The sequence below is a fragment of the Leucopleurus acutus genome (genome assembly GCF_964270905.1).
Source record: "Leucopleurus acutus genome assembly, chromosome: 12".
Taxonomy (NCBI): Eukaryota; Metazoa; Chordata; class Mammalia; order Artiodactyla; family Delphinidae; genus Leucopleurus; species Leucopleurus acutus.
The window spans coordinates 35,194,550-35,482,907 of record NC_139154.1 but is presented as its reverse complement, the minus strand read 5'-3'; the positions used below and the strand labels follow the sequence as shown (position 1 = coordinate 35,482,907).

Here is a 288,358-nt window from a genome sequence, read left to right as displayed (position 1 = left end):
CCACCCCGCCTGGCGCCCTGGCGGCCACACACACACACACACACACACACACACACGCACGCACCTTCTTGGACTTCAGGGAAGCAGCCTTTGTTCCCAAGACCCAAAACTGGGATCCAGCTGCTAAGCCTCCTCCTCCCCCGAACCAGCCTTCCCAAGGGGCGGAGCCCCTCAGAGACAGTCCCAGGGCGGTTCTGGAAAGAAGCCCCATTTTCTCCCGTGTTCCAAGTGCTGGGGAGTTGGGGCCGCCACCACCGGCTCCAGCTTCTCTAAACACACAGACATGGACACGCATGCACGCACGCGTGCACACCCTCAAAACAGTGATTATTACCATCATTGTCATTTTTATTAGCTCTCACCTACGGAGCGCTCACCATGTGCCAAGCGCTCAGCGCGCGCTCTAAGTCCATCTAAATCCAACTCTGCCGGCCCCTCTTTTTCTCTCTCTTTCACACTCACACACACACACTCCCATGCGCGCACGCACACGAGGCAGCGGTACCCACACCCCCACGCGCCCTCGAGGCTGAACCCCGACACTTCCGTAGCCTCCCGGCGGGTCCCGACCGAAAAAGTACCCACGTCCGCCCGCGCGCTCCCCGGGCCGCGCTTCCCCGCGCGCTGCGCTGCGAGGCGTTCCCCCGGCGCGCCGGGCGGCCGCTCCTACCTCGGCCCTTTGTCCTCGCGCCGCCGCGGCCCCGCTCCGGTGCGCTCGCCGCCGTCGGAGGGCCGGCCCAGCCGCCCGCGCGCTCACTCCCCCAGCTCCCGGGCTCGGCCGGCCGGGAGGCGCGCGGCAAAGCCCGGATCTGAGGAGCGCGGAGCGCGGGCCGCGCCCGGGACTGACCCCTGACCCCGGCCGCCCCCTGGAGTCCGCTTCTCCGGGTCTTCCGGCCCACCGCGGAGAAGGTCCGGCGGTGGGCTCGGCCGACCCGGGACCCAGCTGAGGAAGGGTCGCGGCGAGGGCGGCGCCGGGGCCGGACCGGGCGGCGTCGGGCGAGGGGAGGAGGCTCGAGGGCCAGAGCCGAGCCCCGCGCCCGCCCGCCGGCCTCGGTTTTCGCTCCGCGTGCTCGGTCCCCTCTCCCTGCCCCTGCGCCCCCCTCGCCAAAGTCCGACCTCCTCACCCGAAGGGCGTGGCACCGGCCTCGGGGCGCCGCCTGCTTTCGGGAAACGTCGCTGTCTTCTCTGATCTCCCCGAGGGATTCCTCCCCCAGCTTCCCCGTCCCACCCCCTGGCACACCTCCCCACCTTCCCGCAGGGCCACGCGGGGAGCCCCTCCAGCCAACGGAGACTCAGCGGGGAAGGGAGTCTGGACAGACGTTGGAAGAACCCTCGGAGAACAGAGGTCATTTTGTCGCTTGGGACGCAGACGCCCAGAGGGGACAAGGCAGGTCTGCGAGGCAGCAGGAGCGCAGCCCAGGCTTCCCAAAGGCTCCACGCCAAGGGCCCCGGAACGCCCACCCCTGGACGCACGGGCTGAGCCCTGTGGAGGGCCGCGTCGGCGGTGCGCCCTTCTCCGGCCCCCAGCGGACCGGCTCAAGCAAGGGGGTGATAGGGGGACCCGGGTCCCCAGCAGCTGGGGTTTGCCAGTGTCCCACCAGGGAGCCTGTCTGAGGCCAACAGAGGAGAAAGATTCTGGAACGGTGGGCACCTGCGGGGGGAACCCAGCCAACTCTCCCTGGCCCCAGTGTGGGGAAGAATCCTTGAGGAACGGAACGAACCAAAGAATCTCCGATAAATCTTTGCAGACCTCGCAGGAGGCTGGTGCACAGGTAGACCGAGCAAGCAATGAGCACAGGGCAGGAGTATTTCTTTCTTTTTTTTTAAGCAAGAGAGGAGCCCCTGTGATTTCAGGAACCTGCGAGGCGCAGAGCTGGAATCGGGCGACCAGCCCGGCGCCCTCACCGCCTCGCCACTCACCCCCATGACTCGCCTTGTGGCCTTGGGCCAGTCTGACAGTGTCCTTGAGGATGGGGGAGACAGTCACAGTTCAGTGAGCTGGGCGGTTAAATGAGGAAATGAGGGAATGAGGGTCTGGCCCCTAACAAGTGCCCGCACCCAACAGGTCCTGGGTAAAAACGTTGCCTGAATCAATCTTTGTAGATTTCCTGTACTCTGATTGGCAGTACCATCATTTTCCTTGTCTTATAATGAAATATTTCAAACGCACACAAGAGAAAGTAACTTCACGAGCCCCTCTCTGTGTGCCCAAGAACCAGCCAATCCTAACCTCTTGCCATACTTACTTGAGATATTCATGTAGGAAATAAATATCGCGATACAGTCAAAGCCCCCGGAAAGCCCTCCCTGATCTCAATTCTTCCCCCACCACCGCCCACCCAAGCCCCAGTACTTTCCTAAAACATCCCATCAAGTTTTCATACTGTTACTACATATGCATGTGTTCATGTTACTATGTATGCCTGAGTTGAACTATAGCATGTTTTCCAATATTACCACTTTCTGTGTGTTATCATATTCTGCGTTTTGTTCTGTAACCCAGTCATTTGTTTTATGTTGTTTTGCTCAGTATGATGTTTGTAAGAGCCATCTCATCATACGTATAGCCCTAGGTTATTCATTTTAACTGCTAAATAGTATTTCATCATATGAATGGCACAACTTGTACAGACATTCTTCTGTTGATGGACCTTTGAGTTGATCTGTTTTTCATGATTAGAAACAAGACTGCAGTGAACATTCTTGACTGAATTTGTGTTTCTAGGGAATACACAGTTTTTCAACCACTCCAGTAAACACATGTACAGAATAGCTGTGTTGAATTCACGTTTACCAATACGTTGGTTCCATGGTTTAGATTACTTACTGCAATTGCTAGACCAATAATCACTGTACTTACTTTTTTTTTCCCTTACATTTTGACAGCTTACACTTTATCAAGCAAATAAAATCCTACAGAACAGGGTCAGCAAACTTTTTCTTAAAGGTTTAAAAGAAATATTTTAGGCTTTGCCAGCCAAGAGGCAAAACCACACTATTCGATTATAAAAGTACTTATATAACCATTTAAAGTATAAATGTATAACCATTTATATTAAAGTATAAATATTTTTTTAAATATGAAAACCATTCTTACCTCATGGGCCATAAAAAAGGATACCCCCCCTCCAAAAAAAAAAAAATTAGATAGCTTAACAGATTTGGCCCATGGGCCATAGTTAGCCTGCCTAACCCCCATTATATGAAAGTCATTCCAAAAATTAATTCCTTTCCTTGAAACCCAACATTAAAAAGGAAGTCACTTTTAATAAAGACAAAAATATAATTTGATTCACCAGAAGAATCAAAGTGAATATGTGGTCCCTGCTAGGGAAAAATTCTTAGGAAGCTGTCCCGTGCCTTAGCTAATTGATACAGTGACTTTGGGGAAACCATTTAATCCCATTTTTTAATCTATGATAAATTTTAGAAATGCACAGACTCCTATCAATTAAGGATTAATAAGACAAGAAATGAAATTCAGTGAAAAAGTTGTGTCTTATTTTCCTGCTGGATGAATCATCTCTCTGCTCCCAGTTCATTGATTTAAACACCAGCACGCAAATACGAATGATTAGCTTTTTTCTTCCTGAACCGAACCTGACCCACTCATTTTATGTCTTTACTGAACTTGAACCAAAACTTGAAAAAGTAATTTCAAGATATTTTCTTAAATGAGGGGAATCAAGCTAGTTTAAAATGTTGTTGACAAACATGGGACTGAACTAAAAAACTGTGGTGGCCAACCTCAGACCTACAAAGGAGCTGTCAATCTCTAAGTTCATTCAGTAAGCAGGGTTCGCAGAGGCCACGGGGTCAGGAAGGCAATTAGACACGGCTTCTGGGCACATTTGCTTCTTTGACCAGCATTATCCTAAAGAATCGCACGCATGTACTTCTCCTCACATGCTTACACACACACATTCTTCTCTCCCCACACACACATCCTCACACATACGTCCCCCCCTTACACGTCTAGGCATGTGCTGCGCACACGTATTCCTTACACACATATCTGCCTCCTTAAATGCACACACACTTCAAACATACATGTGACTCTTCTTCACATACATACACGTTTCCTTCTCACACGTTTCTCTCCAACAAACACCGAATGTCTCTCTCTCTCTCTCTCTCTCTCTCTCACACACACACTCACACACACACCTTGTCACGCAAACATTTCTCCCCTTGGTACATAGATTCTGCTTACACCCATATTTCTCTTTCTTGTAAATCCAACTCTTCTCATACCTTTTTCTTTGTAACATACACACATTTTCACATGGCTACACCCAGACACAAACTCATCCTCTCACACCCTTTCAGTTTCATGTATATTTGTTTAGCTCATCACACATACCAGTAGATACGCCATCTCCTTCCTTTGTGCCTGAGCAAAACAGCTTCCTCTTTTCACATCCATCACAGCGCCCAATTAAAATGCGGTAGAGTGGAATGGGCTGAAGCCTTTAAAAGCTGCCATTTGTGCGTGTCAAGCAGTGTAGAGTCATTTGTTATCAGCGTACCGCTTGTTTCTATGTGAAGACAATTTCTGAATGGCTTAAGGGTACTTCAAGTTTATTCACTTATAATAAATATCTCTAAACTATAACCCAGTTTCTGTTATTAGCTATCACTTTCTGTGGAGGAAATGTTTCTCTAGCCTAGTAAGTGCTTAAACCCAGCTTTCTTAAATTCTCCCAGAATGTGAGTGGGTAGGTATATTGGTTTGCTCAGGCTGCCGTAACAAAGCACCACAGGCTGGTGGGCTTAAACAACAGAAATGTATAGTTCTGGAGGCTAGAAGCCCCAGATCAAGGCGTCAGGGGGTTGGTTCCTTCTGAAGGCTGCAAGGGAAGGATCTGTCTGTCCCAGGCCTTTCTCTTCGACTTGCATGCCTGTCTTCTCCCTGTCTCTTCACATCCTCTTCCCTCTCTGTGTGTCAGTGTCCAAAATTTCCTTTCTTATAAAGACACCAGTCATATTGGATTAGGGCCCACCTCAGCGACCTCATTTTAGTTCGATTGCCTCTGTAAAGACCCTCTCTCCAAATAAGGTCACATTCTGAGGTGCTGGGGGTTGGAACTTCAATGTATGAATGTGGAAGGAGGCAGGGATGGGGAACACAAATCAACCCCTAACTGTAGGACTTGACTTGTTTCTACAGGTGGTTCAGACCAGAGATACTAAACGTCACCTGGATCACTAATACATCTGAGGACTAGATGTGCCACATCCTCTTTTGAAACCTTAAATTCAACTCCAATTGCATTCCACTCTACTTCACTCCACCTGCATATCACCAGGAATATTGACCACCCCAGATTCAGCGGCCCTGCTCAATGTGCTCCCTAAGGTGAGACTGCTCCACCTGGTGGAGAGTCAAGATGCTACACTTCAGCAAACGGTAAGTCGGCTTACAACCCGGCTGCCAGCATCGCATTGCCTGGGTATCAAATATTAGATAAACAAAGGAAAGAGTGAGAGGGGCAAAACAAATTTGGTGCAACTTATGTATTTCCTGGGGGTAGTGCGTGGAAGGTGAACATTTAAGTAGGACACATGTAACAATCAGTAACACATTAGCAAACAACTAAATTGTGCTTGTATAGGATTCAAGTGGAATAAAATGTAGCAGTTCAAATTTAAAGGCCAAGTGAAAATTGGTTTATCATATTTTTCCCACCTTGCTAAAGGGGAGGTAAATTGATTCAACTTCTTTAAAGGATAATTTGACAATATCTATTAAAGTCACCTCTGGCCTCATAATTCACTGCTAGCCACTTATTTTTAGATATACACATACCTGGGTGAAAGGTAGGCTGAATGAGATTGTTCTATGTTTGGTGTTGTTTATGGTTGCAAAATATTGGAAATAACCCAAGTGTCCAGAGTTGGAGAGGGCATGGGTGATTTATGGTACATACACACCATGCAATACTGTGTAGACATGAAAAAGAGTGAGAAAAACTTTTATTGCACTGTTAGGGAACAATCTGCAAGATATTTTGCTAGGTTAAAAAAAATCGAGAAATAGTATGATTATTCGTGTGCAAACAAGGCTTGGGGAAGTAACATAGAGCACTGTTTGTGCATAAAATATCTCTGCAACAATCCATATAAAACCCGTGAGCTTCAGAGACGACTTTAGACTTCACTGCTGAGAGACAGGCGTGGGAGGGACATTTTTCACTGTTTACTCTGGTACCTTTTGAATTTTGAGCCATATAAATGAGCCTCTTCAAAAAATTAACAGTTTTCTTGTTTAATTTTCATTGTCCAAAATTTCTCAGAGGTCTAACGATATTTTTGTACTGTTGGTATCAGAAGTCTGAAACCAACGTGGTTATCCTCCAATATTTGGCAACTTTCTTTTCTTTTAGGGGAAGGTATTATCATTTATCTTTTTCATTATAAAAATGATGTGTAACTACCTAACAAAGAAAACAAAAGGTTTCAAGTTTGCTGATTGTGAGTCTTCTTTCCACACAATTAATACAAATGGATTTTATAATAGCACAATTAAGAACACAATAACACAATTAATAAAATGGATTTTCTTTTCCCAAAATGAAACTAACGTAAACCTACAATATTTAAGAAATACTAAGAACATTAGTATCATTCATCATAAAATTCAGTCGGAGGAAAAATAAAAGTTGCTAAACTTAATCATCTGATAATGTTAAATAAAACAAAATCCAGCGTTAAGGTGTGCTTCAAAGATTTAAGACAAACTATTACCTCTATAATTTGGGTTGTCATGTTTTGCTTTAGAATTTACATTTTGAAGTCAACACAGTAAAGAGTTTAGTTTTTTTTCAAATGCTATTTATTTATAATGTAATGTGTCTATGGATGGTGAAAGGTTACTGGGGGCATCAGTCCAGGTTGTGGGGCTCATCAGACAACACGTGGGAAGGAGGCTGGGGCGCTAGCCTCATCTGGGGGTTCAGAGAAGCCTTTCTGGGGGGTGGGGAGAATGTGCAAACTAAGGGTGAGGCATTTGCTAGGGGAGGCGTCAAAGGGTTAACGTTCTAGCAAAGAAAACAAGATGTGAGAAGACTCAGCAGTGGGGGAAAGCTTTTGAGGAATTGAATGAAGATTAATGTGACTGAGAGAAAGTGATGCATCCAATGGCTCTGATAAGGTGGTGGGGGCCCCTGAGTGCCCAGGACCCAGCCCCTGCCCTCCCTCCAAGAGTGTGATGCGGGAGACAGCTAGGCAGGCAAGTGACCAGTGCCCAGGGGAAACCACTAACCTCGAGCATAATACAGACAAAGTACACTGACAGCTTTTAAGCAGAGGAGTGATGAGATCAGACCCACGCTTTAGAAAGATTTCTCCTGCAATGAAAGGTCAACAGCCACCCCCCAAAAGGCAGTTGTTTAATTTGACAGTGATAGTATAGAGTCCCTTGGAAATGGCAGGACAGGCGAATGAATTAGGAAGCAGTTAAAATAGTCCAGGAACAATGACAATGAGGGCAGTCGTGGGGCAGTGGGAATCAGGAGGAGGGAAAGGCTGAAACCCTTTGGGGGGCTGCAACTGACAAGCCCCTGTGCCCATCCTCCCTCCCCTTTGTGGCTTCCTCATTGGAGTTCACCCAGGCGTACAGCAATAGCTCATCTTTCCCACAGCTCTTTTTTGACAGGCTTTCATGGGGATTTGCCCTTGTGGGTGTATTTAACTGCAGGCTTACTTTTTTGTTTCCTTTTCTGAAGCAGGAGGCAAATACTGTTGCTAAGTGGAGAGACTGAATCCGTGCATCTGGACCAATGACAACTTTCGTGGGCTAGCATCTTCTTGGGAGCTCTCTGGAAAGCTTGTCAAACTCTGAACAAAACCTCAGAACAAAGAGTCAGCCGCCCAGCTTTGTTCCATTTGATGTCATTTTAGAACCATTTTTAGTCACTGGGGTAGGGAGCTTTAAGACTTGGTTAGAAACAGCCCCTGTGAAGCTAGGAAGTTTGTGTTACCACTGAAGATGGATTCAATGCACCAGGGACTTGACGTCCATTGTCTCTAATACAGCAGAATTGGAGGTATGTTTACCCTCAGTTTACAAACAGAGAAACTGAGGATCCTAAGGGTTAAGATGCTTGCCAGTGAGGCTAACAAGGGTGGATGAAGGACTCGCTCCAGTCCAGGTTTGTCTGTTCCTTCCTCCGTGCCACCTCTCCTCTTTCTGCATCCTTCCATCTCTACGACACTCCTTTCCCGCCAAGTGTTTGTCCTCGTGCCTCATCACCTTCCGAAAAAGGGTACTGACCTAGAAAGTAGAAGACAAGAATTTGGATTGCAGCTCTGCTAGAAACCATCTTTTTATTATTATTATTAATGAAAACTGTTTAAATTCTATAGTGCTTTACAATTTTCAGAAGTTTCACACACATGATTTCCTATAGTCCCATAATAACCCTTTTTTTAATCCTCCACCCCTGTACTGCCTCCCCTCTCCCCACTGGTGGCCACTAGTTTGTTCTCCGTATCTGAGTCTGCTTCTTGTTTGTTATATTCACTAGTTTGCTGTATTTTTTAGATTCCACATATAACTGATATCATACAGTATTTGTCTTTCTTTCTGACTTACTTCACTTAGTATGATAATCTCGAGGTCCATCTATGTTGCTGCAAATGGCAATATTTCATTATTTTTATGGCTGAGTAGTATTACATTGTGCCTGTGTGTGTGTGTATATATATATATATATATATATATACATGTACATATCCACAGCACCTTCTTTATCTATTCATCTGTTGATGGACACTTAGGTTGCTTCCATACCTCAGCAACTGTAAATAAAACTGCTCTGAACATTGGGGTGCTTGTACCTTTTTGAATTAGTGTTGTCATTTTTTTCAGATATACACCCAGGAGTGGAATCGCTGGGTCATATTTACTGAGTGCCTGGTATGTCTACCAAATCTCCACTTCCACCGTCTCCCCTGCCTCTCAGCAGATGACCTTGGCTTCAGCAGAGCATGAACTCCTTCAACTTCCTGCTAAAAATACCTTATAAGGTTGTCTGCTTCTGTCCTTACACTTTGCTCCCATCACTGTGGAGGTGGAGCCCTCCCCTTGTTTCCAATTTCCTGGAGCTCTGGATGGAATCCCTGACAGCATTCTCAGGGTTGTCCCCTTTCTCTGTTGCATCTTCAAGCTTTCCCTTTCTACTAGCTCCTTCTCATCAACATGAAAACCTTAGGTCTCTGCTATCTTAAAAAAGTAAAGGGGGGGGGGGTGGTGGAGAGGAAGGAAACAAAGTAGGAAAGAAAGAATAAAAGAGAAAAGAGAAGAAATGAAGGGAGGGAGGAGGGAAGAAGAAGGAAGGAAGGAAGGGAGGGAGGAAAGGAGGGAGGGAGGAAGAAGGAAGGAAGGAAGGGAGGAAGGAAGAGAGGAAGGAAGGGAGGAAGGAAGGGAGGAAGGAAGAAGGAAGGAAGGAAGGAAGAAGGAAGGAAGGAAGGAAGGAAGGAAGGAAGGGAGGGAGGGAGGGAGGGAGGGAGGGAGGGAAGAAAGACAGAAAACATCCCTTCTTTTAACCTCTAAGGCACCCATAGCCTAGATTCACTTTCTATTTCCCTAGCTGCTCCCTCTTAATTACCTTTGCTGTTGGTTAGTTTAAAAACAAAAGCAAAACTGCTCATTGTAAACAATGTGACAGTATCTGCCGGCCCTTTCACACTGGTTGCCCTCTGGCCCTGCCCCATCCTGCCCTCACTCCTGCCCTTGTCAGATCTCACCTGTGCCTGGACTTCAAGTACCCAAAGCGCCACCTCGGGTCCAAGTCTTCCCTCAAACTTCATCAACCCCCAAGCTCTGTTCCTTCTACATCTATCTTCTAGCTCTTGAATCTGTCCTTTGCTCTCCACTTTCACTGGCACTGCCCAGTTCTGCCATCATCAGCTGTCCTTTCGGTGACCGACAGCCTCCTAACCATTCTCCTTGCCTCCCATTTGGCCTCTCCTGTTGTTGAAGATCTGAGAACGCCTATGCCGGCGTGAAAGGTAGATGCAGAAAGCTGTAACGCCTAGCAAATCGTAGGTTAGAGTGGCGACCATTGGATTTGCTCAAAGCCCTCAATCCCATTAGAAAAGTTAACTTGGCTTCAATACAGCTGGTTTATCATCCCTTGGAGAGGGGAAGAGGATTGGTCTCCTCACCTGGAAAAGAAGGGGTTGGGCTAGACCAGTGCCTGGTAGAGTACATCCAAGTCCTCGGAGTTTCTGATTCTGTAGGGTTTGGGGTAGACCCAGAAAGTGTGCATTCCTAACAAGCTCGCTGGTGATGGCAATGCTGAGGTCCACAGACCACACGTAGAATCTCACCAGACTAGGTGATACCATATTTTTGTATCTTCACCCGTGCTATCCAATATGGTAGCCACTAGTTCCCTGGCTATTAAAATTCAAGTTAAATTAAAATAAATGAAAATTCAGTTCCTTGCTAGCCACACTTCAAGTGCTCAACAGCTACACGTGGCTAGTGGCTACCATATTGGACAGTGTAAAACATTTCCATTATTCCCTATTGGATGTGGCCATTTCCTCACAGATTTCTGGGGAAGAAATTTTACAATAGAAGGAAGGCAAAATACCCCTTGACAAATAAGGCCTCTCAGCATTCCTCCAGCGCACCTGGGCCTTCGGCCTATGTCTCAGCCCTAATTTTAAAGTCTCAAAGCCCACACCCTATCTTGCCCTAGCACCATTTTGCCCCAAGAAAAACACACAAAAACAGGACTGGAAATGGAAATACTAGAATTTCTGTGCTGGGAACTGTGTCTGTGCACCACAGTAGGACTTGATGGACAAAGCTAAGGATTTGGTGGCTGAAGTCCTGCATCTGAGCCACCTGAGGAGGTGGCCTTGAGCAAGTCACTTAACTTCTCTGAGCCTCTGTATCCTCATCTGTAAAGTATTCTAGAAATGTCTACCTCACAGGAAGATGTGTGAAAAAGCACCTGTGATTTACACCAAGTCCAGTTATTTTTTTTTCTTCCTTCTCTGCGCTTCCATAGCATGTTATACACATTCTAAGTTAGTACTTACGCATTCTGGTTACGTGGGGGCCACTGGAGCACAAGGTAAGGACCCCTCAGACTTAGTCCTCTCCTAAGCACGTACTCCTGCCAGGCACAGGCTCAAAAAATGCGTGAATGATTAAGTCTCAGGGTAAAAAGCCAAGTCACAGGTACTGTAAGTGTCTGGAGGGCAGGGTCACGGGCCTGACTCTCTATAGCTGTGTTCATGCTCGGTCTTCAGCCTGCAGCGCCCGCCAACACCACCCCTGCCCCCGGACTCCCCCACCTTCACTCCCCCAACGCCACCTCTGGCTCTAGAAAATCTAGTCACCCTTCAAGAATCTTCCCAACGATCCACCTACTAAATCAATCAGCTATGAGGTCAAATCCTGCCTCTGCCCCTGCCTAGCCAGGACCTCGGGTAATTTTTGTAAATCTTGCTAATATTTATTTTCCTGATCTGTAGATTGGGCAGAAAAATACCTATCTTTCAGTTTTGATATAAGATTTACATAAGAAAATGTGTACAGAACATTTAGCAGAGTGTTAAACAGACCTCAAATGCTGGGTTATGTCTTTTTTTAAAAAAAAACAAAAACCAGCCGTTTCTGGTTTCCAGAGCTTGCCTTCTCAGGGGACTGTGGTCGGTAAAGGTGTCACTTAACCACTCTGGGAAATTCTCCATTCTGCAACATAATCCAATCTTTTAGAGACTTCTCCTAGATTATCCTTTACTTCAAGTCATTCGTTTAGCAAACACCTATGGGGCACTTAACTATTTGTCAGGAACTGTGCTAGATGCTGGAGATCACAGATTAAAGAATGCCTCTGACCTCAAGAAATTTCTAGTCTAGTGGGAACCCACCTTCCACCTTATGCTGGGTAGAAGCTCTTGGTCTACAGCTCAGTAGCTGCCCTCCACCCTGCACTTATCACATGGTATTACCTTTTTATATCAAACACACACTACTCCCAGTTCTAAGTAGGCTACATTCATTAATTCATTTAATCCTCACAACAATCTTATGAGGTAAGTAGCCATTAGTCCCATTCAACAGATGAGGAAACTGAGGTACAGAGCGATTAAGCAGCTTGCTTCAGGTCTTGTAAACTTCTAAGTAGGGGGAGCCAGGATCTGAAAACACACCATCTGGCTTCAGCTTTATTTTTTATTTTATTTATTTGGCATTTAAACTCCCCCTTTTATTACCTGCTTAGCGGATTTTTGGCACATGTAACCTTTGTTATTGAAACACTCTCCTTTCTTTTCTTTAACTTAAGTTTAGTTGATTTACGATGTTGTGTTAATTACTGCTGTACAGCAAAGTGGCTCCAGCTTTAAATGTTCCTTTACTTATCTGTCCCCTCCACCGGAATCTGAGATTGTGCCAAATTCAAACGAATATCTCCTGTGCGCACCACGATTTCTGACACCTAGGGAGTCAATAGTTTATTCCTCAAATGACAAGAAGGAAGAAAAGGGAAAGGAGGAAAGATGCATGTAAGTAAACAATTCCACGACGGTTTGGTTATCAACATTTACTAAGCATCAACACTGGGCAAGTGCCTGAGACGTGCGGAGGGAGCTCAAGAGTAAATTAACATCCCTGCGAGCTCAGAACTTTCAGTTATTAGTACCTTTAGTGTCGAGAATTCCGAAGGCGACCACTGTGTTGTCCCGGCTGCCTCTTTCCTCTCGCCCCGTTCCCTTCGTCTGGAATTCCTGCTCCATGTCTTCCTTTTCCTTCGCCATCCTTTCCGCGGACTCCGCTCTCCGGGACTTCTCGGGCTCCGGCCTTCGGGAGCGGGTCTGTGTTTGGGAGCGCTCCGGCCGCGCCGGGCATGCGCACTGGGGGCGGCGCACTGCGCATGCGGGAAGATGGCGGGCCTGGCGTCCTGAGAGCCGTGGGTCACCCTGCTCTCCTCCCGCCCGCGTTCCAGCTCCCGGGGTCGTGGGGCAGCTGCGCGCCCGTCCGAGGGCCGGCCTAGCCAGGCGGCGCCTCCGGGCAGGCCAGGAGTCCAGTTCGTGCTTGGCCCCCGGGACCCGGCGGGTCGGGGGCGGCGCCCGACCCGAGCGGGAGAAGGCGGGAGAGCTCGCGGGGTGCGAGGCGAGAGGCGGCCGGCTGGGCAGCATGAGTCAGCAGCGGCCGGCGCGGAAGCTGCCCAGCCTGCTCGTGGACCCGGCGGAGGAGACGGTGCGGCGCCGCTGCCGAGACCCCATCAACGTGGAGGGCCTGCTGGTAAGTGTGTCCCAGCGACGGGGCCGGGGCGCGGGGTGGGGGGTGTCCCAGGCCCGCGGGGAGGCCGGACTGGCCGTCGTCTCGGTCGTGCGCTCCTCGAGGTGGCCCGGGACTGCTCCTCGGTCCCCCCAGCTCTCGCACTGCCCTTCGCGTCCAGTGAAGCAGACAGGTCTTTCGCTTAAGCTCTCGCCGTCTTGTTTGCGTCTGCTCGCAAACGTGTTGTCAGCCTCCTGGGCTTTTCCGTCGGCTCCAGAGTAGTGTTGGAGAAAATTGCCCAGCTTTGCCCGAGACAGTTATGCTTTTGCGTCTCCACTGGACTCAGTGGGTCTCTGCAAGCTCTCTCTCGTGTGTTCTTCTCTGCAGCCTCTTCTGCCATTCTCCTCCTTCAGGGCAGCCACTTAAAACCGTGTCCACACCTCACACTTCCCGTTCCACGGCTTCCCATTCAGCAAGTTATCTTTGGTCCTCTTTGACAGAGAAAGTGGGAGATTGGCTTCCCTGCCGGAGGTCAGTTTCCTCTGTTGTTCTGGACTAGATGCGATATATTCTCCTGGAGTCTCAGGACCCTCGATGAACCCATCGTTTTCCATTCTCCCTGTATTTTCGACTTCTCTGCTGGTTTCTTCCCATTCTTAGTAAATAAACATTTCCTGAGGTCCGTTTGCCCAGACGCCGGGAGGACTCAGTGCTCAAAAATAGTTGATGGCATCATCTCTTTTAATTCCGCACAGCAGTCCTCAGGGTTTATTTTTCTTGTTGTGCAGTTGCCAAAATAGACGTGGAGCTGTTAAGTGGTTTGCCTGTCGTTAGTGAGTAGACAGGCCTGGGTTTAACCTCGCAGTGTCTGACTCCAGGTGGTAAATTCTCGACTACTTAAAATGCATCCTAAATCCGTTTCCATTGTGAAAGATCCCTCCCTTAAATTCCGTAGGCCCTTCCTCCTACTGTATCTCTTCCCCTTCACAGCCGTGCTTTCTGAAAAAGTTGTCAGCACTCCTGGCTCTGCTTTGCTCACCTGTCATTACCACCTGCTGGGGGACCTCTGCCCTAAGCACAGCTCTGAGACGTTCTAACCAAGGTCGCCAGTCACGTCCAGCAGATGTCTCACCCCGTACCTTCTGTAGTTTGCACATGATCGACCGCTCACTCATGTTGGACACTCGCCCTTGAACGGCCCGCCGGACACGTACTCTCAGCGCTCCATCTGCTTATCTGGCCTCTCCTGTCCTCTTTTGTAAACTCCTCTTCCTTTTCCCATTCCTTCCGTGTCGGTCTTATTCAGATCTTCTACCTTCTCCACGGTTTCTTCCTGCGGGGTGTCATTCACCACTCTCGTGACTTCTGTTACTATTGGTATCGGTGGTCTTAACCTTTGAGAATTTGATAAAAGCTCCAAACTCCTACTATGGAAAAACCACTTTATTCTGCATTTAATGTCAGAAGATACACATATATCCCTTGAAGTTGTACATAGTCTTATTCACTCTGGTAGTTTCAGTTACCATGTCGTGACTTCCGAATCTATAAATCTGGCTCAGAGCTTTGCAACTGTCTACTAGACATTTCTACTTAGATGTCAAACTCACGTATCTAAAGTGGAATTCATTATCTTCTTGCCTAAGCAAGCAGCAACTCGCTGTCTCCTATCGCAGTAAATGGTACCACACCCACCGTACTGCCCAAGCTAGTATCCTAGGCATCATCCTTTCCTTTTCCAAACGGACGCCCTCCATTCTATCTAATTAAAATTAATCACCTGGGCTTCCCTGGTGGCGCAGTGGTTGAGAGTCCGCCTGCCGATGCAGGGGACACGGGTTCGTGCCCCGGTCCGGGAGGATCCCACATGCCGCGGAGCGGCTGGGCCCGTGAGCCACGGCCGCTGAGCCTGCGCGTCCGGAGCCTGTGCTCCGCAACAGGAGAGGCCACAGCAGTGAGAGGCCCGCGTACCGCAAAAACAAAAAAAAAATTAATCACCAGTACTTGCCACTTCTAGGCATCATCTGTATTTTGGATTGTAATCTTCTTAACCAGTTTTCCTGCCTCTCGTCTTGCCCTTGATTTTTCTGTATATTCTCCACATAGTAACTAACCATGATGGTCTCTTTAAAACATATTTCCGATCAGGCCATTTGACTTAAAGAATCTGTCATGGTTCCCTAGTGCTCTCAGGATAGAGGAGAAACTTCTTTATGTAATCAGACCCCTGGATTTATCTTTCCTGAACTGCTTATAGTTGCTAAATTTTCCATATCTCCATATTCTCTTGGACCCCTGTGTATCTGCACTCCCCCTTTTAAAAAAACCTTTAAAGCACACTTTTCCTTGTCACCTCCCATGGTTCTTCAGGTCTAGATTTATAGGTCAGTTGTCGGAAGCCTTCCTGACTTCCCAAGACTCGGTTAAGCGCTCCTTTTGTGTTCCCAGAGCGCCCTGTGCCTCCTCCTCTCTGCGCTGTGTGGCTCTTCGGTCCCTGAGCGCAGCGGCTCTGTTCATTTCATCGTTACATCCCCAGCACATTTGGTGCTTCTTGCAAAAATATTTGGTAAATAGCTTTTGGATGAATGAAATAGGTACTCCGTAAATGTTTGAATGTATGAGTGTTTATTTTCCTGGCTGTAAAATGCTGATGTAAACACCTATCTCAGCATTTTTTAATTGGCTAATGACTGGCAGTATTTAGTAAACTGTGTATTATTAAACACTGTGCAAAAATAGTTATGTGTACGGCTGAGTGTTTGATGTTCCCTGGGCAAATGGCTTGAAAACTGGAATTCTGTGAAGGCAGAACGTGGTACTGATTAAAGATGGAACTTAGTCTGCACATTGAAAAATGAGGAAAATTTGAGTGTGTGACAAGAATGCAGTCACCGTGGGAAAAGGTATATGTCCAGAGAGCTCTTAAAGGGATATTACTCCCCCAAACAGGCAATTGGTACAAAGAAGCATCTGTGTAGAGAAATTTTTAGCCAATTTAGAGGCAGTGTTTAAGATTTTAGTCCCTGAAACTCACCTTTTATTCTGTTCTTTCTCCTTTGAGGTCACAAGTTGAAAAGTGCAGGTTTTTAGTTGTGGGACTTGGAGCGCTAGTGGAATAACTGGGAACGTGCTGCCTTGCCCATCAGGAGCTGCTGGTGCCTAGAGAGCTGTGTGCGCTGGAAGCAGCCTCAGTGGTTTCAGTTTGCGGGCTCTGCCTCTTCCCGGCTAAGATACAGACAGGCTAAGAGGCTTGAACAAGTGAGAGAGAGACAGAAGCAGTTTGAGGATTGAACGGGAAAATTTCCTAGGACGTCCAGTCTTGAGGTTTGGCTGTTACTGGGCTGTCCCTTGGCATGTTTTGGGGAAATACCTGAGCGTAGCCCCTCAGTGTGACTTCCTTAAAGGAACAGAAGTGTTGGCATGCCTCCGCAGGGGTGGGTTGTCAGAACTAAAAGCAGTAGCATCTCTGCTGGCACCTGGGCAGGTTCGTGCCATAGAAGTCTGAGGGAGCGTTCCTCTGAGGACGGCCATCCTAAAGATGCTGAGAAGGTCAAACGTAAGTGTCCTGTGCAGGAACCACTGTGAAAGGCTCCCATTGGCCTAATCTGGGACAGTGTGAGCCTCAAAGTAACAGATTTTGTACTCACAGAATAAGGTAAGAATTCAGGCTCCTTGGATGTAGTTCTTTAAGTACAGCTCCTCAGGTACAGTTCCTCCAGATCTTTAGGCCTGTGAAACTAAAAAGACAAGTTATCTGACCCCTGCCCCCCCAACACACACCCAGCATACATCGTACACTGGTGGGACAGACATGGGATAACTGCTGTAGACAGTCCTGTCCATAAAGGAGAAAAAGAGGGGTCACGGAGGAGCATCTGGTCTGGAGCAGTTCTGAAATGCCACCTGGTAAATGTGGGACGTTTTTTGATTAGGTCTCAAGGTCTGGGAACAATTCTCCATGTTCCCACCTCTCCCTCTGGGCTCTTGGTTCCGCCATCTGAGCCTGTCTTTCTTTTTTCATGAAAGGTCATATCTCTTCAGTATTTGTAGCTGAGTACTTTTTTCAGCCTGCTTCCTGTCAGCATAATTTGGGGGTGTCCAGGGGCCTCTGTTCACTTTGAACTGTCTTTATCCCTTTTAGACCAAGCTGGCAGTGATTTTGCCAATGTAATTCTCTCAAAAACTATGTGGATGTCCTGTGACTCTTGTGGTTCACTCAGTAGACAAGCGTCCCACCCATGGATTTCTTTGAAATACACTCTTCTGTGCCTTGGGCTCCTGCTGGGGTGGCCGACGGACAGTGCCCTGCAGCTTCCTAGAGGCCCCGTCCTTAGGTTGAGAGGATCTGTGAGGTTCATCCTTAGTCTCCTTCAGGGGCCTTTTGTGTGACTGAATGGCACTCTGAAATACCATCTTTGATCTCTGAGGACTTCACCAAGAATGGTTCAGTCTCGGGCTTCCCTGGTGGCGCAGTGCTTGAGAGTCCGCCTGCCGATGCAGGGCACATGGGTTCGTGTCCCGGTCCGGGAAGATCCCACATGCCGCGGAGCGGCTGGGCCCATGAGCCACGGCCTCTGAGCCTGCGCGTCCGGAGCCTGTGCTCCGCAGCGGGAGAGGCCACGACAGTGAGAGGCCCGCGTACCGCAGGAAAAAAAAAAAATTGTTCAGTCTCACCTTCCCCTTTACATTCGGTTTTTCTGGTGGTGCCTTTGATTTGGTCTTTCTCAGAAGTCTTCTCTTAATTTTTAGCTTCTTGAGAGGCTGAGAATTTTTTAAAGCTACCAAGTCATAGCTTCTTTTTCTTTTAACAGTCCTTTCCTCTCTCTGTCTCTCTCTGTCTCTGTCTCTCTCTGTCTCTCTCTCCCTCCCTCTCTCCCTCCCCCACTACCCAATCCCCATTAACACTGTGTGGAAATCTCCTCGGTTAGGTTACCCGGTTCATTACCATCTGCTTTCCATGGATCTGCAGTTGACAGTGTTGCTAGGTGCTCTGTCTTAGCATAACGGGGATCCCCCTTCTTGAAGTTTCTAACAAGTTCCCCTTCCTTTTGAACCCTTACTGGCAAAGTCCAGATTTCTACTGACAAACTTTTTCAAGACTGCTTAGTCTCGAACAGATTTCTTGGTAGTTATACTCTGGTTGTCTAAGAGAATGTCCTTGAGATACACACTGAGTTATTTAGGGGTCTGCAGTTTACCCTCAGATGATTCAGAAAAAATAAATTATGTGTGTATAGGAAAAAAAAGATAAAGCGAATGTAGTAAAACGTTAGCATTTGAGGGATTTGGGTGAAGGGTATATGGCAATTCTTGGTACTATTTCTGTACCTTTTCTGAAGGCTGAGATTGTTTCAAAATAAAAGGAAAATGGGTATCCCTGAAAGGTGCTCAGACGGTCAATCTCTTGTTGGGAAGGGCTCGGTCGTGCCTCACCTTGACCGGGAGCCCTCTGCTCACCTTCTCTCCAGTTTCCTCGTCCCGGCAGGGGTGTCGAGCCTCGCCATTCTCCTCCAGGGCAGGGTGCCCTGCTCTGTTCTGAGGGACCAAGTGCAGGGGTGGCATTTCATTTACATTTTTTTTTAATAGCTCACTAACTTCTGTGTGAGAAAACCTGTATTCTGATTTTAAAGCCATTTAAAAAGAAGAACTCCTATCTAGTCCCATTTCCTCCCAGAAAAGCTCTGAGCTTACCTGTTGGGTGTGGTTCACCAAAGTTAGAGTAATTGGGAAGGCTTGCCAGGATTGTCAGATTGAGTCTCTCCAGATGATAACTTTGTATTAGAAAACAGAAACTGAGGCTTCATAGTCTCGCAGTGGTCCTTATTGATGGTGTACCGAAGAGGGAGTCTTCACCCTGTGTCCCTGTGTCTGTAAATACTCATTGTTGTTTGTCAGTTGAAGTCATCCAGACAAGGTCCTATTTCACTCTTCCGTTCATTAGTTTAACAAATATTTACGAAGTGCCTGAATGTGCCAGGCACTGTTCTGGGTCAAAAAGGAAAACAATAACCATAGTCTCTTCTGCTTTCATAGGATTTTTACAGTTTACAAAATTTGTCATTTAATCTTCACAGTAGCTTGGAAAATGGGTTATATCCCTACACTGTGTTACAGATAAGGGTGGGATCTCCCAGCATCTAAGAAGTTCTGGTAGTCCTGAACCTGATCTTAAGCCAAGAACTATTTTGAGTATAAATGAGATGAATGTGTCATCGCTATGGGCACTTTGGAAATCTCCAGAATTGTGGGTCTGTAGGATTTATACGATCTTTATTTGGGATGTCTGCCCCTGAGGGGCCATGATGCTATTGTGATTCCTCCCAAATAAAGAGAGAGCGCTTTTGTATTCAAAGGGAAAAAAAAACGAATGGGTGCTGTTAGTGTCTGTTTTCCCACAGATCTCAACAGAGCCAATATGTGGTTTAGAGCAAAGAATGTAGGGGAAAGCAAGTCATACTTTCTCATGTTACTGACTGAGGTATTATCCCTGTGCCAAGCTGTGAATAGCGGCATTCTAGATAAGGAGACCAGAGGGAGGGGGTACAGAGCAGGAAAGATGCCCTTGTAGAATGTGTAGAGAGCAGATAGGGAGCCAGCCTGTTTGGAAACCGTTACGTACTGTGTGCAGGACTCGCCCTGCTGCTCTAAGCTAAGAACAGAAGCCTGTTCGCAGCAAGGCACCTGCTCTGTTAGCCCTGTCTGTGTGCATTCTCAGGATTTATTCAGACATTATAGTGATTGAAGTAGTGTGCTGCAGACACGTAAGTAACAGATCGTGGACTGAATAGAAAACTCATAGACAGACCATAATATTTACAACAACTTAGGATATTTGTTGATGTGTGTTTCAAATTAGTGTGATGAGGATGGATTTTTTTTTCACTTAAGAATCTTGCATCAGTAGTTCAACTCCATCTCATACTGTTTTAGCAGAAGGGTTGAAAGTAAAAATAGCAGTGACAGTTGGTCCTGTTGGTCTGATGTTTGCCTTGAATAGGACTGCCCTTCAGTGTGGCACTGTTGGATACTGTCTTCACAAGTCACTTTTAGCACTGTGCTGAGAGCTAGCGGGGCAGAGTCCCTGCCCCAAGACGGGCTCTCCCGACTGGTTTTGCACCCAGCAGGTTTGCGTGTAACAGCTAAGTTAATGTTACAGTGGAATTCTGTTTCAGGGGAGTTATTCCATATCGCGTTAGCTTGCTGACAGATGCTGTCACCTTGTCATAGATGGTAAGGGAATCATTGTGCTGAGGATCGTAACACTACCAGCAAAGAGCTTCTTAGCTGCTCACCTCACCTTCAGGTTTCCGCACCTTCAGACTTTTTGCCGCATTGCCACCACACTTAGATTTCTAAACCATGAGCTGGACGACGTTGTATCTTGTTCAGGAATCTGTGGTGATTCAGCACTGGTTACAGCAGCAAGTCCAAACTCTGTAGCATGACTTTCATGGTCTTCTGTGTCGAGCGTGGTGCTAGCATTCCCGTCCAGCCTTAGTTATCAAGTTGGTTTTGCACTGGCCACCCAGGTGGCTTCTCAAAAGGTGCCAGGTGATTTATATTTCCATACCTTTGTTCATTTCACTTCCTGCCCCAGGAATTCTGTCTTTTTCCTCCCTCCTCAACCTCCCATAGGTTCCGGCAAATTCTGGCTTGTCTTCCAAGGCTCAGCTAGGGGTCCCCTTGCCTGTGAATCCTTGTGATCCCTTGCTGGGTGCATCCAGAGCGCTGTTGTTTCCCTTCTCAGGGCACCTTATGAAATTCACTTATCCCAGTTTTGCTACGGCCCACTTGGGGGCCAGTTTTTTTCACTTACACAGGAGCTAAACCTGCTCACAGCTTGTCTGGAGACACATGGCATCATTATACATACTTTGTTGTAAGCAAGAGGCCAATATGGATTTCTGTTTATTAACCTTAGCTTAGGTTTTATTTATTTTTTTGCAAAAACAATTTTTAAATATATTGCAAACATTACTACAAGTTTATATAAACTTTCATAGCCTCCAAATAGCTGGTAAAATGGTGAGCATCGATGGTCGAGCTACTACTAATTTCCTGGTCATCTCAGGAATTTAAAAGAATTTTTTTATGAATCTTAATACCAGAGTCTCTAGTTATGTAGCATGCATTATTTTCCATGATTAGAAATGCTGTTTTTATATTAATTATCATGGGAATGCATGGCTGCCTGTGAAAGTTTGTGAGCACTTTTCTTGGAGCCATTCTCACTTAATTAGCGAGGAGTGAGCATTTGTCAGTTTGGACGTCTCTTAGATCTCTACTGCGCTTTCCAGAGTCAGGGACAGTGTCCTGATCCTCTCTATTGCTTTTTATCCTCACTACCTGATACAGTTGATAGGTGAATGTCTATTTAGTAATAAAGTCTCATACTCCCCCCTCCCCCCTGCACCATTCCTCCCCCTCCGCCGTCTCTTTAACTACTACTTCCATACTTATGGAGGCCTATGCAGTTTCAGAAATTCAAGTCGATGAACATTGTCAGATGTGATTACAGTTAGAGTAGATATAGTTTAGAAGGAAGACTGGTTTTCTCACACCAAAATTATTACCCCAGGGTGAAAAAAAAGACAAACTTTTATATTATCCAGAAAAATGTTGTTCATTTGCATTGTTTCTGCTTTTTTTTTTTTTTTTTACCCTTTTTGGCCCCTTTAATCTGTAAACAAGGCCCCTTATGCACGCACGTTAGTTCATATAAAGAAGATTAACCACTGTGCCGCTATTAATAAGAGATGGGCAATAATTATTAACAATTCTGCTTTTATTTTTTGCTATTCATTTGCTTGTATTTAAATTACTAAGTTTAAATTTCTGTATCTTCTTTTTTCCAGCCATCAAAAATAAGGATTAATTTAGAAGATAATGTACAATATGTGTCCATGAGAAGTAAGTTGATTCGATTCCTGAATCAGTTTTAGGTTTTGTAGTTTGAACTTCATATGTTTTAAGTGATTTATTTTAAATGTACACGAGTTGATGAGTAACTTAAAATGCATTGTTTGTACACTGGAATGTAAAAGCTTGGAATTTCAGCGAAAATTCCTGAGGTTGTGGGCTGTTAACGTGCACCAATGCCAGTTTATTCTCCATTGCTTTGGAAATGTCATTTTTAAAACAGAATGGTCTCTGTCGGGGTATTTTCCCAGAGTTCTGTGAGAGCAGTTGTCACCGCAAGCAGAACTGAACGCAGTTTGGCAGCAAGCGTGTGGACAGTCTTTGGCCTTCCTGGTTTCCTTTGATTCCCTGTGCCCTTCCCATCTACTTCTGCCGTGGATCAGTGTTCAGATTCAGTCAGGTAGTTCCCTGTCTTTCTGAAAATTGTTATGACAAATGGCCCCACCCCCGTTTCTTCTTAATTTGGTGCTAATCTCGGTGGGTAGGTGGTGCGTAGGTGCCCACGAGGAACCGTAACCTCAACCTTCATTTCTCCCCGGCCCTGCCACAGTCCCACCCGTATCTGGCCCCCAGGTTTGGCCAGTTCTACTCTGGAAGCGTTTCCTTCGTCTGCCGCATGCCACCAGCTTACACTCAGGTCTCACATTTACGGAGCTTGTACAGCGCCTGGCCTGTATTAAGCTCTTTGCATGGATTATCACAACCACCTTTCAAAACTCAGGTTTGGATGATTATTCCCATTTGATAGATGAGTAAACTGATGCCCAGAGATTAAGTAACTTGCTCAGTCAGGATTCAACCCCATGCTCAGACTTGAGCCCACAGTCTTACCCATGGGTCAGGCTGCTGCTTCTCGGGCAGGAAGCAGTGGCCTGGCCATCGAAGTCAGTCACCGGCTCCAGGCTCTTCCACCCCCTCGCCTCTTCCGTTCTACTGCCCGTGTGATCTTTTAATACAGCAATTAGATGATGGTATCACTCAACCTAAACTTCTGCAGTGATGCTCTGTTACATATGGAGAAAACCCTGACTCCTCATTTATTTCTATTAAATTCTATTAAGAAACAAGGCAGAGAACGGACAGACAGATGCACAAGGCCCCTGATGGCCATTTCCCGCTCCACTTGGCAGCCTCATCTCCCAGTACTCTGCACCCTCCCCCCATCGCAAACGCTGTACAGCTGTGGAGTCCCTACAAACGCCATGTTCTCACACGGGGCTCTGCTGTTTCCTGCGCCTCACTCACCCCCGTCGCCCTCCGCCTTCCTGTCCATCTTTCTATGCTCTGTTCCCAGCACACGCCCGTTAGGAGGCCTCCCCTGTTTCCCACTCCAGTTAAGGTTTTATTTCATCTTATGTAACTTTGAATCCCTCTGGCACACTCATCTCAGGGTTTTGGGTAGAGTTCCTGCTAGACTGTGGAACATGGAACGCCTTTGTTTTGGAGACCATTTTAATCATGTTTATATCCCTTCAGCAGCTGTCACGTTATAGGTGTTCAATTAATATCTGTTCTTTATAAAATGACTGGCATGATAGGAATATACTTATCCTGAACTTATAAGACCATGTCTTGTTAGTAATTTAGTATCATTACAGTTGACCCTTGACTGACAGGGTTTGAACTCTGCGGGTTCACTTAGATGAGAATATTTTTCAGTAGTAAAGACTGCAGTACTAAATGGTCTGGTTGATTGAATCCGCAGATACGGAGGGCCACGATAAATTATACGCAGGTTAACTCCTGCGTTGTTCGAGGGTCAAATGTAAATGTTTTTAAAGCCAGAGTTTCTCATTTGTAATCTTCCAAGATATGTTGTAGAATTGTGACTATCTTCTGCTTCCATTTTTTTAAAAAGTTAAATTCCTCTTTAATCCTGTTTAATCTTAAGTATAGGAGTAGTCTCCACATGGAAGACATTTACATTACAAAATATGTACTTTTTTTTCTTGCAGTAACCACCAGTGGTCTTTAAACTGAATATGACATTGTAGAGGTTCTGGATAAGGGCATTTTTGATTGAAGATAGGATGACTGTTTCTTTTGAAGCATACTGTGGTGTGCCATGAAGTAGAAAAAAAGAGTAATCATATACTCCACACCAGAAGGACAACTAAATTATTCATGAAAGTATTTCCTCTGCACACTAAACCATAAGAACTTTTTTCCTAGTATCAAATTGGGAAAGATGAAAAGAATGATAATATTCAGTTTCCCCCTTCATTTAGTTAAGTTAATACAGGGTAGTGAATATTTTAAAAAATAGTTATGTCACTTTTCCTCAAGGTATAATATCACAGTCATCCTAATCGGAAGACTAACTTGAGCTCTTGCTGACCTTCATCAGACAGGGTAACACTATGACGTGTATAGGAACATTTTAAACATTTTTTATTTTAAAGCCAAGTCTCTAACTTTGCTTTATAAAGAATTTCCTAACTTGAAGACCAAATGAGAAATTTAATTTTAAAAATCATTTCTAATCCTATTCCAGATAGTGGTGTGGATGCAAGTGCAGACTCAGCACTTCGTGTCTGATATGGTGCCGTGATGCCTTTTAAATTCACATATTCAGTGGAAACTGGTTGCGTATTTCAAATACTCCTTTAAGTCTAAAGCCTTTGTTTACCTGCAATAGGCTAATACATTTTTATCCAGTTTGAGAAATCGGTTTCCTAAAAATTAGCTCTGATTTGGTCAGTGTGTAGAATATCTGTAGGTGTCTGTGCTTACTGACCAAGAATAAATAAATGGTTTTTTTAATGAGTTGAGAAGGAAATGCTGTTTTAAATTTTATGAATTGTGTTTGTTTTGTTTCCCAGAAGCTCTAAAAGTGAAGAGACCTCGTTTTGATGTATCACTGGTTTATTTAACTCGAAAATTTATGGATCTTGTCAGATCTGCTCCTGGGGGTATTCTTGACTTAAACAAGGTTGCAACAAAACTAGGCGTACGAAAACGAAGAGTGTATGACATCACCAATGTTCTGGATGGAATTGATCTGGTTGAAAAGAAGTCTAAGAACCATATTCGATGGATGTGAGTTGTTTTCAAACTTTTCTTCTTCTTCTTTTTTTTCCCCTTCTTATTAAGTGACAACACTGTACTTAAAACAAACTAGTTACTAGCAATGTCTTTTTCCTACTTGGTACCAATTAAAAGCCATAGACATAGAATATCATTCCAATATTATGGAAAAGTTAAATGGAGTCATGATTAGTTTTAAGAATTTCACTTTTCAAGATAAGGGGACATCTGATTTGTATAGGAATTTAAAAAAAATATTTCTTCAGTTCTAATTGATTATTGACATCAGGGGGAAATGAGTTAAGGCTGTAAAACGGTGGTTCTTCCACTGTCGTGTCATAAACACTTAGATGCCTCCCTCCCCAGGGGCTGTAATTCAGTTCTGGGAGAAGACAGATACCTACCTTCTTAACAACTACCCCCAAGTGATTATGGTGCATATCATACTTCGAAACACAATGCCCTGAATGTAAAAAAAAAAGTCAGGAGACTTAATATCTAAAAGTCAATAGCTAAAGACTTAACATATGATTAGGAGGGATCTCATGGAAAGAAGACTTTATGGTATAAATGTAGGTGTGTGTGTGTGTGTGTCCACGCATGCACATGTGCAGGGAACGCGCACAGGAAGAAGGCTGTTATACTCACAATAGGCAAGTATTTTGGATCAGTAAGAAACAGTTCCAGCATATAAGTACGTAAAGACCTTTCAGGCAAGTGAAAAATCTACCAACAAAGATCATTAAATGATTCTTAACTTAGCTATTAGAGGAAAGGGATTCATAAAGGACGTTATTTTTTCAATATTATGGAAATGCAAATTGGATTCTAATTTGAACATGTTTGCTAAATGACATTAACATTTTAGGGGTTAATATCAGATTGTGTTCTGAATCACTAATTAGAATCAGATTTGAGAATTAGCAAGTGAAAGAAAGGTGAAGTGGTAACAGCCTTTTCACTTTTTATTTTCTATAAAAATTGAAGAAAAGAATGAATATTTGTTGTTGCTCAGGTCATGTCATATTGGGGTAAACAGTAATAAAGAAAAAATATCTTTAAAAAATGATCATTATATTCAGATAGAACTGGATAGAATATGCACAGTGGGGAAAAAATAAAGACTTATAGAATTTTAGCAGGGGAACTATCATTTGACCAATACATCTTATTTTTCATATGTAAGAACTAAAGGATTAAAAGATCATAACTTGTCAAAAGTCACGTGAGAAGTAGAGCTGGGCTGAAACTGGGTGTTACTGACTCAGTTCAGTGCTCATTAAACTTCATTAAGCTTTCCCTACTACTACTAATTTCCACAGGGTTATGATGTTGGTTTTGTTTTTAAAATCTCTGTGTAAGGGAATAGAAATGGGGACAAAAACCGGGAGAAATAATGGTTGTCTAGAATAATGGGAGGGAAGGACTGGAGTTCAGTACCGGGTTTCTGTCATTGTGGGAAACACCTGGTGTAAACGTTTGGCGAAGTTCCAGTAACCTAACCTGTATTTTTTTGTAATCTCCTGGATGTTATTGATGGTGATCCTTTTCTTTTAAAGAGGGTCTGATCTGAGCAATTTTGGAGCAGTGCCCCAACAGAAGAAGCTGCAGGAAGAACTTTCTGATTTATCGGCGATGGAGGACGCTCTGGATGAGTTAATTAAGGATTGTGCTCAGCAGCTGTTCAAGTTAACAGACGACAAAGAAAATGAAAGATATCCTTTAACTCTGTGCCTTTAAAAAAATTCTCCTTCCAAAGCAGATTACTTTATATGGTAGGGTCAGCTTGGGGATTAATTAATATATTTAAGATACAAAATAAGACCTTTAGAAGTGAGTGAATTGCCGTAGAAATGGTACTTAAACTGCCATTCTAGTCCACAAAGCATAACATGCAGCTGAATGTCGTACTGCTCCTAAGTTCAATGTCTCTGGGACCAGAGGGGGAGATTTGTCTTTGGTACTGATCTCCTCCCGGGTCTCCTAGACTGTTTGGCTGCCCTGTTCCCCACACGGAACGGGTGAACACCTTTTGAGGTGTCACTGATTCTGAGCTGTTCCGTGCTTCAAGTTTACTTAGACTCTACCCCAGTCAAAACTCCCGTTTCCACAATACAGTTATTAGAAGGAAGGTAAATGCTATTACTACACTCAATCAAAAGATGTGTGGAATAAGAAAAAAAAAAAAGAATGCTGGGGAAACCCAGTAAATCATGTAACTGGTAAAAATTTCAGGCAACACAATAAAAGAAGATGAGAAAAATTCAGGTAGTGAGATGGAAAATAATTTTGGATGAGGGAAATCCCATGAGTACATCATAGTCCTGAAAAACTGGTTCTCTAAGTTGTGTCTCCTACTTACCGATTCTTTCCACCTTACATTTTAGGACATTCTCATCAAAACTCTGAATATTTTTTCCCAAAGGTTCTCACAGTAAGATCTCGCAATGCATAGGGAAGGGCGGGGGGAGGTTTGATACCTTCGTGGGTTGTATTTGTTTTAGAGGTCCAGACTTCATTAATATTTTTCTCCAGAAAGTGTCGTCATCACAATAGTTTAAAGGGATTCTTCAAGTTATAAATATTGTAAAACACTTTATAAAATCTTAAGAATTGTTTATGAAATAATAAGAATTGTATATGAAATATTTTTTTCCTGACTGCTTTCCTTAATTGTGAGTTTGTATCCCATAAAAACTAATGATATTCTAAGATTACACTTGGATTCATGTATTATAAGAGATAAATGATCTCCCCACTCTGCTTAGAGACCCTTGACTGATTTTCACACTAGCATATGTGACGTATCAAGATATTCATAGCATTCAAGCCTTCCATGAACAGATTGTAATTGCAGTTAAGGCTCCGGCAGAAACCAGGTTGGATGTTCCAGCGCCCAGAGAAGTAGGTAGCCTTGCATTTTTAAGGTCTTAAAGGGAGGCAGGCCAGTTGCTTAGGCTGTGCTTTATCGCAGTCCCAGCGCCTTATCACCAGCGTGTGCGTGGTAGCTGCATACCTGATATAACTTGAGGCACTTTACACATTCTGAACTGTTTTGCGTAACACGACAAACGCGGTAGCCATGATTATTATCCTTTTAAAGATGAGGAATCTGAAGCACAGAAAGATGAGTTCCTTCCTCACCATCCACAGTAAGTGACAGAACCACAGTTCACACCCAGGTAGTTGGGTTCGCAGTCTGTTCTTAACCGTTGTGCTCTTATGCCTCTTAGAGGACTCCCCGGGGACTGCCTCAGTGTTACGGTTCACTGTCAGCGGGGGCTCTAGGGAATTAACTCACTAACCAAATTCATAAAAGACTGTGAATAAAAGAGAACACTAAATTACACATTTAAAATGAAAAGTAAAATTGCTTTGTAAATGAAAAGACTGTCTGCTGTTAGCTGCTTGTAGGAAAGTTTGTACTGAAAGATACTTGTCATCAGAAGGTTGCGTGCTAAGGGTGGAATCAGAACGAAGGAGTGTGACCATTCTTAGGACAGATCAAGTGCTGACAGCCTGATAGAACTGTCACTGCTGAAGTCATCACTTCACTGCGATAGGGACTTAACTCCCTCATCGTGAAGAAATCCTCACCACCCACCTTTCCTTTTATCCCCAGAAGGCCACTGTCCATGTGAGACCCCGTACTTGACAGTGTGTTACAGACGGACTAAGGAACAGCTCTCGTTGATTCCAGTCACACTCACGTTGTGACTTCTTGGTGACGCTTCCTAGTTGTTTTATTTAGATTTAGATACATTCCGAGTCTCCTAAGTAACATTTATCTTTAATATGAATCGTTTCACATATTCGCATTCACACATCATCACTAATCTTTCAATACATCCTTCCTTGGGGGCACGATAGTCCATTCTGCAGTGGCTGACGGGTTTTTGGTTTTTTCCCTGTGCTGTGAACTGCTTCAGGCTGTAATTGTCAATCTTGCTGAGACTTCGATCGTGCCCAAGATGTCTCTTAGATCCCGTTCAAAAGCTGAGGAGCGTGGGCCCTCTTGCCAGCCATTCTCAGCAATAAGGAAAGACAGTGGGACCGATAGACACAGAGTCCGACTCCAGGGAGATCTGGGGATCTAGTCCCGGTGGAGATGGACTGGCCTGTGGGTCAAATCCAGCCTGCTGACTTTTTGTAGAGAATTGTTTTGGGACACAGCCACGTGCCCATTCGTTTAGATTGTGTCTCTGACTGCTTTCACTCTAGAATGGCAGTTGTGTGGTTGTGAGAAGGATGGCATGGCCCACAAAGTCAACAGTATTACCTCGTGCTGCACAGAGACGTGGGCAGCCCCTGGCTGAGTGGACTGCGAGGTCCTCAGCTGCCGCTTCTGGGCAGCTTAGTGGTTTCCCTATTGCTCAGAAGTATCTGTCGAATTGCACAACGTGTACCGTTCAAACAAGACCTGGCCTGCGCGTCTAGGAGCTGAGCAGATGTTCTTCAGCGCACCTGCCTGCTGCCGGGAAGCTGTGGAAGGTGGCCCTTGAGGTTGGGAGCCCCTCTGCTGTGAGATCACAGGGTGGTGTAGAGCAGGGGCACCTGGTACCAAGCCCAGGCCTAACCACAGAAGAGGGGAGAAAATAGCCTTGACTATTGAACCCACTCGCATCAAAACAACAGAGAATCATCTGTAACCGGGACTGTTCCTTACGAGTTTAGCATAATTCTCGGTAGAAGTACCCAATTTCCTGATATCGTTTGGGTTTTAATGTTTTAAATTACAAGAGGTATATTTTGTCTTGATCTCATCCTCTTTTTCAAGTGGATGGAAGAATGGTCCTTTCATTTAGCTCAGTACCTCTTCAGGGGTCTGAAATCTTAACACAGCTGTATCATTTGAGTCTGCGGGGTGTTTTAGATTTCTTTGTCGTCAAAATAGTGATCTTTGAGTCTCAAGTACAGACTCCTTAAAGGGGTCACGTCTTGAGTAGAGAAAGACGGGCTCCTGAGTGCTGAGGGGGCCCCTCCTGGCTCTGAAACCACTGCTGCACAATCAAGTAACTGTGTTACCTGTGTGAACTGGCCAGCGGCTTCCTGTGACCCAAGCTAACTAATAAATACGTGATTTTCCCAAATATGTGATAGAAAGGAAACTACCTGAGAATTTTCAAAAGTGTCCCTTGAAACTTCTACACTTCTAGTAAGTGAAAAAACATAATTAATGAATTCTCTCATTCATCTAGATGTTTCCTGTGTCTTTGCTAGGACTCTATCACGGTCCATATCAGGAGCACTCAGGGGCCTATCGATGTTTATCTGTGTGAAGTGGAGCAGAGCCACCCAAGCAGTAACGTGTCGGACAGTGTCGGTGCCTCTTCATCTGAAAGCAGACATCCAGAGCAGCCCGCCCCTGAGAAAGGTGAGTGACCAATCTTGTCATTAGGAAACTTTAAGGTTTTAATGATTTTTAAAATAGATAGAGTTTTATAAATGAATATTATGGCCTTATAGGTATTTTTACTCTTCCTAGCTACAAAAACATGAGTTAAAAAATTACAAGGTAATTCTTAACTGTAGTTTAGACTGTTTCTGTGTAGTTTTGATAGCCGTAAAAACTTAGAATTGTAGTTGGTCCCAGAGTGTGGTCTCTGTAGAGAAGGCTGTTTGCATCCTCTGACCCGGCCTCTCAGGCACATGCTTGAGTTCTCGTTTATTCTTGTGAGACTCAAAACATTAGCCTTATGCTGTTAACGTAAGAATATGCTTCTTGACCGAGGTCCTTCTATTTTTTTTTAAGCACTTGAATTGTATGTTCTATTACCTGTCTGCCTTTCATATCTTCACTTAGGAGGGTTTCTCTTGTGCTTGTTATTTTTCAGAAGAAAACCCTCCACAGCAAAGTGAAGAACTGCTTGAAGTGAGCAATTGATGGCATTTGAGGATTCGTGCATTGAGTCTTTTGGGGACATCCTGTGTGGATGAATTATGCATTAGATGTGATTCTCAGAGCAATAAATCATCCCAGACATTTTCTCAGTAGCAGCAGTAAGGCCAGGAGTACCTTCAAGTAGTTCACTACTTAGATTACTGGATAATTACGGTTTCTTCATTTGGAGACAACTCTTTTTATAATTATTCACTGCTTTTTGTCAGTGAAATAGACGTTTTGCCTACTGAAATTACTAAATCACCCAGAGTATCACTGAAGCAGACAGGCAGGCTGGATGGACCGTTCTCAGTGGACCTTGCCCTTTGCTGCGTGGATCATGTGTCATTATCACAAAAGAAATTGCCTTACACGGGTTCATGTCTGCAGTGGATGGGTGTACGCACGCATCTGGACATGATGTCTTTGTATATATTTGTATAATGTTTAGATCACTTATGAAGTACGTCGAAGTGAAACTTTTCACCTTTGTACAGCCAAAATAATGTATATATGGAAAGTAACAGACATATTCTCTAATTTCTGTGGTATCTATAACTTATTAGAATCCTCTGGATGAGGGTTAGAGGAGAGTTTTTCCCAAACTTCTACATGTAGAAGTGTCATAAATGTGCTATACATTTAAAGTTCATGGATTCAATGAAGGTATTTCAGTATGGTTCCCAGCGCTAAAATTGGACTTTAAGCTCCCTACAGAGTCATTGTGTCTGAACAGACTGGTGGCATGCCCCAAGCTTTAGGGGCGAGTGTACAAACGCCATCAGGTCATGGCTTAATTCCTTGCAAGACATGAATTCAATCATGATGAGAATTGGAAAGTATTTTAAGCTTTCTTGCAAGCAGGGTTTATGTATGTTTCTGTATGCAGCCTTGCTCTTCAATCAAAGGGGATCATTTACTTACGATGAGTTAGTGGTACCTGCCCTCTCTTCAGCTCCAGTCCCACGTTTCCAAGTACCTAGCTATTTCTACCTCATTGGGTAAGTCATTTACCACTCTGTGCCTCAGTTTACTCAGTAGTTTACCATTAGACTGTGAGCTCCTTGAGGGGCTTTGTCTTAATCATTGTTAAACCCAGCGACTGGCACCACGCCTAGCACATAAAAAGTGCTCAGTAAATGTTTGAACAAATCAGTGAGTGAGTGAGTGAGTGAGTGAGTGAATGGTCAAATTAGACTAATAATCCTTGGCTTATATAACGTACAAGGGTTTTGTGTCGTTCAAATTCATATTTTAAACTTCTCTTACTTTCAAAGAAAGAATTGAAGCAACGTGAAATTAAGACCATGTGTAAAGAGTTGGCATAGGAATCAAAAATCAAAATACTGAAAAATAATGCTGAGCATTGAGAACTGGCACACCTCTGAGCGCCAGCGGCTTTTGCGGCCCTGTCCCTCTGCTGAGCTCCAGCCTCTCCCCTCCTCACAGACCGTGCCGGCTGCCTGTGTCGGCCTGGGACTGCTTGCCGTGCTGCTCCTCCTGGGCGCCTGTGGTGAACCCGAGAGTTCAGCAGAAGGGGTGTGTAGAGATCAGGTGCTCCGTGCAGAGGTCCAGGCTCTGCCTTGTAGATTTGGCAGCTGTCGGTCATATGTGATGCTAAACATGAGAGTGGATGAGGTCACCTAATGAGAGGGTACAGCAGAAGAGGGGGAGGCTCGTTAACATTTATTTTAAGGGGAAATACAGAAGAAAAGGCTTTTCCTGAGAAGGAATAATGAGAGGAAGGGAAAATAAACAACTAAAGAAGGCGGTGCCCCGAAAACCAACAAAGAAAGCAGGGCCACAGGTGATAGCATCGTTTCTAAGCAGCAGTTCCTTACTTGTGAAATGTGACAAATGTTCTCCTTTGCAAATTGCTCTGAGAGTAAAATGAGATCATGTAAACAAAAGTCCTTTGTGAACTGTAGACGTGTTGCATAAATGAATCTCTCTCCTGTCACTCCAACTGCTGGTGTTGGTTTCTTCTTTCTACAGCTGCTAAGGTACGCATCCCCAGAACTAGCGTCCAGAGTTCTTCCTCCCCCACTCTGCCCTGAACAACACTACCCATCTCTCTGTGCGTACAGGCGTACCTCATTTTATCGTGCTTCGCAGATACTGTGATTTTTAAAAATTGAAGGTTTGTGGCCACCCTGTGTCCAGCAAGTCTGTAGGCGCTATTTTCCCAGTAGCGTTTGCTCATTTCATGTCTCTGTGTCACCTTTTGGTAATTCTTGTAATATTTCAAATGTTTTCGTTATTATTATGTTTATCATAAATATAAAACTTGAACAGATGAGGAGCTGCTTCTTATTGATGAACCAAGAAAGTGGTTTCTTGAGTTGGAATCTAATCCCGGTGAAGATGCTGTGAAGATTGTTGAAATGACAACAGAGGATTGAGAATATGACAGATGTAGTTGAGAAAGCAGCAGCGGGGTTTGAGAGGCTTGATGCCAATTTTGAAAGACGTTCTGCTGTGGGTAAAATGCTAGCAAACAGCGTTGCAGGCTACAGAAAAATCATCCGTGAAAGGAGGGGGCTACTTCATTGTTGTCTGACTTCAGGAAATTGCCACAGCCTTCGTCTACTAATCTACAGCCATGTCTCCAGTCAGCTTTATTAATAATGGTAGAGATACTTTATTAATATCTGATGTCCGTCTCTCAGACCTCTGTGTCTACCAGTTAATTCTGAACGTGGAAGGGGAAGAGGGATGTTACTTACTGGGAAAAGAAACCATAGCAGACTTTGCACTGGGGCACCCGTATTAGCAAGGATTAAATTCAGATGCAAGTAGCAGAAAAACCCCAAAATAACAGCAGCTTAAGAAAGATACAAGTTCATCGGTCACATACAGGAAGTCTGCAGATAGTCCAGAGTTGGTGTGGCCTCCAAGGGGTCAGGGACCAAGTTTCCTTCCAGGTAGTTCTTCCTTCAGGCTTGAGTTCACTGCAAAGTCCAGGAGAGCTGCTGGAGCCCCAGCCGTTGTGTCTACATACTAGCCAGCAGGCAGGATGAAGAAAGAGAAGAAACGTACACTTCTCCTTGAGGACACTTCCTGCCGTTCACTTCACTTTACATCCACTGGCCACAATTTAGCCACTTAGCTTTAGAAATGTAATCTTGGGTACGGGGACAGCCACGTGCCCAGCTAACACCTGGAGCTCTATTGCTGTTGAAGAAGAGTAGATACAGGGTGTGGTTAGACATTATTAGATCCTGTTCTCCCCTCTGGGCAGGAAGATGACCTCTAGTGAGACCACATGACTAGTTCTAGCCAGTTGGCTATGAAATGAAGTGACATGTGAAAAGACTACATGCAGTTCTGCAGTAGCTCTTCCCGCCCCAGTAACCAAGAAAGCCACAGGTTGTAGGTGATGCAGCTATAAGATCCTGGAGTCTCCATCAGCCTGGATCCCCAAGAGACTGTGTGGAATTGCCCTGCCCATCTGCATGCAGTGTGAAATGTGCCAAATCATCGGGATTTATTTGGAGCTAATTTGTTGCTGCAACATAACCCAGCCTGTGCTAACTAGTATGTTTGGGGACGACTAGCAATCTCTGCCACAAGTCAGTGAATGAAAGACTCAAAAACAGCCTCACACCAAACCAGTGTCATACCTTCAGCACACTCCCAACTTGTCAGTTGCTTATGATCAATAAAATGGGAGTATTAATACATTTGTTGGCCACTAGCGTCATGGGAGGCTAACACAAATTTGTGTAATGATTGCCATCTAGTGGAGAGTTCAGAGTTTCCAGATTTCTTCACTTCATTTCCAATTAAGCAGATGCTGCTAGAGAATAGCATTGACTTTAAATTTACAGATCCCGTTCTTGTTGATAAAGTGAATTCACACTAGTTCTCACATAGAGGTCACAACTGTTAAGATATCAGCATTATATTCTAGCTGTGTCCGTGTCTAGATCATGTTCTTGCCATGATCTGGTCTGCAGAGATCTTGAGTGTCTTCACTCCCCTCAGAACATCGCATTGGCCCATGACTTTGGATCTGTTGACCAGGAAGTAGTAAATGCCTTAGATGTTTCAGTAAGACGTGCGTGTTCCAAAGACGGTATGACAGACACTCTTAATACCAAGTACGGTATCAGGCAGGGTCCAGTAAGAAAACCATGGTGGGTGTCACGTCAGAGGTGAGTTAATACAAGAAGGCTGAAGTAGCAAAAAAGGGCCTTGAGGTAACAGATATTAACAATTCAGGAAGCAGCTACCACCCCTAGGATAGAGTCGCGTTCCCGTAACCCGGGAGCCCAGAGGAGAGGTCCTCACATCTCTGGAGGAGGTGCCACACCAGTGCTCTGGTGGGGAAGGAGACACCCACCTAATGGTTAGTACTCAAACCTCTGATTGGGGTGGGACACAGGCATGCACACCACTAAGGGGGTTACAGCCACTAGTGCTGGCACTCCTGAGGGGACACCATGGCCGGTGCTGGGGCTACCAAAGGGATCTGGAAAGTGGAGCCGTGCGGTCCTCTGTTGCTGCTGGGACACTGACAGAGCTAGAAAAAGGAAGAAAGTCACTTCTGTCCTCTTCCTGCATTCCATTCTCCGCCTGCTTCTCAGCACCCAACTGGCCAGCAGGGGAGGATAGGCCACGGGGTTTGCAGGGCCCAGTCCCAGCGTGACAGAACAGAGCATAGAAGGATGGGATGGACTGAGAGAAAGGAAACACCCAGCACGTCCTTCCTACCCATAACGGCCGCGTGGTGTAGGCAGCCCAACTCTGCCCTTCGCTAAGTATGACTTTAGAGAAATCACCGTTTTCCCACCTGTAGGCTAATTGTAAAATTCCATTATACAGTTGACACGAATAACACGGGTTTGACCTGCACAAGTCCAATTATATGTGGACTTTTTTTTCAAAAACTAGGATCACACGATCCCAGGTTGGTGGAACCCACAGACGCGGAACCCGCGGGTACAGAGGAACTGCGAGTAGGAGGACGGACTGTAAAATTAAATGTGGATTTTCAGCTGCGCCCGGTGGGCGCCCCTAAGTCCCGCATTGTTCAAGGGGTAACTGTAGTTCTATCGTCTGTGATTCTAAATTGATTCCTGGGTCCAAGATGACCTTCAGTCCAAGTGGATGGCTGTGATGTGGGTTGTTTCTTGGAGGTTTGCCTTCTGATGGTACGTGTTGTAATACAGTTTGAACTGCATAAATGCAAACCAACCTCCTTGGGAGCTGTCATCTCCCTTCCTCCTTCACCTCCACTCTTCTTTACTGTAGTGAAGACGAGGATTTGCTGCAGTAATTCGAGGCTCTTATTCTCAAGGTTACCTTACATCCTCTCTGGCCTTTGGCCAGTGCACGAGCTGTGGGAAAAGCAGGTACCTAGTTCTCTATGTATAGCCTGAAACTCTGGTGAGAGGAGGTAAAACGTTAGTCTTTTTAAAACCTGGGAGTGGTATCTACAAAGGTGGCCACTTCAACCGTTTACACTGCTCTGGAATGTGGGCCCAGGAACGCAGCCCACAGGTCTGTAAGCTGAGCACGTTCCAACACAGAATCTCTCCACTCATGAATGGAGTGGTTATGCGGTTGGGCTGGAAAGCACTGCCCAGCATTTTTGCAGCATTTCAGTCCTGAAGCATAGGTTGCTGTGTAGGCAGAAAGAAAAGTAAACCACCCTACATCAGATTGGTAACCGAGCTCCTTCGCACATTTCTTCTAGAATTTATTCTAGCTGCCCCAAAGGCAGCTGTTGTAATGGAAAAATAAAGAACATATGTGAAATTGATGGGGGAAAATTATTTTCAGGTTTAACCAGAGTTCTGTGAGGCTTGTTTCCTTTAAGTGTCTTTCGTTTCCCATAGTCAACTTATTTATAAAGAGAGATTCTATTTGAATTCCGAAGTGTAAGTTTTACTAACCTTTGTGTTCTGCTTTATTCCTCCAGAGTCAATCAGCCTCTTTTTGATCACGGTTTCTTTACGCTAAGAAATGTATGGATCTTCTGAAATCTGCCCCGATGGCATTCTTAATTTAAATGGGGTCGCATCAATGTTGGGAGTAGGGGAAAAAAAGAGCAGATAACATCACCGACGTGTTATGTGGTACCTCATTCAAGACAAATCTAAGAATCACAACGGATGTGAGTTGTTTTCAAACTTTTCATTATTTTTAAACTTTAGTTATAGAGGAATTATATTGCTGTTAAAAGCTGAATATGGGATTTCCCTGGGTGGTCCAGCGGTTAAGACTGCGCTGCCAATGCAGGGGGCCTGGGTTTGATCCCTTGTCAGGAAACTAAGATCACACATACCACAACTAAGCCTGCACGCCACAACTACTGAGCCCGTATGCTCTAGATCCCTTGCACCACAACCAGAGAGCCCGTACGCCGAAACTAGAGAAGCCTGTGCACTGCAACAAAGAGCCCACATGCCACAACGAAGACCTAGCACAGCCGAAACAAATAAATAAAAAATAAATTTTTGTAAAAACCTGAATATGACAATAATGGGAAATTATAAGGCATATTAAGAAATTGATGTTCAATAAGGATTAACTGCAAGCAAAGGTCTATAAAAGAGTGAACATAGCAGAGTCCTTTCTGAGACAAGCTCTGTTATAGGCGTTCTAAAGATAAAAACAAAGGGGACTTTCCTGGCAGTCCAGTGGCTAAGACTCTGAGCTTCCGCTGCAGGGTGTGTGGGTTCGATCTCTGGTCGGGGAATTAAGAACCCGCATGCTGCACAGTGCGGCCAAAAAATTTTTTTTAATTAAAAAAGAAGAAACTCAAAACATGACAGGGTCCTTGCCTTTACCCCCAGCAATAGGAGAGACCAGCAAACAAGTAACTACCACCCAGGAAACAGAGGAAGGGATGAGAATTAAATGGCTGAGAATCGAGTGGCTGATGCATTTAAACTGGGACTTGAAGGATAGTTAGAGGTCCCCAGGCAGAGCAAGGGAAGAACATTCCAGATGAAGAAACAATATGTGCAAAGGCAGAGAGAGGTCAAAGGGCAGCGAGGATGACGTTTTAAATGTCCAGCACACACACAGATGTTTCCCAAACAATACTTTCCTCACTCCCTTGCAATACACTCTTCCATGGATTCCATTTTACTTTTTAAAGACTTCATCAGTCACAAGCCACAGTTTGAAAAACATTGTGATAGAGCTTTCAGGGCTCTCCAGTTCCTGTAGGATAAAGGGTTGCCACTCTTCACCAGTCAGTGGTAAGGTCGGATTTGTATTTTAGAAAGACGACTGCACAGTAATCCTAGGGAAAAACCACCTAGAGTCAGGAAGATTGGAATGTGTTCCTTCATTCATTCCACAAATGTACATTGTACGTTGTGTCAGCGCTGGATATGCAAAGACAAACAGGCAGGGTCCCCACCTTCAAAGAGGGGGACGAAGGGGGCTTGAATCCTGGATCTTCCACTTAATAGCATAAGCCTATAAGTCCTTTACTTAACCTCTCTGAGCTCAGGGTGATTACCCATTAAAGCGGTCAGTCTGAGAGAGGGAAACAGGGTATCCAGCTTAAAATAAGTGTTCAGTAAATATCAGGTTTCTCCCTCTTGTGGTGGAGGGGGCTTGAGGAGAGAAGTGACTACTGGCAAGGAAAAAATATGTTTTTTAATTTATTTTATTGAAGTATAGTTGATTTACAACATTGTGTTAATTTCTGTACAGCAAAGTGATTCGGTCATACATGTATGTACATTCTTTGTCATATTCTTTTCCATGAGGCTTATCACAGGATACTGAATATAGTTCCCTGGGCTATATAGTAGAATATAGTTCCATTCTATATATAATAATTTGCAACTGCTCATTCCAAACTCCTAATCCATCCCTACCCCTGGCAACCACAAGTCTGTTCTCTATGTCTTGTGAGTCTGTTTCTGTTTCATAGATAAGTTCATCTGTGTCATATTTTAGATTCCATATATGTGATATCATGTGGTATTTGTCTTTCTCTGTCTGTCTTAATATGATAATCTCTAGGTCCATCCATGTGGCTGCAAATAGTATTATTTCATTCTTTTTTATGACTGAGTAGTATTACATTGTATATACGTACCACATCTTTATCCATTCATCTGTTGATGGACGTTTAGATTGAAACAAGATTATTTTTATTTTCTGCTTCAGCCATTTTAGAAAATGTATAGGTTATATTGAAGTTATAGACTAGGGTGTTTTGCTTTTAATAACTTTGATTAAATTTCCAAAAGTGGCTTGGAATTGCATTGGAACACAGATGTCTGTTTAGTTTGGGTTCCTGGTTTGGTCCTAGTATCCGATGGGAACTGGACTGGGGAGATGAAAAGGAGATATATCTACTACGTATCCAAAAAAGCAATCAAATGCTTAGGGTTGTTATATGAGGATTAAATGAGTTCATGTTTCTAAGTACTTACTTTTGAAGTATTTCTAATGTACAGGGCCGGCACACAGTAAATACTATGTAAGTATTTGATAAATTTTAAAAATCTAACAGAAATGAGGCTGATCCGAATTCTGCTTTGAGGCTGTGACTAAACATATTTATACTTTGACTTTTCTTCCATCCATCAGAGGGGCTTCTGACACGGTAGCGGGCACATTGCTGCTTCTAACGGATGCTTTTCTGACCCGTGTGCTAGCAGAGTGATGGATCAGGGAATCCAGAACATTCCAGCCTTCCACGATCAGATCGTTGTTGCAACGAAAGGTCCAGCTGCAGCCACATGAGTTCCAACTCCCAGAGGAATAGATGGGGAGTCACAGATTTTATCTTCCATTAAGAAAGTGAGAAATTATAACACTTGTGCTGTTAATTTCCTAAGGTTGCCACAGTGCTGTTGTCTTCAGGACTAAGTGTCCAAAGGTCCCAGCTGTCCTGACCTGTGTATCAGCTCTGGGAAGCCCAAGAGGTAGAGAGCTTGGAGCCAGTTGTGGTTAACTAATACAGTCGGCTGTGACTGTTCTGTCCCCGAGGGCACGTGTTTGTGCGCTGAGCCTCCCGTGGCTGTCCTTGCAGTCCTGCCATGGAGAGGCAGCAGCTCCACAGTGTGGAGGCTTCTGATCATGCCCAGGGCTTTCTCAGTCCCGTTTGAAGTGTGTGCACGCGGCCCTCCTGGCCAGCCATTCTCCGGAGCAGGGAAAGCCATGGAGGCAGTGGCACTGTTTCAGATGTCTTGGTTCACAAGGTCTGGGAGGACCTGGCTGGATGCAAAGTCATCAGTGGACTGTCTTCAGAAATCTCCACAGAAAAACGTGCTCCTTTGGGGAAGGAGAACTATTCAGAGTAGACCTAGACCTGTTGTCAAGAAGGTGAGCTGATCGCCGATGTTCTTAGGTCTAAATGGGGAGCCCATGAGTGGAAGGATGAGTAAGGACCTGAGAATGTCATTCTTCATCTCACTGCCAGTGACTCATGAGAGATGGTGGAGTTACAGAGCTGGCAGGATCATGGGGTCCTGGGTGAAGTCGGGTCTGCCAGCCCGGACGTAAAGCAACAGGGCAGGAGGGCATGGTGGGGTAGGGTTTCATATCCAAGGGCCGCAAGGCTGCTTGGGGCTTATAACACTGTCCTCTTGATAACGATGCAAAGCCAGCCTTTCCACAAAGCTGTTTCCATGCCTGGAATGGAGAATAAGACTGAAAACGTGGGATGGAGTGGTCAAATTTCATGAAGAAAATGATGAAAGGAAACGTCCCATTAAGAAGAGATGGTGCAGGACTTCCCTGGTAGCGCAGTAGGTAAGAATCCTCCTGCCAATGCTGGGGACACAGGTTCAAGCCCTGGTCCGGGAAGATCTCACAGGCTGCGGAGTAACTGAGCCCGTGCACCACAACTACTGAGCCTGTGCTCCTCAACAAGAGAAGCCACCGCAGTGAGAAGCCTGCGCACCGCAAGGAAGAGTAGCCCCAACTTGCCACAACTAGAGAAAGCCCCGCACAGCAACGAAGACCCAACGCAGCCATAAATAAATAAATAAATAAATAAATAAATCTATTAAAAAAGAAGAAGAAGAAGAGATGGTGCAACTTTGGGCTCTGGGTAATTCTCCAGAGGAAAACATCCCTTTCTCAGTAATGTAAGGAGAAGACATACTTCATGTTTTTAAAATAATTATTTACAAGGAAATGAACACCTGACACCAGAACACATGAACACTCATCCTAGTGATCATGTTCACGCCATGTTAAGTTAATAATAACTTACAAATACATGGGAGTTAAAGCAGTATGAATTATACTGACTTGATCTCTTTTTTTTTTTTTTTTGCGGTACACGGGCCTCTCACCGTTCTGGCCTCTCCTGTTGCAGAGCACAGGCTCCGGACGCGCAGGCCCAGCGGCCATGGCTCACGGGCCCAGCCGCTCCGCGGCATGTGGGATCTTCCTGGACCAGGGCACGAACCCGTGTCCCCTGCATCGGCAGACGGACTTTCAACCACTGCACCACCAGGGAAGCCCTGATCTCTTCCTTTTATATCAGGAAAGGAATCTGTTCTTGGTTGGTCTGATGTGTCCATAAATCACATTAAGATGAAAACAGTCGTCATTTTGCTTCTTTGGTCTCAGTAGACCTCTTGTTTCTCACAAAGGTGTGAATTTCAGTGATAGAGACAGAATTTCCGAGTTTATACAGGACAAACAACTGTATGCAGTATGGGCTGACTTTTATCTTGGTTTGAACCTTACTCTTTAAAACTTCACCATCCAGGGGCTTCCCTGGTGGCACAGTGGTTAAGAATCCTCCTGCCAATGCAGGGGACACGGGTTCCAGCCCTGGGCTGGGAAGATCCCACATACTGCAGAGCAACTAAGCCCGTGCGCCACAACTACTGAGGCCCGCGTGCCTAGAGCCCGTGCTCCGCAGCAAGAGAAGCCACCGCAATGAGAAGCCCATGCACCACGACAAAGAGTAGCCCCCGCTCACCGCAACTAGAGAAAGCCTGCACACAGCAACGAAGACCCAACGCAGCCAAAAAAAAAAAAAACACCTTCACCATCCAAACAGTAGCCACTGGCCACATGGGGCTATTTAAATCTAAATTGTGATTAGTTTAAAATCAAATAAAATGGAATCAATTCTTGAGTCACACCAGCCACATCTCAAGGGCTCAATGGTCAACGTGTGGCTGGTATCTTGCACATTAGGCAGCACAGAGATCATTTCTGTCACACAGAAAGTTCTAGTGAACAACGCTGCTATAAACTTTTATTATAGCACCCCCCCAAAAAAGGTTAATAGACTGTAACTAAGCTTAACCAATTTTATTTCTTTATTTAAATTGTTTAATCAAGAAACGTTTTATTGTCAAATATTAATTATAGTCGTAATAATAAGAATAAAGTTATTAAAGCAGTTAAGCTGATTTATCTCGTGGCATAGTTATCAATAAAGCGTTTTAGCATGAAGTTTATAGTATCAACAAATATGGAATGCATATAAATGAAATACAATCTCAACACCTGGCTTGCATGACCCGCGATTGATGAGCAGCTGTGAGGCCTCAGGGTTTTGAGTATCCACAGCCAGGTAAATCCAGCCCAGCACATGTGTCATGACCACTTCACTAAATTCACATTGTTTTTTAAATATCTACTCATTTTTCTTCAAAAAAGAGGGAAAAAGAAATTATAGGATCCCTATGTATTATGAGCTGGAAAGAATGTAGATTAAAACTTTGAGAAACAGAACTTTGCCTATTCCTGTAAGTAAAACAAACCTGGTTAATACTTTCTCTTATCTATAACGGTATCTTCTATCTTTTCCCAGAATGTGTTACAGTCCATATAAAAGCACCAAGGGGCCAATTAACGTTTGTGTGAGAAGAAACAGGACAAGGGCCACAGTTGAAGACCTTGGGGTCTCTGAAATAAAAACATTTCTCTGACACTTTAACCAAAGTAAAGGGATATATAAATATAAAGGGATTCAACATGATTATTAAAAAAATACATTTTACATGGATGTTATTGCATTATTCTAAGAGCAGTGTATGCTTGCAGCAAAAAAATTTGGAAAATGCAGAGACACGCAAGAGTCATCCACATTTCTTCCTAGTTTTATTTCTATCCATCTATCTTTACACATAGTTGAAACAGCCAAAATAAAATTTTCTATCAGAATAATGAACTTTCAAACTCAAGGTTTGAAATGGAAAAAATTTTTATCACTTTATTTATAATCTTATAAGAAAATGTTTTTAAAACTTCATTAAGAAATATTTTTTGAACAAGGCCATAGATATCTTAATTGGCATCAATATCTCATTCTTCCAATATAAGTGGTTGCAGATATCAGACAGTCATCATTATGTGGGACGGTCTAACCTAAGATGATATAAAATTCCATGTATTAAACTTTAGCCCTAGGGAAAAAGTGAGAAGCCATTGTGGGGTAAGTATGAGAATATGGGATCAGTAACTGATGGGAAAGAGGTACAAGGAATGTTGGAAATTTTTTGTGGTGACAGAAATGTCCTCTATGTTGTATTCGTGGTGACGGTGTATACAATTGCTAAATGTAGCAACTGTATACAACTGCTAAAATTCATTGAACTGCACGTTTAAGATCTGTGCACTTTGTTGTTATTAATAACTTGATTTTTAAAAATTCTTAGCCTTTCTACAATTTATGATTTACTCCAAAGAAAATGAAATACTTGGGTTATACACTTAAAATATGTACAGGATCTGTATGCAGAAAATTACAAAATGCTGATGAAAAAAATGAAAGAAGACCTAAATAAATAAAGCTTCAAATACTCTTCCTATATGGCAGGATTTGCACCTGCATTCTACCCAAGCCCAAGCAGGGGATAAAGGCAGATGAGTCGGCCACAGACCACGTGCGAGGAGAGAAACCAATCCTGGGAGACAGGTTCACGCTGACATTCACGGAGCTTGGAACCCGTGCATTGAACTGCTTTCCCATTTTTAAGGTAGTTTTACATTTGTCTGTTTCTTAAACAACCTCTGGTTGACTTAGGAGGTAATGTTAAGAGAGTTAAAAATATATTTGTACTGGTCAGAATGGCCATCATCAAAAAATCTACAAACAACAAATGCTGGAGAGGGTGTGGAGAAAAGGGAACCCTCCTACGCTGTTGGTGGGGATGTAAATTGATATATGGATATCGTGGACACCATGGATATATGTATAACTGATTCACTTTGCTGTACAGCAGAAACGAACACAACATTGTACATTAGCTATACTCCAATAAAAATTAATTTAAAAATGTATTCGGGGTGGAAAAAATCAGACTTAGAAGAAAGATGGAAATGTTGCATAGTTAAAAGCCTTTAAAAATTTGTTTCCACTTAAACATATGGCAACTTAGTCAATCATGTAATCTGGTGAACAAGAGACAAGATTGTAACACTGACTTGTTATTTATAACAAGGCAATATAGACTTGTTATTTATAACAAGGCAATATATTGCTTAGGACTTGTCAGCTTTCGAAGTAGCTGAACATCACGTCCAGTAGTCTGCAAAATTCTTTCAGATCCTCTAAAGACAGCTTCAGTAGAAACGTCATCACAAGCCTACTCAGTTGTCTATAGACAGGCTCTCATTTCATTTTTCACTTTGAGAATATATTTACAATCCTTGCAAAGAATCATTCTTCTCTGTCGCACTGCAGTATTTAATTTGGTGCAGAAGGAAAATTGGGTTGCTGGTAAAAGTTGAATCTTGTTTGGGCATTGAATTGTAGCAATTTCAACTACATCTAGATCTGCTGTGCTTTTATGAATCATTTTACATTTCATGACTGTTCTAATTATGATCTAGGCATAATCATGACTACTTTTATTGAGCCCTTGTCACGTGCCGGTCACTGGCGTAAGAGATATAAATAGTTGAATCTTCACATTATCTTGTCAGATAGGAATCATTACCCTCATTTTAGAAATGAGGGAGCCGGGGCTTGAGAGGCTAAGGTGCCCAGGGCTACACTGGGCAGGGCTCCTCCCTGCCTAGGGCTCCGCTGCTGGTTAACATGAGAACCAGGAGTTGGACCCGAGACAGCAGGATTCACAGTCCCAGACTCCCTCTAGAGACAGAGGTGACCCCCTTGCTAGGCCCTGCGTTCTGAGGCTCCAGCATTCTTCTCGTTCATGCTGTGGCCGTGAGAAAAGGTCTTAATTTTCAGACAGCTCTTTAGAAGTTGGGGCAGATGTTCACTATCATATTGTGACAACCATATTACTACCTGGTTCCATTTCTTCGACTATTGATTAATTCTTTTTTCCCTTGATGAATACATACAGTATAATGATACCGGGTGAAAATAGGCAATCTGACTAAAGCAGTAGGGCTGGTTTTTGAGTTTGGTGTCATAATTCACTAATAAGGCTATTTTAGCTGGGCAGTGAACCCCTGGAACTGTAGCTGAAAGTTTGTGTTAAAGTCTCATTACATATATATACATATATATATATATGTATATATATGTGTATATATATATGTATATATATGTATATACCTATATATATATACCTATATATATATATATATGAGATCTGAAATCAATATATATCTGAATACATATAAATGCATATGTATTCTGAGGTAACTGCTTAGCTCTTGATTTTAGAAATCTGGAATATTTATTTTATATTCAATTAGGGAATTTGATTTGAGCTATTTTAAGCAGACTCACCTAAAATAATCTGTCACAAGAAATTTATAAAGTTATTAATACTTTGAAATATGACATTTTTACTTATTAGCACCTTACATTGTATTAACGTTCCAACATCTTATAAAAACATGCAATACAGGATTAAAAAAAACAAGAGTTAAGGAAATTGGGGCAAAGGGCAAATAAAGGTAGAAAAAATAAATGAAACCAGGGGAGAGGTTAGTACACAGAATGCCTCCTGTAAAGTGTGTATCATTTAGGGCATCTCATTTTAAAAATAAAACAGTACAGCTCGCTTTCCAAAAAATGTGGCTCCTTGATCAGGAATCTCCATCTTTTTTTTTTTTTTTCAGCAGTGGAACTTCCTGTCCTTTTTGATACGTTGTTCTTTCTACCCTGCCTTAGGAGATATTCCACTTGATTTTTGTCTTTTTTTTTCTTTTGGTAATAGGCAACCTTCCACAGCAGTTGAGCCAATGAAAAAATCACTTGAGCTTCTTTAAACAAGTGGTCATGAGGAGCATCTGAGGATTCATTTGTCAAGTTAGTTGGAACCTTTTATGTGGGCAAAGCTCATGTTTCCAATTTGGGACTCAGAGCAAGCTATCAGCTGTGTAGAATTCTCATAGCCGCTTGGCATCAGCCCTGAGACCGTGGTATCTTTAGCAGCTCACTGTGTAGGATGACGCCAACTGGATGAGTCGTCCCCGTGGAAAACAGCTCACTCGGCATATGTTTATGAAGCTGCAATTTGGCAGTAGTATCAAGACCTTTCTTGTAGAAATCGCTATGACCAGTACACACAGTGGAAAGATCTGAAAGAGAGGATTCAATTTTTTCCGACTCTCCCTTTCCTGTGCAGATTATGGGGTATACACTACGTAAAACCATGACTCGCAAAGTGAAAGCATTGATAGCATTCTTTACTCAACATTTTAAGTAGATGAGTTGAAAATGATAAAGTGAAATGTAAACACCTCTATACAGAACTGCAAAACATTTTAGATAAAATGTGAAGTGTGCATTATTTTCACTTTGTGCCATTATAAATATGAAAAGAAATCATCAAATACACAAGGCAGAATTTTGAGGGCACAAATGAATGAATTCTCCCACGTGTCCTACCTCGTATTTGCAGCGCTACCCCTGAAATAGTTTATTATTGCCACAATAATGCTGTGTAACAACTTCCCTACCCACCCACCCCCAATCTCGGTGGCTTAAAATGTTAATAATTGAGCCTCAAGCTCACAGGTCTGTGTATTGGACAGTGTCGTTTAGGAACCCAGGCTGGAGGGATGGTGCTGGCCACCTGGTACAGGTAGAAACGTGTGATGCCTCTTAAACCCAAGGTTTCTGCCCATATCTATCGGCCGAAGCAGTTCATATGGCCAAACAAGCCCAACATCAATGGGGCAGGAAAATACGTTTCCCCCATAGAGACTGATGGAAAGGGAGTGACTATTTGTTGGACAACTGTATGAAGAACCACATAGTAATTTGAGAAAGCAGAGTTTAATATAAAGAATTATTAACTATAACAGGAGGTTGGAGTAACAGAGGATTGGCTAAAAAGAAGTAAAGAAAATGCTAAAGAATACGGGAATAGCAGATACAAGGAGCAGTCATTCCACCTAGGACTGAGACAAGAGTCCAAGGTACAGACCCCACCCACCTCCAGTGCTGAGATCCAGATCCTACTGGAGGGGTAGGGCCAGCCTTGGCCCACTGGATAGCCCAGAAGTCACGTGGTGCTGTGGAACTCGCTGGAAATCTGCACTCTGGAATTTGTCAGAAATCACCCTCTTAGTTACGGGGGAAAGCTGTTCACAGGAGGTGTCTCACTAGAGGCTCTCTGCTACAGAACTGCCCAAGAGGGGCTGCCCGGGAAAGCTGCTGGCCACTAGGTGCTGCTGGCCACTGTGCCCTGTAGGAGCACACTCTGGGGAAGCTGCACATGCTGCAGGAGCCTGCCCGGCACGCACACCAGAACCGGAAAGCAAAACCTGTTTCCTCCTGCAACCTCCCTCTAGCGCCCTCTACTGACAAAGCTTAATATTGTGCCAGCTGGTAAAATATATTTAAATATTTTATTTATTTATTTATGGCTGTGTTGGGTCTTCGTTTCTGCGCGAGGGCCCCCTCCAGTTGTGGCAAGCGGGGCCCACTCTTCATCGCGGTGCGCGGGCCTCTCACCGTCGTGGCCTCTCATGTTGCGGAGCGCAGGCTCCAGACGCGCAGGCTCAGTAATTGTGGCTCAGGGCCCAGCCGAGCGGCATGCGGGATCTTCCCAGACCAGGGTTCGAACCCGTGTCCCCTGCATCGGCAGGCAGACTCTCAACCACTGCGCCACCAGGGAAGCCCTACTTAAATATTTTTAAAGGGCCCAGAGGAGTTTTCACAGGGCAGGCAAAAAGGATGATTTTGAAGCTCACTCTCTGAACAAAACTGCTTGCTCTGTTGGACCCATGAGTCTCAAAGTGCCCTCCTCTGTTATCCCAGAACCACCCAAGGGGCTTGTTACAGTGCAGATTCCTGGGCTCTCAATGGAACTGACACACTGAATTAGGGTGGAGGAAGGGAGACAGGGATCTGTATTGGAAAATTCTACCCCAGCTATAGCTTTACATACATAAAGTTTAAGATCCAGGAGCTCCTTGAGGAAGGACACATTTTTGATTCACTGTTGTTTCCTTGGCTCTTAGCTCAGTATCTGCCACTTAATAGGTGTTGCTTTAGACAGGTTGATTCCTGGGTTGGGTGGTTGAGGGAACCGATTCAAACTTGATCAACTGTGATTGGCCGTAAGCCACACACCCAAACATGCTTTAATGATGTTTGCTTGATAAGTCTGTCCCTTCACTATTGTTGGTAAAACCCAAAGACAACATATCCTCACTAGAATGGCACGTAATTTTTTTCCAAAGGTGGCTGCAACAATATCTTCCATCCTATACGTTCTCCTACAATGTGACCTTGCCACCCCTCCATCAAGAGACAGGGTCTATGTCCCCTGCCCTTGAATCTAGGCAGGCTTGTGACTTGCTTGTAACCAACAAGATGTAAAAAAGTGATGATGCATGACTTCTGAGGCTACATTAAAAAGGCAATGCAGCTTCTTCCTTGTTCTCTGGGAAAGTCACTTTTGGAGCAGAGTTTCCATGTAAGAAGTTTCCACGCCGTGAGGAAGCCCAAGTCACATGGAAAGGCCACACGTGGATTCTCCAACCAACAGCCCCATCTCAGGTTCCACCCAACAGCTAGGTCGACCACCAGACATGTTAGTGTCCATCCCGTAGCTGCTGAGTCACCTTTCCAGACGTCATGAGGCTCCAGAGCCATCCCACTACCTTGTTGAAATGCCTGATCGCAGAATCGGTGAGAGTAGTAAATGGTTATTTTAACCTTATTTGGGGGATAATTTGTTATGCAGCAACAGTAACTGCAACAAATTGTAGAGTTCTTCTGGATCAGAATCACCTGACTGTCTCATTCTACAACTCATCCGCACTGAAATGCATGAACTTATATTTAAATCTTCCCTCTTGGGCTTCCCTAGTGGCGCAGTGGTTGAGAGTCCGCCTGCCGATGCAGGGGACACGGGTTCGTGCCCCGGTCCGGGAGGATACCACATGCCGCGGAGCGGCTGGGCCCGTGAGCCATGGCCGCTGAGCCTGCGTGTCCGGAGCCTGTGCTCCGCAACGGGGGAGTCCACAACAGTGAGAGGCCCGCGTACAGCAAAAAAAAAAAAAAAATCTTCCCTCTTACTATTGCTGTGGTCTTCCCTCCCTTCTGCTGAATATCATTATGGAAGAGAAAGCCCAATACTTCTAAACTTGCTGCACTGCCTAATGGTTCTATTTGAAGTACTTAAGAAAAAACGATTTCAGAATTGTGTCACAGGTCTTGATACATTAGCAATGTAAGGAGAACTTAATAAAGCAACATGAAAACCTAAACCAAGGTCATTTAAAATTACATTCCAATCTAAAAAGGAAAGCACGAAATAATTGTGCCATAGCAGTATCAGGAATTTGGTCAAGTAATATTTATCAAGCCTCTTGGTTTGGAAAGTCAAATGGAATAATGATAAGAGGAAGGAATTGGGGATCTGCAAAGCCTGAGTTCAAAAATAAGTTCATCCCTCTATTGTCTTTGCAGTCTTGAACATGTTACTTAACCTCTCTGACCTTCAGTTTCTTCATCTCTAAAGCAAGATTAGATAATAACCTTCCTAGCCCACAGGACTGTTTTGCTGCTCAAGTGAGGGGGGAAGAGATGTGACAGCACTTTGTAAAGCTGTATGACACTAAGGACTCCTTCAGAAAAATGAGACAAAAATTAAACTGAAATTGAATCCAGGCAATTTAAGACAGTATGGGGGAAAAGTAAAGCAAAAACCCAAACCAGAAATCCTCTCGACATTTTCTTTCTTGAACTGCAGTGCTCCTAGCAGACACAGGTGTCCCCTGGTATTGGTCATGGTGATAAGGGGAGGGGACTCTGATGGCAGCACCACTTCACTGCCCTTCCCCACAGATCCTATTTATACCGGACGTTTCACTGCTTTGCTTTGAGTAAGTTCACCCTCTGCTGCTGAAGTGTTTCCTTCCCCCACTTTCGCAACAAGCAGCGGCTGCGGTTGCTTAGCAAAGACGCATTTCCAATTCCAGTTCCTAAGATAAGCTGCCAGTCTTCTGTGGGTCTTAGACCTCTTTTGGGTTTTATGCCCCAACTGCAGCAGCCTAGCCCACGCTGCTCCTCCCTGAATTTAAAGCTAATGTTCTCTTTTATACTTGCCTATCGGAAAGGACCCTTAGAGACCGGCCAAGCCCACCATTTCACAAGTAAGAAAACCGAGACCCAGCAGAGGAGCAGGCTCCCAACCCAGTGTCACGACATCTTGCAGAACGGAGCTCCTCTTTCCAGAAATAGTTTCTCCCAGTTATTCCTGCGTTGAGCATGTGTTCCAGACTCGTGTATCCAGCTGCCACCCCGACATCTCCAGATGGATGACTAAGAAGTTTCTTGAACTTAACTTGTCCAAGCAGAACTCCTGATTCCACGCACTGCTTCCAGTGGGTGCCTCCCCCAGTCTACCAAGCTCAGCTAATTGCCCAGCTGCCCAGACCAAAACCCCAGGAGTATACTTAATATCTTGCTCTTGCTTCCCACACCCAGTTCACCAGCAAGTCCTAAGGCTCTACCCTCAAAACACATCCAGAATGTATCCATTTCTTCCCACTACGCTGACTAACAGTGAGCCTCCAACACCTCCTATGAAGCTTCTACGGTGGCCACCTGACTAGATTCTCTGGCTGCACACGTGTTCTCCTTGAGCCTTTCCTCCACACAGGAGCCAGCGTGAAGTTTTCAAACCATAAATCAGATCACATTGGTCCACTACTCCCAGGGCTCCGATGGCTTCTCATCTCTCAGTAAATCCCAACTTCTCACCATAGTCTATAAGGTCCTACATAATGAGTCCTGCCCACTCCCCTACTTCTTAGACCCCAGCTCCTATCACTGTCCCCTTAACCCTCTCTATTCTAGGCCTTCCTGCTGTTCCCGGCACACACCAAGCTCATTCCTGCCCCTGGGCATTTGTACTTGCTGTTTCCGCCCCTGAAAGGCTCTTCACCCACATCTTGACCCACTTTATCTGGGTTCTGAGTGAACCGAGCTTGACCACTCTCTAGAAAAGAGTAAACCCTGTCAGTCACTCCAGCCCTTTATCCTGTTTTATTTTCTTTATAGCACTATCTCCGCATGAAATTATACGTTTGTTCGTGTCCTTGTTTACTGTGTCTTCTACACTGGTACTCAAGCTCCGTGAAGCCAGGACTAGTCAGTCTTGGTCCTCACTTTATCCAGGTGCCTAAAACAAGATCTGTCACATAGCGGTCACATGTGAGAATGCCTGTCACAATATTTATTGAATGAATGAATGGATCAGCAAACTAGCATTTAAAATTTGGGACAGTCCAAAAGTTCTTGAGAAAAAACTTGTGGACTTAACACAGCATGGGTACATGGGTCACTTCTTAGCCCAAGGTTCTCACAGAGGCAATTTTAGCCGTGATGAAGCTACCAGAGGGTCATGGTGCTTACAAAGGAAAGAGATAAGAGAATATTTAAAAATGCATTTTGTGCAGGGAACTCACTACCTGGGCCCTGGAATTCCTGTTTGAGTCCGTGTGCTCCTGTGGCATATATATGTTCTTATAGGCTCAGACCCAGGTGCTTTCCCAGGATGTGCAGCTCCCAGCAGAAAGACGGGTCAATTCCACCCAGTTGAAGTGTTCCATCTGTGATACATGATTGATTCTCTCTCCTGAGCCCGTTTTCACAGCGTACCTCCAGGAATTCCCTGGCAGGAAAGACTCAGACCTGCAGGGGGAGCTAATGGTACTTCTCCATTCTGGAAAGACTTGGAAAACTGAGGTCCAGAAATTAAACGATGAAAGAGGTCATTGAATTTTATAAATATTCAGGACATTCTCTTACTCCTGCCAGAGTCTGAGAAATGGAAAGATTCTTTAGTCTCAAAATATCAAGTGGTCCAACTGGGTTCACACAGCCCATCTAACTCTAGGACCACTTCCTCTTCATGCATAGATTTGGATGCCCCTTACCACCTTGTCCACAAACATGGCCAAGGTGATGTCTCCAAACGATGGTTAAGAATGCCCGACACGCTATTGAAATTCTGCCAGCTCTCTTCATACAGAAACCGTTATGGGTTTATTGAGAAAACCCCAGAACTTTGCTTCAGGCACCTGGAGAGCAAAACAGTGTGACCTTCCTGTCCGCGATCTAAAATTACTAAACAAAATTGAAATGATTTTATTAATAGTTTATTTATGGTGGTGTCACTAGGTCAGAATTAAGTCTCAACTGTTGCTTCTGATTTCACAACAGCAACCTCACTTTCATCAAGCTAGTCCTTTCTGTGGATTATAAAGCCTCTGCTTGTTCTCAGACCACCATCTGTCAGGGCAAACCTTGACAATGGAAGCAAGTCGTATTCTCTCTCTTCCCCCGCCCCCCAACAGGGACCATTATAGTTGGAAAGAAAAGGGGAGCAGTTAATCGTGGTCTGGAGTTCCGTGTTAGGTCTGGGAGGGGGTTTGTCTCTCCTCCACGTGCAGGGGCTACAGGAGATCTTTGCTCTGGAGTGATGGATTATGCCATCTTCCAAAGGCAAGTCTTTGAGTCTTGCCTTCACCATTTCCTTTGCAATTTTGTGAATTCCCGGGCTTCTCACTCAAGGTCTTAAAACCAAAAACACAGTCCATAACAAATGAATTCTTAAAAATTGTTTATCCCTCACTTCCCTATCCATATGTCACTGTATCTGATATGGCCTCAGATCCCAGCAGGCTGGGGCTACAAACTAAGGACGTATGTAAACTGTAATGGCTCTGTGTCCCCACCCGCCCAAACTACAGAAAATCCGAGCTCCTTCCCTGGACTCCCCTCTTCAAGCTCCATGTTTACCTAATATTTTCTTACATGATTCACGGTTCTGAGAGATGCATCCTACGGCTAACATCAAAAATTAAAAGACAACCCTCGGAACGTCTCTGGGTCCAGGACATGACGAGTGGTCTGACGGTCATTGCCTGCCCACGCGCAGGTTGCGTTCTTCCCGGAAGGTGTGTGCTCACCCCGTCTTCCCCACCGTTGAATTCTTCGCGCTGGTGCCATCGTGCATTGCTGAATCTTAAATGCGGATCTCAGTAACTCATCTAAATTTGTCTTCATAATCTTACACTGCACTGCAGCCTTGAGACAAAAATTATTTATATGCCAAAGACTGCCTCTCATATACCAATACGTTAAAATGCCATTGAAATCACCAAATCTCTCAGAATATATCTTAGATTCTTCTAAGTTAAGCAAGATTAATGCAGTCGGTTCTTAACTAAAAAGTAATTTTTCCTTAGGCTCCGGAACAGCCATTCATGAAAAGCTCCTGGCTGATTTCCAAGAAAATCGGTTTATTTCCAGTAATAGGTAATTCAATTAAGGGGGGGGGGGGAAAACCAGTGAAACTAGGAGTTTAACCAAATAGGAAATGCCAGTCTAGAACCCCAATAGGCTGGTCAATTGTGAAGGTGCTCACGAGACCAGGGTTACAAGTTGACGTATGAAGATCACACGTCACCTGGGTGCTGTGTATGCCTGCCGACAGCAGAAGGGAATTCACAAGAATTTTCAGAGTCGGGATATACTTAAATAAAAATTTTAGCTGTTCACTAAAAAAGAAAGTTATGTAATCAACTGTACGGATAAAAGGATGCTACTCTCCATTAATTTTTCTTAAATTGTGGACTTCAGCAAATAGCGGTGCTTTTATCCCCACAAAGCTGTTATTCAATCAACAGTACATTTTACAACCTCCAACATCTTAGATTGGGAGAAACACACTTCCCAGGCCCCTCCCACTTGCGTTCACTGGTCCACTGAATCAGTTCTCTTCCTCCCTGAGTTTCTTCTACTTTCCCTGACAGGTGAGCAGGGAAACACACGTGCGGGTGCTGAAGACCACAGTCAACACCTCGCTCGTCACTGCCGCGGGGGGCTCCCTGCCTCTCCCTGCTGTCCCCACTGCCTGGTCTTGGGCCCTCATGCCCATAGCAACTTAACAAGCTCCAGCCTTAACTGTTTTAGTAATGGGCCACTCCTTAAGAATTCATCTGGGGCTTCCCTGGTGACGCAGTGGTTGAGAGTCCACCTGCCGATGCAGGGGACACGGCTTCGTGCCCTGGTCCGGGAAGATCCCACATGCCGCGGAGCGGCTGGGCCCGTGAGCCATGGCCGCTGAGCCCTGCGCGTCCGGAGCCTGTGCTCCGCAACGGGAGAGACCACAACAGTGAGAGGCCTGCGAACCCAAAAAAAAAAAAAAAAAAAAGAATTCATTTGGAGAATGGCATCCACAGTTAAATTTTTAAGAAACCACTGGACAAATTTCTCTCTCATGTGATTTGGGTTCGAATGTTTTCTGACTCACTAACTATATTCTGCTTTTCATTTGAATTGAAATAGTCTTTTTTTTCTTTATTTCATATGACGGGGCTGAATTGGAGGGAGGGCAAAAGGCTCAGCTAGGAATAGAATGGGTCCAGCTCTTGTCCAGCGGTTTGAGCTCCATCTCAGGGCAGCTACATCAGCGTCCCGGAGCAAAGCTCAGCTCGGACAGAGGTATTTTTTTAAAAAGCTCTCTAAGTGATTCTAATGTGAATCCAGGCTGAGAACCAGTGATCCAGTGGAAAAAAACATTAGGCTCTGAATCTAGGGACTCGGAGACTGTCAGTCACTTGGGCAAGCCACTTACTTCTTTGGGCCCAATTTTCAAAGCTGCAGAATAAAGGTTATGGAATGGAGAATCATTCAGTCCTTTCAGATCTGACACTCATGCTAATGGCAAGTCTCTGTCGTTGCGCACATCGATATTTCAGTACAGTGCTGATTAGAATTGCACTTTGGACTAAAATCACCCAAGTCAATCACAACCAAAAAAAGAAACCTCTTATTGCCAAGCGTACCAAGTTTTCCCAGCCCGTATTCTTTTCCCGAGCTTTGCAGCTTTGATGCCATAGTCCCATCTCCTTGAATTCCTCCTCCCTAAATGCATCCATGACATTGCATTCACTAGAAGGCACAAGCAAATATTTAAGTAAGGAATCAAAGGAATTCCGACCAGAGGTCAGGAAGGGAAATGGAAAGGGGCAGAGGAGTTATCACAGAGGAGAATCTCTTTGCGGTAACTGGAGGTGAGAGGCAAGCAAGGGGGCAGAGTCCTAACGTCTCCCAGATGTTCAGCAGCATCTCTGGATGTATTGTCAGCAGATGGAACAGGCGTGGAGGGAGGAGAGACAGCTTTGGCTGTGAATGTCATATGCCTGTATTTGGGGTTTTGGTGGTTGGTTTTGTTTGTTTGTTTTTGTTTTATGTCTGCACCACGCAGCTCGTGGGATCTTAGTTCCCTGCCCAGGGATTGAACCTGGGGCCACGGCAGTGGAAGTGCCGAGTGCTAATAGCTGGACTGCCAGGAAATTCCCAACACTTAGTATTTTGGATCTGTTGAGTCTGAGGCACCAAAGTTTAAATAACTGCATCTTGAAGGGTGGGTTCTTAAGGACTTGAGAGATTCTTCCAGACCTTTCGCTCATGCTAAAGGCAAACTCTGTGATGCTGTTTGCAGATGTCTGATGACAATGGAAAATTAGGCGTGCACTCTGGGAGAGGCCTATCAGGTTGATGGAATCTCCTCTTGCTCTATTGACCTTCTTGTCAATCCCTTCATCCATGACACACTCACTCACTCATTCATTCATTCATTTATTCATCCCCCTCTCCTCTCAGTTTTCAAAACTCTGTATCTGGAACTGTTTTTTGGCCTTTATTTTTTACTTTGTATTTTGTCACCAGTGGATGTTAGGTGAGTGAATAGAATGAGAAAGTATGAGGGAGGCTACTTGTGACAGGTGCCCCCAGCAGGAAGAGACGGGCAGTAAGGACACGACCAGACCACCTCCCCGCTTCAAAAAGAGATCATAAAAAACACAAAACAGACATAAAACTCAGTGAACTCCGTGCTCTTCCAATGAAAATAACAGTCTTTGGGGGTGGTTAGTACGGGGGCAACAATAATAGCTGGCTTTTTGCTGCATCATTGATAATAATGATACGTGCACATTCTGTTTGTCACATGTGCTACTAAAAGCACTGTGTATATTATGTATGTACGTGATCTCTTTTAATCCTCACAAGAGCCCCAGGAGGTAAGAATTCTTTTCTTTTCTTTTTTTTTTTTTGGTGGTGCTACGCACCTTGCAGGGTCTTAGTTCTCAGACCAGGGATTGAACCTAGGCCCTCGGCAGTGAAAGCATGGGGTCCTAACCACTGGACTGCCAGGGAATTCCCCATTTTCATCTTATGTTTGAGGAAACTGAGTCTGAGAGGGTAGTTCACTTCTATAAGATCGCATAACTGGGAATTCAAAGTTGGATCAATTTGACTCAAGGCCCAGACTCACCACTGAGCTGTCCTGCCACTGGCAGCATTGCTGTGGACAGTCCAGGAGGGTACTACTGACCCTGATTCATCCTTTCATTTTCTAGCCTCAGGAGGTGCAAAGATGTGTACTACCGCTTGGAAAAGGTCCTCCCCAAATGGTCAGAATTTCAGTGTTTTTCAGCTCTCCATTGGTTAATCTTCAGTTACCTGAAAGATTCACTTATATGTAGACCTTATCTCCCATCAGCGAAACAAATGAGGAATTACAGTAGTTTTCTTGAGGTCCAACCGCCAGAATGCCAGGCATGAATGCACTGTAGTTTTGCACAAGAGAAGGATAACATATTCTGGTTTGTTTCCAAAACCCTGAGAAATCCTGTCCCAATTGTTTTAGCCTTCTGAGCCATGAAATCACTTTGGCCTATTGGATTCAGAAAATAACCTACGATGACTCAATCCAAAGTCTGTCTCCTGGGCCCCTGTCACAATTGAGTCACTAATTTTTTCATATATATAAATTGGATGATGTCCCCTGAAAGGCTTCCCTTTTCACCTGCCCCCTCCACTGTCAGGCCGCTGCTCAGCCCAGCAACAAAATGTCCTGAAAGCATCAGATTAACCTGTTGATTTACGCCTTTCCAACACTATTCCATTGAAGGCACTTGAAAGTATAAATTGTAAATTCAGAGGGGGAGCTCAGTGACCTTCTCTTTTTCTCTCTTGACTTGGCCATCAGCACAGAGACAAGAGTCAAGGTAATTCACTAGACTTTCATGCTCTCTTTTATTTTCGTCCTTCTGAGGCAAGAAAGCAGTATGAGAGTGGTTCACAGCGTCAGTGTGGAATTAGAAGGAGTGTCCTTACATCCCGGCACTGTGCCTTCCACTTAAGGAAGTCACTTTGCTTTTTTGAGCTGAATCTGTACAGGGGGATTGTAAGGTCTCCCTGCCATGTCCTTCCTTCTTTCCTGCTGTCTTCCTTCCTTGAAAAGCCTTGCCCTGTCAGATGCCAAGGGGAGTACCTACACTTGAAGAGGAGACTTTCAGTGCAGTGTTTCTTTTTTGGCCGTGATGTGTGGCTTGTGGGATTGTGGGTTCTTGGTTCTCTGACCAGGGATTGAACCCGGGCCCCTGGCAGTGAAAGCACCGGGTCCTAACCACTGGACCACCAGGCAATTCCCTAGCGCAGTACTTCTTGGATTACAAGTTCTCAAGAAATTTTTAAGGTGGGCACAGGGGGCTCACAGGAGAGCTGAGGGCCCAGCAATGCCCACAAAGGCCCCAGTGCTGCCATCAGGAGGGGGCCTCGTGGTTCAACTGGCATAAGTTGGCTTTGGGTTTTGGTCAGTGTAGTGGGTTGACTAGTGTCTCCCCTCAAACTTCATGCCATCTGGACCCTCAGAATGTGATCTTATTTGAAAATAGAGTCTTTGCATATATAATTATTTAGGTATCTCAAGATGGAATTATCCTGGATTTAGCACGGGCCCTAAATCCAGTGACTGGTGTCCTTTGAGGGAGAGGAGAGGACACACAGAGATGGAGGGCGGAAAGCCACATGAAGACAGAGGCAGAGGTTACAGTGATGCTGCCACAACCGAGGGACGCCTGGGGCCCCCGAAGTTGGAAGAGGCAAGGAAGGGTCCTCCCGTAGAGCCTTCTGAGGGAGTGTGGCCCTGCTGACACCTTGACTGAGGGCTTCCAGCTTCCAGACTGTGTGAGAATTAAACTTTTATTGTTTTAAGCCACCCCAGTTTGTGGTAATTTGTTACGACAGCCCTAGGAAACCAACACAGTCAGTCCCTGCTTTTTCACTGGAACATTTTGGCTTTGTCTTCCATTTGCTGTAAAGTTTGACCCATGACGATTTGAACAGCAAATGCTAATGATTAAATGAACCCCTGGTACCTGGCAAGAGCTTTGAGGAAGCAGGGGACAACCTCCTGTGACACCCACACAAACACTGCCTACAAAATTAGGACCAAATTTCTTAGCGTGTCCTTCACTATTTGCATGATCTGACCCAGCCCAATCTTTCCAGGGTCGGTTTAGTAGGAACACGCCTTATCCCACATCAGCATCATGCAGCTGTTCAACTACCAGAATCATCCTTGCCCTCTCCCATATCACTGATCCAAATCCCACTCATCCTCAAGTTTTAGGTTATCAGCCACCTCCTCCAGGAAGTACACCTTATTTCATCCTGTATTGGTAAGGATGGATTTTGGTTGCAAGTTCCAAAAAACCCAACTCAAACTGATGTCAGCAAGAAGAGGAATTTATTGTCTCATGTGACTGAAACATCAAAAATAAAAATGGTGTTAGGCAAGGAATATTATGGTGATTCAGGGACTCGTTTATTTCTGTCTCTTCATTCACCCTCTGCCTTCAAGCTCATCTGAAGGCTGACTCACCTCATAGGTACTAAATAGCTTTCAGCAACTCCTGGGGCTTTTTCCTTCACAACCAACAGAAAGAGTCTTCTTTGCAGCATTTCTAGCTGGAAGCTTGATCTTCAGTCTGATTGGTCCGGCTTAGAGCACATGGTCACCCCTGAGCCAATCACTGCCCAGGAAAACAGAGTGCACTGATTGGACAAGGCCGTCATGTATTCAACGTCTGAGGCTGGGCGGGAGCATCTACTTCCCCGGAACCACATGTCTTCCCAAAGGGAGCAGGAAGAATGGGTGCTGGGAGACAATCCAATGCCCATTAGGTTCACTCCCGCTTCTGTGTGCCTAATAAATTCGTCAGCAGTTGTGTTAAGGCACTGATCGTCCTTTTCGTGCATTTTATTCCATTATCTGTACCCCCAAGAAAAGTCCTTGGGACCAGAGATTGTGTGTTCCTCATACTTAGGTCTCAAGTTAGCCCGTTCAGATGATTGTTGCCCAATAAAGTTTTGTTGAAGTGAGTTACACGTTTCTAAAAAGTTGTTTTCATACTTTCAAATTCCCGAAGGATCCTGTTACGTTGTTTTCTGCACATTGATAAATCCTTTCCCAGTAAGTAAGGCTAATCGCAGCCGCATTAATAGCTCTCACGTGCTGTAACCTGATACATTTAGAATATTTTAGTCATTTAAAAACTATTAAGTCGGATGTCCACTGCGTGTTTTGTGTGTGAATGTGTGGACAGTTATAAATAGGCATGGAAAAACACTAGGGCTGTGAAATAAGCTGGCAGGCGCCCTGGATTTGGACCCCCAAATATAGTCTGCTGACAATTTGCCCCAGGCTTTTTTTTTTTCCATGCAGTTCATCATTTCGAACGTTCTGAGCAACCATCGTGAGTATTTGGTCCACAGTACATTTTTTCCGCTTTGTCTTTTGGCCAGACATGTGGCTTTTTCTTTCAAAAGGGGTAAGAATCTCAGGCACAGATGAATATATACCCTGGCACTTGGCTATAATACCACTCTTTATAGGCGATCTGTCTTATCTCCATGGGATCGGTTTAAATCTGGAAGACCTCCGTCTCACACTTGTGCTCCCACAGCTTCTTCTGAGGCGAAGTCCCAGAGGGAGTGGGCCACAGACATTGTTTTCCGTTCAACAGAGCCAGACAGAAAAGGGGTGCTAATGAGGAGTCTCTTGACAGAGATGAGCTCTGGGGAGCCTCCCTTCTGAGCTGTCTGGTGACTGCCACAGAATGTCACCATGCGTGCTGCAGCCCCCTGCCTTTTCCCAGTGTTGTCGCACTGTTGTGTCACCTGTATTTCTCTCCCTTGCTCTCCCCTTCTCCAAAGCCCACACAGCTTTCCAAGGCCAGCCTCACTGCTGGATTTGACATGTCTGCCTATAGCTAATTCAGCCATTTCCCAAGGTAAGGTTGGTCTATGTCCAAGAGGTGCACTGAATCGCAGCGTTTGAGATCAGAACAGACTTTCCCATGGGTGCCATGTAATTAATGAGGGTTTAGATTCCTAGGCGAGACCATAGAAACCCACGTAACCCCGCTGTGCTAGTGATATCGTGGGTGAGACTTTGGGGTCAGCTTTGGAAAGGAAACAGACCACTGAGTCACTGTTGTTTTTTCTATAGCTCCAGGGTTATTGACTTCTGATTTCAAACAACATGGGACAGAGATCTCTGGAGCACACAGAGGCCACTGATTAACCTTGCTAATCCTAGCGTCCCTCCCTTGTCAGCCTGGTGGAGAGAATGTGCTGGAAAAAAGGGACAGTGGAAATACTTGATGGATTAAGAGGCTGGACCGGAGCGGCAAGGAGAAGCCCTCAGAGGCACGCTCCTGTTCTGAATGGGCAGAGAAAACTAACACCGTGCCCAGTGGGGCCACCGTCCTCACTCTCAGCTTGGGGGCAATCCCAGCCCACCTGGCCACACGTACTCCACTAGCTATTTTCTTTCTGCCCGGAGCTTGGAGTAGCCTGAGTCCATACCAGCTCTCACTGAGTCAGACTCCACCTATCCTCTGCTCCCACAGGAGGGCCTCCGGGGCTCATGTGGCTTCAGCCAGGGCCCTGGGCTCTGCTCTCTGCAAACACAGCCCAGAGGCCGCAAGGGCACGGCAGGGTCTGCCCAGGAGAGGGAGCTCCAAGGGGCTGAAGCCCAGCCTTGGGCCCACTGTGGTCATCTGTCAAAACGTGGTGGCAGCAGCTCTGAGAATTATGTATCTCGGTCAGAATTTCATCTTTCAGCAGCACAGGACTTTGCAACAAAGGACACCAGCTTTGCCAAAGAGTGAAGCCTCAGTCACTGCTCCCGTGCTGGAGAGGAGAGGGATCAGAGGAGATCTCTGGGCAGGAACAACTTTATTACTATTATTACCTTTAATAATTCTAATAATAGAGGTACTATTGTACTTTTTATTCCCCAGAATATTTTCACCTATATTGACTCATTTAATTCTTACAATGTCCTTCTGAAGTAGGAAAGGCTGGGGTATTATATTCTCATTTAACAGGTGGAGAAACTGAGGCCCGGAAAGGATTGCTGACTCCGTAGGATCACACGGGAAATCAGACATGTTTCTTAAACTAAAAGGGATAGTAATAACCGCTATATCACCCAGGCTTCCAGCAGGAAACAGATGGCATTCTTCAAAGAGGTGATTCATGGGAGTGTAATAAAGGGACTATTTACAAAGGTATAAGCAGGGTCAGCGAAACCAGGATGGGAAAGTAAAGCATCCCGGGGCCAGCCAGAGCAGGAAAGCCCCTGCCACCCATGAGCCTGGAGAGGCAAAGAGAGGGAGCCGTTACTGGAATTCAGTGAGAGCTGTGCCGCAGGAGAAGGCCACGAGGCAGGAGCATCGCCAAGCCCGAGAAATGAACACTCCATGGCCCTGTCCTCCCACCCCCTCCCATTTCCTGTAGGTGCCTCCCGTTGGCCAAACCCAACTGGAGGCCAGAGCAGCTATGCCCGAGGATGCAGTTCATGAGGTCAGCCTGCCACAGCTGAGAGCCAGTGTCCAGTGCTTGTGTAGGTACAAAATCAGTGCTCTCTCCTGGAGGGGAAGGAGACAAGCCGTGAGCCGGGGCACGGAAGAGCTTTCCCCACACAGCACGTTCTAATATGGCGCTCCGAGCATTCTGGGAATTCTAAGTTTGAACCTGGCCTTCCAGGTTACCAAGATAAGTTATTTAACACTTTGTTGGCTTTGTTGATAACTTTCAAGTATTTATTTTCAACGTGAGAATGTGGACCTCTATATGTAAGCTTGTCCTGGGCTACATACATGTTAGGAGTGGGCCTAGAGACACATTTGGTTTGGGTTAGTGGATCTATTAACATGTTTCAAAATCACTCCCATTACGTTATTGCCAGCCATTCTGGGGGAGGAATGGCCTCTAGGCATCCTCTGAGGACTTGCTGTGTGGACCCACCAAGCATCGTAACAGAAAGTTGCAGGACTAAAAGCCATACTGTGAAATGAACACATGCTGGCTGCAAAAATGTGGCGCTGTGGAGAAGCAGCAAGTCAGAATAAGTCCAAGGGAAAGTCTTCCCATCATGAATGCATGAGATTGCAAACGGAAAACTTTTTCCTTCTTGACATCTACTCGAAACTATCAATCATAAAAAACAAACTTGGATCAACTGTGCGAGAGAACAGACCGAATCAACTTTATAATCTCTCTATAGAAAATGTTATAAAATCATTGTCCTATAAAGAGGCTACCAGTGTACACAGCCCCAAAAAATGTAGGAAGAAGTATTATAGAAGCATATGTTAATTAATGAAATAGGTTATTTTCCTGGATTTTGTGATGTTTGTAGTATTTGCGGTTTTTCTAAAAGCTTGTCATTTGTTGTGACTTTTTTTTCTCCTAAGTAAACATTTCCTGTCATGTTCAATTTCGTATTTGTGAATTTTTATTCTTCTTCTTGAAGAGGCCCCTCCAAACGGAATAAGCTTCAGGCCCCACAAAACCTGGACCCACGCCTGAATTAATATTATGATTATGAGTCCACGCATTATTTCATCCCGTCTGTAGGGTGGACAAGATTGCCCCTGTTTTACAGCAAAGAAAAATGCAGTCCCAGAGACGAAGTTGCTTTTACTCATTCTGATTCTGAAGGCTTTTCTCTCTGGATTCTGAGCTCTTCAGGGTCCTTGCCTCCGTCTGTTTGTTCTTCCTCCGACTGCTTCTACCACCCAAGTCCCAGTGGGGAGAGGCGGAGGGAGACTAAATTGGAAGATGAGGGCTCTGCAAATCAGCCTCTGCTTGGAGGGCTCTGCACGTCCCTGCAGCAGCCGAGGGCGGGGAGACGGGGTGCGCCTGGGGTGGCAGCTCAGGAACTGGGCCATGCAGCTTTAGCGGAGGACAAAACAGGGGCAGTTAGAGTTTCTGCATCCCAGACCAGGACCCTAGGCCTTCAGTTAACTGCCGGTGTGGCCTAACCCTGACGTCACAGAGTCAGGGAGGAGGCTGGCGAAGGATGGGATCGGGTGTCAGCTCTCCCTCATTTCCTGCAACCGTCAGGCACAGAGACGTCTTTGCTGCTTAGAGCCGGGCCTGCCTCGGGTTTAGGATGGCCACTAAGCGCACCTGATTTGTCACGCATCTTTGGCTCTGGGCCCCTGGGCTGTCCTTTGGCTAATCAAGGCTGTTTGAGAATTAAACGCGTTGCCTCTTAGAGCAAAAGGAACCTAATGTCATGGAATCCAGTGATTCTGGGTTCCACCCTGAGGGAATGGAGAGTCAGTGAGGACAACAGAGTGACTTTTTTCCAAAAGCTAAATTTTTTTTTTGGCCACATGGCTTGCGGGATCTCAGTTCCCTGACCAGGGATGGAACCCATGCCCCCTGCAATGGAAGGGCGCAGTCCTAACCACTGAACCAACAAGGAAGTCCCCCAAAAGCTAAATTATACCCAGTTTAAACACTGTCCTTTTGCCTTAGATTGAGTCCTTTTTTTTTTTTTCGCTTTATTTGTTGTTAAAATTTCCTGTATGAGATGATGGTGATGGTGACCATATTTGCTAGCATTGCTTGAGTTTTGCCATTGTGCTGGGCCTTGTGCTAAAAGCTCTGCGCAGTTTGTCTCATTTCGTCACCACAGGGGCTGAAGAGACAGATGCTATTATATTTTTTTTTGATTCAATAAACATTTTTATAGAATTTTAAATCATTTTTTACCATTACTAAAAAAATATATCGTTAAATAAAGCGTTTCAAAGTATTTTTCCATCCTTTATTCTTCATTGCCCTTGATTTCCTGTGACCAAATAATTTTTTTTAATTGAAGTAGAGTTGACTTACAATGTTGTGTTAATTTCTGCTGTACAGCAAAGTGATTCAGTTATACGTATGTATACATTTTTTAAAATATTCTTTTTTTTTTTTTTTTTTTTTTTTTTTTTGCGGTACGCGGGCCTCTCACTGTTGTGGCCTCTCCCATTGCGGAGCACAGGCTCCGGACGCACAGGCTCGGCGGCCATGGCTCACGGGCCCAGCCGCTCCGCGGCATGTGGGATCCTCCCGGACCGGGGCACGAACCCGTGTCCCCTGCAACGGCACGTGGACTCTCAACCACTGCACCACCAGGGAAGCCCCCATTTTTAAAAATATTCTTTTCCAGTATGGTTTATCATGGGGTATTGAATACGTTCTCTGTGCTGTACATTAGGACCTTGTTGTTTAATCCATCTATATGTAGTAGCTTACATCTGCTAACCTCAGCTTCCCACTCCATCCCAGCTCCCTCCCCCTTGGCAACCACAAATCTGTTCCCTATGTCTGTGAGTCTGTTTCTGTTACATAAATAAGTTCATTTGTGTCATATTTCAGATTCCACATATAAGTGATATCATATGGTATTTGTCTTTTGCTTTCTGACTTCACTTAGTATGATAATCTCTAAGTCCATCCATGTTGCTGCAAATATCATAATTTCGTTCTTTTTTATGGCTGAGTAGTATTCCATTGTATATATGTACCACATCCTCTTTAACCATTCTTCTGTTGATGGACATTTAGGTTGTTTCCATGTTTTGGCTATTGTAAATAGTGCTGCTATGAACATAGGGGGTGCGTGTATCTTTTTGAATTAGACTTTTGTCTGGATATGTGCCAGAAGTGGGATTGCTGGATCATATGGTAGTTCTATTTTTAGTTTCTGAGGAACCTCCATACTGTTTTCCACAGTGGCTGCACCAACTTACATTCCCACCAACAGTGCAGGAGGGTCCCCTTTTCTCCACATTCTCTCCAGCATTTGTTATTTGTAGAGGTTTTAGTGATGGCCATTCTGACTGGTATGAGGTGATACCTCATTGTAGTTTTGATTTGCATTTCTCTAATAATTAGCAACGTTGAGCAGATAGATGCTATTATTAATCCAATTTTACTTCCAAAGAAACGGAGACGTGGAGGTCAAGCCGGCACGCATCCTGGGGTGGACGTCATGGAGTCAGGACCTGAGCTTGGTGGTCTGGTTTCATTGCACGCACTTCACCATCACACCGTCCTTCCTCTGGAGATAACACAGTTTTTAAATGTTTATGTCCTTAGCTTACAAAATAAAAGTCTGGCAACCTAGGTTGGAGCCTCATGTGTTTTAAAGAACTTGTACTGGCTTGGAAATCTGGATGTCTGAGAGCCACTGAGCTAGCCCATCTGCTTTATTTGACAGGTACCAGGGAGAAATAGTTGAGTTACCCAATGTCACCCAGCAGGCTGGAAGTAAAATTAGACAAAGAGAAGACCTGGCCAGGCAGGTTTTTGGCACTTGTGAGACATGAAAATTTGGGAATTTCCTTTAAACTGGACAATGGTTGACTAAAGGAAAGGCAGCCTCTAGAAATAAATTCAGAAAACAATTCTTGTCACCTGTGTTTCCCCAGGGACATCCTGGCTTTGACATTGTATTTGTACACAGCTCCAGGAATGACTCCACATTCCTCAACAGAGTGGGAATTCCCAGCTCTGGGCTCCTACTGGATATGCTGCCTCACAAACAACACAGAAGTGTCTGCAGGCACGCTCTCCCATCTCCCTCTGCGGGGCTTTCCTCCCACTCCAAGAGCTGCTTTCCACTTGGCTGTCTCCATGGTGAAGGTGAGAGAAAGAAGGAGCTTAGACGGTTTCCATGGCAACCGCAAGGGAGAGCTCATTTCCTTGGTGATGATGAAGAAGGTGAGGCAGTCAAGCTCAGAGTATCTGCCCCTGCCCAGCTCCCACCCGGCATAGGTCACACCAGGGCTTCCTGGATTAGGGCCTTGCAGGGCAATCATGACAATCTGACAAGTGATAGACTACCCAGGCCAGGCTCTGGGTCCTGGCAGACTTGGTTTGGGGCATATTATTTCATCCTTTGAGCTCTCAATGGCCGCATCTGTAAAATGGGGCTAATAATAGGATCAGATTCTTAGGGGTGTGAGGAAATAAACGAAAATGTCAGTAAAATTTAACTGTTATTGTTGCAGGGTATCTATGATTGCCACACACTAATAACCATGATTATTGCAATGCAGAGGGGGAGGCAAGTTGGGTTTAATAAGACCATTTTCAAGATGAGAAAGCTGGAACTCAGGGATGAGGAGTGACTCTGCCTTGTTAGGAGTCAGTACTAGAGTGAAAGCCAGCTATGTGGGCTCGAAATCCAGTGCCATTTCCACCCCCCCACCCTGTCTTGTACAGGCAACACACCGACCCCTGGCTGGGCCTACCCCCCTTCCCTGCCTCAATCAGAGACCCTGGAAGCAAAGCGTCCAGGCCCTCTCCTTCCCTGTGTCACTGATGGCTTGCACCACACGCCTGGACCAAGTGAACACAAGCGTCTGGATGATTGTCAAAGCAATTAATAAGCAGAAACCAGGCATAGTGAATTAATTTACTGAAGTCTTCCCATCCCATAAATTACAGGGAATCAGTCTAGACTAAAGTCTGGGCTGCCGATGACTGACAGAATGTTCCAGTGTTTCTTTGAATGGTTTTGGCATCACACAGCCCCTTATGGCATTCCTGAATCATACAATGTATGAATTATTAAGGTTTTACTTGTGTAATCTATTAGTTATTTAGACGATGATACATTGTTCTGGGAAGACTACTGGCTTTAGAACTAACCAGATTTGGAATCAAATCCTAAATTGTATTTTTAAAAAAAAAAAAAAAAAAAGAAACTGAAAAGACAAACAAAAAATCTTAAATTCTACTACTTACTACCAATGTGATTGTGGATGCGTTAATTAACTTCCTGGAGTGTCAGTTTCCCGTTTTCTAAAATGGGCATATAATACTATCTCCTGACAAATTGGTTGTGAAGTTTAGAGATAATATATATAAAACACCTGGTATATAACAGTCATTCAACAACTGATAGTGTTTCTTATTGAACACAGAGATTCTCACCATCTTTCACAGTTGGTTGTATTTTCACCTCTCCTTAGTCCTCCGTTAGGCTGCGTGCTCATTGAAGGCAAGACTGTACCTTCCAGGGTTCTGCACCAAGGTGAGCTCAGGAAAGGTTTGTGTGGTTGCCTTGGATGCAGTGCAGGGGGAGTAGTGGGGTTTAATGACTTTAGCCAGAAGCCTAACCATCATTACCCAGGACAGAGAGCAAAGTGAGCTGCCTAGCTAAAAGCAGCCACAGCGTGATCTCCAAGGCTGGCTGGGAGCGCCCACTCTTTGGTCTGTCGATCACATCCACAGGGTTGGGTTCCTGCAGCAGGTTTGCACTACATGTTCCTCCCTAGTATCCTTGCCTAATTGCATCAGAAGTTAATGTCTGACCAAAACCTACCAATAACATTGTATTTCCCTGGAATTTAGGATTGGGTCCAAGAGAGTTCAGTTAGAATCTTAGTGTCTTGATGTGGTGAAATGTAAACCCTGGAGTGGACGATCGGCAATTTGCTCTCACGCGGTACCTCATCCAGAATGTGCACACGTTCACACATGTGCAGAAGCATGCGTGCATCATACACACGCATGCACGTGTGCACACGGATGCACGGATGCAGAATTCAGGGACAGAGGTCCCAGATCATGCACCTGAGCCCTTCCTGGGTCCTGGCAGCATTTCTGACCTTAGGTTTGGTGAAACACATTAAAATAAATTTCCCCTTCTGGCTTCGGTTGTTACTGTTGCTAAACTAGGTCATTATTTCTGTTCTTTGCAACCAGAGAATCCTAAATGATGTACTTCCTTTCAGCAGGGAGACACCACAGGGAGGGCAGGGCGCATGCAGTGATACCCTGAAGGAATCCAGGTGCCCAGGGTCCACGCCTCAGGCTTTAAAAATAATAAAGTCACTCCCACCTGCTGAGCAAAAGGGTCATAAATTTTGTTTGCATCTCGGATCCCATCAAGATTCTGCAAAGGCAGGTAGGCAGCAGCTTTTAGGAGCCTCAGCAATTGCATCTACTTAGTTACTGTCTTTCCCAGATGCCTGATAAGCTCGCTCCCCTCTTGGGGCAGAAGAGACTTGGAAAGATGAAATGCAACCCCGTACTACCTGCCAAGATTTTGCCTAACCTACCTGTTAGGTTTTCTAACTAAATTTCGCTCCTGTGGAGGTAGGGAGTGACGCTTCCCTCTGTGCTGGAAGCAGTCCAGGGACAGCCTCCATAGTCAACGAGAAAGTCCCAGTGTTGTGGGCTTGCCCCAGAAAACCAGCCTCCCCACCTGCCCCAGAGAGTGAATTCAGAAGAACCTGAGAGAGTGCCCAAGATAGGGCACACTCAGAAGCCAGGGCCACGCCAAGGTTTGTGCGGTTGTGTAGCTCGGAGAAGAGGAGCTTCCAGGGTGCCGGGCCACTCCTCCAGTCACTGAAGGTCTGTCCTGTAGAAGAAGGGGGAGGTGGGTGCTGGTACAGGGCGGGTGCCCTGGAAAGCAGACTCAGAAGGGTGTGCACACAGGATGTTCGTTGAGGAGTGTCATGGCACCATCCCCCGAGGAGGGGAGAGGAAGGAAGCAGGGCTGTGCAGGGGGAGAAGATGCGGCCTGACGGTCGCCTTGTCACCTCCACAGGGAACACGGGAGCCAGGATGACTTTCACATTTGTCTCCCTCGGGACTGAGCTGACCAGGCCTTTTTACTGTCCCCGTTGGAGGCAGCCGTCACGGCAAGTGGATAACCTTGAACTAGCCAGCTCTCCGCCGCTGAAGCAGACCCTGAAGGGGCTGACGGCTGAGGTTTTTTGAAGACAGCACTCCCAGCAGCTGGGGAAGCGAGTCCTCCGGTGCAGGGGGTCTAGGTGGCACACCATGGTGTCCACCAAAGGGACCCTCGCTGCAGAGGGCGCACTAGGAACCGATCAGAGCAAGCTACAGGAAACCAGATTCTAGCGCAGTATACTGTGTTGGGGACCCACCCGCTCCGCCTCTGAACCCACATTTATGAAGCACCTACATATGCAGGCCCTGTTCTCACAGAATGTGGTCTAGTAATTCCAGCGCAGAAGCGCTATCTTACTGAGTGAGAGACATTAGCCTGCAGAGGCGCAGGAGCTCAGGGTTTAGCTGAACTAAGAAATAAAATTTTAGCAAGTAAAACTGTCATCACAAATTGGCTAGGCAGCATTGAAAAAGAGAAACGAGAACAGAATGCTGGCCTGGGAATCAGAAAACCTGGATTCGAACCCAGGCTCTGCTGGCTGTGTGAACTTGGTAAAGTCGCTAAGCCTCTCTGAGGTAAAGCTGAAAACACCTGCTTTGCAGGGCTGACGCAAGGTTAAAAGGCTAACCCATATGGCAGGCACCACCGTGACAAAGAGCCAGGACGCAGTGACGTTTATTTGGCTGGCTTGCTCTGATCACCACTCAGCCACCACGAATATTGTAAAAGTTATTGTTCTCACCAGAAGGGCCATAAACTGTTTTTTATAACCTAACGAAGGCCAGATGCCAGGCAGAGAACCAGAGAGCCAACGTTCAGTTCCGAAACCTCTGGAGCGCACCAGTTGCTCGGTGTCTGATGATTTCCATTACCCACGGTCCAGGGATAGGGGAGATTTATATACGTTACGTGGAGCTCTGGTTCAAATATGGCCGAGCTCTGTTGGGACTTAGTCATCCTGACACTGGCCAGACAGCATCCTTATGAAATCGGATAAGCAATTACTATAAGCAATTCCAACACACACACACACAGAGTCTTACAATAGACAGATTTTCACAGATAGCCATCTGTGAAACCAGCAGAGGCTCAGATTAAAAAAAAAAAAACTCATCTTGAGGATGAGACAGAACCATCCACAGCCCGGATAATTAGGAGAACTGAAATCATCTTTGCCACCCAAGTTTGCAGAGAGTGGGAGGCTGCAGAATATTTTTATTCCTCCTGCCCCAAAACGCTGTGCCATAAACAGAACAGCTGGAAAATCCCAAGAATAACAGCCTTATTTTTCCCCCAATTTCTTTTTCTTGCAGTAAAATTTATATAACATAAAATTTACCATCTTAACCATTTTTAAGTGTATGGTTCAGTGGTATCACACACATCTATAATGTTGTGCAGTCATCACTGCCATCCATCTCCAGAACTCTTTTCATCTTGTAAAAGTACAACTCTTAAACTCATGGACTTCCCTGGCGGCGCAGTGGTTGAGAGTCCGCCTGCTGATGCAGGGGACGCGGGTTCGTGTCCCCGTCCGGGAAGATCCCACATGCCGCGGAACGGCTGGGCCCGTGAGCCATGGCCGCTGGGCCTGCGCGTCCGAAGCCTGTGCTCTGCAACGCAACGGGAGAGGCCACAACAGTGAGGGGCCCGCGTACCGCAAAAAAAAAAAAAAAAAAAGTCTGCCTGCCAATGCAGGGGACATGGGTTCCAGCCCTGGTCGGGGAGGATCCCACATGCCTCAGAGCAACTAAGCCCGTGCGCCACAACTACTGAAGCCCGCGTGCCTGGAGCCCATGCTCCGCAACAAGAGAAGCCACCGCCATGAGAAGCCTGCGCACAGCAACAAAGAGTAGCCCCCGCTCGCCGCAACTAGAGAAAGCCCGCGCACAGCAACAAAGACCCAACGTAGACAAAAAAAAAATAAATTTATTAACTAAATAAATAAAACGCTGTACTCATTAAACAATAACTCTCCATTCCCTCCTTCCCCTCAGCCCCTGGCAACCAGCATTTAATAGCCTTATTTTACAGGTGAGGAGAACGAAGTCCAGAGAGGGTCAGCAACTTGTCCGAAACACAGGCCATCTGTGGCTGATTGAGGGCTCAGCCCCAGTCCCGGGAGTCTGGGTCCGCATCGCTGCTCTGTACTTTCTCACAATGGTGGCGCAGGAGGTACAGGGTGAGGTTGGCAGTTCTTTCCAGCACCGCCAGTCCTGAATACACCCACAAGTCCTTATTAATCCTATGTTATTTCTAGCTTTTCAAGCAGTGAAGAGAGACGGGGATGAAACGTCAAAAGTAAAAAGCAAAATGGAGGCTATCTTAGTTTCTTACAGCTGCCGTGACAAAGTACCACACACTGTGTGGCCTAAACAACAGAAATGTATTGTCTCACAGTTCTGGAGGCTGGAAGTCCAAAATCACAGTTCCTTTTTAGAGCTGCAAGGGAGCGTCTGTTCCAGGCCTGCATCCTTGGCTTATAGATGGCCATCTTCATCTCCAAATGGCATCCGCCTCGTGTGTCTATGTCCAAATTTCCCCCTTTCATAGGGACACCAGGCATATTGGGTTAGGGGCCACCCTACCCCAGTATCACCTCATCTTTGTAAATTATATCTGCAATGGCCCTATGTCCAAATTAGTTCACATTCTGAAGTACTAGGGGGTTAGGACTTTAGCATATGAACTGGGGGGGGGGCCCATAATTCAACTCATAGCAGAGGCCCTCTCCTTTATGAATTGGTCCAGAGAGAGCAATAGACCCACAAGCTGATGAACTCAGACATAGACTCATGTATATTTGGCAACATGATACGTGACATCGTGCATCAAAAAGAAAAGGATGGTCTAGTCAATAAATAACCCAAATAACTCAGTATTCCACTCCTAGGCGTGCACACAAATCTAGTTCGTAAATGTGACACAGAGTTTCATATGAGAATATTCATCGTAGTGGCATTTATAATGCCCGAAATCTATCCACAGGAGATAGATTTGTGTGGGGGTGGTTGTAATGGGTTGAGTTGTGCCCCTCAAAGTTCACATGTTAAAGTCCTAACCCCCAGCACCTCAGAATGTGACTGTATTAGGACATCGTCCTTACAGAGGTAATTAAGTTAAAATGAGGTCATGAACGCGGTCCTAGCCCAGTATGACTGGTATCCTTATAAGAAGAGGATGTTAGAACATAGACAAGCATGGGAGGAAGACCATTGACCTGACTGATGTCCTTATAAGAAAGGAAAATTTGAAAAAAGAGACACCAGGGATGTGCATACTCAGGAAAAAAGAGGACAGAGGAGGGAGACGGCCAGCTACAAACCAAGGAGAGAGAGCTCAGAAGAACCAACCCTGCTGACATCTCACTCTTGGGGACTTCTAGCCTCCAGCACTGTGAGAGAATAAGTGTCTGTGCTGTAAGCTGCCCAATCTGCAGTGCTTTGTTATGGAAGCCCCAGCAAACTAACACAGTGATGTAAGTATAACAATATAACTAGGAGTAACAAAGACAAAATTCAAGACAGCGGCTACCTCTATGAGGAAGGAAGCAGAATTTAAGAGGGAGGAATACTCAGAAGACTTGGATTATCTTTGCAATGTATTTTTTAACCATTTTTTAAATTGAAGTAGAGTTAATTTACAACATTGTGCTCGTTTCAGGTTTACAGCAAAGTGATTCAGCCATTCATATTATATGCATAATATTAATATATATACTTTTTCAGATTCTTTTCCATTATAGATTATTACAAGTTATTGAATATAGTTCCCTGCACTATACAGTAGGTCCTTGTTGTGTACCTGTTTTATATAGAGTAATATGTATATGTTAATCCCAAACTTCTAATTTATCTCCCTCCACCATTCCCTTTGCTAATCATAAGTTGTTTTCTATGTCTGTGAGTCTGTTTCTGTTTTGTAAATAAGTTCATTTGTATCATTTGTAAGACTCCACATATAAGTGATATCACATTATATTTGTCTTTCTCTGTCTGACTTACTTCACTTAATGTGGTAATCTCTAGGTCCATCCACGTTGCTGCAAATGGCATTGTTTCATTCTTTTTAATGGCTGAGTAATATTCCATTGTATATATGTACCACATCTTCTTTATCCATTCATCTGTCAATGGACATTTAGGTTGCTTCCATATCTTGGCTATCGTAAATAGTGTTGCTATGAACATTGGGGTGCGTGTATCTTTTCGAATTAGAGTTTTCTCTGGAGTATGCCCAGGAGTGGGATTGCTGGACCATATGGTAGTTCTATTTTTAGTTTGTTAAGGAACCTCCATACTGTTCTCCATAGTGGCTACACCAATTTACATTCCCACCGACAGTGTAGAAGAGTTCCTTTTTCTCCACACCCTCTCCAGCATTTACTATTTGTAGACTTTTTATTGATGGCCATTCTGACTGGTATGAGGTGATTGCAATATTTGATTCTTTAAGCTGCATGGTGGGTACCTGAATGTTGTTATATTATTCTCTCTATTTTTAAATGTAAACCCACAAGAATAGGTGAGTGTGACTGCTGGCTGAGTACTCCCTCATTTCAAAGCATCTTAGCACACAGGGGCTCTAACTAGAACTCACCATGTGACCCTGGCCTTCTCTTCTGGCCTCAGTTTCTCTAACTTTAAAATTAGAAGAATGAACTAATTCAGTGTTTTCCAAAGTGTGTTCCCCAGGACAGTAATTCCATGAGATTTTCAATATATATTCTACATTACAAAAGGGTTACCTGGTCAAAGAATTTTAGGAAGGGTTACCAAAGATATGATCACATTATTTTACTACAGAAATTTCAGAGGTTTTTAATCATGAATAGGCCAACAGGGGGCTATGGCATGCAGACAACAGAGTACTCTTTTCAAAGAATAGTGATCAACTGCTTTTCTGTTCACTCACGCAAGAGCTGATGTCCCCATTGGTTCTGAAGGAACATCAGTAATTTTCTTCAGGGGTTATTTTGTGTACACAAACATAGTTTAAACTTTAAATGCTAGAATGACAAACCCAACATCAGTCTTGTATGTAACAGATCCTACTGAGTATGGCATGGGGTCTCCTAAGATGCAAAAGAGACTTGGCCTGAAAATGTGTTTGTTACAATTATTAGAAAAATATATTATTTCATTTTTAAAACACTAAGCTAAAAAATGAACTGAACAAAAACTAACCATCTCAAATGAACTGTGAGTTCAACTGTACATTTAAAATAATCCATCCAGATTTTCTTTTTCTATTTTTGCTGTGATGTACACACAGAAAAGGGCACAAAATAAATGTATAGCTTAGTCAATATCTGTTGCTCAGGTCAAGAAATGGAACACAGCCAGAACCTCGATGGGTCCTTGCAGTAAAGCCATGCTGAGGACTCTGCTTTGGTTCTGAGATGTAGGTGAGACAATGTTTTCATCAGGTTCGTCCTGTGCTTCTCCTAAGAGCACAGGGACATCAGAGGCAGAAGCGCCTTCCATGAGCTAAGATGTTCCCGGTGATCTCTGCCTTCTTGGAAACGCCATACAAGCATCATCTGTTTGAACAACATCCATGGGTCTTATGTAACACTGTGGAGGAAGCCACGGTCCCTTCCAAAACCCAGTGTCTCTTTTACAGGGACACTCAGAGAAAGTTTTGGCCGGAGCTTCACTCCGGGAAAATATCGGGCTCTTGCAAATCAACATGTATGCATTCTTTGGTCAGAAAAAGAAAACTGGGTAACTCAGTACGTTCCTCCCTTCGTTTTAGCTTCCAGGAAATTAGACCCAAACCTGGGACTGCTTTAGAGTAATCAGCTTTTAGGACTGCTGATGTCAGAGCCAGGGACCCCCTTAGAGAGCACGTGGTCCCATGCACACCTATGGGGAGGTCAAAGCCCCCAGGATGTCACTGGGCTCCTCTCAGGTGACCAGTCACCCTGCTTCCCCGATAGAGTTTATTCCCAAGTGTGTCACTTTGCATCATTGATCCCGGGAAGCTCCTTTGAATCCGGCTGGAAGTACAGAACTAGCACATATCGGAGCTGAACAAACGAGCACAGAGGTGGGCTTCCCACCACCCAAGGTGTGGCCGTGCCTTAAAGGATCTAAATTTTGTGTCTCCCTGACAACTTGACGGTTTGTCTGGTCCTCTAATCCTTGCTTCCCAAATGCTAGTCTAGGAGCCAGGATCAGGACATAAAAATGTTTTTTAGTCTGAAGCACAATCAGAAGAATAAGGATGATGCAGTGAGTTCTTCAAGAAACTAAATGTATTCACTTTTTTGGTTTTAAAAATACCTTTAATTTTATGAAAGGATGCCACTGAAAATTATTTTATTGCCCTTTCAAGGCAAAACAAAATGTTGTCAACCCCATGTTAGCCACCTCCCAATTTTTTTTAAATAATTTTTTTGTGATGTGTGAAATTCACAAGTCTGTGAGCCATTGTTCTAATGGCCTCTGACCAGCTGGACTGCCAGCCTGTGTCTGGAGACGATCCAGGTCCCCAAGGCCCTTCGTGAGCTGCTTTTTCCCACTTTACCACATACTCTTCCCAGTAAACACTCTGTGTTACTCTTGCTACATTGGATTACTGGCCATTCCTTTGACACTCATAGCCTCGGGACCCCTCGCTGCCTTTGAGATGGAATTCTTCCTGCCCAGAATATCACTCTTCCCTGGCCTCCGTGGTCCAGCTTCATGACAGCCCTTGGCACAGTTAAACGAGCTATAAATGTTTGCAAGCTGGTTGTGAGTGAGGAAACCCCACAGCCTCTGTGGAGCTTGACAGTCAGGTTTTCCTCCCACAAAGCCTTTCCAGAAGCTTCTTGTGGATGTCAGACCTCTCTCCCTCCAGTGCATGGCATTTTGTGTTCACATTGTACACAACTGTGTTAGGGTCACACACGTCCTGTGAAGATCTGTGTACCTGAGAGTGGGGACCGTGTCTTACTTGTCTTTGTATCCCCTGTGGCCTAGCGCGGTCTCTTGCGCACAGTATACACCCATTTCATGTTTATGGGACAAGAGAGTGAGCAAAGGAATGAGGGACTCAGTGTGCCCAGCTCTGGAAGTAGGCACAGGGCAGAATGTAGGATGGATGACCTACCCCTCTGAACTTTCTGCTCAGTGCTCAGCCTGGACAGACAGTGGAACAGGCACCTGTGGGTGAAAGGGAGCCGTCTAGAAGAGCAGGCAAGAACCACATCTTTCCCTGCCTGCGTAAGGAGGCTGATAATAATGGATTATCATTTATAAAGGTCCGATCTGAGCCAGGCACTGTTTATGGATTACCTCATTTGTTCTTCATCTCAACCAAATAAAGTTAGAAACCTGGGGCTCAGAGAGATAAAATAACTTGTCCAGAGTTGTGCAGTTAATGAGTGCCTTAATGGGGGGGGTGGCTACAGACAATGTTTGTGTCCCCCCAAAATTCATGTGCTGAAAGTCCAACTCTCAGTGTGATGGTATTGGGAGGTGGGGCCTTTGGGAGGTGATTAGGTCATGAGGGTGGAGCCCTCAGGAATGGGATTAGTGCCCCTATAAAAAGACCCCAGACAGCTCTCTCACCCTTCTGCCATGTGAGGACACAGCGAGAAGATGGCCTTCTAAGAACCAGCAAGCAAATGTGCCAGTGCCTTGATTTTGGACTTCTTAGCTTCCAGAATGGCAACAAATAAATGTTTGTCTTTTAAGCCTCTGAGTCTATGAGATTTTTGTTATAGCAGCCCAAAAGAACTAAAACACAGAGGCTCAATCTGATGCTAAAACCTGTTCTCATTCCCCTTTTAAGGAGGAAGAGCCAGCCTGGGGCCACACAGCACCCATGCCCGGGACCCACCGGCCCACCCACACTCTCCCTCTTCAGAGCACTGAGAAGCAAGTTCCCATGAGGTGCAGTGATGATTTGGGGGAAGGGATCATTTATCACAGCAGACGATGTCACCACGTGCTGCTACAACAAACACAGTTATTTCGGATACTGCAAGGCTTGGAAAAGCAAAGGGAGAAAGAGAAGCTTACTTTAGCCTGGGTTTATTTTTGTGACTAGGAGAGTGACAGCCATAGATACACTACAGAGAGTTCAGAGCATCTTGGAAAGGGAAATATTTGTGTTTTATCACTCGACCCAGAAACTCCGGCAGAGTGCTAATCTTTGATGGATTCTGTCTGCTTAACAGGCACACGAATAATAAAAGTGATGGGGGTGGGGAGTATCTCCACACATCAAACGCCCCGCCCCTGAGATGACGCCCAAGCCTGCATAAGCCCTTTCTGGGTGGCTTCGTCCACTGAGCGCAGCTAGACGGGTCATTGGCATCTGTAGCCCGGCAGCAAAGGAGGGGGATAAACAGTTCTCCAGGGAAGTGTGTGGCCGGGATCTTCATATCAGAAAGTGAGTTTAGCTTTCAACAGGCGCAGGTTCCTACCTTACCAAAATTTTCTCATTTCCTTAAATGTTCTTTTCCTAGTAATTCAAAGCTTGGGCAATTATCGTGCATTCAATAAATATTACTGAGCATCTACCAGAGGAATCTGGAGCAGAAGTCAACCTGGGGGGTCAGAGGACCTCTCGCTGTGCTTTTCTGACATTGGTTTTGTCTGGGACATCCTAGTTTATCCCAATAGCCCTTCCTGTCTCCAAGTACCAGGTAGAAAGTGCTCTTTCCCTCACCGAAGTTTCCTGGGTCACTCCTGGGACGGGCCTGCCCCTGCCGGTGCCCTGCAGGCCACCTGGCGGGGCTGGCCTTGCTAAGTCAGAGCTCGCCTGTGGTTCACTGAACAAGTGAGGCCGCTCAGGACCTGCCCCACACTGACCTTTTGTCTTTGTCTCCTCTGATAGCAGCTGGGAGATTTTTCCACTAAAAAAATTTTTTTTAATTCTAATAGGTCATTCTGTTGCATAAATTTAAGCCCTAATAGAACATTCTGTTACAAGAAGACAGAGGGATACTTCAGGGAACAAAAGGGTCTCAAGAGTGACTGGAATCAGAAACGGAAGCTGTCGGAATTGTCTCTCGCGTGCTAGCGGTCATTGGGGGACAGGTCCATCACGTGCTGTGTGACAGGCATCCTCTGATCATCTTTGCATACAGCCAGCATGGCTGCCTCAGGCCTCCGTTGTCGGGCCTCCCATTCTAGGGCCCAGCAGAGGCGAGTAGCATTTCCGGGTCAAAGCTTGGAGAGAGAATATCCTTCTGGCCCGGCTTGGGTCATTGGTCCATCTCTAGTCCAGTTAACTAAAGCTTGGTGAGGCGAGGTCGCTGCCTGCGCCTGCTGTAGGCAGGGTTGGTTCTCAAAGTAAAGAGGGCTTGGTGGCGGGGCAGGCACCCCAAAGCTGTCCAGAACAGCCCGTGATTTTATACAGAATGGATGGGTTGCGGCTGTTGCTCTGGTTTTTTTTTTTTGTTTTTTTTTTTTGCGGTACGCAGGCCTCTCACTGTTGTGGCCTCTCCCGTTGCGGAGCACAGGCTCCGGACGTGCAGGCTCAGCGGCCATGGCTCACGGGCCCAGCCGCTCCATGGCATGTGGGATCTTCCCGGACCGGGGCACGAATCCGCGTCCCCTGCGTCGGCAGGCGGACTCTCAGCCACTGCGCCACCAGGGAAGCCCTATTGCTCTGTTTTAAAATATGGATGGTAACACCCGCCTCTTTTGAGTTTTTGTGAGAACATGGGTCATACGTGCAAGGACTCGGTCGAGTCTACGGGGCTGGGTGGAGGCTGGTGACGCTCTCCTGAGGGTAGTCGCCGTGGCCAGCCCGGCTCTGGTCCTGCCCCCTGCCCCCTCCACAGAGCCACGAGTGAGCAGCTCAGTGCCTTGTGTGCCTTCAACGCCACACGCCCCCCGGCCTGGAGGCAGCACCCAGCCTCGCCCGCGTCAAGGGTGGGGGTGTCAACTGCACGGCCAGCCTTTTGGGGAGGCGCCCGACTGTGCCCAGGTTGTCTCTGAAACACTAACTGTCTTAAACGCTCCGCAATGAGATGTGCTCCGCAGAAGCCCAGACCAGTATAAATAGGCCTCTTTATTCCCCTGCCTTCATGCTAAGAAAAAAGAACAGCAGAACTGGGGAAGAAGGACATTCCAGAAATGCCACAGAGAGACCTCTGTGAGCACTGCGCTGTGTCTGCTACAGGAAGCGCTTCATGGGAGAGACAGGAGCTGCAGCAGGAGACGGGGGCCCACGCGCCAGCCCGGATGAGGAGACCCACTGCCCTAGGTTCCCAGGGGGAGCCCCGAGAGCAAGGGTGGGGGCGCCCAGGCCAGCTTGCTCCCCCCACCCCCACCCTGTGTCATGTCTTCTCTCCTTTAAGACGGTGGAGTCTGGCTGTGGCGTGTCATCCTGAATGGACTCCAAGGATGTCTGATCGCCCGAAGGTCCGTTGGGGGAGTGGCTGTTATTAGTTTTAAACAGACTCATTTACAAACAAAGTCTCCCTCCAAGTATATCAAGGATAAAGTCCTGCGAAATCGAGTCTCGTTAGTGTAAAAATGAATGATTCAAGATACACTAGAAACTGAATAGAACTTGTCTTTATTTTTACTTAAAAAAAAGAGGATAAAGTCCTGCTTCTAACTGTAGACTTATTATTACTCAGTGGGAAAATAGAACTTTTTCGGTTCTACAGCTGCCGAGGCCCGCACTGGGGACACCAAGTTGTAAAAGGAGGGCCCTCCTTGCGGGGCTCCACCCCCGGCTGGGGGGTTGTCAAGTCCCCCCCCAATGACTGGCATATCGATGTGATGACCTCTTTAGGTTTGAGAAAGTAAAGGTGAAACCTCTGTAAATAACTTTTTCCCCTGATATGGACAAACTAAACACACACACGCACACGCACACGCACACACGCACACGCACACGCACACAGCCCTGCCACTAAGTCTCAATGAGTTGTATTTTTTTTAGCTTCTCACTTAACAATTGGCATTTTGATTTGTACCCGCTGACATCATTTGGGTACGAGGTTCAGGTTGGGAACAGTGTTCGCCACTGCTTTGCTTCTTTTAAATCACAGAACACAGGGTCAGAAGTTTGGGTTTATTGTTAAGAGGCTGAAGAAAGGGACACACAGCTGGCGTGTGCCTGTGCTGCCTATTTCGGGAATGGGACTTCTGAGTCACCGGCTAAATTAGACACAGGTGTTCTCATCGTTGCTGGGGGCCCTGCCCCTCAGCTCTGCTGTGTGAGAGTCCAGGGAAGAGGAGGGTTCCAGACGGCCAGGACCGGAAGGAAAGCACACGGGCACTCTTCAGACGAGGCTGCCAAAGTGGTATCTTTGTAAGGAATAAGCTGGGGTCATTCCCTGGCAAGGTCTGGTTTCACATCCTGGTCCCAGAAGTTCTACTCTCTGATAACATAAGGCAGCTCACCTATTTCAACTCTGTAGCTGATAAAATGGCACTAGTTCACAAATTGCAAGGTCATTATAGAAAAGAAAGATGGTGACCATTAAGCGTCCCACACATTTGCTTAACAAATAGTGTATGCTACCAATGGCATTCATTCTTGAACTGCCCTTTGTTAGTTCTGTCCTGCATCCCCAGATCCTCAGGCTAAGCTCTTGGAGGGCAAGGACTACTTTATTCATCTTTGAAATCCCCAAAGGACAGGAAGGCACGGAGGTGGCTGTCTGCAAACCCTCATGGGTGAAACCCCTCCAGCAGCTGGGACTCCTGCTGCCACCTTACCCCTATCTTGACATACGCACCCATGGAATGTACTTCCAAACGCTCCTTCACACATCATGGTGTTGACCAGCAGGGTGAGAGACAGAAGGGAAGCAAGCAGTAGAAACCTAAAAATGCATAGCTTATTTCAGTTGAAGTGTCAAACGCGTCATCAAGCAAGACCCCCAATGAAAGACCAGCGGGGGCTGCAGAGTTCTTGGTGCAAACGTGGCTGGGGTGTGGAAGGTTAGATGACTCTCCTTCATTCATTAAGTACGGTGAGGACCTACCATATGCCAAGCGCTGGGTAGGCGCTACAGATGCAATGGAGAATGAGACATAGTCCAAAGGGCAGCTAAACAAAGAAGAGCTAATTACAAAAGTCTCTGGGGCTCTAGAAGTCAGTGCAAAGTGCTCACAGAGGTTAGGGAAAGGCGCCGGGGAGGGGTAGCCCCGCTGGCATCAGAAGGTTGAGTTGGAGGAGGACTGGCCGGAGGAGGAAGGGCATTCCAAACACAGAGAACAGTACGCAAAAGGCCCCAAGACCCCTAGCTTGACCGGGGGTCTGGAAGCTTACGGAAGCCCGCCTTTATAGGGGCTGGCACTGGGGCCCCCCTGCCGGATCCAGCTGTGGGTTCCCTGAGACGGTCTCCCGTGTGGGAGGCTGGGCACTTTAGGGAGCATCCTTCCTGGAGGTGACAGACGCGCCGCACCCAGCCGGGAATGGAGGAGGTGAGTGAGAAATGACCCCAAGGCTGACAGCAGGGAAACCTGGAGGGACAGCTTCACCACAAGTGGGGACAGCCGGGATTCTGCCTCTTGTTCTGGAAAGTCGGGCTAATGAAGGAGGACGTTGAGTCCCTTGTTGGCTGTCCCCTTGGCAGACGGAGGCCCAGACACCACAGGACGGCAGCGGATCAGATTCGGTTTCAAAGGTTAACTGTGTTACCACAGGGCTGGCACGGCCTTCAAACCAGGGAATGTTCAGATGCAGGCTTAGTCTCCAGCAGTGGGTGGAAATACCATCATTCCTCTGTGACATCTCCCTGCCACCCCAGGCCTTAAAACACCACCGTCAAAGAGGCCGACGCATCCATGGGGCCTAGAGCAGGGCCTGGCAGAGGACAACACGCGACAGGTGTTCGCACCTGAATGTGAACAAGGGGCAGAGTACAAGCGCCCACCTGTCTGTCCATCCTCTCCCTGGGGCCTGCTCTGGGCAGACAACACAGGGGGCCACGTGGAGGGAGAACCGGACCAGTGACAGGAGACCCAGGCCCAGGCCACTAATTATCTGCGTGACCCTCAGCACATCACTTTCCCTCCCAGAGTCTCCATTTTATCTGCAAAATAGCATGGTTTGGTATCTGCCTGCCTGGCTGCTAAAGTTACACGTGATGGTCAGTTGATATACGATGATGGGTACGTACTTTGTAGCTGTAAAGAGAAGGTTGACTCTCTTTAAGGATTTCCAACTATCTACTGTCTCGAGTTCAGGACTGCGGTTATTGTCATTAGCATGGCCAAGTGGGAAAAAGCAGACGGCTTTCTTCCCAGGGAGGAGCAGTGCATGCCCTCACTGCCGAATGGGGAAGCTGACTCCAGACACCAAGGACCATCGCAGGAAGTTCACTGTTGTGGGTCCCTGAAGGGTCCTGCTCCCAGCTCGTCCCTGCTTGTGCAGCTAGCCAGAGGCCACATCAGGCCCCGACAGCAAGGGTGAGGCTCCCTGGGGTCAAAGTCAGAGAGAAACTGGGAACCCTGGAATGCTAGGGCTAGGAGGGACTTCTGGATCAGATTCAGTAAATATTTGTTCAGTGCCACCAATATGCATCAGGTACCAGGTCAGGCGACTTATAGACACTAAACGGTCTCCATGACAACCTGGGCTGACGCATCGTTGTTATCTCCCTTTCATGAGTTCAGATGGGCTACACGGCCAGCCCAAGTGTCTTTAGCCCCACTCTCTACCCATCTGGATCCTCTCATTGCTTAGGTTTCTTCTCAGCTGTCAGCTCCTCTGAGACACCTTCCATGTTTCTTCTCTCCCACAGCTCCCAGATCTTGTACATAATAACTCTGTAATGACATACTTCTTTGTGTGTTGCCTTGTTTAACATCTACCTTTCCCGCTAGACTGTAAACACACGAACCAGAACTTTATTTTGTGCACCATGATTGTCCTAGTGCTACAGAGGCATTCAAGAAAACACTTGTTGAACAAGCTATCAGAATAAATACAAGTATTAAAAACTTAAACATACATTGTCTGATTTTTAAATTCATTCCTTTGTCATTTTTCACCACTCTTCTTTCGAGATATGAGATGAGAAATGATATTAGGGGTGGGACTCTTCAATAAGGCCACAAAAGTCCCCATAATCTTTCTCATCTTGAAATCATTGAGGCCAAGGTCTTCCAGCCAGTCCCTGGATCCACAATCGTCTCTGCCCATCTCATAATTTACACAGTCCCCAAAGCCTTGCAGGCGCTCAAAGAATTCATCACGACCACAGCGTAAGCCAATTAACCTTGCTCCTTAACTATTTAAGACATGTAGATCGTGGCTGTTTCTGCACTGGCAGAGAAGCACAGCTAGTCTAGACAAACATCCAACCTGAATAGATTCCGCCAAAGCTCAGACCAGGCTGTCATTAATGTTATAAATGTGCATTCACGTTATAAATGTGCATTAATGTTAATTGTGCCATTAACATTAACCATTAACATCGCACCATTAACATGGATATGCCCTCTTCTCCTCCAACTCCTATCTTGGGAATTACCAGAGAGAACCACCCCAGCTCTTACACTAACTCTGACACGTAGTAGGTGCTTAGTAGCTGCTGTCTCCCTTCTTTTCTCCGTCTGTCAAGGGGGGCCCTGGTCCTCGTCCTCTCCACTCCAGCCCCCGAGTGCATCCCATCCTCTGAATTCACACACCACTACCTCCTCCGCCTTCAGCTGGCCGGTAACTCAGCAAATTCTGAACTGAGACATTTATCTACCGAGCACGTGGGTCTCTAAATCCAGACGTTGGGCTTCTTGCAGACAGGGACTCAGCCTAATGCTTCATATCCCAGCTATTCTTATCCCCAAAGAACATTGATTTCAGGCCTGGCCTTACGTGCAGTAGGTGCTCCACAAATAAGGACCAGGCCTCAGAGCCTTTTAGAAACCAAGGCGTCATGGATGTGGAACAGACGAGGGAAGCATTTGTGAATCAGCTGTTCTTCCTTCTTGTTCTGAGTTGGGTCTGTGACCCCATCACTCTAACTCCAAACCCTCCTTCCAAGGGGACAGCGTGGGCCTGGGAAGGGGCACAGAGCTTTAGGACTGGAGTTGGATCACAGTGGGAAAAGCTATAGCGTATAAACCGAAGCTGAATTAGGGTGTCATGAGAGTTGAAGCAGAAGAGCAGAATTCTGTCCAAGGGGTTATAGTGAAGCCAAAACTATTTTCCAAAAGCCAGAAAGTCAGTCACTCACTGAAATGTAGACAAGACTGGGAAAGACAGGGTAAGAAGAGCAGAAACAATGACTGAGAGAGACTTGTGGGCCTGAAGCTCGTTTTCATGTGTGTGGACTTGGGACATGGGAGCTCAGCCTGCTTTGACGGCTTAGAATCCGAGGATGCCCACACAGGCCTCCCAGCTTCCCTTGGCTTTCTGGTGTCCAGACAAAAAGGGAACAAAGCAGTAGGCAAACGGAGGTACCTATTTCCTGTTTCACTAAAACTCTGTGAGTGCCTTTTCTCTCCCAGAATCTCTCTCACATTCTGGGCTCAGGCTGTGTCCAGGGCCCAGCCCCTGGCCCTCGGCCAACTTGCAAGATTCCATTTCAGTCTGGAGTTTGAAATTTGTCATGTGCTGACGTTTTTGGTCAAACGGCTTAGGAGCGCTCATGTCCGGAATCCACCAAGTCTGCATTTTGCACAACTGCCCTCTCTTTACAAGGTGCTGCCTCAATTTTCGTTGAGAGCAGCTGAATAAAACGAGAAATTTCAAACTAGAAATTGCCTGATTTTTCTCTGTGAGCTTCTGCCGGGGGAGGGCAGGGCTGAGGCTGCAGACACAGGAACTTATTCATCAGTCTCACTCAAAGGCTACAAATTGGTTCCTTATTCACAGCAGGGAAAATGCTTTAATGAGCCCTCTTTTTGCTTTTCAAACAGATATACAAATAAGCTGATAACAATTTTCAAAAATACAAAACAAGAATCTCCAATTATGGGAGCGTCCTTGGCCTCTGAGTTCCTGCCTCACTGAGGAAATGGATTTGAAATGGCAAAGAGGAAACAAGGAGGTCAACTTTCATGTCTATTTTAGTTTTCCAGTGAAGTCCCGTTTCCTTTGGACTTTGTATAAACAAAGAGAGGACAGTTGTTAGTTTGGTTATTACAGATAACCCATGTCTTTAAAGTGTATGTCATTTATCTAAATGGGGAATCTAATAAATGACTCAACTTCTCCAAAATATAACTTCTCGCCTAATAATAAGAATAAACACAGGTTTCATTTTATTGAGCAATTACTATGTAACAGGTATACATTTGAAACATTGTTGACTGGCTATGCTATATCTGTTTCACCCAGAAATCCTATTCCTGAAAATCTATTGCAAAGAAATAAAATTGATTATGTAACAAAGGGGTAGTGTGTGTGCGTATGTGTGTGTGTGTTTATATGTGTTGCAGCTGAAACAAAGTGAATATCAATAAACATGGGAACAGACAAATAAAGTATGTTGTTTCCAAATCATAAAAAATCATGCAGCTATTAAAATGAGACCTTCTCCAGATGCCTAGGATGGATTTCCAGAACATATTTTGAGTGAGAAAAGTAGGGTGCATAAAATTGTGTGTAATATGACCTCTTTTTACAAATGACCAAGAAACCTTTTATATGATTATGTATATTCACTTAACTGTATATATCAATATGCTTTCATTATTGTATTATCATAGAGGAAGATATGGAAGGTACTTTCTAGGTTGTCATCATGGTTTGTGCAAGATGGGCCGTTGGCCTGGGTTTGACAAGGAGCTGTAACAGGAGCTGTGACAGGAGTAGCGCTGACCAGAGCGTGAGGGAGGAGTCAAAACAGAGGAAAAGGAAAAAAAAGGACTCCAAGAAAGTTCACCTGTATATATAATGTAATCATGTCTATGTATTTGTGTAAAATTATCCAGGTCAGTTACAAGTAATGAAAATATTAGAGGGGCTTCCCTGGTGGTGCAGTGGTTAAAAATCCACTTGCCAGTGCAGGGGACACAGGTTCGAGCCCTGGTCCGGGAAGATCCCACATGCCGCGGAGCAACTAAGCCCGTGTGCCACAACTACTGAAGCCCACGTGCCTAGAGCCCGTGCTCCACAACAAGAGAAGCCACTGCAATGAGAAGTCCGTGCACCGCAACGAAGAGTAGCCCCCGCTCGCTGCAACTAGAGAAAGCCCGTGCGCAGCAATGAAGACCCAACGCAGCCAATAAATAAATAAAATCTATTAAAAAAAATAAAAGAAAATAATAGAAATAATATTGAATTTTCTTCAACAATCTTCTGAAATATTATTACTTTCCTCATTTTACAAATGAGGAAACTGGTGATCTGATTTGCCATAGGCCAAGGCTATCTGATTCCAAAGCCTAAATTATTTTCCTGAAAATACAATACGATACATAGTCACTGCGAAAAAAAAAATTCAAATATGATACTAAAGTAAAATGAAGATTGCAAGAATCACTAAAACCCAGAGGTACTTCTATTAAAATGTGGGGAAACAGCCCTGCAGACATTTCTCTGTGCGCGTGCGCCCTGTTGCCGTATGTTACGCAATGTGCTGACGTCACTCTCTGTGAGGTAATGGCACCACAACCCTGAAGGATGTGACGTTTCCACTGTCACTCATTCTGCAAAGTGGATGATCCTGGGCAGGAAATAAGGTTGGTCTTAGGGTGAGGGAGGAGGGGACCTGCCCTGGGGTGCTTGAAGGGAGTCCCTGTGGCGGGGGTGAGCTGCCTCGACCTGCGGGTGGCCAGCCTCCCAAAACGTGCCTGGTGAGTGAGTGGGATGGACTGTGGTCTCCATCCTCCGGAAGAGCGGTGTCCCCCTGGACAGCAGTGAAAGAAATTAGGAATGACCCTTCGGACAGGAGGAGGATGGAGGTCAGAGAGCACGCTGTTTCTGGGCGGAGCAGGTAGCTGACCTCAGAGCCACTCTTGACATGACCCCACCAGTCCTCAGTCACGCCTTCTGATAAGTGGTCTTCTGCTTCTGTGTACAGAAGGGGCTGATCCACAAGAGCTGTCACAATTGTCCCCTAGTTGCTGCGGGAGGCCTTTTCTGGAAGTGACATGGGCTGGAGAGTCCCCTCTTTTCTCCTGAGGAGACACTGAGGTGAAACAGAAGGCCTGTACCGGCCACCATGGAGGCAGCGAGTAGGATCCAGAAGATGCGCACGTGGCTGCAGAGGGACTCTGGCATTTCCTCTGGCTGCCCAGAAGGTCACGGCTCTGGAAAGACACGGACCCCACGTCAGTGACTGCAGCAACACCACGCTGGAGGCAGTGGGCAGAAGCTGGCCTTCCACCGAGGGGAGCAGCTTCAAAGGACACAGCCACGTTCATGTTCTTTGGGAGGTGGCAGCAAGGACATGCCTGTAAAGACTGATTCGCAGACCAGGGACGGGTCTTGAGAGATATTTGGGTCACTTATATGTGGAATCTAAAAAAGCTGAACTCATAGGAACCGGGGCTGGGGGGTGGGGGAATCGGGGAGATGTTGGTCAAAGGATAGAAAGTTGGAGTTAGAAGATGAATAAGTTCTGGGGATCCAATGCATAGCATGGTGATTATTGTTACCTGTACTGTATTATATACTTGAAAGTTACTAAAGGACTAGATCTTAAACGTTCTTACCACAAAAAAGAAAGGATAATTATGTGATGTAACTAAGGTGTTAGCTAACTCTAGGGAGGTAATCATATTGCAATAACAAGTATATCAAATCAACATGTTGTACCTTAAACCTACACAGTGTTATATGTCAACTTTATCTCAATTAAAAAAATATTTGGGGGAGAGAATCTCAAAGATAGAATCTTTCTTCTAATCTGGGTGAACTGGGGGCTCCCGGCCATTAAGCTTTGAATATTCAGGAAGGATGACATTTTTGCATACCAAGCTGGTGAAGTGGGAAATGTCAATTACATGGATATAGACATACATACCCAAAATACAAATCTTATCATGTCACTGTCTGCTTAAAATCCACCAATGGCTTCCCTTGGGGCGGAACCCAAACTCTGCAGCGCAGACCCCAGGCCACATCCCTCCTGTGCACTCTACTGCAGGCTCAGTGACATCTCCCGGCTCCTTCCTTGGGTCTCCAGGCCTTCACACACGCTTCTGCTTCTTCTTGGACCACTTCCCTCTCCAGCCACCTAGATAGTTTCTCTTCACCCTTAGACGTTCTGCTTAAAACGTCACCTCCCCTGGGAAGTCCTCCTTCAGCCATCCTTCCTCCCAGATTAGATTCAGTCCTCCAGTTACAGGTGTTCCTGTAATCAGTGCACTTATCACACTTTATGGACATGTTCTTCTCAGATAGGGATCCCTAGTGTTTCATATATTATAATTAGCACTTAATATCTGTTGAATGTTTGAATGATGAGGGTAAATAATTTTACACAAAGAGATCATGTTCTGTAATCTCTCTGTCTGCATTCAACAATGCTGTACGCCTGTCCTGAGCATGGCATTCAAGCGTTTGACAATCTAATCCTTGTCAGCTCTATCCTATCTGCCTTCCTCTACAGTGCTTAGCACACAAGAGGTACACAATAAGTGCTATTAAACCGCCCAAGTGAAATGTCCTTGGACCTTTCCACATTCTTTCCTTCCTTTAATGACATGCCTTTCTTCAGCCCCTGCCTGGCTACCTCCTACCTGTCCTCTGACGTCCCACTGAAATCCATCTCCATGTGAAGCTGTCTCTGTCTCTTCCAGAGTAAGTCAGGCCTCGCTCTGTGGTCCCCTGCACCCTGCGGCTGTCTCCTCGTGGGTCCTAACGTGGACAACACAATATGTTTATCAAACTGGTTCTCCAATTCAACTCGGATCACTGATGGTGCTGGCACTGTGTCCTCTGCCATTTCTTGTCTCCAGCATCTAATACAGCCTCTGCCGCATAATTGACATTCGGCAAGTATTTGTTGAAGGCAAGAATGAGTGAATGAATGAATGAAGTTTATAGAGTTGAATTTAGAAAACTACCAGGTTAGACTGCATGATCGATTGGAACCCATCCCAATTTGCTGCTACAGACCTACAGACCCTATCAGTTGCGATCAGAATCAGAGAAATCAACCCAGCATGCTGGAACTGGGTAGAATCCTTTTTTGTTTATGATGAAATTGAGGCCCTACATGTAAAGGTCACACAACAAATTACACAGCAGTGAAGGTGGGCAAGATATCGAGATTGACACCCATGCATTTCAAAGGTCATTAGTCATCAGGATCTGATGTCACCTCTATTTCTGGTGACACGTAATGCACTTTTTACTTCTTACCAAAATAATGATTATTTCTTAAAATTGTACGGCACATTATAGCTTACCAAGTCCTGTACAGAAAAAACCTCTGAGTGAGGTATTTGCGGTTAAACAACTTGCCAAGATCCTTCAGCATTTCAGCAGCAGATCCAGGGCTCGCACTCGATTTTTCTGGCTCTACGTCCAGTACACTTTCCAGGGCACAGTCTCTGCCGCCAACATCACAATAAATGGTGATTAAATATTGATTCTAGGCTCACTCATGGAAAACACTAGCATTTCTAATCAATATCATCACTTACTATTTCTAAGAATTTTCTGAAGGAGACATAGACCAGACTTGTCAAACCCTTACATAAGAGAGCTGATAAAACCTAAGGTAGGCTACTGGAGGAACAAGAATGTTGCGTGTGCGCGCGCGCGTGTGCGCGTGTGTGTGTGTGTGCACTCATGTGTCTCTCAAGTGTGTCAGTGACTCTGCATGTGGAATACTTGGAGTTTTGGGGCACTCAAAATTGTGAATGTGAACACAATAAGCAAATCCCCAATGCATAATGTCTGCAGAGAGTATGACCTTAAGTATTTGCCAACAAATTAACGTGACTATGTTTAAAAATTCTCAAATAGTTTTTCTGCATTTAGCCAGTATTTCCACAGAATGACTTTTAAAAATTTAAATGTGTTTTCCAAATAACTGAGTCTATTCATTCACGCTTTCATTCAGTAAAGAATGAATGCCTACTAGGTGCCAGACACGTAGTTCATCCATGACACAGCAGTGAGCAAAACAGAAAAACCCTCACCCTCGTGGGGTTTACATGCCTTTGGGATAGGAGAGAAGGCTCATAACCAAACACTAAGTTACATATTACATTCAGTGACAAGTGGTATGAAGAAAAGGAGCTTAGGCATGCCAGGGGTGAGCAGGGCTGCAATTTAAATCAAGGTTCAAGAAAGTGATATTTAAACACAGCCCCGGAAACAAGAGGAATAAACTGTGAGGATCTCTTGGGGAAAATGTTAACTTTTTGAACAAACAGTTATAATTTTACAATGATTTTTTTTTTCCCAAAGAGCTTATATATACTTCACTGTCTTCTAAGAGAGGATACAGCGGGTCATCTAACTTTTTTTTTTTTTGATAATTCAGGCACTTCTGTGACCATCAGTTTTGGACTATCGTGTAGTGATGTCCAGAAAGGCTGAGATTACGACGTCCAGAGGACTATTTGCCCCTCCACCCAATGGCCCCAAATCTGTTTTCCTTTTGCACAGATTTTATATATGTCACCCACTCAGCTCTCGCATCTCGCAGTGTCTCTACATCACCACCCCCAAACTTTCATCTGCTGTTTCTAAGATGTCACTGGCTTGTTAGGGTTGGTTCCAGACGAAAAAGACTTGAGCAAAAGCCTAACATTTAATGCCGGTGCTTTATGACATCTGCTCTGCCTATCCCCACGGGACCTGCTGTGCCCATTTCACTGCTCTCAATTTCCTTTCTGACCGTCTGAATGCCAAAGAATTAAACCTCCTAATCTGGGAAATATTGCTGATTAAGACCTCATTTTCTTTCCTTTTAGAGCTCAGAAGCGTTTTCTTTCTGATTTCAACAGATTATTTTTATATGAGGGAAGTTGATGCCTAAATTCCACCGATGTAGCCAAGACAGACCCAGATGGAGCCGTGTCCGCGGAAGAGATTCCCAGGAAATGATCTAAAAGGAGGGGACCCAGAATCATGGAGAACAGGGGCTATTTTAATTTTTTTTAACGAGTATGCCTCTTGCACACAACTGGCAATACTGGTTACAAAATTTAATACTGGCACAGAGGGGTATCAATGAATGACAGCTCTTATGCATGGCTATCAAGAAGACTACTTCAAGCGAAATTCATGCAAAGTCCTGTGAGTAATGAGTAATAAATTACGCATAGTAATGAGTAATAAATTCTTAGTATGGAATTTGGGGAGGGTGTTCGGAAGAGGCATTTGAATAAAGCTTTGAAAGATGGACGGCTTTTCATAGGTAAACAGAGGGGAGAGGTTTCCTAGACGGAGGGAGCGGCGTGAACAAAGGCCAGCGGGCGGTGGAAGGGGTGGAGAACTCATAGTTTATGGACAAAAAAATGAGAGAATAATTAGTCTAATTGAACTTTTCAAGGGATTTTGAACTGAAACCTAGGCTCCTTCAGGTAATTCCTGCTTAAGATCCTGCTTTTTTCTCCTTTTCTTTCTCCGAGTTTATATTTTTACAACATTCACACTCAAAAAAATGATCAACTATCAATTAATAACTCACTTGCACTGGACTTTAGGGCAGACAGAGGAGCTGTGGGAAGTGAGGCTGAGGGTTACCAGGGACCAGACTGGGTTCGATGGGCCTGAACAGGTCTCTCTCCTTGGGGACTTGGAGCCCTGGGACTCTGCCAGGGAGAGCGAGACACAGCAGGCTGCGTCCTCCAAACTCAAGTGACGTGGCCTGGGCTGCTGAGGAACATCTTACAGGATGGGTGCCTCCTGGGGATAACGCTGCTGCAGCTCAATAAGGGGCTGTTGCCAAGGTTTTTGTTTTTTGTTTTTAAATAAATTTATTTATTTATTTATTTTTGGCTGCGTTGGGTCTTCGTTGTTGCGCGCGGGCTTCCTCTAGTTGCGGTGAGCGGGGGCTGCTCTTCGTTGCAGTGCGCGGGCTTCTCATTGCGGTGGTTTCTCTTGTTGCGGAGCACGGGCTCCAGGAGCGTGGGTTTCAGTAGTTGTGGCTCGTGGGCTCTAGAGCGCAGGCTCAGCAGTTGTGGCTCACGGGCTTAGTTGCTCTGCAGCATGTGGGATCTTCCCGGACCAGGGCTCGAACCCATGTCCCCTGCATTGGCAGGCGGACTCTTAACCACTGTGCCACCAGGGAAGACCTTGCCAACGTTTTTGAGCTGGGACTAACATCAACCACGGACGAACATTTTGCAATGGCCATCCTGTGAGCCACATGGTGTGGGCAGTGGTCAGGGGGCCACCCTGGGGAGCATTCACTAGAGGTGACGAGTCCTGTCCCCAGCAGTGACAGTGAGGCTGATGTCTAGATGACCCCTTCACAGAGGCCCAGCCTGACTGCAGTCTGGCGCTGACTCCTCTTGATCTCTGGCCAAAGCCACAGAGGTTACAGAGCTGGGCAGCTGCCTCAGTTCCACAGCTCTGAGGGGCCACACAGGGGTCAGAGGCCAGGCAAATAGAAACCAAAGTGGTGCACGTTCCCTTGTGCCCTCCCAGGAATGCTGTTCTCAGCAGAGGGGAAAGAGCTGGGAGCTCAGGCCCTGCCCAGCATTGGGTCTATTTGACATATGGGGAGACTGAGGCCCGAGAATGAAGGGCCATGCCTAAACTCCCAGGGCTATAGCCACATTGTCAAGTAACCCCATGTATCTTACCGTAGTTTGGGATTATTATTCTTATTGTTAATTTTCATAATTTTTTCCAAGTGCTTTGACTGCGTACCTAAGGTCCTTCAAGGTAATATTCTTGCTGAAGACCCAATAAACTTTCTGTCTGAATTGATACTTTTGCAGTAATTAAAAAAAACCACTTTCTTTTGATTATCTTGCCTTTGACTTTCCTGCAAACTAACAGATTTTAAAATGCAAGTAGGATGATGACAGGAACAAGCCTTTTGCCAAGATTTGAACAGTGCCAGAAATATCCCTTACCAAATGGTTTCCTCACCCAATAAAATTTTCCTCAAAGAAAGGAATCACAAAAGGGAGGAGGCAGCGGCCATCAGGAGATGAAGACAGGGACCCTGCTGGAGGTTCAGAGGGTTGAGTGGAGGAAACTGGAACCCTAGTTCTCCAGTGGCTTCTGGGGCCTTGAGGAAGTCAGACCCCTTCCTTTTACAGTGTCAGTTCCTCAGCCTGATGTTCCAGGCCCCCTGAGATCCCACGAGAGATCTCTGTTCCAGCCGGATGTTTATTCTTGGCCACCAGAACTGACTGACCTCTCTCCCCTTCATCCCCTCCAGTCTCTGCTCACTGGAATGTCCTTCTACTGTTCTAGTTCTTACTATATTGTTCAGATCTCTGCCTCTGCCCTGAGCGCTTCCCTAATTTCTCCAATTCAAATTGTTGTATGTTTCTCTGGAATGGTTGGTCCTGATAGGATGTCCAAGCTGAATGGCCCCTTAGAGGTTATTTACTCAACTCTTTTGTTTTATAGAAGAGGAGATAGAGGCACAGCATGGGAAAATAATTTGCCTGCGATCACACAATTAACAAAGGGAAAAAGTGGCTCAGTTTTTCTGATCCTTGACCCATGCTCATTGTATGATATCAAGAGAGTTAATGTTATCGATTACATTCATTCGCCATTTAATAAGAATTATAATAAATATTTTCATACCTGATACATTAACATCTTGTCATTAATTCTCGTACGTATCCATCCGTTCATTCAGCCAGCCAGCCAGGCACCCATCCATCCATCCATTCATTTATTCAAGCAGCCAACATTTATTGAGGGCCCCATGTTCAAGCATGGTGCTAGATACTAAGTATTATTATTATTTTCATTTCAAAAGGGAAGAACCTAACACTCTAAGAAGTTCCATGTCATGTTCTAATTTACTGAATGAGTTGGGCCTCCACAGGAAACAGAATTGTTTCAGGTGGTTTCCAGGAAGGAACTCTTTCCAGAGGTGTAGACAGGATTAAAGGAAGGCAAGGCAAATTGAGGTTTCCAGGCATCAGCAGCAATGAGAAGCTAGGGCCACAAGGGCAGGGGGACGACCCACTGTTCCTGGATCCCAGTGAGAAGGGAATGTAGTGAGTGGTGGGGCTGCAGGTGTCAGGTACAGGGCTGCTCCTAGAGGACGAGCCAGCGAGGAGGGGAAGAAACCCTGTCCTCCTTCCCAATATCATTCCAGGGATGCCCTCTGGCTGAGCGCAGCCAGAAGACAGACAACAGGGGAGCCCAGGGAAGGTGGTCCATAGAGGCCAGTCCCTGGGGCATAGAGGAGGGTGAACAAGCAGAGGTCTCCAGATTAATACCTAGCTGGAAAGTGGGTGAGCTGGAATGTCACCTCTGTCTTCAGACTCCAGATCCTGTGCTTTCTTCTGTATCATGGGCTTGCTTGCATTTATGGCCTTAAGTTCATTCATTCAGGCAACCCTTTGTTCAGGTAATAAGCTGAGTGCATACTCCTTGACAAGCCCAACGTGTGTGTCTCATTTCCCTCCCCAGATCATGAGGTCAATGACTGCCTTACTTATCTCCAAGTTCACCTTCATATGTATGGTAGGCATTCTATCCATTTGGTTGATGAATAAAGAGCTCCACTAAGTACCACTATGAATTGCGCTAAAAGATGCTGCCCCAGACTAAGCCTTAAGCCTGCTCTCATTCTTTGAGGCAGGGGGAGGGGGTGTTGGTGCACCCATCCCTAAGTCACTTTCATGTGGTCTTGGAACGAGAATGTGGATTATATTTGAGGGCAGATGCTTCTGGTGCTCTGGGAATTCACACCATTTCTGACAACACAAAGTTACGACACCCATGTCTTGCTTCCAGAGCATCTCTACTCTGCTGAGCTCTTCCCAGCTCTCAGCTCTGGCTGTGAAATCTCAGCACCCCTTCGTTGAGGGTTGTGGTAAAGCAGATGAAAGTAGAGCTGGCCCCCTCCTTCAGACTTGTGGCTCACACCTCTTGGTTGAGGTGACCAGGTGATATACGTCGAGGTTTGAACGGCTTTCCCTTATAGGTCCTGCTGGGCTACAGTGAGCAATGAACGTGTGTAAACAGCCCAGCCCTGTTTAAACACTGTCAGTGAGAATGTCAACAAGAGACGGAAAGACTTGAAGACTGTGGTCGTTGGCATTCAGCTTCTGGTGGTTGCCACAATATATTTCTTTTTTTTTTTTTTCTGGAAAAGTGCAAAAGAATCACAGAGGACAATTCTATTACTTGCTTCTTTTGTTTTTTTTTCAAATTTATCTATTTTTATGTACCTTAAGATAAATTCACAGCATTTAGATGCAATAGTCAATCTTGGTTACTTCCTTGGGGAAGGAAGCCTAGTGAAACCTGGAGGTCATTTTTGATTCCTCCCTTTCTCTCCTCTTCCACGCCCAGAGTGAAAGCTGGGAATATCACAGGATATAAGAGAATAGACTTTGGATGCGAGCCAGAATCATATTTGTAGAGCATCCTCGCATATATTATTTCAACACTGGAATCAACTCTGTGGAGTAGTTTTTACAGATGAGGCAGCAGAGTTCAGCAAGGCTGAGTTACTTGCCCAAGGTCACATAACCCATAGATGGTGGCCCCAAACCCTGAACCCAGGACTCATGAGTCCATCATCTGCTTCTCCCATTGGGTTCTGCTGCTTCAGATAAGGGAGAAAATCAGGCCCCCCTCCAGCGGTGATCAGAGCAAGGACCTACCTGACCAGGAGCTTTTAGATTCACCTGCTTCCAAGAGTTACTACCAAAAGTATTTAGAAAAATGGCCACAAAGAACCCTGCAAACAACAAGTGTGTGGACAGGTAGAAGAAAACTCTTGAAACCTCAGTGTACTAAATTTCAAGGTTCTGTAAAAACAAGGGCTTCCTCTCTACCCACTGTGGGCCTGTGACTTTCCTGGTGTCAGTCTTAACAAACCACACTGCAGGTGGCATGACTACGGGCTTGTAATGAAATGAGACTTTTCTCCTTGACCTCAGCCTGGGGCACCCTCCTCTCCTCGGCCCAGTTTTTCCAGCTCTTCTTCATCCTTTTAGGTTTCATCAGAATTATTACTTTCTTTCTTTCTTTTTGGCTGCACCTCACAGCTTGCAGGATCTCAGTTCCCTGACCAGGGATTGAACCCGGGCCTCCACAGTGAAGGTGCTGAATCCTAGCCACTGGACCACCAGGGAACTCCCGGAGAATTATTACTTTCTCACGAACTTTCTCTGACCCCATCTGGACTAGGCCCCCCTCTTATAATTCTTTTCACATCTTACAGTTTTCCTTTGTAGCGCTTACCAAATTTGCAATTACCTATTCATTTGTATGGCTATTCGTGTCATGTCTGTCCCCTCTGTTACATCATAAGCCTAATAAGGGCCCACAGGGATTATGTCTCTGCTGTTTACTACTGTGTGACAGGCACATAGATATCTTCATTGAATGAATAAATCAATTGATGAAAGAAACAATATCACTGGTATCCTGTCAGTTCTGACAGGTGGGAAGGAATCAGCCTTTCTGGACTGCACGTTCAGGATGCTGAATGCTGTGGGAGCCTTATTTGTTCCTCACAGGAGAGAAACTGAAGCTCAGAGAGGTAAGTTAATCTGCCTGAGGTCACACAGCTAGAAAGGGACAGAGCTCGGCCTGGAATGAGGTTTCTGCAACTCTACTGTGAGTTCCCGCCACTCACTGCCTGTCTGAAGATATGGCCTTGACCAGCTTGCACTTCTGGCCACACAGCTCTGACTCAGGTGGGCTCATCTCCTCTGTGTTCACTTCATGAAGGGCCCAACTTCATTTAGAGACCAAGGCAGCAAATGGAATATTACAAGGGCAAGTTAGCCATCAAAGTGCCACTCTAAAGGCCAGGAAGTTTAAAGTGTTTCCTTATTTCACAATAAGGTGGGCTTTTAGGAAAACGAAGTGTTATCCTTGTATTCTAATGACTGAACACTTTAACTACAGTTTTCTTCTCTGTACGCTTTGTAAGTTTTTAATTACTTATGATCATAAACCACTTAATTACATACGGTGGCCTGTGGATTATGGCAAATCTCCCAAACTGGCTTCTTTCCACTTTGCTTTCTCATACTGCTGCTGAGTCCCAAGTCCCTCCCTCCTCATGCCCATAATTGAAAAGTCCCCTAATGCCCATCATAGAGCTCACAGATCCAGAGGATGGTGGCTTCTGCCAGTATCTTCAATTTCAGCAAGTCCTGGAGGACAGCAGTGGTTTATGTGACATCACACAGCATGTTAGGACAGACTCTAGGTCTTCCCTGATCTGGCTTCAACTTACCTCCTCTGCTCTCTTTCTAACCACTCATGCCTCTACTCTCTAGTCGTTACTTACTTTTTCATTTATTTACCTCGTACTTTATTCACTAGTTGTGGAGCATGGGCTCAGTAGTTGTGGCTCGCGGGCTCTAGAGTGCAGGCTCAGGAGTTGTGGCCCACGGGCTTTGTTGCTCCGCGGCATGTGGGATCTTCCGGGACCCGGGATCAAACTCGTGTCCCCTGCATTGGCAGGCAGATTCTTAACCACTGCACCACCAGGGAAGTCCCTATTACAGTGTTTTGCAACTGATTTTTTCCCTTTAATCATATGTCTTAGAGACATCTCCATGTCTGTACACAGAGATTGACCTCTTTCTTTTTAACTGCTGTGCTATGTTCCCTAGTGTGGATGTATCATACTTTCATTTATCCTCTATTAGAGGGCATAGTGGTTAAGAACAGGCTCTAGAAACATAGCTCATAGAAGCCTGGGCTAAAATCCTGCCACTACCACACACTGCCTGTGTGTGTCTCAGTTTCCTCATCATGTTTGTTACAAAGCACTTAGAAGAATGCTAGTCCCCAATAAATGTTAGATATTATGAGTGCTTTCTCACTATCACAAACATTACTGCAGTGGACACCCTTCTATTTTTGCCTTCATGTGGACATATTTAAGTAGTATAGATTCCTAAAAGTGAAATTGTTGTAATAAAGGGTAGGCATACTTTAAATAGTGGCAAATACTGCCAAAACGTCCTTTAAAACGACTACACCAGTTTACATTCTCACTATCAATGGAAGAAACTGCCAATTTCCCTTCACCTTTGCCGATATTAAATATTATAAATCATTTTAATTCTTGCCAATTTTATGGGCAAACAAAATGGGATCCTGTTTTAATTTGTATTCCCTTAATTACTACTGAAGATGAGCATTTTGATCCGGGAAGATCCCACATGCCACGGAGCAACTAAGCCCATGTGCCACAATTACTGAGCCTGCACTCTAGAGCCCACAAGCCACAACTACTGAGCCTGAGAGCCACAACTACTAAAGCCTGCGCACCTAGAGCCCGTGCTCCACAACAAGAGAAGCCATCGCAATGAGACCACACGCCACAACTAAAGCCCATGCGCAGCAACAAAGACCCAACGTAGCCATAAACAAATAAATAAAATAAAATTTAAAAACAAACAAAAAAACATTGTGATATGGTATAACACCATATATGTGGGAAAAAGATACATATGGGTGTATACAAATACATATGAGAATGGATGAAGGCCTTGAATGATAAGAGAATGTGTGTGTGGGGAGATTTGGGAGAGTGATTTTTCAAGCTATGTTTATATATTTCTGGTTTGTGTGAACTTTTACAAGAATGTATTTGTGCTCTCTTTAGGTAAAACAAGAATTGTCGTACTGACCGAAAGATATTAAGGTTTAACTCATATCAAGAGATTAGTCTTCTTTTCTTCCATGTAGACAATGGTGTAGGTCTTGGATAAAAATCTTCTCCACTGTGGCTTTTTCCAGCCTATGTAAATGGACATATGCAGAACGTGCCCATTACCTGTGCCTTGTTGATCATTACCTTTTTCTTTTAAAGTAAGGTTTTCATGTCCAGTATGTGGGATCATGGCTTTCTGTTAGTCCACCAAGCTCCATGAAAATATACGGCCAGCCAGTTGTTGAAAAATTAATTTGAAAACTGAGAACCACATGGCGTTCCTTTTGCTTTGCATACTATATCGTCATCAGGTAAAAGGATTGGTAATCATGGATTAGCTCATTATTTTGCTTCAGTGCAGAAGCAGGTGTAGAGTCTAGCTCACTCTGTCCTCTTGGTGTGGTCTGTGGAGGTATGAATGAGTCACTCAACATACACACTTAAAGGACTGACCTTTGACCAGAAGTCAGTGCTACTATCTGAGAGGAAAAAGCTGTATTGGATCCTCCAGGACCCCTTCCTGCCTAGTCCAAGTGAGGGTGGCTTTAACACAACGAATGATGAGACTCCTGGAAAACTCACTGAATTAAAATGTTATTTTTATCAGGTTAGGCCTTTGGAACTAGGTTGCCCTTTTATGGGCTTCTCTCTGACATGCCGTTGAGAAAGGTTCTTAGGATTTTTACTACTTAATGGATATCAGAGTGTAGATTTTTGGAGTGGCCCATCTAGCTTATGACAGTTTTTCAGTTTTTGAAATTGAAATGTTCTCTTAAGCATCTTCAAGGAAAAAAGAAATCCCATTCACTTAAAAACAACTGTATTCACCTCCAGTTCTTACCGCTACTCATTTTATATAGTTTTGAGTAGTGTGTACAAACTATTTTTTGTCCTCGTTGTTTTCTTCAACCTTATTTCCAATACATCTTTTCATGTACTTCCCAAAATTTGACGTGCTTGACTTGAATCCTGCATACCTGCCAGGATTCCTTCTGTTAATCTGACAGAACTTGTTTGGATTATTCCCCAATTGTTGGACAACTGGGTCCATTCCCAGGTTTTGGTCATTATGAACATTCCGAGTAGCCCTGCTATAAACATCTTTATGCAAGTTCTCCCCCCACCCCGCTTTGGATCATTTCCTTAGAAATGTACTTCCTTAAATGGGTTTACTGGGTCAAACGGGCTCAATGAACAGTTTTACAGCTCTTGGCACATACTTTTCAGATTGCTCCCTGGGTGGATCTGACCAATGGCAAGGGCCGCGAGAGGCAGGAATGTGGACGAGCGGCCCCTATGACCGCCCCTCTTCCGCCCCCCCAAAAGGCAAAGACCTCGAGAAGGTCTGCGGAGGGAAAGCATTTTTCTATCGCCCTCTTGTTCTTTTCAGGGTTGGTGTTTAAGTCCAGCTGGGAAGGCGACTGTTAGGGATGCGCAGAAAGGTTTCCGGGAGTCCAGGACTCCTGCCCTGCGGACAGAAGCAGCTCTTCCAGGCCCTCTTGCCCCAGGACTTGGATTCCAACCGCCCGTCCTCTTCGAGTTTCCGATTCCCAAGGCACACCCTCCCGGCCTTTCCACTAAAATCTTCGTGGCCCAGACAGGCCCCTTGCAAGCGCAGAGCTCTGCAGGCGAAGGCAGCGAGTGGCGGTCGCTATTATTTTGGCGCGGGTGATGCAAGGCCCGCATAGCTGCGCGCTGAGTCAGCTGGGGCCGGGCGGAGGCGGGGGGCGCGGACCGACCCATCCCCCCGCTACAAGCTGCCCTCCGCCCCCCACCCCCCGGCCCCGCGCCGGGTGCGGCCGGGCCGGGCCGGGTCGGGGCGGTGGGGGTGGGCCTCCGAGTCCGCGGGGTCGTCCGCCCGGGCAGAGTCAGGCGGGAGCGGAGCCGCGGGCCGACCCGAGCCCCCGGCGTGCCCTTCCCTCCCCCAGCTGGAGCTCGCGGGTCAAGTGAGGCAGTGACCGCGCGCCCAGCCATTTACCCTCTGAGAACTCAAAAAGGGGGAGGAGGAAGCGGAGAAGAAAAGAGACTCAAAAAGGAGAAATGCGAAGCCAAGCAGACAGGAGGAAACGACAAAAAAACGAGGAAGGGGGCGAGAGGAGGCGGAGGCCGGCGGGCGGGGGAGGTGGCGCGCGCCGCGCGGGGCGGGGCGAGCGGGGGCGCGCCGGCAGCCGCGGGCCGAGGGGCTTGTGGGTAGCGGCTGCGCGCGGCCGTAGACAGGCGCCGCGCGGGAGTGTGTGAGGGGTGCGGGCTTGTGGGACTGAGGCTGCCGACGGCGGTCATGGGAGCGGGCTGGCGGCGGCCGTAGTTGTCGGAGCCTGGGCTTCAGCTTCCCCGAGCCCCAGAGGGCGGGACAGTCCCGGCCCGGCGGTGGCGGCGCCACTTCCCCGCTCCCGCCCTCGGAGTCCTGAGGGAGCTCGCGGCGGAGGAGCGGACCGGGCGGCGCGAATCTGACTGAGGGGCGGGGACGCCGTCTGTTCCTCGCCGTTCTCGGCCGGGCCGGGCCGGCCTCTCCGACACCCCCAGGCCCCGGGGCGCTGAGACCCGAAACCGGAGCTCGAGGCGGGCGGTGGGCCCGGGCGGAGCCCCGGCCGGAGCCGGCGGTTCGAGGGCGGCGCTAGGCCCCGAGGCGGCCGGGCCGGAGCGCGGGGAGCGGGGTGCGGGCCCGGCGGCGGCGGCGGCATGAGCCGGCCCCCGCCGACGGGGAAGATGCCCGGCGCCCCCGAGGCCGTGTCGGGGGACGGCGCGGGCGTGAGCCGCCAGAGGAAGCTGGAGGCGCTCATCCGAGACCCTCGGTCGCCCATCAACGTGGAGAGCTTGCTGGTAGGTGGCCGGGGCCCGGGAGCCCTCTCTGCTGACCGCTCACACCGCCGACTGCCCCGACTGCCCACCCCTCCGTGCCCACCCGTCCGTGGGGGGAGGTCTCGCCCCACCCCGCCCAGCTTCCGGCAGCCGGGGCCCGGGTCGGAGACCAAACATTTTTGCGACTAAGTTCCGGGAGTAGAAACCCACCTTTGATTCTTCTGTCTCCTGGAGCCGGTGTCATCCCCGGCTGGCCCTTTCTTGGAGCTCTGGGAGGAAGCACCGCTCTTCTCCTTCCCGCCTGCCCTGGGGGTTTGGGGAGGTAGCGTGGAAGGTACGCTGTCCTTCAGGCACCAGGCTAGCCCGTTTGCAGGAGCGTCATGCTGCGTGGGGACGTGAGTCCGAGGAAGCGAGAAACCTGGGGCTGTCCCTATGGGCAGTACCCACCTGGGGTACAGGACAAAGAGTTCAGTCTGAAATCTTGAAACACACAGCTAAGGTTTTCCTGTTTGCAGCTGTGTTTGAACGTTACTAGTTGCAATTTAATGCATTTTAATTTCTGTAAATTTAATTTCCGAGATTATGACACCAGAGCTAAAGAATCCATCTGAATTGTAGAATGGAATCAATCTCTCCTTTTCATTGTATCTCTTTCCTGAGATGGCCTTTGCAATCCAAATTGATAGCCACGTAACGTCTGCTAGTTGGCTTTGTTTAAGAAAGGGACATGATTTACAGATCAGAAACGCACTGTAGAATGCTTGTTTATTTCTTGTTTTTGTTAGGATAGACTGTTGTATTTCACAGACTCTTTGATTAATATGCAGTAGAGATGCATTTATGGGAAAAGGGGGTGTGGGTTTTTACCCTGGAGAGGAGAAGAAAGCGAAAAAGATGCGCTGGATGTTAAATTAAGCCTGGACGACTAGAATTCAGGTAGATGATCCTTGGGTCCTTCAGATATTCCCTTCCAGAGCTCCTGTTCAGCTCTACTCCCTGACAGGAGAAATCTATTGACTGTATGATGAGAAAAACTGTCTCTTCCCTTTCCAGTGACTGACTGACTTTCCTTCAGAAGCTGTTGGTTATCCTTTGAGGTTTCTGGAATCATTTGCAGAGTGACTCAGTACCGTTTGGCTGAAGTGCAGGAACTGACTAAAGAGTGTCTTTCTGTACAATGCACAGAATGTAGTGATGTACTATATTCTGTAAGACGCGTTTGACATTTCCTTTTCCCGATTTTCATATTAGTGGGTTGTTCATATGTTGTCATGGGAGCATGGCACTATGAATAGTGTTTAGAAGTCTTCAGTCGGGGCTGGGATTGGCTGCATGAAGGGCATAGCTTTTCCAAGGCCAAAGCAGAGACTCTGGGCTTCACTCCCAGCATTTTCGCTTTGGTATTTTGCTAGCAAAACTTTGACCTAAGGCCAGAAAGTTCAGTTAAAAATAGTACAGCAAATCTCAAGTATTCATCAAGTTCATATTCAACCTCAGATAGAAATTTTTTACACTTCACTTTCATCTCTTGGGTCTTTACTGATGTTCATCATAATTATTAGGGTTATTATGAGCTTGAGCCTAAGTTATTTATACATGGTAATGAGCATACATTCTTTTTTATTAAGGTATTTTCTAAATTATTAAAATGAAGGCTGTTTTTAAAAAAGGAAGCATTACACATGCTCAGTAAACAATCTGGTCCATTCATTTATTAAGTGCCTAATACAGCCAAGACACTTCACACCTTTATTAAGGTAACATACTACTGGTATTACATCAGATGCTGCTGGCTGGACGGATTTTGTTTTTGCTGTTTTTAGCTGATTAACTGTTAGGATTCTGAGTTGCAGTAAATCTTATCAGGCCAAAAATTGTCCTTTACTCTTTGAGGTTGCTGATGTTTCTATTGCAAAATGACGAGCTGAAGATTTTTTCTAAACCATGTTATAGTAAGTTAGCTTTAAATCATGTGTATTTCACTGTATCAAGTAGTAGAACGAATTAGTTTTTAAAATTGTGGTAACATGTACATAACATAAAATTTACTGTTTTAACCATTTTTAAGTGTACAGTTCAGTAGCATTGATAACATTCACATTATTGTGCAAGTATCACCACTATCCATCTCCAGGACTTTTTCATCTTTCCAGACAGAAATTCCAAGAATTAATTTTTTCTTTTTTTAATAAATTTATTTATTTATTTGTTTATTTTTGGCTGCATTGGGTCCTGTTGCTGCCCGCGGGCTTTCTCTAGTTGTGGCGAGCGGGGTCCACGCTTCGTTGCAGTCCACGGGCCTCTCATTGCGGTGGCCTCTCCTATTGCAGAGCACGGGCTCCAGGCGCACAGGCCTCAGTAGTTGTGGCAGGTGGGCTTCAGTAGTTGTGGCACACGGGCTCAGTAGCCGTGGCGCATGGGCTCAGTTGCTCCGCGGCATGTGGGATCCTCCCGGACCAGGGCTCGAACCTGTGTCCCCTGCATTGGCAGGCGGACTCCGAACCACTGCGCCACCAGGGAAGTCCCCAAGAATTAATTTTTAAAAGAGTGTTATAAAAACATATTTCCTGAAATGATGGTGCGGATCACTTTAAAGATTTGAAACCTTACCCTTTAGCCTTCATGTCACAACTGATCATTGTTTTACTGCAAATGGCATTTCTTTTGGTTTTATTATAGAAAATATTTTTCCTTGAACAGAGAAAATTTAAAGTAATATAATCTGATAAAAACATAGTCACAAATCTTATTTACTTATTCAGGAGCTTAGAAAGTACCATCTAAAATTGTATACTGCCTAAGATGACAAAAGTAAGAAGATGAAGTATACCAGAAATTACTGTATAATAGTTACTCTATGGGTACTGTAGGCTAGGCCTAGAAGGTAAAACTATTTGTTGGAAAAAATATTATATAACATGTAAAGTGCTTAGCTCAATGCTTGGTACATAGTAGTGCTCGTTAAATTTAGCTCACTTCTGTGTGCATTTAGCATATTTCTAGGTAAGTGCTTTATATTTCCTTTGAAAAGGAAAAGGTTTTATTGGCAACTATTTCTTGCTATAAAATTCTGAATGAGTAGCCTTATCTTTTGAATTTGCCATCAGAAAAGTGCTTGCAGTCATCAGGCATAGCTAGAACTGGATTCCATGACTGTCCGCAGAGAGACTAAATTGTCTTTTTTTCTCTGCATCATCTCGTTTTTTTTTTTATCATCTCGTTTTATGGAGGCTTTATGTGGGTCCTTAAGATTAATCTGAAGAGAATATATCCCTTTGTGGTTGCAGATTGTGAGTTTCTTGGTATTATTTAAAAATAGAGTTTTGAGAGAGATTTGCTTCTGTAATACTTTTTTTTTTTTTTGGAGGGAAGGATTGTCAGTAGTATGCTTTTGCAGTGTTTGAAACTTTTGGGTAAATACCCATGTTTTGTTATCAAGACTAAGCTTCTGATACTGCTTACCCAAATATTATGGTAAAAAGAATTGTCCTTTAGTGTTATGATGGAGAGATGTCTTTCTAAAGGTCTGTGCTTTTGTGTTTTGATTTATTTTTTTAGGAGAGTAAATGATTGTTATAACCTGTGGGATTCAGGCTTGGGTAAACTGTTCCATAAGGCTGGTGTTGATGGGGAAAGGTGATTAAAAATTTACTTATGATTTTCAGCCACTTAGAATACAAAACACTTTGATTTTATTATACCTGTGAATTATGTGAAAGTATTTCTTATCACAGTGCTAAGATTTTCAGCTTGGTGATGGTTATTTGCTTATTTAAAATAAAATTGTATATGCATTTTCCCCCCACTATATAACAAGTGTGACTATCATAAAGATACAAAAGTGAAATAGAATAAAAATTGAATAAAGAAGGTTTTATATGTGTTGTTCTTTTGTGAAATAAACGTTGGGCATTTATAGCATAAATGGGATTATATTACTTTGAAACTTGCATTTTGATGGTCAGGAAATCTTTAAAGAAAATGAATTAGCTAGAGAGGTTGAAAAAAGTAATGTATAGAATTTACTAGTTAGGTGAAGTTGAACCCCTTTGAAAGTACAGGTCCACAGTCCCTCCCCCACAGTTCTGATATATAAAGAGCTCTGAAAACCTAGTTTTTGGTAAAACTTATTTGATGTAGCATCTGACCTGATCTGATGTTACAGTATTTTAGGTGATTCATCTCTCTTGGTGTAAATAGTAATAGCTTTCCCTGGAGAAATATTAGTGTTTGATTTCAGGGTGCTACCTCAGACTCCCCAGAGGGTTTTCGGGAATATACTGTGTATAGTATATATACTTTATTACTAATCGAAAATCCAAAAAATTCTGAATTTGGAAACATCTTGCCCCACGGTAAGGCCAGCATAGACTAAGTAAGGAAATACTGACTTATATACACCTTAAATAGTTGCAGAGAAATAGTGGATAATTATCTTGAAGCCTAAGTTGTTGTTGTTGTCGTTGTTTTTGGTTGAGTCCTGATCAGATAGCTCTCTTTTCCCATTTCAAATTCTGAAGTATTCTAAACATACTAAGAGAATATAGCATGCAGATATGAATTATGAAACATAAAAAGGAAGCATTCATGAAATCACTGCTCAAGTTAATGAATAGAACACTAACCTATTGAAGTTACCCGTATTCTGCTGCTGCTGAATTCAGTCTTCCTTCATCCTCTCTCATCTGCTACCTGGACCATTTTTTTTTTTTTAATCATTTCCTTTATTTCATAGGTTACCACATTAGTATGTATTCCTAAACAATATTGTTTAGTTTTTCTTTTAACTTTATAAAGGGTTAACATCTGTGTATATTCTTTTGTGACTTGCTTTTTCACTCAGAATTACTCACATTGTAGTTTATTAATTTTCACTCATACCATAAACCATAATATATTGCTTCAATCTACTTGATGGATATTTAGATTATTTTTCATTTTCTTGCTATCATGGAAAGTGTTGTGATCATTCTTGGAGCCCATGTGAAGTTTCTGTAGGCTAGGATATATATCTAGGAGTGGAATTGTTGGGTTTTAATATATTCTGTGTTCAACTTAACAAGGTAGGGTTTAAGTTTTCCCCCAGCGTTTTACTATGGAAAATTTCAAAGTATAGTGAAATTCAAAGAATTGATAATAAACATCCATATACTTATCACCTAATTAATAGCTTGCTATATTTGCTTTATTATATCTAGCCATCTCTTCATTCATCTATCAATACATCTTTTATTTTTGATTCATTTAAAGTAAGTTGCAGATGTGGTACACTTCTCCATTAAACACTTAAGCATGCATTTCATTAAGTAGAGTTTTTTCCTTTAAAGATTAAATTTACATACAATGAAACAAATCTTAAGTATCGCATTGATGAGTTCTGACAAATGCACACATCCGTGTAATGCAAATCCTTATTGAGATATAGGACACTCTTATCAACCTAGAAATCTCCCTCATATGCCTTTTCAGCTAATTCTACACCCCATTCTCTTGGAGTCAGTCGCTCCTCTGATTTGTTTTTGGGGGGGGTAACTAAAGATTACTTTCATCTTTTCTAGAACTTCATATAAATGGAATCCTATATAGTATATACTCTTTTATATCTGGCTTCTTTAGTTCAGCATAGTTTTTGAGACTAATTCCTGTTATTTTGCATATCAGCAGTTTGTTCCTTTTTTATTGCTAACTAGTGTTCCATTATGTGTATAAACCACAATTTATTAGGCATCTTCTGTTGATGGATGCCTGGGCTGTTGTCAGGTTTTGGCTATTTTGTATATAGACTTCGGCTGTTAATAAACTTTGCTGTGAACAATCTTGTAGTAAGCTTTTGTGAGGTCATATTTTCATTTCTCTTGAGTTAAATATCTAGTAGTGGAATTACTAGGTCTTAGGGTAGGTGTATGTTTAGTTTTTTTAGAAAAATGTCAGATATCTTCCCCAAATGGTCATATTTTACATTAACACAGCAACCTAGGAGAGTTCCAGTTCCTCCCCAACACTGAGTCTTAAATTTTAGCCGTTCTGTGGGTGGGTAGTAGTATTTCATTGTGGCTTTAGTTTGCATTTCTCTGATGACGAATGATGTACTTTTTTATGCACTTAACTGGCCATTTGTATCTTCATTTGTGAAGCATCTGTTCAGATATTTTGCCCATTTGAAAAAATTATGTTCTTTCTTTTTGAGCTGTACAAGCTCTTTATATATCCCAGATACCAGTTCTTTGTCAAATATGTGGCGTGTCTGTTTCTTTAATCACATTTTTTCATGGTTATTGCTTTTTCTGACTAAGAGACTGTTGCCTATCCCCATGTCACAAGAAATTTTCCTTTCCTTTCTTTTAGAAGCTTTATAGGTTTACTTTTAGGTCTGGGATATGTGTTAAGCCAGTTTTAGTTTGGGGTCAGGGTTCATTTCTTTCCCTCATATTCCCCAAATCCAGTTATTTTGACTGTCGAACAGCATTTTTTCCTAGGTTTATTGAGATATTATTAACATTTAACACTGACAGTTGATACACATGTATTGCCAACTGTTTACCGCAGTAAGGTTAGTTAACACACCCTTTACCTCTCATAATTACCATGCTGTTGTTGTTGTGTTGAGAATATTTAAGATGTACTCTCTTAGCAACTTTCAGGTCTACTGTACAGTATCATTAACTATAGTCACCAGCACCAGTTTTCAGAAAAATATTTTTCTTTTCTCGTTGGATTGCCTTGCTTGGCACCTTTGTCAGAAATCAGTTTACTGATAGGTGCACTTTTTATTTGCTTTTTTATCACCTTAGTAACTATATCAAGTCTTCAATCATGGTTCTCCTGTTTAACCCATGCTCTGTTCAGATTTTTTTTAATTTTTTAATTTTTAATTTATATCATTTTACCTGAAGGAAATGGGCAGGCAACCATGGTTGAGACAGGGAAACATAGATTTTATTGTTTGAAGTGAAGTAAGATTTGTTATTTTTTAAATTATAAAAATAGTATGTTCTTATTGTAGAAAAGTTAGAGAATAAAGAAAGGTATAAATGCAAGTGACCCTTCTACATAGTCTCCTCACATAGAGATAACCAGTGTTTAACATTTTGGTGTAAATATCTGTCTGAAAAAATTAAAATGTAAAAGAAGTAAAATTACGCTATATATGTGCTTTGTCGTTGTTTTTAACACTTAATGAATAATAGAAGCTTTTATGTAGTCACATTTATTAGTCTTCTCACTGTAGAGTGATTTCTGGCTTAGATGTCATGCTTAGGACATTCTCCATTATCAAGATTATGATATCATAGACCTGAATTTTCTTTTAGTACTCTAATGGTTTTATTTTTTTATTTTTTATTTTTTTTTGCGGTCCGCGGGCCTCTCACCACTGCAGCCTCTCCCGTTGCGGAACACAGGCTCCGGACGCACAGGCCCAGCGGCCATGGCCCACGGGCCCAGCCGCTCCGCAGCATGCGGGATCATCCCGGACCGGGGCACGAAGCCGCGTCCCCTGCATCGGCAGGCGGACTCCCAACCACTGCGCCACCAGGGAAGCCCTGGTTTTATTTTTAATGTTACTTTTATTTCACTTGGAATTCTGATGGAAAGTATGAAGTAGGGGTACAAAGATTTTATCAGGAGATTTGTCTAAGTATCAGCACTAGAGTTCCCAAAATATTAGTTGGGAGCCTCTGTTTATATTTCTGTATTGTCATATAACTTTCTGTTTGGAGGGTGGTGCTTGGGGGAATAGAGAGGGTAATGATTATAGGTTTGGTCTCCACTTGAGCTTCTTGAGTTTCTTCATGGAAATTATACAACTTTGCAACTATACTTAAAATCCTATTCTGTGCTTATATATATATATATATATATATATATATACACATATATTCCAAAAATATATAAATATGAGCTGTTAGTGATAAGGGTTACTGGTAAAGAGAATGTGGATAACTGAGAGCAGCTTATTATAATATAGCCTTTGGGGGGAAGAAAACCACAAAATAACATTTTCATTGGTAGCTTAGCTTATTTTATAGAGCTTAATATTTATTTATTTTAAATATTTATTTATTTATTTGGTTGCACCAGGTCTTAGTAGCACTGGCAGGCGGGCTCCCTAGTTGCAGCTTGCCAGTCCCTTAGATGTGGCATGCGAACTGTTAGTTGCAGCGTGCATTTGGGATCTCGTTCCCTGACCAGGGATCAAACCCGGGCCCCCTGCATTGGGAGCACGGAGTCTTATCTATTGCGTCACCAGGGAAGTCCCTAATATTTAAATTGATGTGAAATCGTGGTGGCATTTGGGACTCTACTAAAACTGTCTCTTCTCACTTTATCCTTTTTTTTTTTTTTTTTTGCGGTACGCAGGCCTCTCACTGTTGTGGCCTCTCCCGTTGCGCAGCACAGGCTCTGGACGCGCAGGCTCAGCGGCCATGGCTCACGGGCCTAGCTGCTCCACGGCGTGTGGGATCTTCCCATACCAGGGCACGAACCCATGTCCCCTGCATCGGCAGGCGGACTCTCAACCACTGCGCCACCAGGGAGGCCCTCACTTTATCCTTGATTGGAGTCATTCTCCTTTCCTCTCATCTGTGTCATCTGTACTTTTTTTTCCTTTGAAGTATGATTAAATTACAGAGATATATTTGTAAATTCTTCATTTCAGTGTCCCAGATGACCCTCACTTATCTTTTTAGAAAGCATTTGGGTTTAGCATTTCTGTGTCTATATGTGTATGTGTGTGTATGTGTGTGTGTGTGTGAGTGTGTGAGAGAGAGAGACAGAGACCGACAGAGACAGAGAAAAAGGAAATATTGAGGTTCACTTTTGGTTCATCATTGATAATCCTTTGGGGAATGTTTCAAAGTCCAAGAATGATTATATGGTTTGTTGCTTCATTTTGGTAAGGTATGGATTTTTCAGGTCTGATATCTGAAGTGCTCTATAATTTTATTTTTGGTTATAGTTAACTGATCACTTAGTACTCAGTGTCTAATTTCTTTTATTCTCTAAAAGAGTTTCAGACTTTTTAAGTTATAAAGCAACTGATAGAAATTTTCTTTATTTTCAAGAGATTATAGACTTGGAACTAATTTTTAACATTTCATTGTTGGGGTTATTTTTTATGCCATGGAAATGAATAGCAGAGCCTCCTATTTATTTAGATAGAAACGGAGCAGAGCAGGGTTGGCATTATCTTAATTACCTGGATGTTTGTGATGAGGAATGCTTAAGATACCAAGTTTAGTCTTATGTACTTCTTGGCTTTTGAGTTTATTTAATGGACAGAATACAAGCTCTTTTAGGACCTGGGTCTTTTTTGTCTTCCTCTTGATATTTCTTGTAAATATTTGTTGAATAAACTAACAAATAATTCTTTTTTAAGTAACAGGAGTGATAAACTGTAGAAATATATCCCTGCTTGAAGAGATACTAAAGTATTCCCCAAGTAAAAATTTTGGTATATGTTCTTGTCACTTATTTCTTATCTCTCTATGGGAAGGAAGATAAGTAAACGTGTATATGCAGAGAAGATATGGGTGATAGAATTAATTGGAAGGTTTGGGTGGTAGAGTTAATTGGAAGGCAAGCAGGAAAGTGAATTGTGATTTGAATATTTTCTGGATTGTGCTGAAGCAGTTTGTCTTGGAAAGTATTTAAGCTTTTATTCAGTGTTTTAGGTGAAGTAACAACAGCTCATGTGGACTGAACAACCTTTATCATTTATCATGTGTCTTCTGTTCTCTGTACCCCCTAACTTTTCTTCTGGTTAAACATATCCAGTTCCATAGGCAGAACACTCTATGACATAAATCACAGCAAGGTCCTTTTTGACCCACCTCCTAGAGAAATGGAAATAAAAACAAGAGTAAACAAATGGGACCTAATGAAACTTAAAAGCTTTTGCGCAGCAAAGGAAACCATAAAGAAGACCAAAAGACAACCCTCAGAATGGGAGAAAATATTTGCAAATGAAGCAACTGACAAAGGATTGATCTCCAAAATTTATAAGCAGCTCATGCAGCTTAATAACAAAAAAACAAACAACCCAATCCAAAAATGGGCAGAAGACCTAAATAGACATTTCTCCAAAGAAGATATACAGAGTGCCAACAAACACATGAAAGAATGCTCAACATCACTAATCATGAGAGAAATGCAAATCAAAACTACAATGAGATACCATCTCACACCAGTCAGAATGGCCATCATCAAAAAATCTAGAAACAATAAATGCTGGAGAGGGTGTGGAGAAAAGGGAACCCTCTTACACTGTTGGTGGTAATGTAAATTGATACAGCCACTGTGGAGAACAGTATGGAGGTTCCTTAAAAAGCTACAAATAGAACTACCATATGACCCAGCAATCCCACTACTGGGCATATACCCTGAGAAAACCATAATTCAAAAAGAGTCATGTACCAAAATGTTCATTGCAGCTCTATTTACAATAGCCCGGAGATGGAAACAACCTAAGTGTCCATCATCGGATGAATGGATAAAGAAGATGTGGCACATATATACAATGGAATATTACTCAGCCATAAAAAGAGACGAAATTGAGCTATTTGTAATGAGGTGGATAGACCTAGAGTCTGTCATACAGAGTGAAGTAAGTCAGAAAGAGAGAGACAAATACCATATGCTAACACATATATATGGAATTAAAAAAAAAAATGTCATGAAAAACCTAGGGGTGAAACAGGAATAAAGACACAGACTTACTAGAGAATGGACTTGAGGCTATGGGGAGGGGGAAGGGTAAACGGTGACAAAGCGATAAAGAGGCATGGACATATATACACTACCAAACGTAAGGTAGATAGCTAGTGGGAAGCAGCCGCATAGCACAGGGAGATCAGCTCGGTGCTTTGTGACCGCCTGGAGGGGTGGGATGGGGAGGGTGGGAGGGAGGGAGACGCAGGCGGGGGGAGATATGGGAATATATGTATATATATGACTGATTCATTTTGTTGTGAAGCTGAAACTAACATACCATTGTAAAGCAATTATACTCCAATAAAGATGTTAAAAAAAAAAAATTACAAAGTAAAATAAAGCTCAATAAAATTAAAAAGTAAAGTAAAATTACAAAGTAAAATAAAATAAAAAAAGTTAAATTAAATTCAAAAGTAAAATAAAATAAATCCCCGTAAAAAAAAAAAAAAAAAACATATCCAGTTCCTTCTTACGTAGCTAGGTGATGCCTGTGTTGAAACAGCGTTTCATGAGTAAGGGCAAATGAAATGCTGGTGGTGTGTTCGCAGGGTGAAATTCCTTAAAATGGCATGTTCGCTGTGATTAATGGTAAGGCAATATTCGTTAACAAAATTAAAAACAAAGCCAAAGGGCATGAGAGATTTTGATCAGGATTCAAGAGTGTTATTACAAGTCACTATGAATGACTGTTTTGAAAACTTTTCAGATATTATCAGGCATTCTGATTACTAGCCCCAGCCAACCACTGATTCTGTTCTGTTTCTATAAATTTTTCTTTTCTGGAAATTCCATACAAATAGAATGACACAATATGCAGTCATTTGTTCTGGCTTCTTTCACCTAGCGTAATGTTTTTGAGGTTCATCTACGTTGTAGCATATATCAGTACCTTGTTCTTTTTTTTTTTTGCGGTATGCGGGCCTCTCACTGTTGTGGCCTCTCCTGTTGTCTGGACGCGCAGGCTCAGCGGCCATGGCTCACGGGCTTAGCCGCTCTGCGGCATATGGGATCTTCCCAGACCGGGGCATGAACCCGTGTCCCCTGCATCGGCAGGCGGACTCTCAACCTCTGCGCCACCAGGGAAGCCCAATATCTTGTTCTTTTAAATTGCTGAATAATATTCCATTGTATAGATATACCACACTTTGTTTATGAAATTACTTTAATGTCTTTATTTCTCTTGGCTAGATTGCAAGGAGTGGGATTGCTGGGTCATATGGTAAGCTTGTGCTTAACTTTTAAGGAGTGAACAAAACGTTTTCCGAAGTGGCTGCACCATTTTACATTCCCACCAGCAATGTAAGAGGGTTCCAGTTTCTCTACATCCTCAGAGAACACTTGGTGTGGTCTGTCTTTGTGATTATAGCCATTGTAGTGCATGTTGCTAATGACACGTGAGGCTGAACACAATTTCACGTGCTTGTCAATTTTGCTTGTTCTTTTGATATTTTACTAATCTACCGTGAATGTGGTATATAAAAGTTGTTTAATTTTGTATGCCACAGGCGAATTCTGATGTTTAAAAATAGAATGTGTATAAATACAGATCACAGCCCTTTGTAGGTGGAATTATCCTACTGACTAGTGCCTCTGCTAGTGTCTCCACTAGTGCCTCCTAATTAATACTAGGCTTTTTTTCTTTTAAACCCTGTTATGGTACCTTTTTCTTCCAAGTAATGTATGAGCCTTGGTGAGCTGTGTAGGCCCTGTAATGGCAGTAGAGTCTCTACTAGTTGGGTTATTCCTAAGCTAAAGTTGAAGTACTCCTGACATACATATGGCCTTTAAATGTTTCTCCATTCTGCTTTGTGCTTATCTTTTCTTTTTTCATTATTTTGAGCATCTTGAAGTAAGCTTATTTCTCTCTTGTTGACCCAACATTCATCTTTATACTTTTCTGTTTTTTTTCTTTTTTTTTTGCGGTACGCGGGCTTCTCACTGTTGTGGCGTCTCCCGTTGCGGAGCACAGGCTCAGAGGCCATGGCTCACGGGCCCAGCCGCTCCACAGCATGTGGGATCTTCCCGGACCGGGGCACGAACCCGTGTCTCCTGCATTGGCAGGCGGACTCTCAACCACTGTGCCACCAGGGAAGCCCTATACTTTTCTGTGTTACATGAAGATCAGGCAACAATTCTTAGCATCAGTTTAGTAACTTGATTCCTTTGAGGGTGGATGATAACTATTGCTATTTAAAACGCTGTATATTACGTTCATCTTTTGGTTTATTCTTTGAGTACCCACCTGAATTTAACAACGAAAAAAATGTTCTTCTTGTTTGTAGGTGGCATTGGATATTGATTTTGGGGATTACCTTATGTGCAAAGTTTTGGAACTTAACCAAAATAGTGTTCTTTTCAGATATAACAGTAACTGCCTTATTTGTGCATTCTGTATCAGGATATGACCCTACTGTTTCACCTTGTATTTCAGTATGATTCCTTTAGAAGTCATAAAAGTATGCTTATTGAAATTGAAGTTTTCGCTTTAGCTTTAGTTTAGATGATTGTATTTTTTTTTTTTTAGTTTTTATTAGAGATAACCACATGTGGGACTTTTTTTGAGCATTGAAGGGAAAATTTAGGAAATAATTCTTTTTTTTGTTTGTTTTTGTTTTGTTTTGTTTTTTGCGGTATGTGGGCCTCTCACTGTTGTGGCCTCTCCCGTTGCGGAGCACAGGCTCCGGACGCGCAGGCTCAGTGGCCATGGCTCACGGGCCTAGCCGCTCCGCGGCATGTAGGATCTTCCCGGACCGGGGCACGAACCCGTGTCCCCTGCATCGGCAGGTGGACTCTCAACCACTGCGCCACCAGGGAAGCCCGGAAATAATTCTTTTAATGTTTAAGGTGCTTTAATATATTAAAGATGAATTTAAAAAATTTTTGGTCATAGTGATATTTATTTTTCTACAAGGAAAGTGCACTAGCACAGTTGTCATGCACTTTGAGGCCTGCAAGGTGTAGTGAAATGTGTTTTTGTATGTTGAAACCCTGTAAAAATATTTAAAGTATTATATGTCTAAACATTAGTATGATTTTGAAAAATGCTTTACCTTTTGGGGATAACTTATAGAGTTACAGTTTGTGGCACTTGAGACTTTTGTGCATTGAATAAATAGGGCCATTTTTTATTGTGTTACAAAGTGGATAAAGTTCAGGTTGAAGTTGAATGGTTAAAAATGGTGTATTATGGTTGACTAGTGTGCCTTTGTTCAAAGAATCAAAATTTAAAAAATATTTTCTTCATGGACCATTAGATTTCATCAAGTGCTGCTAACAGGTTATATAGCCAGCATCTATGGGAATTAGTAAAGAATAGGGGAAAAGATATCAAGGTTGCGATTTTGTTTCAGGGAAATGATATGCCAAGTCAGAAATTGGGAAAAGAGATAATGCAAAATGTAGTATTAATATTAATAACAATATTCCATCTATTCTAAATTTAGAAAAGTTTGGAGTTACCTGAATATTTGGAGTTGCTTTTAAATATCTAAAACACAGACTTTGAATTTTTATACTGGGTTTCCATGATTATATTTCCCAAAATATAATCACTGAAATTAGTATGCAAATGAAATAATGACGAATTTTTTCTCTGAACTTTAAATGCATGGTATGATCCTACATTAGTTGCATTCAACGTGAAACAATTTTTCTTTTTGTTTTACATTCTTTCAAAAAGGTAATCTTAAGCTTTAATTTAATAAATGCGTTGGAAAAATTTCCCTACTGGATTAAAATAAAAGGGGAGAATATATTCATATATCTGGAAATTTAAAAACTTAATACCAATACAGTTTATGTCTTAGCTCTTAGAGGTCCTTTTAGTTAAGATTTTTCTAATCTATATCTGCTAAAGCCAATGGCTAAGGCAGTAATTTTCAAACCTTGTTATACATAGGACTCAACTAGAGATTTTTAGAAATATTGATGCCTGGAATCCACCCTCACCCGTTCTAATATAATTGGTATGTGGTGTGACCTGGGGATCGGGAGATTTAAAAGTTCCACATCTGATTCTCAAGTGCAGGAAAATGTGGGAACCACTGAGCTGAGAGGTGCAGTATTCAAAGATTGGCAGAGGGTCCATTGGGTGCAAAAGGTATCTGAGAAAAGGAGGATTTTTTTTTTCTTCTTTTATATTTATGGCTCAGAGAGGCTTGAATGAAGCCAGAAAGTCAGAATTACCTGATGAAAGCCAGAATCACAGCTAGGGTGCTTGGTGGAAATGGTGTCAGATCTTGTGATTTAGATTGTCTATAGTGGGGCCAGGAATTTGCATTTAAACAAGCATGTCAGTTGATTCTTTTTTTAAAAAATAAATAAATAATTAATTATTTTTCGGTGTGTTGGGTCTTTGTTGCTGTGCGCGAGCTTTCTTTAGTTGTGGTGAGCAGGGGCTACTCTTCGTTGTGGTGCGCGGGCTTCTCATTGCAGTGGCTTCTCTTGTTATGGAGCACGGGCTCTAGGCGAGCGGGCTCAGTAGTTGTGGCTCCAGGGCTCTAGAGCACAGGCTCAGTAGCTGTGGCGCATGGGCTTAGTTGCTCCGCGGCATGTGGGATCTTCCAGGACCAGGGCTCGAACCCGTGTCCCCTGCATTGGCAGGTGGATTCTTAGCTCTGTGCCAGGGAAGTCCCATCTCAGTTGATTCTGATTCAGGTAATCTTCAGGTCAGAGTTTGAGAAACACTATGTGTTGCTTCTTATACTGATTGAAAAAAGCCAAAATCAGATGGTTGAGATCTCTGGCACACAGAATTGTGTATGTGGAAAACGCTGGCGTATGGAGGGATGCCAGATTTTCTGAAATATCAAGTGTCATCACATTTTGTATCTTTTTTTAGAGCTCCATAGGAATCAGACCAAGGCTTTTCTTTTTCTCATTTTAGAAGAAAATTTAACTTGCTGAGCTTTTATGAAAGGAGAATCAGACAAGATACACCAAAGAGAAATAAAAAAAATTTTATTGTAGTAAAATATACACAATACAAATTTCAATGTAGAAATGTTATCATTACATCTTACCCTTCAGTGGGAAATATAGTCTACGGAGACTTACTGTCCTAGAATTATATAATCCTGATGTTTTACATTTAACAAATGACGATGGGAAAATAGTGACAGTCTTTTTATTCCCTGACAGTTGATTTAATTTAGGAAGAAGAATTTCACTATAAAAGTATGGTCCTTCAGAGAATAGCACCTAAAGCAGGATGGTTTATATGTCTGTGATTGTTATCTGTGTTGAAAAAAATAATAAAATCATTCAAAAATTATTTTGTGGTCTCTTTACAAGCAAGCAAAAAAATATTGTAAAATATTCAAAACCCTTGTATTAAACTATTTTGAAATTTTATTTTCAAAGCAGCCTTCAAGTCATTGGTTACATTAATAGTCATCTTATTAACATGTTACTGTTTAGATTTTTTAAAAGTATACATTCTTTGCAGTTATTTCTCTTCACATCATTTAAAATTAGAGATATCCAGATGATTCATAGGCAGTGTTTAAGATATCCGTAGTTTTCATTCACTAAAGTATTTGTATATCAGATTTCCTGTTCTTAGGCCATTTTAATTTTGGTGGTTAAGGGATATGTGCATATTTCATACATTTGAAAATTAAAATTTGTATTTATTGATTCTTGTCAAAATAGTTAAGCTCTTAGAGGAATAGCAGTTGTGACTTGTCTTTTTTTTAGTATTTGAAATCTTCAGCAACTCACTTTTTGTAGATTTTATCTTGTGGCTAATAAAACTGCATAATTGTGGCCAAGGCACAATTAACTAATACTTATGAGACTAGGGTGATACATAGGTAAGAGTATCTTTAAAGCCCTAAATTTTTGTGACAGTTTTATCTTTTAAAACATATCCATCCTTTCCAAATGATTGCTAAATAGAAAGATAACTACAAATGTGAAACATCTGAAATTGGGTGACCCTTCTTTTACTGCCTTAATATACTTCTGCTATTGTCTTTAGAAGTTTGTTACATATAATTTACTAACATTTCATTGGAAGTGTTTTTCTGATTTAGAAACATTTTACAATGATTAGTGATTAGAATCCCTATTCCATAATACCTCAGTATTTTATTGCTTTAGTCAGCTTTCTAAATACTTGACAAAATGCAATTTAATTTGAGACTTCATGGTTCCTTATGCCATATCCATGCTAAAAAAATTTTAAGGTATTATTCCTGACTGTAGCTTAAGTGAAATATATTGCAAAATTTAAAATTAGATTATGAATGTGTTTTGTTAATCTTATATTCAGGCTAGTGAAAAACTTAGTCACAAAAGCAAGGTATTACATTATAAAAGAATGAGAAAACTGAACTAAAGGATTTTACTGGTAGTTCTGATAAACTATTTCTGCTGCAAGCATATATTTTTGTATAAAAGGGGAAGCTGTAAAATTACAAAATTTGAAGGCATTACTGAAAACAGATTTGTTTTCCACATTTAAGACATTTCCAAAATAGGAAAACAACGGATGATACAAATAAAACTAAATTTAGAAATAATAAAAGGAAACTCTAGTACAAAATTGGCTTATGAAATTTCCTTCAGAGGGAAGTCATAAAGTAAAACACTTACATTTTTAAGAAATTAATTACTGATTTTGGAGGGAGGGAGTTGTAGAGAGGGGATTGCTATAAATTTTAGCGTAAGGAAGTTTTGTCTTTCAAGATGATATGGAGAATGTGAGTCCCTGGCATAGTGTTTTACTGTGCTTCTTGTCCTCACTTATAAACAGAATTTTTCAGTTTGGTTCAAGTTAAAATAAATTTGTGAAATAAAAGTTAAAAATATCTGAACAATGACTTGCTTATTTCAAATTATTTTCTGTAAGTAAAATTCCATTGTAATAAGTCCATAAAATGAATCCTGTTTAAGCTCTATTCATATATGAAAATACAGATGAATTTTTTCCTTAAGAATTTTTTTTTGGTCTAAGGTAGTAAAGATGGAAAAAAATGAAATGGCTGGATTCTTTTCAAGTGTATTTTTAGAAGAGAAGCAGAGTAGTATAATGGAAAGAATGCTGGATTTAGAGTCAGAAGACTGGTGTTAATTAATTAGGTGTTTCATTAATTATCTTTCTGTCCATGAGTGATAATTTACAAGACTCTGTCTACCTCAAGGAGATGTGAAGATTAAATTCAGTGCGGAACTAACTATATGTGCTAGTTTCTGTAAACTGAACAGAACTTTAGCTGTTTTACAGGCAGTTGCAGAACTATGTGTAACACAGCCTATGTTTTCTATGTCTCTGTCTTCAAAAAGGTATGTGCATACAGAATCAGTCTCCTGATGGTAGCCTGATATTTCCAAAAAGGTAGCACATTAATTTGCACACACTCATTTCTCTTAAGTATTAAATTAATGAATGAAAAGTGGTGGCATTTTTATTTTTTAATTTAATGAGGATAATTCATTTCATTGGGTGAATATTTGCTTATATGCATTCTTTGGATTACTTTATTGCACTGCAAATGTCACTTTTTCCCAACTGATGTTTATTCTTTTTCAGTAGGTATGACACTGAATTATCAAAACAGAGTCTGGTGTTCTTATGTAATGTTTAAGATTTCAGAAATCCTGACATAAATATATGAGGAAGAGTCATGACAAATTTTAAACCATTGCATTATTCACTTGCAAGAATATTAATTATGCTTTATATAAGGTTTACAGGAGCATTTGGGTTGCACCAACAGTTCTTAACTGTGGCTTGAACTTAGCAAATTTTGGCCTACATTTCTTTTTTAAAATTAATTAATTAATTAATTTTTGGTTGCGTTGGGTCTTAATTGCTGCATGTGGGCTTTCTCTAGTTGCAGAGAGTGGGGGCTACTCTTCATCGCGGTGCGTAGGCTTCTCATTGTGGTGGCTTCTCTTGTTGCGGAGCACCAGCTCTAGGTGCACGGGCTTCAGTAGTTGTGGCTCGTGGGCTCTAGAGTGCAGGCTGAGTAGTTGTGGCGCACAGACTTAGTTGCTCTGCGTCACGTGGGATCTTCCCAGACCAGGGCTCAAACCCGTGTCCCCTGCATTGGCAGGTGGATTCTTAACCACTGTGCCACTGGGGAAGTCCCCTGGCCTATATTTCTTAACACAGGTAAGTTTAGGAGCAGTGATCAGCTATGGTTTGGAAGATGTAAATTGCAGATGTTATGCTGTATTACCTCTGATATAGATTCTGGTCTTTAGGTATACCAGGGTAATTATAAATTTGTCATCTAGAAAAATATACACAGGTAGCATAATAGTATATGATCATTCTGTATTGACGGCCACGCAATCAGTAACTGATTTTCTTGGCTCATGTAATTTCAGAGCTGATTTGGGGACTTAGGATCTGGTAACAGAGGTGGGTCTTATTGTATAAGTCCATTGTCAACCGTTTAACAACCTCATGAATTTGTAATTTGTATTTCTACAGGCTAGAAAAACTGAATTGGTATCCAGACATAATTTTTTTTTTTTTTTAATCTTTTGGCTTTACTGCGTGGCATCTGAGATCTTATTAGTTCCCAGGGATCGAACCCTCACCCCCTGAATTGGAAGCTCGGAGACTTAACCACTGCATCGCCAAGGAATTCCCTATCCAGGCATAATTGAAATGAATATGGGGAGAGTTCTGTTGGTAGCCACTGTTATGGTGATACATTAAACACTTTCCCTGTTGTGGCATTTATGAGTTAGGAAATGAATTTTATCTACTTTTATTTATTTTTTTAATTTCATGTTTTTTCTTAGAATAGAGAGTCTTCAGCATAGACTGTTTTCTGTTTTGTGGTTGGTCTCTATGCTTAGGTGCCTATCTATCTGTCTCCATAATAGCAGGACATGGCTCACAGATGATGGGCTTTGGGGAATAGAGACTTATCTTCAGAGATGTGAAAAGGAAGAGTGAACAGAACCAATCATCTTTTCACCAATAATTGAATATATCATGTTTTTTTATACTCTTAGCTTTTGTCTCTACCTGGAATGCTCTCTTTCCTCCTCTGCTTTTGTCAATTTACAAAAAAACAAAATAAACTTCATTTTTTAACTGCAAAAGTAATACATGTCTTTCTAAAAAATTAAAAATTATGGAAGTAAATGTAAGTTCTCTTCTTAGCCCTCTCTTTTTGATCTCAGTCTTCTGAGACAACCACTTTTTAACGCATCAGGGTATCACTTTCCCTTTCTCTGTGCATAATATAACAGCATATTGGTGTTTCATTCCCCCCCCCCCTTGCCTTAAAAAAAAGATACAGGGACTTCCCTGGCGATCCAGTGGTTAAGACTTAGCCCTCCAATGCAAGAGGTGCAGGTTCGATCTCTCGTCAGGGAGCTAAGATCCCATATGCCTCGTGGCCAAAAAAACCGAAACATAAAAAAAAACCCAGAAGTAATATTGTAATAAATTCAATAAAGACTTTAAAAATGGTCCACTTCAAAAAAACTTTAAAAATTAAAGCTTACAAGTACTTTTTTGTTTGTTTTTTGGTACGCGGGCCTCTCACTGTTGTGGCCTCTCCCACTGCGGAGCGTAGGCTCCGGACATGCAGGCTCAGCGACCGTGGCTCATGGGCCCAGCTGCTCCACAGCATGTGGGATCTTCCCGGACCGGGGCACAAACCTGTGGCCCCTGCATTGGCAGGTGGACTCTCAACCACTGCGCCACCAGGGAAGCCCCTTCTTTGTTAACTTTTATATCTCAGTTTATTGGCAATATGGGGACTAAAATCTAGTTTTTATGGTAATGGGGCATAAATGCTTTAAAGATAATTTGTTTTCCTTTCATTTTTATTGACATATTATTGACATACAGCACTGCATAAGTTTCAGATGTACAGCATAATCTCTTGACTTATATAGGTTGCAAACTGATTACCACAGTAAGTTTAGTTAACATCCGTCACCTTACATAGTTATATAGTATTCATTTTTATGTCTCTTCTCAGTATCTAGCACAGAGCCTATAGCACTTAGTATGTGTTTAGGAAGCTTTAGCAAATGGTTAGTCTGACTCCCAACTGGTAGTTTATATGTAAGGTTTGCTGCCTCCTTTTGTGGGGGAGGGAGAGGGTTGGCTCTTAACTTAATGGTAGTGGTTCTAGTTCAACCCCTTCATTTTACAAACGAGGAATCAGATCTAAAAGAGGGATATCTTATTTGGTTAATGAGATATTTTTATTTCTTTATCACACTCTACTAGGTGTTGTGACATAGCACCTAGTGCTAAACATAGCAAAGCTCCAAACAGGGGGTTATCTGTGGTCAGGGACAAATGTTGACTTCTATAATCTGAGATAGATGGTACGCTTTTCTCAGTTCTTAACAGACCAAGCCTAAGCAATGAGGCTTTTGCCTGATGGTCTTAGCATGTAGCCTTAAGCCAATACAATTCATCCAAATTTCATTTGGCTCCTTCCAAAAGAAGTCTGAGTCTTCTCACACACTAGAAACAGACTTTTCTAATTGCAGTTGTTCCAGGCACTGGCAGACTCCTGAGAGGCCTGATGTCTTTTCTTCCAGAGAACTCTTGAAACCTGTTCTCTTAGCTACCTTCCCATGAAGTGACCACACCAAATCTCATTTCATTGTTGCCTTTTCCTGCCTGAAGATACAAGCCCTTATACACACACATCTCTTCTCACTCTTGTTCCCCTGCCTGTTCTTCCCCTGCTTTTAAAAAACTTTCCCACCCTTCTTCTAAGGTTAACATAATCACTTGCATCTTCAAATTCTTTTCTGAATGTTACTTTTATATTTGTTTAAATAACACCTATCTTTCTCTGGAGAGAAGGCCCTCTTTTCTGGAACTTGTACCTGCTTTTACTCTCTACATATCTCAGTGTAGGAAAGGGTAGGAGGGGGTTTCCTTCGTTCCGCTGCAGTGCCTATAAAACCTTCCTGATAAAATTCCTGTTGTTGAGTCTTGTGTAGTTGAGGGTATACATCTTCTCTTGCTTACTGAAGACGTAGGCTTCTGGCTTACAGACTTCCTTTTTCTGCAAGGTTGTGCCACCATTCCAGATGAAATCAGTGTTTATGTGAACAGAGTACCCAGGGCCCTGGCTTCACACGGTTTCATCTCTAGTGGTCTTTATCTTCACTTGATTCATTTGCTTATTCCCATGAAGCTACTCTGGACCTCACTATTACTTGAAATCAGCTTCACCTTTGAGATCATTAATTTAAACTTCTTGCTCCTGACACTGATCCCTTACGCTTTTACTAAACCCACTCATCAGTGCTTGCAAGATCTGCAGTTCCTTGACACCTCTCTCCACCAAATGCTTCCTTTATAAGCAGGCAAAAATCCATTGTCTGTCACTTCAAAACTCTTGCTAGAATTTTCAGTTTCCTTGCTCTGTTGAATTTCTATCATATGCATCTGGTAAAACCTAGATTTTGGGTCATTTTATCTCTGTGGCTTACACAAAAGGTGTTTGTTGAGTACTGATGGAGAAAAATCACAAATTGCCCCGATTAGTGGTACGAGGAGATGGGAAGGAAGTCCAGTCCCTGCAAGAGCTGTCAGGGCTGCAGAGCAATTCTTTTCATTCTCCATAGTTGCTATTTTAAACTTTTTTTTTTTCTTTCTTTAAACTTAAGAAACAAAGTATTCTCCACAGATGGTCTTCCTACTTCATGAGAAAATAGAAGCCATCAGAAGGAGATCCCTTAAATTTCCTGCTACTTGACTCATCAGTTTATCTCCTCTGTACCATTTGTTCTCCCTTTTCCTTCTGTTTCAGAGGATGAGATGTCCATCATTCTGTCTCAGCCTGATTCTCCAGCTGTGCTTTGGATCTCATTCTATCCTTCCTGCTGATTAACTCTATTTTGTCTTTTAATCTTTCTCTTAATTCTGATTCTTTCTCATCTTGCTAAACTTGTCCTAATATCTCACCTAAAACAAAGCAAATAACCAAATTACTTCTAGAAAGAAATCTTAATTCTCTCTGCCTTCTGCCCCCTCCCAGCAAAACAAAGCCCTAGACTTTTTTTCTGTTCACTCAGTACACTGCAGTCTGTCTTCTCTCATCACTCAGCTAACACTGCTTGCTTCAAGGTCCTGCTGACTTCCTTGTTGCTAAAGCTATCATTTTATTGAATATTCAGAAGTACTTAAAATTTCTAGAATTACTGTCTTCTCTTGGCTTCTGTAACAGTTACTCAGAGCATCTCTAGTTGTTTCTTAGGCTCCTTTGCTGCCTCTTTTTCCTCTCTGAGTGGGAACCCCTCCCGCCTTTTAATGCATTCTTTGTCTTCTTCTTAAGCTTGTATCAGTTTTAGGACTTTATCTTTTGTATGTTGCTGACTTCCCTTTTTCCATATGAAAATTTGTCTCTGAGATTCAGGCTCACACTTCCAGCCACCTACTTAGGCATCTCCACTTGGGTACCATAGACACTTCAAGATCAACATATCTCCAGCTATATATTTTTCTCTTTGCTCTTGTATCTTCATTTCCTCTAATCAGGAATCAGTGATTCTTTCTACTGTCCTAGCTTGGATCAAGCCAGAAATCTGGGTAACTGCATCCTTAATCTCACATTCAGTCAGTCGCCAGATCCTGTCAGTGTTATCTCCTAAAAATCATCCACTTCTCACTGCTACTTTCTTTTTTCAAGTGGTCATGTTTTTTTCTAAATTGTTATGGTATTTTCTCCCTTGGTGTTCTTTCCTCCAGCATTTCTAGCCTTCTTTTTCTATTCTCCAGCCAAACTACTTATTACAAGATGCAAATCTAATCATGTTATTCTCAAATTTAAAGTACTTAAATGACTAACTTCCCATTCATTCAGGGAAAAGTTCAAAATGCTCATTCTTTTTTTTTTTAACATCTTTATTGGAGTATAATTGCTTTACAACGTTGTGTTAGTTTCTGCTGTATAACAAAGTGAATCAGCTATAAGTATACATATGTCCCTATATCCCCTTCCTGTTGTGTCTCCCTCCCACCCACCCTACCCCACCCCTCTAGGTGGTCACAAAGCACCAAGCTGATCTCCCTGTGCTATGTGGCCGCTTCCCACTAGCTATCTGTTTTACATTTGGTAGTGTATATATGTCCATGCCACTCCTTCACTTCATCCCAGCTTACCCTTCCCCCTCCCAGTGTCCTTAAGTCCATTCTCTACGTCTGCATCTTTATTCCTCTCCTGCCCCTAGGTTCTTCAGAACCAAAATGCTCATTATTTCTTACAAGATTGTTAATGATCTGACTTCTGCTGACTTCTCCAACCCTATTTCATGTCACTTCTTCCCTTCCTCCCAAATTCTACCCATATTAAATAACTTCATTTGAAACTGCTTCCTTCCCATCTCCAAGGTTTTTTTTCTTTTCTTAAATATGCGGATCCCTTTGCTTAGAATAAAAATGCTAACTCCACAAATATTACTGATATGCAGCATGTGGAAATATTGAATGCTTCCACCGCATTGTACTTAGTTTAGTTTGAACTCTGATTCTGTATGGAGAGGACAAATTTATATATACAATGATATTTTTCAGAAAGTGATCTAGTAATGTTAATTATAATGGACAGTTGGTTTATGGAACTCAAAAGAGGATTTCCTTAGAGAAGTGTTCCAGGTAGAGGTTGCTAATGTGAGCTCATACTTCTTGTGAGCATTTCTGTCATGAGAAGTGTGTATAAAACATGGCTAATGGAAAATGGTAGTATAAATGCTGGACATAAAACTTTCTTTAAACTCTAGAAAATAGATAAGTGAGTTCTTAATGATAAGTACTTGAAACTTAGCATGTTGAATAGAGGCTTTTAAAAATCATGTATCATTGAAGTTCTTGTCAGTAGCAATACTAATAATAATGATAATTATAATGAATAATAGTAATAATAATATTAGCAAGCATGTAGTTTTTGCTATGCAAGACACGTAGTTTTTGCTGTGTACCAGGCACTGTTCTGAAGTGTTTTATTAATTTGTTAGAGTTGTTTCATTTTTCCAGTAGATCAAAATGACATGTTCTTTAAAAATATTGTCTTTCAAAATATGTATAAATTCAGATATGGTTTCAAATATTTCTAAAAAATTATGACCCCTTCTAGGTAGAACAGAGTTAGTTGTCTGCTTTTTGCAAACGTAAGGAAAAAATCTATTACCTGTCTGTATTAAAGTCAAAAAGCCTGAGTAGTATATTATCTATTAGTATAATCTCACCAATTCTTTCAGTAAAGATTTTACTTATTCTGTAGCTAAAAGATTTAGTAGTCTTTAGATTTAATATTTTATTGAGCACCTTTGTATGATGTCTCATTTGATATAACAATCTGTGCAATATGTGGGCAGATGTTATTCTTCATATTTATCTGAATGATGAGGAAACTGAGGTTTGGAGAGGTCTAAGTAATTTGTTCAAAGAAATGCAGCTAATAAATAGTAGAACTGGAAAAGAGTCTGTCTTTAGAGTTCCAAGATAGTGTTCTTAAGTAAAACTTCAAGCTCTTTATAAGAAGTCGGTAGCTGTTATTTTTAGACGAGCTGGATAGATATCTTAGAAAAATAATATTAAATGTTTTAACATTAAAAGGATTTCAAATTTCAGAATATTTTAAAAATCAGTGATTGTTAACTTATTCACCCTAAAATCCCCTTAGGTTCGGGTTGATCTTTTCCAAAAGGGAGTAGTGAGTTTTGTTTGTTTTGGTTTGGGTTTTTTGTTTGTTTTGTTTTTTATGTCTGTAAGTGGAGAGAGCATTTAATTCTGTATGATCTACACTTACTGGAGGGTTACAATATGATGGACAGTTCCAGAACAGTAAATTATCTAATGATCACTTTTTATTTATACATCTTTTAAGGGTTTTTGTGGAACACTTGAATATGGATATGTGTGGAATTCTGCAGATTAATAAATCTTAAGATGATGAAGCTGCAACCTGAATCGTGGACTTTCATCTGTCTAGTTTTCTCTTGTTGGCACTGACCTTATTTTCATTGCTGGTGATGAGTAAATAGCATTACCTCCCAAATTGCAAAGAATTACTGTAAGGAGGACTGCTGTTGCTCTCTCATACTGGTTTGCTGTCAGACTTCAGGGTAGCTAAGTGGCGTATTTCAATTGAGATAGCCTTAAATTTTCTCTCATAGGTCTGGCTGGGATACACACGAAAATGGTAATGATGTCTTTTAAAATAAAGGAGGTGATGGAAGCTTCTATCTTTTATTTATGTTTGGATAGCAAAACTGGGGAGAGGTGATAATGGTTAAGAAATTACAGTATTTTTACAACTTACTAGTGTTAGTGTAGATATTGTTCACTGACCGTTTGACCAAGTTAGGGAGGAAATGGAATGCATGACTCAGGAAAGAGGAAAGGAGCTCTTCACAACTGTGGTATCCTATAATGATAAAATTAGCAATTAAAAAAATATTTTTTTCTACCTCATATAAGATAATGTTTGAGACATAGTCCAGGTACTTCCTAAGAAGTTATAGTTTATTTGGGAAGGTAAAGCTTATTGTCAAATGGAAAGTCACATGATGAACTGAAGAGCAGTCAATGCAGTAATGTAAAATAGTGCCTTACTTGCTATTTGATCAGCAACAGTGAACACCATAAATTAAGAAAAGGTAGCAGTCACCACACTTTGGAAATAGTAGAAAAGCATTATGAAGGAAGAGGGACTTGATTTGCATGTTGCAAGATGGTGATGATAACAATGGTGATAGTAAGAATAGCAAACACTTACATACATGTTATCTGCGGCAGTTTTATGTGTATTAACTCATTTGGTACCCCTTACAGCTCTGTGAAAAAGATACTGTTATCTACTCGATCTTGGTGAACAGGACACTGAAGGAAGGAGGGGCTAAATAACTTGCCTAAGGCCACATTGCTTTTAAGTAGGGGAGCTGGGATTCTGCAGTATGGCTCCAGATTCTTTGCTTGGGCTACCCAGCATCTCACACCGTAGGATTGTAACAGACTGGAGGAATGGGGAGGATAATCTTCCTCTCCTTAATTGGTAGTGGGGACCATGTATAGGCCTTTGGATGGATGTATTTCATTATATCTCTGAATGAAAAATGAGCTCTTATCCAGGCCACAAGCTTTGGTTCTGTGAAGTTTGGTTAAAATCTTTATTTTTCTTCCAAGATAAAGTGTGTTTTCAGTGAGGAAAATTAAATAATTGACACAGCAGATTTTTTTTTTAATAAAAAAGAAAACACGTTTTAACCTTTTTGAGTGGGATAAATTTTTTCCACCTGTGTCATTTTCATTATACTGTATTAGGATATTTGAGTAAAACTGTGTATTGAGAATAAATGTGTAACTGACTATTTTGCATTTAAAAATCGGTACTCTGTAAATTATTTAGAAAATTAAAAATTTTGAAGAAAGGATTGTTGAAAATTGTTAAAAAACAGTGACATTGGATTAAAACAAATCAAAAGACCTAGTCATACCCTTGTATATGTATGTGTGTGTAAAACTTTATAGGACCACCAAAAAGAGTCCCCTTTCATATAGATGACTAAAAAATATTGGTCATACGTATTATAGAGGTATTGTTGCATAGCAACAAACATATAGTGAAATGATATTGTTTGGAATATAAACATGGACTTGTTCCATTGTACATGTAATTTTAAATTTAAAAGTATCACGTTGTATCGTCAAAACACATAAATTGCTTTAGCTGGGAACTCTCCCCCCTATATTTATTATGAACATTTCTTTTGATAACACTTCCTTCATAAAATTGATAGCCATTTAACAGAGGCAGTATAACATAGTATCAATATTTAAGGACTCAGGCTCTGGAGTCATATTTGGGTCTATTTTTTGTCTTTACTGTGTCTCCTTATGAGTTACATAAGCTTCAAACTTAGTTTCGTCTCAGTAAAATGAGGGATAAGAATAACACGTCTTTTATAAAGTTGTTAAGTTTAAATGAAGTAATCAAAAGCAGATAGTGACAGACATGTTGTGAGTCTTCAACAAATGCCAGGTTTGTTTGTTTGTTTATTTATTATTGTGGTAAAAAATGCATAACATACAATCTACCATTTTAACCGTTTCAAAGTGTACATTTCAGTAGTGTTAAGCACATTCGCATTGGTTTGCAACCAATATCCAGAACTTTTTTCTTCTTGCAAAACTGAAACTCCCTACCCTTTAAAAAACAGCTCTGTATTTTCTCCCCTTAGCCCTGGCAACCACCCATCTACTTTCTGTCTCTATAAATTTGACTACTCTAGGTACCTTATCTAAGTAGAATTGTACTTTTTATGACTGGTTTATTTCACTTAGCATAATGCTCTCAAGGTTCATTCATGTTGTAGCGTATGTTAGAATTTCCTTCCTTTTCAAGGCTGAATAATATTCCATTGTATGTATATACCACATTTTGTTCATCCATTCATTTGTAGATGGACACTTGGGTTACTTCCACCTTTCAGTTATTGTGAATAATGCTGCTGTGAACAGGGTTGTAGAAATATCTCTTGGAGACCCTGCTTTCAGTTCTTTTCAGTATATACCCAGAAGTAGAATTGCTGGATTATATGATGATTCTATTTTTAATTTTTTGAGAAACCACCATACTGTTTTCCATAGTGGCCACACCATTTTACATTCCCACCAACAGTGAACAAGGGTTCCAGTTTCTCCACATCCTTGCCAACACTTGTTGTTTTGCGGTTTTTTGATCGTAGCTATCTTAATGAATATGAGGTTCTTCTCTAATTTTTATTTATTTTCTTCTGCTTGTAGGCTTACTTTGTTCTTCTTTCTCTAGTTTTTGTAAGGAAGCTTAAGTTACTGAATTTAGGTCTTTTCTTTATCTAAATTTGCATTTACTAGTATAAGTTTCTCTTTAGATACTGCTTTTGCTGCCACCCATGAATTTTGATAAATTGTATTTTTATTTAATGACATCTTATTTTTGAAAGATACTTTTGCTGTAAATAGTATTCTAAGTTGATGGTTTTTTGTTTTGGCACTTTAGGAATGGTGTTCTGCTGTCTTCTGACTTGCATCATTCCTCTGTTCATAATGTATTGGGTTTTTTTTCCCCCCTCTCTCAAAAGACTTTTAGTCGATCTGGTTATGATATGCTTGCTGTAGTTTTCTTTATGTTTCTTGTTTTTGTCTTGGCTGAGCTTCTTGATCCTGTACGGTTTTTGGTTTTCATCAAATATAGAGAATTTCAGGCCTTTCAAGAACTTCTTCACATATTTTTTTCCCTTCTCTTCTTTTTCCCTCTCTGGCAATTCCAGTTACCTGTATATTAAGGTTACTTCATGTTGACCCACAACTTATTGATAGTCTATTCTTTTTTTTTTGTCTTTTTTTCCCTTCTGTGTCTCATTTTGGTTAATTTCTGTTGCTGTGTCTTCAGGTTCCCTTGTCATTTCTTCTGCAATTTCGAATCTCCTGTTAGTCCTATTCAATGTATTTTTCATTTCACACACGATAGTTTTTACCTCTAGATTTTTGATTTGTGTCCTTTTTATATATTACTTGCCTCTACTTAACATTTTCAGTCTTTCCCAAACCTCTTTTTTATTTATTCTGGTAAAATGGATATAACATGAAGTTTGCAATTCTAACCATTTTCAAGTGTATATACAATTCAATGGCACTAAGTACATTCACAGTATTGTACAACCATCACCATGGTCTATTTCCAAAACTTTTTCATCGCTTGAAACAGAAACCTGTAACCATTAGGCAATAATGACTCCCCATCCCTCCTTACCACCAGCCCCAGGTAACCTCTGTTATAATTTCTGTCTCTGAATCTGCCCACTCTAGATACCTCATGTAAGTGGAATCATACAATATTTGTTTTTTTGTGTTTGGCTTATTTCACTTATAATGTTTTCAAGGTTTCATCCATGTTGTAGCATCTATTAGTACTTTATTTCTTTTTTATATCCTGTAGCTTTTTGAACACAATGAATACAGTCATCTAACTGTTCTAATGCTCTTGTTTATTATTTATATCATCTGTGTCATTTCCTGATCAGTTTTTAAAAATTTTTATTGGCCTATAGTTAATTTACGATGTTGTGTTAGTTTCAGGTGTACAGCAAAGTGTATCAGTTATACATATACACATATCCACTCTTTTTGAGATTCTTTTCCCATATAGGTCATTACAGAGTATTGAGTAGAGTTCCCTGTGCTATACAGTAGGTCCTTATTAGTTATCTATTTTATATATAGTAGTGTGTATATGTCAATCCCAGTCTCCCAATTTATCCCTCCCCCCCAATTCCCTGGTAACCATAAGTTTGTTTTCTACATCTGTAACTCTGTTTCTATTTTGTAGATAAGATCAGTATTAACTGATTTTTTTGACATCTGTTTTTTGAGTTTTATTGATATAATTGACATACATCACTGTTTAAGGTATACAGCATAATGGTTTGACCTACATATCAATATATTGTGAAATGATTACTGCAGTAAGTTTAGTTAAGCAATTGATTTTTTTGTACTTATTATGTGTGGAGTTTTCCTGCTCCTTGGCTTTTACATGGTAACTTTTCACTGTTAGGTATTACTGATTTTACCTTTTTTGTGTGCTAATATTTCTGTATTATTATAAACGGTCTTGAACTTTGTTCTAGGATGTGGTTGTGTTTCTCGATTCTTTTGTGTCTTGCTTTGTTGTGCAGGTAAAGAACAGTGGTTAATGTAGGGGTAATTTTTCCATGCTACTGAGGCAAAAACTCTTGAGTAATCTACCTCAAGCTCCGTGAATTGCAAGGTTTTACACTATGGCTAGTATGACAGGAACTATTTTCTACTCTCTGTCATCTCTCTCCTCTCTGGTAATCTGCCCTTTAAGCTGCCTTGGCCTCCCTGGGTTCTAGCTCTCATCTCCTCAATCCAGGGTGACTGCTAGCCTCAGCCTAAGTTCTCTCTCCAGGAATTGGGCATCTGGAAACTGTCTTTAGGTGGTAAGCTGCAGTCGTCTTAGGGCTCACTATTTCTTTCCTCTCAGGGATCACTGTTCTTAATTTTTATCTCGTGTCTTGAAAATTGTTGTTTCACTATTTTTCTTGGTTGTTTAGGTTGGGGATGGGTAAGTGGATAATTCCAGTCCCTATTACTCCATCTTGGCTAAAAGTGAAGTTTGTAGATATTTTAACTTAATTCCCTAAATGTTAAATAAAAATCCATTATCAGACTATGGTAAGACCTGTATGAAATAAATTTTATTATATGCCATAATTTATGTAAAGTGTTTATCACAGTGCTGGCACATGGCAGAACTGTTATCCTTATTATCTCATCAAAGGATCTAATGTTGGTGTTTTTCTTTAAATGTTAATTATTTAAGATGAGATCTAATCCAGTTAATTATAACTGCACCATGAGAGAGTGCTATTGAAGGGAGTTGGTGTAGTGGTAAAGAATATTGAGAAAGTAGATAAATTATAGCAGAGACTCCTATCGGCCCAAATATCTATTATATTCTACTTCTGTACTGGGAAAACCCCCAAGATTTACTTGGTTTGAACTGAATGTAATAAAGACTGTATATGTGTACACACAACTATACACACATAAATGTACATGTTAACATATATATGTGTTAAAATATCTGTATGTCAAAAAATATATATATATTTTTAGCAGTTTTTGTTGCGGTGAGTGATTGGCCACACAAGTTGAGGCTTACAAAATGTGAACATAAAGGGGTTTGTGAGTAGCATCTTGGAAGAATCCTTACAGGGAGCTTATGTATCCTTTTCTTGTCATTTGTTTTTAACGGCTCTTGTTGGTGCTTGCTGTCCCACATCATGATGTGGAAGCAGTGTCTTAAGGTTGAGGTAACAAAGCTGAGAAACCTGGGTTCCTTGATGATCATTGACCCTTAACTGTTTTGAGGCAGACAAGAAGGCACTGAGGGGAGTTTTCTATCACTTGCAGCTGAACCTAATTTGAACTGATAAATTCCCATCATTTCCTTAATATTGTCAAGGAAATAAGGTGCTTAGAAATGTGTAGCGAAGGGCAGTTTATTTGGTTTTTTAAAAATAAGTTTTAAAAATTAATAGTTACTCTTTGTTAGAGTTCCTTTTATGTACGTGTCTTATGTTTTACAGACATCATTTCATTCCCTTCATGTCTTTTTTGCAACAATCCGGCAGTGTTGTAATATTATCTTTGTTTACTGATGCTATTGAGGTTCAGAGAAGTTACGTAACTTGGTAGTAGTTGCAGAGTTCATATTCCATTTCAAGTCTGTCTGACTCCAAAATCACACTTTTTTCAGTAAGCCATTCCTTTTCTAACACCTTTGTTTTAAATCTTTATTTTTGAGACAACTTCTGGTTGGTAAATTAATCCCTTTACTTAGGGGGTACACTGCGCAAGTGACTAATTGTTTTAGGCCACTATTTCTTTGGTTATTAATGAAGAATGAGAAGTTAAACTCCCCTGAATCTGCAGAGTTGAAAACTGCCATAAACCCTAGACTAGTGGTAATTCAACCTTAAGGTTTACATCATAGATGGTAATTATTCTGAAGGTCTCAACCTAGCCTTTGCCTTAAGTCATTTAACTATTCTAGTGTTCTTTGTCAATTAAAGATTTAGTTTTAGGCATGGTTAGCCTTAATTTACTGTAGTTAAGATCTGAGGAATATAACTTGACTCTTCTAGTTTATTTGTAGATTCTTAATTTGTTGAGAAATTTTGATGCATTTTTGGTTTTCATTCTCTTGTTTTAGCCTAGTCTTATTGTTCAGTAATGACATGATAGCAGTCACAGGACAAACACATCACATCCTAGGAGCGTTAAGAGTGCCAAGAATTACTTAAAATACATGATCACATAAAACATTTACTTCTTAAAGAAATTTAATTTTTGTAATCTGTTATGAAAAATATCTTTAAAGCCTGGGTGTTCTAGAACTCGATTTACTTGGTATCTCTTAAGTGAAATAAAGGCTGATTGCATACCTGAAAGAGAAATTCCCTGGTGGAAGAGACAGATGCCAGAACTATTGAGAATAAGCCCTTGTTTGTATAACCTTTTAGTTTGTTGAGTCTTTCCTTTTTTGGAGTACAGGAAATTAAAAAGTATGGAAGAATTTGCCATTCCCAGCTGGTCAGATGTTCACTATGCTGTAGAAATTCTTAACGCTACTTTTATTATTTTATAAATCTGGTATAATTTTTCTCTTTAATAGTTGATGAAGTATGGATGTAAATTTAACAAGGAAAGTTGTTTAAAATTGATAATATTATATATACAAATGTTGTGTAAATGCCATTGCCTCCATTGCCTCCCTTTCCGCCAGCCTCTGATACTGGATATTATGTAGTTTTGTTTTTTCTTCTTTTGCGTTTACAGTACTTATCTACTTTTCTAACTTTTCGTGTTTGAGTGCTACCAGTTGAGGGTAGTTGTATTGAGTAGTTATTTTTAAGAGAGCTGCCTTAGAATTGTATCCAAATATGCCTCTGCCCAATATGGTAGCCACTAGCCACATGTGGCTTAGTTAATTAAATTAATTAAAATAAGTTCAGTTCCTCAGTTACACTAGCCTTATTTCAAGTGCTCAATGGTCACATGTGGCTAGGGGCTACCATATTGGACAGCACGGAAATAGAGCACCTGTTGAGTATCTGAAATGCCGATAATCAGATTGTGACCTAGTGCGATTCTTATTACTTTAGATATAGGTCATTTAATAACGTAATTATTGGTTCTGATTTTTAGCAGAGGTTGTTTAGAAAGGTGAGATCATTCATCTCTACATATAAGCCTTCCTACATTTTGATGAAAGTTTTCTCCCTATATTTTGAGGAAGTTTTCAGAAGTCATTATATAGTGTTGCCTAGTTAGCAGATAGGACTTTGTTCTTTGTTAAATGCCTTGCCAGAAAAAAGTTATGGATATCTTTTTAGGTGTTTATTACATTCCTGATTCTAGGAGTAATATGTGGTTATTATAGAAATTTGTAAATGTAAAGAGTAAAAAATAAAAACTTATAACCACCCAGAGATAATTACTCTTATTGTGTTTTGGGTTTTTTTTCCCCTTTGCTATTTTTCTGTTTTGCTAATTAAATCTTAAAATTTTTTAAAAACTCTTGAGAATGTACCTCATTGTCATTTTGTTCTTAACATGGTGGCATAAGGATTTCCCTAGATATTCTTAATTTTTTCTTAAACTTTAAAACAAGCGCACCACAATATTGAATATAATTTGGACATAGTGTTCTGTGTAATGGTGCTTTTGTAACACTGATTACAGGAGTATGTCTGTAATTTGAATATAATCATTTTAAGAAAATTTTTACCTTTTATAGTAATTATGTGCTTTAAGTTTTTGTCTTTTAGTAGTGTATAAGCCACTTGAGTTTAAGGACTATGCCTTAATTACCTTAGATCTTATTTGCAATGAGACAGGATATAAATAAAGTTATTTTACTTATATTTGCATTTCCAATTTATAGCAGTTGTACATGGCATATAGTTTACTATAATTTTTGATGAATTAATTTTTGATGAATTGAATTAATTTTTGATGAATTGAATTTAGATAATTGGATTATCCATTTTCATAGGTTTTGCCTGTGGATGGGAATATGCATGAAATTTTAATAAAAGAATAATTCAGTTTTTAGGACATATTCCTTGCATTGAAGGACTATAGTCTCATTTGTAATATACTTTTTTCCCCCATTGTAGCTCTTGGGGATAGTTTTCGGATATGCCATTTAACGAGATGAGTATTTTTTCAAGGACATCCATATTTAAGCATCTTATTTGCCTGGCTTTATCACATGCCGCAATATGGTTTAGCTATTTGAAGAACGTCTTCAGTGGCAAACATGAATCATGGGTGCTGAGACACTGGCCAAATTTAATTATGATATGGCTTTTGTAACTTTTAAAAGTTGATTTCAACAGTGTTCTGATACATGGCAGCATGAAAAGCAAATTTAATAATTGTATAGTTAATATTTTGTTTTCTAAACTTACTGAATTTGATGTCCTGTAAAATGTGGAGGATATGAGACCTTATTTATGGAATATAGCATGTTATATGTTGAAGATTATATTGGTGCCAGCAAATATAGTCCTAAACCATTCATATGATATTTTAAATGTACTTAACAGTCCTGTGTTTCATTGTATAATAGTGACTAAAAAGCCAGATATGCGAAGTCTGAATCAGTTCCTTTATAGAACATGTAGACAAAGCATATAGGTCAGTCAAAATTAAAATTGGTTAAAAAAAGAGTAGCAAATCAAAACACATTGTGGTAATGTTTTTAATTGCTATGTTAGACTATGAGGAGAGCATTATTGTTACTCTGAAATGCATATTATTGACTGAATAGTTTTTTCTTATCCATTTAAAAATATAATATGTTTTATTCATTGAGCAATATACTCTTTTCACATTTAAATCTACTTCATTTTTTTTTGCAGGGGGAGAAAAATTAATGTTTTATTTCTGTTTACAATGGTATAATTTGTTGAATTGCTACAAGTTATAAATAGCTTATGAGAAAAGAGAAAAAGTGTCCCTTATATCGAGAAAATAAAACATTAAAGAACTAGCAAAGTTTTAAACAAAAAGGTCATAAAAATTTTATAATCATCCTCATCAGTTTATTCTGTCCTATTCATTCTTCTTAATAGCTCTGTAGTATTCCATTGGATGTGTTATAAATTATTTATCCATTACCCCTACTAAAGGACTTTTAAGTCATTTTAATTACTTACATCTAAGTATCAAATGATATTCTTAAAATGCATGTTTATATATTTATGCAGGCTCTAGGAAAAGGCTAGAATTTATTTTTTGTTATTTCCCACATTTCAATTAGTGTTACACATTTTTACAATAAGAACAAAGTATAAGTTTATGATTATAATGAAAAGCTTTCCTTAAAAAGTTGGTTAAATATTTGATGGAAAAAATGAGGTTGTTTTCTCTCATCATAACGTGCACCAAAATAAATTCCAAATAGACGGGTTGGGGATAAAGGTAAAATATAAAACCATAAACAGCATGAAGCTATATGAAATGCCTATCTGATCTAAGCATAACTGACATGAAAGCAGTCATGAAGACAAAATTGTAGTTTTTATTTGCTGAAAGTGAACACAACTAAAAGAGAAAGTTAAAAGATAACAAACTGGGAAAAACCATATGCCCCAGAAGGTAGATAATGCGATAATATTCTTAATATAAAGAGCTTGTGTAAATTCACCATACAGCCTCAGATATCAATAGAAAAATGTTTTAAAGGTTTTAGGCAATTCACTAAAGGGCATAGTTGTATCTAATCTGCCTATTGAATTCTTAATTTCATCTGTTTTGTTTGTTTTTTTTTTTTTTTTGCGGTACGCGGGCCTCTCACTGCTGCGGCCTCTCCCGTTGCGGAGCACAGGCTCCGGACGCGCAGGCTTAGCGGCCATGGCTCACGGGCCCAGCCGCTCCGCGGCATGTGGGATCCTCCTGGACCGGGGCACGAACCCGTGTCCCCTGCATCAGCAGGCGGACTCTCAACCCCTGCGCCACCAGGGAAGCCGTCATCTGTTTCTAAGTTTTAGAATTTTCATTTGATTATTTAATAAAATTTCAGGTTCTCTGCTGAAATTCTCCATCTTATTATCATGAACGTATTAGTAGTGGTGATTTTGAAGTTTGTGTTAAATTTCTGGATCTTTTGTGGGTCTGATTTTAAGAAAAATTTTTTCTAGGTTTTAATGATAGTTTTATGTCTGGTGTGATTCCTAATGCTTGACTGACTGCTGGACATTGTATATGAACATCTGCTTAGATGATTTAGGCTCACCGCCTTGTGCCTCCTTCCCTCCTCTCCAGTTTTAGTCTCAGTGGTAGGATTGGCTTGCAGCATTAAGTCGGTAGTTGGTGGAGGTAGAAATCTTCCTGTTACATTGTCCATGAATTACGTGTTTCTTTCTCTTTTTTATTTTATTTTTAAAAATTAATTAATTAATTTATTTATGGCTGTGTTGGGTCTTCGTTTCTGTGCAAGGGCTTTCTCTAGTTGTGGCAAGCGGGGGCCACTCTTCTTTGCACGCACAGGCTCAGTAATTGTGGCTCACTGGCCCAGTTGCTCCGCGGCATGTGGGATCTTCCCAGACCAGGGCTCGAACCTGTGTCCCCTGCATTGGCAGGCAGATTCTCAACCACTGCGCCACCAGGGAAGCCCACGTGTTTCTTTTTTAAGAGTCTCAGTTCAGTATACCAGATATTGGAATTTTAGGGGGTTGATATGTAGTAGTTATTCTTAGGCTGAATTCAGAGCCAGTTGAGAGAGGAGTAAATTAGGGAACTAAATGTATTATTGGTAAAATCTAGGATATAGGTTCAGATTTGGGACAGATTAGATTCATTGTCCTGAATAGATTTGGACTCTTCCAACAGATAGATCTCTCTCACAGAGGCAGAGTCTTCCTTGCTGTGTTTATCACAAAAATGAGGATAGATGAGAATTAGTGTGTATCATTTATATGGGTCAAGATTCTAGTAAATTAAGTAATTTAGTGTAACTTAAAATAATTGTCAATAGCAGTTGTGCTCACTGTGTCTCTTATATACAACCTATGATTCTTGCATCATATATTTTTATAAATTTGGGTATAAAGCATGGATTTATAGTAAGTTGTAATGTTGAACATGCTGAAATATAAAACATTGTTTTGTGTTCTCAAGAATAATTACAAAATGGAATATTTTATGGTATTCATGCTCTCAGTATGATGACCTTTATATAAATCTGGTTATTTGCCTTTTATATTGAGAACTTATCTAGGATTCAGAGACTTTTGAGCCCTCAGAATTCTGTCAGTGTTACATATACTACAATAATGTTGGCAGTTATGAAGTCTGAAGTCTGAACCATATGAGTAAGTACAGGAATCTCCCACTTACAATTTGCTTGACTTTTGATCCCAACTCCAACTTTAACCTTTAAAAAAAAATTTTTTTTTTTATTGTAAGTAAGACTTTACAGTAATGGCCAAACTCATATTTAGGATTTCCTGAGGGTTGCAGTCAGTGGTAACACAGGTAACGCAAATATAGTTACACTACAATAAAAAATTCCCCAGATTTTGGGATCAGATTACCATAATGTGGACTAAGTTAGAAGGAGAAGTAAAACATGGCAATACTTGTTACAGGGAAATTTACCAGGAAAAGAAAGTATCTTTAGGCCATCTTAGTTTGACTTTTATTGTACTTAATTAGTTCAGCCCATTCATAAAACCCCTCAAAAAATGTTGACACAGCTTTTATATTAAATGATTGGTTTTACACTTAGGAATGTTAAACTACCTTTTCGTGTTTTATGTTCTTTTATTTTTTGTTGTTACTACTTTTTGGCAGTTGTTGAGGAGAGTGATTGAAATAAGGTTTCTGGGAATAGAACCCTAATTTGTAATACTATTTCTATTTGAAATTAGAATTGGATTTATACATTTGGATTTCATTTACTGTTAGTTTGTAAGATGGATGGGGGTCATGTGTGTAGTTAATTAATGATTATCAAACCATGTTTATTAATACATATATATGTACATGCGCACATACATACAGTTTTGTGTGTATGTGTTTCATTTTTAGAAGTATTGGGTTAGATTCAGATATGTTTGTATTAAGATATTATTGCCTGTCATTTTGGTGACAATTATTCAAGAAAGGAAGATCAGCTGTATTACCTAGTGCCATAGGAGAAAATAGCATTTATAAAGTGAGATGCTACTGATTTGACCACTTTAAATTATATGTAGAAACTGTTAGATCATTTTGCAGATTTTTGGACTTATACTTTTTTCTTAAATACAAACAATTCAGTATATTTTATTATACTGTAAACTACTTGAGATCATTGTGGTTAGCTTAATTATAGTCTTGGTATCAATAGTTTTTCAAGGAAATATGGCAATAAAATATCAGAGACCTCTACTTACTTATGTCTTGTGGTTCACACCATTGACTTAATATGAATATGAGTTTACCATCATTCTTTTTCCCAAGAGAAAACTTGATTTCTCTATGTATCTGTATTTTTCAATCAAGTCTGATACAGCTAACTCTTGTCTGTCAGCATTTGGATTGTTTATACTGTATGTTGTACATGCTGTTGGTAGATATTTTCTTGCTGTATTAGCTGACTGCAATACTACAGCTTTGTTTCTGATGGAAATAAGTTTGCTCACTAAGCTCTTTAGAGCAGGGACATTATCTCATTCATCTGTGCTATAGACATATTTGGCAAAATGATATCCCAGAACTATCAAATTTAACAGTAGAGTTCTTTTTACCTGTTTTAGTATTCCTTTGCTATGATTGTGAAAGGGAACTTATTTTGTAATTGTATCTTAAGTCCTTTGTGTTCCAAGGACTTTGTGTACTTTCAGTCATTTACTAAATATTTATTTGCAACTACCACGTGCCAAGTCCTGGTTTAGGCCTGGATTAGGCCCTGGGAACGTAACAGTGTACAAAATAGACAGAAATTCCCTGCCATCAGTTTAGATTTTAATGGGCAGCCAGATAATAATAAATAGTTAAGATAATTGTATGTAAGATAGTGATTTATGGTAAAGAGAAAAGAGTAAAACAAGGAGGAAGATATGACTATATAGGGTGTTGATAGTTTAGAAGGTGCCTTTTAAGTAAAAACCTGGTGGAAGTAGGAGAGCTGGGCATGCAGAAACGTGGATGTGAGCATTCCAGACAGAAGGAAATAGCAGATCCAAAGGCCATGAGTCAAGAACATGCCTTGGTGTGGTTTTTTAAAAAAACACTTTTAATTTGGTAACAGTTTCAAACTACAGCAAAGTTAAAAAACACTTCTGTGTACACTTTGCTAGAGACCTCATTCAAATTTTGTTAATTGCCCAAATAATGTCCTTGAGACAAAAAGGATCTGATCCAGGACCATGAATTGCATCCAGCTGTCTTTAATCTCCTTCAATTTGGAACAGTTCCTCAGTCTCTCTTGATTTTCATTTGTTCACATACTGAAGATTACAAGCCACTCATTTTGTAGACTGTCTCGCAATTTGGGTGGTCTAATGTTTCCTGATGACTAGACTCAAGATATGTATTTCTGGCTGCAGTTTCACAGAAGTTATGTTGTTTTCTTCTTAATGAATCCTTTTTGGTGGCATGCAGTTTATCCTATTAGGTAGTGTTAACTTTAGATCACTTGATTAAAGATGATGTCTGTCAAGTTTCTAGTGCCCCCCACCCACCCCCATAATTAATAAGTATTTTGGGGGGAGATAATTTGAGACTATGTAAATCATGTTTCTATTCCCACTTCAATCCACTAGTTTTAGCATCCATTGATGTTTTTCACCTAAATTAATTTTTACCATGGTGGTTGCCAAAGGGTGATATTCTGATTCAAGTATTCCTTCGACTTTTATTAGTTGGCATTTTACTGTAAGAAAGAGAATTAATTAATATCTTTTTAACTTAAAAACAATTTTTTTTGGCTGTAGCACACAGCATGTGGGATCTTAGTTCCCTGACCAGAGATCGAACCCGTACCCCCTGCTGCGGAAGTGCAAAGTCCCAACCACTGGATGGCCAGGGAATTCCCTTTACTTTTTTAAAAAACTTGTATCTTGAAGTAATTATAAATTCACGGGAAGTTGCAAAAATAGTCCAGAATGGTCCTGTGTACCCTTCACCTAATTTCCTCCAATGTTTATATCTTACTTAACTGTAGTACATTAACAAAATGAGGATATTGACATTGATACAATGCATATGTATAGTTCTATTCAGTTTTATCATCTGTGCACCTCCTTACTTTTGGCACAAGGTCATCTTAAAATTTTCCTGTTCTAGTTCTGGAATCAGCTATTTCTCCAGGGAGCCCTAATTTTTTTTTTAGTGGAGAAGAGTATTTCAAAACCATGGTCTGGGTGGCAGGTAAGCTCATGGCTGTTGAACTGTCCCTGCACTCAGACCCTTGCAGTGGACAGGCCAAGGAAACATGGGGGTGTCTATGTGTACACCCATATAGATATCTACATATTTTTATATGCTTTTATATATTGGAAATCACAAATTTACACCAATACCTCCAATTCTAGCACAACACCCTGTATTCATTCTAGCTCTTTTTTCCCCCCACATTTGTACCTGTTCTCCCAAAATTAAGAGCTGGTTCCTATTATCATATAGTTACTAATTTGCTCAGTTCTTTTGTATGCAGCCAGCTCACCACCCCACAGAACTGTGATGTTGCTCAGATGTACCGTCTTGTGAAGGCCCTGGCAGCTGCCGAACTACCTTTCTACTCTGTTCCACTTATTCCTTGTGTAGGGCCCCTGTTGTGATTTTAAAAACCTTTAGAAGGGGCTTCCCTGGTGGCGCAGTGGTTGAGAGTCCGCCTGCCGATGCAGGGGACACGGGTTCGTGCCCCGGTCCGGGAAGATCCCACATGCCGCGGAGCGGCTATAGGCCCGTGAGCCATGGCCACTGTGCCTGCGCGTCCGGAGCCTGTGCTCCGCAACGGGAAAGGCGGCAACAGTGAGACGGCCGCGTACTACCAAAAAACAATAAAACCTTTAGAAGGCCGGTGTGGCTGGAGTAGAATGAGTGAGAATGAAACTAATAGGGAATGAGGCTTGAGAGTTAACCAATTAAGTGGGTGAAGTACGATCGTGAAGAGCCTCATAGGTCATAGCAGAGAATCTGCGCTTTACTCCCAATGAAATGGAAGGCGTTGGAGGTTTTGAGTAGAGGAGTGATGGGATCGTCTCTGTGTTCCTTGAAAATAATCTGAAGGAGAAAGGAAGGGGAAAGCTGGAAGCAGGGAGACCTGGTAAGTAGGCTTTTGCAATAATTCATAGGGTGGTGTCTTGAACTAGTGTGATGGTAGTAGGGGTCGTGAAAACTGGTGGAATTCTGAATTCATTTTGAAGGCAATGCTGGCAGGATTTGTAGGTGTTTGGACTTAGGCTCTTGAAAGAAAGAAGTCAAGCGTAAAATGTGGATTGAGAAATGATAATTAGATTCAAAATGTGGAGGTCATTGATAAGCTTGAGAAAAACTTTTTAGATAGGGTGGTGGCGGTGGTGGTGGTGGTTGGGGGGGATTGATTGGAGTGAGTTTTAAAGAGAATAGGAAGAGAAAGGATGGGGGTGATGGCATAGATTTCTCTTTCAGGGAATTTCTCTATAAAGGCAAAGGGAGAAATAGAATGATAACTGTATGGGAAATCGAGTCAAGAGATTTTATTTTCTTAAGAGAGGAAGAAATAACAATATGCCAGTGGCAGTAATCAAATAGAGAATAAAAGATGAAGAGATGATAGGTTGGCTGTGGTGGGGGCAGAGGGGAGTAGTTACAGTGTTGTCTGTTAGTAAGCAGGAGGGGATGGGAGATGTAGTGTATAGGTGAGGGGTCGGCTGTAACTGCGAATATAATGTAATGTAATGTGATTAATATATAATATAATGGCAGAAAAGAAAGAATATATGGGTATAAATGCAGGAATATGAACAGATTTGGTGATGAGAGCTTGTGTAAATTCTCAGTGATGTAAGAAGCCAAGACCTTAGCTGAGAATGAGGTTGGGAGAGGAGATTTTTGAGGTTTGAGAAGAGAGGAGAAAGTGTGAAATCATGCAGGAGAGTGGGAGAGAGAATGGACCAGGGAGATAGTCTAGGATTGTCAGTCAGCAGAGGGCCACTTGAGCATGGTTGTGTGTTTTTTAAGTCACATTTAGTTCTGGAGGCGCAAGCAAGTACTGAGTAGAGAGAGTTGCATTTAACCGGTGATGTAGTTCTTCCAGGAGAGTATGATTAAGAGGAGCACGAGGGTAAGCACAGGGCAATGATTATGATGATTGACTGGAATACGAATTATGTAAAGAGTAAACATAAGAGTTGAGAGGATGAAGGACAGTGGAAAATGATAGGATCTGGATTGAAGGTCCCTTTTGCTTCAAAAGATTGTTGAAGTATTAGAGTGAGCTAGAAAGATAGGAGGTGGTGGTCAATGAGTAGGATGTTTAAAATTGAGATTATGAGGTGTTACAATTATTGGTAATGATAAGGTTAAGGAGACCACACAAGTGGATTGTCCAGAGTATTAGGATATCTAGGAGTATAATGACATCACCAAGAATTATGACAGGATTAGTGTTAGAGAGTGTGTCAGTTAGCAAGGAACTAAAATCTTCAGAGACTGAGGGTTAGTGACAGTGGGTGGCGGGTGCATAAGAAGGGGCGTGGTGGGTGGCTGATGATGTGTTTCAAAGCTCACAGTTTGCAGAAAGAGGAAGAAGAGTGATCTAAGATTGACCACTAGAAGCAAAGAGAACATTTACCCCACCTGCAAGATCTACCATTTGAGAGGGTTGTAATGTAAGGTAGGTAGTGTCATCAAGGGAAAAAGTAAGGAAATCTGTTTCCGTTTGAGCAGGAAGGTGAAAGGAATGGTCATAAAGAAGTTCAAGATAATAATTGAATTGTGAATAATGCTAACATAAATACCTACTTTCTTGCTTTACTAAGTGTAACTTATTTAATCTTAGATAATTGTATCACCAGTGTTTGAGGGCAGACTCTTATCTGTGTAAGGTTTCATGACAGAACCATTAGAGGAATCAAATTGAACGTGAAGAATTCTGTACTTAAGGAATTTACAGCTAATAGATGTGATAAGCACTGTGTAGGAATAACTGTTGTGAGTAGAAAGTGACATGTTCATTGAAGAACATGTAATATGTCAGAGTTCAAAAGATGGGAAATTTTTATCCTGGCATATCAAGGAAGGTTTCATGGAAATAAACTGCATTTGAGCTGGTCTTGAAGCAGAGATAAGATCTGGCAAGTAGAGATGATCATGAAGAATATTTTCTTATGCTTAGCACTCAGTCATGGTACATGGTTGCCCCTTGACAAATGGTTAGTAAGTGTTGAATGTTCTGTGGTGAAAGACTGATACAAGCAAAGTTATGAGGGTAGAAAGATCAGTGTGAAAGGTTAAAGTTTTGTTGGTCTAGGCAGTGCTCTTAAATAGAGATATAATGTGAGTCAAATATAAAATTAAAAATGTTCTGGTAGTCATATTTAAAAAAATAGAAAGGTGGGCTTCCCTGGTGGCGCAGTGGTTGAGAGTCCGCCTGCCGATGCAGGGGACACGGGTTCGAGCCCCGGTCTGGGAAGGTCCTACATGCCGCGGAGCGGCTGGGCCCGTGAGCCATGGCCGCTGAGCCTGCGCATCCGGAGCCTGTGCTCCGCAACAGGAGAGGCCACAACAGTGAGAGGCCCGCGTACCGCCAAAAAAAAAAAAAATAGAAAGGTGAAATTAATTTTAATAATGTATTTAACCCATATAACCCAAATATTATTTTAACATGTAAAAAATATTTTAAAATATTAATTAGATATTTTACATTCTTATTTTGGTACTAAGACTTTGAAATCTAGTGTGTATTTTATAGTTACAGCATATCTCAGTTTGGGCTATCGCATTTCAAGTGCTCAATGGCCACCCCGTAGCCAGTGGCTTCTGTATTGGACAGTACAGATCTAGAACAAATATGAGTGAAGAATAGTAGAACAGTGGGAAGTAAGATTGCAGAAGGTTGGTGGGGCCAGATGGCACAGAATTTTGAATGCTAGTTAAGGGTTTCCTTTTCTAAGCATTTGTAAGCTGTCGAATAATTTTAAGGAGGGCATGAAAGGTACAGATTTAAATTTCAAGAAGATTGACTACTTAATAGTAGGCTGGAGATGGGCTGGAGCAGTGGGTGATTAAAGTCAAGGAAACAAGTTAGTAGGTAATAAATAATCAGAATCTGAGCAAAGCATAATGGGGATTGGAGTGGAGAAGGAAGCACCTGTGAGACCTTAGAGGAAGTATCAGCAGTACAGAGGGAATGACTTGATGTAAAGGACAAAGAAAAGGATTTCTGAATCTGACTTACATAAAATGGCACTGCTTATTAGATATAGAGTAGGTAAGATTTGAATGAGAAAATATGAATTGTTTTGGTTATGTTGATGCCAAGATGCTGGCTGAATATTTATTTACCCAACAGTCTTGGGGCATATATTCGCTACTTTAAATATGAAAAATAAAAATGTTTACCTTTAAGGATAATAAAAAATTCATTACGTTTAAGGAATCTGTGATCTTCAAACTATTACTCTTGTATTACATCAGTAAAAGAGTTTTGAAATATCTTCAAATAGACATGTCTTATTTATAATTTGTGTACATCTATTAAAATACTGTGTATGTTATAAAATACACATGAAACAGGAGTTCAAAAGTATAAGCTAAATCTATAAACATATTTTTTGGATATTTATGACACCAGAAAAACTTTTCTCATTAAATTAAATATGCTTAATTGCTTTTAAAAGTTTTGGCTTCATGTTGTACAGTGAATTGAAGATCGGGTTTGAAGTTCAGTTTATTTTGCTACTGCGTTTTAAGGACTATCAGGATTTTTTTTTTTTTAAATTTCACAAAGATACATGGATACAAGTGGAAGAAGCACAGTATATCAGTGGCTGCAGTTATTAATCACAATACTCATTTTTCAGTTCCGTCCACTAGCTATACAACTTTTTTGTGTGGTTGTTGAAATTCGGTTAGTAAATTGCTGTTTTCTCTGATGAGTACAGTTCTTGAAAGCAAATCAGAAATAATTTATTTTTATATTTTAACATATGGCTGAACATCTTTAACTGGGTCAGAAAATTATGTTTTCAAATTTTAAAAACATGGATGTGAAAGTTAAAAAACAATTTTGATAGGCCAAGCATCTTATTATCTGCAAAATTCACATATGGATGGAAACATTTCCAGACACACCCTTTTTCAAAAATATTCCTTCCATAGCAAGAATTTCTTCTAAAAAGGAAGTTTTTCTTTTGTCATTTGTTGTTAACATATTACCCTTACTGAGACAAAATCTGTTAATTTTTCCCCCAAATGTCTGCCAGCATACTGTTAGTAAGTACTCGTTATCATAGGCAAGATCAGATTTGGAACACTTGCCTTTTTATAGAATAGAAGAAAAATGGTAATTCATCTCTAAGTTCAATAGCTTTTTAAAGTTCATTGTGACAAGATAGCTAGAAAACTTTTATGTGAAATTAAAATTTTTTATGGTCGTTCTTCATCTCACTACAAAGAATTGAAAAGTTCTGTCAACTTTAAAAATCTTAGTTTTATAAATTTTACAGTGTTGATGACATTATAGCACTTTGTGCTCTTACGGATTTAATTTCTTAGTTGTAAAAGCTGTTCACTGAATGAATTGCATGTTATATACTATATGTAATGTAGTTCTAGAGGCAGTTTTGTATTTCAGCTAAAGTATCAGCTCTCTCAGTGGTTACTGTTACAGAGGTTTTTCCTTCAAATTTAGTTTTATTAAAGAAGTAATTTACTATTGAGAATACAGTATATTTTCTTCATTACAGCAGTATCCAACCATATTTTAACTGATCAGGTTAGAAGAAGTGTGTACTTTCTTCCAATTGTGTAGTAAACCTCTTTTATGGAGTAATTTATTTTGTTGCTTATTACATCAACTTTTTCAATTTTTTTTGTGTGTGCGTTCCAAAGATACTTGGTCTCAAGAAAATGTATTTTAGTTTTTTACCATATTGTTTTTCATACATTTCAGCCATTAGAAAAATCCAGTGTTTCCCAATGATGTCTGAATTAAAAACAAAAAAATAAAAAAAAGAAACCTTTTTTTGATGTTAAAGAAACTAACAAGTTTTATTTTTTTATTTTAATAAAAAATAAAAATAATTTAAAAAAGAAACAAAACTAAAACACAAGGCTTCCAAACATTTATCATTAAGCTCAATGAAAATTTGTAAATTTCTGGGTAGCACACAGGCATTAAATATTATGCAAATAATTATAGAGATATTTTTCATGTTCCTGTTGTTTAGGTTTTAAATTGTGATGGCTTCAGTCATTAACATGAAATATGAATTTCTGAAAAGCTTTGTGTTCTGCAAAAATCATGCACCATAAATAACACGGCTTATGAGAATAATAGAGTAGGAACAGACTGTGCAAAACCTATACAAATTTTAACCATAACACTAACAAAAACAATAATTCAAATAAAAATAGCAACAAAGTTAAATCTCTGTTGACATTTGTACCCAGCATCACAGACATTTGAATATCAGTAGCCTTAAACCCTGAGGCTTGAGCTTTTTTCTTTGAGATTTAGGCTTATGAAGGCCTTTATTTCTATAGCCTTCTTTATCAGGTTTTTGTTTGTTTTTAACAAAGGAAAAATATCTTCTCAGCTTTTTCAACTGCACTTGTAACCTTACTAGATAGCTTAATGTCATGAACAGTGTAGGGGATTTTGAAGCTACTATTTGTACTTTAGTAAGGCATTTCTGCGTGATTTTTGGCTTTTTTCTTAATGTCATCCTATATTGCTAAGGCTTTCTCTTTAATTTGAGAAAGTTTGCCCATCATTTAAAAACATTAACAAGCTGGAAAAAATCACATATTTTACTTAATATTCAAATTATTCCCTTACTTGCCAGTTACATATGGGATAATTTGTGTTACAGAAATTCAGATTATAGCAGTACATCATTAATGATTTTGGATGTAATTCCATATTTCAAATAGGCTTTAATTTTGGGGGGTGGTGATGTGATTAGCTTGCCATTGTTTTTAGCCTCATAGTTTGGGCAATAAGAGCTTATATAAGGAGTAGGTTAAGAGTTAACACTGCTCTTTTGTTTGTTTGTACTAATTGCATTTTGGTATTATCTTAAATCTGTGATTATATACATTACATTCACTTTAAAAATAGCTTTATTGAGGTGTAATTGACATAAAATAAATTGTACATAATGAAATTGTACAGTTTGGTAAGCCTTGGCATATGTCTGCACCCCAAAATGGAATGCTTTTCAATCTGCTTGGTAATCTTTCTACTAGTAAATTTTTAAAAATCTGGGTACATGTCAGCTGTAGTATGTCACAATTCAGTGAAAGGTAACAAGAGTGAGATGTTGCTGAAAACCTCTATGTTAAACTTAAAATTTTTTAAGCTTAAATGTATAAAATTGTAATATTTTCTTCTTGCACCTCAGTGGATCATCTTATGCATTCGCATTGAATACATTTACCCAACTTGGGAGATTTCTGAGGTCCGTTGGATATTTGTTAGATACTTGGAAATATGGTACTGAGTACTAGGGTAGAAGTAGATAGAGCTATCAGCCATAGAAGATGGTTCTCAGAATAAAGTTCACATACGTGTTTGTTTCGCTAACTACTCCCTTGGAGTGTAGGAGAAATTATGGCTATTTGTGAGTTCCAGTTAAGGATGATTTTATGTTCAGTGTTTTTAAGTAATTTTCTTTTAAACCAGTGATACTAACGTGTCTCTAAATTGATTGACAAGAAATTGTTCCTACTTGAAGTACTGTTATTGCCAGAAATTGATCACTAAGCAGCGGAATTTTGTATGAAATGATAGTTGGTAATCGGCGTTTAGAAACTTTAGATTTGCGTAAACTATTATTTTTCAAATTGTTTTAGCAATGAGACCTTTTCTCTGCCAAATAAAAATGTATAGACTACCAAAATGTAAAACAGACCAAAATATAGTGCATTAGATTCCCTTACCAAGACTTGCTCACTTCTTTAATTTGTAGGGAAGTGCACATACAGTGGACAAAAGAGAGATGGGACAGATATTGAATCTAAAAGGTTTTAAAAGTTTTTCTAATTTTTAGAAGTGTTACTAAAAAAAAAAAATTCCCTCAGATGTGTAGAAGAAATACTGCTTCCTGGGTAAGGAGGAGGTACACCTTGCTTCTATAGTTCTACTGAGAAGAATATTTTGCTTTTTCATTAAAAGTAGGTGGGCCAGGGACTTCCCTTGTAGTGCAGTAGTTAAGAATCTGCCTGCCAGTACAGGGGACACAGGTTCGAGCCCTGGTCCGGGAAGATCCCACATGCCGCGGAGCAACTAAGCGCCTGTGCCACAACTACTGAGCCTGCGCTCTAGAGCCCGCGAGCCACAACTACTGAGCTCATGTGCCACAACTACTGAAGCTTGTGCGCCTAGAACCCATGCTCCGCCACAAGAGAAGCCCCTGCAAAGAGAAGCCCGCGCACCGCAACGAAGAGTAGCCCCCGCTCGGCGCAACTAGAGAAAACCCGCACGCAGCAACGAAGACCCAACGCAGTCATAAATAAATAGATAGATAGATAGGTGGACCATTGAGTCTGTACAGCTACATAAGTAGTCAGAGGGAGAAAAGAGCATGTGCTTTAAAAACAACCACCAACAACTATTTTTGTTTTGCCGAAATGTTCTTCACTGTTCCTAGTGGTAGTTGTATGGGTAGCAGAAAGAGCTACTTCTGATTACAAGTTTTGCTTTTGTTATGTACCAAAATGGCTCTGTCCCAAAACACTTTTCCATTTCCTAATACATTCCTTTTCCAGTGGGGGTTTTTATGAGAATTAAATGAGAAAGTGATTCTACTCTGTCTGGCACAAAGTAGGGGCTTAATGAATGTTGATTTCCTAGTGTGATTTGTGGGTATATATTTTTTCCCTTTAATTTTCCTGTGAACTTGGTTTGTAAAGTACTTGGTTGCGCCTTAAGAAGTTCATTGTTTAGATTTGATTAACATTTGCCTGGAAAACTGAGGATATTATGTTTGTGAGTATAATGGATGTGATACTGAAATATTTTCAGTGATTGTTTTCATGTGGGATATAAAATGAAAGAGTTAAATCTCTGTAGTCTTAAAAAATATTAGTGAGAACTGTAGTGACATATCAAATAATAGTGACATGTCTAATAATAGGGAAGGACAGTTTTGTGTTTGAAATTCTGTTAATTCCATCTCAGATTCACTCAGCAGTGCACTCTCCTTTACAATTGCCGGATTGGTTTTAAAAATTACAAGAAACCTATTTTTCTTTACTTGGAAGATGGGATACAGAATATAAGGTTGTATGACTCCGCATGACCCCTTCCCTCCCAGCTTCAAACACAAATAAGGATTTAAAAGTGTTTGGAGGATAAGTCTCTATAATAGAAAACCTTCATTGAAACTTAGCAAACTTGGGGAATTTTTAACTAATTTTTGTCTCATACTTCCTCTCTGATGAAGTAGACAGTATATTAGATAAGATATGTGAAAATGCCTGAGAATAGTGATGGCATACAGGTTTTTAAATATTTTACTGTTTATTTGCCCTGTGATGTTTTTATCTTGTCAGTTAATTGATTGTTGTCCAGTACATCCAAAACAGTTTTAATGATGTATAACACACACACACACACACACACGCACACACAGAGGGGGAGAGAGAGAGAGAGAGAGAAAAGTATATATACTATATGTATTGATATATAGCATGAAAGGCTTAAGATCAGTGGGAACTGTATTCTTTGTTCAGAGGTTCCCCTTCCCCACAATTCAGAGTTCAGGTTTTAAGCAAGTTTTTGTTATAATATTCCCTTAACTGTATTACTCTCTTAGACACCTATTACTTCATTAATGTACCACCTATATTGTTTTGTAGAGAGCTTTAAGAGCTGATTTTACTATAGCTATAGGTAAAGATTCATAAAAGCAAACCAGAAAACAATTCTTACGCTTTGTTAAAGTAGCTACTCAAGCTTATGGTGAAGTTAACATATATCACACAAAATATGTGCAATACACTTTCACCCATTACTCTTTAATTTCTTATTTTCCTAGATAACTTTTTTTTTCCTTCAAATATTCTTTTTTGATAGGGGACAGGATAAATTTAGTTTGTCATTAATTTGGTTGACAGATCTTAAACTAATGTACTTACAAAGCTATATTATAAAATAAGCATTAAGTATTTTATTTAACTGATATTGATAAATGATAGCAGATTAGTTAATATTACTTAGATTTTTCTAGGTGAAATAGAAAGTTTACTATAAAAAATAATATGGCGTATACATAAAATTCAGAAGGTTTTCTGCATGCATAGAGGGTGGCTTTAAAATCTATGTTTTATACGCTAGCGATGGATTTGTTTGGCCCCACTGTTTTTACTTTTGTGTTTGTATTTGGAGTTGTAATAACAGAAGGCGAAAATGTAAATATTACAAATTCATTTACATGACACTTCCTGGTCACTTATCTGTACAGCAGATACACAGAAATATGTTTCCTATTTTGTTGTCTTAACTTTAAAATGTGGATATTGTTCAGTATTCTGTTAGAGGAATAACTTTATTAACTTTAATTTCAGTAATAAAGTATAAATGTATCATAAAATTCTGATTCTGTCACTTATAAAATGTATTGGCTGGGGCAGGTTTTTTAACCTCTCTAAACTTCAGTTTCTGTGCTTACTAAATGTGAGTATAATAATAGTACCTAGTTTATACATTGTTGTGAGGATTAAAATGTTGATTGGTTGAGCTGTGCTCAGCACATGGTACAAAGTAGTCAAGAAAAATTCCTATTATTAATAATAAATACTGTATTGACCTGTGTAATTTAGTTATAGTTTTTGGTAGATAGACTGTAAGGTATCACATAACTTATGATCAAGTTGAATGCTTGGTATTATTTAGGGTCTATGAATGTGAACTCACAGTAACATCTTTTTTTTTTTTAATTTGGCTGCGCAGTGCGGCTTGCGGGATCTCAGTTCCCCGACCAGGGATTGAACCTGCACCCTCATCAGTGAAAGTGCGGAGTCCTAACCACTGGACCGCCAGGGAATTCCCAGTAACATCTTAAAGGAGGTTTTTGTTTTGTTTTTTAAACATGCAGCAATTATAGAAAAACAAGTGCTAAGAAAGTGGTGCACGGTGGTTTGGAAACAACAAATTTATGATCTAAATAGCTTTTATAGAAGCCACTGGTGACCTCAAAGTGTCTAATGTCTCAGTCTTGATTTACTTGACTTACCAGTCATATTGATTTTGTGGATCACTCTCTCCCTCTTTGCTACATGCTTCACCTGGCTTCCAAGGTACCACAGCAGTCTCGATTTTCTCCCTCCTTTACTGCTTGCTTCTCAGTCTCCTGTACTCCACAATCTCTTAATAAGTGGTATATCCCAGGACTCAGTCCTTGGTCCTTTTTTATTTGTCTACACTCACTCCTTTAGTGATCTTATCCAGTTTTATGGCTTTAAATACCACCCATATACTCACAACTCATAACATTATGAAACTTTCAGCTAAAAGATAATTTGCTGCATTTAACAATTGAAATTTCTAGAAGGATGTCTCCATCATTTTGCTTATCACTTTAGACATTCCAGGTTGGTGAAGTCTTTCCAACCTCCTTCCTTTTTTTTCTTTTTCTTTTTTTTCCTTGGTGGGTGCATTTTATTTGGAGATTTAAAAACAGTTAGATATTTAGAAGCAGTTTATAGTGAGAGTAAAATCAAGTCCAATACTTCATTCCTTCTTGGCAACTAAAGTATAAAAGGCTCTGTGTTCAGGAAAAGTTAGGAAAATAGGCCATTCTGTATATACTTTTTTCCACCATGACGATTGTAATGGGAAAAATTGGATGTTGGCTTGTACCTGTTTATTCAGAAAGAGAGTAGGATAAATCACTTTTCTCTCTACTGTCCTCTGATGCTAACTTTTTACGTACAGACAACCCAAGTCAGTTCCAGTATTACAGCTGATTCACATATTTTAAGCCAGTGATACTAGAGATGCGGGAGATCTGGTAACTGGGCAAGTTCTGGGGGCTTAGCTTAAGATTTACTTGAAAGCTGTGTCTGCTCTACCTCTTTATGCAGTTTCATATGAAACTTGGGCAATAAGATTTGTTTTTAGTGTCTTTTTTAGGAGCTGGGATTTTCATTCCAGCTACTGTTTTAAACCCCAGTAATCAATCTGGTTTTCGCCCATTACCACATTTAGGTTCTTTTAATTCTCAGTTACTGGTCTTATTGCTTTCTGCCCTGAAGTCCAGTAGATCTTTGTGACTTTAGCTCCTACTTTAGCTCCTACATTGCTTAGCATTTTTCTTTCTCGTTCTTGAATATTTTGTGGTGGTGGTGTTTTTTTCCTTTCAGTGGGGCTATGACTTTTTTTTTTTTTTTTTTTTTTTAACATCTTTATTGGGGTATAATTGCTTTACAATGGTGTGTTAGTTTCTGCTTTATAACAAAGTGAATCAGTCATACATAAACATCTGTTCCCATATGTCTTCCCTGTTGCGTCTACCTCCCTCCCACCCTCCCTATCCCACCCCTCCAGGCTGTCACAAAGCACCGAGCCAATATCCCTGTGCCATGCGGCTGCTTCCCACTAGCTATCTACCTTACTACGTTTGTTAGTGTGTATATGCCCATGACTCTCTCTCGCCCTGTCACAGCTCACCCTTCCCCCTCCCCATAACCTCAAGTCCGTTCTCTAGGAGGTCTGCGTCTTTATTCCTGCTTTACCCCTAGGTTCTTCATGACATTTTTTTTCTTAAATTCCATATATATGTGTTAGCATACGGTATTTGTCTTTTTCTTTCTGACTTACTTCACTCTGTATGACAGACTCTAGGTCTATCCACCTCATTACAAATAGCTCAATTTCGTTTCTTTTTATGGCTGAGTAATATTCCATTGTATATATGTGCCACATCTTCTTTATCCATTCATCCGATGACGGGCACTTAGGTTGTTTCCATCTCCGGGCTATTGTAAATAGAGCTGCAATGAACATTTTGGTACATGACTCTTTTTGAATTTTGGTTTTCTCAGGGTATATGCCCAGTAGTGGGATTGCTGGCTCATATGGTAGTTCTATTTGTAGTTTTTTAAGGAACCTCCATACTGTTCTCCATAGTGGCTGAACCAATTCACATTCCCACCAGCAGTGCAAGAGGGTTCCCTTTTCTCCACACCCTCTCCAGCATTTATTGTTTCTAGATTTTTTGATGATGGCCATTCTGACTGGTGTGAGATGATATCTCATTGTAGTTTTGATTTGCATTTCTCTAATGATTAATGATGTTGAGCATTCTTTCATGTGTTTGTTGGCAGTCTGTATATCTTCTTTGGAGAAATGTCTATTTAGGTCTTCTGCCCATTTTTGGATTGGGTTGTTTGTTTTCTTGTTATTGAGCTGCATGAGCTGCTTGTAAATTTTGGAGATTAATCCTTTGTCGGTTGCTTCATTTGCAAATATTTTCTCCCATTCTGAGGGTTGTCTTTTGGTCCTGTTTATGGTTTCCTTTGCTGTGCAAAAGCTTTGAAGTTTCATTAGGTCCCATTTGTTTATTTTTGTTTTTATTTCCATTACTCTAGGAGGTGGGTCAGAAAGGATCTTGCTGTGATTTATGTCATAGAGTGTTCTGCCTATGTTTTCCTCTAAGAGTTTGATAGTTTCTGGCCTTACATTTAGGTCTTTAATCCATTTTGAGCTTACTTTTGTGTATGGTGTTAGGGAGTGATCTAATCTCATACTTTTACATGTACCTGTCCAGTTTTCCCAGCACCACTTATTGAAGAGGCTGTCCTTTCTCCATTGTACATTACTGCCACCTTTATCAAAGATAAGGTGTCCATATGTGCATGGGTTTATCTCTGGGCTTTCTATCCTGTTCCATTGATCTATCTTTCTGTTTTTGTGCCAGTACCATATCGTCTTGATAACTGTAGCTTTGTAGTATAGTCTGAAGTCAGGGAGCCTGATTCCTCCAGTTCCTTCTTTCGTTCTCAAGATTGCTTTGGCTATTCGGGGTCTTTTGTGTTTCCATACAAATTGTGAAATTTTTTGTTCTAGTTCTGTGAAAAATGCCAGTGGTAGTTTGATAGGGATTGCATTGAATCTATAGATTGCTTTGGGTAGTAGAGTCATTTTCACAATGTTGATTCTTCCAATCCAAGAACATGGTATATCTCTCCATCTATTTGTATCATCTTTAATTTCTTTCATCAGTGTCTTATAATTTTCTGCATACAGGTCTTTTGTCTCCTTAGGTAGGTTTATTCCTAGATATTTTATTCTTTTTGCTGCAGTGGTAAATGGGAGTGTTTTCTTGATTTCACTTTCAGATTTTTCATCATTAGTATATAGGAATGCCAGAGATTTTTGTGCATTAATTTTGTATCCTGCCACTTTACCAAATTCATTGATTAGCTCTAGTAGTTTTCTGGTAGCATCTTTAGGGTTCTCTGTGTATAGGATCATGTCATCTGCAAACAGTGACAGCTTTACTTCTTCTTTCCGATTTGGATTCCTTTTATTTCCTTTTCTTCTCTGATTGCTGTGGCTAAAACTTCCAAAACAATCAGGAAGAAATAGAAAATATGAACAGACCAATCACAAGCACTGAAATTGAAACTGTGATTAAAAACCTTCCAACAAAGAAAAGCCCAGGACCAGATGGCTTTACAGGCGAATTCTATCAAACATTTAGAGAAGAGCTAACACCTATCCTTCTCAAACTCTTCCAAAATATAGCAGAGGGAGGACCACTCCCAAACTCCTTCTACGAGGCCACCATCACCTTGATACCAAAACCAGACAAGGATGTCACAAAGAAAGAAAACTACAGGCCAATATCACTGATGAACATAGATGCAAAAATCCTCAACAAAATACTAGCAAACAGAATCCAACAGCACATTAAAAGGATCATACACCATGATCAAGTGGGGTTTATTCCAGGAATGCAAGGATTCTTCAATATACGCAAATCTATCAATGTGATAAACCATATTAACAAATTGAAGGAGAAAAACCATATGATCATCTCAATAGATGCAGAGAAAGCTTTTGACAAAATTCAACACCCATTTATGATAAAAACCCTGCAGAAAGTAGGCATAGAGGGAACTTTTCTCAACATAATAAAGGCCATATATGACAAGCCCACAGCAAACATCATCCTCAATGGTGAAAAACTGAAAGCATTTCCACTAAGATCAGGAACAAGACAAGGGGCTATGACTTTTAAATGTTCTCTTGTCATCTCTGTGCATTTGAAAGTAGGGAAAGGGACAAATAGTGTTAATTTTCTTCATTGCTTTGAAGTTTTAGTTGTAGGCTTTTCTTTAATATAAGTTTTATTCTTTTAAAAGTTTCTTAGCTTTATTATCACTTTCTATGAAAAGAATCACAGTTGAAATCACAAGACACTGAAAAAAAAACTTAACCTCCTAAGGTTTATATCAAACTGCTTAACGAGGATGGTCATAGACATGGGCTTTCATTCAAGTCTTGAGGTAATCCAGCAACTGTAACTCAGTATCAATTTTGTGTACTGAAAATACTAGTATCTTTTAAAAATTGAGAATTTGTTTCTTAAAAATTGGTACTAAATAGAATAAGTTTCAAATGTAAAAATTTATAAACATAGAACCTCAAGTATAAATGTAAATATATAAATATGTGTTACCCCTACATTATCTTCTGATGTAAACTATTAGCAAATTAAGGTATTAGTATTATTCAAAAGTAAATATTACCAAAATACTTAATGCACAAATGAAATAGTATGTGATCTTTAAGAAATAGTTTTAAAAAACCAAAATAGTAGTATTGTTGAGTTGAGCAACTGTTCAAGTGTTCCAACTGCTGAAAAAGCTCTCTGACTCTACACTAGTGGGTATATTACGGGAAAATATTTATAAACTTTCCAGATTTTTTCCTGTTTATTTAATCTTTGTGTAACTCTATTTCTCTGTGATAACTTTCAGTTCTTCTAGAATTAGTAAATTAAAAACTCAAGTTACCTTTCTAAGTTTTGCATGTAATTTTCCCCACATTTTCTCCCTACCCAGATCCTCAAAAGTTCTCTTTATTACTGTTTTGTTTTCTGTAATCCTCCAGCTTCCTTCTTTCCCCTTCCAAGCTTCCACTGGTGGTTGAGATGAGGGAGATGAGTTAAGTATATTGAACCTCTAAGATTTAGGTAGTATTTTGCTACATCATTTTCTAATAGCAAGACTTGGGCATGCCAAAGTCACTTAATCTCTCTGAACTTTAGTTTATTTTTTAAATGAGAATATGTCCTTCTGCCCTCCTCATTTACTTGGGGATGAAACAATATATGCACTAGTGTTTTAAAAATACTGTTTTCTTCACAAGCATATCCATTAAGTAATTTGTGACTTGGTTTGTTTCTTACTAGTTTTTTTCACTCCCACCAAGTTATATGTATGTACTTTTTCATATTTTGATTATAAATTTAATGCATGCTTGTTGTAGAAAGTCTGGAAAATACAGAAAACTTACAGAAGAAAATAGAAACCTGAACAGTGCATCATCCTGTTTTCATGTTTTTAGGGGAAATTTAGTTTTGAGCCTGAATTTCCTGAGGGTAAGGATAGTTAGTGTCTCACTTATTTTTAGATTTTCTATTCTTTGTATACACTAAGCACAAAATTAATGCTTGTTGAATGAATGGGAACTAGTCTGGGTGTATTTCTTAAAGTCAAAAGCTTGGTAAAATTTTACTGGACATTGGAAGAGAGAAAAGACATCTGACTAGCAAAAATAATAGTGGATGCATATTCTAAAATGACGTTTTTCTCTTGGCTAAAAGTACAATGGAAAACATGATAGGGTCAACCCTAATATTCTCTGGCAGAAGTTAGGAAACTATTTAAAGCTATTGGATATGGTGCCACTGGGGGCAGTTTCATATCAAAGTGGATTAACATTTACTCAGTGAGAACAAAACAATAAAATTTAAAGGCTTTTTATCTTGAATGCTTGAAAATTGTAACAACTTTCTTTTTTCTCTTTTTATTTTTTTGTTAAACAGGATGGCTTAAATTCCTTGGTCCTTGATTTGGATTTCCCTGCTTTGAGGAAAAACAAAAATATAGATAATTTCTTAAATAGATGTAAGTATGTGTAAATTTCATATTTGATCATATGACTCTACATTTTTTTTTTTTTTGCGGTACGCGGGCCTCTCACTGTTGTGGCCTCTCCCGTTGCGGAGCACAGGCTCCAGACACACAGGATCAGCGGCCACGGCTCAGGGGCCCAGCCACTCCGCGGCATGTGGGATCTTCCCGGACTGGGGCGCGAACCCGTGTCCCTTACAGCGGCAGGCGGACTCTCAACCACTGCGCCACCAGGGAAGCCCTGACTCTACTTTTGATAGAGATTTATGTTTAATTAGTATTATTACAGTCCACAAACTTTTAACTTATTAATTTTTTTTGTTTGCTATTTGATTTATTTAAATACTAATATTCTTTATTTCAAAGCAGAATTGCCAAATCAAAGTATGTAAAGTAGGTAAAGTTCAAGATTTTGATTAAATTAAGATTGCTTAGAATTTCAGGACAGGTCATTTATGGCAGTTCCAAGAGAAGTTTTTAATTAATGTTAACAACTCTAAGACTTAGCTTTACATTATCCAGAAGACTTAATGAGCTTTATGTTTGTATAAATGTAGACATTTCAGTCTAGTTAATGAAAGATAATGTGATAACAGTTATTGCCATAAACGTAGTAACTATTAATATATGCCAGTATTGATGTTGCAATGAAGTTGTAAATGAAGTTGAATTCTGAGAATAAGAAATTCTCAAAATAATTATATACACTTTATGTGAACACAGTATGCTCTTTAATTTGGAATTAATCAGAGACTAGGCTGTTTTCCTAATTAAAAAATCTTATCTATAGTTATCAAATCTACAATATGTGATTACTGTTTTTCAAAGAAGTAATCTACCAATATTGATGATTGAGATTAGCCTTGTGTACTTTCATAGCAGCTTTCTGCAGTGATTCAGAGTGTACTCCAGGATTGCCTGGATCGTCATAGTTTCAGCTGTCATATAACTTGCCAAGCAACAGAGTCAGAAACAGAATAGTTTAACTGCTACTTTTTGGTAGTCATTAATGTGTTTATATGTGTTAAGCCAGAGAGTTTTGTCCTTTGATGTAAAGTGTATGTGTCTTAGAGTTTTAAATAGCAACATTTAAAAATTGACGGATTTAGCTGGAAACTAAGCCCAGTTTCTTGAAATAAAAATTTGTTTACAAATATGGTGATTATTTTAAAAGGTTGCTTATCAATATGGTGATTGATATTATGGTGATCTTTTTACTGTAGATGAGAAAATTGTGAAAAAGATCAGAGGTCTACAGATGAAGGCAGAAGACTATGATGTTGTAAAAGTTATTGGAAGAGGTGCTTTTGGTGAAGTCCAGCTGGTAAGAAAGAATATGTTTTGTTCTTTTTATTATTTCTTTTAATGACATGGTTTTGTGAAACATTATCAGTGGCCCTTGAGTAAATCTAATTTCTGTGTCCAACCATGCCAGAAAATTAGTTTTATGAGCTTGGTCAAGTCATTCCATCTGTGAGAGCCTCAGTATCTTCATCTATAAAAAGAGATAATTGTGCTATAAATACCAGGTCTTTTCCAGCTCTGAAACACTGGGATTTAGAATAAGGCCAACTTGGCTTCACTCATGATCTGCCTAGCAGTTAATATTCTTCCAGAACTACTGTGTTTTTATTTAGTATGTTCAGATTAATAACATCTCTGCTTAATTAACTGAGATTTATTTAGATATACGAGAAACCCAACAAAGGCATTTTAATAACTGAAAGTAAATATAAAATTTACCTTTGTAGACCAAAGTGGTAGCACTGGAAATACTTCTAAATGTTTTCAAATATTTCAGATATTTTATTTATATTATTATATGAAGAACTATAATGTAATATTCCTATTTTCATCACCCGAATATGAAACTCTTCTTTTTTTTTTTTCTTCTTATAGTTAAACTATGGAGTCAAATTCTGTTTTTAACTTAATAGTACTTTATTCATGATGGAGCACCAAGAAAAACTGACTATGTGCCAGCATGGGTTTCTCTAGGAACAAGTCATGACAGACTAACCTTTTGTCTTTTTCTCTTTCATTCCTTCTTTCCTTGATAGGCTTATTGAACTTGTAGATCAGGATAGTGCAATAGGTGTAATATATATCCATAAGATATTTGAAAAAGTTTGACATACTTGAGGATGATATGGAGAAGTGTCAACGAATAAGCATATGGATAGGGAGCTTTATAACTACGTTAGTAGCTGTATTCTAAGGAGCCCGATGAAGGCATGAATGGTTCCTTGGACGGAGATCTCCAAGGTCAGGTTTTAGGATTCTTTCCTCTCCTATTAAACATTTTATTAATGACTTGTATGGAGGCAATGGTGGCATGTTGAATAACTTTGCAAATGAGTTACAACTGAAGTATGAAGATGAGCCAAAACCCAGAAATCATCAAATGGGGAGGTCATTAGCCAGATAGAAGAAGTGAAATTTAACCAGAATAACGACCAGTACGTGGGTGTGAAGAACTCAAGGAATAGATTGCTTAACAGTGATTATGAATTAAAGAACAATTTTCCTGAATGTAAACCAGGCAAAAGTCATTGGTGACGTGGCTACCCAAAATAGTAAAGTTTGGACTGCTGTAATAAATTTCTAAGATAATAGAGATAAGGTTTTCTCTAATTTGAGATGATTGGGCCATACCTGGCATATTTAATCCACTCTAGATGCCCTGTTGCCCTGTTTTAAAAGGGACGAATAATGCTCAGGGACTTGAAATAATGCCATCTGAGGTATGGTTGAAGGAATTGAGATGTTGATTGGGAGTAGATTTGAAGAATGGGCTGCCTTTGAAAGTAATGAGGTTTTGTTTTTGTTTTATTTTTGTTCTTAGTCAGTGAAAGTGCTGAAGCTTCAGCTGGTAGAATGCTCTAGTGGGTAGGGTGGGCGATTAGATTACATGACTGTTGATATGACAGTTTCTATAAGATAGGGAAATTATAAAGTAGTTGAATCCTAGCTCTGCCATGGTCAAACTCAAAAGATCATGGTGAGTTCAGGCAGATTTCTCAATCTCTCTGAGTTCCAACCTGTAGAATACAGATAATAACAACTATGTTATGGAGGTCGTTATAGGAAACTAAATGAATTAACAAAATAAATAAGCCTGGTTGTAGTGTTCTGAGTGTTAACCATTATTATTATTTAGTATTTGATATAGGAGTCATACTATTGTGTGCATGTTTCAAATACAATACATGTATTTGAAACAGGCACATTGTTTCTTCATACTTATTTCATTGTGGTTAGGGAATAAACACTAGAATTTGAAGTTGCATTTTTGGGGGGAAATATGACAGACCTTAACTTGTCATGTTTTTGTGTCAGGGTAGTCATTGTTCTGTGTTAGATTAATTTGATCATTAAAGTTCAATATGTTAAAGGAAAGGAAAACATAGAAACAGAGGCTTTTATTTTTGTTGTTAATTTCCATCCCGTATTTCATTTTGGCCACAGGATATGCAGAAACAAAGTCATATGTTTTTAAAAATGAAAAATATTTTAATGTTCCACTAATTCGATGACCTGACCTGAGAGCTTGTACATGTTTGTTTTGGCTTTAGTTCTTGGTTGTTACCTTAGGCAGGGACTCTTAAAAAGAAGAATGAGATTGAAAAGGGAAAAGCCCAAGTGCTTCTCCCATAGCCTTTTGAAGTTGACTCGTATGTGGAAGATAAGTTAGTTAGGCAGATACGTAGGGAATGTTCCATATTTGGCACATCTTTATGATTATTTTTTCTACTCATCTGAAGAAGGTGTTACAGTAGTAGGTGCAAGTGTGTCTTCCCTTGTGAAATGCTTTTTCTGGTCAAGTAAAAATACGTTGTCACAGAGGACCTACCAATCAATTTCCACGAAGAAAATTCTTATTGTAAAAGTATCTTTGGTATGTCACAGCAACTATACCGCAGTATAAGAGCTAGAGTCCAGACTACCTGCGGTTGAATTTAGACTCTTTTACTGTCTAGCTGTGACTTCAGACAAGTTACTTAATCTCTCTGTGCTTAGTTTCTTATCTGTTAATGAAGATAACAATAGTGTTTATACCTCATGAGATTACTGGAAGAATTAAATGTGACAATATATATAAAGCATTTGGAACAGTTCTTGGAATATATTCAATAATAAGTGTTTAGTAAATGTTAGCAATTAATTGTCAGACATAAAACAGAGCATTTATCTATATCCGTCAATGAAATAGTTAATCAGGATCTGTTATGTTCTAGGAGCTGTGCTAGCCTCTAAAGATACAGTAACATAGCCTCTATCTTGCTGAAAGTGGTAGTTTTGTGGAGGAGATGAACAATTTTACTTTAAACAAGTAAAGTTTTTTCAGATTACAATAAATGCCATGAGGGAAAAGATCTGGGTGCTATGAGAGAGAATAATGGAGGAATGTGCCTTATTCAGACTGGGCAGTTAGGAAAGGTCTTGCTGTGAGAAAGTGACATTTGAGTTAAGTTAAAGGAGTTGGCCACATGAAGAAGTGGGGATGGAGTGGGAGTTAAAATACAGAAGGAATACATGTGAAAATGTCAGAGTCAGGAGAGTGACAAGTCATTTAATTTATTTGGGTGTAGATTTCCTCATCAGAAAAGGCATTTCTCGTGGATTGAAAAGTTCTATAATCCCTGGAGGGCAAAATTTGTTCAGCTTGTTGTCTTTTGTCTTTATTTCCCCTGTCTACAGAGGAGATGTACATTTATGTTTTTATATCATGAAAGGTCCACAACAATGGATGGTTTTATCTAATATCCCTCTTGTTTTTGGATTCTACTCTTTTGGAATATTTTATCACATCTCATTTTGATGGAACATAATATGAGTCAGTATAGTATATTGATTAAGAGCATGTACTCTGGTGACTTCCATGGTGGTCCAGTAAGACTCTGTGCCTCCACTGCAGGGGTGCAGGTTCCATCCCCGGTCAGGGAACTAACATCCCACATGCTGCGAGGTGTGGCCAAAAAAAAAAAAAGGTGAATCAAGGATTTTGAAATGAATTTATAAATAAATGTAAAACTGGCTTTAAAAAAAAAAGAGCATGTACTCTGGAGCTAGACCTCTCAACTACCTAACTTCTTTGTGACTTAGTGTCCTCATTTGTAAAGTGAAGATAATAATAGTTCATTATTCATAGGTTGCTATGAGTATGAAATGAGCTAATATATGGAAAATATCTAGAATAGTATCTGACACATAGTGAATAGGTAATAAATTGTAGGCTAAAATTGGAGCCTCCTGGAAAAGCAGTTAAGGTCCTTTTAAAGATTCATTTACTAATTTCACATATTGGCTTAACAAAACATGTTTTTATAGTTAAGGTAGTAATGTTCAACTTTTAATAGATATTTTTGCATAAAGTACTCTGGTACTGTGGAAAAACAGTCAAAGCCATCTACTTTTGTTTCTGTTCTATGGTATGCAGATTTCCTGTCATCAAAGGTTTCATTTCTTTATCTTGGAGTGGCACTAATAATAGAACTTTTATAAGAGGTTTTTTGAGGACTAAATTATGTTATACATATGTGGTACTTACCATGGACGTGGCACATTGTAGGTATCAAGTAAATATTAGCTGTTGTCACTATTGTCAGTTTCTGTGGATTTATGGCATTAAATGAGTTTTAATTTTGAATAAATAATCAGAAGTCTTGTCCTTACTTTCATATATATTTATGTATGTTAATTTGCTAGGGCTGCCATAGCAAAATACCACAGACTGTGCTTAAACAACAGAAATTTATATCCTTACAGTTCTGAAGGCTAGAAGTTCAAGATCAAGGTGTTAGCATGTTTAGTTTCTTCCAAGGTCTCTCTCCATGGCTTGCAGATGGCCACCTTCTCACTGTGTCCTCACATGGTCTTTCCTCTGTGCATGCACATCCCTGGTGTGTCACTCTGTATGTCCTTCATCACCTCTTCTCATAAGGACTCCAGTCAGGTTGGATTAGCACCATCCCTAACTCCCTCTTTTTAATGTAATCATGTCTTTAAAGGCCCTGTCTCCAAATACAGACACATTCTGAGGCACTAGAGGTTAGGGCTTCAAAATGTGAATTGTGGGTGAGGGGGACACATGATTCACCCCTCTACAGTATGTATGTATGTATGTATATATGTTGGGATGAACTTTCCAGTGAGATAACCTTTTGACCATGGTATGCATGCTTACTTTTTTTGTTTATGTTTATTAACTTTACTTGGACACTAATTTTCTTTTCTTTGAAAAAGAAAGTTATAAATTCTAGCCTTGCAAATGCCTTCTTAAGGTAAAAATACAGTCTTCCTCTCTATTAGTAGAATATACATTGTTCTTCAGATATTCCTTTGGTTAGTTGATTAGCAAATGTTTATTAAATGTCAAGTATCATTATAAGCATATAAGTATCGTCAACACATTAAACAGGTAAACTACTCAGACAAGGCACCTTTACATCCATGGAGCTTTTGTTTTGAAACTGTTATAGTTTCAGAAAGAAATTGTGGTCTAGGTTCTAAAAGTAGAGTTATAAATTAATCTTCTTAAATGTAATGAATATATGTTAGGAATTACTTATATGTGATTCTTTATTCGGGTGAGATGTATAAAAACAAGTTTTCATGGTAACAGTGGAAATATTTATATTTTGAAGCTATATCTTATTATTTTGGAGTTTGGAAACCTTTAATTGGTTTTGCGATATTGTCTACTCATTCTCCTTAAGAAAATATGACATTAAATTTTTTCTTGGTGGTTTTATTTAAAGCTCCACAGATTAATATATGAATGTATTCTCATTCTCAAAGGTCTAAATTACTTAGAATTAGGTAAAATATGAAAATCTCTATCATGTCTTCTCTCGATTCCCATTTTCAAACATAAAGGTAACCAGCCTGTTGGTAATCTTTTAGTGCTTTGATAATTAGAAATATTTGGGGACTGTTGCAAAACTAGTGTCAAATTATTTTCAGTGGATATTTATATTTTATTCTAATTATTTTCATTCTAGGAAAGTTGAAACCTTTCTGTATTGAGTTATAAAAATTGCATCAATGCTAATTTTTCTCTTGAAATTAAAAATTATTTTATTTATATATCAAATATGTTCATAGTAGAATAATAAAATAAGCCAACATTATATTTTTTAAAATCACCTGCAGTCCCACTACTGAGAGATAACTACTTTTATTACTTTGATGTATAGTTTTCCAACTTTTCTGTTTCTAAAGATATGTGTAATATATGTATATTAAGGGACCATATTATGTACATGGTTTTACAACCTGTGTTTTATTATGCAGCAGTAAATAGTAACACACACTTGTATAACAGTTACAACATGCCAGGCAGGCTGCTAAGCAAGTGGTATATAGTAACCAGTCTTTACAACAGTCTTTCTAGATGGTATAACTGCTGTTATTCCCATTTTACAGATGGGGAAATTCAGGTAGATAAGATAAATGACTTGCGAGAGTTCACACAGCTGCTAAGTGGTTGAACTGAGATTTGAACTTAGGCAGAGGACTCCAGAGTCCATTCTCTTTGCTCTATGGCCATAACCAGTTTTCTGTGCCAGTATAGACTCTGTATGTAATTTTATTGGCTACATGGTGTTTCACTATCATCTTAATCAACCTCTTACAAGTATTTAGTTCTCCTTTCTTGAAACACCATTTTTTCTACATTACTGGCTGTTCCTTCTCAGTTTCCTTAGTGGTTCATTTTCCTCCTGACTTGTAAGTATTGTAGTTCCCAAAGGCTAGGCTCTTATTTTTTTTGATCTGCATTTTCTCCCAAGGCAAGTTCATGCATTCCTCTAACTTTAAATACAATCCATGTGATGTCAAGGCTCAAATTTATAGCTACTGCTCAGAACTTTCTACTTTGCTCACCAAACTCATATTCATGATAGCTTATTTGACAGCTCCATTAAGATGTATCACAGACATCTAAAATATGTGAAATTAGAATGCTTGATTCCCTCTCTAACTTTGCTCTTCCTTCCATCTGTTCCTTCTCTTATTTTCCCATCTTAATAAATAAATGACTCTAGCATCAACCCAATTGATGCTCAAGCCAAAAAATTGGGAGTCATTATTGATTTCTCTTCCCCTCATTTCTTATATTTAATTTTTCAGTAAGTCCTGCTCATAATATTTCTCTAGTCTCTCCACTTTTGGGGGGGGTATTCACTGCCATTGCCTTTCTCCAAGATACCCTTTCATTCCCAGTCAGGTATGAGGGCCTACTTTGTGTCCTGCTTTGTTTTCTACTTCTGCTAACAGTTTCACCATTGTACTATTGATTTTGGATCGGGAAGTGCTGATGGAGAAAATACCAAGACTGGATTTATTAAATCTTCTGCAGATTCATGCTCTCCAAGCTCAGCTGAACCCACATTACTATTTGGCAGACTTTTTTCCCCATACTTCATAGCCTTGTATTTTCACATACCACTCCTACCCCAATAAGGGTATAATAGAATCAACTATGGGGCTTTTCTAACATACATGCTTTGTTTCATTTTGTTTTCTTTATTTCCCCACTTCTCTATAATGAGATACATGAAGGTGGGAAGTATAGATCTATCTAATACAAACTGCTGCCAAATTGACCCTTCGAAAATATATTCATTGTATCTCTCCTTTGCATTTCATGGCTCCTTTGCCTACTAAATGAAGCATGAAGTCTTCGTCCCGGCCTTCTAGGCCCTCTTATTTACGATATCACCAATTAATCTTTTTAACCCTTATTTTCCATCATGCTCTCCTTTCTGAGCAGGCTACTTATTTCAGCGCATGCTCTCGTTTACTTGTCTGTTCCTCCAAAAATGTTGTTTCACTCACTCTCAGTGCTTATTTTAAAAGAGAAGTTTCCTGATTCCTTTTGCTTTCCTTCCTACCCTTTGAGTGTGCCCTCTCTCATCTGCATCTTTTAATTATGATCGCTTTATTTAATTTCCCATATTATGCCTTGTGCTGTAGTTTATATGTATACTTCTTTGAATCTTTTTATATTGTAAATTTTTTGAGGGCAGGAACTGTGTCTTTTCAGTACTTTTGGCATTCCCATGAGGAGTTCATAGCTGTGTGTCTGAAAATAGTTCACCTGTATCTGGGAAGATGATCTTCTTTAGTCAAGTACACAGTTTAGTAGGAATATCTGTAGAGCAGCAGGGAGAAAGGGGGGAACCCTCACCATGGAGCCATTTGTTAATTCAGTCTTGAACATTGGTAAAGGACGTGTTTGTGCAGCTAGATCATATAAGTGATTGGATTTTTCTTGTCTTTTTATATCCTGTACAGCACAGAACCTGAAATGTAGAAAGTTTTCATTGATGTGAATTGACTGTGATTATTCCTGATCCCTGGGCTCAGGTGCTCCCTGGGGATCCAGAATGCTAAGGGGATACAGATTCTCAGTGATAGAACTCAAGGCTGATATGAGATGAAGATCTTGTTTTTTGGTTTTTTTGTGTTTTTTTAAAATCTCCTACTGGCTTGCTCTTAATTTAAATGGTTTTAAACTAAGGTTTTAAAGTGGAACCAACCAGAAGGAAAGAGTGTATGGGAAATGATTCTCTAATACTTGGCATGTGAACTCAGATTTTTTAGTCCTTTTTGGAATAAAACAGGCTCCTCGCTGGTTACAAGGTTATTTCTGATTTGTGTAAATTATCTCCCTTCCTCCATGTTTTTGTAATTCCTGTATTCCCCCATTCAGTCTTAGCTGCCACAACCAGACCTGGCAGAAAGCAGGACATGCTTTTCTTGTGTCTTTAGTGGAAACCTCAGCAGCACACAATAACTGTTCCAGATCTGTCAAATAGATGCATTGGTTCTTTTTGTAAAAATAATCTATTGTAATTTTTGATATTAAAAATAAATTTTAAAGCCTCAAATGGGGCATTTTGGTTAGAATGATTTTCAAAAGTTTTTGTCCACAGTGCTCTAGGAGATCTAGGTCCATTTTAGGACTTTTTCAAACATGTCTCTAGCTACACTTAGGAATGTTTCATCTACTTAAAAAAAATTTGTTTTAAAGAAGTACATATTAGCTATAAAAAGCACAAATAAGCAAATCTAAAAAAATAAAAATCCCTCAGAATTCCATCAGCTGAGATAAAACTGTTAACTGTTTTGACCCTTATTATCTTTTTTTTCCCCACATACGTATAGTCAATTAGCTGGTACTTTTACATTCATCCACTTTTAAAATTAGAAACTAGGAATATAGCATTCTTTTCTCTAACAAATAGAGACATTGGAAGAGAAGCAATATTTTTGTCCTTTAGGTAATCATGGACTAGTGACATAGGGGAGACACATGTAAAGTTTCATAACAGAATGAACTGAGTTCCATTTGTCTGTGGTGGAATTAGCTAACATTTTCATTGACTATATTCTGTGTGCTAAGTATTTATATTCATTATCTTGTTTTATCTTTTCAACAATTCTGTGAGATTCTTAAGTAGATGAATTCAGTGAAATTTAGAGAGATTAAGTGAATTGGCCACATAGTACATAAATAGCTAGGACTTTTGCCCAGGTTTGTTGACATCTACGTCCATGCTTTTAAGCAGTACTCTCTGCATTGTTGTAATGAATTGCTACTATATCTATTTATCCATCCATATTGAATAAAGGAGAAAGAGCTAGAGAACAAAGGGGAGCATACAGAGATGCTGAGGAAGATTATAATAGAATCATTCAGAAGGAGACATCCTCACAAGGAAGGTCAGTGGAAACCAGCTTTCCTAAAATAACAGTGCTTTACTGTAGTACTTTGTAATACTAGTACTAATGTATTTTAAGGTATGAGGCAGACGTTTGGCATGAATACAACTATTGCCTCTTACTGTTTGTTCTGTAGATAAAGTCAAAGACTACAAGCTGGTGGTTCCTGACTCTTGTGTTATGAGCCTGTGAAGTGTTCTATTACAGTAGTGTAAATGAAATTCAGGCCTCATTACCTAGAACATCTAACCAAAATTGTCTTTATTTATTAAAAGTTTTATAGATCTCATAGCTATAATTTTGCTGAATTTGTTAAATTGGATAATTCAGCATTGTGCCAACCACTAGGCAGCCTCACAAATGAAAGTTTGTATTGTATTCTGTTCTTAAAGGAGCTTATGAAGCAGACATGTACACAACTAATTTTGATATTAGATTATTGTAAGCATTTTGGACAGAAAGGGAAACAGTTTTGCATAAAGAATCACCAAGAATAAAGCACCAAGAACAGGCATTTTTCTCATGTTCAGAAAATCATCTTATGCCTGTGTTTTTGTTTATTTGAATGAACGGCTCTTTTCTCTAGGTTTGTTTTTGTTAATTCATATATAAAAGATTAAACATAAATAAATGTTTAACTCTTTCCTACTAGCTGACAAATATCTTTTAGTTTCTGTTCATAGCTGTTCTTTATAGCAGAATTCTTAAAACTCTTGTCATGGTCTGAGTCAAGCATAAATAATATTATGGTATAAATTAATTGGCTTTTACTGTTATATGATTGCTTTTTCTAATGAAGTTAAGATAACACTGAAATCCGATTTATTCTTAGAATAAGTGAACATTTGAAGAATGGCATAAATACAGAAGAGAGAGTACCTTAGCTGTCTCTTTTTAGTAATGTTTTAAACTTTAAAAAAAACCCACAACATTTTATTAAAAGCATTGCTGGAGTGAGCATTTGCTTTGAGATAATTTGCTAAGTAAGAAGCTGGTCTATCTGCTGTGGAAGGGATTTCTACTTTTAAGACTAGGGTTCTTCATACTCTAATCCCCCACCCTCCCACCCATGTTTTCATATTGCTTTCCCATATATTTATTTTCAGCGTTCTATAAATGGCATAACACCATATAAATCAAAGGAATTGTTTTCCCAGTTTAGTAATTTAATATAGAAGATGGATATAATCTGTGACCCTCATCATAACTTATTTGGCCCTTGGCATATAGGATTCTTTTCATGTAAAGTTACAGTGTATCAAAACACTTTAAATTTCAAAATATTTTAAAATACTTTAAATTTCAAAGTATTTCAAAATAATAAGTGATATAAACCATTGATATAATAACCTTTCTAATTATAATTTGATTAGGCAGTTTTCATCCTGGGCTGTGTTTTCTTTCTATCCATATTGATGTTTTATTTATTTGTTATATAAAGTACTGAGAAGGGATGTTAAAATTTCCAGCTGAAATTAGGATTTGCCTGTTTCTTTCTTTAGTTCTGTCAATTTTTGCTTCATGAATTTTTTTTTTTTTTTTTGGTGGTACGCGGGCCTCTCACTGCTTTGGCCTCTCCCGTTGTGGAGCCTGGACGTGCAGGCTCAGTGGCCATGGCTCACGGGCCCAGCCGCTCTGTGGCATGTGGGATCTTCCTGGACTGGGGCACGAACCTGTGTCCCCTGCATTGGCAGGCAGACTCTCAACCACTGCGCCACCAGGGAAGCCCTGCTTCATGAATTTTTAAGCTTATTTATTAGATACAAACATATTTAGAATTTTTAATGCCTTCCTGATGAATTATTACTCCTTTTATCTGAATTATCCTTTTTTTCTCTTTGCCTTGAAGTCTACTTTGTTACTGATATTGCTCTGTCTACTTTCTTATCCTTGCTGTTTGCATGGTGTATCTTTTCCTATCTTTTTATTTTTAACCTGTTTGATCTTATATTTAAAATATATGAGGTTAGGTTTTGCTTTTTAATTCTCATAATCTCTGCCTGTGAATTGTGTGTTTAGTCCGTTTATATTTGCACATATTTCAGACTGTTTAAAATTGTCTTGTAGGCCCTTAAGTCTCTATTCATTTTCATTTATTCATTTTTCTCTTTATTCTCTAGATTGATTTGTGTTCAGGTTCACTGACTGTCCTTCTATCTCCATTCTCTGTTAAGCCCTTCCAAAGAATTTTCCATTTTAGTTATTTTTCAGTTATAGAACTTCCAATTGGTTCTTTTTTTAGTTTCCATTTCTCTGTTGGTATTTACTTCTGTTCACTCATTGATACTATTTTTTCCTTTTTTTCTTTAACATACTGTCTTTTAGGTCTTTGGACATATTTATAAGAAATATTTAAAGTATTTGTTAGCTAAATCCAACATCTTTTGGGGATGTTTGCTATTGACTGCTTTTTTCTTGATGATGAGTCACATTTTCCTCTTTGCCTGTCAGGTAATTTTAAAATTATGTACAGGTCCTTTTTGATATGTGATAGAGACTCTGAATTTTGTTATTTTTCTTTGACAAGAGTTGATTTTCATTTTAATAAGATGTCCAGTTACTTGCTGATAACCCTTAACTTTTGGAGCCTTAGTTTTTTACTTTGTAAATATAGATGTGTTTAAAGACCAGGTTGTTTCCCAAGTCCTTTTAAGGACTCCAAACTCTACTCCCCTTTTGATCTTTTAGGGTTTGGTATTACAACGCTATGTTAGGTAGTACTAGAGTAGGCCTTGCTTTAGAGCATGGTTCTTTCTCCCAAGATGTCTCACCTCAATGTGCAGGAAATCATCAAGGTTACTCCACTCTTTATTTGGCTGGAAATTGAATGTGCCTGCAGTGCTGTTTAACATCTGGTGTCTCTGTTTTGTTATCAACCCCATAGCAGTTGCTCTCTGGCATACCTTTGCTATTTCCTCTTTGGATAATCCCTACCTTTGTTGAGCTTACATTCTAATATGGGACTCAGACAATACAAGGAAACAGCATCAAAAAATTCCAAGTTATGGTATCTTCTCAGAAGAAAACCGAGTTCTGGGGTGGAGAACAATGAGTCTGTTTCCCCCATGTCTGCAGTAACTTCCTTCACTGTAGTCTTGAACCCCTCAAAATCGTCCATGAGGGTTGGAATCAACTTCTTCCAAACTCCTGTTAATGTTGATATTTTGACCTCTTCCCTTGAATCACGAATGTCCTTCTGGCATCTAGAGTGGTGAATGCTTTCCAGAAACTTTTTAGTTGCCTGTACCCAGATCCATCAGGGGAATTGCTGTCTATGGCAGCTATAGCCTTACAAAATGTATTTCTTAAATAATAAGACTTGAGAGTTGAAATGACTCTTTGATCCATGGGCAGCAGAATGGATGTTGTATTAGCAAGCATGAAAACAACATTAATATCATCGTACATCTCCATCAGAGCTCTTGGGTGACCAGGTACATTGTTAATGAGAAATAATAATTTGAAAGGAATCTTTTTTCTGAGCATAGGTCTCCCCAATGGGCTTAAAATATTTAGTAAACTATGTTGGCAACAGATGTGCTGTCATCTAGACTTCATTGTTGCATTTATAAGGCATAGACAGTAGATTGGCATAATTCTTACAGGCCCTAGGATTTTCAGAATGGTAAAGGAGCATTGGCTTCAACTTAAAAGTCACCAGCTGCATTAGCTCCTAACATGAGAGTCAGCCTGTACTTTGAAGACAGATATTGACTTCTCCTTTCTAACTATGAAAGTCCTAGATGGCTTCTTTTTCCAGTATAAGGCTATTTCATGTACAGAGAAGATATGTTGTTTAGCGTAGCCACCTTTGTTAATTATCTCAGCTACATCTTTTGGATAACTTGCTGCATCTCCTACATTAGCGCTTGCTGCTTCACCTTGCTCTTTGACATTATGGGGAAAGTTCACGGGCAGCCAACTTCTGCTAGCTTCAGACTTCTCTTCTGCAGCTTCCTCACCTTTCTCGGCCTTCATAGAATTGAAGAGAGTTAGAGCCTTGCTCTGGATTAGGCTTTGGCTTATGGGAATGTTGTGGCTGGTTTGATCTTCTATTCAGACCTGAACTTTCTCCATATCAGCAATAAGGCTGTTTTGCATTCTTATCATTTGTGTGTTCACTGGGGTAGCACTTTTAATTTCCTTCAAGAACTTTTTCTTTGCATTCACAACTTGGCTAACTGGCGCAAGAGGCCTAGCTTTCAACCTCTCTTGGCTTTCATCATGCCTTTCTTACTAAGTCTCATCATTTCTAGCTTTTGCTTTAAAATGAGAGATGTGCGAGTCTTCCTTTCATCTGAACACCTACAGGCCATTGTAGGATCATGAATTGGCCTAATTTCGATATTGTTGTGTCTCAGAGAATAAGGAGGCCCAAGATCAGGGAAAGAGACAGGGGAACAGCAGGTCAATGGAGCAGTCAGAGCGCATAAAACATTTATTGATTAAGTTTGCTGTCTTATATGAGCATGGTTTGGGGCAACCCAGAACAGTTACTGATCACAGATCACTGTAACAAATATAATAATGACAATGAAAAAGTCTGAAATATTGTGAGAATTACCAAAATGTGACACAGAGACATGAAGTAAGCAAATGCTATTGGAAAAATGGCACCAACAGACTTGCTCCACACAGTGTTGCCACAAACATTCAGTTTGTAAAAAATGTAATATCTACAAAGTACAATAAGTCAAAGTGCAATAAAACAAGGTATGCCTGTAAAAAATGTCAGACCAGGGTGGTATCAGTGGAGGTAGTTAGAAATGGTTGGATTCTGAAACTGTTTGAAGGTAAGACTGACGTGATTTGCTGATGAGTTTTTATGAGCTATATGAGAAAAAGAGGAGCCAGAGGTTTTTAGCCAGAGCAGTTAGAAGAATGAGGATGCCATTTACTAAAATAGAGAAGACTATAGGAGACATAGATTCAGGGGTGAAGATTTGGAGTTCAGTTTTGGTCATCCTACTAGATATCCAAGTATAAATGTTAGCAGTTATTATTTATTATTAATTATCCAGTAGATGTTAACTTTTATAATCATTCATTAAATATTTATTGGCTCTGTGGTAGAGTTTGCTATGTTATATTCTAGGATTTAAATGATGGTCAAAAATGGACACTGTCCTTGCCTTTATGGAATTAGCAGTCTAATGAAGAAGATAAGAATTGATCAAATAACCATATTATTGGTAGTTTTTCCCTTAAAAAAATAAACTTTTAAGTAGGATACCTAGGAAGAAATAAGGATGACTTAACAAATAACCCTTGATATCTAAATTTATTAGGTTCTTATGGTCAGATCGTGATGGATACATGTATATATCTTACAAGTTTCTCATTTAACAACATCTTATTCTTAAAATTGGTTAGCTTAATTAACATGAGGGAATGAAGCTTCATGAATTCAGTTTTATTTAGATGAAATGAGGTAGTTATATATTGAATCTAGCATTTAAAGGTATGTATATTTCATGAAATATTTAGGCTGTGGGGAATTTTCTCCTCTCTTTCATTAAAAGTGTTACGTTTTTACTTAGTTAGCTAAGGATCATTTTGTTTTGTAACTAAAGTCTTTAAGAACAGCATTATAGTATGATCTGTTGTTCACCATTTTCTCATAAAATTAAAGAATTAATTCTTGTGTTTTGAAAAATCAACAGGTTCGTCATAAGGCATCACAGAAAGTTTATGCTATGAAGCTTCTTAGTAAGTTTGAAATGATTAAAAGGTCAGATTCTGCTTTTTTCTGGGAGGAACGAGATATTATGGCCTTTGCCAACAGTCCCTGGGTGGTTCAGGTAAGCATACTAACTTTTATAAGTTTATTTCCCCTTTTCATAAGTGCTTATTATTTGTAAGAATTGATTTTGCATGCTGAAAGTCCTATATCTCATTCACGTAATGACAGTGCAGTTATTTTTTAATAAGATCTGATTCATTACACTTGTTTAATCTTCCTAAATAGTATGTTATATAGACATGACATGTAATAATTGTTGTATAAAAGCAAGTATTACTTGCAACTTTCTCTTTTTTAATTCCTTTATAAAGAATTGGATTGATTACCAATATGCCATTGTTCCCCACCTACTCTTTCTCATGATTTACATAATAGGAACAATAATCAGCTTGTCTTGAAGAGGGGGAAAAATTCTACATTAAAATTTTTGAAAATTCTCATATTACCTATAATGTAACGCATTATTGGGATTCCTAATTCAGCCTTTTATTTGACTGTGAAGTAAGGAATTTACTTGGTTACCCAGTAGTACAGGTCACAGAGGAAGGACAGGATAAATACTTTATTCTTTCCCTGTATTTACCAGTTTTCAAAGTAAGGGATTAGTTTACTTTTATCCTCAAAGGTGACCAATTTTGGGAGAAGTATCAGTTTAAACTCATGGACTTAAAACCTATTTGATGTGTTTCAGTCCTTTATCTTATTCATACTCAAATTGTGACACCTTTAGCAGTGATCATGTTCAGGTTGGCGCTGAGTCCTTTTGACAGAGCCTTAGTTAGTCTTCGATAGCTAGCTTGCCGTCTTGATACATAACAGAGTGTTCCAGACCTGTCTTGTACATTTTCTGTCCTTCACATGGAGTTAACCTTGCTTGTAGGTCCATCTTTTGTACATGTGTGAATATTTCTTTAGAATAGATTCCTAGCATTGGAATTGTCAGGACATATGGTGTACACATTGGACATTTTGTTTGATATTGCCAAATTGCCTTGTAAAGAAAGTTTTTTTACAAGTTTATATTACACTCTAATTATCCAGTAGATGTTTTATTTCACTGAATTTTTAGCAAATGCTGCATATTGTAATTGTTTTAAATTTTTATTTGTTTCATCCTTGAGAAATAAGATGTTATTGTGTTAAGTTGCATTTTTTTATTATGAGGTTCAGCATATTTCATATGCTTATTAGTAATTTGTATTCCTTCTCCACTGCTTATCCCATTTTCTAATGTGTTGTTTTGCTTTTTTAAAATTGGTTTGTTAGAATGTTAATACATTATGGATATTAATCCTTTGTTATATATGTTGGAAATATATTCTCTTGGACTACTACTTGTCTGTTGTTTACTGAGTTTTTAAATTTAGATGTAGTCAAATCTGTAGACTGCATATTTTAATTTTTGCTGGCAACACCATCCCCATCCCTAAGATGGGGAGTTTATAATCCCCAAGATTATAAAAATATTCTCTTACACTTTATTTAACTTTTTATATTTTTACTTTTTTAGGGGGGATGTTCTGTTTCTAAGTCACTAGGAATTTATTATTTTTATTATGAAGTAGGATTTCTTTTTCCCAAATGAGTAGCCAATTTCCCCAGTGCCATTTGTGGAAAAGCCCATGTTTTCCCCATGAAGTAAATGAAAGGTCCTGTATATCATTCATGTGTATTAATGTATACACATGAATTTCTCTTTTGGACTGTTTGCCATTACTTTGATTTGTTATTGGTTTATACACTAAAATCATTGTTTTAATTTCTGTAGTTTTTCATTTATTTTGGTATCTGGTAGGGCATGTCTTCTCTCATTATTCTCCTTTTATAATAGTTTTTTGGCAGTTCTTAAAATTTTTCTCTATAAAGTTAGAATCAGCCTTTCATTCTGTTAAAAAATACAGTTAAAATTTTGACTTGCATTGCTTTAATTGGTAGGCTTTTTTTTGGGGGGGGGTTGTTTTTATTATTTTGAACTATTAGGTCTTCCCATAACAATAATAGTATGTCTCTTTGTATAGAGATTGATCTTCAGTAAAGCCGTATTACTTTTTTCCCCAAAATAAGATCAGAAGAAACTTATGTATAAGAAAATAATTTTTAAAATATGTAGATATTCAGAAAAAAAATGTAGATATACAGAAAAAAAAATTGGCTCAGTCTTTCAGTGTAGCATTGAATAGTAGAAATTTTTCATCCTTATCTTTTTTTTTTAAACTTCAGTGGGTAGAGCTCTGATAGTTAACTATTAAATCTGATGTTTGCTGAAGCTTTCTGGTTAAGACAGTAAAGGATTTGGCCTGCCCATCTGTTCTTAGCTTATCAAATATTTTTTATCAGGAGTAATGTTAAAGTATTTGAAATGTTTCCTTCAGCGTCTTTTGAGATGGTTTTCTTGCTTAATCTGTTATTATAGTACACACAAAAAATAAATTTCAGGGTAGTGTAAAATCTAAAGTAAGTGCTATTTGCTGTAATATGATATTTTCAATAGAATACCAAATTTGACTTACTTACATTTTAAGTAATTATCCATCTATTTGCATAAGTGACATATGACCTTTAATTTAATTTAATTTATTTTTAACATAGGCTCTTCTGGTTGGTTTTCATATCATAGTGAGATCACCCTAACAGACACAGTTGAAAAGCACACCACTTTTTTCTGAGCTTTGGTACAGTTTATATAAAGTAGAAACTATTCATTCCATGAGGCTTGTTTGAACTTGCTTGCAGATCTTTCAAGGAAAAATGTCAGTGTATTTAATGATATATTTTTTAATTTTTAAAATTTATCATGATACATTTAAAACATATCCCAAAGAAGAAAGAAAGTATATTGAATCCCCATGTATTGTTCATTCAGCTTCAACAGCAGTCATGGCCAGTCTTGTTTCAGTCACACCAGAAATTGGCAAACTTGTTTTTGTAGAGAGCTAGATAGTAAATATTTTAGGCTTTGTGGCCCAAGAGGCAAAATCAAAGATATTATATAGGTAGTTACGCAACAAGCAAACAAATTTGTACAAATGTTTTATTGATGAAATTCAAAATATAATAATACAATTGAAAAAATACAGGTCTGTTAGGGAGAAGAATGAAATTATTTTCTGAGGCAATAACAGTTTGCAAAATTGGGGTTCACAATTAGTGTTCCTATCAAAATCGATTGTAGATGTTCTATTAATACTGATGTATAAAAAGATTTTATATATTTGTCTTATCAGAAAATATGTTTTCACACAGCTAGTTACTGCTAAATACTATTATCCACCAGCATATGATTTATTTTTTATCAGTAGACTTTATTTTTAAAGACAGTTTTAAAAATTTACAGAAAAATTGAGCAGATAGTAGAGAACTCCCATATACCCCCTGTACCGTTTCCCCTATTATTGACATCTTGCTTTAGTAAGGTACATTGTTACAATGAATGAACCCATATTGATATATTATTAGTAACTAAAGTCCATAATTTATTCAGATTTTTCCTAGTTTTTGCCTAATGTGCTTTTTCTGTTCCAGGATCAACCAGGATAGCATGTTACATTTAGTTATCATATCTTCTTAGGCTCCTCTTGGCTGTGACAGTTTCTGACTTTCCTTGTTTTTGATGACCTTTATAGCTTTGAGAATACTTCTCAGTTTTATTGTAGGCTGTGTATGCTCTGTTACTGGAATTCGATGTTTTCCTCATTATTTAGACCAGGGTTATGGGTTTTTGAGAGAAAAACTACAGAAGTAAAGTGCCATTTTCATCACATCATATCAAGGGTACATACTAACCTACCATTTGTGACTCTTGGTGTTGACCTTGAGTACGTGGTTTTGATTGAGCATATCTGTCACTTGGAAGGCGTTTATAGAATTCTGTTAAATTCTTCTCTTGATGGCTACCTTTTAGCACTGTCATTCCATGGCAGATTAATCAATTCCAATTGAAGCTTCCAATTGAAGTAGAAGCTTCTCAGTTGCAAAGTTCAAATGGATTTTTTAATGGATATTTCCTTTGCACTTACATTCATGTCCAAAAAATGCTGCTGGAACTGTGAGATTGTAGTCTGAGATCAGAAAGTATATCCACTGCAAATTTGTGTAGAAATAGAGATCTCATGTATTGTTTTGATTTTGATAGCATGGGAAAGTATATGCAGTAGCTTGATGTTAGTTGTCATAAAAATGATTGTGTCATAGAATAAGTTTTGCATATAGCGCTGTTTTGCCTTGCCATTTTAGGTCATTTAGGTATTAAGAAACATTATCAAGTTGCAGCTAAAGCTAATTTCCAAAGCTGTTCAGTTCAGTCATAGTGGTTGAGGGTGATTTTGATCAGACAAATTTCAGTCTCATCTCTGAGCTCAAATAATTGCAGTAGAACCTTACCACTGCTAAGCCATTGAACTGCTGTGTAGCAGGGTTAGTCAGGATATTCAGCTTCTATTTCTGGCAAAAATTCACAGAACTGATGGTGATGGTTAAGTCAACAAGAGCAAATAACACCATCAATACTACTTATTTATTAACACATGAGATTCAAATATATTTTCCACACTGTACCTATTGATCAATATTACGAAAAATAACCATAGACTTTGAACAGCATACATTTTCACAAGCTTTGTAAATTTGTCCAACTAAGCCTTTTTCTGTTCCACATATATTTTTACCAGCATCTGTTGTAACACACCTTACCAGGTATTACTTCAGGTTGTACTGAATTAATGTTTGCTCAATTTCTTTTAAAGTATTTTTATCTGTAGTTGATCTATGTGGACTGTTCATAGAGGCTAATCCTGTATTCAACTTCAAACTTGGCACCCCTCCAATAAACAGTAACTACTGAATAGTATTAATAATATCTGTTGACTCATCAAGAGTCAAGGAAAAACACTTGAAATCATTTGTCTTGTTTTAAAATTGGTGATTAATATTGCTCCCAGTATTCTCAAATCTTTGAGCAACTGTTGTTGCTGAAAGATTTCGTCTTAAAGTTGATTTTCTCTAGACACATTTCTTCAGCTGATGCAAAACCAAACACAATTTAAGTATTCACCATTGGTAAATAGCTTTTCTTGCTTGTCTAACAAATAAGGCATCTGGAAACTTTCTTTGGTTTCAGTCTTACACACATTTAGCAAATTTTACCATACTTAATTTTAATTTTCTAATTTTGAAGAACTGTTGAAATACTTTTTAAAAATATTTATTTTATTGAAATATAGTTGATTTACACTGTTGTGTTAGTTTCTGCTGTACAGCAAAATGACTGAAATACTTTTTGTTCTCTGGCCCAATCTTTTTTCCCTGCCTTTCTTCTGAGAGATAGCTGCTATCCTAAAATTAATTTATGCCATTCCTGTGTTTAAATTTCTCCCTCCCTCCTTCCCAACTGGATCTTCTACCAACCTTTTAATTTTTCATATGATTGTTGACTGAGTCAGGTTTTTTAATTTCTTGAGTTCGTTTATATTTCTGTGACTCTGTCTTTTTCACTTTTCTGTTGAATGGCATATTTGTAAACTTTTTGGTCTTAATGTGTTTTTCATTTTATTTACAAAATATACCTTTTAGGCTTTCTTTTTAGTTATTTCCTGCTTAAATTTTTTTTTTCTAGCTACTGTTTTCTTTGGGTTTATATTGTTCTTTTCTAGTTTCTTTACCTTCCTGACTTTGTCAGTCCTTATTTTCCAATACACATATCTCTGTTTGAATATTGGGTAATGAGAGGATAAGGAGAGATACCTATAAACTCATTTGAAGTTATGTTTCTATTTGAGTTCTGCTTAATTTTTTAAAAAATGGTTTTATTTGTAACATGCATAGAGAAGTACATAAAAAGCAGCAGAATGATTAATTGCAAAGCAAACACCCGTGTATTCACAACTCAGGTCAAAAATAAACATTGCCAGTATGTACTCTGTTAAGTCCCCTTGTGCTCTTTCCCAGTCACTACCTCCATGTGTTCCCCCCAGAATAAACGTTCTTCTGGCTTTATTAGTAATTGTTTCATTGTTTTCTTTCCAGTATACCACCTAAACAAGCACTCAGAAACTATATTTTTCCTGTTTATTGAACTTTATATAAGTGAAACCATTGAATATCTCTTATCCAGGTTACTCCAGTTTATTGGTGAGATTTACTACCTTTTCATAGTTGAATATTCTCTTTTGTGAAATGCCTGTTTAAGTCTCTTGCTCATTTTCCCATTACGTTGTCTGTCAATTGATTGAATTAAAAAATTTGTAGGAATTGTTTTTATTTTGGTTATGAACCCTGACTAGCTTCTTAGACCTGTGGGTTTACAGATTTTGCCAAGTTTGAGAAAATTTTGACCATTATTTTCTCAAATATTTTTTCTGTCTCACTTTCCATCCATTTACCCCTCAACCCCTTTCTCAGACTACAGTTACACATATGTAATTTGCTTGATGTTGTCCCATAGGTAACTGATACTGTTTTTTTTCTTTCCTCAGTCTGTTTCTGTTTTTGTTTTTCAGGTGTGCTTCATTTTGTATAGTTTTTATGCTATGTTTCAGCAGTCCCCAACCTTTTAGGCACCAGGGACTGGTTTCTTGGAAAATAGTTTTTCCACGGATGGGGTGTGGGTGGAGGGGATGGTTCAGGCGGTGCTGCGAGCGACAGGGAGCGGCAGGTGAAGCTTCGCTCACTCACCTGCCCGCCCGCTCACCTCCCGCTATTCGGCCTGGTTCCTAACAGGCCGTGGACTGATATCAGTCAGTGGCCCGCGGGGGGCAGGGGGACCCCTGCTATGTCTTTAAGTTCACTGATCTTTTTTCTGCAGTGTTCAATCAAACTTTAATCCCATCGCATCTGGCTTTCTTCGACAAAATTATTTTGAGATTTATCCGTGATGCGATATATCAGTAGTTCATTTCTTTTTATTGCGTAATAGTATTCCATTGTGTGGATATATGACAGTTTGTTTATCCTGTTCATCTGTTCATAGACATTTGGGTTGTTTCCAGTTTTCGTCTCTTATGAATAATTAAATTGTTTGCGGTCAACTTGTACAATTAAATGATTTTTAGGAAATTTATGGAATTGTGTACCCATCACTAAAACCTGATTCTTAGAATATTTCAGCATCCCCAAATGATCAGTTATACCTACTTACAGTCATTTCCCATTCCCCTCCAGTCCCAGGTAACCACAAGTGTGCTTTCTGTCTCCATAATTTGCCTTTTCTGGACATTTCAGAAACATGGAATCATACAACATGTTGTCTCTTTCCCTTAGTATACTATTTTTGAAGTTCATGCACATTGTAGCATGTCTTGTATTTCATTTTTTAGTGCTGAATAGCATAGCCCATTGTATGTGGTTTAATCAACAATGTATTTGGTGTTTGTCCCCAGTTCTTAGCACAAGAGCTTCAGAAGCTCTTGGATTTCCTTAGTGTTAAGAGTGTCTTTGTTATGCTAATGAGACAACTCCTGGTGGCTTTTTGATAACTTTTGGATGAGATGGGGACTGATCATTAGAAAGAATGAGCATGTGATTAGAGGATTGGGACTTTCAGCCTTCCAGCCTTTGGGGTACTGGAAGCGGGTTGGAAATTGAGTTTAATCACATGGCCAATGATTTAATTAATCATGCCTATATAATGAGACCCTAATAAAAGCTGTGGACATTGACACTCAATGGAGCTTCCTGGTTGGTGAAGACACTGGTGTACTGGGATGGTGATTCACCCTGATTCCACAAGGAGAAGTTGCAGAAGCTCTGTTCCCTCCCAGACCTCACCTTATGTGTATCCTTTACAGTAAAACTTTGATCATATGTATGGTGCTTTCCTGAATTCTTTGAGTCAACCCAGTGAATTATCGAACCTGAGTGGGTCATGGGAACTCCAGAATTTGAAGTTAGTTAATCAGAAATGCTGGTGGCTTGGGGACTTCCAAAGTACGGAAGGACAGCTGATGTCTGAAGTGAGGGTCTTGTGAAAGACTGGCCTCTTAGCTTGTGGTATGTGATGCTAACTCTAGGTGCTTGGCATCAGAATTGTATACCCAGTTGAGGTGGAAAGAGTATGTGGATATACCCTATTATGTTTGTCCACTTACCATTTGATGGACATTTGAATTGTTTCCACTTTGGGGCTATTATAAATAGTGAATAATGCTGCTGTGAACATTTGCATGCAAGTCTTCTGTGGACATACCTCATTTCTTTTGGGTAGGTACGTGGGACTGGAATTCTTAGTTATGTGGGAAATTTATGTTTAACTTTTTAAGAAATTGCCGAACTGTTTCCCAAAGTGGCTGTGCCATTTTACGTTCTTACCAGCATAGATGAGGTTCCGGTTTCTCCATATTCTTGCCAACAGTTGATGTTTTCTGTCGTTTTTATTATGGCCATTCTGGTGGGTATAAAGTGGGATCTCATTGTGGTTTTAATTAGAATTTCCCCAATGACTACCATCTTTTCATGTGCTTATTGACCACTCATATATCTTCTTTGGTGAAATGTCTATTCACATTTTTGCCCTTTAAAAAATTGTTACTTGTCTTATTGTTGAGTTGTAGGAGTCCTTTATGTAGTCTAGGTATTTTATTATATATATCACTTGTTAGTATTTTTTCCAACCTGTGATTTGTCTTTTCATTTTTTAATAGGATTTTTTGAAGCCAGAAAATTCTTATTTTGATCAAATCTTACGTGTCAGTTTTTCATTTTGTCAATTGTGTTTTTGGTGTTAGAAGAAATCGTTGCCTAATCCAAGGTGATAAAAGATTTTTCTCTTATGTTTTTTCATAAGATTTTTCTAGTTTTAACTCTTAAATTTAGTCCTGTGATCTACTTTGAGTTAGTTTTTGAGTATGATGTGAAGTAGGGATCTAAAAATGTTCATATTTTTGTCTTTGAATATCCAATTGTTCAAGCACCATTTATTGAAAAGACTGTTCTTTCACCACTAAATTACTCTGGCACCTTTGTTTAAAAAAAAAAAAAAAAACTCTTGACCTATAGACATAAGGGTTATTTCTAGGCTGTCACTTCTGTTCCATTGATCTGTATGTCTGTCCTTATACCATACCAGTACTGTCCTGAAAACATTAGTTTTGTTTTGAATTTTGAAATTGGGAAGTATAAGTGCTCCTGCTTTATTCTGTTGTAAGATAGTTTTGGCTCCTCTGGGTTATTTGCATTTCCATAGAAATTTTATAATCAATTTGTTAATTTCTGGAAAGAAAACTTGCTGGGATATAGAGTTTGCATTGATTCTGTGGATCAATTTGGAGAGAATTGCCATCTTTATACTATTGTCTTTCTATCCAGGAACATGAGTGTCTCTCCATTTGTATACATCTTTCCTTTTATCATTTAGAGTTAATAGCATCACACACACACACACACACACACACACACACACACACACACACACACACACACACACACACACACACACACACACACTTTCTCAATTTGGTAACCAGCCTTATGCCTTTTCGTCCCTTCCTTCCCTGCATCTCACCACCTTCCATTTTAAAATTATTCTGATTTTGGCTTGACTCTCTCAAATAAATATTTAATTTTATGTCAGTAATAAGCTTTTCTGGATTCTTCATTTGTCCCTTTTTCTTATGTCTCTCGTAATTCTCTTACTTGGATTTATTCATTGTGTCGAACTATATCCTTGAACAATTCTTTCAGAAGTGGTTTGTTATCAGATTTCTAAGAATATGAATGATGTAATACATATTTATTTTGCCATCGTATTGATTTTTTTTAAACTGCCGTATTCTAGGATCAAAATTATTTTCCTTCAAAGTTTCGAAGATACAGCTCTGTTTTTTGTATTCTGTGCTGGCTGAGATGTTTGTTGACAATATGATTTACATTTTTGTACATAAGGTACTTTTTGTCTTTGGAAACTTTTAGAATTTTTCTGCTGGATTTCTGAGAGTTTAGCACTGACTGTCTTAGTTTCTCTCTTGTTTCATTTGAGATCTTTCAATCTTAGATTTTTGACTTTATTCATTTCTAGAAGTTTTTGTTTGCTATTTCTTTTTTTTCTTTTTCTTCTGGTTTATTTTCTCTCTTCCAGACTGCTTTTAGATGTCAGAGCTTTGCTATCTTTGCTCTGTTTTTCATCTCCGAATCCTTCAGTGTCTTCAGAGAAAGTTACTTTGCTCAGTTTTCAAGCTCTGTAATTTGTTTTTCTCTTATCATCAGTTGTATATTTAATTCCAAAGCTTCAGGTTTTTTCCCCATATCATCCTCTTGTTTAATTGCTGTGGCTTGTTACTCTTTTGAGGGTATTGATTTTTACATTTTTAAAGCTGTTCTTAGTTTGTCCTATTTTAAGCATTTCCTTGACTGTTAACTTTCTGTTTCTTGAATTGCTTTGCCTCTCTTTCATGATACTGATTTTTCTGAAATGTTGATTCTTGGTTTTGTTCTTTTTCCTATTTGTGGAAATCTTTTCTGTTTACATTGGTTGCTTTCAGGAGGGGTGGGACATGTCGTTGGGTGGAATGTACAGATACCTTTCCTTCTGAATTTGTGGTTTCTCTTGTCTCTCCAGGGGATCAGTAGCAACCTAGCTTGGTGTCCTATTTCTCTGGTCCCAGTGCCACTGCTTTAGTCTGAGTGCAGGTATCACTGCCACTTACTGTTGATTATGAGCAAGATGATGGGGAAGGGAAGAGAGGAGAAGGCCCAGTTCCAAATGTGGCTACGAATTACTCTTCCCAGTGGTATGGGACTTATTCCCTCTTACATCTACTGAATCTGGCATTTTAGGTTTTTCTAAACCTCTCCTGCTTCCTCAGCTCTCTTCTTTGTGAGTTATGTGCAGTAATTTGTTTTGTTTTCAGAAAGCTGGGCTTTTTTTTTTATTATCTGTTCTTTTGTCATTCTTTCACCTTTTATGTTCCTCATTCTTAATCTGTTTCTCTTTTAAAATATTTCTATTTAAATAGATTCCTGTATTCTCTGAGAGGGAAAATGATACATTTATGCATTTTTTTTAAGTAAGCATGAAGAAGATACCCATATAAAAGTTTTATTGGATAGCGGTTTTTCCATTAAAGATGTCCAAATCTAAAATCACAGATTTCCTAAAGTTTAATGCTGTTTTGGTTATACAATAATTTATCTTTTTCAATAGCAGTAATAGCTTTGGGGTTTTGTTCTCTTAATGGTTTTGGCTTTCTTTCTTTCTCTTTCGTTCTTTCATTTCTTTTCTTTTTTTAAATTAAAATTTTTTTTTTCCTTCTTGTTTTGTTTTCCAGCTCTTTTGTGCCTTTCAAGATGATAAGTATCTGTACATGGTAATGGAGTACATGCCTGGTGGAGACCTTGTAAACCTTATGAGTAACTATGATGTACCTGAAAAATGGGCCAAATTTTATACTGCTGAAGTTGTTCTTGCTTTGGATGCCATACACTCCATGGGTTTAATTCACAGAGATGTGAAGCCTGACAACATGCTCTTGGATAAACATGGACATCTAAAATTAGCAGATTTTGGCACATGTATGAAGATGGATGAAGTAAGTAACAAGCAAGTAAAAAAAAAAATGGTAGTTTTCTGAGAGACAAAAATAAAGGAACACTTGAAATCTGGACTTCATAGTTTTAAACAAAGATAAATTTAGTTTTGCTAACTGTGTAATGACTCAGACAAGGTAATAAAATATCCAAATCAAAACATTTACTTTACTAATCATTCATATAGTTGTAGAGTACTTTGTTTGTAGATTTGGTGAATCCAAGAGAAATAAAAACTCAAATAACTAGTTATCAGATAAATAGTTATCTTCCTCATAGAATCTTGACAAACATTTGCTACCAATCAAAACTAGTTCGTGTGCATATAATGATCTAGTTGAAGAAGTAGGACACAAAATACAAATTAAGGTACATGGGTATTTCTATCATCATTATTATTTCTGTATTTTTCCTTTAATAAAAGAGATAAGGTAGAAATTTACCAACTCCTACCAACCCCATCTGTATCAACCACATAGAATAAACTTGGGGGCAAGTTTATTGTTGTACTTTTACCTGTTGAACAGTTCATATTATGATTAATTGATTCAGTAGCATTAACTTCATAGCTAACTATGGTGTTGATTTATTTTTGTTGCGAAATTTATATCCCTTGTCTTTTTTCTCTGTATGTGTACTGTAATTCCTGGCAGTAATTCCTGATGGGGAGGGATCATGTTTTATTTCCTATGTATTCTTGTTAATTATCTTGTCAAGATGTTTATTTTGAATTAAGTTGATTTTTCTTTTCTCTTTACTTCTTAACTTATTTATGCCTCCTGTGTGATACTCACTTTTATTGATTGTCCTACCATCATCAGTGATCCATAGTCTTCCAAGCTCAGCTCAGATTTTTACCTCCTATAGAAAGTGCTGCCTGATAATCCTAACCTGACTGATCACTCTCTGTCGTAATTTCCATAATGTTACTTATTTAGAATTTGTGCTGTACTTCACAGGCCACTTTTATCTATCTAGGATTGTATGCCCTGTTTGCCCAGCTAAAACGTAACATCCCTTTGGTTCTTTGGTCTTCTTCATAGAGTATTACTGTTTGTGTTCTGCATATATTAATGTTTAGTAGGTAGAGTATTTGATTGTACCCAAAGCTCCCTCTTGTGGTGTTTATCATACTACAGTATGAAGTGATTAACAGTGAAAATCATATTTAATGAAAATAAAGTAGAAATAATTTTCTAATAGAACGCTAAACTTTTTAATGTCTGTTATACGTAACGAATGATGTTTATGTGCTGCACATCTATGAGTGTATTCTGATTTCATTAAATCGAAAACTTGGGAGGGTGCAGAGAAATCACACCACATGTTTTTAGGATAGGTAAAGGTGGTTAAGGAAAGAAGGTGTAGAGGAACGGAACAGAATATGTTGTTTACAAGATAATTTTATAAGCATGTAAGTGAGTACTAAATTCAGCTACTTAAGTATCTTGCTTCTTTGTAAGGCAAAATAAAAATATGGTATATATAATTTTGTTTACTATTTTTAATTCAGGTACATATGGTTCAGTTAATTATGCTCCTTGGCTCACAGCTTATTGTCATTAGTAGTATACACAAAGGCCCCATCTTGTTGTTTTTTTTTTAATTATGTTTTCCCCCTTTCAGTTTTTGTCTTATTCTCTTTTCCCCTAATACACAGCCATTGTAATGTGTTTATAAGCTCTTAGAGACTATTAGTATAGTGTACATATGTATAAATAGTCTAACGGATTGTTGTCATTTTGTTGTTAACCTTTTTCATGCAACATTGTTTTATGTCTATTCCTGATATGTAAAGTAGCTCACTGCTTTTTAGTATTCCATAGTATCTCTTAATTTTACTTATAATTCCCCCTTGTGTTATTATTATTTACTTATTATTCCCCCTAAGTCACATCCAGCTCCCTGTTACCAACAGTACCATGTTGAACATTTTCATACATGTCTTGTGTCTGTCTATTCTGACAAGGGTTTCCTCTAAATATAAACCCTAGAAGTGAGAGTACGATCTCAGAGGATACATGAAGTATTACCTGGTCTCCAGAATGGCTGTAAATGTTATAACCTCTTGCTAATAGTGCGTGAGAGATCCTGTCTCCCCATATCCTCACTCACCCTTCCTTTTATTCACGCTCTAAATCTTACCAAATTCCATTGGTGTGTAAAGTAGTATCTTTCAAACTTTTTATTAATCTTAACAGTTGATGTCAAACCTTTCTCCATATACTTCTCAGTCTCCTTTGTGAATTAACCTGTGTTGTGTACTTTTGACCCTTTAAAAATTGGTGGTTTGTTGATGTGCAGGGATTCCTTATATAATCTAGATACTGGTTCAACAGATATCACTGATAATCATCTTCCAGTGTGCTACTCATCTGTATCTTTGTTTGAACAGAAATCCTTAATTATGATGTAGTCAAATATATTTGTTAATATTGAACTTTTAGATTGTTGTTTGTTTTACGCCAAACCCCCGTTCCTCCAGTAATATTAATAATGAGAGTAACTATGTAATGTTGAAGAACAAAGGAATTTTTAATTAAAACTATAGTACATAGAATTTATAATTTTGTTATGTTAGTTGTTAATGAGAATAGTGTTATTGCAAGTTTCAGGTTCATCACTTCGTTTGCCTTTGATTATTATTATGGTCTTAGAGCCATTAGAAATGTTCATAGTTTCATTCTTATTCATCTGTATATCTATAGAAGGGATTGACAAACTAGAGCACAGGGCCAAATCTGGCCTGTGGCTTAGTTTTGTATAGTTTCTGTGCTAAAAACGTTTTTTCCATTTTTAAAAAATTGTTTTTAAAAAGAAGATATGCAATAGAAACCCTATGTATCTCATAAAGCCTAAAATATTTACTATCTGGCTCTTTATACAAAAAGTTTGCCAACCCTTTATCTGTAATAAAGACAGAGATGCTCGAATTATTTTTTAGCTCTTCTGGCTTCACGTAAAACATTATTCCGTGGATAAAAGCAAAGTAAAATACAACTATAAAATTATAACCTTATATAAGGACTAAAATTGTTACTATCACTGATAAGAGTAATGCTGTTTCATTAAATTCTGTCATTGATAGATTGCAGGTTACACAATTTTCTTGGTGTTGTTATCCTTTTTCTCCCTGAAATAAATATCTGGGTGTGAGTGAAAGTCACAGTTAGTATATTTACATCTAGATTATCTCAGTGACAGTCAAGGAGTACTGCTATTTAAAATTACCTGCATTGATCAGATAAGTTGACTTCCCTCTATGCCTGTCATTATGCATTTCATAGCAACCTTTACCTCCTTTTAAGGCACAATTTTACATTAGTATTTTAAATTACTGAAAATAGTATAAGATTTTATCCATTAATATTCTAGTGTATACCATTGGATTAGATTGAAGCTATAAATTTTTAAAAGCTAGCAGGTAAAATGTTAGTGTTCTTAACCCTTCTACAAGTGACATCAATTTTTAAAATACAGGCATTTCTACTCATGTTTCTGAAAAGCCCTATTTTCTGCAAAATTATACATTTAAAAGGACAGGTTTATGGGAGCAATAGGAACAGACCATTCAAAAGCTATGCAGCTTTGTAACCAGAGCCCAAACGAAAATAATAATTGGTATCCAGGGAGATGATTGGAATAACAGGCAGCTTTGCGCCTGTGTGTGCCGCAAATTGCAGATGGAAATGGAGTTCTGAAGCAACTGGGCTGTCTTCTAGATAGAGCACAAGAAGCAGGACCTTCCACTAGCCAGCAGTCTTACGAGGCAGGGAGGGGACACGCCTCTCTGAGAAAGTAGCCCCTGGTGCAAGTGCTCATTTTTAATTGTTCAAATGGACTGAATACGCTCCAGGCTATGTAGTAGTCAAGCTGAAGCTTTCAACGCTTCTGATAATTAAGAATTTCGCTTACAGTTTTTCTTTTCCACCCTCACAGGAGGCTTTTTTTTTCTTTTCTTTTTATAACTTAAAAAAATTATTTTTAGCTGCGTTGGGTCTTTGTTGCTGCGCGGGCTTTCTCTAGTTGCAGTGAGCAGGGACTACTCTTCTTTGTGCGCGGGCTTCCCATTGCGGTGGCTTCTCTTGTTGCGGAGCACGGGTTCTAGGCGTGCAGGCTTCAGTAGTTGTGGCACAAGGGCTCAGTACTTGTGGCTCGCGGGCTCTAGAGCGCAGGCTCAGTAGTTGTGGTGCACGGGCTTAGTTGCTCCGCAGCATGTGGGATCTTCCCAGACCGCAGCTCGAACCCATGTCTTCTGCGTTGGCAGGCAGATTCTTAACCACTGCGCCACCAGGGAAGTCCCAACAGCAGGCATTTTGAATAGTTTCTTAGAGCAACTCCAAGATTTGTGATTGACCCATTTTGTGTTTTCAGTAAATCTTTAGACTTATGATATTTTGTCAGTTATAAAACACTCATGTATTTCGCAAACACACATTATCTGATCCATTTAAGATAAAGTACTTTTGAAGAAGCTTTTGAAAATGCATACCTGTTTATGTTGCTCTCCAGCTTGAAACCCTTTAGTAGATTTCTGTCACCTACTGAATAAAGTTCAAACTCCTTAGCTAGTCATATGAAGCCTCTTATGGTGATATGATCCCTGCCTACTTTTTCACCCTCATTCTGTATCATTTGACCTCTTGTACCTTGTGGTTCAGAGATCTTAAATTACATACAGTTCTTTTTATACCATGGTATGTTATGATTCCTAGCCTTCATATAGGCTGTTGAATATACACTGCTTGGCAAATTCCTACTCACACATTGAAACTCAGTCCAGAGTTTGCTTACCTTGTGAAGGCTTTTTAAGTTGGCTTCTATGTCTTTCCCCAAATGTACCCTTTAGGGAGCATTTCTTTTCTTTATTTCTTTTTTCTTCCCTCCCTCCGTCCTTCCCGCCGTCCCTCCCTCCCACCCTTCCATCTGTTGAACACTTATCTTATATTTTCTCTGTCCCAGGCCTGGAATCAAACACTTCTCCAAGAAGCTCTAATTCCTTTTATTTAAGAATGGTATTTAAAAATCAGTATTTGGGTGCTGGATGTACTCATTGCTCCTGGAGTGTCATTATTTCTAGGCTCTGTCAGTGGATGTGTGTATATTGTATATACTGTGTCTACTAACTCACATGCACACACATGTTCATATTTAATTCTGTACCTGTCTGTATATAAAGTGTATTAAAAATTATGAGTTCATATGATACTTCTGATTCTTTTCCTACACCACAGGGTTCATTCTAGTCTTCCTCCTTTCTGTTTCATGATTACTTCTTTGGATAGTGAGAAAACTGGCTCTCATTATCTACACTACAACTGTTTTCCAAAGTAACCTAGGTCAGTTCTTTTCCTCTCTACTCTCTTTGGTGTGGTTATGTTATTAATTTATGAAACAGGTCCATTTCTTTTTTTTTACTTTTGTTTGCATTTATTTTTTGCAGCATTTATTCCCAGGCCATAAGTTTCTGTTTCTTCAGTTTCTTCTGGGATATGTTTTTCTTCTGGGCAACCTCCTCTTCTGGTTTAGGAGCAGTCTTTTCTTTTTTAGTAAGGATCATCTCAGTGTGGCAGGGAGAGCTCATGTATGGGTTGATCCAACCATGAGCTCTGTAAGTCCTGCGCCGCATCTTGGAGGCTTTATTCACCTGGATATGCTCAATGACCAGAGAATCTCCATCTAAGCCCTTAAGTTCAGCATTACCCTCTGCATTTTTGAGCATGTACAGTAGAAATTCAGCATTCTTTTTGGGCTACCGACCCTGCGTCCAGCCCCACTGTTTGGCCTGGGCACACCTACCAACTCCACCATTGTAACGACGGAATGGCACACATTGCTTCTTTAAAGTGACGTCCTTCATATACTTGGTGGCTTTTCGGATATGCATACCCTTAATGGCCTGGGCCGTTTCACTAGTGTTCTTAAAGTGAATACGAAGATTTGAACCTCTCAACTTGCATGATTTTGTGGGGTTTTCTGGGTCAAGTGAATAGCGAACCATTTTTAGAGGTCACCTCAGGCCACTTACCGGAAAAGCCAGGTCCATTTCTTACTGTTTGTATTCCATTTAGAGTTGTCCCACATCTGGTTGATTTTGTTTTTTGGATATGTGAAGCACTCCTCTGGTTTAAGAGTCAGAACTATACAAATTGCATGCTCAGAGAAGGATCACCCCCTCCTTATCCCACCATCCCATTCCTGTACTTGCTTCTTTCTACCCTTTTCCCACTCACCCCCTGTAGGTAAACCAATCTCTTTAGTTTGTGGTTTAGCCTTCCTGTATTTCTGCATTTTAGGCTTCCTGTATTTCCTACATTTGTAATAAATGTAGATTTTATATTTATATAATTTGAGAACTTCCCCATGAGATAGGTTTTTTTTTAAAAAATAAATTTATTTATTTTATTTATTTATTTTTGGCTGTGTTGGGTCTTCGTTGCTGCATGCGGGCTTTCTCTAGTTGTGGCAAGCAGGGGCTTCTCTTGTTGCAGAGCACGGACTCTTAGGCACACGGGCTTCAGTAGTTGTGGCTCGCGGGCTCTAGAGCGCAGCCTCAGTAGTTGCGGCGCAAGGGCTTAGCCGCTTCGCGGCATGTGGGATCTTTCCGGACCAGGGCTTGAACCCGTGTCCCCTGCATTGGCAGGCAGACTCCCAACCACTGTACCACCAGGGAAGCCCCCATGAGATAGTTTTTAAATATCTTTCCCAAATGTTTATTTTTAAAAAATTTTAACTCTCAATAGGTGGTTGCCAAAGATGGTGGTTAGAATATTAATTTTCCAAAAACAGAGTACCAGTAACAGAGTTTACCTAGTAAAAATTCTTTACTCCTACCAAAGTATTTATTCTACAAGTAATCGGTTATTCAAACTGATCTCCATCTTACCTTTCCCAACTTCATCAGTGTGAAACTTTACATTTAGCTGATTTGGACTTTACTGCATTTCTTCAACCTGTTTTATATAAAGTCATTCTTGTTCCTTTGTTTTTGTTCTTTTTTCTGTCTAAGCTACCATACCAACCCTCTCTCCTCTGAAGTCTAACTTGTCCGCCAATTCTTTTTTGTATGTTATCCTTTGCTTTCCTTCTTCTGAACCTTTGAATGCTAAATAATTTTTCTTTTAGTGGCACTTTTGTGTCTTGCCAGGTTTTAGCTCTTAAGATCTCACAAGATTCATTTTTTTGAAGTCTAATTTATATGGATACATGTGAAATAAAGAGATTTTATTTGCCCTAGTAAGTCTCTATGAATTTTTCCTTCAGTAGAAGTCTAAAATGTAGGATAGTTAATGATAAAAATTAATGTTATACACTGCCTTTTGTAGTCAGGCACTGTCATCTTCATTTTTTATCCTAAGTAATAACCCTTACAGAGTATTACCATCATAATTTGCTCAGTTATTTCCAAATGTTTTATTTTATTAATTTATATTCAAACTAAAATGACTCTATTTGCTGAATACTTGGGAAAATAAAATCATTGAGTTATTTCTGCTGATTTGAGGAAAGAAAAGATTGCCTCTAAAATTAATCTCTCATGTTTAATATACATTTTATTGAATTTAAATAAAAAAGTTTATATAAATCATGTTTATAAAATACATTGAACTTCCTTTTTCCAAGGTGGTTATAATACTTAGTATTTTGGTAGTTGTATAGCTTGGTTATAAGGAACATAGGTGACACACTTTTTAACCAGGCAGGTAAAGGAAATGAAGGGCATTTAAGTTAATCTGTAAAGTCTTTGCATGTTTGTACATAGCTGGAGGTGAACAGGTACTATTTAGGATCACACTACTATATACTGTCATGATTTAATCTTGCAGCGTATACACAAACATACACAAACACATACATGCTGCAAAATACACACACGTAGATAATATCTACAGTGGTTCTTGTCCTTGTCAAAAAGACATAAGATAGGGATTATCTTACTACCCACTGAAACTAAACACAGAAAAAGGTGTTTGTAATCATTTTGCCAAATATCTTGATACCACAGCTCCACATTTCTAAACATGCAGCTTGGAGGTGTAGCTTTCAAACTATAAAGATCTTTTGATTTAAACATTTGATCTATTTCCCCCCATTTTTTTCTTGGTATAATAAGAACTATTTTTTAATACAACCTCCAAAACTGGGGCCTTTGTAATTTTCATTACTGTAGTTTCTTTGGAAATATCAAAGTTTCCTTTCTCTAATGATTCTTTTCTTTTCCCCTGGTCAGGTGCCTTAAGACCACATTTTGTACTTCTCTTGTAACTCCTTCATGGTGTAAGAAAAAGAAACAAAAGATGTTGATTTGCATGGAATTCCCATGGAGTTAACCACCTTTTTCTTCTTTCATTGATGAAGCCTGCTGTATTTTAGAGTTGGAAAATTATCCCTGATCTCCCATAATCCAGACATTTTTATGCATTTCATAATGCATTTATCCCCTGTCCTCCCAAAGCCATGTCAGCAATGAAGGTCTCTTGGTAGCCATGTGTAGTCACTGTATATTTAATAATTAATGAATTAGTTGCGCTTATGTGTGTGTGTGTTTATAGACATTTTATACACATTTTTTCTCTCTCTCTCTCTGCACTTTACCCAGACAGGCATGGTGCATTGTGATACAGCAGTTGGAACACCTGATTATATATCACCTGAGGTCCTGAAATCACAAGGGGGTGATGGTTACTATGGGCGAGAATGTGATTGGTGGTCTGTGGGTGTTTTCCTTTTTGAGATGCTGGTGGGTAAGTAAATTGTTCTTTTTTCAAAACCCATCTCATAACACTTTAGTTCTAAGTCAAGAATGTGAGACTATAAAAAAATGAATTGCTTGTGTTCTAGGGAAAAAGTAGTATTTCTGAAAACTGAATTAGTAGTGTCTGATATGACAGATTATTGATTGGAAAATTAAAACCAATCCTCATTCTGGCACAGTAATGGAGTAGAATATGAAAGGAATTGAAAGTCTACTGCTAGGAAATATTCCTCCAATAGACCTTTTGTATTAAGAAAATATTAGAACAAGAAGCAAGTTTATAGTTGCAATGGGCCTTCATTCTAAGATTTTCTTAATCAGGAGTATTTGTTGTAAATATTTAAATTATAAGGCTGGTATTCTAATTATAATAAGGAACTGAAAGTACTCCTAGTTTATGTAATTGTTATGTAATTAATTTTTGTACACTGTGTTTCTTATATTTATTACTTGTATATATATTTGGTTTGTAGTTCTAGTCAAATAAATCATAAATATAGTTATTGACCATTTGACTATCAAGATAAATATATTTTATAATAATATTTCAGTCTCAGTAAACTCAGAGGCAAATTAAATAATTTCTTTTACTTTGACCAGATCAAAATTTGAAAGATTCAAGTATTTCAAAACTTTTCTTTACATCATAGATTTCATTTTTAAGATTTCCTATTCCTAAGTACTAGGGCACAAAAATATCTTCTGGCCAAGGAAGCCAGTGGCTGACTCCCCTGGTTTCAGGTTGAGGGAGATGTAGCAGAATTCTTCTTTAAGAGTCAAATGTATTAAGGCTAATAGCGTTATATGAAATGACTTTAGAATTGAAAATATAGTTTTAGAAGTTGGGGAATTTATTTTCTAGAAGATGACTAAAAGAAATTAGTAGTGGAAATCTGTAAAATCTGTATAGTAACTGAGTATGTTTATTGCTAAAAAAAATCAGTACAAATTTAAATAACGATTAGTCATGGAACTTTTTTGTGGTTAAAGTGCCTTCTCTTGATGACCATATGTGTTTGTGTAGCACTGATCTTGCTATGCGTAGTCTCATGTCCTTCTGTAACCTACTTTGTTTTGGGCCTTTGTTTTTGTAGTGGGTCTCTTTGTACACACTGTATGTTCTCAGGTAGCTATCTATTCTCCCCACCTCTAGGCCCTATCTGATGATTCATTGGGTGTGTCTTGTAATCTTTTGAAAGTAGAATATATTCCATCATTTGCCTAGACTCTCCCAGGGGGTTAAAAAATAATATACTTTGGAGGAAGTCACCTGGGTTTAAAGAGACCATTTAAATTCCTGCTGCTGTTTTCAGCTCTGAGAGCTGAATTTAATGAGTTTGAATGGCACTAATTTGCAGTATTCTGAGCCTACTCTGGTGCTTGCTCATCAGGTTGGTTGACTGGACTTCAATTAAAGGAGTCTACTGCAGCTAAAAGTTGCACTAGAAAAATCTTGAATTCAAAACTCTCCTCTGCCACCCTTGGAAAACAAAAACTAACTACCTGAACACTCCTTTTTGGCTGATTTGGGAAAGTCTGATTTGTACTAAGGTGACTTGTGGTTGAGGCATACTGGCAGGGCCTTTAACTCTTGTGGCTTTAGATGAATACTGGCCAAGATGATGCCGTGAACATTTTCTGTCTTTACACTTGCTTCAATGCCTATTTATCACAGTCATCAGTCAGCAGGAACACTGCATTAGGAGGCTGTTTCTGCCGTTTTCAACTCTAGCTGTGTGTCATCTTAGGCAAATCACATGTCATCTGTCTGGGCCTGGCTTCCTCATATGTAAAACAATAGGGCTGATCTAACTCTTAGAGCTGCACTGTCCAGTCTATCATGATGAAAGTGGTTTACGTCTGCACTGTTTAGTACGGTAGGCACCTGCCATATCGAGCACTTGAAATATGGCTAGTGTGACTAGGGAACTGAATTTTTCATTTTATTTATTGTAATTAATTTAACTTTAAAGTGCCAATTGTAGCTAGTGACTATTGTATTGTATAACATAAAAGGCTGATTTAGCTTAAGCACTAACTGATCTGACCCCACCTAGTAATCTTTTAAATTATCCAGTAAATTGTTTTTTTTTTCCCATTATGTATTTAAAAACCCAACAAATTCTACAGTTAGTATTGATTTTATTTTGCTCTTAAAAGTTCATGGTTCATTGGTATGATTATAATTTAAATATATTCTTGGTGTGCGCCTGTTTGTTTTGACTGAGATTCCTGGCCCGTAGACCTTTTCGTTCTTCCATGCATGTGACAAATTTAAACTTAACATATTTAAATATTAGGTGAAAAATGTTTAATTTGCATTCTCTGTTACACTCTTTTTTTCTTGGAACTTTAGGGGATACTCCATTTTATGCAGATTCACTGGTAGGAACATATAGCAAAATTATGGATCATAAAAACTCACTATGTTTCCCTGAAGATGCAGAAATTTCTAAACATGCGAAGAATCTCATCTGTGCCTTCTTAACAGATAGGTAATATACATTGAATTTCTTTATAGAGAATCCTTTTAACTTCTGGATTTGTAGAAATGAAAGCATACCTAACTCTTATTTACATATAAAATCAATCTTTTTATCCAAATTGCATTTAATTCTGGTTTAGCCTTTTCCTACTGCTAATCCTGGTGTTGGGTTACCCTTGTCATTTTGTATGTGCAGCCTAATGGTAATCTAACTCTAATCTTAACCCTCATGTCTAAAAGGAAAAAAACAGAACTTGGTAAAATAATGCATTTGAGAGAAATAAAACTTCTGTATTATTCATATTTTATCCTCTAAGGTGATTTAAGCCCTACTGCTCTTGATTGTACAACTTTTGAGAAGAGAACATTTTTGTGCAGATAAATACTCAAAAGTTAATAATCTTAAAAACTAGCTGTGTTTGATTTGAGAGTGCCTCCTTCCCAACCGTTTTTAATTTGCATTTGAATATGAGCAAGTCCATCCTGGAAATTCTGTATTTCTTGAAACAAACTAGATGAACATTGTTGTGAAAACCTGCCTTAAAAAGAGAAGCTAGAAAACTATTTGAAGTTTCTTCCTTGCCCTCTCTATTCTGTTCTTTTCTGGTTTCCCATTTTATATTTGTAATAGGAGTCATCCTATTAAAGGACTAACACATATAAGTGGGTGCTTCCACCTCAGTCCAGACTTACCTCACTAGCTTTATGATTTTAGGAAAATTATTTTACTTGTTGGGGAAATAATTTTACTCATCCTTAAAATGATGGGATCGGATTAGATGATAACTAAGAACATTTCTTGCCCTAAGATGCTGTGATTCCTCAGCACACCTTATTGTTGCCTGTTAGCCAGTTGCTGTTAGAACCAGTACTGCAGTGACTATCCTTATACATTTATCTTTGCATACGTTTTGTAGGATAAAATCTTAAAGGTGGAATTCTAGGAGATACATTTTAAAATTGACCTACTTGAGTTACAAATTTGACCCCCAGAGAAGCCACATCAGGGTATATTTCCATTATTAATAATTGTTTCCCTCATTCTTGTCAAACTAAGTATTATGAATTATTTCTTTTCCATACAAAGAAAGAAAATTATATTTTTCCTCATTAGACAGCTTAATCATTTTTATATGTTTATCAATCATTTGTACAATAAAACTTTGATTGTTAATTACATGATTAATGAATAATAATACATGGTGATAAACTCAAAATAATGTTTGATTTGAGGACTAGATGGAGTTGATGGGAATGACCATAATTTGTGCTGAAGGGTAAAATATAAAACAGGATACAGCATATGCTAATGAAAGGAGTACCATTCATGAAATATTTACCTTAGCAATTTATCGGGAGGTGTGGTTGCAGTCTAAGTAATGATTGTAGGTGGAGAAAAGATAGTTTGAAAAGAATTTAATGCCATCAGTGTGGCTAAGAGCACTTCCTTCTAAACTTTACAGGTTTTTTTGTGTATATTAAACATAGCTCCAGGGACATATAAAAAATGTTTTTTATTTCCATATAGTCTTCACTGAAGACTCAACATGTCATAAAATGAAATTATTAGTAACATTTTTTTGTATTCAGAATGATAATTTTAATATAAATGTAATATGTATTTAACAATTTATATTTAATATAGATGTAGATATATCCAGAGTAAACATGGATAGCTTCAAACATAATATGTGAGTTCTTTTTAAGAAAGGAGGAGGATTTTTTAAAATAACGTTTATTAGAAAGGTTTTAAAAAACTCTTCTATGCCAAAAGTTAAATCTCCATCCATTTTACCCCCTAAAGTTGGTCACGTGGTTTTGGCACACGCAGATGATTTTTTTCATTGAAAATCTCGTACTTTCATTTGACACAAAACAGGTGGAAACATATTTCCCTTTCCATGGCATTTACTATCTAGAGCAATCATATACTATAAAATTAGATTGCTTATTTTTGAGCAACATTTAAGCTGAAGCTTTTAATAAAGATATCTTAAACTCATTTCTGATCCTTATTTTGATCCTTGTTGAGATAAGAGTTAATATTTTTGTATTTATATAATGTTACTCTTTATAATACAATTTTTAACTGCATTGTTTAGGGAGGTACGACTTGGAAGAAATGGGGTAGAAGAAATCAAACAACATCCTTTCTTTAAGAATGATCAATGGAATTGGGATAACATAAGAGAGAGTAAGTCAATAAATTTAAATATTTCCATTTCATCACATTTTAAATCTCATAAATGGATTCCTCTTCTGAATTAATAAACATGTCTGTACACTTAATGCTAACTAATTTTTAAATTGAGAGGTTATATTTCAATTTGTTCTGAAGCAGTACTTATAACTAAATTAATATTACCTCAGTATCTTAGCAAACTAATATGTCTTTATTTCCCAGTGCTTTTATGATAAACATAGGTTTCTTAATTTGTTAAGCTAAGTTTTATGGATCTCAGTAATTTTCAGAATTGGGGAAATACAATTCTTTAATTCAGTTGTTTGAATTAATAAATCAGTAATTAGTTACTTACGGAGACCATACTCTGGTGAATACTAGGGTAAGCGTAGTAATTCATTTAAACTTCATGTATATTTAACATTAATTCATTTGAAGAGTAAGAAATATTTCTACTTAAAGAATGTAGAAAACCGAAGACTAAAGAACGTATATGCAAGTTATTGCTGCTTGTAATTTTAACACGTAGAATAATATCATCCTGCTTCCCTTGTTTGATTGATTTATCTATATTTAAAACCAATCTAATATAATAATAAAACACATAAAATTTCAGTTCTTTGAAATGATAAAACAAAATCTGTTACTAAAATATTCTATAGTAAATCATAATAATATAGTACTGTTAATGAATCAATATGTAATATGTTAATATTTATATAACATATTAATAATATATAATCACTAATATAAAACAAAACAGGAGTCATTTATATAATTTTAAATCAGATATATTATTATTAAATAACTTGTTTCTTTTCTTTTAATAGCGGCAGCGCCTGTGGTACCTGAACTCAGCAGTGACATAGATAGCAGCAATTTTGATGACATTGAAGATGATAAAGGAGATGTAGAAACCTTCCCAATTCCTAAAGCTTTTGTGGGAAATCAGCTGCCTTTTATAGGATTTACCTACTATAGAGAAAATTTGTATGTGACTTGTTTGTTAACATGTTTATTGTTTTCAGCATCTAGCTATAAAGAGTTGTCTTACTTCGAGACTGAATTATAGAAGATAAAGTGTTAATTTGTTTTAAACTGAGTTTTTTCATAGAATATTTTATGATATTCATTTACAAATGAATGTAAGGCAATGTTCTGTGTTCTTTGGGGGATATAGAGTAAGACCAAACACCTGCTTTTGAAGGAGCTTGTCAACTAATAAGGGATATAGGAGAATTATATAGTCATAATAAAGGGTAGAATGTGATATTTGCCTTAAGAAACGTACCAAAAAGATATGAGATGGTTCAGAAGAAAAATAAAAGTCACATCTCTTTGGGACGAGGGTAGGGGAAAGTCAGGTAAGACCTCAGGGAAGAGGTAGCATCTTAGCCAAGTCTAAAGTTAAGAAAGGGTTTTGAAAGGCTGAGATGTAAGGAGGTTAGGTGAGTATAGTGGGGAGGTGAATACTGGAAGGAAAAGTTTGAAATGTAAGCATACTTTGGGAGCAGAGTAGTATAGTCCAGTAGGGTTCAAACATAGGGTATATATATATATATCACTGTATCATGACCATTTGGAGGATTTAATGAAACTGTGATTTTCTTGCCTGTAATCCCTCCATGTAGTGCAGAGCCTGGCACAAGATCATTCAATACATATTGGTCAACTGGAGTGATTATTGGGTATAAAATTAGAAAATAGACTGGAGTTGGAGTTTAGGGGAAGCATAATGCAACAGATGATTGTTGTGTGCTGTGCTAAGGGACTTTTGACTTTGACAGGCAGCAAAGAGCCACTGAAAACTGTTAAATAGTTGAATGAAGTATTAAAGATGTTTGAGAAACATATATTTGAGAAATTTTTGGTATTTCCATGTGTGTAATGGTTGGGGTGATCAACCATTACAGTTTCCCCAGGACTGAGGGGTTTCCTGGGATGTGGTGTGGGACTTCCATGCTAAAACCAGGAAAATCCCAGGCAACCCAGCATGAATTGTCATCCTGCTAAGGACAGTGTTCTGAAAACTACTGTAATGCTGACTAAATTGAGGATATCAGTGCCAGGAGAAACCCAAGCATGTTTATACACAGTGAGGAAGGACCCAGTTAAGCGAGAAATTAACAGTTAAATAGAAGTGATGATTTGTGTATTAAGACCTGGAGATCAAGAGATGTTATTTTTGAAAAGGAGGAGAGCTATCTCATTCCAGAAGATTTCTAGAAAAGAAGAATAAGATAGTTACAGGAACTCAAAATGAGATGAATAGGGAGAAAAATGTAGTGCTATTTAGTGACTCCAGTCTCAACGATGTTAAAGACTAGAACATCCTCTTAAGAGTGAGAGGCAAGAAATATTTATCATTTTAAATGATTGAAAATGTTATACATCTCTAGAGGGGAAAATATTACTTCATTTTAAATATGCTGAAGTGAAAAGAAAGAGAATCTGTAGTTGGAATTTAATTCTGAGAATAACTTGGTATTAGAAAATGAGTTAAAATGACACGCAAAAGAATTTATTTCCTGCCTTTCTTTCTAGGTTATTAAGTGACTCTCCATCTTGTAAAGAAAATGATTCGATACAATCAAGGAAAAACGAAGTATGTATAAATTTTTACTACTCTACACGTGTTCAAATATTTTAGTAATATCCCTGTATTTTTAAAGTTCACTTGATGCTACTTTTAGATGGCATTCCTTCTTGCAATCCAGTTCAGCATAATATTGAAGTGATTCATTTATTTGACAAGTATCACTGTGTGAGATCCAATGGCTAGTGAAAAGATGACTTGTACATGGCTTTAGGCTTAGTTTTAGTAGCAAAAGTGATAGAATAGGTTTACAAACAGCTGTATTTTCTACCAGTTAGAAAATTTTATGATCTTAGTACTATAAAAGAGTACAGATAATAAGCTATAAGGATATAGAAATAGTAGATGATTTAAATTTTGACTATTTAGCAATGAATTCATATAAAGGATAATTTTATCAAAATGTTACAATATTTTGTGACCTCTATACAAAGCTAAATCATGAACACACACATAAATGAGGATGCTAAACATTTTTCTCTTCAAAACCTAAAAAAATTAGTTAGGTAGTTTTGGTATGATTTGTGTTTTAGGAATTTTACAAAGCATAACAAGCATTTTAATGTTTTTGTTTTGTTTTAAATAGGAGAGTCAAGAGGTATGTTGATGTCAAATATGTTGAAAAACAGGAAAATCTCATCACTCTAGCGATGTTTTGTTATAATCACATTCCACCTAGCATTTGGAGTACTACACCTACCCAAGAGAGAAGTTCTCAACCTTTTTTCTACCAAGTATTCTTTTTATTATTGCTCCTGTGGATCTGTTGTTTAAAATATATATTGTATAATTTTCTTGTTTTTATTTATTAAGGATATATAAGTAGCAGTAAGAACTTTTGATTGGCATGTGATAACTAGTGTGATCGAATTATACTAATGTAGTAGTAGCCAAAAGCTGTTAAACTTGACTAGTTCATTGGCCTGTATTTTCTTACTAGGGAAGTATACAGTTTTGCTTAAGGTATATGAAATATTTAAGAAATCATGGAGAACATAATCACTAGAAAGAATAGTGGAAAGAACATTGGCCATGGAATCTAATAGATCAGGATCTTTTGGGCACTGCCATTTATTAGCTATGCTATCTTGGCCCAGCTGTTCACCTTTTTTGGATTTCAGTTTCTTTATTGAATAGATATAATACTACCCATCTTTTTAGGGGTTTTGTTAGGATTAATGAGACAATATCTGTAAAGTGCCTGCCACTGTACCTAAAACACAAAAGGAACTTGAAAAGTTAAATCCTTTATAAAGGCAGTAAGGCTCCCAAAATGCAGTATTTAATGCTTTCTGTAGTTTTAGTTTGTTTAAAGCCCGACATATCTGGCCTTATAGCAAGATGACTTGTAATTAATTAGTTGTCATTTATCCAAAAGAGTTATTGTTGACAACTTTTCACAGTATTTTGCCTGGCACAGTGTAGGAAGATATAAAGAAGAGCTTTTATATATCTTTTTTTGAGGGAAAACTTATGTAACATTACATAAGTTTCAGGTATACAACATTATGATTCTCCTTCTGTATTCATTGCAAAGTGATCATTATCAAAAGTCTAGTAATCATCCATCACCATACACTTGACCCCATTCACTCATTTCATCCAGCCCTAACCACCTTTTCCTCTGGTAATGACCAGTCTGTTCCCTGTCTTTGAGTTTGTCTTTGTTTTATTTTCTTTCCTTTTCTGTGTATGTGTGTCTGTTTCCGCATATGGTTTTTGTCTTTCACTTTCTGACTTATTTCTGATACCCTCAAGGTTCATCCATGTTGCAAATGGCAAGATTTCACTTTTTTTTTTAGGGCTGAGTAGTAGTTTCCGCTGTGTATAATATACCACATCTTCTTTATTCATTCATCCACTAGTGGATATTCAGGTTGTTTCCATAACTTGGGTGCATATATCTTTTTGAATTAGTGTTTTCATATTCTTCAGATAAATACTCAGAAGTGGAATAGCTGGATTGTATGGTAGTTCTATCCTTATCTTTTGAAGACTCTCCATACTGTTCTCCATAGTGGCTGTACCAATTTACATCCCCACCAACACTGCACCAGGGTTCCCTTTTCTCCACATGCTCTCCAATATTTGTTATTTTTGTCTTTTTGATGATAGCCATTCTGACAGATGTGAGGTGATATCTCATTATGGTTTTCATTTGCATTTCCCTAATAATTAGTCATGTTGAACATCTTTTCATAGGTCTCTTGGCTACCTGCATGTCTTCTTTGGAAAAATGGGAAGAGCTTTTATTATTTTTAAGAAAAGTAATATATTTTTGAGTGTGTTCAGCCAAATATTCCAAATATTTGTTTCAGATGTAGACCTTTTATCTTTATAAGCACAAATGGTGACAGTATTTTCGAATAAATAATCTACAAAAGAATGATGGAGGGTATCAAAGGATATCCTTTGTTCATAATGAATGAGAAACTTGGTGTCATAGAAGAATTCTGCCAAGATCGGAGCTTTTTATTCTTATGTTTACATAGTGTGTTCATACATACATGTGTACTGTAATAGAAAGCAAGAGATGGAGGATTTTTTCTCTCTGTCAATAAAAATCACATTAAGAATGTACAAAAACTGTACCTATATTAAGTTGAAAGAAAAGAGATTATCATTGTTTTCTTTAAGCCTCTCACCTTTTAAATATGATCAGACTTTATAATTATAGTTTCTTATTTTCTGACAGATTCAGAAAAAACTATACACATTAGAAGAACACCTTAGCAGTGAGATACAAGCCAAAGAGGAACTAGAGCAGAAGTGCAAGTATGTTTTGTAGATAATTGTTATATTTTAAAATGTAAGTTTAAACATTTTACTAAAAAGAAGAGCTAAAAAGTAATTATATGATAATTTTATAATTTATGGTAAATGTTTTTATTGTAAACTAGGAGAGAATTATTTACTGTTGCCTTTGAAATTCTTTAGATCTGTTAATACTCGCCTAGAGAAAGTAGCAAAGGAGCTAGAAGAAGAGGTAAAGTCGCTCTGCTTTTATTAACATTTTTGTTCATAAAAAGTTTTGATGCCTGACTTATCTACAGAGTTCTTTTAGTACCATATTAATACATATCTTGTTATATAGTAAAATCTACCTTGTAGTATTGGTGGACAGGACTCTCAGATTATAGGGGAACCATGATAATAGGCTTCATTTTGTTATGTTTTTGCAAATGAGTTAATTTAGTATGTGTAGATATTTCAAGTAAAAAGAAAATTGCACTCATATTACTAACGTGACTTAAAAATAGAAATTGACAATCGTTTCTTTTTTTATTCAGACCCATAGTTTGTATTAAGTAAAGATGGTTCAGTGGTGATGGAATGTTACAGAAATTTTGATTTTCAATAGTAAACAAAGCACTTATGGTCTTGATTATTTAAGAATAGTGTGCTATTTAAAAAATATGGAAAACATTGTAGTTTTAACAAAAGGGCAGTTAATAGCTTTTTTAAAGGTCTTTTTTATTTGCTTGATGTAACTGAAATATTTTTTGTTTTCGTTTGATTTTTATACATACTTTCCTTTGATAATAACTTCAAGCATTATTTCAGATTACCTTAAGGAAAAATGTGGAATCAGCATTAAGACAATTAGAAAGAGAAAAGGCGCTTCTTCAGCACAAAAATGCAGAATATCAGCGGAAAGCTGATCAAGAAGCAGACAAGAAGCGAAATTTGGAGAATGATGGTTTGTGGTGTAGAATATTAAATACTAAGAGAAAATGTTTGTGTGTATGTGTGTGTTGTGTTGAAGCTTACCGCTAAAATGCTTTTTATCACAGTTAACAGTTTAAAAGATCAACTTGAAGATTTGAAAAAAAGAAATCAGAACTCTCAAATATCCACTGAGAAAGTGAATCAACTCCAGAGACAAGTAGGTTGATCCCAGTTTATAAGGATATTGAATTTTATTTATGACTGTCTGTTAACATTTGTTTTAATTGGCAGTGTTACGAAGAGGAAATCATTAGGAAGATATTTTTTAGGTTTTTGTTTATTTTAAATAGTAATGGGGTAATAATTGAAGGTATTTTCATCATATATACCTGTGTTTATTTGTTTGTTGTTTGTTTGGTTTTGAATGGAATAACAGCTGGATGAAACCAATGCTTTGCTGCGAACAGAATCTGATACTGCAGCCCGGTTAAGGAAAACCCAGGCAGAAAGTTCAAAACAGATTCAACAGCTGGAATCTAACAATAGAGATCTGCAAGATAAAAATTGCCTGCTGGAGACTGCCAAGTTAAAACTTGAAAAGGAATTTATCAATCTTCAGTCAGTTCTAGAATCTGAAAGGAGGGACCGAACCCATGGATCAGAGATTATTAATGATTTACAAGGTATTAAAGTAGATATTGCACTTGAGTTCATCTTAATGATTTGTGTTTTGGACATAACCTTAGATGATGGATAATGTGCTAGAATAGTACATGTCTGAATATAATACTCTGTTATGTAAGGTTAGCATATTAGAAATACATTGTTACAAAATTTTATGGATGAAAGATTTACTTTCAAATAGTATGAAGTATTTTTAGTAACAAACCACTTCTAAAGGTGGTAGATTGGATTCCAGTTGAATTAACTCTAAAGAACTACACCAACAATTATAAAAGTTCTGCTTATAACAACTTTAAAGAATGAGGTGAATTCCAGATTTTTTACTCTAAGTTTAATATGTATACTATATGAGTTTATTGTTTTTAAAAATGTTTCAATTTTAGGTAGAATATCTGGCCTAGAAGAAGATTTAAAGAATGGCAAAATCTTATTAGCAAAAGTAGAGATTGAGAAGAGACAACTACAGGAGAGATTTACTGATTTGGAAAAGGTAAAACATGTTAAGTTTTACGTTTGTGTAAGTAAATGACTAGACAGTTTCGGGTTGAAAAACTTATTTTAAAATAAGGAAAATTAGTAACTGAAATATTTCCAACACTCATGTACTTTCTTATATTCACACTTGGTTATGTAGATTAGGGATGTGTATTTTAAGGCATACCATAACACTACAAGCAGCCCTTAGATGTTAGATGCTTATGAAGGGAGAGTCTCTTGGGGTGTATAATGAGGATGCTTCTTCCTGGGCATCCAAGGAAAATGCAAATTTTGACTTACAATATATCTTTTTTTAAAAAAAATAAATTTATTTATTTATTTTTGGCTGCATTGGGTCTTTGTTGCTGCATGCGGGGGGCTACTCTTTGTTGTGGTGAGCGGGCTTCTCATTGCAGTGGCTTCTCTTGTTGTGAAGCACAGGCTCTAGGCACGCTTGCTTCAGTAGTCGTGGCTCATGGGCTCTAGAGCGCAGGCTCAGTAGTTGTGGCTCGTGGGCTTAGTTGCTCTGCGGCATGTGGGATCTTCCTAGACCAGGGATTGAACCCGTGTCCCCTGCATTGGCAGGTGGATTCTTAACCGCTGCGCCACCAGGGAAGCCCATCTTACAATATGTCTTTAAAATGACATAAAGTTATCGTGACTTTTCATTTAGAAGTTTATCAAAAAGTACTATAAACCAGGGATAATTTTTAGGCTCTGTGCAGTTAATATTTTATTTTCATTCACTTAAGTATTTAATGTATCATGTGGTAGAAATATCAGGATGCAGTTCTTCCCCTTAACAATCTCACAGTCTAATGGGTAATTTTTAAAGTAATAATAAAGTACACAGATAATTCTAATGCAGTGTGGTAAGTAGAATGATAGAGGTATGAGCAGGGTATATTGGGTGCACAGAATGAATCCCTAATCTGACAGGGCAGGATTGGTTGACAGGGTAAAGTTGGGGAGGACAGCATGGGCATAAGGCACAGAGGATAGAAAATAAAAAAGTCATAGTCAGTTTATTTAAATGCAAATGATTCAGTATTTCTGGAGTAAAGAGCAGGGGTCAACAAATTTTAATTTTTTAAGGGAAAGACAGTAAATACTTTAGACTTTGCAGGCCATATGGTCTCTGCTGCAGTAAAGGGAATGGGCATGGCTATGATCTAATGAAATTTTACAAAAATAGACGTCAGGCTAAAACTGGCCTGAAAACCTAATGTTAAAGTGTGATGAATTCACTGGCCTGAGTGAGGCTACAGAGCCAGGCATGAGCCAGGCCATGCAAGATGTTGAATACTCTGTTAACAACACTTAGTTGCTCTAAGTAATGGACTAGCCACTGAAGTGGATGATTTTATTAGAGGAACATTTAAGATAGATCATTATGTACCATGTGGAAACTAGGTTTGAGGAGGACATGATGACGCAGGTAGATTAGTCAGAGGCTTTTTCAGTAACCTAGATAATGGAGACTTAACTAGTACAGTAGTTCAAAGGATGGAAAATAAGGATGAATATGAGAAATATTTGGAGGAGGAATATTTGGGAACACTTAGTGATTGATTAGATATGGCGTGTGAATAGTACTCAAGAACGAGTTCTGGGTTCCTAGTTTGTGACGAAATCTATAGTGGTACCATTAATTAATAAAGAATAAAGGAAACATAGCTGTTTTAAAGGAGACAGTGATAAATCAATTTTAGTCCTAAGTTGAGATGCCTGTGAGACAGCCAAATTAGGATGTCTACAAAGAAGTAAGCTATGGTAGTAGCAGCTAGAAATATTTGAGAGTCATCGATATAGAAGTAACTCAAACCATGTGACTGGAAGAGCCCATCTGCAAAGAGATTGCTTAGAGCATTGGTTTTTCAGAGCAGAGTAAATTAGTCTGTTGGTGGATTGTGTAGTTTGAAAAAAATCATTTTTATTCTTGAAAAACAAAAGAAATACCTATATTTACAATATAAATTATAGAAAACAAAGAATTAGAAAATCTTTTGAGGATATATCAAAAATAGACTGACTTCTATTAAAGATTCTCAACTTAAAACAAGTCTCCTAGGTGGAAAATAAGGGTGAATAGTAGAGGATCCTGAGATTTCTTTTTTTTTTTTTTTTTTTTTTTTTAGATATAGCAAAGGGAAGCATTAGGTATGTTTTAAAAGTTTGAGAAGTGATAATATAGGAAGAGGAGAAGCATTATGGCTAAAGAACACTACTCCAGAGAACACCCAACATTTAAGGGGCAGCTGGGAGAAAACTTCACATGCAACAGAAAAGATGAGAGCAGGATGGGGAGAGCCAAGTGAGTTCAGTGTCAGGTATGTCAAGGAAATAGTTTCAAGGGCAACAGTGAGTTCAAATGAAATAAAGACTATAAATGTCTGTTGAATTTGATACTGAGATATCATTTGTCACTTTATTGAGCTCAAGCAATCTCAATGAAGATCTCAAAACAGTATAGTGGCGATGTGGGAGATGGGTACAGAGGGAAGTGAACAGGTAGAGTGCATAGATTACTTTTACAAGAAGTTTGAAGATCGGAGGGAACATGTTGAACATTATTAGTAAGCCTGTAAAAAAAAGACTCTACGTTTTTGAAATTGCAAGCCAGTCTTTTTTGTTGATAGCTGCCATTTAAAATCTTTAATAGGAGAAGAACAACATGGAAATAGATATGACATACCAACTAAAAGTTATACAGCAGAGCCTAGAACAAGAAGAGGCTGAACATAAGGCTACAAAAGCACGGCTGGCAGATAAAAATAAGATTTATGAATCCATTGAAGAAGCTAAATCGGAAGCCATGAAAGGTACGCATTTTCATAAGAAGGTTTTCAGCAGCATTTTACGGAATTGATTCTGTATTCAACTCTGATTTTGAAAAATATTTTAAAAAGTATTAGGAAAGCTTTACACATATGTTTTTCCTTGAAGGCAGCATCCATTTCTAAGGTAGTAAGCCCCCAACACAGAATTACTCAACCGAATTTCTAGATCAGAGAGAAATTAATAGTTCAGTGCTATCAACAGTGACAGGCATACAGAGTGTGAAGCTCTAGATACATCTATTCAGATTTGGGGGATATGCTCTTTTTATAATATTTAGTTTGACATTTCACCAGCTTGTGTTACAAAAGTCTTGCGAGTTTATAGAATATAAGTTCACTGAATATTTTGAAATCTGACATGATAAATATACTAGCTAGATTTGGTCAAAGGCACACAATACTAATGAGTATAGGGTAAGATAACAAAGTGAACTTTTCCACAAACCAAGCCCGTATCTTGGAATTAATTGTCTTTTAGATAATTTCTTGTTTTCCAGACTGACTGTTCATATATGATGGATTTGAAATTCCAAAGGAAATCAGTAAAGTATTCTTGTCAAAGATTTATAAAACTCTTAAAAAGAAATTTCACTTCATATTAAAGCATAACATTTATTAATAACTTAGCAAAAAATAGCCTTTAAATTATTGAATGTAATTAAAATTGGAGATTTTTTTTTTTAAACAGTTTGGTTTAAGGCATTGATTCTAGATGATATAAAATGAAATGAGTGCTTTATTTAGAAATATCTAACAAGAAAGTTAGTGCGCCATGTTTCCCTGTCCATGGCCTAAAAAGACAAAGTTGAATTTCTTTTGAGGTCATAATTTAGATGCAATAAAATACAAACATTTTTCACATTTGTAATACATACATATAATCACTACCCAAAATAAGATACAGAATCTTTATTTTCCTCACCTCAGTGAGTTCACTCATGCCTCTTTCTATTCTCTGTGCCCACATTAGGGTGATTAGTTTTTAAAATGAGTACATTTGTTTATAGATTATTCTCTGAAGTGTTGAAAATAAACCAATTTAGCATGTAACTCATTTTTTAAAATTCCTTTTTACAGCTGTAACATAAGGTACAGATGACTTTCATATTTTGTATGAATACACAAAACTTAAATTTTATAGATGGTATATCTGGTATAAAGCCTTTGGTCTTTTCCAATGCATGCCATTGCATTGCATTCTTTGTTTAAGAATATGGCTTAGCAATGAATTACTAGTTGTGTGACTTTCTCTAGTTACTTATCCTTTTTGTGCCTTGTTTCCTGTAAAGGGACAATTACTGTATTAGGTTGTTGTGAAAACCAAGTATAATGATACCTGAAAAGTGCTTAGAAATGCTAGCTATTTTTAGTAGTATGTGAAAAATGGTTTCATTTTTCTACACTTTTGAAGGCAGTTCATTAAAAACTGAAAATTCATAAGGTTTAATTTTTACCCAATATAACTCTAATAAATGATAATTAGAGGTTGAACATTAGGTATGAAGGAGCAGAAGAATCTATTGAATTTGAACAGATTTTCTAATCAGTACATCAGTAATCCTTTACATGTAATAACTTGCAGTTACTATGAAATCACTTGATTAGACATAAACTTTGTCTGCTCTTCACTTTGAGACTGAAAAAACGTCTTTAGAAGTCTTTTCTGATTAATAAAACAAATTAAAAGTTTGTTGCAAATCATTTAGAAAATAGAGGAAAATAAAAAGTAAAGATTAAGCAGAATGCTACTAAATCAGGATGATATTTTGTATATTTTCTCAATTTTCTCTACTGTTTTGGTTTTTTTCCTTTTAAAAAATATTGTGAACATTTTCTTAGGTCATTGAAAATTCTCCTGTGTGAGCACTTATCAAGTGCTTGCCATGTGCCAGGCAGCATTTAAGTACTACACATGTGCTAATGCAAAATCTTTGCAAAATCCCTATGGTTGTAGGTGCTATTGTCACCATTCTAGAGATAAGGAAACTGAGCCTCAGAGAGGTTAATTAAGTTGGCTAGTCAAATAATTAGGAAGTGTCAGAACCAGGATTTAAACTCAGGAAGTTTGGTTCTAGAGTCCTGTTCTCTGCCAACTCCCTAAAACATAATTTTCATCTTCTGCATAGTAATATGCTAATATAGAAAGAGCCATTGAGGTCATAGGATCTACCTCTATAATGATTAGGATCTTGCTTAATGTTTTTAGGCAAGAAGAGTAACACTGAGAAGCACAGAGTAGCAGAAAAATAAATCTTTATTTAAAAAGATGTACATGTCTTTTAGAAACATTAAGTAAAGGCAGAATTATTTTGCTTTCATTAAAATGGATGTAATATTGTGGAGTGTGGTAGAATTTTATACCCTGCAAATGAAACACCTAATTTTCAAGCATGAAATTGTTGACATTCAATTATATTAAGAGGAGAGATGAAAATATTAAACTGGAAATTTAAAAAATTATTAAGGCAGCATCATTTACTGTAATTTTTATTAGAACTGTGTCATGTATTTGTTATGCTCCTTTTGTTTGATTCATGATTATGTCCATTTTTCTGGCAATAGAAATGGAGAAAAAGCTCTTGGAGGAAAGAACTTTAAAACAGAAAGTAGAGAACTTGTTGCTGGAGGCTGAGAAAAGATGCTCTATATTAGACTGTGACCTCAAACAGTCACAGCAGAAAATAAACGAACTCCTCAAACAGAAAGATGTGCTAAATGAGGATGTAAGTGTGAAGTTTACTAATAAATAATAGTAAACGATTTAATGAATTAATAGTAAACTAGGTTTATTTATAAAGGTTCAGTGATGATTTTATAATTTAAAATTTTTTCTTTAAAATAATATTCCATAATCTTTCAATTTTACCGAATTTGGATGATATACTAAATGAATCATGATTAAAAATTTTTTAAAGACCACATTTTATTTTAAAAATATGTCATTATGGAAAATCCAAGAAATATTTTATTTTGAAGTGAATTAACTGTTTAAGGGGAAAAACCTATTTTACATCATCATATTTACTGCCAGCTTCATTGATAAGAAAGTCAAAATAATTTACTTACATACCAATAACACTATTTTTTAGGTTAGAAACTTGACATTAAAAATAGAGCAGGAAACTCAGAAGCGCTGCCTTACACAAAATGACTTGAAGATGCAAACACAGCAAGTTAACACACTAAAAATGTCAGAAAAGCAGTTGAAACAAGAGAATAATCATCTCCTAGAAATGAAAATGAGCTTGGAAAAACAGAATGCTGAACTTCGAAAGTAAGTTAATTGTTTGAGACAAAATTTATTAATATGCACAACTATCCACATGTAAATTATCTTAATTTTGATTTATCTCGGGATTTTCTTTTGACCCTTTTATTTTCTTGACCACATTTTCTCTTTCTTTCTGTTTTAAGTAATGTGTTAAGTGCCACTGTTGTCCTTCAAAAAGATTTTATTTGCTTCCCTGACAGTTTTTTTACTACTGCCACCTTATGATATAATATATAGAGTGTTGGTGTTGAAGAAGAAGAAAATGTCTGGTATTTGTACTCCGTGCTCTTAGTATTTTTCCTCAGGACTGTCTCTCAAGCATAAGTGCTTTTTGTTTGTTTCTTTAGTTTCTGGGACTTGGAAATGTTTGACTGTTAAGCAAACACCATATAAATTTTTAAATCAGTTTTTAGGATACACTCTAGTGCTATATTTAATTTACTTAGAAAATAGAAAACATTGGTAAAATACTTTTAAAGTATACAGTAATATACTGTTAAAATTTACCCCATTCAGTCATTAGTAGTATAATTAGTTCTTCCCAATCATGACCAAAGGTCATATTGGATTCCAGTTATTTGATAGGAGGCAGAGTGAAAAGAAAATAAGCTTTGGAGCCAGACAGATCAAGGTGTGAATCCCATTTCCACTACTTACTAGCTGATCAACTTTGGGCAAAATATTTTAACCTCTCTGAACCTTTTGTCACACCTACAAAAGGGGGGCAGTAATAGCTTCCTTGTTAGGGATCTTGTAAAGCAGGGGTCCCCAACCCCCAGGCCATGGACTGGTACCAGTCCACAGCCTGTTAGGAACCGGGCCGCACAGCAGGAGGTGAGCGGCAGGAGCGAGTGAGCGAAGCTTCGTCTGCCGCTGCCCATCACCCCCCATCGCCCCCCATCGCTGGCATTACCGCCTGAACCATCCCCCCACCCCACCCTGGTCCGTGGAAAAATTGTCTTCCACGAAACCAGTTCCTGGTGGCAAAAAGGTTGGGGATCACTGTTGTAAAGGATAACAATGACTTATTTACAGCATCTAGCACACAGTAAATGGTAGGGACCATTATTACTACAACTGTTACTGTTACTATTACTAGTATGTCTACTATAGGACTATTACTTTGTTCCTATCACTTTTGCTAATTGCCTGCTTTTTACATACCTGTGACAGGTCAGCAAGATTGACACTACTTAGGAAAGGATGGTCAAATATTCAAATATTGACACCTCCTAGGAAAGGATGGTCAAAAAGAGTTTGTTCTTTTTGCTGATCTATTGCCTAGGTAAACCTAGATTCTTAAACTTCATGAGATTTTAACTTTTAAAAATTGGAACTAGAAACTTGAACAGTATTCAGGCATCTTTGTCCAATATTTTTTTGTTCTTGCTTTTTCCTTTGTGTGTTAGCTTTATTCTTCTCTCTCATTTTTTTATTTAACAGAAAACTTGGTCCTTCAAGAAGGACAAACTCTAGAGATATGTCTTATAGCTTCATTTATGTGGAGCGACCCTGATTTGGCTTTTCTGGATCTCTAAGTCCTGAGATGGAACTCATTTGCCTGGCTTTGGTCAAGAGCATAAACTGTGGATCCTCAGTTCTAGGGAACATAGTCTTTAAAACTATTTGACTGCACAGCTATTCTCCATAGTATTTATTCTAACAGCAATGTTTATATGAATACAAAGGCTAGTTAAATATCTAGATTGTGTTTCTTCTCCTGTTCTAATTACTCTTTGTTTATACCTAATTTATGATACTTAGTATATATGCCTATTATTTTCTTCATAAGTGCACTTGGCTCTATTGTTTCTTAATCCCTCAGTTCCTAACCCCTCCTGGCCAAAGATACCCACATCTGCTGTCTTAATTACCTAACAGAGTATAAATTCATTGAATGACAAAAAACAAAAAAACAAAAAAAAAACACTTATATTTTGCTATCTCCAACCCTTGATTAATTTCTTGCACATAAGACATTGTCAGTAAGTGTTGCATGAATGAATGCATATCTATCATGTGTAAGGCACTGATAACCACTATGGGAGATTCAAAGATGAGTCAGATGTATTTCCTACCCTTAAGCTTACTAGCGTTTTATCAGAAGTTATTCCTTAGGAAGAGGTAAGGCAAGTACATAAATAATTGGAATACAAAGTTAAATATATATATATGCAATGAGAATTTACATATGAAGTGCTATGTAGCCTTGCACTTGAAAATGGCCAACATAGACTTCTTTTCTTCCTTCCAAGATTCCAGTAAAACTCTAGTAGAGGAATTTTTTTAATGTGTAAACCCACATCATGTCATTCCAGTGGATTGGAGGACAGGAAATTACTTTAGTTAATGAGATAGTGGCAGGTGGGTGGAAACCTTCTGCCTAATGAAGTAGAGCAGCAGAAGCAACAGCCAGGAGTATATATGAAGTGGGATATAGGTGAAGAAGAAAAATGTTTCATTATTCAAAGCAAATACCTTGGAGGGCTGGAGTAAGATGTGATGTTATAAATGGAGCAATCTGCTGATCATACTCTGCCACTACCCCTTGCAGAAATGTCTGTGTCAGGCATTGCCGCCACTAGGGTTCCTACAGAGCATTCCCTCTGAAGAAATGGGGCATACCCTCTGTGGATAATTACAACAGCTAGTATGGGGTCAGCAGCTCAGAGAAAAGCCTTTCTCATTCTGGCATTTAGTGGTCTTCCTGTTTATGACTGACTTCCTAAGCCTCTCATTTTAAACTGAAGTTTGCTATTTAGAAAACCCCTCCTCTGTACCCAGAGATTAAAATTTCTGATGCCTCCTGGTTACTCATCACTAGGCATTTGAGGAAAGCCTGGGGTTGGGGAGAGGTTAGGGATGGTAAGAGCTAAATTCTCACATCTGGCAGCAGGGAATTGGTAAATAATTAAAATGTATGTCAAGAAATAAGCTGAGATGTGGCAGTAACCACCAAAAGAACAATACACAGAAATGAAACAAAGTGATTTTCTCTAGGGGAATAGGGTTAGCCCATGGATGGATATGGATAGGAGACTTAGAATTTTTTCTGTGCTAGTCTGTACTATCTAATTGTAACCATGTGCATATTATGTGGTTACTTTCTGAAAAATATTTTTTCTTAAATACCTAATGAATGTTGAGCTTTAAAAGTTACATGTAATGAATGGTAGCTCTTCAAAATTACACTGGGGTTTGCTGCACGTGGGCTTAGCTGGTGATGATGATTTTAAATTTTTAAAACTTGTTCTTTCATATGTTATTAATTAGTATCTTTCACATTTTCTGCTCAGAGAAATAAAAATCATGATTCTTTAATAATACACTCATCAATAATAAAATAGAGAATTTACACAATTAAGTGACATTGAGTGATAATTTCCTTTCTACCCAGAAGTTGAAGGGCCAAGTAAGTAAACAAAGTGACCAAATTATATTAAATGCAAATAAGGATGAAAGTCCTAAGTAATATTAAATTGAAGATGGTGTGATTAAATCATTTAATCTCTGAGTTTTTTCTTGCTATCTACATTTTTATTTTATTTTATTTTTTTGGCCCTGCAGCATGTGGGATCTTAGTTCCCCAACCAGTGATCAAACCCATGGCTCCTGCAGTGGGAGCGTGGAGTCTTAACCACTGGACCGCCGGGGAAGTCCAGCTGTATACATATATTTTTTAAATGTCTAAGTGGTAGTAAAATATTTTCTCACTATAAAATATTCAGAACTATATTAAAAGATAAAGCGAAAACAATATAAAGTCTCCTTTATGAATGCAGACATAGTTAATCTCTACAGAGGTAATATATCTTAACAGTCTGTTATTTGAAAAATCCTTCCACACCCTTTTCTGTGCCTGTACCTGTACATGTATACCATATTTATAGGGTTGAGTTTTTTGTAGATTTTATTTTGTGTTTTTTGTTTTTTTAATTGTATCATATGTTGTGTTGTTCTCTAACTTTACTTTTTTCCCCTTAGCTTTGACTTGGAATAACTGTAATATATATATTTTGTTAATAAGCCTAGACTTTAACTTATTTCACCCCAACCTCTTAAATGCATTGTTAGGCTCATTTTTTATTTAATTTTTTTCTTTATTGAAGATTAAAATATGTACAGAAAAAGTAAACAAATGGTAAGTGTAGAACTCAGTAATTTTTACAAAGTGTTCAAATCTGTGCAGTTACCATTTACATTTAGATATAAAAACCTATACTCTTTACCTCTTTGCAGGCCCCCTCCCAGTCATTTCTTCACTCATTCTAAGATAATCAATTTTCAGGTGCTCTTTTAATTCTGCTACTTGGTTGGCATAAAGGGCTGATGACAAATGCATGCCTGAGAATATGTAATTTAGTGTTATTGGTTTAATATAGCACTGTTTGGTCTCAGAATCCCTTTATACTCTTAAAAATTTTTGAGGATCCCAAAGAGTTATTGTTCATGTGAGTTATATCTAAAGTTATTTTTTGTGTTAGAAATTGAAACTGAGAAAATTTTAAAACACAGGAGCATACAAGCACACATTCCATTAGCTGTTGGAGTGATAAAATCATCATATGTCATACAGCCTCGAGAAAAGCCCATATACACTGAGATAATTAAAGTTTTAAAAATAGCAATGATTCTTAGTATTATGAAAATAATTTTACCTCATGAATTCTCTGAAAGGGTCTCAGTACTCCCACGGGTTTCCTAGACCACATTTTAAGAGTTGCTGGCATAATATGTGTCTAACTTATTTAAACCTTTGATTCAATGTCCCCACAGAGAACGTCAAGATGCAGATGGGCAAATGAAAGAGCTCCAAGATCAGCTTGAGGCAGAGCAGTATTTCTCAGTAAGTTCCAGATGTGTTACTTTGAAAATTCTTGTATTTGTAGAATTTGTAAAAAATTTTTGCTGCAAAACCAGGAGACTGATCTTGTCTTTAGAATAGATTCTTATAGCAAACCCCAGACAGAATTTTGTATGAATGTTTTGTACCACACACATACAAAAGGAACACCTGGGCAAGAGACTGTAGATAGTTTAACAGAAATCCATTGTCATTGCTAAAAACATGGTTCTAAGCACATATTCATACCCTATGAAGTTGCTTAATAAAAGCATTGATTTTTGAGGAAGAATATATTTTCATAATGAAAGAAAGAAAATTGTCATTTTAACATTTGTACTTTTTTGAGATCAGTTTTAAAATATGAAGTAGTAACTGTCACCTCTGTTTCACTGATTTTAAGCCAACAAAATTTTCTTGTCTAAATTAGTAATTTTTTTTTTTGCCTCTTCATCCTATCAATCTGTGTCATTTAATGAGAAATCTCACTGTGATATCCAGTTGAAAATCACGCTTCTAAATTATTAGCTGAACTTTTATCAGTTAATTGGTTGATTACCAGAAAATAGAAAAGCTCTTTAAACTATTAATTTGCTCATGGGCTCAACATTACTGTTTTATGAGCATATTTGTATGTGCTCAACTGGACTTTTTGTCTGGATAGCTTTTGAATATAGAAATAATATTCATGATGATGATGATACATATTTCTATTATATTTTGCTATTTAGACCCTCTATAAAACACAGGTTAGGGAACTTAAAGAAGAATGTGAAGAAAAGACCAAACTTTGTAAAGAATTACAGCAGAAGAAACAGGAATTACAGGATGAAAGGTAAGGATAAGATCCTTGTCTCTTTTGTTCATAGCCATGAACCCCACTCCTAGAACAGTGCCTGCTATACTCCAAATAAAACTTTGTTGATGAAGTGAATTAGACAAAAATTTGACTTTGTAGTAAAAAATTGAACATTAAAATTTTATCCCTCTAAAATGTAGGGACTCCTTGGCTGCTCAACTGGAGATTACCTTAACCAAAGCAGATTCTGAGCAACTGGCTCGCTCAATTGCTGAAGAACAATATTCTGATTTGGAAAAAGAGAAAATCATGAAAGAGCTGGAGATCAAAGAGATGATGGCTAGACACAAACAGGAACTCACTGAAAAAGATGCTACAATTGCGTCTGTAAGTAAAATGCTTGGTTCTTTTTTGGTTCTAATTAAATTACTGTATCATAAGTCTTCCTTAGAAATACTAAGAAAGTAACATAGATCTAAAATGAAAAAGTGTATATGCTGGCTACAAAATATTTGACCTAGTGAACCATCAGCTTCTCAGTGTTTGGCAGAGAGAGGCTCAAAAGAAAACTACTTCTAATGGCTTCACCTGTTGGTAAATTCAGAGTTAAAGGACTAAAGTGAAAGGGAAATACCAAAAAGAAAACAGTTTTTTTTTCCCTTGTTAAACCAGTCTTAGTTTAAAAGAACCTTAAAACTAATCATGAAGTTTAATCATGAAGATAGATAGTCATATGTAGGTTGAAAAAATTGCAAGAAAAATTTCAAATAGAAGTAAAATATCAAGTAGTTGAGTTTGCCTTATCAATTATCCAGACCTATTAAAATGCTACAGTTATTTAAAAGTTTGGCACTAGAACAGGGATATTTAATCCTGTTCAGTGGAAATGAGTAGGGGGGCCAGAAATAGATTCATCATACACATACAGGAGCTTGGCATACGGTATCAGTGGCAGTATACAAATCAATGGGAAAGGATACAGATTTAATAAATGGTTTTGGAATAACTATATTTTTATGTGGAAAGGAATAAAATTAGTTTCTTGTTATCATTTACCATATACAGTGGTAAATTCTAGCTATCTTAAGAACTTTAAATATGAAAAATAATAATTTTTAAATATTAGAATGGAATACAAAATTTACTTATACCAGAAGATAGCAAATAAATGACAGGGAAAAGATATTTGTAATGTATTTATTGAACAAGGGATTAGTATCTAGAATATAAGTGGAACTCCTACAATTCAATATGAAAAAGTTAAATAATCCAAAGGAAAAATTGGCCAAAAGAGAAAACCTAGAAATATGAGCAGATGTTTACTCATACAATCCAGAGAAAGTCCATAATAAGATAAATGTGCGAGAGAAATTCGGACACAATACTCCTAGCAGCATAGATGTTTGTAATAGCAAAAAATTCATATGTTATATTAATAGATGAATGAATGGATAAATGAAACGTGGTAGAAGACAGAACTACTATATCAGTTAAAATGAATTAAGTAGGTCTTTATATATGTCAACAATTTAAATCTTAATATAATGTTGAGTGAAAGCAGTTACAGAAAAATAAATGCAGTATGATGCTATTTATGGACAGTTTAGAATCACATAAAACCGCATTATATTATTTCACGTATATGTAATAAAAGTATACAGTCATGGTTGGGAAGGATGAACATATAATTCACAATAAAATATCCTTCAGGAAGGAAGAGGAATAGGAAGTGAATACCAAAGAATGTCAACTTCTTTAGTAAAATTTTATTTTCTGTTTTAAAGCAATGTTTGGTAAGAAATTAAATTATGGTTTTAAAATTTATTCTGCATGATGGAATGCAGAGCTTTGTTATAGTATTTGCTTTTTTTAGTTTACTAAATTGTTTTTCATTTAAAATACTGCTAAGGATTTTTGAAAGAGGGCAATTTTTTGGCTTCCTGGGGTGCATATGAAGTCGGTGTGGTTAGCAAAATTTTCATCAAGGGTGAAGTTTGGTAAGGTAGGACAAAGGCAAGAAGTGTAGAGATAGATGTACTTAGAAAAACAAGAGTTTTAGCAACATTCTAGGATATTTTCATTTTGAAGTACTGCTTTAACACTTAACATTTTGTAAATTAGGATATGATTTTTGTTCTACTTTCATTTCTTAGCTCGAAGAAACTAATAGGACACTGACTAGTGATGTTGCCAATCTTGCAAATGAGAAAGAAGAATTAAATAATAAATGGAAAGATGCCCAAGAACGTATGTACTAATAAGAACAACGTTTATTTTCAATATGCCTAATGCTTGTCAGTTGCTGAATTATCAGTATAATTTTTACATTTTTCTGTTTCAGAACTTTCACGGTTGAAGGATGAAGAGATAAGTGCTGCAGCTATTAAAGCACAGTTTGAGAAGCAACTGTTAACAGAGAGAACACTCAAAACTCAAGTGTGTATAATATGCTCTAAATATGATTTTGAAATTTTTCTTAGTTTACCTTTTTTACATTTTACTTCTAACATTACAGATTGGCTGTAGCAGTCATTGCTTGTATCAGTATTTGTGAACAGTCAGGATTATGTGATTTTTACCAGGTTGGGAGAAGCTAGATTTGATTAACATTGTTGAGTTCAGTGTTTATTAAAGTTTTTCTTAATTTTTCCATATGGAATCACAATCCATCCTAATTTTTTATTGTAATCTGATACATTTTTCTGCTTTTAAGAAACGGTAGAGAATGACCATTTGCTGACAGCCTAAAAAAGGGTCACTCTGAAAAGACACCATGATTATTAACTATTCTTTTCTCAGCTCTCATGATTGTATATACAGCATGAATACTTGTGGGGTCCAAGATGCTCTGCTCTGTGGTTGGACACATGTTGTATTTTAGTGTGATGCCAGTGCAAAACTCTCTTCTAGGATAAAAGAAGATCTGCCTCGTAAAAGTCTCTCTTGGAACTAAAAACCCAAAGTGGTAGAAGGTGACATTAGAGTGAACCTATAAACATTTAAAATTACAGTTCTCAGAAAATATGAGAGTGAAAAAATAATAGAGTATTGGTTGGAAAAGGATGACGAGTCATGAAGAGGGTGTATTTTTAAATATAGAAAGTGTTTCTTTGTGGCCCTGTGTGTAGGGAAGGTTTTGTAACTTGCTGTTGGTGAATGACCAAGAAATCATCAACATCATTTATTTTATTTATTTACATACTTATCTTTATGTTTTTAAGGCTGTGAATAAGTTGGCCGAGATCATGAATCGGAAAGAACCTGTCAAGCGTGGTAGTGACACAGATGTGCGGAGAAAAGAAAAGGAGAATAGAAAGCTACATATGGAGCTTAAATCTGAACGTGAAAAACTGACTCAGCAGATGATCAAGTATCAGAAAGAACTGAATGAAATGCAGGCTGTAAGAATACTTTTTGAAGACGTCTTTTTAAGAAGTAGAATTATTTTCATGTCTATATATTTTATAGCTTATGGAGCATTTCTATTAATAATTACAGTAGTCACCCCTTATGCAAGGGAGATATGTTCCAGGACCCCCAGTGGGTACCTGAAACCACAGATAGTACTGAACTCTATACGTATTATATTTTTTCCTATACTATAAGGGGGTGGGTAGCATATACAGTGTGAATAAGCTGGACAAAGGGATGATTAACATCCCAGGCAAGCAGAGCCAAGCAATGTGAGATTTCATCACACTACTCAGAAATGGCATGTAATTTAAAATTTATGAATTGTTTATTTCCGGAATTTTCCATTTAATATTTTCAGACTGCAGTTGACCTTGGATAACTGAAACCACAGAAAGTGAAACCTTGGACTAGGAGAGACTACTGTATTATTGAACTAGGAAGCAAAATTGTAAGATGTATAACATCCAGTTAATTTAACGTAATTTAATTTCTTGTAGCAAATAGCTGAAGAGAGTCAGATTCGAATTGAACTACAGATGACACTGGACAGTAAAGACAGCGACATTGAGCAGTTGCGGTCCCAGCTCCAGGCCTTGCATATTGGTCTGGATAGTTCCAGTATAGGCAGTGGACCAGGGGATGCTGAAGCAGATGATGGGTTTCCAGGTACAGATTTGTTTCCAGTCCTTATGTTTACTTTTGTCTTAAATTAAATCGATTGTTTTAAGACATTGACTGACTTTGCTCTTGAGGAAAAATATTTGTCATTTCTTTAAGGGAAAACCTACTCCTTAGAGTGGAGGTTCCAATGACAATTTAAATTATTTTATTTATTTATTTTTCACAAAATTTTTTATTAAAAAATACAATTATAAATTTCACATATTTAGTTATTTAAATTAACTCTTTATATATTGTACATAGCTCTCTTTTAAAGCTTTCATTTTATTTTTTCTTAACTTCTTTCTGCATTCTTACTTCCTTTTATGTTGGGTGTTCAGTTCATATCACTCAGTCACACACTATGGAATCCATGTCATTCACCTACCAGCGTTCCTCTACTTCTCTCAATATTGCCACTAAGCCTTCCAGTTCTCATATGCTTCTTGACTCTGATTCTGACTCAGAAGAAGAATCTGTGCCTTACTTACCTATTTCATCGGAACCTAATGGTACAGGTGATATCCTGAAAGTCTTTCGCCTCTGGGTTTTTTTTCCACTACCCATAATTTTAGTCCTTTTGAAAAATTGTTGTAACATTAACTAATATTCACTAACTCTAACAAGTTGCTCAGTTAACAAGTCTCAGTTAAAAAGAAACTGCTGCATGAACAAAGAATTTGTTTTTTTAAGTATTTTCACATGGCATTGCTATTACAATTGATAGATTTATTTTTTCAGCTTACAAGAAATGGAGCAGTACTTTATATCATTTAAGAACATACGGTTTCACTGTCTGTTTCTTCCATTTTTAACCAAGAAGAAATTCTTTCTGAAGTTTCATATCAAGAATGACAGTACAGAAAAAGCACGTGTAGACTGTTTTAGAAGATGTGTTTAGGTTTTCCTTGTGTCATCATTGTGCTGGGCCTTAAAAAAAGCATAAGACAATTTGACCTGATCCTTGTGCTGAAAAGATTTATAGTTTAAGTGAAGAAACCAGATGGAAAACCCATAAACTGTTATGTTTAACACAAAGTTAGTGTGAGTACAAAAAACGTTTAAAGTAAATGCCACAGGAAACTTGTGTATAAGCAGTTGAATGTAAAGTAAAATTTAATCTATTAGTTGAATTCAAAGTAAACTAGCTATATTTATTTACATTGTCGTCACATTTCCCAGGTATATATCAGTATAAATCATAGGTGATTATACTGAAGTTGTTTCAGATCTCAGCAATAAAATGATTTCAGTCTTAACGATATTGTTAGAGGTCATCTGATTAGTCCCTTGAATTGGCATAGGACCATGTCCAGACAGTTGAGAATATGGCTGTTTATCATGACAGCATTTCTGTTCATGGAGTCTGGAAGGTTATTGATGTGATAGAGAGAGTATAAGCCTTGGAATCAGAGACGTGTCCCCGTGTGACCTTCTGTGGGGTTGTTGTGAGGGTTAAAGAAGATTTATATAAAGTGTCTAGCACAGTTCAGACACATATTAGATGTTAAGTGATAGGCACTTTTATTATTAGCATAACCTCCAAAAATGCTTATTTCACTTATTTATTTCACTAAAATAATAAACTGATCAAATACCATTAGAACAAATTCTAAGGGTTCAAAGAGTTTCCTTGGTTGAACTAGAACCTTATTGATTTTAATATTTTGGAATTTAGGAATCTATTGGTTTATTGCTGCTTATGAGCTGTATTTGATCTGTAATTTACACAATTTTATTTCATTTTATTATAGCCATTCTAAAAGTCCATTTTCTCTGAACACGTAATTACTCACTTAAAATGTTTTCTCTTCAAAGAAGATGTGCACTATACCTGTAATTAGGCCTTCTTCCAAAGGAAAAATAGAGGATTCTAATACAGGTGTACTGGTGAGAATAGAGAGCTGCTTTTCTTTTTTGCAACTTTTCTGCGGAACTTTGCAAATGCATGAATTTAATTAACAGGGCATTTGACGTTATAAACTACAGGATATGTATTTCCAGTGTGATATAACCTGGATTTTGTTTTGCATTATATAACTTGCTTATACTGATCCTGCATTATTATTATATTTTAGATGATGTATAATGATAAATTCTGAACGGCATATTTGATTTGTGACTTTCATATTAAAAGTTTATTAAATTCCTCATTTTCTTAAGAGACTTGTTGTATTTATTCTCATATCTTGTGCTTATTTATAGAATCAAGACTAGAAGGATGGCTTTCATTGCCTGTGCGAAACAACACTAAGAAGTTTGGATGGGTTAAAAAGGTATTTGAAAATGGTTCTTTTGTTTTGCTTTTAGTTTAGCTACAGCCATTTCACTTTTGTAGTTGTAAGATATATATAACTAGAACTTTTAGACACATAAAACTTGTTTGCACTTTCTGATTTGGAATAATATAATTTTATGTATCTTATGTACGTAAGATACTTTATGTAGTGATGAAAAAAAACCTTTTCATCACTACCATGTTGTTAATAATAAAATAGTTTTTGGTGTCAGGAAAATAGAAGCCTGTTGACCTTGGTGCTTTTGTTGTTTCAGTGGGAAAACAACTCTGGATATGACAGAAAGTCCCATTTGTTTCTTTTCCTCTGGTACTATGATTATCGATATTATGTTCATTTTTGATAAGTGTCTTATTAGCCTTAGGCTGCTATAAAAAAATGCCACAGACTGAGTAGCTTGTCAACAACAGAAATTAATTTCTCATGGTTCTGAAGGCTGGAAGTTCAGATCAAGGTGCCAGCCAGCATGGCTGGGTTCTGGTGAAGGTCCTCTTCCAGGCTACAGACTTTTTGCTCTGTCCTCATGGTGGAAGGTGTAGGAATTTCTCTGGAACCCCTTTTATAACAGCACTAATCCCATTCATGAGGGCTCTGGTGTCATGACCTAATCAACTTCCAAAGACCCCTCTTCCTAATACCATCCCATTAGGTGTTAGGATTTAACATATGAATTTGGGGGAATATAAACATCCAAACCATAGCAATAAGGTTACTTATGCTATTGGATCTTGAAGCGAAATCAGTCCAAAAAATATTTGAACTTATTCCTCCCCCGCCCCCCCAAGTTGCTTGTTTAAAGTGTATACAAACAAATTTATTGTTATTTTGAGGAAGACTTTTTTAAGGCTACATTAAGATAACTTTTTAGATATTTAATTTATATTTTCTATGATTTTTATTGCTAATTTAGAATTTATTTTCAAAGAAAAATAAATAAGATATATTAACTTTAATCATTAATTCCTTTCCTCTTTCTTTTTAACAGTATGTGATTGTAAGTAGTAAGAAGATCCTTTTCTATGACAGTGAACAGGATAAAGAACAATCTAATCCTTACATGGTTTTAGATATAGAGTAAGTATTTTTATTAGAATATTTAGGAACTTTATCTTTTAAAGTTTAAGAGTAACGTGACCTTTTCGTCAAGTTAGTGTAATTTATTAGTCATATAGTACAATGTATATAGTCATATAGTATAGCTGCTAGCATACTGTTACATTTTCTTATTTTGCTTCATACAGACGAAAGTCTGGGATATAGAGTTGGCTAAAACATCTTTATTTCATGGGTCTTTAATATGTTGTTTTCTGAAACTAATTAGAAAATTTCTGACTTACTGGAAATTTCTCAAAATGCAAGGAGTGATTGAATTTATAGAACAGGATATTCTCTGACCTTCTAACAAGGGTCAAAGTAGTCAGTTTTAATTTCTGACATAAGTATAGGATAACTAAAATAATTTGATCCTTTGGTAATACTTAACTCCTTTATTAAAAATCTTTTATAGTAAGTTATTTCATGTCCGACCAGTTACACAGACAGATGTATATAGAGCAGATGCTAAAGAAATTCCAAGGATATTCCAGGTAAACCGTTTTATTTTGTGGTTTGTTTGTTTTGTTTTTTCACCTTTATACATTCTCAGCATGACGTGATATAACAAATTTCTTTATTCTTGGGGCTTTTTCAGATTATCTTTCAATTTTAGTCCCATTTAAAGGTGGTTTGTTCCTTTGTGACTTTCATGCTTATGCTATTTAGATACATCTTAATTCTTCTCTCCATTTTACTTGTTAAACTCTGTAGTGTGTTTATATCACATTTCCAGCCTTTGCTATATCCTTTTGTTCAAGGTTGGTTATGATATTTTTTGAGCATGAATGTTCTCCTGTTTTTAGTTTTATGCTCAGCTCTCTAGAAAGTTAAAAAAGTTGTTTGTGAAGTTAAATTTTGCTCCCAGGAGCCCTTGTACTTCCAGTTTAAGGTGAAGACAAATTCTCCCCTTTATTACTTCCATTTTAAAATTAGTCAAACCAACAATTACCGAGTTCCTTCTGTGTAAAAGCCGTTGTGCTTGGTGTACTGTGGGAAAGTTGGCTGCTTACTTTCTGAATGCTTAGAATGTTTATTTGGAGTATATTATACATCCTTTCCTCTTTTCCTTTCTTCCTCAACTCTCCAAATACAAATCTTTTCAATTAAAGCTATATTTGCAGTTATCACCAAGTTGTCTATTTTGAGAATCACAGAGCCTCAATTCATATAATTGCCACATCTCTTCAGGTGTTTTGAACATTCCCTCCCAGAAAAACTTTCTAACACTAATCAAGTGCAGATTTACCTTTTGCTAGCCTATTCTGATAAAATTGCTGAAACATAGGAAGATGACATGGAGAAAATAAGGAGGCATCATTTGAACAGGATTGATTCTTTTGAAATGTGAACCAAAGTGACTGGCTACTGACTTTTCTCATCTGAGCTCTTGATTTGAACCTACTAACATTAGAACATCAAATGCATTTTCTTCTCATTGAATAGTTTAGGCTAATTTTATTTACAAACGATAAAATCATTATTACATAAAAAATAACCTATGTTTGAAGATCATTCATTGTTCTTTTTGGTGTTTATAGATCCTGTATGCCAATGAAGGGGAAAGTAAGAAGGAACAAGAATTTCCAGTGGAGCCGGTGGGAGAAAAATCAAATTATATTTGCCACAAGGGACATGAATTTATTCCTACTCTGTATCATTTCCCAACCAATTGTGAGGCATGTATGAAGCCATTGTGGCATATGTTTAAACCTCCTCCTGCTTTAGAGTGCCGTCGCTGTCACATTAAATGTCATAAAGATCACATGGATAAAAAGGAGGAAATTATAGCACCTTGCAAAGGTAAATAGTAAATTACTTGCTCCATCAATATTATTTATGTTCAGATCATTTTAAACATATTAATCTTTTTCAAATATTTCTTTATAGTGTATTATGATATTTCATCGGCAAAGAATCTGTTGTTATTAGCAAATTCTACAGAAGAGCAGCAGAAGTGGGTTAGTCGGTTAGTGAAAAAGATACCTAAAAAGCCTCCAGCTCCAGACCCTTTTGCACGGTCATCTCCTAGAACTTCAATGAAAATACAACAAAACCAGTCTATTAGGCGGCCAAGTCGACAGCTTGCCCCAAACAAACCAAGGTAATAAATTAAAATGTGGTAAAACTTAAAGTATTTAAAAAAATATTTTGCTGTTTATACTCAGATTACAAACTTTCCTAATTGCAATTTTTCTTTGGTATTTTCATGATCTATGGAATACCAAATGTTTGAAACTATTTCATTGTGCATGTATCATTCATTTATTCAGCTGGATGTAATAAATTTACTTACTAAATCACACACGTATATTAAATTCAACCAAAAATAATATGAAGGGCTCATTTTTGTCATGTATATGTATTGGGTTGGCCAAAAAGTTCATTCGGGTTTTCCCATAAGAACGAACTTTTTGGCCAACCCAATACATAATCACAGTATTTTAGGATTTTATAAGCACATTGACTTAATTTATTGATTTAGTAGACAGGATACACACACAGACCTTTAAGTGTCAGGCACACACATTGTTTTTATTATTGCAAACCTCTTAAACCTCTTATGTTAGAGACTTGTTGGGGCAGGACTGAAATCTTAATTCAAATCTATAAGTTTAATAACTTGTCTCAGATTTAAAGAGTAATACAGATCAACTTTAAAAATGCAAATATTAACTAATGAATATAGTGGGCATTTTTTATAATTGAGGTGAATTGGGAATGTAGAGTAAGGATAGAGATTATTGTTGCACAAAAACATTTGGATGGAGCCATTTTCATATAGCTGCATTATAGTAATTTTTGATTCAGAATAACCATTTCTTGACTTACTAGCTAATGCAGTATTTATAAATAAATACTGCTATCCATTGAAATGAACATTTGGTTAGCTAAAGGATAAAGTATATACTTAGATCATGTATCTGATTTCAAGTGTCCTTTTTCTTCCCTAACACAGGACCTTCAGTATATGAATAATGATGTGTTGGCTGTATTATGAGAAATATTTTCATTCTAGCCACAACATCGTGTATGAAACTGTTCTTGAAACTAATATCTCAAGGAAATAATTTAGAATGACAAAGGTAGAATTAGTGTTTCAGCAGTGAAAATGTTGAATTTTTGTGTGAGCTATGATAAAACTAAATATTGTAGAATTAGCGATTATATGATAGTAATTGACCTGAAGAAACTCAAAGAATTCAGAGACACTGAAGGTCATTCCATGTACCCTGTACAAAACACCTAAAAATTAAATTTCTGTTATTAATATTGTAGAACCATTAATGCATAAATGCCAGGCTATTTTAATACCTGACAATATATAATGCTTTATAGCTTCCAATGTGCTTCCATATGTTGGGTTGGCCAAAAAGTTCGTTTGGGTTTTTCCGTAAGATGTTATGGGAGAACTCGAACGAACTTTTTGGCCAGCCCCAATATATTCTCTTTTAACTTTCTATATATTCTTTCATTTGATCTTTAAAATACTCATGGAGTAGAATAGGTATTACTCTTTTTCTTTTTGAGACTCCAGAAAGGAAGATAATTTGTTAGATTCAAGACTATAAGAGCTATAGTTTTTTTAGTATATTTTATTCTTTTGTGCTGTTTGACAAGTTAATGATTTCACTACATGTGTTAAGACAGTTTACGAAGCAGTTTTCAGACCAAGTGAGGCATGTTTTCAATTACATAAGTTTTCATGCTCGCTGACTTATAATTTTCTTGTCCCCCAGTTCAGCATTATGATTTATTTGAAAGCACATTTACTTTTGATTTTTGTTACTTTTTTTTTAGTTCTGGCCCTGCCCTTCGAATCATTCTTCACTGATTTTTTTTAATACATTTTGCATAGCAACAGTAAGTAATAGGGATTTCTTTCTCTCACAACTATGCATGTAGATAAAACTAATACCAAAACTGACTGTAAAATGTACAGGGATTTTTTTTGGAATTTTAAAATCTAATACGCTCTTTAAATTTTTAAATGTAAAGATGGGCAAATTTAAAATACAGTTTTGCATTTTATTACGCCTCTGCAACATTATTTCCATTGCTTTTAACATCTGTGCCTCCATTGCTTCATTAACTCACAAAATTGTATCTGTGTCTGTCCTTAGGTGAATAACCCTACCTTTTGCATTCCATTTTGGGTGTCACATTTTACGAGTAGCATACACAAATTGGAAGGTATACAGAAGAGAATTACTGAGAGAGTAATGGGTCATTTGAAGGTGTTACATACACATGTAGCAAGTGAAGGAACTAAGGATACTTTAGTCTTCTGAGGAAGTGTTTTGAAAGGATGGGAGAGCATAAATAACAATAAAGATTTAAAGGATTTTTCCTTGGAAGAACTAAGCAGAGAGGCATATTTTTCAGTCAGCTGGGAAGAACTATCAAGCAGTCAGATTTGCAAAATTGAAAGAATCGGCTTGCTGTAGAATAGTGAATGCCCTGTCGCCACAGGTGTGCGCCTGATTTAGATGACTGCTTGGCAGAACTGTGAGGGAGCAGCGCTCCTTGATCTGTCCTGTGTATGCAGTCTGATGTCGCGTAGCATGGCTCTTGGGGAGTCAAGCATTGGACTGGATGGTCTGCAATACCCTACTAATTTATAACTTATTCCTATGGAAGAATGGGTAGAGCTTTAAACGATTATCCAAGAAAACCTAGGAACAGAATTTCTGGTGTGTATCACCAGTAATTTAATATCTAGCTCTTCATTTGTGTTTATTTAATATTAGTCTTAGCACTAGTCAGTCTAGCTTTAGTTGAACTAACTCACATGCTGTCTTTCTTAAAACAAATGTTTGGCTTCATTAGACATCATCAAATATATATATTTCTATACACACTAAAACATAGTATCCATAAATATTCATCTAATCTTTTTTTTTTATTCCTTTGTTAACAACTGCATCATTATATTTTTTTCCTTTGGCTTCTGTGACATTCTTTGTTCTGATTCTCCTTTTACCTCTCTTTGCAGCACTTCCCTTTTTCTATAGTGAAGTGCTTTAAAGTAATAAGTGTTAGCTACTATTATTATATAAAATAACATAATTTTATTATATAAAATAATTTTCGAGGGCATATTATAATATGCTAGGCACTCTTCTCAGAGCTTTAACTGTACTAATTCATCCTCATAACCACCCTGTGATTTAGCTATTTATCTCTGTATTTTACAGATGAGGAAACTAAGGCAGAGAAACATTGTGTGCCCAAGGTCACACAGCTAATAAGTAGCAGAGCCATGAGTTTAGATCCAGATAGTCTAGTTCCAGATCCTGCATTCTCAACTGTAATACTTCACTGCCTCACAGTGATTCAAGTAGACTTGAATTAATTGACATTTTATAAAGCAATGTATAGAAATGCTATTCTAGAAGAATGTTTCCTCGGTAATTTTGAATTAAAAATACTATGCTGGAAAAGTAAGAAATTTGTGAATAAAATGCCGACTTTTGATGAAGACAGTTTGGAGAGATCCTAATTTGTTCCAGTGCGAGACACAAAATACTGGTCCCTGCTGGGGGCATTTATCTTTAATTATCTTTTTCTTTAAAGATTTTTTTAAAATTATTTAAGCCACGTAGAAAACTATAAAGCAAAAATGCAACCAATACTAGTTTATTCAGTTTTAAGAAATAAAGCATTGCCAATACAGTTAAAACTTAAGGGTGGGGGGAGCTATTATTTTAGCATTATCTCATCTCTATTTTTTTCAATTCTAAATATTAGAACATTAATAGACTAATTGGGAAAAAAAATAGTAAAGTTATATACAACTTGAAGTGTCAAAAATAAACCCATAAATGAAGTAGAAGAAAATAGGGGAATATGTATCTGATCTTGGATTAGAGAAGAACTTCCTAATAATAAAAGCAAAGAAAGAGAAAAAGATTGACTAACCAAAAATTAAAGCCTTGTAGGTTTAAAAACACCACATATTTTACAATACATCTGCGAAAGATGGGTTAGTATCTTTGTGCATGGAGTACTTATATAAGTCATTTAGAAAAAGGGAATTGACTCTTCCCAATATAAAAATTAGTGAGGAACATATAGGCATTACCATGAATATGAAAAAGTGATCAACCTGATTACTAAGCAAAGAAATTAAAATTAAAACTATATTTTAAAAATATTCTCACCTGCCAAAGTGGTAAGGATTAAGAAACTTAGTATTGGTGAGACGTAAAGAAACAAGCCCAATCATGTGCTGCTAAGTAGAACTCAAAACTAAATGCTAGTAGAACTGAAAACTAAACCCCTTCTGAAGCAGTCTTTGGCAATAAGTTTTACAGGCCTGAAGTGTATACCCATTGATCAATTAATGGAGGAGCACAGACAATCAAACAGATAATTACAGTACTGTTTAACATGTTGTTTATTATGGCGGCATGAGCAAGTGTTATGGGAGAACAAAGGAAAGCATAGAGAATTCTGCCATTAAAACATCAAGAACGGTCTCAAAAAAATGGCGGATCAGTAATTTCCCAGGCAAAGAAATAAGGTAAAAGACAGCTTTAGGCAAAATGTTATGTGTAGAGGCACTAGTTGTCAGAATTACCTATGTGTTTGTAATGTTGTCTTGGGTTAGGGTGGGGAGAGGGTAATAACAGGAAGCGGTAGAAGATGACACTGGAGAGAAAGCTCTGAGCCAGATTGAAAAGGACCATGTTCACTATGCTATAGGAGTTTTGATTTTGTTCTGATAGAAGGCTTTCAACAAGAGATTAGTATGTTTTGACTTAATGAGATCCTGAACTAAAGTATTGACAGTGAAAATGGAGAGAAGAAACCAAGTTAAAGAAAGATTCTTTTTTGTGTGTGTTGGGGGGAACTATAATGCTTTTATTACCAGAATGTATGAAACATTGATCCTTTTATAATTCTGCAATACAGCCTCAGATGCCCATAGTTTCAAAACAACTCGTCTTTTAAATTTCCATAACATCCATTTAGAGTAAATGATTTTGTTGCTGTTCACAGTAGAAGACAGTCTTTAGCTTTGACGGTTCAGACCTAATTAAACAGAAATGGCTAACTTTGGGCCTAAGATAATAAATGTGGTATAGAGAGAAGAGCACAGAACCCTACCAATACATATAAACCATACTCCATTCAAATAGTCCTGGGACCTCACTGAATGGACTTTCAAATAAGTAATTAAGCCTCCAATTAAAAAACATTTTAAAATGTACTATCTGATAAACTTAAAATACAAAAAATGCAGTATCACCAATTATGTGCATTTTCTAGGGTTCATTTTAAAATTCAGGCTAATGTTTAACAATAGTATTTCAATTAAATTATGGCATTTGAGAAAGGTTATACTTCTGTGGAAAGATCACATAAACATGCTTTTTGGGAGAAGATATGTTTGGAAAGCAACAGTAATGGATAATTAATATTGCTTTAACATTTCTAAAATCACATAAAAATGATCATCTTTGATTGCCATTTCAGTGAGTTTCGATACAGGGTATGTTACTGTCCACTTACTAGTAACCAAAGCACACATAGAACAGACTTGTAAAAAATACTCAGAATCAATTCTTTTCATGAGCTAAACATTTCTGAGACTTTAAGATTCATGTTTGAACATACAGTACTGCAATGTTGGGCTACATAAAATAAAATAAATAGAAGATCTTTTTCAGAGGAGGCTCAATAATCAGAGGCTGTATTGCATTTAAGGATTTAACACTGGCTGTATACAGAAGGGAAAGCATTTCACTTAGAAATATACTTCACATTACTGAAGCTCTCTTTTTAATATCGCAACATATAGCAGCTTACCATTCTGACACTTAAAAATCAACAGGAATAGTGCTACTCTTTTATCCTTTGGTTCCCGGTGACAAATAATGCAGTAATAACACCTCTGGTCTTCAGTTCCTCTCGAATGACATTTATTAACAAAGAGAAACCCGATGCTTTAGCTGAAATTTGGCAGCCCAAGAAGTGTACCAACTGCTCCAGAATACCCCTCATGCTCTAGAAACAATGCTTTCAGTTGACCTTTTGACAGTAATCCAGTGCATATGCCAAGAGTTTTATCGAGAGAGTAGTGACACGTAAAGTTTCCAACAAAGACAACTGTTTATTTTCTCAGCAACAGCCCACATTCGTGCCACAGAACCAATGTTATTGGTGATAGTAACTAATGTAGCTCTTGCTAGATGCTGTTTACTAACATATTCTTGCTTCTCCTTATAAATCATATTCCCAAAACTAGATGCTACAGCCCAACCAGGCAGACCAAATCTTTCATATCTCCTCTGTAAATATCACGGACCAGCTTGTCAGCTTGGGTGCTGTCACCTTTGGATGCCATTTCAAGAGCCTCTTCAAAACTTTCACAGCCAGTCAATAAACTACATAAACCCAGAAAGGTAGCCCCTCCAAGGCTTGTCCCAGTTACTTGTTCATAGTTGTCTTTGGAATGGACTGCTAAAATACTGACTGGGAACCAGTGTTTACTCCCAGCAGTGGATAGGGATCAGCCAGGTTGAAAGGCATCTTTTGGCATCTTTCAGGTTCTGAGGCATTAGCAAAATAATAGCACCCTGCTTGTCCACTGAAACTGACAGAATCTGTCTACAGCAAGCCCTTTACAAGGCAGTCAGGTTCATCCAGTTTGTGCAGGTGGGGGTTTCCAACTGTGTGAAAATCGTTTTCAGACTTGTCAGCACCACCTCCTGTAGCACATAGCACCGTGTGTAATGTTGAGAAGGTTTTATCTCTTCCCCTTTGGATAAAAGTAGGCAGGTCCTGGGTTGGAAATCTGATAAAGTGCAAGTTCCCCGTCCAGCCAAAAAGTGTTAAATCTTTCAGTTCAAGGCGTACATCCTGAATACCAGTGGATCCATAGGCTACATTAGAAGTCACGTATTTCCGGATACTTTTTAAGCTATCAATTAACTTCTTCTTCTTCCTCTGCTGTGATATCGATAGGTTCAAAATATGAGTGCTTTACCAGAGTTCCCCCGATGTCCATGCCACACCATGGCAAAGGGGGTTTCTTGGCTTCCTCGATCTTCATGGCGTCGGCCGGAGGGACGAGAGGCGGCCTCGGTCCGGAGCGCAGAGGGCTGTGGCGGCGACTCCGGTGGTGGCTGGGCCGCTTCCTCCCCTCGGGCCGGGCGGGGCAGGGGCGCCTGAGACGAGGCCCCGGCCTGGGGGGCGGACCCCCACCCCCACCCCCACCGCCACGAGGGGCGGCTGGGACCGAGCGAGCAGGGGAAACCGCAGGCCTCGCCGCTCCGGGGGCCCCTGCCGCCCCAAACAAAAGGCCCCGGTCCCGAGCCGCCGCCCTCTAAAGAAAGATTCTTAAGTTGAAATGACAAGAATTAGATGACTGAGTGGGAGGGGAGGAGGGAGAGGTTTTAAGGAAGTCTCCTCGTGCATTACACTGATAGCCTAGTGATGAGACTTTTAAAAGTTGAAGATTGCGACATGGGCACACGCTTCACACATTCTTCAAAGGTTTTGGAAGGATATGAAATGCAGATTTTTCATAAAGTATGCTAAAGCGGTGGCTTGGATACCCAGGAAGGCTTACTGATCTCAGTCTCCCAAGTAGTAGTTGAAACCATAGCTAAAAGTTACTTTACATGTAAGCCTAAAAAAATTAGTATGAGTGTATGCTAGGCTGCAATATATTTTAAGTGAATAAATAACTATATCTAAGTTTGTGTGCTTATTAATCAAGTATTCTGCATTTAGCACATATTGGAGTAATTTGAGTCGGGTAATCATCCATCAACCTACTCTGTCAGTGATTCTCAAAGTCAAGGAGCTGCATCAGAATTCATCTTAAAACGCAAATACTTCCCCCATCCCCCCACCCCCAATGTAATTATATCAGGATCTCTTGAGATGAAGCCTGGTAGTATGCATTATACATAGCTCTGGATAAATCATACACACTAAAGTTTAAGAACCACTGACATAGTGACCATAGATGGGTCCTTGGCACAAATGTATTCATGAACGTCACAGTTATAAACAATGAGAAAGTTACTCCTATTTTTAAAAATAAAAATGATTGCACTATTAGATGGTTGGGTTGGGTTGGAAAGAAAAGACCACATATACCCCTGTTCTAAGTCCAGTTTATTTGGCCAAGATAAGTTGTTAATGCTGCTTATCTACCTGTGTTTTTCCCTTTATGTGTAATTTTTTTATGGAAGGCTTAACTTCTGGTGACCCGTTGAAAAAGTAGGGTCCTGCTGGAATTGAGAAAGCTACATTCTTAATATTATTCACCTTTCATACTAGGGCTTATGGTACAATTCTGCGAAAATGTGAGCTAACTGGGCACTTTTGTGAAGGGAACATTGACACATACTGAGCTTTCAGTTCTTAAATCAAGCTGGGCATCAGGGTGGTTACGTCTTCATGTGGGCCCAGTGGAAAGAAGATTGTGTCTTACCCCTAAATATTATCTCTGTCCTCAGTTCTCTGGTAGCTTGGAAAGCATACTTGGTCAACATGATTATATGCATTTGCATGTAAAGAGAAAGAAGATTTCCCTGCGTGCTTCCATCTTAATTTTAATCATGTTGTTATCAATGAAGGGAAAGTTAAAATGCTTACAGCACAAAGTGTGATTTTTTGACCATAGCATATTAAACTGTTGTTTCTAAAGAGTGTTAGAGTATAAATTTGCAAACCTCCTATTGCAGATTGCTTGATTTGGCATTTAAAGACTGGGATTGGTCATTTGATGATGTTGATGGTGGTGATGATGATGACGATGTTTTTGATTTCTGAAGAAGTAAATGGGTAAATCAAAAAATGAGAAATGAGTTGTTTTAGTATTTCCAAGTAGTGCATGTGGTTTGCACTTTGGGTTTTCATTATTTTTGACCAGTTTGAAATTTTATTAAGTTGTTTTTGACAGTACTTATTTGAAAAGTAGTTTTCAGACATGTTTCTAACTGAAATTTCCATGTTAAGTATAAAAGTGAAATGCTATGTTCAGATTCTTTATTGGCTATATATTTTCAATGCAGTTGGAATTGTAATTTTTTATCTTAGGAATGAAACATGTAGAAATAACAAATGGAGCTAATTCTGTTACTTTCTGTTCATTCCAAAGAAGCCATATGCAGAGAAGTAAAATTTACAGTGTTTTCAAGTTCCTACAGCTGTATTAGTTTGTGAACATAGCATGGGATTCCTTTCTCCCTCCACCCCTCTCTCCTTCCCTCCTCTTTCCTTCTTTCTAACTTGCAAGAATTGAAACCATAAAAACTTCATAAGTCTAATAAATGCTGTGAACTAGCTGTTTCTGATTTGGCTTTTTTTGTGATGTGAAATGTTTACTTTTTGAAAGTTTAATGTTACTCTTGCTGAGGAATGCTAATGGTATGCTGTGAAAGCTCTTGTGCTTTTAGAAAATGTGGTTTGGTTAACAGCGGCTAAAAGGTTTGAATGAAAATTGAAACTCGTGCGTTAAACCTTTTATATGGAATGAATTTAAAAGAAGTAATGTCTATCTTAACCTAAGCAACATGTTGCGAAATACATACTTAAATCACACATTATTGGGATCTGTTTATAACCAGGATTTACAGAGTAATTTTTACATATATTTACTATAACATGTTTGTTCCCATTTCATAGATGTAAAAAATGTGGCATAGGGTCAAACAGTCAAGTAGAACCTGGTCCATAAGTGCACTCTTCTTTCAGCTACATGAGGCAGCTAACAGTTAAACCCCAAGTCAAACTTGACATTCACTTGAATTATTCAGTGACATATTGTCTCACCCTAATATTCAGTTAACCATATTAAAACTTGTGTGTCATGTTTGTGGCCAGTGTGAGAAAATATGAGGAAGAATATAATTGCATGTACCTGAAAATGAGAAAAGTAATACAGTAAATATGTTTTATGCATGATTCAGGTGTTAAAAGTATAGTAGTTGGGAGACTATATAGTTTGATGTAAATGGAATGCCTTTTCAGAGAACTGATAACAATCTCTTAAATTATTGCACTGTATCAACTAACTTTACTTTCCTTTTCTTTCCAGCTAACTGCCTTCTATGAATGCAGTCATTATTCAAGGTGATCATATTCTTACAGTTGAAACAAGACTGAAATATGATGGCCCAAAATTTATTAAAAAGCTATATTTTCCTGAGAGACCGATACACACATATATGTTCCCTTTATTCCTGCAATATAAATTCTAAATGTTGGATAGATTTTTCTGGGCTCCTTTGGAGCAACAAGTTGAACCAGCAGTGATTGGTTCATAGAGTAAGAATACCATGTGCGACTCTTCCAGACTTGTTCCATAAAGCTCTCTTAGCATCACTCACACTACATTGAATAAAAGGATTGAGAAGAGTTAAAGAAACCATCTTTTCAGCTTCAGCAGAGAGATTTCACCAGCACATTTGCCAGAAGAATCTGGGAATGGATTCCACTACAGTGATATAGACTGCATCTTTAAGAAGTGACCATTATACTGTGTGTGTGTGTGTGTGTATGTATGTATGTATATATACACATGCTCGCGTGCACACACACACACACATCTATATAGTACTGTAATACTGCAAGAGGGTTTTTTTTAACTTCCCACTTTATTTTTTTATAAACATTAATCGGATATCATTACTTACTGCAGTTGCAACTATGCATTTGTATAAAGCCATAATGTTGGAGTTTATATCACTCATTTGTGTGTACCTGATGGAAACTGCATGTTCATGTTTAAGCAATTACTGTAACAAGTTTGAAGTTAATTATATCAGTTTCCTAATGCTTCATAATAGGCAACTTTACCCATTTTGAATGCCTTAATTTAATTTTTTTCAAAATCTCCACCCTTTTCTGTATTTAAAAAAACAAAAACAAAAACAAGTGTTTACCAGCGCTTAGGATGCAAATTTGCTTTGCAGAAGAAAAATAGTGCACTATTTTTACACATAATAGTTATCAATGTCAGCCTATTTTGATTGTATAAGAGAATTTTTTTTTAAGTATTGCTGATAGAAACAGTAATGGATAGTATTGGAACTAATATATCTTTTATGTATATCTATTATTCATCCAACCCTTTTTACAGACCTCAGTATTAGTGTGTGACTATGAAATGTTTTCTTTTAATTTCCTGGCTACCCTAGGTATGTTTTTATTTCTGATAAAGATATTTGTGACTATTTTTACATTTTCACACTCAAGTTTCAAAAATTATCTCAAATACAAAGAAAACTAAGACATACTGTAGATATATTTTAAGTATTTAAATGTGATTCCTTAAACACACAACTGTGTATGGCAATATTTCAGTATTGGGTTAAGAAAACTGGTGACTAGGAAGAAGTTGCCTCAAAGGCACTTAACTTGATTTTTATTTTTTTAAATGCTGTTAAAGTTAACAGTTTATGCAGGACTATTCCTGCTTTATTTCTCATTATCCCAGAAAAGTGTATGTTTTATACTGCTACAGTGTACATCAGTAAGAATCAAGTTAAAAAAAATTACGTAGTCTTTTATCAGTCTTTCTTTATATACATACACATACACAGAGTTTGGTGTGATATTGAAATACATCATCTAATATTTCTATGAAGGAAGTAGACATTTTTCATTGATTCCTTCTGGGGTCAGTGTAGGGTGTTTAAAGAGTTAGATCCCCAGTTATAGATACTATTGTGGAAATTGAAGAGTGGCCTTTGGCTACTGATGTATTGAAACTGAATCTTGTTATTACATTATCCAGGCTGCACTCTTCCATGCTGTCTGTGCTAAAACTAGAGATGCATGCCAGTTCCCTTGCAGGTATGTTCTGGTTTGGGGGCACAGCTCTTTCTTTTTTTTTTTTTTAAGTAAGATTAAAAAATGAAAAATATATAAAATTTATATAGAATAAATATTTCCATTCATTAGACTTGTTAAAAGGAGACTGAATTAATATTTTATATAAAGATTTTGTTACACTATGGGAGGCTCTATCATATTATTCTGAATTGGAGAGTATATATATATATATATATTTTTAATAAACTTTATTAAGGTGAAATAATTTGAAGTTTACACATGAGTAATTGAAATATTTGAGTAAAAATGGCAAAAGTTTAAATTTTGAATGCTGTATATATTAAAGAATATGGAGAATCATGGTGTGATGCAACTATATGAGGAAAATTAATGTGAAGTTTTTTTGGGGGAAAAAGATATCCTAAGGAGCGAAAAAAATCTCTCCATGAAGATTCTTCACATTATATGGTTTGACATAAGGATTTATAAGGTTGTTTGTTCAACTAATGGAAATGTGCTTAATAAAAAATTCTGACCTTGGGTAAGAATTTGCTTTATACCCTGTTGCTGGTTTCATGTACATACATGAGTGCATACACCCATCCAAATGCTCTCTTCCCAACACTCATTAAATATATGACATTGACTTGGTTTAACAGCCTGATTTTGTGCCAGCTTCTCTTTTTCTTGAGGCTCCAAAACTTCCAAGATAAATTTAAGACCAAAAGTTGCTTATTTTGTCACACCTTGATTTCTCCTAGAGCCATAAATACCTCCTTTTGAGAACTAAGAAGTAGTGAATACTGGGATTTTCTTAGTTGGATTTTTTTACTTTTGTGGGAATAGTGAGACAAAGTAGAAGGAACACTGATGCCAGGATTACTGTCGAGGATTACTGTATAGCACATTTTTGAAAAGTATTAATTAAACAAATGCTATCTAGAAGCAACATTTAAAAAAATCTGTCTGAAAGTTTAAAATGCTCTGGAGCTAACTAAAGGATAAGTATACCAATAAATCTAAAATAAAGGTTAGTGTTTTTTAAACTATGCTAGAGTTAACACCATTCTGGCTCTGAAGGAGCTCCTTTATCCCAGTTTATGTGCAGATCCTCAAGAAGAAATACTCTAGGTTGCCAAACCACAATTTAAGAAGTTATGCTGCTGCTGTTAATCTATTCTTACAGGATTTGGGTGGTAAAATAGAGAAACTTGGACACTATATTACCTTATTGAAACATACTTTAAATAACATGTTTTAAAAATCCGATGATAGCAAGTCACTTCTGAGTTTCTCGGTCTCTGTTGACACTGCTACTGACTCACCGCTCCTCCCCTGGGATAAGATGTCAGTTTCCCTATATTGTGAAGATACCATAGCTGGTTTGTAAAGCACTTTGAAGATAAGCACTGTGTGACAGTGCTGAATATTATGCTTGGGGGGCCTCTCCTTGATTCCCTTCCCCATAATAGTTTTGTTTGGAATTGTAATAAGTTATGAACTGCATGGTTTAGATAATCATAAATATTGGATCAGCTGTCCCCTTGAACAAAAATGATACCCCTGATATTTTTTAATTTTGTTGCATCTTTGTAGTAATGTAATTGTATTTTATGCCTGCTTTTTATATTAAAAAATTAAATAAAAGAAATTAAGACATAAGCATTTTCATACTTTTCCTGTGAAATAGTCCTGGAATGCTGCAACATTCTAAAATTTACCCCCCAAAATTACCTGCCCTGAAAGATGGATATAGCAAAGAAGTCTCAGCTAAGGTTACCGACTTGGGTATCTTCAGCCCTATCATTTAATCCATGGAGAATACAAAATCGACTTTCAACTAGGCATTTGTGTCTGATTTCATCTCAGTAGTTTAAGGGGCATGCAAACTTGAGAATCTCATTTGAGTGTCGATAAAAGAGGCAGGGAGCCTGTTCTGTTAGGAATACTGTGCTGACAGGTGGTTTTCTGGAAAGCACTTTTTTTTGGGTCTTTTCTAGGATACTTGCTAACCATCTGATCTGGCACAGGTTATTCAGTCTGGGCTTCAGTGTTTTCATCTGTAAAATGGAGATTGTTCACTTACAGGATTGTTGCGGGATTAAGTATGATGATGTGTATAGAATATCAGGTAGCTCTGATGTTTGTTCCTTTCCCTCCCAAAGGGGAGAAATGGAGAACTCTTCACCTAGGATAGTATATTTTCTTTAAGGAGTTGCTTTAAGCATTGATAAAGTATATCTAAATAAAATATGTTGGACTAAAAATCACATAATTTATACTAATGGTCAGATTATAACTGCATATGAGAAAAGACTCATTTGGATTTTCTTAAATGATAACTATGATTTTTTAAACTACAGAGTGATTTATTATTTACTTTTAGATGCCACGGTTCTCTTCCTGCTGGTCCCAAGCAGTAGTTGTAAAAGGATTAACCACAGTTTATATTTTTTAAAACTGCACTTTACATAACCTAAAACTAATCACATTTAAACAATTGAGTTTTAAGACTCAGAAGAGTTCAAAATAAAGTTTATTTTACATAGGAAACAAACATTTTCTAGTAAGCATCATTTACTTACTGCATATAATAGAATGATGCCATTCAATTATTAGGGGAAAGAGAGTTCTTAAAATGTTAGAGTTGATAAGCTTTTACAGGAAAACACAGTGTACAGTAATCTTAACATCATGTTCAGAGTATGATACTATAATGAGAATAAAATCCATAAGAACTTGGTAGACCCCAGCAATACCCTGCACTGCATATACTTTCAGTAGGCAAAACGAGGTCAAGGCTGTATTTTGTACCAGATTCCAGTAATGGTATTGTGTAGGTGTGATCCTCTTAAAAACGGCAGCATTGTGCTTGAATCAAAGTATATTGGGATTGCCTCTTCATGAGTAGAGACTGCAGGTACCTTTTGTTACAGATTACTTGAAGGCACAGTATGAAGTTACTGTGGATTACTTTGGTATATGAATTCAAGCCAGTTAAATTTTTGCTTGCCTTCGTATCCTTGCTGTAACCTAAGGAGGTATCATACAGTAATATGATACAATAAGGCCATCCTGTTATGTCTATATTACAATTAAACATTAATCCCAGAAAGTGAACTCTGGTAATTTACTACAATTCCACTTGAGCAAAATCCCACTCCATTCATGTTTGTGTTGTGGAGAGGATTTATTTTTTAAAAGATTGTGAAAGCTGAGAAGTAGATGTAGTTAGCTCTTCGGAGGGAACTTAATCATGACTTTAAGAATAAGGGTCAACGCTGTCTCCTCAAAATGGGCTTCTTGGGAGGCTTCCATCAATCAGCAGCCTTCTCAGAACTGCAGATGTCTGAGCCCTACCTTAACCTAATGAAGTGGGGACAGGGATTTTAAAAATCGATGTTTTTAAACAAGCGTTTAAGCGGGCTCTTCCAAGTCTAAAATACCTTTGGCACGGTTGGCTAAATTTATAAAAGACCTGGTTTAGCAACGAGCTTTTTTTCCTTCTGGTACAGTTATTCAAAATCCACTCGGTATGTGGGAATAATATATCCATCATTCAGACTTCACATCGGTCTTCTGGTAGTGAAGTATTGTAGCTGCTACCCATGTATTTAAGGCCAGCATGATCACAAAACGTATAAGAACTGAAATCAGTCAAAAAGAAGAAGTATGTGTTAAAAAATACTGTTTTCACATAAAACAAAATCGCCTTCTCTAAGGAGAAGCCCACCCCCCGCCCCCCAAATGAAACAGAACTATGGATCATGTGGACTTTTGAACAACTTTGGTTCCAAATATTTCTGGAAAAGTGATCTTCCTATCATGACTACCTTTGGTCACTTGGCCTGATTTCATGAATAATTTCATCCTAAATGCTTAATTTGGAGGAATCTGACTCTGGTTGGTGAATATTACAACTTTTTAAAACCCCGTTACTCATTTTCTAAGTCTTGAGGGTGATGGTGTCTCAGAACATTCCATGTTAATTAAGCAAAGGTGGTACACCGCACTCAGTTAAGGTAATTGTGAAAAACTAGCCCAAACATCAAAGCATGTTTTATATTGAGGTAACCATGAAAATGTGGCTGTTTGTTAAAAAGAGAAAAATAACCCTTGGTGACTTGACAAACACTCTCCTGATAAATAAGGTTTATGAGATTTAATGTATCTTTGGGGTTGTAAAGCACTTTTAAGATAGCTAAACTGTTTTTAAAAGATTCTTCTCAGATCTATCGATCACTTTCAGGAACAGCTGTCCCCTTAGATACAGAACAAATCACAATTAACATGAGGTTTGCTTTGTTGTTTAATTATGGTTCGACTCTCCTTTCCAAGCAGAGAATTCTTGAAGTCCTGTAGGGAAGACTCAGGTCTCTTTTCCCTTCCCCACTTGACCCAAGTTTATGCTTTGGCCAGAACACTTTTACTCCTTCTCTCAGAGCTGATGGAAAGTATTTGAACCAAAGATAAAAGCCTCCGGGAAGGGACTAGCAAATGCACCCTGCTGTTCCGTGGTGATATTTCTCAATGATTAGCTTATTTAAAAGGTCTACAGGCCAGGGACATATTTCTAGTCTTCATAGAATGGGTGACACCACCTGTTTTAATCATTTTCCAAAAATGTATATGCTTAATTTGGGAGTTGAAAACTCAACCTAAGGAATTAATGAAATTCTCTTTAGGTTAACCCAGGTATATTTTATTTCCTCCTCCATCACAGTATTCCTTTAAAAATAACAGAACAAGAACATGGAGTCGAATGATTACGTCACTGCCTTTCCTGCTGCCTGTGGGCAATTCTCTGAGGCTCTGGACCATCTGGCCACTACCGCCTCCTTCCCTCGCATTAGACTCGCCCCCATGCTCTCCCGCCAGCCCCACTGGTGCTCCCTCCATCCTCTTTGCTCATGACCTCCACACATGCTGCTCCTGGTAGCAGTCTCTTCCCTCCTCCCGATCTCTCTCTTCAAATTAATCTCCCCGGCTCCCTCCAACTAGGTCAGGTTCCCATGTTCGGTGCTCATCCTGTCCTACTCTTTCAAAAAATGTTTCACAGTATTTTTCAATAGTTAATTGTGTGATGACTTCACTGTTCATTTCCACTGCTTGTGTGGAAGCTTCACGAAGATAGGAATCTACTATCTTGTGCATATTCTATCCCAGGTCCAGCAAGCAGATGCTTAATACTATACATGGTGACTGATGAGGACCAAGAGTGTATTGTCGCTGGCCTCCAGTGGGGCCAACTGGCTCCGTTAAACCCTAAGACAGTTTACAAGTGAAGGAGGCACAGATGGCATAAAATTCAAAAAGCAAGTGGGCAGAAAAATATTTTGCTTACTTGTCAGATCACTGGTGGTCATTAAAGTTGTCATTATTCTTGCTGTAAAAGCAAAATTTTAGCAATAAATATCAACTTCTCAGACATTCTGGTATTCAGCTAATATCTTTCCGTTTTAAATGCAGGAATATATGCTAACTGTTCTTGAAAGATTTGGGTAGAAGAGAACGCTGGATGGAGAAAATGGGCCTTTAAGATATAGATGAAACATGAAGAAGTATAATTCAAATATCTAAAACTAGTAAACCTAATTAATGTAATAGCTCTGAACTTTTAAAATGTTCCTACCTAAATATAGCATGTATTCATTTTAGGTAGTTCCTGCAAGAATCCAAATGAGCAGTGGAAATTCTAAAGTTGAGACCAAACACTATGGCTCCAGAAGAACTCCACTGCTGCAAATTATATTCATTCGCAAAAGCCAGTGTATGATTCTCGTCTCTCGAATCTGTTACATCATAAACATTCACATTTTTAAAACAAGCTAGTGGATTCAATATAACCAAACTCATGATGCTTTTCAAACAACAAGAGAGGACTGTTAATATTAGGCCAGATTTTTGGAGAAAAGTGCTTTCACTTTTTTTTAGCAACTGGCAGAAAATGGAGAGTGGTGTGCATTAAATCAGCCTTGTAAATATGGATACACTGGGAGGGTCTATCTGAATAGTTACTTGCAAAGGATTTAAGCTCAAGGGTCTATGACATAACGCACTCCTCTGGGTAGACACCCCACACTGACAAAGGACACCCCACCAATTAGAGGCTTGTTCTTACCCGCACAGGTATATGAAGCAAGGCTCCACGTGACAGCACTCACGGCTCCCGAGTCCCTGCTTTTCCACAGGTACTGGAGCTGTGCAAACTTACTGGCTGCACTGATGAAAGTACATAAATTCTGTTTGAAGATAAAACAGGAGAAAGTTAGGAGTTCCTTACTTTCACCAGAAACGAGTTACTGAAAGAGCACCAGATACTTAAAGCATTCTTTTTTTTTTCTGGCTGCGTCGTGTGGCTTGCGGAAAAGTGCTGAGTCCTAACCACTGGACCACCAGGGAATTCCCTGAAATCGCTTCTGAAGCCCAATTTTCATGTCAAGTAATAACCAACTTGTACAAGGACAAAACCCAAGTTTCGTGATAAAGAATGGACGCAGCAGTGGGACATTTATGTATAACCCACCAATTCCACTGCTTAGTGAGTAACTGATGGGCAGCAGGTAGTTGGAAGCTGAGAGTAAGAAAGAATTTGCAATGGCTACAAAGGCTTATCTGTCCCCACCTGCCAATGACAAATAGATGTATAGATATTATGGTGTTTTTAGAGCCTGGGGGGAACCATGCTGCTTTGCACTGACAGACTCAGAAACTCAAAGCAGCAAGCTGGAGCTCATGGGCTCTGGGTTTCTGGCTGTTCTGATGAGCCACGTGGTGAGGCTCCTGCCCTCTGCTCCCCAGCAAGGTAAGAGTATAGCACCCTCCACCCTAAGCCGGGCCCAGGCTGCTGTTCACCAGGCTTTACATCAGCTGAAACACCCCGTCAACTGGTTTCCCGTCTTTAGAATCATGAAGTGGTCTTGTTTGGGGGCATAACCAAGGCTTGCACGATCTTATGATACACATTCAACTGCAGATTATTAGGTTTTCCCATAACACAGAGTCTAGTAGAGAACAGGACGGGAAAGGTGAAGGGTGCTCAGACTGACGCGCCGGTCATTTTTTTTTTTTTTTTTTTTTTGCGGTACGCGGGCCCCTCACTGTTGTGGCCTCTCCCGCTGCGGAGCACAGGCTCCGGACGCGCAGGCTCAGCGGCCATGGCTCACGGGCCCAGCCGCTCCGCGGCATGTGGGATCTTCCCGGACCGGGGCACGAACCCGTGTCCCCTGCATCGGCAGGCGGACTCTCAACCACTGCGCCACCAGGGAAGCCCACGCCGGTCATTTTTAAGTACTTTAATCATATCTTTGTGAATGAACTAAGAGGAGGTGATTTATCAATTTATCTAACTACGAAAGTACAATGTAGGACTTATGTGGAAACCATCTGTCGGTCCGAATTGGGACTCGCTCTTGAAAGCCATAGAACTGTAAACCTTCTATAACTTGGGTTTTTCATGAATTCAAACAGCTTCCCTCCCCTACAGGATCCTAGGGTTTGCTGCCCCGCGGGAGCTCTGAAACCCAAGCTCTTTCTCCTCTCTAGGGCTCCAGGACCCTCAAGCCAGCCACCCTGTCCCGAGGCCCCAGTGGCTGCTGTCAAGTTGGCACCCAGGAAACACGTGTTGTGGACAGTCCCTGCTTGACGAGGGAAAAAGGAACTACAGTTTATGAACGATTAGAGCATCACCGTGTGGTCAGAATAGAGCATTCGCTGAGAAGGGAACAGAAGAAACAGAAGAACCCGAAGCCTTTGGACCTGATTCCTGATGAGCCTATAGCAGCATATTCCCGGAATGATGTTCCTGGGGGTGAAGGAACATCACCCCCCAAACAACCAGACCTGCACCCACGTGACCACAGTGGCAGCTCCGAAGAGCCTAGAGATGACCTATTTGTAGGGCGGCCAGATTTAGCAAACATACAGGACTCCCAGTTAAATTTGAATTTCAAATCAACGACAAATAATTTTTTAGCACAAGTTTGTCCCATGTAATATTTGGGACATAATTATACTAAAAAATTATTCGTTGTCAGTGTGGTAACCCTACTAATCTGCTTTCCCTATGTCATAAGGTTGAGAGCCAAGTCCACTTTCCAACTAGATGTTGGAGGGAGGATGGGTGGAAGTTCAGGAGTCTTGGTGTGGCAGGCAGTGACCACCGATTAGTTCTGCTTCTTTTCCCATTGGGTGGAAAAGTTCACGTCAGCCACCATTTGGTCAAATGCTTCCTGACCCACGGCCAGAATCCTATTCTCACAGCAGGGAATTTTTGGCCCTTAACCAAGCAAGGAAAAAGAGTACAGGGCTTACCCTTTTCCAAGGAAGAAAAAAAAAAGTGTAGGGGAGAAGTTAGAAAAATAATGAGTACGTGGCCCATATGTAATTATTTACCTGATAATAACCTGAAACTCTTTAATTTATGCTCAGTTCTTCATTCTACTACTACCTACCCAATCCCAATCCGGTTCTCTAGGGCCCCAAAAAAAGGGAAGTAAAAAAAGTGTGCCGTACATTTAAGTGAGAATAATGTTCTTAATATTTGGATAGCACTGGGCTTTCATCCCACCATCCTTTGGTACAGCTGAAAAATGAGCAGGTTGAACATTTGATCTATAAAGTTTTTTGCAGGGCAGGTGGCGTGGAGAGAAGAGGTAGACAGACTGCTGTGAACACACTTTCCTCTCCATGGGCGATTTACTCACCATGGCCAGATCTATGATCCACTTCTGCAGGGTGAGGATGAACCAAGCAGACACACAGCTTACCGTGTGCTAAGGGACACAGCAGTGGCTTGGCCGGCAGCTCCACTCCCCTCCCAACCCCGTGCATGTGGAAACAAACCGAGACCAGAGAGGTTACACACCTAAGCTAAGCGTGGAACTGGGAACAGCTCTGCTAGACCTCGTCAGATTCAGAAAAGACAAAAATGATCCAAGTGAACACCTTCTAGGAGTTCAAAAGCACAGAAGCAGATTCTGGAAGAAAATTACAAAGAACCTTGTGTTCTCGGACCGATCCTAGGGCTGGGAACGTCCCTGATGATTTTAACTGCCAGTTTAACTCCTGACCACGCAGACCTCTCCAACGTAATGTCAACAGTGAAGTACTTAGGTTCAAATGATAAAGCAGGTGTCTTCTGCAAAACTGGTGTCACGTGAAGCTGTTTACTGATTTCCTCTTTCCCACTAACTCCAGTGTAAAAATGACACGGCTGGGGTGAGCGATTCTAGGAGATGGGAGGAATGATACCAGCTTTTCATCAAGCTCATTGATGCTGCAGGAAGACAGCCCGGCTAGAGAAGCAGAAGCAAACACAGGGAGGTGGTGGCCAGGCCAGGGTGGGGACGGCCAGGAGCCTCTGCTGTGAGCTTGGGCAAGTCATTTTCCTTCTCTGGGCCTTGGTTTGCTTATCTGCAAAATTGACTTAACATTCCCTGCCCTGTCTACCTTCTCATGGCTTTGTGGCACATCATAGGGACCCAACAGGCAGCTGTGATTATAATTAATAACATTATTTAAATGAAGAGATTGAAATAGACAATGCCCTGTGCTCAAAGTCAGTAGAACCAGATACTAGTCAACACCAGAAAGGCAGCCTGAATCTAGGTGGATGGAATCTTGCTTTTTGAACACTCTCTAATTCAAGTCTTAAACTAATGTTGCCCAATTTTGTACCACTGCACCTCATTCCATTCATTCCAACTATACATTTTACAAAACTTCAGCAGTAGTAGCAGCAATTGAGATCCTAGAGATGACTCATTTGTAGGGTGGCCAGATTGAGCAAATAAAAATACAGGACGCCAAGTTAAATTTGAATTTCAGATCAACAACAAATACTTTTTTAGCATAAGTATGTCCTGTGTAATATCTGGGACATACTATTACTTTAAAAAAAAAAATGCACTGTTAATATGGCTGCCCTGCTTATCGGCTCTCTGTAAGTCACAACTGGCAGAAGGAGGTCGTAAAACATCTTGCTGATACTACAGAGTTGCCATCAGTACCCAAGTTTTCTAATCTACAGCCTCACCATTTGCACAAAGATAAGCAGTTGCTTTTATTTAAAAAGTAAATCACACAACGCTTTTCATTTCTTCAAAGTGCTCTGTTTTCAAAAACCTTTAACCAGCTGGGGCTGACCTCGAAGTGTTGAGGGGCAGTAGAGCCACACGATGCCTCTTTTTTGCAGAGGGAAACTGAGTCAGGGGGCTTACAACTCCATTGAACAGCAGAGGGTCAGGACTCAGTCCGCACCCAGCTTCCCTCTGCAGACAGGCTTTCACCACGAGAGCCACCACGACCCTGCCGCCTCCTCAGCTTGTCCTGTGCTCCTGGTATTTTCGTTCTGGAAACAACCCTAAAAGGTAGGCATTATGATCCCTCTTCACAGATGGGGCAACTGCAGCTTAGAGGCCAGTGCCCAAGGCCACCCCGGTGACAGTGGCACTGGGAGTTCCCACCACTCCACGCCCACCTCCTCACATGCTCAGCGCAGACGGGGCCTGGCCGTCCCCTCCCTCTTTCCTCCACCCTGAAGACATATAAACAAACAGTTCAGATCATTTCCCAGATGCCGCAGGATTAACTGATTGCCATTTAAAAGGCTTTCTTGGCCTTTGAAGGAGAGTGAAGTTCAACAAGAGAATAAAAGAGCTTTTATAAGGAGCGTGAAGATGGAAGGCTGGCCCTCGTTCACAGAAGATGCTGAGTGATGTGAGCAGGGATAGGTCTGTGTGGCTGACCAGAATCCACAGAGACCTTCCTAATGTCTTGACTTTCACTTTGAACCAGCCATCAGGAGCCCAGACCCACCAACAGGCAGTAGGAAGCCAAGACGACCAAGTGTGTTAGTGGCAGCGTGTTACATGCCAGACATGCTCGTTATTACATGGGGACATTTGGTGGGAAGGAAGAAATATCTCCCTTCCCCTAAAGAATACATTCGGACAATGTCGCTCTTAGCAGGAGTGCTTCTGCAGCTCAGCAGTGAGGTACTAAGTCTACCTGGTGGGTCAGGGCACCATGGGGCTCCCTAGTCTCAAAGGGGTGGCCCCTGGGCAGGGACTGTTCTAGAGCATCTCTAGGCTGTGGGGATATTTGCTCAAATGGAATCTTGCATTGGAGATTTTTTTTTTTTTTTTTTTAGTTACACCAAAAGAATACATATCTGGTAAAGGACCCTGCTTAATAACATCCTGTTAGCAAGGAACACCCCCAGTTCCATCTCGGATTCTCAGATGCTGAAAGGATACAGGACGATGTACGGTGCTGCCCGCTGCACATCCCCCTTGAAATGGAAGACACACAGCAGGAGGATGAGATCTGGAAAAGAAAGGCTCTGAGTGAGAAGAAGGAGGGGCCCCGAGGGCCGAGGCTGGGCGCAGGGGGGTCGCTTACCTTGTGCAACGAGGATGGGGTACTCCAGGTAGGTTAGCAGTGGGTACTCGTAGTAACACTGGTACCGGAGAAAGACCAGGAACCTGGGGAGAGGGAGGGTGCATCTGAGCTCGGACCAACCTGACCCACAGCCGGGAGGCCTGGCCGCCACCCAGGAGCACAGGTTCATTTGCAAAACCCTAGAACTGGTGGCGGGAGTCTGCAAATGTCAAGGAGGGAGGTACAGAATAAGAAGGATGAAATATCAATTTTTAATCATCTCCCCGATTTCTGAAGCTGGGCACTGGTGTCTGTCAAGTCCCTTGGACGGTCAGTTACAGACAAATTTTATGAATTTTACAGAACCACTGACCAGGATGAGAAGAGACAGGGCTTTCTGGACCCGGGCCTGCCTGTCTCTAAGGCTGGGCTGTTTCGAGGCCCCAGGCAGATCCCTCAGAAGGTCGCACCCAAGAAGCCGCACAGGCCGAGAAAGATATCTGAGGGGGGCTGAGAGCCATCCCTGGGTGGGGCTCCATGGGCAGGGCTTCTAAGTGACTGAGCACGTAGGGCCCAGCAGCGAGCTGGGGAGGCCATGTTTTGAAGACGGAGGACATCCCTAGATGAGTCTGGTGGCCTCCCAGAGCGCTGCCCAGGCTGGCGGTGGGGACAGAAAGGACAACTCTTCAGTTCCTCAAGAAAATTCGAGCTCTGGACAGGCTTCAGCCTGGAGGGGTGGGAGACACAGACCCCAGAGTCCCGTTCCTCTCAGAAGAAGAGGCCCCAGCTTCCTGCCTCCCCAGCTCACACCCGGCCAGCCGACTCCCTCAGAACCTAAACGCCCTCACTGTCCCCTCAGGGCTTGTTTCCATCCCCGCACCCACTCCCCCAGGGTGAGCCAGAGCCTCCACAGGCCACGTGGACTTAATGGCTCACACATTCCAAGCCAGGACGTGGTGTTCACAAAGCCCCATGCCCTCATCAGGTGGCACTCTGGGTGACCCCAGCCAGCGCGTGCCCCCCACCGCCTGCTGAGCCCCCCTCCCGAGGCTGCCAGGCCTGGTCCCGCAGGCATCACCTGCTGAGTGTGGAGCCGTAAGTGGAGCGCAGACTCCAGGGTTAGGGTGCTGGGCTCACAATCCCCGGCTGTCACTAACCTCTGGGGCCTCAGCTTCCGCATCTGTGAAATGGGGACAACATGCTCTGTATCTGCACACACGGATGCTTTAAACATGTTACCTAAGGTCATGTCTTCTGCCTCTTTCTCTGGCCTCACTCCTTCCAGTCCAGCCTCCAGGCTTCTGACCACAAGCCCCCTGCCTGGAGGGCCCCTTTCTCTACATGGCTACCTCCTCTCCTGCCTGAGGACGCCAAGGTGGCTATGCTCCTGGGGTACAGATCAGGACCTCCCCCGCCCCAAATGGGGAACTTCTCCTCCCAGTAATTATCTGTTTTCCTCAGAGAACTGGGGTGGCTCTGAGGCAGGATGTGCTTCCCCAAGGGGCCTGTGGCTCAAACACATCCTACAGTTGGCCCCTCAGATGGGGGTGTCCCGGCTGGGACCCCGCAGGTCCAAGGGTGGCCCCTCACCCCTTGTGCCCTGGAGGTCTCCTGTTTCTCCCTCTCTCCCCCCTGCCTTCCTTCTGGCCCGGGGAAACCAGGGTCCACTGCCCCTCCGAGGACTGCTTCCGCTGAGGACCGGCCCTCAGAACCGCCGGAGGGTAACTGGGGTCCCCGGGCTGGTGAGGAGCAGAGGGGAGGGGGCCCGGCCTTGCAGGGAGCTAGACTGCTGGCTTCACGTCTTCCCCACCAAGTCTCACAACTCTGCTTTTCACCGTTCAGGTCTTTATTATTATTATTACTTTGCTTATTTAAAAGAGTACTTTTTAATTTTTTTTAAATTGAGGTATATTTTACATACAAGATTATATTAGTTTCAGGTGTACAACATAATGTTTCAATATTTGTACATATTGTGAACTGATCACCACAATAAGTCTAGTTAACATCCGTCACGTTCAGGTTTTTAAATACTGGATCAGGGCACCCATCCCCGATTCTGATAGAAAAACCGGCCCTTGGAGCAGTCTCGGCTCCCGCTTTTCAAGCGCCAGTTAAAGCCCAAGTCCAGGTCAAGTCCTCCTCTCCCTCCCAAAAGCTCTACGTTCTCTGACACCCCGCGCCCCCCCCGCACCCAAAGGTGTAACTTTTTTTTTTTTTTTTGCTGTTCGCGGGCCTCTCACTGTTGTGGCCTCTCCCGCTGCGGAGCACAGGCTCCGGACGCGCAGGCTCAGCGGCCATGGTTCACGGGCCCAGCTGCTCCTCGGCATGTGGGATCTTCCCGGACCGGGGCACGAACCCGTGTCCCCTGCATCGGCGGGCGGACTCTCAACCACTGCGCCACCAGGGAAGCCCCAAAAGTGTAACTTTTAAAAGCCGGAGGGTCCAACCTCTCATTTTACAAGCGAGGAAACCGAGACCCACGAACGGAGGCGGGGATGGTGGGGGTGGCTTTAGGGAGGATGCAGATGAGAGAGCCTCGACGTGCAAGCGGCCTTGCTCAAAGCTGGATGGTTAGTTTTGTCACTAATGGGCGGAGTGATGATTTCCTTGAGTGTCGGTTTTCTCATCTGTAAAATGGGCGTGCGCCGTCTTTCGTTACCGCGCAAGGCTGGGGGAAGCAGCAAATTCGGAGGGGAAGTGAGAGGCCCGCGCTTTCGGCTCCGCTTCCCCCGCCCCGACTGTATTAGAGTCGAGGGTCTCCCGGGCTCCCGTCGGCTCCAGATCGCCCCGGCCTTACCCAGCCAGCTCCAGAAGTAGGCTCGGGAGGCTGATGCCCCGCGCGCTGCGCGCCCCCAGCACGGCGAAGATCTGCGGCAGCTTGAGCATCGCGCTCACGCCCAGCACGCTCCAGTTGCAGAACCACAGCAGCCGCGTCTCCATGGCGCCGGCGAGGCTGGGACTCCGAGACTCAGAGGATCCGGCCGCCGCGCGAAGGGGAGCCGCTCAGCACTCGGCCGCCGGGCTCGCCCGGTCCTTCCGCCTTCCCTTGTCCCCTCTCCGGGCCGCTCAGTCGGGGTCCGCCCCTCCGCCCCGATCTCCGCCCAGAACCCCGCCCAGGGCCCCTTCTCCCGCCCTTTTGTCTGCGCGGCGCCCGTCTCGCCCCGAAGCCTCCCCAGGTCCGCCCCGTCCCCGCAGTCGCTCCGCCCCTCCCCGCTAGCCCGGCCCATCCCCGGGAGCGCTCCGCCTGGAGCCGCCCCTCTCGGGTCCAGACGGCCGGGGTGCGCTCCTCTTCCGTCCCAGTCGTCTGTCCCCCACCTCGCCCCGACCCCTCCCAAGGCCCTCTCCCTCCGCCCCGGGGTCCGCCTCTTGCCCAAGGGGCAGGTCAACGCTGGCCTTTGCGTCATCTGACCGCTGCTGATTCACTTTTCCGTGTTAAACCAACTCGTGCAGTTCTGAGCCTGCGGGCGACGTCTCTCGCTTTCCCACGGGTTGGATGGGCAGAAATTGAACTGCAGGCGGGCAAAGGGGCGCCGCTCACGGGGGAATATGGGCCATTTTTTGGGATTTTTCACTCCGGAAAAGTGTTTTCCTTTGTTTTCCTCACTAAGCATTTCAGAGGTAAAAACTTAAAACGACCCAACTTAGCTTCTGTGCGTCCTCCGCGATTTACATACGGAGAAACAGTCCTTGCGGGGCCGCGCTTTCCTCCAGCCGAGACTGGGGACGTGTCCTCCCCAAGGGCAGGAGGCTTCCTTCCTGAGGGCTTGGTCCTTAACCCTGAACACTCCCCTCCAGAGACTTGCACTTGAGAGTGAATTTTTTCTTAAGGAGGTAAAAATAGACTTCTATTGACAAAAGAAGGTGACTTAGACTGAGGGGCTGGGGGTGCATTTTCAGGCTCAAAATGGTATAGGTACTGAGTCAAGGTTGCAACGAAACAGAAAAGTCACAAAAATACAATGCCAGAAACCACTGTAAAGAAGAAAATGCTGCCTGCTGTTCCAGTTCTATAGGATCAAGCCTGTTAGCCACTGCACTTGCCCACCACCAGTGTGCCCTGAGGGGAATTCAGGGAGGAGAAAACCAGGAAGCATTCTGTGCGTTGGATTTACTGACCTTTTAGCTAGTTAAGATGCACATTTAAGGAAAAACGTCTAATGACCCCAGATTCTTGCATCTTCCTGTACAGAGAAAAGCCCTAAAATCATTAACTTGAGATGCCTGTTCTTTGTGCTTAGCAGTAATCTTTTGATGCTTGACTACATGTTTTTTCCCAGCAAAAAAGTTCATATATATCCTGGCTCTCCCTTATCTCTTCTGAGCAGTTCCTTAGAGCTATCTGAGAAGTTGTCTCCCAGGCTATGGTCCTCAATAAGGCCTCCAAATAAAACTTTACTCACGTCTCTTTTTGAATAATGGTTTTCTCAGAATATACGCCCAGTAGTGGGACTGCTGTGTCATATGGTAATTCTATTTTTAGTTTTTTAAGGAACCTCCATACTGTTCTCCGTAGTGGTTGTATCATTTTGCATTCCCACCAACAGTGCAGGAGGGTTCCCTTTTAACCACACCCTCTCCAGCACTTATTGTTTCTAGATTTTTCGATAATGGCCATTCTGACTGGTGTGAGGTGATACCTCATTGTAGTTTTGATTTGCATTTCTCTAATGATTGGTGATGTTGAGCATCTTTTCATGTGCCTCTTGGCCATCTGTATGTCATCTTTGGTGAAATGTCTATTTAGGTCTTCTGCCTATATTGGGATTGGGTTGTTTGTTTTTTTGATATTGAGATGAACCTAGTGGCAGGGCAGGAATAAAGACATAGACATAGAGAATGGACTTGAGGACATGGGGAGGGGGAAGGGTAAGCTGGGACGAAGCGAGAGAGTGGCATGGACATATGTACACTACCAAATGTGAAACAGATAGCTAGTGGGAAGCGGCCGCATAGCACAGGGAGATCAGCTCGGTGCTTTGTGACCACCTAGAGGGGTGGGACAGGGAGGGTGGGAGGGAAACACAAGAGGGAGGGGATATGGGGATATATGTATGCATATGGCTGATTCACTTTTTTGTACAACAGAAACTAACACAGTATTGTGAAGCAATTATACTCCAATAAAGATCTATTTAAAAAAATAAAAGCATTTCAAAAACCAAGAAAGAAAAAAAACTTAACTCACAACTTTTACTATGTGTGTTTTTCTTTCAGTGGACACCATGATTGTGGTTTTGTGCTGTGAACCTCAGCAGGGCATCTGAGGCGTTCCCTCTGTCTGCCCCACCTTCCGTCCCTGATCCTCCAGCCTGCACTTGGCCGTCATCCCCACCCGCTGGGAAAACCCAGAAGGTATTGAGTTCTTTCTCCACGTCTAAGGGAGAATGGGATGCATAGAAAGAAATCTTTCAGAGGAAAACAAAGAGTGTGTGTGTCGGTGGGTCTAGTCCTTGTCTTCTAGAGATCTTGAAATATTTACAGATGAAGTAATATGTCTGGAACTTGCTTCAAAGTATCGGGGTTTTGGGTGGTAGGGTGGGGATGTAGATGAAACGAGAAGAGCCATGAGCTGATAATTTTTGAAGTTGGTGATGGGTATATGGGGGATTATTATACTAGACTCTCTACTTCTGCATAGGTTTAATATGTTCCATATTAAAAAGTTGAAAAACAAAAGAGAAGATGTGCATGAAGTGCTGTGACTCTGAATGTGCGGATTCTGAGCTCCAGAAAGTTGAAGGAGCCCGAGTTCCGGGACTAGATCTAGTCCTGGTGTTACTGATCTGGGTTCTGGGACTCTTGAAGCAATAGAAATCAATAAGAAGCCAGATGAGAAATTCAGGCGAGCCTTTACTGGGACATCGGTCCCAGCAGATTGGTGGGTCGAACCGGAAGGGTGGCTTAGGTGGTGTGCCCACCCCCTTGGTGGTGCTGTGTGCAGGGGTCATGCGTGAAACCCTGCTTTTGCCCCCAGCACCTCAGAAGTGGCAGTTGAATTTTGGCCTTTTTGTATCTTACTGTTCATACTCTGCCCCAACTGCACAAGCATGCAGTTATTTTTGGTCCCTTAAAGTGTCTTTGTATTTTGTTGCTCAAGGAGACGTTTGTCCAGCTGCAAGCTCTCCAATAAAGGGCCCCAGGTCCCAGCCTGTCTCACTGGGACAGGACGTGCCTATTGCTCTTGAGATGACATTGCCTTTGCCCTCTCAGGACACTCGTGTGCGTGTGCGTGTGCGCGTGTGTGTGCGCGTGTGTGTGCGTGTGTGCGCGTGCGTGTGCGTGTGTGTGCTCATGCGTGTGCGTGTGTGTGTGTGTGTATTATATTTGTCTGCTTGGGCTGCCTTAACAAAATACCACAGACTGGGTGAGTTAAACAACAGGGATTTATTTTCTCACAGGTCTGGAGGCTGGAAGTCCAAGGTCAATGTGCCAGCAGGATGGGTTTCTGATGAGACCTGTCTCCTCGGCTTGTAGATGGCTGTCTTCTCGCTGCGGCCCCACGTGGCCTCTCCTCCGTGTGTACAGCCCTGGTGTCTCTCTCTCTTCTTATAAGGACACCAATCCTATTGGATTAGGGCTCCACACTTATGGCCTCACTTAACCTTAATTACCTCTTTAAAGGCCTTGTCTCCAAATTTTATCACATTGTGGGTTAAGGCTTCAACATGTGAGTTTTGGGGGAACACAGTTCAGTCCATAATAGACATATATATATATATATATATTCATATGCACTCTGTACATACCCACATACACTTATATATGTATATAAAATGCACACCGGGCTGAGAAGCAGTGGCTGGAGCACTGAGAATGGTGACTGCCCTCCCTGTAGGACTCCATCGTAAACATTGATTACTTGGCCAAACTTCTGCTACGTGTGTAATGGACCCAATGACTTCAAAATGCCACTCCCTGACATCCATTTATTTTTCGAATTTTTGAATTTTATTTTATTTTATTTTTTTATACAGCAGGTTCTTATTAGCTATCCATTTTATACGTATTAGTGTCTACATGTCAATCCCAATCTCCCAGTTCATCCCTCCACCAGCTCCCCCACTTTCCCCCCTTGGTGTCCATATGTTTGTTCTCTACATCTGTGTCTCTGTATTACTCAGCCATAAAAAGGAACGAAATTGGGTCATTTGTAGAGACGTGGATGGATCTAGAGACTGTCATACAGAGTGAAGTAAGTCAGAAAGAGAAAAACAAATATCGTATATTAACACATATATGCATAACGCTTACATGTGTTATTAACGCATAACGCATATATGTGTTATTAACGCATAACGCATATATGTGGAACCTAGAAAAATGGTCCAGATGGACCGGTTTGCAGGCCTGACATCCATTTAAAGTGCAGCTCATCTTCAAAGACAGCCAAGTGACTCAGGGCAGGAGTGGCTTCCTGACAGTTGGTTGCATGGAAGATCCTATCGCACCATCTTATAAAAATCAAGTAACCTTGAGAGCAGCCCACCCCGCTCTCACCACAGCCTTTGGGAACGAAATAGTCAACATCACTCTTCTTCGAGTCACAGATTTGCGTGCCTGGGAGCTCACTCTCTGTGGCAAATTCAAAATGAGTCCCATGAGCCACCCAGACAGAGTCCCGGGAGATAACAGAATGTTCTGGAACTTTGAGGGGTCCAGAAGTGGTCTCTGCCAAGAAGAGTGTGTCAGTGAGGGTTTGACTACAAGCTACAGAATCTTCCTCCTTAGGCAGCTAATCATGATTTCGAGGTGCTAAGCGGAGTGCGGGATCACTGGAAGGATGAGGAGCAGGTAGGAGGAAGAGTCTCTCAGGAACAGCTTCCAGAACCTTCTCCCACCCTTCCCCTTTGGGAACCATAAGTTTGTTTTCTATGTCTGTGAGTCTGTCTCTATTTTGTAAATAAGTTCATTTGTACTATTTTTTAGATTCCACATATAAGTGATATCATATACTATTTGTCTTTGTCTGACTTAATTCACTTAGTGTGATCATGTCTAGGTCCATCCGTGTTGCTGCAAATGGCATTATTTCATTCTTTTTTATGGCCAAGTAGTATTCCATCATATATATATACGCATGCAACATCTCCTTTATCCATTCATCTGCTGACGGACACTTAGGTTCCTTCTATGTGTTGGCTATTATAAGTAGTGCTGCTATGAACACTGGGGTGCATTTATCTTTTCGAATTAGAGTTTTCATCTTTTCCAGATATACGCCCAGGAGTAGGGCTGTTGGATCATATGGCAACTCTAGTTTTAGTTTTTTTAAGGAACCGCCATACTGTTTTCTACAGTGGCTGCACCAATTTACATTCCACCAACAGTGCAGGAGGGTTCCCTTTTCTCCACACCCTCTCCAGCATTTATTATTTGTAGACTTTTTGATGATGACCATTCTGACCTGTACGAGGTGATACCTCATTGTAGTTTTGATTTGCATTTCTCTAATAATTAGCAATGTTGAGCATCTTTTCATGTGCTTTTTGGCCATCTGTATGTCATCTTTGGAGAAATGTCTATTTAGGTCTTCTGTCCATTTTTTGGATTGGGTTGTTTGCTGTTTTGATATTGAGTTGTATGAGCTGTTTGTACATTTTGGAAATTAAGCCCTTGTCAGTTGCATCATTTGCAAATATTTTCTCCCAATCAGCAGGCTGTCTTTTCGTTTTGTTTATGGTTTCCTTTGCCGCGCAAAAGCTTACAAGTTTGATTAGGTCCCATTTGTTTATTTTGAAGCAAAGAGCCATCTTACAAGCATCAGAGGCTTACCAACAGCAGCAGTGACAGCTATACATGTGCCTAGAATCTGCTGAGTGCCTGCTGTGTGCCAGGTGTTTGACTTCCGTTAAGTTGTTCCACTTACCTGTTGAAGCAAGGAGGCTGTTCCCATTTCAAGGTGGTCCTGGCTGGGGGTTCCCAGTCCTGCCACACAGCTGTGGCTCCTTCTTGTCCCTCCCCCCACCCCCGTCTTGGACTCTGTTTATCTTGTTGCCCCAGGACCAGCTGTAGGAGAGCTGCTTCAGCCTGGGCCCAGCCCACCCCTGCTGTTCTGGGAGAGCTGGCTGCCTGAGGGATGTCTCTGAAACCCGGGACGTGGGGTATAGGACTTGGGTGTCGCGTAAACCTCTGCTGCCCTCCCAGCATGGCCCTTACAGGCTGCATGATCTTGGGCAAGCCCTTGACTCTCCTTGGCCTCAGTTTCTTCATTTTAAAATGGGGGTAACCATACCCACCTCATAAGGTTATTGAGAGATACACAGTTGGTGCTCAAAATATGGTAGTTCCCTACCACGTGCAAACTAGCAAAACGTTTTGGGGATTTGTGGGCACTGGCTTTGCTCCTGAAGCAGTGGGGGAGAGTGGCCCGAGGTGGAGTCAGGTGTGGGCCCCGTAGGAAGGTGTGCGGGTCCCAGCCCCCACGTCCCAGCTGGGACATCGCACTAGCATGATGGCTGATCTCCAGGGCTTCTCTGTATCCTCAGGAAGGTGGGGAGTGCTAGGATGGGGGGGGGGGTTCTTCAGTGCACACCCACTGGGATATCTCTGCAGCCCATAATAAGTGTCCTCATCTGAAAGAAACGCTGCCTCTTGCCCTCTACACGGTTACATGGACACAGCCTGTCACATGGACCTGACCCCATTCCCAGGGCCACAGCTGACTGGAGCAGGGCAGCTCCCTGACTGAAGTAGGTCTGGAAATACCTTCCCAGGGACATTGGCATCAAGCACTGACTGACTGTCCCATTCGGGACCACTGTCCCAGTGGTCCGTTCTCACCCCAGCTCTTCAATAGCGAAGCCTTCAACTCAGGGGCCATTGGTCATGGCCATTCCCCTCACTCCCGCTTTGATTTGAAGATCCCCAAACCCGTAGAAAGGTTACAAGAATAGTTCAATGAACACCTATATGCTCTTCACTGAAGTTTATCGATTGCTAACATTTTTATCCACCTTCGCTTTACTTGTCTTTCGACTTACACACCACCCACATTTTGCTGTTGTTGTTCAACCACATTCGAGTTAGTAACAGACATCACGTGGCTTTACCCGTAAATACTTCAGCATACATCCTGCAGGAACGAGGGTGTTCTTCTACCTAACCCAGATATAATTATCACCCTGTGCAGACTGAACACTGATACAGTGCTACTATCTAATACTCAGCTCGTGTTATCTGATATTTAGTCCATTATCTGATATTTAGTCTCAAAGCGTCCTTTAGAGCTGGTCACAACCTTAAACGCAGGTCGCCTTTGACCTGGATCACGTCCTCAGTTGTCCTTCGTCTTTTATGACATTGACGTCTTGAGGGGAACCTGGTGTTTCCTCAGTCACCCTCAGGTTGTGTGAGGTGTCTGGGAGCTCTCCCTGGGCGAGTCTCTGCCCCTGTGGGTCCCACCAGGAGACTCATGATGTCAACAGCCTAGGATGGGGAGGTTACATTTAATAAGTATTTGGTTAAGGTGGAATCTCCCAGATTTCACCACCTGCCGCTCCCTAAGACTCTCTGACCCAGTGGTTACAGCGTCTTTTATGGATTCTTGCTTAAATCAATTAGTTATAAAATGGTAATTTTCTGTTTATATCATTTCTCCTGTATTCTTCAGTTGAGAAGAGCTTTTCTTCCTCTACTTAAAATTTTAAAAATTATTGGTATGAACTTGTTGACGCTGTATTGGTAGCATTGTTCTCGGGTGGGATTTGTGGGCACTGGTTTTAGCTCTCACAGGTGCAGTCAGGGATGAACGTCATTTAGATGCTCAAATTATCCCAAATTTAGCCCGTGGGAGCCCATTCAGGTGGGCACTTTTGTCCCTTTGACATTTCTCCCCGCTGTTTTGAACACTTCCTTACTTTCTGGCACAGGAAGGCGCCCTGGGCTGGTGTTCCCTGAACAGTGGTCATTTTTTAATCACATGGAAGCAGGGATATTGGTTTGGCCATGGAGAGGAGGGTGAGGCAGGCGTGCTCACAGAAGCAGTGATAAAAATGGACGAAAGAAGCCTACAGGCTTCGCTATGGCTCATCAGCCCCGATTCCAGTCCTTCCTAGAACCTGCTGCTTCCTAGCCCCTGGGTTCTGAGATGCCCCCATTTACCTGCTGATAAAGCCCCTTCTTGCCCTGGCTGGGGCTGACCCTGCAGGCTCGGTACATCCAGCCTCCTTTGCTCTGGCCCAAATGAGGCATGAGGCTGGCGTTGGGGCCACAGACAGACATCAGTCCGCACCTGGTGTCTAAGCTCCCAGAGGCTGAGAGGTCCAGGGTCCCCAGCCCCAGGGTGGGGTCAGGCATAAGCTGGAGCAGAAACAGGAGCAGGTGCTTGGCTCTAGAAGGGCTCGTCCAAGTCTGGACAGACCAGGTCTGGGATCCTTTCAGTCCAAAGACTTTGCATGCAGCCGGAGACCCAGGGCTCTATTTCAGATGTTGTTTTATGTGTCTTACAGAAAACTCTTGTCCAAAGCTTGTGGAATCGGTCAGGTGTTTGCCCTCTGACCCTCCCGCTGGGGGTGAAGTATGCTTTCTTGCCCTAGTGAGGCTGGGGCTGGCCACGTGACTTCTTTGGCCAATAAACGTTATCGGATGGGGTGTACGGAAGCCTTGCCTGGTCTGGCTCTTGGGCTGTAGTGACGTGCCGTGAGAAGCGCGTGCCCAGGAAGCTGTTGGTCCAAGAGCACGAGAGACAGGTGCGCAGACGTGAACCCAGTCCGAAGCCTGGAGCCAAGTCTGGCTGAGCCCCAGCTCCATGTGGACCTTTGAGCAAGAAATGGGCTGGTGTGTCCCACTGCATGACGGTACCAACTCTCTAAAAGAGCCCCCAAAGCTGTGTGATTCAGCGCTCACCGAATGCTCAGAGCACGGAGCCCCGAGCTGGGGATGTCCTAGGAATCTGTCTCCCCTGCCCCGTCGAGGTAGAGACTGAGGCCTGGAGAGGAGATGGCGTGAGATGGGCTCCCAACTCTTTGCAAGCTGTGGGACCCAGACCAGACTGAATGAAGTCTTCGGCTTAGTTTCCAAATCTCTCAGATGGTGACAATGATACTTAGCAAGGAGGCGATTTGGGTGATGTGCCAGGCACAGCGTCTGTGCGCAGTACACCGTGCCGTCTCTGGGTGGCCGTGCTCCAGGAAGTGTGAGCCAGCCGGCCTCCTGCCTTCCCTCCTGGGGCAGGCATATGCATCGATGTTTAACGTCGATTTCTCTCACTTCCTGGTAGTTCCCAGAATACCTCTTGCTTTGACCCTGTCTCTCTAATGGAAATAACTTTATTGTGCTGTTTTGTTTTTTTCTGGGCATAAACATAAAATGGAGCATCCTTACGGCAAAAATGCAGATAGAGTCTTTAAGGAGCCACAGCAGCTGTCTTGGACCAGCCCAGTCCAAGGGGGGACACTTGTCGTCCTGTGATGCTGCCACGATGTGACCTTGACCCTGACTGTACTGACCACTGACTTTTGCCCAGGCATGTGATCTCAGATTGGACAGGGAACCCAGCTTCCGTCTCAGACTCTGAAAAAGAAGCCTGCATCCTCCAGGTCCAAGTGCAAAGGGCTGTGTCCTGTTGTGGGTGACCTTGTCTCCTCCCAGCTGGGTCAGAAGCAGGCCTGGTTTGTTCCATTACACTTTGCAGGAGTCAAGGGCTGGCAGTGAAGTGGGGTGGGCTTTATGTTGTGTGGAAATAGTGCGTCCTGAGTAACTCCTGATACCGTTGAGGACCTATTCTTGGTGGCGATCAAGGATTCTGCAGATTGGAAAACAGTCCCTTCGTAAAGTTTTCTTGGGCTGCTAACACGACCCTTGGGAGGGGAAGGAGACCAGCACTTAGCAAGTGTCCCCTTCCTTCCAGGCCCTGGGCCAGCACTGCTCACGTGAGCGTCACCTGGACCCCAGGCTCCCTGCTTCCCTTTCTGGCCCGAGCCCAGGTCCAGGTGCTTCTCTGCCTGCCCCACAGCACAGAGGATGTGGATGGATCCAGGGAACCTGTGACGGCGGCCAGCCGACCTCGACTCAAGTCCCCTGTAGGCAGGCTCCCCCCTCTTGGCTTTAGCTTCGCTCTGACCACCCTGACCATTACACGGGTAACAAAGGAGATGGAGACCCTCACCGGAGACCCGACCCTCTCAGCAGCCCCTGTCTGAGGACCCGCATCCTCCCCGGGTGACTGCACCAGCATGGAGCTCTCCCTCCTGAGAGAGGGCCGTCCTCTGCAAACACATCCTCATACCGTGTTGCAGGCACTGCTCTAAACAATTACCCAGGGTAACTCATTCAATCCTCACAACAACCCTACAAAATGTACCTTTTTTTTTTTTTTTGTGCGGTACGCGGGCCTCTCACCGTTGCTGCCTCTCCCGTTGCGGAGCACAGGCTCCGGACGCGCAGGCTCAGTAGTTGTGGCTCACGGGCCCAGCCGCTCCGCGGCATGTGGGATCTTCCCAGACCGGGGCATGAACCTGCGTCCCCTGCATCGGCAGGCGGACTCTCAACCACTGCGCCACCAGGGAAGCCCCAAGATGTACCATTTTATCCCTATACGTGGTAGGCAGAAAAGTGGCTCCCCAAAGGTGTCCACGGGACCACGCATATGTCACCTTGCATGCAAAAGGGACTTTGCAGATGTGATTAAATTGAGGACCATGAGCTGATCAGGGTGAGTCAGTGTAATCACAGGGTCCTTAAAGGTGGGGGAGGGAGAGAGGAAGAGAGATTTGAAGATACCACGCTGCTGCCCTTGAGGATGAAGGAGCCATGGGCCAAGGGATGTGAGCAGCTTCCCGAAGTTGGAGAAGGTGGGGAATCAGATTCCTCCAGCCTCCAGAAAGGAATGCAGCGCTGCCAGCGCCTTGAGTTCAGTCCAGTGAGACCCACTTCGGATTTCTGGCCTCCGGGACCACGAGGTAACATGTATGTGTTGTTTTCAGCCTCTCGGTTTGTGGTCACTGGTTACAGCAGCGACAGGAAACGAACACACCATGCTACGGGTGGGGAAACGGTGGTGCAGAGGCCCCAGCAACGCGCCCAAGGCTGCAGCTGCTGAGTCAGCAGGATCCGAGCCCAGTGGACGGCGCTCCTGACCCCTCATGGGGCCCTGACCCTTAGGGAAGCCCCACTGTTGCCGGCTATATGGCCTCAGGCAGGTTCTTGAGTCCTCTCCACGTCGGGTGCGCAGATGAGCCAGGAGGCCTCTTAAGGCTCGCGTGGGGCTCAGAGATGACGACCCCCCGCTGTATGCAGGGGTGCTGCCCGGGGCACAGGTGCCGGACCCACAGCAGCGTCCCCGCTGCCCCACACCCGCCGGGGGCAGGCCCGCCTGGCCCTCCTCCTGGATGGGCCGTAGCTCGTCTTCCAGCTCCTTCTTCCGGATTCCTTCCACAAAGGAGAAATCCAGGCTGATGTGGGCTTTCCCCACCTCCTGCCCACAGCCTGGTTCGTGGAATTGGGGACCGTGTCAGAGAAGAGAGGCACGCACTCCAGCAACTTCCCGGGACTCCTTCTTGTTGCCCTGAGGAGAGGGGACTGTTAGGGTCACCGGCTGTGGGAAAACAGGAGAGGCCTGAGCAGGAAAGAGAAGGGAGCCAGGAGAAGATGGCCTCTGCAGGAAGCATCCTCTAGGTGATCCGACCCCAGATTCCGCTCTGGACCCGGGACTCAACTCTCCAGCCGAGAGATGCACACTCCCTCCTCCTTGCACCCAGGGCTCCCTACACAGGTGCTTCCAGGACCCCTTCACCGTGATGCTTGGCCAGCCGAGGGAGGGACCACGCCCTAAACCCCCTCCACCTCACCCCCAGGCCTAAGACACCGCCTCACGCGTGGTGGGGACGCCATGTTTTTTGGTTGATTTTTACTTGAAATCTAACGCACACACAGAACAGTGCACCAGTCACAACTGTACAGCTCAACCAGCGCCCACGCAGTGAGTGCCGTGCAGCCCCACCCGGACCAGGAAATAGAACGCGACCCTCCTCAGATGCCTCCTTTTAACCCCTCAGTCACTGCTCCGACCTCCAGGGCGACCTGGGCTTGACTTGCTTTGCCTGGTGTTGAACTCTACCTAACGGGTCCCGGTCTCTTCCCTCTGGCTCCTTTCTTCAAGGATGTGTTCCTGAGATTCACCCGTGTTCCCGTGTGTGGTGGCAGGCCCTTGGTTCTCAGTGCTAAACGGTATTCCGCCGTGTGATTTGGGTGAATCCTCCACAAGTTATTTATCTGTTCTGCCACGGGAGCATTTGGGTTTGTTTCCAGTTTTGGGGTCTTAGGAGCGGTGCTGCCCTGGACATGCTTTCTGGTGACTTCCGTAACTGATGGATGGAGGAGTGAGTAAATGTCTGAGTTATGACGAATCTGATGAGCCTTCCCTGCCCTTGTTTAGAGTTAACTTCGTGCTGCCCCGTGTCAAACATAAGAGACAGGACCAGTCTTAAGAAATAGGATCCGGGCTCTCAGCCGGCAAAGTCCACGCTGAGGTGGTCCCATCGTCTGCGCGGGCCGAGGGTTTCAGGGGTCAGGTCGCTCATACACAGCCCGGGGCAGGGAGAGGCTCTGTAGCCTGAGAGCCTGGGCCAGGGGCTCAGGGTAGGAATTCAGGCCCCATGAACTCAATCTTCGATCGCAGGGCAGACGGCAGCCCCTCAAGGCCAGCCATACAGATGTCAAACCTTCCCTAAAGCCCACAAGGGCCATGCCAGTGTGGCCACCACCTTGGTTGGCTTGTTACACTGCTTGGCTTCCAATCTGGTCTCTAACCATGCTTTATACAGCCAGATTCCTTCTCCCATTTGTTCATTCCTCCAACATGAACTGAGTGCTAAATAGTTACTGGGTGCTGGGGGTGTTTGTGCAGTAGTGAAGCCATCTTTACTCTTTCGCCAAGGGAGCCCACGGCCAGGTGAGATTGCTGGTTGCACAATTACACAATGTTCCCAAGAAACGGGTTAGATGTGCCAGTGGGTGAAGACCACATGCCTGCTCAGGAAGGGGAGATTTCTCAGAAGGAGCCGTTCGGGCGGGGTCTTGAAGGATGAATAGGAGGCCATCAGGCTGACAAAGTGGGAAGGGAATTTCAGGCAGGGGAACAGCATGCACAGAGGCATGGATAAAAGAGAGCCTGTGTGGGCTTCCCTGGTGGCGCAGTGGTTGAGAGTCCGCCTGCCGATGCAGGGGACGCGAGTTTGTGGCCAGGTCCGGGAAGATCCCACATGCCGCGGAGCGGCTGGGCCCGTGAGCCATGGCCGCTGAGCCTGCGCGTCGGGAGCCTGTGCTCCACAATGGAAGAGGCCACAACACTGAGAAGCCCGCGTACCGCAAAAAAAAAAAAAAACAACAAAAAAAAACACCTGTGGGTCACTGTGGGGTGAGCAAGGAGGCCGGGGAGGGAGGCAAGGTTGGATCATGGGAAGTGTTGTAAACCATCCTGAAAAATGCAGATTTACTGAAGGATTCTAAGCCAGGGAGAGATATAGTCAGTTTTGCAGTTTAGGAAAATCACTCTGGTGGAGGATGGACTGGCGGTGGTGATATTAGACACAGGGAATTAGTTTACAAAGCGTGTTCACCCAAACGCATTCTCTTTGTGGCGCCAACCCCACCTCACTCTACACTGCGGACATCCTCAGGCAAAGGAAAACATTTCAGCAGCTGATGCCTGTCGTTTCCAATGGGCTCGTCTCTCTAAAATCAAGAAACACTGCAGAAAAGTAATTTCTAAATACTCTACGTAAGTCTTTTCTTTCCCACCAGACCCCGAGTTTCTGGACACAAGGTTGTATTTTACTGGTCTCTGTACACTTCAGCATCAAGCACACAGTAGGTCCTCAATAAACATTAGATGAATAAATAAACATTCTAAGTGCAAGTATGTCGGACAGGAACGTGGTTTGTCTTACCATGGGGTCATAGTCTTTCAGGAAACTCCAATTCTGACCCCTGGATAGAAAACACAGTGGCAGTGTGAGCCCTCCCTGCGACATTTTGACCATGTTTGTCCCCGGGTCACAGGAATCAGTTGCTGCCACGGATGCACGGATTACATCACGGAGGAACTAAAATCAGTAAGTGGAACAGATGCCAAGGATCAACAAGTGTTTCTGGTGGAACCTGTAAAATGAACACACATTTCAATGGAGTGGAAACTCTGATGCCAGAGGGTGTAGCAGGTGCGTCAGGAACCCGGATGCCGTCTCACCCTGTGCCGGGGTCTGCTGGGGTATCTGCCAGTATTTCGCGAAGAAAAACCAGTTTTCACTTCCCCAAAGCCTGGCAACCTTCCAGTGCGTGTGGCAGAGGAAGGTAGGGCGGGGGAGGGAAAGTGACAATGAGAAAAATGGTGTCAGCTGTGCTGGTAGTTTAATTTTTAATCTATTTTTTTAAAAGTCAAACAATTCTCTAAGACTTGGAAGAAAAGCAGGTTTCTCTGCCCCAATCCTCAGAGCCCGCGAGACCCACAACCTAGAGTCAGTTTCTTAGCTGTTTCTTCAAGCCTTTCACCTCCATATTCTGAAAGAATAAACGTGCACTGCCATTTCTTGAGGTCCTAAAAATGTAAGCTTACCTACCGGCTTTCTACTAGGGAAGATTGTGAATTAGCATTCTTCACCCTTTCTTCTTCCCCATTTCTTCCAAAATCATTGCATTACAGATGTTGGTTCACTTGATATGTATGGTTTATATCCTTCTAATTATATAAATCCTATTCATTGATGAACTAATTATACTACTTATTGCATAATATGATCCCAGTTCCTTTCTTTGTGCAGATTAGAATTTTTCCTAGCGTTAATAATGACATTTTCCCTGATTATCTTAGGTTTCTATGTACTGATCATTGATTCCAAACTCTCCAAATAAATTGTAAGGCTCCCTCTCAATATTATTTTCCACACAATCAAATGCATCATGTCATAAACAATTTCTTTTAAATGTTTTCTCCAGGGAATTCCCTGGCAGTCCCGTGGCTGGAACTTGGCGCTCTCACTGCCGGGACCCTGGGTTCGATTCCTGGTCTGGGAACTAGGCCACGCAGCACGGCCAAAAAAAGAAAAAAAATTTTCTCCAGAGCCCGAGCCCTGGGACCCTGGGTCCTCTCCCTCCCTGGGGCTGGCTGCTCTCCAGGACCACCATGCTGGGATTCCCCTCATTCTGGACCCTGTGACTTCCTTGCTGGTTTTCCCTCCTGTGGTTGTGGAGCACATCCTCCAGTATCTGTGCATTCGCGTATTTCCGTGGTTCTGGAAAGTTCTCATTTTCTCTTCAGGTAGTTCGTGTCCCCCATTCTCTCCTTGGGGAGCTCAGTTTGAAGGTGTGTTGGATCTTCTTGCCCTGTTCCCCAGGATTTTAGCTCTTCTTTCATGGTTTCCATTGTACTGCTCTTCTGAGTAATTTAGTTTTCTTTTTCCTTTTTTCAAAAAGAAAACTTCCTTTATTCTATTATTAGTTGGAAAAATTAAATGGCACTAGACGGTCCTGTCTTTGTACATGTCCCCTATACCCCAACACACACACTCTCTCTCTCTCTCTCTCTCCAATCCATCAGCAATTCTCGTAATTCTACCACCAAAACATTCCCTGCGTTCTTCCACAGATCTCCAGCTCCACTTCCTCCACCCGAGCTCAGGCCACCACAGACTCGCCCCGCCGTCCCCAGTTTCTTGAACGTCATCACCCCTGCCCACCGTTTCAATTCTTTCTAAGCATAGCGGCCAGACTGGTCATTTAAACTGGAAATTGGTCACATCAGCCTCTTGCTTAAGACCCTCCAGGGCATCTCATGACATTTGAAAAAAAGTACCTAGACTTTAGTAAGTGCGTGGGTGTTTCCTCCTACGGCTCTTGTCCCCTCACTGACCGCCTTGGCCACATGCATGTTCTTTATGTGGTGGTGGTGTTTTGTTTTTAAATACACCAGACTCTTCCGTGGCCCCTTCTCATACTTCAGGTCTCAGCCTGAATGCCACCTGCTCAGCGAGGCCTCTGTGAGCTCCTGGAAAAACAAGGCGTGCACTCTGCCCAGTCCATTTCCTCCTGACACCAGCCACACTTTGCTCCTTGTGCCTCTGTTGCTCTTTGGCTGCCTTGTCCTGAGAGTGAGGGCTCCGTGCAGCCGGGACCAGGCCCGTCTTGCCCGCCACGGCAGCCTGACAGGGCAGCTCTCCTAGGAACTTCTGGACTGAGTGATGCTTGCAGGCACGTCCTTTGCTGGGTCAGAGGGCCAGCATCCCGCCCCAGGCTGCAGCCACGGCGTCATGGCTGCCCCCTACCCGCCGGTGCACTTTATCCCGTGAGCTCCAGCTGCAGGGCTTATTGCAAAGGGCTGATGGGCTCCCCGATGCACCAGGTGCGGCTGCCCCGCCCCCTTGCCGGGCCCTGCTGTTCACTCTGTTGAGTCTGCCCAAGGCTGGGCTCCCTCACCTTCCCCGGCTCAGGTTCTCCCCCCGCAGCCCAAGCGCTTTTCCACCACCGCCCTTTACCTGGCTTACTCCCTCTCACCCCTGTCTCTCGTCTCTCTTTCTCCAGAAGCTTCCTAGACCCTGAGTTAGGTGCGGGGTGCCTCTGGGGGGCGGGGGCAGGGCCCGCACCAGCGCCGCTGGCTCCTTGTCCGGCCTCTAGACCCTCCACAGCTGGCCCCGCTGCACACCATCAGCTCCCAGGGCCGCCCGCGCGGCCGTCGGGGCCTGGGGGGCGCCAGCAGGGCTCCTGCCCACCAGAGGCCCATCCTGGGCAGAGGAGGAGAAAAGGCTGTCGGTACCCAGCTGATGTGGTTCTCTGGAGCCCAGGGGTGGGGTGGCTTCCCATGGGTGCAGGGGTGTGTGTGCGCGTGTGTGCGTGTGTGTGCGTGTGTGCATGCGTGTGACCTCTCCCAGGCCTCTCTTGCTCGGACCTCCTCAGACACCGCCCCCCGTGGCTTCTGCCCCGGGCACGCCACACTTCTGGGGCTCTCAGCTCCTTCTTACCCGCTGTGTGTTGGCAGAGTCATGGTTCTTCCCATGAAACTTTTCGGTGGGCTGACCCAGCTGGGCGTGGTGCTCCCACCTCTGCATGACTGGGAAGCAGATACTGGGGCGGATGGCCACACACACACACACACACACACACACAGCCCTGCTACGTGGAGGGAGCATGAAGCGCCCCAGTGTGCGGGCACAGATGCAGCCAACACACGAACCCTCCTGTGCGTGCCCCGCCCTGGGCACCTCTTCTGGATCCTGCTCTCATGAAGGAGGTGCCAAGGAGTTGGGTCTTCATGGGTGAAAAGGATTTACCAGGTGGAAAAACTGGGGCAAATGCAAAAGCTTGGATGCAAGAGAGAACATTGGTATTTGAGCAGTGGCATTGGGGCTGGAGGGGGGCCCCGGGCCCCGGGCTGTTTGGAGCTGTGTCGAGAGCTCGTGCACAATGGGGACATTGCTGCCTTCAAGCCGCAGGGCAAAGAAGATCAGGAAAGGACGAGCAGGTGAGGTGATGTGGCTGTGGTCCAGGTGAGAGGAGGTGGTGGAGCCCACGCTGGCCTTGGTAGAGGGCTGGAGTGGCGGAGACGGGGTGAGAGCCGCCGGGCCACAAAGAGCTGCCAGCACTTGTATGAGGAAGGAACTGAGCGGGTGTGACCTGCTGGGACATCAGAGTAAACGCAGAGGCTGTGGGGCTGGGACCCTGTCTCTCCTCCTCCCTCTGTGCTTCCTCCAGAGCTGGGATGAGAATGGCTGGCATTTGGTGACTTTGAAGTTTGTCTCCAAAAAAGATGAACTGAAAACCCCTGGGGCCCAGAAGCAGGCTTCCCTGGCGGTTGCTGTCTCTTGGGTGTTTGTGACCCCAGCACAACCAGGACAGGTCCCTGCTGTGCCTGAGGAGTGGCGGCTCTGACCTCCTGGAACCTCTGGAAGGGGCCCCGTGAGTGCATTTTGAGAGCACAGTGCCTGCTATGTGGAAAACCACCCATAAGGCTGACTGCGGACTGTGGTACAGAGTAGCTTGGAACAGCCTGGAACAGCCTGGAACAGCCGTGCAGTTTGCTCAGATACCTTGGCCCGGGTCCCCTGGCCACATGCTCCAGAGACAAGGAACAGGACCAAGAAGGCCAGCAGGGGGCGTCCAGGATGACCAAGTGCCTGATGTATGGGGAGGCTGAATATTTCCATGGGGCTTGGTTGTAAAAAATTAAAATTTATTTAGAAACTATTTCAGACTGATCAATGGTAGAGGGACGGATCGACATCAACAAAGCAAATACAATAAGGTGTTGATTGTAAATCTAGGGGATGGGTATGTGGATGTTCACTGTACCAGTCTTTCAACCTTTTTTTTTTTTTTTAAATAAACTTATTTATTTATTTTTGGCTGCGTTGGGTCTTCGTTGCCGCGCACCGGCTTCCTCTAGTTGCTGCGAGCAGGGGCTACTCTTCGCTGTGTTGCGCGGGCTTCTCATTGCGGTGGCTTCTCTTTGTTGTGGAGCACGGGCTCTAGGCGCACGGGCTTCAGTAGTTGTGGCTCGCGGGATCTAGAGCGCAGGCTCAGTAGTTGTGGCGCACGGGCTTAGCTGCTCCGCGGCATATGGGATCTTCCCGGACCAGGGCTCGAACCCGTGTCCCCTGAATTGGCAGGCGGATTCTTAACCACTGCGCCACCAGGGAAGCCCTCAACTTTCTAATGTGTTTAGAAATTTCCAAAATAAAATGTTGATGGGAGAAAAGATTGCACCTGCCAGTCCAGCTTGAACCCATTTTCTTTCCACAGTCACTGACCTGGAAAAGCATCCGGATTCCCTCTGGGCGGGTCTCACTGAGCCCCAGCCCGGGACGACCCTCCACCCAACCTCTCCAGCCCCGTGGAATCAGGACACTGGGTTCCAGTCCCAGCTCTGCCAGAGACTTGCTAGGTGTCCCAGAGAAAGTCATTGCCCCTTGCACACCTCACGACTTGTGATATAACTTTATATATGACTTTCTGAGAGAGGACAAAAATCCCTGGATTTGGGGGGTTGCTGGAGCTGTATTTTATCGGGTTTATCTCAACCCCAAGAAGGACCTTAACCGCAGTGCTGGTAGATCTGTACAGCCTGGGCTCAGGTGTGCCCAGTGACAGGCACTGCAGACTAGGCCAGGTGGGAGCAGCACCTGCGGAGGTCCCCAAAGCTGGGGGAGGCCCCGCTGGGCTGGGAGGTGGGGGCGGGGCTTGCTCGAGGAGCCCCGCCCGCTTCGTGTAGACTCCGCCCCTTCCGTGTTGGCCGTCTAGAGAGAGTCCTTAACTGTAGTTCCCCACTGCGGGGTAGGGCAGAGGGGCCCGAGAGCCTTGCGGGGAGCCCTTGGAGCAGGTTTAAAGAGCTGAGCAAGCGTCGGGAGGGAGCAGAAATGAGGGTCAGTGGAGGAGAGGGCGGGGATGGGGTGCCGGAAGAAGCGGGGCTCGGGGAAGGCAGGGGCGCTGCCAGGAAATGTTTGTCTGCATCTTTCAGCCCTCCTTCTTCTCCGCTACACCTCCCTTACCCGGATAAAAATGTTGGCTCAACACTAATCCCCTTTTCCCTGCGTGCACACACCTTGAAGACTTTATAAAAGGCGGTGAAAATAAAGAAAGGATTCAGGGCCACGGTTCACACCTTTCCAACTGCTCCTACCAAGTCCCCAGAAAGTTTCTTAGTTTCCTAGGACAGCATCATGAAAGGTAATTTAGCTGCAGCTAAATCGACACCCCTTTGTCATCCAACCCAGCCCAACCACTTTCACTTTTGAAAACTCACTTTCCATCTTACTGCTTGTTATATACTTGCTGTCAATGTCCCCACCATTTTGTATGCAGCTTAAAAAAAAAAAAAAGTGAGCCTATTGGAAACATCTTTTCGTGTTTCTCTTTTCATACCTCTCACTTTAATCCGTTTCTTAGAGTTGATATACCTTAATTTACTTAGCCATTTTTTCTGTTCTTGGGCATTTATTTTGTTTTCAGGTGTGGCATTAGCTGTGATGAATATCTTCCTGCCTCTGTTTCTTTCTGTTGAATTGTTTCAACAGGACACATTCCCAGAATGGGATTGTGGGTCAAAGCACACAGACATTTTAATGACTTTCAGTGTATAGATTCAGTGTATAGATTCAACGTTGCTCTCCAGCAAGGCCTGATTGTGTCAGCTCTACTGGTCTTGCCAGAACTGGGAGCTGGGTGGTGTGTCAGGGTCTCCAAGACCACCCCAGGTTGATGATCCGCTAGGAGGGCTCCCAGGACCCAGCCTATGGTGATACTCACGGCTGCGATTTATTATGGCAAAAGGAAACAAAGCAAAATCAGCAAAGGGAAACGGCACGTGATTTGAAGTCCAGAGGAAACCAGGCGCAAGCTTCCAGAACCCTCGTCCGGTGGAGCCACACGGATGAGCTCAATTCCCCAGCAGCGAGTCGTGACAACACATGTGAAACGTTGTCCACCAGAGAGGCCCCTTGGAGACTCAGCTCCCAGGGTGCTGTCACGTAGGCACCCTCTGCCTAGCACATACCAAAATCCCAGACTCCCAGGAGGAAAGCAAGGGCTCAGCTTACATCATATTGGGGCACAAACTGGTTATGCACAGTGAGCCGTTCTTTTCAGGGGATGGCGGGAACCCTCCCGAAATCCAGGGTCCCAGACACCAGCGAAGGGCCAGTCTTATGAGCAGGCTTTCTGAGGACAGCCGTCTCAGGCCTGCTGTATCAAGTCTTCTGTGCTCGTGCCACATGGCTGCCTAACACTAACTACCCCCGTTTTCCCCAGGAGCGTCCTTGAAAATTTCCAGCAATTAGGCGCTCTCCATTTTCAATACCAATCTAGGCTCTGGAATATCATTTAAATATTCCCTGATAGATAATTACATTAAAAATAGCATATGTATAGCACTTCAGGACTGAGAGCGTGCTCACCTGCATTTCTCCCTGACGCATCGTGACGGCCTTGTGCGGAGGGCTGATCACGTCTGGATTAGGGTGCAGAGCCTGGGGGCTCAGAAAAATCACCACCCTCACTGCTTACACGGGCAGGAGATGCGGTGCCGGGACCAGAGCCCCTGCCGACAGCCATTTTTGGTCTCGTCTTAAATTGTTATTTGCAGGGAACAGCATCCCTCATAAACAGTCTTACTTTGTGCAGAAAAGAAGCTAAGAAGTTGCTACTCTGGAGGCTCTGGATTCCTGGAAGTTGGGAGCAGTGGAAAAAATATTCTGGGCCATTGTCTTTATTGTTTTCTATATTCTGTAACTTCCCACTAAGAGGCAGCTGAGTGCGTTTCGGGAGAAAGAAGTCGAATTGGGGATGATTGCAATACTCGTCTGGGGCAGCAGGGGGCAGTCTGTAGCTTTGTATCCTCTGTCGGGCCTAGAAACACCAGGTACCTCTCCAACAGTCTTCCCAGGGCTCCCGAAAGAAGCCAGGCGTCTTTCAGGTTTGAGGCGCTGTGAGAATGAGTGTGATAAGGTGTCCGTGATGGAACCCAGCAGCGGGCCCTCGGTGAACAGTGGCTTAGGGCTGGGGTGAGGCTCTAACAACAGGTAGGGCCCTGGCCCGGCCGGTCGGAAAGGACTGGAGGCCTCCCGCATGCAGGTGTGCAGAGGTGAGGGATGGAGAAGGGGCAGCTCTTTTCCAGTTGCTCTGGGTGGATATCAGTATTTTAACAACTGCACCAGTACTTGCAGTCTGAATATTAGCCCAGGTGCCTTCCAGCCCAAGGGCCGTGGTGTCAGTGGCTCATAGGATTGGTTTTTTTCCCAAGACAAGGGGACAAGCTACACTCTAATAGTGGACCAGACCGCCTTGGCTCTGGCCTTCCGAGCCCCCATCTGAGTCCACATGCCTTATCCCCCTGCCCCCCACTGACTCACGCAGGTCCGTGTCCGCAGGAGCCCGCGCTGGCAGACCTCACGCCTGCTCCAGGCTTGGCTCCCATGTGGTCTCTGACCTGGGCTGTGCTGGAGCTGGGAGCGGTTGGGCAGGTTGGGGGAGGGGCTGTGGAAGAGAGCACCTGGCCAGGTACAGAGCGCAGGATTTGTGTCAGGCCGACTCCATCCTAGCTCCGTGCTGGTGTCTGATTTGTCTTCACCCCAACTTACAGATGAAGAAACGGAGGCTCCGACAGCTTGCCTGCGCTCCTGAAGCCAGAAAGTTGTGCAGCTTGGGATCAACCCCGCATCAGCTCCTCCCGGGACCCGTGTTCTCTGACCTCTCTTTACTCCCTGTCCAAGAGGGAATCTTCCGTCCTTTTGTAAAGGAAGGAGTCAGGGAAGCCTTGTTAGAGGAAAACATCTGACAGTGATTTTTGAGGACGAAGGAATATTTGAAGCAAATGCTGGGGGATACAAGAGTTAGCTTTTGGGCTGGACAACCAAATTGGGTGGAAAACTATTTTGTTTACTGATGGAACGTTCACGATTTCCTGCTTGTTATTTTGCCAATATTAGCCTTGTTTTAATTACTGCAAAGGCCAACAGCTGCCTCAGACACATTGGTTCTACAAATTAGCGGGGAATCTGTAAATCACAAGGGTCCCCGGAAGACTTCACAAACTCAGCCCGGGCCCGGGAAAGGCCCTTAAATGCCGCAGCTGCTCGTGGAAGAAAGGTGCTTTGCTCCAGGTTATCGACTCTCAGGACGTCTGCATTATGGGTGATTAGTGCCCTCCGGGGAGAGAGGATGCGTTTGCATTTGCATCTTGTAAATTCTCCCGGGAACGAGGGCACTAGAATGGGACGCCTCGTGCATTTTGCATCAGGTCTGAAATTCGCTTAGTGACTTTGCCTGCAGAAAGGTGGTACAATAATGGTGGTTATGAGCACGCACTTAGGGGTCAGACCTGGATGCGAGCGCTAGCTCCTGCCCTCGCCAGCACTCAGAATGCTGAGAGCAGCTTTGCTGGTGAATCAGGCCCTGGTCTGCAGATAGCTGTCGGGCAAGCTTCTTTATGGGGCAGACTGTCTCAATCCCCTTTGCGCTACTTATAGTTTTCCTGTCTCAATCCCGGTCTTACCCCCTCGGAGGAAGGTGGTAATAACAGCAGTCACCCCAGAGGGTCACGGCAACATGCAATGTCCCAAAGTATGTGTAAAGCTCTTAGCAAACTTCCTGGCAGCTGTTAAGAGTAATGCTGGCTAATACTGTCGTGATTCCGTGGCAGCCTCCACGTAGAGCAGCCCCAAGAGCATTCCTGCAGCCCCAGTGCTGGGCTAACGGGGCTCGCTGCAGCCAGGAGCCCAAGGCCGTCTTGGAAAGGAGCCTCGTGATTGGCCTTGTGCTCCGGGATTCTAGGGAGTGTGTTAGTCATTTTGCGGCTGCAGGATGGCCTTGCCTGGGTTTCTTTGTTTTGTTGTTGTTCGGTTAGCTTCGTCCATGTCCTGTTGGAAACCTCGTTTAACTCGGTTTGCCTGCCAGCAGGGCGAATTTTCACTTTCTCAATGATTATACGGATCTTAGCTATCAACGCCTTGGGTCTCATTGAAGCTAACACGTGATCATTTCTTCTAGAAAGTGGAACGAGACCTTCCCACAGCCTTATGACTGCACCTGGGCTCCAGCTGCACCAGGCTGGCCCTACCCTACATCTCCGCACTTCTTGCACCCTGGGACTCTCTCTGTGGTTGGCTCTTACTTGACGTTCAGGTCTCAGCTCAAACCCCATCCCTTTCATGACTTCCTAATAACGAGCTCCCATCCGGGTCTCTGCCAGTCTGTCTCATCACTATTTTCTTCTTAGCATTATTATCTCAAATTATTTTGTTCACTGTCTGTTTCCTTCACTAGAGACAAAACACCATAAATGCATCTCTAGCTAGAATGGTGCCTGGCATGTAGTAGGTGCTCAGTAAACAGTTGTGGAAGGAAGGGAGGGGGAAGGAATATCCCTACGCATGATCCTTCCCTGTTTGATCCGTAGGATTCTAAGGGTTTGGAAGAGGGGCTTGACATCTCAGGTCTGGCATCCCTCACAAGCCAGGGGTCCCTTTTGCAGCATCCTTCCTGTGCCTCTGTTGAACCATATGCATTGCAGAGAGCTCTCCATTATGACATGCCTGGTGCTCTCCCGTTAGAAATGGCTTTCTCAGAGAGGGTCTGAACTTCTCCATTCTGCCCCTAGAACGGCTGAGAACAAGATTCAAGATGGCCTTCTAAGTAACTGAGGGTGTCTCTCAGACCTCCAGTGGGTCAGCTGTTCTCCAAGCCAAGCTCCCAGTCTCTTTAAACATTCGTCCTATGACATGGGTGCTTCTAAGTGCTTCCACATCATCTCTATCAGGGACCCTGAAAAATTTGAAGGATGTCCTTCAGAGGTACAATAATAAGGAAAATACCTACCATCAAAAGGATGTTGTGAGCGTTAAGTGGGATAATACACGTAAAGGATTGAAGTACAAGGTAAGTACTCAGTAAAGATTAATCTTATGACACATGGCTGGGAGTTAGCTTGGAAATCCCATATACTTTGGGCTGAGGGCATGTCACTCCAAAGAGAATTTGCTATCGTTTCTGCACGTGGGGAACCATCAACACAAGGCCACTCATAGATACTTTCTTGACTTTGGTTTCCAGGCCAAACAGTGTCAATTCAAACCCCAAACCCAACGAGGGCAGGTAAGTAGATATGGATTCTCATGGGGACCTCTCTTTCCCCCTTAGCAAGTGGGAGTCGAGACATAGGTTTCCTTGTCATCTCGTTTTGTTAATTCTTTCATTACACCTTGTCACTGAGGGTATGGCCTCCAAGGATCCTGCATTTCGAAGGAGTCTCATTTCCAAGTCCCTGCCTCGTGCAGGTCCACCGTTTTGTTCTGGTTTCTAGAGAGCGTGAACATCAACCTCGTGCAGGTCCACCGTTTTGTTCTGGTTTCTAGAGAGCGTGAACATCAAGCCTCCTTGTTTCCGAACTTGGCAAATGTCCCCAAAGGGCAGGCGCTGGAGTTCTCAGCTTTGCCGCTGTTTTGGGCTCCCGGGGATTTCTTTTTCTTGATTGTATGCGTGGCTATGCGTTTAAGAGGAGATTTATCATATATTACCCGGGATCTGTAGGTGTTTTGTGGCAATAGGCTTTTCAGATTATGGAGATTTCCATGTCGCTGGAGATAAAAAGATCGAGATCGATTTTATGACTAACTCAAACCCACGCGGCCTGAACAGAGCCAGACCGCACCCCCACCTCTGTTACACCCTGCTAACATGCAGGCTGACCTGTGGGTAAAAGCATGCTTCCCGTTAGGCCTTCGGAGATACCACATCAGGCTCAGAGACCCTACCAGCACCTTCGTGGGCCTGTAGGTATGTGGACAACTTGGGCTGGGAAGTGCGGTTTGGTGACACCAGCCTCCCTTATTGTCACACTGAGGCCACCAATTGTCATCTGTCATTGTTCATCTCTAGATTCTGCTGCTGCTTCTTTTGGTTTTACAAAGAATTGTGGAATGAGGTGGACAATTTTTCTTGCTAAAATAAAGATGATTTAGCTCCTTGCCTTCCCTGGGGCTGTCATCCTAACAACCTCATTAAAGTGAAATGAGATTGGTTCCCAGTGACTGTTCACCAGCTCCCAGCAATTAGCTCTTTTCTTTCCCACTAATCATTTAAAAAGTACACCATTCTGCAGGAAGAAATATTTGCAGATGATGCAACAGTCAAGGGCTTAATCTCCGAAATATACAAACAGCTCATACAACTCAACAACAAAAAAACAAACAACCCAATCGAAAAATGGGCAGAAGACCTTAACAGACATTTCTCCAAAGAAGACATACAGATAGCCAGCAGGCACAAGAAAAGATGCTGAACATCACTAATTATTAGAGGAATGCAAAGCAAAACTACAATGAGGTACCACCCACACCAGTCAGAACGGCCATCATTAAAAAGTCTACAAATAACAAACGCTGGAGAGGGTGTGGAGAAAAGGGAACCCTCCTACACTGTTGGTGGGAATGTAAGTTGGTGCAACCACTGCGGAAAACAGTACGGAAGTTCCTTAGAAAACTAAAAGTAGAATTACCATATGACCCAGCCATCCCACTCCTGGGCATATATCCAGAAGAAACTATAATTCAGAAAGATAAAAGCACCCCTATGTTCACAGCAGCACTATTCACAATAGCCAAGACATGGAAGCAACCTAAATGTCCATAGACAGATGAATGGATAAAGAAGATGTGATATATATATATATACAATGGAATACTACTCAGCCATAAAAAAGAACAAAATAATGCCATTTGCAGCAACACGGATGCAACTAGAGATTATCATACTAAGTGAAGTAAGTCAGAAGGAGAAAGACAAATACCATATGGTATCACTTATATGTGGGATCTAAAATATGGCACAAATGAATTATCTACAAAACAGGAACAGACTCACAGACATAGAGAACAGACCTGTGGTTATCAAGGTGGGGGAGGGAGAGGGAAGGATTGGGAGTTTGGGGTGAGTAGATGCAAACTATTACATTTAGAATGGATAAACAACAAGGTCCTACTGTATAGCACAGGGAACTATATTCAATATCCTGGGATAAACCATAATGGAAGAGAATATTAAAAAGGAAGGTTTATATGTGTATAACTGAGTCACTTTGCTGTATAGCAGAAATTAGCACAACATTGTAAATCAACTATACTTCAATAAAAAAACTAAAACTGAAAAAATTTTTTAAAAATTACATCATTCTGGAATTTTGCTCAAAACTGGTCAGTCTTGCTAGTTTGTTTCTAGATTGCACTGTTTCTCCATTCTTGAAACCTGGATCACATCTTCCTGTCCTCAGTCTACTGCCCCCTTTCTTCCTCTCCTGATTTGTCACGTGTTCTTGCATTCGATCTGTAACGAGGGCTCAAACTCTTTCAATTTCCTGCTATGAACTGTCTAGTTCTGAAACTGTGAAATTAATGTGACCATCTCTCTCTTATCTGGAATGATGATAATGCAATGCCTACGATGTGAGAAGTCTGGTAACAGAGCGTGTGGATCAGAGTTGAAGTTGCATCAGTAGGCCAGATTAAGGACTAAGCTATTAAAAAAAAAAAAAGCCCCCCACGTGGAACGAGTAGGATTCAGGTTAAACCTCAGGACTGGAAAGGGAAGGGGGTGGAGACTAACAGTCACTATTTAACTCCTTTCTTTCCCAGGCCACATGCCAGACCCTTCCACAAATCCTACAGCCACCGGAAGCCTCAGACATTGCAGTGTGGCCTGACTAGGATGGTGGAGAGCTGCCTACAGCTGGTTTTGTAACCTGTGGAATTTAATTATTTGTTCATTGTACATTCATATATGAACCCATCAATCTTTTAAATATATTTTATTTTATTTTTATTTCTTGGTATATACAAAGTAACTGCCCCCTCTAGTATGGTTTTCCAATCTGTGCTGAGGTGAAGGAGTGAGCTAAATAGTATCTTGGGGACCCTCTAACTCCAAGTTTTAACTCCAGCTACCGCAATGTGGAAAAACTAAGGTCGTACAGAAAGGGGGACCAGGTCAGCAAGGGGTCTGACTTCTGTCCTCAGCGGAGACCGGGCAAGCACTGGTGCTGATTTTCCACACTGTCATGTCTGTGTTGGGCTCATGTGCACTTTTTCTTTTAAACTGGGAAGGTGATTTTAGGATGGCAGAGTTGAGCGGACAGGTAGCTTGGTTGCTGGTGTGTAAATCAGCAGTGCTGCCCTGGTCCTTCCCTCCCCTCTCTTTCTGTGCTGTTCCTTAGCCTTCCAAGGAGCCCAGAAAATCATTACAAATGTACAGCAAAGCAGAGAAGTTCTGTTAACAAAAATATTTCTTTTAATATTTTAGCTGGGAGTGCAGGCAGCTGTTAGAGGCTCTGAAGCTGAATTCCAAAAGTAAGGCAGAGCGACTGACAATCTGGGCACATTTTGACATGGAATTTCCCTTTACTGTTCACAGATGGGCATTGGCTCAGGGGCGGGGTGGTGACCGTGAAACAATGTGATGCATCGGAGGGTCCCCGTAAAGCAGCGTGGTCCCCCCAGGAACTCACGCCCAGGCTGTTCTTCCCTGCAAGGGACACAAGGGCTGCATGAGGACCATCCTCAGAGCTGGGCCAGGTTTGGAGGCACACCTTCTTCTGCGTGACCCCATAATGTCCATTACTATCCGCATCCCGTTCATCCACTCCCTGCCCACTGCGCCCAGCGAGCCGCCCAGCTGCCGCCAACCTGAACACTGCACTCAGCTTCTAAGAGTCACTCCTCTGCCCGTACTTCAAGTTCCTTCGAGACTTGGCCCCTGCCCTCCCTCTCCACCCCCTACTGCTTCTTCATCGTCCTCCCTTTGCTCCAGACACACTAAACCGCTTGTCATTCCCAAGATACGTCAGGAACACCTGCAGTGTCATCTTCCCAGAAGCATCCTCCCACAGGACTCACCGTCTGGTACGCCAGCCCCAAGCTGGGTCCCATCCTCGCTTCTGGACAGCCCCTCTCCCCCGCAGACTGGGACCTCCCCTGCCACACGGCCCCCTGTATTCCAGGCACTTGCTCGTCTCTCCCTCCCCACCTGGGTTTGAGCAGCTTGAGGGCAGGGAGCTGCAATCCTGAGTCCCTGGTGTCCCTGGCGCGTAGCATGAGCCTGGCCTATAGCAGAGGCCCAGCGAATCTCTCTCAAGTGGAGGAATGAATAAAAACTGAAAATAGCTAAAAGTCACCCAGGCCAAGGCTTATACACCAGGAGCTCACCAAAGTGGGATGAAGTATCAACGGGAGGAAGTCCCCACATCTGCTCATACAAGGAATCGGGGCACTTTCTGGAAGCTTCTGAGCAAGGGCGTCACCCTTGAAGCCAGTGTGTCCTTTCACTATGCGACTGTAGGGGGGACCCTCCTTTGGCTGCCGTGTGTGGTGCGTTGGGGGCCCGTCTCCCCACGCAGGGTGGGTCCCCCAGGAAGCTCGTCCTGAGACAGAGAATGAGTTCAGGCAGGTTAGCGAGGGCAGTGCTCTGGGATCACCGTCTGTGGGAGGAAAGAGGGCCGCCCTGCTGGCCAGACGATGCCTAACAGTGGGCGTGGGGGATCTCAGCTACTCCCAGGGTTGCTCTGCAGCCCTTCCAAGTTCCCTAAGTTGGAGCAGGGGGCCAGGCCTTTACGCCCCCATGATGACCATCATGGGATGCAGGCTGCCCCCACCCCCAAGGAGGGGCATGTTATGGGTTCAGCTGTGTCCCTCCAAAACGATGTGTTGAATTCCTAAGGCCCCGGCACCTCTGAATATGCAAGAATCTGCTACAAGAAAATAGGGCTCACAGGGATCTTATGACTGTGGGGCAGTGTAGGTAAGAGACGTGCTGTCAGAAATGAAATCCAAAGTAGGCTGAGTGCTTTTCATTCATTTATTCACACAGTTCCGTCATTTTACAAATATTTATTGAGCACCTGCTATTTGCTGTATTAGCGGCACACCAGGGGCACACAAAGGAGATGTCATGAGCCCCTCAGCCAGTCACTAAATGGCTTTTCTGGGGTTCCCAGCCAGGGAAGGGCAAGGACCAGAACTGGGGTCTCCCGGCTCCTGCCTTTCTATGCTTCTAGGGATGAACCTGCTTTCTTTCCCCATGGGATCTAGACTAGCAGCTTCATTCCCCACGTGCCTGCCGTGGCCCTGGCCACACGCACTAGATGTAATGTGATGGCATAATGATAGAAATGGATAACACCCCGAGCTTCCTTAACCCCCCTGCTCTAATCATACACAACCCCAGAACACACTGTAATAATTTGTCATCCATTTTCCAAGGTAGAAGGCACTAACTCTTCATTAGAAGCCAAGGCTAGAGATGAGTAAATACATATGCATGCCAGTCGGAATGCTATAATTAGAACGACCATTTGACTAAAGACAAATGGAGACGCTGTAATTCCAGGCCTCTGCTTGAATGTTGAGCTGCTGCTGGGGAATAGCCCATGTGTGTTAACACTTTAAGTTCTGAGCAGGTGGCAGCACAGTGAAAGGGCAGCTTCTTGTAAGGGGGGCTGGGATGCACCCTCCATGGAACTAGGTATTTCGCTTCTGTGTTTATTTCCCAAAGCCAGGCTAACGTGATGATTAGTATTTTTCAGACATTTCTGACAGATATTTTGAACGATAATTTTGCATAAAAGCGTCTAACGCTATTTGTATCACAGGTTGGCATCTTTCATTGGCAACAATGAGTTGGATGAGAACGGGGTGGACATACAAAATCTATTCATTTAATATTTTTTCTCAAGTACCCACTCGATGCCAGACACTGTTCTAGGCAGTGATGAACACAAATGACTTGGACCTAGAGATTGTCATACTGAGTGAAGTAAGTCAGACAGAGAAAGACAAATAACCTATGATATCACTTATATGTAGAATCTGAAAAAATGGTACAAATGAACCTATTTACAAAACAGAAATTTAGTCACAGATGTAGAAAACAAACTTATGGTTACCAAGGGGGAAAGTGGGGGGAGGGATAAATTGGGAGGTTGGAATTGACATACACACGCTACTATACATGAAATAGGTAACTAATGAGAACCTACTGCACAGCTCAGGGAACTCTACTCAGTACTCTGTAATGACCTGTATGGGAAAAGAATCTAAAAAAGAGTGGCTATATGTATATGTATAACTGATTCACTTTGCTGTACAGCAGAAACTAACACAACATCATAAATCAACTAAACTCCAATAAAAATTGATTTTAAAAAAACACAAACGACTTGCTTTCGTGGAGCTTACTTTTCAGTGAATGGAGACATACAAGAAAACAATAAACAAGTGTGTAGCTAAGTACATAATACATATAAAATGTTGCCTTTGATGAGTGCTACAAAGAAATATAGGTCAGGAGCAGGGGACAGAGAGCGAAGGAGGTGGGTGCTGTCTTAGGTAGGGTGACTGGGGAAGATTCGGATGAAGCGACATTGCAGCGGAGACCTGAATGAAATGAGGGAGCGATGGGGATACACGGAGAAAGAGTGTTCAAGCAGAGGAAACAGCCAGTGCAAAGGTCCTGAGGCAGCTGAGGCAGGAGTCTGCCCGGTGTGTCCCAGGACCAGCAAGAAGGCCAGCGTGCCTGGAGAAGAGTGAACCAGGGGAGGAGGTTAGGAAATAAGGTCAGAGAGGAAGCAGGGGACAGATGAGTAGCCTGAGGGCCACAGGGAGGACGTGGATTTTACTGTGGACACGATGGGAGACATCGAAGGGTTTTGGGCAAAGGAGTGATGTGATTCAACTTCAGTTTGAAAAGAATCCTTCTGGCTTTGTGTGGAGAATGGATTGAGGCGGGGAGGCAGGTAAGGAGACAGCCGCCAGGGGAGGCTGCTGCACCTCTTCTTTTTTCTTTTTTTTTTTTTTGCGGTACGTGGGCCTCTCACTGTTGTGGCCTCTCCCGTTGCGGAGCACAGGCTCCGGACGCGCAGGCTCAGCGGCCATGGCTCACGGGCCCAGCCGCTCTGCGGCACGTGGGATCTTCCCGGACCGGGGCACGAACCCGTGTCCCCTGCATCGGCAGGCGTACCCTCAACCACTGCGGCACCAGGGAAGCCCTGCACCTCTTCTTGTTGGGGTGCTTCAGCACGTAGTTCATGAGCAGGTCAGGAGCCAGGCTGTCGGCCCCAGTCACGGCTGTTTGGTCCTGGACAAGCTGCTGAACCTCTCTGTGCCCCATTTACTCACCTGTAAAATGGGGATAGTACTGTCACCTTCCTCCGTGGTCCTCAAAGTGTGGCCCTCAGGCCAGCCACATTATCTTCACCCAGGAAATTACCGGAAGTGCAAATTATCAAGCCCCACCCTAGACCTGCTGTTTCAGAAACCCGGGGGGTGGGATTGCCGAATAAATTACAGGGCATCCAGGTAGACTTGAATTTTAGATAGACGATGGATATTACCCATGCAATGTTTGGGGCATACTTACCTACGTCTGGGGGGACCCAGCAATCAGTGTTTGAAGAGGTCCTCAGGTGATTCTGATGGACCCTGACATCGAACATCGATGCTCCTCACGGTGGTTCTGGAGGTTTCTGGAAGCTTAGCACAGTGCCTGGCGCCGGGCTGGCGTGCGGTAGCTGTCACTATCAGCCCCGAGCACTGGCTGATGCCAGGGACTTTGGAGCCTCTAGCTGGAGTGACTTGGCTGAGGGCACGGCAGGTGGGATCTCTTCCCTAGGAGGACTCTTCCGTGGCTCCGGTGCTGGAACGCGTGGAGACGTGCCAAGTGCCCTCAGCCGGTTGCCTGAAACCGTTCTTCTCCCTCCCTCTGTCGGGCTGATTATGGGATCTGAAGGGGGTGCACACCCACCCCCTAGGCTCAGGGGTTTGGAACTGTGTGGGTTCTCCTCATTTTGCAATGACAATTTCTCTAATTCAGTGACCAAAAGGTACACAGTCTAAAAGTCAGCTTGCTAATGACACCGCTGGTGAGAATAGCTTTCTCTGTCTAGATTGTTTTGGTCAGCTCTGCCCAGCTTTTAGACTGAGGAGTCAGTGCGGGGCGCCTGAAACAATTACCCTCATAAATGTTAACTTAAGTGGGTCAGAAAACAGGGGTGGCGTTTGTTCCCGAAGACAGTGAAGAATACGCACTTCTCAGTCTCACTGGGAATGACAGACACGTACATCCTGATTAGGTTCTGGGAGAAGACGTGTCCAGTATGCGATTGATAAATTCTAATTAGGTGGGTTTGGAAAGAAAGATTTCGGTTACGAGGGATAATCACCTGTTAGCGGAATCGAATTTTCTTTTCTCCTGGCTCCTCAGTGGCTAAGTGCACCATTAGACCCGGTAAGTGCCGCTATTTGTTCGCGGACTTGCAGCCCTCTGAAAATCTGGTGTCATAGCGGCCTGCACAGAGGGTTTGTATGGG

At 41.0% G+C, this 288,358-nt stretch overlaps 3 protein-coding genes and 2 pseudogenes across 5 annotated transcripts; 2 read left to right on the top strand and 3 right to left on the bottom strand.

The window, feature by feature from the left end:
- The first annotated feature begins 12,942 nt into the window (after positions 1–12,942).
- On the top strand, positions 12,943–34,336 carry E2F6 (E2F transcription factor 6). The gene is made up of 8 exons (XM_082851979.1): positions 12,943–13,270; positions 22,102–22,156; positions 24,988–25,204; positions 26,752–26,908; positions 27,983–28,096; positions 30,413–30,566; positions 31,027–31,064; positions 31,963–34,336. Exons 1-8 carry the CDS (start codon positions 13,163–13,165, stop codon positions 32,005–32,007), a joined length of 888 nt encoding a protein of 295 aa, XP_082708105.1. The 5' UTR covers positions 12,943–13,162; the 3' UTR covers positions 32,008–34,336.
- A 67,169-nt stretch (positions 34,337–101,505) lies between these two features.
- ROCK2 (Rho associated coiled-coil containing protein kinase 2) lies at positions 101,506–238,521 on the top strand. The gene is made up of 33 exons (XM_082852339.1): positions 101,506–101,741; positions 159,207–159,288; positions 160,518–160,618; positions 175,689–175,826; positions 187,024–187,284; positions 195,882–196,026; positions 198,394–198,532; positions 200,625–200,716; positions 201,535–201,694; positions 203,249–203,309; positions 203,887–203,898; positions 205,996–206,075; positions 206,238–206,286; positions 206,865–207,000; positions 207,095–207,186; positions 207,406–207,652; positions 208,037–208,143; positions 210,793–210,952; positions 213,533–213,693; positions 214,060–214,244; positions 219,018–219,087; positions 219,816–219,919; positions 220,084–220,270; positions 222,037–222,130; positions 222,225–222,319; positions 223,105–223,284; positions 223,795–223,963; positions 226,163–226,233; positions 227,240–227,328; positions 227,762–227,840; positions 228,888–229,149; positions 229,237–229,450; positions 238,053–238,521. The coding sequence occupies exons 1-33, from the start codon at positions 101,601–101,603 to the stop codon at positions 238,138–238,140; spliced, it is 4,251 nt and encodes a 1,416-aa protein (XP_082708465.1). The 5' UTR covers positions 101,506–101,600; the 3' UTR covers positions 238,141–238,521.
- Positions 192,659–193,387, bottom strand: LOC309969940 (large ribosomal subunit protein uL22-like; annotated as a pseudogene). Its single transcript has one exon. The product of its transcript is annotated as a large ribosomal subunit protein uL22-like (transcript).
- On the bottom strand, positions 234,005–236,417 carry LOC309969558 (pantothenate kinase 3-like; annotated as a pseudogene). The gene has a single exon. The product of its transcript is annotated as a pantothenate kinase 3-like (transcript).
- A 6,180-nt stretch (positions 238,522–244,701) lies between the features above and the next one.
- SLC66A3 (solute carrier family 66 member 3) lies at positions 244,702–255,471 on the bottom strand (the record flags this gene model as incomplete). Its single annotated transcript, XM_082851252.1, has 7 exons — positions 244,702–244,793; positions 246,491–246,532; positions 247,268–247,388; positions 249,852–249,909; positions 252,405–252,474; positions 252,550–252,632; positions 255,329–255,471. 7 exons carry the CDS (start codon positions 255,469–255,471, stop codon positions 244,702–244,704), a joined length of 609 nt encoding a protein of 202 aa, XP_082707378.1.
- Between the last annotated feature and the right edge of the window lie 32,887 nt (positions 255,472–288,358).

Coding starts and splice junctions, on each gene's coding strand:
- E2F6 (XM_082851979.1), top strand. CDS start 13,163: ATGAGTCAGCAGCGGCCGGCGCGGAAGCTGCCCAGCCTGCTCGTGGAC. Junction 25,205..26,751: donor AAGAACCATATTCGATGGAT/GTGAGTTGTTTT, acceptor TTTCTTTTAAAG/AGGGTCTGATCTGAGCAATT. Junction 30,567..31,026: donor GCAGCCCGCCCCTGAGAAAG/GTGAGTGACCAA, acceptor GTTATTTTTCAG/AAGAAAACCCTCCACAGCAA.
- ROCK2 (XM_082852339.1), top strand. CDS start 101,601: ATGAGCCGGCCCCCGCCGACGGGGAAGATGCCCGGCGCCCCCGAGGCC. Junction 206,287..206,864: donor CAAAGGAGCTAGAAGAAGAG/GTAAAGTCGCTC, acceptor GCATTATTTCAG/ATTACCTTAAGGAAAAATGT. Junction 213,694..214,059: donor AAGATGTGCTAAATGAGGAT/GTAAGTGTGAAG, acceptor ACTATTTTTTAG/GTTAGAAACTTGACATTAAA.